This window comes from Abramis brama (genome assembly GCF_963993115.1).
Source record: "Abramis brama genome assembly, chromosome: 20".
Lineage (NCBI taxonomy): Eukaryota > Metazoa > Chordata > Actinopteri > Cypriniformes > Leuciscidae > Abramis > Abramis brama.
In genome coordinates, this window is record NC_139982.1 from 11,792,069 (window position 1) to 12,059,819 (window position 267,751).

Genomic DNA, 267,751 nt, shown 5'->3' on the forward strand with positions numbered 1-267,751 from the left:
TGTAATATTACAGTTTTCCATGTAGTAGTTGACACATTTCTGTATGGTTGTTAGGATGTTTTGGTTGGTAACTAAAGCACTGATTGGTGGTTGCTAGGGTATTCTGAGTGTTTTTTTAACTATTTTGCTTTTGCTAGGGTTTGTGGTTATTTGCTAGGTTGCAGTGGTGGGTGGTTGGCAGTGCGTTCTTAAAGGCACAATATGTAAGATTATTACATTATAATATCCAAAAAACACTAGCACATTAATTTTGTTGACTTGTGTACTTACATTATCCCAAATGTTTCCAACAATGTTTTAATCCAGAGAAATCCGCTATTTTAACCAATTTTAATCATTGCTTCACCTGTCAATGGCATCATGTCCCCGTTATCCTTGGTTTCCGATTTTACTGCCATAAAAACCATGGCAACACAGTGAGTCTCATGAAGCTTCGAACACGCCACTGTTGTTGTTTCGCACAGTAGCCATGGACCACAATTGTTCGTTATCGTTTGCAGCAGGTTCTGTCGCCAAATATAGCTCCAAGAGCACAGAGCTATCAAATGACCCAAGATGAGTTTTTGACAAGAGGAGAAATAAAACGAGGATCAATATCGGAGTGGCATTTCCTAACACTGTTTAACAAGTCTGGTGAACAAGTCTATGGCAGTGTAATTAAATAGCCTACAGTATGTGTTATGCATAAATAGTAAGTCAGCCTTTTTGCAAGAGCTGTGAGTACGTTCAAATGTACTTTTAGTATGATTGTTTTGAACACATAAACTGCGCTGCGTTACCCCACCATTTAATTCAACAAAGTGACATGTATGAGTAGTAATTTAGCATTAAACATGTGGCTAATTCATTAGAAAAAAAGTGATCAAACATAATGGTTATAAAACTTTATTTCATTACCTCATCCATGAACATTATTTGTGAGTCCTGTTGGATTGATTTCCACCGCAAGAGGAGGTGAAGACGACAGCTCCCATCATTCCACGCTCCTTCACAGCGGCATCAAGCTACACCTTTGGTATTGTTTTGAATATAAGACCTCTAGTGACAAAAATTACATACTGTGCCTATAAGTGATTTGTTGGGTTTTATAGGTGGTGGCAAGAGCATTGTCATGTGATTTCAAACGAGTTCAGAGGGGAGGTTGGTGTGTTGCTATGTGGTTGCTAGGGTGTCATGGTTTGTTGTTAGTGTAAGGGAGGCCAGCTAGCAAGTGCTGTGTACGTAAACTTCACTCTCCTGCCCTCAAGCATTGATCAAACGATAGAGCGTAGCGCATGGTTTACCCATGACCTTGGCATTTCTAAGGAATATGTAGCCGCTGTGCTGGACTACTGTGAGTCAGCAGCAGAAGCGTTGGAGGCTGGTATGTGTGGCTTTATTCTGTGCTGTCGTCTCCGCCGGCCTCAAAACATCTCTATACTTGGCTATTTTAATTTGCTGCTTTAACGGCACTTGCAATTATACAACCTTGTACCTGACGTGACTTTCAGCATGTTTCCTGTATAAGAACGTCTGACATGTTTACATTTTATGTGGCGTGAGAAAGTCACATAAACCACGCAAAATCCGATTCAAAGCAGTCTGAAACGGATTTCCAGAAATACGATTAGAGGATTTCAAACCACAAATGAATTTTGATTTGGATCATATATGATTTTTTTGCCGTTCACATTTGCTAATCAACCACATTTGCCTGGTACACAACGTACGATTTTGGGCTGTCTCAGATGAAAGATGACCAATCGTGGTGATTTCTGTGGCTCCTAAACGCTGGTCCTATGTAGTACAGTGAGAGAGGTTCAAAGATGGCAGTCGTCAAGGTCTTACGACCAAAGATAGCCTGCGATCATTTTCTGACAGTGTCATAAATTTATCTTCATCTCACAGTGCGTTTGCTACGACCTACGTCTACTGACTAGCCAATAAAAATGCACATGAAATGCGGTATTGATCAACGCGAAATGGCGCTAAAACTTAAAACTACTTTCCTCAAGCTTTTTTACAAGATTGGTATGCTTGGCCTCTTTTCCCTAACCATAACAGCATCCATATTGTCCTCTTTCGCTCTTTTTTTCAGTGCACATAAAAACCACAATTGTCAGTGCGATTCATCTCGCTCTATTTGTTTACCACTAGCTCATGCTGAGGATGTTTTCTTCTTCTAATCTACAATTCAATAGGTGTCATTATCGTAAAGTATACATACATACATGTCATACCCATGTGTATTAGATCTATGCCGTACAGAGAGATTTGTAATGAACTTACAGGATTGTCGAAAATGTATAGTTTGTAGCAGGCATTATACATCCTACTTAGCGTGCATATCTCCCATAGTGGCTATAGCCAGGCTGAGCGGTACCAGTTGCACTAGATGTTTGCTAAGTTTGCTAGAGCATTGCAAGATGGTGGCTAGGTTACTTTGAGTCATTGACGTCACTATTATGTATTTGCTAGGGCACTGATATGCGGTAGCTAAAATATTCTATAGAAGTTTCTAGAGCATTGATAGGAAGTTTCTATGTGACAGTGTTCAGGGTGGTTGCTAGGAATTGGTAGATGGCTGCTAGAATGGGGTTTATTTAAAGCATTCAGTAGTTCTTAAGCTACCGTTAGCATTTTTGTTCTTTTTGTATTTTAAGCACTGAGACCACAACGCTGTTAGATGCTGCACTGCCATCTTTTGAAGTGGATAAGCATAATCTTCTGAGTTTTATACAATTTATACTGATTCTAGTGAGTTTCAGACAGTCTAGTAATTAATTCTCTCTCCCAACAAAAAACTTGCAACTTGGCCATCACTATCCAGGATTTTCTCTGTCATCAAATCTTTCCAACTTGCATATGTTGTACCAATATTTCAGCTCATTGTTTTTCTTTGTCTGTCTAAATGTGTTCCTAATTTTAGCATCATCATACCATACTAATCAACTAGCATATATGGCATCCAATAATGACAGCATCCAATAATGACGGCATCCAATAATGGCGGCAGCCAATGATGAGCGTAAGGTTTCTCTTGGATGTTTAGTGAAACACAGCGGTCATATCATTTCAGCATGGTAAAATACATTAATACAGGTGACCCGCAACATAAAAAATATGTTGGGATGACTTTTGCATTGAAGGTTAATATTTAAGGTTATGGGGGTTGTTCAAGTAACTAACTTAGTATTAATACTAATATTGATGCTTGCCTTAGCAAAGAAAATAAGTGAGAAAAGAGAAGGTTAGGATATAAGAGCCCAGTTTGAGTCACCATTGACTCATTCCTGTTTAGTCATTCGTGACAGCAGGTTTAGAGAACATCATATTAATGTACAGACTGCTTGAGCAAACCTTACTTCTGCCTCTCTGCATGACATGAGTCCATCTGATGAAACACCCCCTTTGCAATAACTGTTTAGGGAGAGTTAAGTCGATTTGGGAGGGGTTCACGGAAATAATTGTGTTTGGATCCTGGTGTCCCATGAGCCCTGCAGAGGTTTGGTCATTACATACTCATTCTGGATGCTGATTAGAGCCCCACGGCCCCTAGAGATGCTGGGATACCCTTCAACACCTGCTGCCCCGAGCACAGCACTGGATCAAACTCATTTATTACACACACACACACACACACACATACACATCCATTACTCTTTGTTTGGTCAAAAACAGAATAGTGATTCCAAAACTGACTAAGTTTAGCCTATTCCTATCAGTATACACTATCACAAATAAATTCATACCGTATGTGCTGCATTTTGGGGGTTTAAGATGATGGGTATCACGCGGGTGGGTTTGTCACGGAGGCAATTGGCGTGACGCGTGTCATCGGTGGGCTGTGGGAAAACACGTTCCGGTCGGCTGGTGACAGCAATGTGTGTCCTGTCACATTAACACATGCCACAGAGGAAGCCAGCCCAGGTCATTAAAGTGAGACGGCTCATCTTTCTTTTCAACAGAGCATACCGTTGTCCAGTCAAGACAGCAGGGTTGAAGCGTAAAGGGGGAATTTAAAGATATTTATGCTGACTGATTAACTAATGAATGAATTTAGAACTAAAACTATGAATTTGAACTAAAAACAATGAAACATCCTTTAAAATCAAACAACTGATTGAAATGTTTTGATTTAGAGTGTCTTTATTGTTCTGGGGTTTGTGGTGTCTGCCTGGTCTAGGTTTTAGTTTTTGGGAGTCTGGTACTGGTCTAGGTTTTAGTTTTTGGGAGTCTGGTACTGGTCTAGGTTTCAGTTTTTGGGAGTCTGGTACTGGTCTAGGTTTCAGTTTTTGGGAGTCTGGTACTGGTCTAGGTTTTAGAAGGCCTGGGTTTTTGAAGGTTTGGTATGGTCTAGATTTTGGGGGGTCTGGTATTGGCCTTGGTCTTTAATTCTGTTCTATACTTTTATGTCTAATAACAAATAATAGACCAGCACGCTCAGCAGTCTGTTATAGGGCTGTTAAGTGGTATTGATTAGAGATTTGTTTCCATTTAATTGCTGGTGGTAATTTGTCCTTTGTTGGTCATGCACCTAAATCAGGTCTGACCACTGGTGTAATGAGTCAAATCTATCGACTCTGGCTACATACAAGGTTTACACACTAATGCTTGACTTATCTTTTTGATGGATATTAAATATATTTTGAGGATGTATATTGCAGGAAGCATGTGATCGAGCATCACTTTCACAAGCCCTTGTGTATGCCCTACACATTAGTATACTTTAAAAAAAAAAATTTTTTTTTTAAATATGTTAACTTCAAAGGTAATATCGTTTAACACACATAACTACAAGTACTTTTCATATGCTTAAATATGTTCAACATAATTGCACTTTAAAGCATGACAAAAGATTATTAAAACATAATGATTTAAAATACACTTTAAAATAAAACTTAATTTAACATTGTTACAAAGTGCACTTTTTTAAAAGTATACTTCAGTGTGTTGAGAATCAAAAAATCATGAAAGTGTCCTCTCTTTAAGTACACTTAAGCGGTCTTTTATTTGATTAATATTATATACATTTATAAATAGTCAAGTCAAGTCATCTTCATTTATTTAGCGCTTTTAACAAAATAGATTGTTTCAAACCAGCTTTTTGTAATTGGTTTCAAACCAGTGATAATAGGAAATGAAAGTAACAGAGATTGTTTTGGCTTAAATATATACATTTAAGATTTTAAGTGCACTGCAAATGCACATACAGTACAATTAAGCACACTTCTTTTTCAGAAGGGCTGTGATACATCATCCTCATTGAAATCAATGCAGTAAACTGGCTTGAACTCCAGGCGCTGAAGAACTTTAACAACACATCATAAAAAGGTGAGATCCACTGAACTTTATCAAGCTGATGTTTGTAAAAGAGAAACTTACTTTGTTACAGAAAAGTCTGTAAAATCAAAGAGAGACACAACAAATCAATGCCCAGGATGATTTTAATGACTATATCATGCAAAAATAATCATCATACTCTATAAAGAACATCAACTCTTATCTTTTCAAAACCAGAAAATTGCCTTTAATTTTTGGTCCACCGATCACAAAAATCAAAGGAAAGACATCATAATGTCTTCATTTGAATAATTGTTTATAAAAATCACACTTAGTGAGCAGTTCATACAGTTTAACACCTTTTGACATCAACAAATCGCTCTGTTTGACACAACAACAGAATATAACAATCACTTGTGCACTTCAGTCTCAGGCAAGAGGCCATGAAAAGAGCTTTAGGTTTCTGATATAGTTATCACACAATACACAAATCTAGAAAACATTTAGCTGAGTTTCAGAACAACTTAAAGCATGGCTCAGATTCCAACCTCTGAAAATGTCCACGTATCTTCTAATCAGAACAAACATAAGCTGGTTCTGACGTTTCGATAAGACTTTCGCAACCATTCGAATGACTCTGTAAACTAGACACAATCCAGATTTGTCGATGAATATTACAAGATTGCTGATGTCATTAGTAAATTATTGCAGTACATGTTCTTAATAGTTGTGTTTGTTTATTTGTTTATTTATTATTATTATTTTTTGATCAAGGAACAGTGTAAGACTTTGACACATTACTGCTGGTTAACGAAACACAACACACTGGTTTGTGTCATGAATGGAGCATCAGAGTGAATCTCACAAAACATGTGCAAGTAACATTTCATTTTTCAAAGAAAATGAAGCCTTTAGGACTGTAAGATTATTTTTGTATTATTACAATGACATTATTTTCATGAAAATAAGCACCACCCAGGTTACTTATTTCTATAACAAATAATATTAATAATAAGACTGAAATACTTCACTGTTTAATAAATAAATAAAAAGTATTATATATATATATATATATATATATATATATATATATATATATATATATATATATATATTTATTATTTTTATTTTTTATTTTTTTTGCATTACTATAATTAGAATTTGGGGGAAATGTGCTTAATTGTCGTAATTGTCAAAAAACAGATTTTCTTAATGCAAAATATGTCTTTTTAAAGGGTTACTTCACCCAAAAATGAAAATTATGTCATTAATTACTCACCGTTGTCGTTCCAAACTCGTAAGACTTTCGTTCATCTTCTGAACACAAATGAAGATCTTTTTGATGAAATCTGAGAGCTTTCTGTCCCTCAATTGACAACTATGCAACTACCATTTTGACGCTTCAAAAAGTTCGTAAAAAGAGATCGTAAAACTAATCCTTATGAATTAAGTGATTTAGTCCAAATTTTCTGGGGAGACACGATCACTTTATATGATGAACAGATTGAATTTAGGCTTTTAATCACATATAATCATCAACTCACACATCAGTTAAGGTAAAAGGAAGCTCAAACATGATTGCTTTACATGCAAGAACCAATGATGTTCATTCTGGTGTTACGCAGCACATTTGAGAAGAACCAATGAGGTTTGTTCTCACGTGTCAAGCAGTTATGGTTGAACTTCTGTTTATATTCGCTGATCAATGTTAATATGTGAATAAAATACTAAATTAAATCTGTTCATCATATAAAGCGATCAAGTCTCTTCCGAAAATTTGAACTAAGCCACTCGATTCATATGGATTAGTTGTACTTTATGAAGCATCAAAGTGGTAGTTGCAGAGCTGTCAATGGAGGGACAGAAATCTTTGATGAAGATGAACAAAAGTCTTATTTGGGATGGCAATTGATTTCACACTAAAACTGAAATAGGTGAAATAAGACCTGTAGACTTGTTCCTGACAGGTTTCGTGAGATTCACTCAAGAACACATCACATCAGCTTTGCATGGCGACAGTTAAATACGTTAGATGATCACCTGGTCCTTATTCAGGATTCGACCATACAAGGCTCTCAGTTGCATCACAATATACATCCCACATGAACCGCCTCGCTCTTATGACAGTTTCTATGATAAATATGGCCCAATAAACAGTAAGCACAGATATCACTGACCCAGCTTCACAACAGTCTCACAGAAACAGTAAATCCATGTCAAAACACATACTTAAGATAGAAATTACTTATTTTTTTTCTTTTCAAATAACAACATGTCAGTGCATTCAAAGTATCAAAATGTCTGGTTTGTCATTATATGGTGGTTAAAATGAAACATTTTAAATGAAGACCAGCTTTATACCACTTAAAATACAGGACTGTATTGCCAAGCACACACTTGAATGTATCGTTGATGTAAAGTAGCTGAACAAAATTTATACAAGATTGCACTTAAAAAATTTCTCAAGTGTACTTTAGGACGTTTCAAACATTTAAAGGTTTTTCAATATATTTCACACTTATTTTAATACACATGAGTATCAGATATATTTGCAATTTTGTGCTATTAGATTCTTTCTGCACCAAGCAGTTGAATAATGTCTATTTTTGCTCTACCTTCTAGGTTTATGTCCCAATTAAAGGGACCAGTTTATAATGTGTAATACAGTACATGAACATAATGATAAACAGCATTATTTGTAGGTTTAAGTTCTATAATATAGTTAAATAACCCAAATTTTGCATATTTTCTGTAAGGTCAATGGCAAGAGCTCTTTAAACCAGAGTAAACACTTGTTTCTTTTGAACAAAACTACATGTTAATCTAAACTACTCTACTGCTCTGATTGGTCCTGACCAATTAAACTCAACTACTCATCTATTAAAGTTACAGTAGAAGACACAAAACTAAAACAAAACTAGTCTAAACCTTTAAAAAAACAGCCAAGACCTGTGCTTTGATTACAGATGTCTGTGCTATTAAATGTTGTCATTTGATTAAATGTTGTAAACCACAGTAATAATTGAACATCTGTACTTTTAAAAGAAACATTTACATTGTCTTTAAACTGATTTAGCTCATATAAATTCTTTATATAATCCTAAATATGACATTTTATATTTAATTAGCTGTATATTCTCATTTATATATCTCTCAATACATTATTCCTTCTTAAATATTTTCTTTATATATCCACTTCAGATTGTACAAAGACTCTTTTTAAAAGATGTCTCTGACTCCTACAGCTATGCGTGTTGAGTACTGTGTCTATAATCACTGTATCTCTTTATTTCTTTTTTACTTTGTCTTATTTCTAAAGATTTGTTTTGTTTTGACTCAATGGAAATGAAATATCTACGAGTACCCGTCTCCTCTATACGTCTGCTCGGCGTCCTCCTGGATGTATTCCTCGGTTTTCTCCCAGCTTTTCGCCCATCCCCCATTCAGCTGTGTTGTGGCCCCATATGATTTGGCGGGTCCTCCAAGACCGGCCTGGCCTCCAAAAGGAGCGCTGCTCAGCGTGATGTCACCGGTCTCCTCCGCCAACTCGTCTTCATCGATGAAACCACACTTCTCCTCGCTGGTCTCCTCTGGATCTGCCCACGGCTGCTTCTCTCCGGACGCAAAAATCCCGTAGAACACGACACCGCCGTAATGCACCAGTGCGGCGATCAGGAACACGTTCTGCCATTCTTCACGAGTCTGGTGGACAAGAAGGAGAAAATTTAGGGCCAGATTTGCTAACAGCTTGTGCCAGCTCAAACCCTGTTTTGGCGTTAAAAAACTACTGCCAGGATTTACTAAAGACACGCAGTGGAAAATTAGCGCTGTAAAGTCTGGGAAAAGAATAGAGTAAACTTTATAGTACTTACACTATGTGTATCTGATATGAATAACACACGTCGGCAAATTATATTTGAATAAATTGTTATTGCCGCTTCCATAGACATCAGTGTGTATTTTAAAAACTCCAAATGTATTGTTTTACTAGTGCTTATGTGTATTTAAATGTCTGAAACCTAAATTAAACATTATGTGTTTGAAAACACTGCAAATAGTTGTGATATATGACAAGTGCTGAGTGCGTCCTTCTCTGGCTCAGCGCCAGCCAACCTGTGAAAGTACAGTTTGAATCTGGCAGTTATGTCACGTCACTGTTCATTCTAAATCCCATATGTGGGACCGTACCCTCAGTGTGAACGTGATTTCACCAAGTACCACATGTTCCTGGATCAACATCTTTGTTGATCCTGGAACAACTTTCCAATCAACCAATCAGATTTGAGGAACAAGTTTACAGTTTATGTCAAGTTTAGGCTTAAAACCAGGGTGAGGTCCTTCAACATCAGTGTTATTCACCTGTCATTTCCCTCTGATTTTAGGGAAAAGTTTGGGTAGGGTTAGGTTTAGGGGTAGGGATAGGGTTAGGACTAAATTTTGGGGCAGGAATGTTAATCCAGGATCAACAAAATATGTTGATCCGGGAACATGTCTTACTTAGCAAAATCACGGTGACCGTACTCTCAGGGGCACAGAAATAAGAATCCCATATATGGGCCACCGCTCAAAAGGTTAACCCGCCAGAGCCGTGTGGAGCACTTTTGTCATGGATGGATGCACTTTGATGGACTTCAAAACAGAAACAACCATTCACTGCCCTAATAAAGCTTGGAAGAGCCAGGACATTTTTTAATATAACTCCGATTGTGTTCGTCTGAAAGAAGAATGTCATATACACCTAGGATGACTTGAGTAAATCATGGGGTAAATGTTTGGGTGAACTATCCCTTTAACTTATTTTTTTTTACATAACTAATTACCTAAATTTGAGTTTTGCTAACTTTTTACAGTGCAAGGCATATTATTGAGAGATATAGAGAACGTCTCGGTTACATATGTAACCCTGAGCATTTGGTGCAGTTGTTTATATGGCCAAAAAATTCTGATAGCTTGTAATATAAATCAATGATATTTATAACAGTAAAGCAGACAGTTCACAGTTGTATACAGTACTTACATAAAATGTATATAAATATCAGTTCCCTTTCAGTCGCTCACGTTTGACGTAGTCAACGACTGATTGGGATCCCGCTTAGGGAGCCTGTCATCTTCGAGTATTGTTAAAAGAGCCAATGCACATTAGCATGAATGAGTTACATCACACGCTCCGCCCCGCAGCGCGGGTTAAATACGGAAGTGGATGCACGCACCAGTTGTTTTTCGCTGAGGAGCCGAGCGGAGCCTGGAGTCAGTGGTGATCCAGCAATAGTGGTGACGGGACTACATCTTCGTTCCCTCCTTCAGGGAATGAGGGTTACATACGTAACCGAGACGTTCCCTTTCAGTCGCTCACATTCAACGTAGTCGACGTGCTGACTGATTGGGATCCCTATTAAAACGCCACTAGAGCTGCCACCTTCCAGTGCCTAGACAAAAGCCTCCTGATCCTCTCGCACATTGAGGCGGAGATAGGACAGGGCTTAGGCCAGGAAAGTCACTGCTGTTTCACAAGACCACTGGGAAAGCGTTAACCTTCGTTGGAAGGAATACGCTGCGGGAGCCACATCCTGCCCGAAGGGAGGTAACATGTGGAAAAACACATATGGACTGAGCGAATTACCGGGCAGTACAACATTTGGAATGTCACTGAGGTGGCTCCAGCTTAAACAGGGGGAGACGCAACCGGTCAGTGACGGCAGGGCAGACTCTGCCAAGGGAAGACACGGGCTCGCAGCAGGGAGCCGCACCATGGAAGACTACACATATGGGATCGCCGTAGGGATCACAATATATGGACCCAGCCTAGCACAAGCTCCACCAGTGCATATGAGTGGTAGGCCTAGCACTGGACGCTCCGCCGAACAGGGTTTGGCTAAAGGGGAACTCAACTGGAGCAATGGCGCACGTATCCAGTCCATAGGAGGGGAATGGCGCAGCAAGCCGACACTACAAACCGGGCTAACAGTGAAACTGGCTTCATGTGAAGGAAGCCCATGGAAAGCAACCGGCTCGACACATAGGCTATTTTCCTAGCGAATGTGCTGGTGTCGCCCAGCCCGCAGCTATAAAAATCTGTTAGCGAGGCACTCTGTGTCAACGCCCAGGAAGGAGCTACACTCACTCTTTGGTCCACTACAGAGGGACCAGCACGTTCCTCGGGGAGCTCCACCGGTACCGGTGTGAAGGAGGAGTGAGGGATCCATGGGGCTTTGCCGGGCGGATTACCCCTCACTGTAAGCCTCAGATCACCCAACCCATGCGGCACTCCAGCCTTCTTCTGGGAAGTTGGCCCAGGAGAAACACTAGAGCGGGGCATGGGTGTGGGGACCCCACCTTCGCGTTTAACGAAGGTGAGTCTTGATCTCAACACCGAGATGACCATGTTCCCACAGTGAGAACATGAATCATCCACGAGAGCTGCTTCAGCGTGCTGTAAGCCCAAACATGTGATGCATCTATCTTGACCGTCAGAGGGAGACAGAGCCCTACCGCACCCAGAAACGCACGGATGGAATGGCATCTTGAAAAAGACGCAAACACACCCGTGTTGCTCTTTCAGGAAATGGGACCCGTCACCAGTGCCGGAGCACACGGGAACAACCGCGGCAACACTTTTCAGTGAAGCACTCACCACTTCCACCCTCAACCGGCCGTCAACAAACACTCTTTGAATAAATGCTGTTAAAACAGCAGTTGAGGGCTTTCAGTAGGTCACGATCACCGCTGCAGACGCTGTAGAAACACCAGCACTGGGAGAGTCTTCCAGAAGAACACAGACACACTCGCTCGTTGTAGACACAACACTCTTCAGAGACATCAGTAACCCGATCGGCTCCGAAGCGAACTGGTGCGTGCATCCACTTCCGTATTTATACCCGCACTGCGGAGCGGAGCATGTGATGTAATTCACGCACGCCAATGTGCATTGGCTCTTTTAACAATACTCGAAGATGACAGGCTCCCTAAGCGGGATCCCAATCGGTTGACACGTCGATAACGTTGAATGTGAGCGGCTGAAAGGGAACTGATATTTATATGCATTTTATGTAAGTATACAACTGTGAACTGTCTGCTTTACTGTTATAAATATCATTGATTTATATTACAAGCTATCAGAATTTCATCTCACTTTTTTGGCCATATAAACAACTGCACCAAATGCTCAGTTTGGGCCTTTTTTTTCCTAGAGTATGAGCTCCATATTCTTACTATATGAGCCATAAATGCCTGATGTATCAAATACTATACTCAACAAAACACATATGCAAACTTTTTGTTTATATATATATATATATACAGTATATACAGTGCAATGCATAAGTGAATACACCCATGCTAAAGTTGACTAAAAAGAGGAATAAAAAATCATATTTTGGAAATTGAACTTAATGCCTTAATTAAAAAAATTAGGAAAAATCCAACCTTTAAGGACACCAATTTTCTTTGTGAATGAATAATGTATCGTAAATAAATAAATGTTCTTCCTTAAAATACATGGTGCATAAGTGAGTACACCCCTATGTTAAATTCCCATAGAGGCAGGCAGATTTTTATTTTTAATTTTTTTTTATTTATTTTTTTAGGATACTATGCATCCTGATAAAGTTCCCTTGGCCTTTGGAATTAAAATAGCCCCACATCATCACATAGCCTTCACCATACCTAGAGATTGGCATGATTTTATTTCAGTTAGCCTAAAAGCTAGTTTGATTTGCATTGAGAGATGATCTTATGGAAAGTACCCCATGCCAATCTCTAGGTATGGTGAATGCTATGTGATGATGTGGGGCTATTTTAATTCCAAAGGCCAAGGGAACTTTATCAGGATGCATAGTATCCTAAATTATTTTTTTTTTAAATACTTAAAAATAAAAATCTGCCTGCCTCTATGGGAATTTAACATAGGGGTGTACTCACTTATGCACCATGTATTTAAAGGAAGAACATTTATTTATTTACGATACATTATTCATTCACAAAGAAAATTTGTGTCCTTAAAGGTTGGATTTTTCCTAATTTTTTAAATTAAGGCATTAAGTTCAATTTCCAAAATATGATTTTTTATTCCTCTTTTTAGTCAACTTTAGCATGGGTGTATTCACTTATGCATTGCACTGTATATATATATATATATATGAAGAGTTCAGATGCAAAAGCCTCTAAGTGCCATCTGAAATTTTCTTCTAGAATGATCATTTTTATAAAGCTTGTATATTTAAGTTAAGTAATTTCACTTAAATGACAATTAATAGGTAATTTGCATTGCCATTTAAGTGAAATTATTGAACTTAAATATACAATGTGATCTTATTAGCCCTTATACTCCATCACGTTCTCTCCGTTCTGCAAATTCCCTCTTATTACATCAGCCTTTGTGTAAGCTCAAGACCATGGGGGAAAGAGCTTTTTCCTGCAAAGCCCCCTAGCTATGGAATCTACTTCCTTCTACAATCAAAAGTGCACCAACGTTGGGACAATTCAAAGGGTTGATTAAGACACATTTGTTCAAGGCTGCTTTTTCTTAATTGTTTTTATTGCTCTTGCTGTAATTGTTTATTTTTACTGTATGCGCTTTGGGTCTGAGAAAACCGCATTATAAATAAAATGTATTATTATTATTATTATTATTATACGAGCTTGATAAAAATGATCATTTTAGAAGAAAATTTCAGATGGCACTTAGAGGCTTTTGCATCTGAACTCTTCATATACTGTATATATAGCCTAAAGTTTCAATGAACTGTGAAAATCTGACTATCATCTGTCAGGCTTTAAAGTGTTATGATAACAAAAAAAACATGATTAAATAAATAAAGAAAATGTTGGTAATTTCAGGATTTCTCACCTTATTTTTGGTCATAGCTCCTACAATGAGAGGGCAGACCATACCAGAAAGTGTGCCCACTCCATTAGAAATGCCCATCAGTATGCTGGCATACCTTGGCGCAATGTCCAAGTGGTTGACATTAAAACCTTAGAGAGGAGCCGGATTAAAAAAAAGAAATTCAGAAATATTGGGAGACATTTATTTTATATATATTTTTAAATCAAAATGGGATTTCAAAACTTGCAATGATGTCTATAACATGTCAGTGTGTGACAACAGAAATATAAAGCGTCTCACCTGATATAGCAAATCCGCTAAAACCAACGGCTAGCACCAGAAATGAGATGGCCACACCTTTACTGTGAGAGAAACCAACCACTAGCAGCAGCGTGGCCTCCATTCCAAACCCTACAGCCACATGGGTGGGTTAAAGGTCATACCAACAAATATTTTGTATTAATTTCATAAAAGATACAAATAATGTAATAAAATATGGTCGCTCTCACCTCCGCAATTCATGATCTTCCTGACGGTGGTGGTGGTTAAGATGTTTTTTCTGCGCAGGTAGTCAGCCAGTTGGCCGCCAATTGGCACTATGATGGTCATAACCAGGTGGGGTAAAGCAGAGAGCATACCAACCTGACAACAGCCAAAGAAAACTTCAAAATGATGAAAACTGAAAAAATAACCATTTACAAAATTCTCGTCCCAAACACATGTGATTCTTGATGAATCCCTGAGCCACACTTTTGGTGATTTTTATGATTTTTATGCACTTGTACTTTAAGTCCCCTCCGCTAAAGCTTTAAAGCTCATTTGCATTTCCCTTGTGAAAAAGAAGGGAAGTGAACTTAATTGTATTGAATGTGCACTTATAGTGTACTTCAAATCTTGAAAATCTATATGCATATTTTATGTATGTATTTTTTTTTAAAAACTTGTACTTGCAGATATAAATGGAATAAAATGCCACTTAAGTGTACTTTAAGAGTACACTTTCATGATTAGGTTTCTTAAAAATGTAATAATGTAATTTTAAATAACTGTTTTAATCATCTTTTGTCATTCTTTAAAGAAATATACTTATTTAAATGTCTTGGCTAACATGTAAAATAGTTTAATATATTTTACTTTATTATATGTATTATATTAACTGTAGTGTGCTACTTGATTTAGATTTAATGTTCAATATATGTAGCCTACTAAATGTACAAATGTGTCACAATTAGTGTGTTGTACTTTAGTTTTCATGGTCTTTTAAGCCTTGTTCAGTCCAAATCCGATTTATTTTGTGCATATCCCATAGCAAATGTGAATGGCAAAAACACATGAAATGCAATTTTTACAAATCCATTTCAAGCTACATTCATTTGCGGTTTGAAATCCTATTCAAATAGCATTTTTGGAAATCCGTTTCAGTCTGACTGCTCTGATCAGATTTGTGTGGTTTATGTATCTTTCTCACGCCAAGGAAAACATAAACATCAGACATTGTTGTTGGAAAGTCACTGCAGAAACAATGCTGTGTTGTTGCCAAACGAGCAGAAAAGGACAATATAATGGAGACATGATTTGAGATCAGCGGATCTTCCCTCGTCCACTCATCCCAGCCTCCTGCACTTCTGCCGCTGCCTCAGAAGGTGCAGTAGTCCAGTGCGCAACTACAGGAAATTCAATAATTTTTCACTATGGTTTTTGATTATTAGCACACCTTCAGTTGAGTTCATTAACCTTGTGTTTTTAAAGGGCTCCTATTATGCCCTTTTATGAAATCTATGGCCTTTTATGAAGTCTTTGGCCTTTTATGAAGTGTACTAGAATATCATGCTTGATTGTTCAAAAAATTCACTATTTTTCAGATATTTTACATTATTACAGCATCTAGAGAGGTCTGTCTGGCACGAACACGCTGATTTCGATGAAGCCCCGCCTTCCGAAATACGGAATGTACTGTGATTGGTTAGCTGGTCAGTGTGTTGGCAGCGCTTAGCTTAGCAAAATGTGTAATTACAAATATATTTAAATACAAAACATACACGTTTCAATAGTGCTTGTCAGTACATTCGGCAGTACACTTTAACCATATTTCAAAGACAATTAAGAAATTACATTAATATGTACTTAAATCCTAATAAAAGTGGGTCAAAAAGCACTCTTAATTTCAGCTCATTTCATTTAATATGAATTTACACTATAATACATTTTCATTTTATTCTGAATGACATGCAATTAAGTGTCCAAAAACATTACATTCAGTTCACACTTAAGTACTGTATATTCTTTTAAAGTAGATTATTTCCAAAATAACCTTTTTAAAAGTATGCTAAAAGGGTTGCACAGATTAAAAGTGCATGTGTTATGACCAGTCATAGCAAGTTTTAGACATTTAAGAGCTTATTTGCACATATTACTCACACAAATTCACTATATGGCTTAAAACGTAGTGCACAAGTCATATGGACAACTTGTAAGATACTTATGGTGCATAACAACAGCTGAAATATTATGCTTATTTTCTATAGTTTTTATCTATAAGTCATACGGATTTAGATGTTTCGGATGAACGGGAGTGAACAGTGTCTGGCTGAGAAACACTGTGAAAACACTGAAAGCATCTACAATACAATATAGCATCCTAAATAACCAAATGTGTGGCTTAAAAATATCACTAAAATGGAAATCCTAAACAAGCCCTGGCTGATAAAACCCCCAAACAATTTGCAAGTCCAATCTCCCATACTGCACCTATGAGACAGTTTGACCAGCAGAATTAAAGCAGTGGTTCAATTACTCCTGTCAGGCTTGCAGGATTTATATCACTCTCTCAGCTCAGGAGCCGAAGATCAATAACAATGTCAGCTTTCATTTATGTACGCCACTATGAACACACATTTCTGAATGCCCAACATCTCAAATACAATCCAATACGGCGACTCGGTGAATGAGGGGTCAGACACAACAGATAGTAATGATTCAAGCCTGACCAGAAAGGATTGCATATGAGACCAATTCATACAGCAAATACACAAGCACATGTGCTGTAAGCCTTACGAGCTGTCAAATACTGAGACTTGATTAATGCAAAAACATTTTCTCCCTAAATTCTCTCACCTTACTGATTTCAAAGCCAAACACTTCTTCAAAGTACGCCGGCTGACTGATGAGCAACAAATAGAACGTCCAGCTCCGGCAGAAGTTAGCCACAATGATTGCATAGACCGGCATGGAGGTGAAGAACTTCCTCCAGGGTGTCTTGTATTTCTGTAGAAAAAAGAAACATTAATAAATCTATAGAAGACCTGTAGCATGAAGATTTTAAGCAATCGAAACAGTCTGACAAGCACAAGTTTTTAACTACAACTTTCCAGTCTCTCTATTTATGAATATTCATATATTTTTTACTGGTTTGTCACATACTGTGGCATTTTCAGTTTAATTTTCAAGGACTTTAAGTCGTTTACACAACTAATCATGGAAAACGGAAAACATTGTATGCGTTTTGGCTGTTCATTTAGATGACTAGTGTTTTGGGGGCCTGAAAACAAACTTTAGAAAATGGATTTAAAGTGCAAGTTTTTAAAAACAATACAGTTTTTTTTTTTTTTATCTCAGTTTAAACTTGAATTTGTGAAAATTGTGATGTCATACACATGCGTATTACGTTCAGTCTATAGATGCGTAGTGTTTTTTTTTACAAAGTAACATTGCCAACTACAGTGTTTTTAATTGATTTCACTGATCCTTGTAAACGGGAATCGTTTGGACAACGTTGTCGTCTGTACGTCACAGCGTTGTCGTGCTGCAAAGGAAAAACTTTTTCATTTTTAGTGCCTAGTTGCTGTGTAAATGTAGTGTAAACCCTTAGCTTGTCTTCATTATTTCCTGTTTCCTTTCTGTTGTCATGGTTTCTAGCACGTTTATCATTGGTTGTCATGGTTACTTATTAATTCATTGATTTCAAACGCCTGTTCCTTGTTATGATCCTTAGTTAGTTGTGTATATAATGCCCTCATTTTTCATTTACTCATTGTTGGGTGATGGATGTGCTTATGAACACTTTCTTTGATTCTTCGTGTTGGATTATTCTCTTTTATTTTGTTTAATAAAGTTATGCTGTCATTTAGATCCGCTACACCTTGCCTCATCTTCTTCCTCAGCCTGAACATTACACAGTTCCTGTATTTATTTACACTTAATAGCATGTAATGTATTTATATTAGTGATGGGAGGTTCAGATCATTTTACTGACTCTCTTGTTCGATCTCGTTCATAAAAATGAACAAATCTTTTCTTCGAGTCAAAGGGGCTTTAAATGTTATACTTTTAACAGGCAAATTCCCCGAACACATCCACATACGCAATCTTGATCATATTCTGAATTAAGAAATCATTATAATGCAGTCAAAAATAACTTACAGGGAACATAAATAATTACTTCACCTTCTGAGTCTTTCGTTCATTTGTCACGTGACAGACGCAATGAACAGATCGTTCATGAATGACTCATCACTAATTTATATTCTCAAGCTGCACAACTGCCATTGACATGAAAAGTAATCTAAAAGATTCTCAAGTTCTCCAAGGCAAAAGCTCTTAGAACACAGACAACATGAGAAAAAAAAAATGATTTGCTTCAGCACTGCTACCTTAAAGCTAATAGACATGGACTAATACCCACATTTGATTTCATGGGATCTTCGGATTTCTCCAGGAGAAACCACACAAGAAAACGTACCTCAGACGGCCCAAGTAGATTGGCACTTTCTCCAATACTCTCCTCTATGTAAGTTCTCTCTTCATCTGTGATGGTGGGATGATCTGCTGGGCTCTCATATGAAACCAGAATCCAAAACATGTACCAGAAAATCCCAAAACACCCTGTAGCCCAATGGAGAGAAAATCATGGAGAACAAGTACACACAAAAAAAGAGCATTCTGTTATCATTTCAGAGTTCAGAGTCAATATTATAAACCTACCATATATATAGAAGACAGAAGACCAGCCTGAATACTGCACTAATATTCCTGCCAACGGCATGGCGATCACAGCGCCCGCGTATGAACCTGAAACAGGGTGTTTGTAAAGGTTTTATTTTGGGTATTCTGTGTTGTGTATGCTTTTAAAAAGCCAAACTGTATTTACCACAAAATGAGGTGGTTGCTAGGCGACTTCTCTCAAGGGGTGGAGCCCACTTGCTCCAAATTCCATGGCATGCTGGGTAGGTCACACCCTGGACACACACAATATTTTATATATATTACAATAGTGTTATATATGTATTATATATGTATACATAAAAAAGATACCTATATATGATATACATATATACATAAAAGAAAGATTTTAAATATTTTAATTACATAATGTAGACATGGTCAATACAAATCTGCTGAAGTTCAAACTGAGCATCAGAATGGGGAAGAAAGGTGATTTGAGTGACTTTGAACATGGTGCCAGACGGGCTGGTCTGAGTATTTAAACTGCTGATCTGCTGGGATTTTTTTCAAAACTACTAAAACTATCCGAAACTATAAATACCCAGTGAGAGTCAGTTCTGTAGGCGGAAATGCCCTGTTGATGCCAGAGGTCAGAGGAGAATGACCAGACTGGTTGAGCTGATAGAAAGGCAAAAGTAACTCAAATAAACACTCAACCGAGGTATGCAGAAGAGCATCTCAGAACGAACAACATGTCCAACCAAGCAGACGGGCAACAGCAGCAGAATACACTCCTGTCAGCTGAGAACTGAAACTGAGGCTACAATTCATACGGGTTCAACAAAATTGGACAATAGAATATTGCCTGGTCTGATGAGTGTCGATTTCTTCTGCGACATTCAGACGGTAGGGTCAGAATTTGGCATAAAGCAACATGAAAGCATGGATCCATCCCAGTTCAGGCTGCTGGTAACGGTGTGGAGGATATTTTCTTGGCACAATTTGGGCCTCTTAGTACCCAGTTTTGGGGAAAGTTACTTTGAAAAGTAATGCATGTTGCGTTACTCCCTTAAAAAGTAAGTAATTGCGCTACTTGGTTACTTTTTTAGAAAAGTAATGTGTTATGTTACTTTAGCGTTACTTTTTCTCACCTGGGCTGGGCTTGTTTGTGTGTTTTTTTTATAACAAAAAGTTATATTTTGGGGCAAATGTAAAGGCCCTTTCACACCAAAATTGAAATAATAAAGCTGAAGGAAATGCAAATTCACTCCTGTACAGTAGAGGGCGCAGCTCAAACAAAGCTTTCAGCTGCTGCTGTTCTGGATCGCAGAAGAATAGAATGCAGGAGAAGAAAGTTTAACCCTTAAGGCTGATTTATACTTCTGCGCCGGACCTACGCCGGAGCCTCTACGCTGTAGGCTACGCGTTGGTTTTCATTTATACTTCTGCGTCGTTGGCCGCGTTGACGGGTAGGTCAACGGTACGCCGAAGGGTACGCATGCTACACACAGCCTACGACGTAGCTATGGCGTGAGTTCGACGCAGAAGTATAAATTGGACTTTATTTCACCAATAAAAATCTAAAGTCATATTTGATTATGGTTTAACTGAATCATCAAAAGTCAGAGGCAAGTACATTGGTCAATAAAGTGAGATTAGATGCATAAAATATTTGTTTTATTTAACATATTTAGTTATTGGAGGTTTGCATAATATTCTGATTTTGCATTTCAACAAATCTTATTCATTTTGAGGAATACTGAATCTTTTTTTGTGCAAGTGAGATTAGTAAACACATACTCACATTTAGACTAGAACTACAATAACCATCATGTTTACACACAACGCCTCTGAACTTACTCACATTTTTTCTCAACATGGGGACGAGAGGGTGAGTAAAAAAATGGGGAAACAAAGTAACTTGCATTACTTATTTGAAAAGGTAACTCAGATATGTTGTTGTAAAGCGTTACTTTACTAGTTACTTGAAAAAAGTAATCTGATTGTAATGTATTACTCTCACTATTAGTACCAATTAAGCATCATTTATATATATATATATATATATATATATATATATGCAATAAAAATATTTAAGAGCTCTAGAACAAAAGTTGTAAAGAAATACCTTACAAGGGGTCATAAAAAACAGAGATAAATCTAACCCTTAACAAATTAACAGTAACGCATACAATCGCAATTCAAATAAGGATTAATGATCCATGGAGACTTGTGCAAACGCAAGCAGATCAGATCTGATTCACCACAAACACACTAATGCTGCCCATTAAATCTTCATTACTAGCTAATTGTCACAGAATCAGTCACTGATAGACACAAATTGCTGCAGCCAGCAAAGGAAAGCACATCCGCAGAGCTAATGTCAATACACACAGCACAAGCTAGTGTGGTTACAATAACCTCAAATGAGTTTTAATTCATGTACAGTCAGCACTCATCATATACTGAACAATAGTGTAGAATAGCAGGCGACCGGCGCACAGACAAAGCCAGCAAGCAGCTGCTAATACTCTTTCAATGTTCATTCTTTGAGTTTTGTTTGAATAAGAGATGACATCATAAGTCAGTATACTCTCCTTTTCAAGCGTTTCATTTTTCATAATTTGTTTATTCACTCCTGTGCTTTCAGTGTGTCTGCTGTGCTGATGTACACTCTTAAAAATAAAGGTTTCAAAAGGGAGGTTTTCGCAGTGATGTCATAGAAGAACTATATTTGGTTCCCCAAAGAACCTTTCAGTGAACAGTAACAGAACCATTTTTTTATGGTTTTAACATTTTCTTAAAAATCTAAAGAACCGTTTTCCAGTAAATAACATTTTGTTCCAAGGATGTTAGAGATTCTGCATGAAACCATCAATGCCAATAAAGAACCTTTATTTTTAGGAGTGATAGTGGGGTAATGAACCTGGGACGTCCTATTACCTTTTTTTCAAGGAGGAAGATCAAGGAATTACAATGGTTATAGAGGCAATACACAAATCCACACTACACAAAAGTTTTCTCTAACCGGTGTTATGTGCGTTGGTGTAAAATACATGGTTCAAAACCATCTTAAATTAGTATATTTTTGTGAATTCAGTCCAGGTAAATTTCAATATCATCATATTTCATACAGACAAGAGTCAACAATAGCATATAAATCAAGGCAGATTTTAAAGGGTTAGTTCACCCAAACATGAAAATTCTGTTATCATTTACTCACCCTCATGTTGTTCCAGACCTGTATGAGTTTCTTTCTTCTTTTAAACACAAAAGATGATCTTTTAAAGAATGTGGTTACAGACAGCCTATGGAAGTCACATTCTTCAAAATATTTTCCTTTGTGTTCAACAGAAGAAAGAAACTCATACAGGTCTGGAACAACATGTAATGATGACAGAAATTTCATTTTTGGTTCAACTATTCCTTTAATTGAAGGTTTTCTCATTGCAAAACAATGGCTTGATATTTTTTAACATGACCTTTACATTGTTTTAATAGTTTGTTTCATAATCATTGAAATTTAGCTCAAAAATCTTCAGTCAAAGTTCGTCCTGAAAAGAAAAAAATATTTTTCACCTTAATGACTTGATTTCTTCACATACAAAAGAGATATTTTGAAAATATGTTTTTGTCCATATTGTTAAAGTCAATGGGGTCCAAAATATGTCTTGAAGTATCTTCTTTTGTGTTTCACATTTAAAAAATGTAATAAGGCATGACGTTTTAGATGAACTATCCCTAAAAGCACTCCCCAAGTTTTAAAACTTTGAGCTTTATGTCTAAGGAAATCCATGTTCATTCAAAATACATTAACGTTAATGCAAATTGAACTGATAAAATATTTACTGATATGCATATTCTTTATGATAGTTTTTACAAATGGAACCTTATTGTAAAGTGTTACAATTTTATTCATGTTAACTTTTGATTTTCTGTTTATTTAATGTGAATTTAATGGCTATACTTTTTTTAAATTGTGCCTTTTACTGTAACATTCATCTGTGTGTAACGACTTGTACTGTAAACACAATTTTAATTTGTTCTGAACTGAGAGATGAGTAGAAATTATTTTCTATGATAACTGATATCATGTTACAAATGCTGTCCAGTTAAACTTGACCCCAATAATATTTCAACATCTGGTTGCTATAGGGGGGCTGAACCTGTTATATGTTTAGTGTTAATGCTCTGGATAAAACATGTGTTAAATAATTAAACAGTAATTTGATTAGCATTGTATGGATTAAAAGAAAGAACAGAGTCTTACTTCCACCAGGCCCTGCAGTATCCTCACGAACATGACACAGCCGTAGTGCACACGTGCAGCAGAGGGGATGAACATGTTGAGTGTGGACGTCAGCAGGATAGCAGCACCAAACACCCTGGAAATCACAGTGGGCAGAAAAACAACGTGATACTCTTTCATTAATGACTGAAAGTGCAGATGCAGGAAACTGAGCAGAAACATGCCAGGACCCGATAGCTAAGAACATTTACTCAGTTTAACTCAGTTTTACCCGAAGGCATCAGTGTCTAGTAGAGAAACCATTCTAATAACGCTCAAAGGCAGGAAAACATGTTTTATTAATTGTGTGCGGAATCTAATTTACACGAGCTGCAGCCATCGGTTTTAATGTGTGAAATCAAATTCATGTAAGTGAAATCTCAAAATTCTAAAGCCAAGATGCAATGACAAAGAAATCAAAAATCTACATTTAACAGGTCCTCAGGCAGACATGTTCCTTATATACATGCAGGCTCAAAATGCGCACTTGCTTAATTTACAACATCTAAAAAACGCAATCTACAAAATGTGTGTGTATATATATATATATATATATATATATATATATATATATATATATAGCCTATTTAAACAGGCTTTTTCCTATGTAGAAATGTGAGTCCATATCAGTCAAAGGGAGTTATGTTGTGCCTCAGAGGCGCGCAGACACGTGATCATGTCTGCTGGTTAATGAGGTCTCCAGAGGAAAGCGTGTCTGCTCTTCTGCATTCAGGGTTCATGGCAACCAAATAAAGCACAGACAGCGAAGGATATGGCCTTTCAACCTAATATAAACACCTATGTGAAATAAATCTCCAGGCTATTTTTAAATATATAAATTGATAATTAAATATTTGTAAAAATTAAACGTAGCCTATAAACAGTTTCTAAATGCGTGTGGTGAATTACCTGTTGGCAGCCAGTCGTGAGGATATATATCCACCTGGGATCTGTGTCACTATATAGCCCCAGAAAAACGAGCCGTGGATCATTCCCACCGTCTCCGGATCCCAGTTAAACTTAGCTTTCTTATGAAAAAAATAAAAATAAAAATATATATATAATTACGCACGGTTAATTCAGCTGTCATTTTATAAACATATGAAACACCGTAACTTCAAAAGCTTTCAGTGAAACATTTTCCATTTGTTTTTCCTCATAAAATGTAGATATTTTTGAAACAGTGGAGGTGTTTCTTCACATGAGGATGCTCTGAGTGACAGGGACTTGAGGGAGGAGCACTGGCTCTGAGAGGTTCAGGCTCACCTCTGTGATTATGATCTTTCCATCTTTGTGAATGGTGCTGTTGTTGACCATGCCGACGATCGCGACTCCGAGGTTACAGCGGATCCCGAACGAGATGCAGAAGCCGAGGCCGCTCATGATGGCGATGATGTAGCGGCGCGGGAGCCCGAAGCACGTGCAGTCGCACAGAGGCGCTTTCTTCTCTTTTATTTGCGTGGGACGCCCATCTTCCGTCAGCTCGATCACCTCACCCGTCTTCTGCTTCTTCTCCATCACCCTGTGAAGATACAACATTGCTCACTTTCTACATACAAAAAAAAAAAAAAAAAAAAAAAATCTATAATTTTGTGTGTGTGTACGTGTGTGGAGTGTTCTGGGAACGTTAGTTTATAATAAATAAATTTAAAAAGCAAGGGAAAATAACCATTAGGCTAAACTACAACATTCGAATATTCGATCATCTCACAAAACCGTCACTCGAAGTTCGAAACCCGAAACCTATTCCCAGGAAAAATAAAAATCCCGGAACGTTAGTCGAACGTTATTCTGTGTTTGCTAATAGACTGTTCAAAATACATAGTCTATCTCTGTTAAAACAGATAGGCTACACTTTTTTTTTTTTTTTTTTTCATTAAATTAATTTTATTCCACTAGTTTTTGGATATGATGTTATCATGTTTGTTTATTTTATTTAATAATTAAATCCATCAACCATTCAGCAAAATAACAGGACAGACAGAGTTAGGCTATATATCTCTGTCTGATCACGATTTGGCAAACTGAGTTATTTGCACCGCATTGCAGCATTTTTATCTCTTACATCCTTATATAAATACATATCTACAGTCTTAAATGCAGACGTGACCATATTTTTCTTTTCTTTTCTTTTTTCTTTTCTTTTTTTTTCAACACATTCTATGGCTGCTTCAACAGTTAAATATAAGGGGGGAAAACAATAAAACAAACGAAATAGCCTACAAGAAATATTAGATTGTGTATCATATTAGATTGACCGTTGTGTATCGGATCACAGTGAAGATTTTTTTTTTTTTTTTTTTTTCTGTGATGAAAACCATTCACTGATTCGTTCCGACTCTGATCGTTTCATAACCACTGGCCTAAAATGAAATATACAAAATACAAAAACGCTCTGAAAAATGTTTTCATCGCACTGTTTTCATACAATACAAGGAATTTAGACGATTTTGACAAAGTAAAACGGAAAAAGCTGTGATTCTATTCTGAAATTTAATTGTCAGCTACTAAAAGAAATAGACTAGCCTATTTTTTTGTGTGTTTTAACGTTTTAAAAAAAGAATAATAATAATAATTTAATTAAAGGGACTTATTCTAAGCTCGTATGTCACGACTTTCTTTTCATGAATTATTAATTGATTCAGGAATGCTGTGGGCAGAGGAACGATCCTCGGAGGAATTCTTTCATCTCTAGATCTACACACGATCATATCACGATCTTTAACGCACACAGTAATTTCTGTCGAATTTTCTCCTAACGAAAAATGACGAAAAAAATGTGCCACACTATAAATTGTTTAATCACTGTAAATGATGCGTTATGTAGCCATTTTTATGTAGCTATGGGAGGGAAATAGGCTATTTGAATTTCTGTAGACATGAAAATTCTACTTTGACATCGAGATAATAATCTAATATTTTTCCTGTCTTCATTTTTTGAATGAAAGGGGCTGATACCTGTGCATGTGTCCCAGGGTTTTCCCGGCCAGATTCCTCAATCTCTCCTTACCGGGAGCCAAAACTCGTTCCTTCATCGTATCCATCTCCAAAGATAATATTCCACTCGATATGAATAAGAAATTTTAATTTGAATTGGCTGTAAGATATTTCAGCATATTCCTTGAGTGTGGAAACCTGAGCAGTATTTTTTGACCCAGTAAAAAATTGCGTTTTTATTCCTTGTAGACGACTTACAAAACAACAAGATAATCAATCAATTAAAATCTTGTTTCACAGTCACTGAAATGTCCTTTGAAACTCCCTTTCCGACTTCTGTAATTCCTCGCTTTTCCATTTTGTCGACATATTTTTAATCACAAACGAGAATAATCCATCAGATTTCACCTTTGAAAAAACCCAGGAGGAAGATGACAAAGACAGAAGAAGAAAAATAAACGTGGAGCGGTGGAAGCCAGCACTAGGTGCGGGAGCGCGTTCGGGACCGTGGACAGGGAAAGCGCGCGTCCAGAGAGACAGACAGCGAGTGAGCTGCGCGCTCCACACCTGCGCGCTCCCCTCGTGCACTCATGAACTGCTTAAAAGAAATGTATTGAAATCTACCAATTAGCAAAGATCCATTGGCAAACATATTTATGAGTCATATTCTATTATTATTTGATGCATTGAGTGGTTTTATCAGGTATGCTTACAGAAATGCGAACCTTCAAGTCATCAGTCATTTTGACTGGCATTGTATGGGCTCTTGGGACGAGACAGTTGAGTAGGTTATTGTTGGAGTCAGAATTATAATTATTTTTATTCATTTAGGAATATTCATGATAGATTATACCAACAATACCAATAATAATTTATTAAAACAGGGTTGGGCATGAAAAAAAGATTTCGAATAATGACCACAAGAGGGCGCTAGACTCTGTGTCGTGTTGTTTGCCCTGATCTGTTAAATTATTCATAAATACATATAAGCAGTGAAAAAAAAAAAAAAAAAAAAAAAAAAAAATCGATAATTAACTGCTGTTCATTTGAAATTTAGCAAACTGGCAGCTCCAGTAGTAGCCTAATGCAAAGATTAATCTTGAACTATGCCATGGAAACTAGCAAGTATAAACCTTAATTAAACAATTTAATAATAAAGTAAAAAGGAATTTAAACCTGTATGATATTACCCTGCAGCAACATTGGACCAGCAGTTTGGAAAATGGATGGATGGATGTTTTAGCTGCGGCGCCATCTTCTGGTTAGACGCGGGAATTAATTCGGTGCTACCGTCATGCACTATGGGTATTCTCTAGCCGTTGAACGTAGATTATGGTTGTAGACTCCTTATTTCGGTGCATTGTGGGATTGAATGAGTGCACACGATAATTTCCACTATGGTTTTGGACACACCTACAAATGGCTGTCCCCTCAAATAGTACCCTATTTAAGGGTATAGGGAGTGATTTTGGGGACAGTCTTCGAAAGACAGTAATGTTTATTCTGATGTTGTTTTAACATATACATCATCTTTTCTTCTTGACTAAAATAAATAAATAAAAATTTATGAAGTCCAGCATTTTCAGTAAAGCTTATACAGCATGTGTTTTGTATTTCAACACTCTGGTGTTGTCATGTTTTTCAAGGACTTTTAGTTTGTTATCATTTCCAGATTCATTGTTTCATTGATTAGTTCACACCTGTTTCATATTGAGTTTTATTATCTTGTGTATTTAAGGCCTTCAGTGTTCTCAGTTTTTCTGGCGTTCCCTTTCGAAAGGGAACTCGCACTGTGTCAGAACGCTAGGGGAACGCCTCTGACTGATGACTGATGACTGAAACACTGTATAATCACAACAATCGTATTGGCCGGCGACAGCCATGACGTCACTCACTAGTGCGACCAGGAAGTATAAAGGGACGCCTAGAGAACATCTCATCCTCTTTTCGTCTTCAGGGACTGTTTTACTGACACTGTGAGTTGAAAATTATTTAGGAAGCTTTAGGAAGTGTGCCAACCCATGTAAGAGGTTTCTTACACCTGGTGACACTCACAACCTATGCGTGTTTTGCCTAGGTGAAGAACACGCACGCTCGGTCCTTGAGGGGGTGCGCGAACTGTGAGCGTTTTTCAATGAAAACGCTCCGTTCTCGTCTGTCTCTCTTCTCGAGGGAAGAGGGACAGTCACCTGTACCCCACGGTTCGGGTCCTGCTCACGCCGTGGCAGAGAGGAGACTGAGATTGTGGGGGTCTCAGATGGAGCTCGCCAGTTTGAGAGAGGGGTGAATCTCTCACACTCGTCGGCGGCTGATGAGAACGAGCTGCTGGGCGAGGATGCGCTCTCTGATGCACCCTCTGGTCCAGAAGCCAGTGCTCGAAGCCTGGATGAGAAGGAGGAGGCTGAAGCGGGTGACGATGCCGAGATGGCTGAACCTGCCCAGCCCCCCTGCCCCGTGTATGCGGAGCTGGTGGAGTTGATGCAACTAGGCTTGAGTTGCCATGGTGTCATCCTCCCATGAGTGGCTTCCCCTCTTGCCATGGCGTCAGAGGGGAAGCCACTCATGGGAGGCTTGACAAGCACTTTCTCTCTGGCCACACCCCACCAGCCCCGGTGAGCCTTCCATTCCTTCCCAACCTCCACACAGAGGTAATGAAGGCATTGAAGAACCCGTACACTGCTCGCATTCACCGCTTGTCGATGCCGAGTTATCACTTTAATGGAAACTGTAAGTCCATTAAAGTGAATCTATTCATGCTTAAAGTGCTCGAAACGGCTCTCCGGGGGTTAATAAAGGCCTTCTGAAGTGAAGCGTTCGTGTAAGACAAATATCCATATTTAAAACTTTATCGACTAAAATAACTAGCTTCCGGAAGACGGCCCTACACATCGAATTATGCCAAAAGAGTATCACTTAAACTTGACGCACAACGTAATGACGGCAGTTGACGCCTCTCGCGGTTCAAACTAACAGGGCTGGGCAACTGCGTTCGTCATTACGCAAGTCAATGCGACCGGCCGTCTGCCGGAAGCTAGTATTTGAGTTATGGAACCTGTGGGTTTTGCCTCTGAGGGGGCCCAAATCATAGACTCAGGTCTCTCAACTGAGGTTGTTGAGACCATCACTCCATCCACGAGGAAACTTTACACCTTGAAGTGGAGAGGTTTTGCTTCTTGGTGTGGAATGCAACAGTGGGATCCAGTAAACCGCCCAGTTGATTCAGTGCAAGATCGTTTTTTCTGCAGGGTTATCCCCTACCACACTGAAGATGTGTGGCAGCCATAGGTGCCTATCACGTCCCTGTGGGTGGTATATCTGTGGGGAGAAACCAGTTGGTGTCACGTTTTCTCTGTGGTTAAGGCCTGCAATTCGCACCACAGTTCCAGCCTGGGACCTGGCTATTGTGCTAAATTTTAGATATTGGATAGGGGGCGCTGGCCCAAAAAAGGTTGAGAACCACTGTGCTAAAAGGATTATCCATGGCTCCCTTCGAGCCCATCAAGACGCTAGGGGAACGCCTCTGACTGATGACTGATGACTGAAACACTGTATAATCACAACAATCGTATTGGCCGGCGACAGCCATGACGTCACTCACTAGTGCGACCAGGAAGTATAAAGGGACGCCTAGAGAACATCTCATCCTCTTTTCGTCTTCAGGGACTGTTTTACTGACACTGTGAGTTGAAAATTATTTAGGAAGCTTTAGGAAGTGTGCCAACCCATGTAAGAGGTTTCTTACACCTGGTGACACTCACAACCTATGCGTGTTTTGCCTAGGTGAAGAACACGCACGCTCGGTCCTTGAGGGGGTGCGCGAACTGTGAGCGTTTTTCAATGAAAACGCTCCGTTCTCGTCTGTCTCTCTTCTCGAGGGAAGAGGGACAGTCACCTGTACCCCACGGTTCGGGTCCTGCTCACGCCGTGGCAGAGAGGAGACTGAGATTGTGGGGGTCTCAGATGGAGCTCGCCAGTTTGAGAGAGGGGTGAATCTCTCACACTCGTCGGCGGCTGATGAGAACGAGCTGCTGGGCGAGGATGCGCTCTCTGATGCACCCTCTGGTCCAGAAGCCAGTGCTCGAAGCCTGGATGAGAAGGAGGAGGCTGAAGCGGGTGACGATGCCGAGATGGCTGAACCTGCCCAGCCCCCCTGCCCCGTGTATGCGGAGCTGGTGGAGTTGATGCAACTAGGCTTGAGTTGCCATGGTGTCATCCTCCCATGAGTGGCTTCCCCTCTTGCCATGGCGTCAGAGGGGAAGCCACTCATGGGAGGCTTGACAAGCACTTTCTCTCTGGCCACACCCCACCAGCCCCGGTGAGCCTTCCATTCCTTCCCAACCTCCACACAGAGGTAATGAAGGCATTGAAGAACCCGTACACTGCTCGCATTCACCGCTTGTCGATGCCGAGTTATCACTTTAATGGAAACTGTAAGTCCATTAAAGTGAATCTATTCATGCTTAAAGTGCTCGAAACGGCTCTCCGGGGGTTAATAAAGGCCTTCTGAAGTGAAGCGTTCGTGTAAGACAAATATCCATATTTAAAACTTTATCGACTAAAATAACTAGCTTCCGGAAGACGGCCCTACACATCGAATTATGCCAAAAGAGTATCACTTAAACTTGACGCACAACGTAATGACGGCAGTTGACGCCTCTCGCGGTTCAAACTAACAGGGCTGGGCAACTGCGTTCGTCATTACGCAAGTCAATGCGACCGGCCGTCTGCCGGAAGCTAGTATTTGAGTTATGGAACCTGTGGGTTTTGCCTCTGAGGGGGCCCAAATCATAGACTCAGGTCTCTCAACTGAGGTTGTTGAGACCATCACTCCATCCACGAGGAAACTTTACACCTTGAAGTGGAGAGGTTTTGCTTCTTGGTGTGGAATGCAACAGTGGGATCCAGTAAACCGCCCAGTTGATTCAGTGCAAGATCGTTTTTTCTGCAGGGTTATCCCCTACCACACTGAAGATGTGTGGCAGCCATAGGTGCCTATCACGTCCCTGTGGGTGGTATATCTGTGGGGAGAAACCAGTTGGTGTCACGTTTTCTCTGTGGTTAAGGCCTGCAATTCGCACCACAGTTCCAGCCTGGGACCTGGCTATTGTGCTAAATTTTAGATATTGGATAGGGGGCGCTGGCCCAAAAAAGGTTGAGAACCACTGTGCTAAAAGGATTATCCATGGCTCCCTTCGAGCCCATCAAGACTTTTCCAGAAAGATTTCTGATCTTAAAGACAGTATTTCTTCTTGCCATATTGTCTCTTAAAAGAGTTGGAGACCTCCATGCCCTGTCGGTATCGCTTACATCCCTTGAGTTTACACCGGGGATGGTCATGGCATTCTTTTACCCAAAGCCGGCTATGGCCATAAGGTGCTGACCAATGTACCGTGGCCTGTTGTCTTGCAAGCCTTCTGCCCTCCTCCTGTCAGAGATCAGGACCAGGAAAAGATGAACCTTGTGTGTCCAGTGAGAGTGCTGTATGCTTATGTCCACAGAGCTGTGGACAGCTGTTTGTCTGCTTTGGATTGCCTAAAAAGGGGCTCCCTGCATCCAAACAGACAGTCACCAAATTGATATTTGAGGCTATTTATCTTGTTTATGAGGTTCGTGGCCAGCCTTCACCTTTGGCTGTCAGAGCTCATTCTACAAGGAGTATGGTGGCCTCCAGAGCCTTACCTTTGGGTGTGTCCCTTCGAGATGTTTGTGATGTGGCGGGCTGGTTCTCTCTGCTCACATTCGTAAGGTTCTCCAACCTGGTTCACAGGTGCTCATGTCTTAGTTGTGCTCACAGTATTCACACAGACAGGCACTTGTAAGCATGACGTTTGGCTATTGTCAATCCCAAAGTGTCCTTGACATAGCACGAGTTCCCTCGAAAGGGAATGTCTCAGGTAACGACTGTGACCCTTGTTCCATGAGAAGGGAACAAGACGCTGCGTCACCCTGTCATTCTTACTTCATCCCTGTGATCGATTTGCTTCGGCTAATTGAAGCTAACGGCGGTCATTCCGGATTTATGCTTTCCTGGTCATGACGTCAGCCGCTTGTGATGTATCGTCTCGCCATTGGACTGATTTTACACACATGCTTCAGATGCAATCACACAGAGGCGTTCCTTCTCAGGGAACAGGGGTTACAGTTGCAACCGAGACATTTTTCAAAGAACATGGCCCATTTTTTACATTAAACAGCAGATTAAACAATTAAGATTGATAAACATCTGTAGCAAGCTGTCCATTAAGTTACGTCCCAGGGTGTTCTAATATCATTTGTTGTGGGAAAATGCTTGTGTGCCCTGTGTTGTGCTCTGTTTCTCTTCCTCACTCTCTCTCAGGTTAATTACCATCAGCTGCAACTTGTGAGCATGCCTGAGACTGAGCAGAGGAGTATAAATGGTGCACTCAGTGCGCATGTGTGTATGTTAAGTGAGAACCTTAGGAGTGGAACCTATGCTCATTTGTTGTGTGAAAACAACAGTTACTTAGCTTACATTCTAGTGATTTTTTACCTGTGGGTAATTAAAAGGTATTGTATAACTTCTTATTAGCTCTGTTCACTTATTTATGATTATCTGGGAAATGTAGGGAGAGTGTGCCTTTTTATTTTGTATATATCATTTTCTCCTGTTTTTGGTTGGAGAGGAAGCTCAGGGAAGTTTGTGTTGTTGATTTTCATCTTTGTTTTTGTGCAGGGTAGGTCCTTAAACCTTAGTTAGCTTCTGTTTTGTTTATTATTTTAGGCCATGCTCTCTCCTGAAGATTTATTCCCATCTTTTGTTGACCTTTTTGATATATGAAGGAAATAAATACTTTTCCTTTTCCTTAAAGTTGTTATGTTTTCACTCCGAGACTGAGGCTGAAGTGTGTCCTCCACGTATTTTTATCTATTATCATATTTTCTTTTCCTTTGTTACCTCACCTCCTGACCCCTAGACTGGGAGGAGAACGTAACAATTATCATGTAAAATAATAAATCACAGCAGTGCTGTTTGTACAAATTTAGACTGTTTCTCTGCAGTCAAAACCCATCAGTCTTACTGCCGGGTTTTATGGAGCAAACTCTCTTACTGGATATATGAAATATAATTTAGCTGGTGCTGAAACTTAACCCTCTCCCAAAACTCCAAAATTTGTGACATAAGAATTCAAAGCAATGTGTACAACAATTAAATACTATTGAATTTGTTGATTCAATAGTTTATTTGGGTGACAGTGGGTTGCTTAAAGTATGAAAAATTGAGTACATTTCTGGTACATTAGCAGTGGAGAAAAACACCAGATTCATATCCACATCCAAAATAACATGCATAAAAACAACTTAAAACAGTAATTATCAAGAAAAAGATAAAGGTTAAGGCATAAATGTTGATCATTTTGATCACCCAGAACTTCAACATCTAGCTGAAATGCTAAAAAGGCCAGATAATGTTTTAAGATAAATGGCTTTTCATCTTGTAGCAGCTTGCAGATTGTCAGCTACATACACCAACAGTGAAATATTCAAACGGCATACATTTTAATGAACAACAGTTCTTCAAATGATGAAACGATCAAATTCTTCATGACAGATCCAGAAAAAAAAAGAAACTACAGAAAAAGTATAATAATTTCCAAACTTAAATATTCAAGTCACAAATAACAGCAAAATGCATGTGCTAAGATTTTCCACACTCATTAGCATATATACATGTCAAATTGTCAACTCTTCATGGTCCTCATTACAACGGTTTGATTTGAAGTTTCTGAAGCATTTAGTTCAATGGAAATAAACCATTCATAGTTTTGGAGAAATTCACAAGGTTTCTTTGTCCACACATCTTGCTTCCATAACACTGAGATAAATTACTTCTCAATAAGTGCTTTGTGCAAAACATAAAATCAAAGTGACTGCCATTCTCCGACCAGGACAACGCAGTAAACGAATTGGAAAGGAAGTACAAACAATCACTCAGCCTGGATTTTATATTTAGACAAACAAAGGCACATTAAAAAAATATATTAGATTTCTAACTTGGCCATTAAAATCACAGGAGCAACTTTGGCTTTGAGAAGATTTCCTGCACATCATTGTAAGGCTTTAAAGTGCAGATAATCTTTAACTATGACCACAAGAGTGATAACTGCTTTATAAATAGCGTGAGTGAAAATTCAACACCTCCATCACCCAAACAGCACTGTGTAGTGTGCAAATATATTGGAGCGGCTTCAATCTATGAAATAATACTGCTAAATAATTAAGAGTGCCAGTTTCTGTCTTATATTTCAATCATAAAAGAAACTACACTAAATGTACAAAAAAAACAAAAAAACAAAAACACACTTGTACGTAATAGGAAACAACTCACAAAATTACAATTTTCCTGAAAACCCTTTTTAGATATGAATTTCTTCTTACGTGAATTCTGAACCTGTAGTAAATAGAAGTATTTTATATTAAAGTCTCGTTTGAAATAACGTAAAGGATCCATGCATATGACTATGATGTTAAGGCATTTTATCTTTGGTAGCTTAAAGGCATTCTAAACAATAATGTGTTCATTTTTGCTGAGTGCTTGTATTTCGGTGTGAAGGAGACATTCCTCTCGTAGTTCAGAGTGAAACACACAAACCTGCCAAGAAAATGTCAGGTTTACATTTCTAACCTGACACTTCAGCTACCTGATTTTCACACAGTGTTTCTTAACAGAGAACATACACAGCCTGTACTGCATGTCTTTAGTGTCTTATAAGAGACATTGGCAACACAAACAGAGAACAATGACGTGAAAGAGAGAGAAGACTTGATTGTTCATGTGCAAATGTCATTCTGCATAGACAGAAAATGAGTTACAGCTGAACTCATGCGGCTTTAGATATGTCTACTGCACATGAATAGATTTATAAGATGTTTACTTTGTATTTCTTATTGTGGATGCTGGATGCTTCCTTTATGTAGGCATCACATGGCTGATAATGACAACTCTGAAGTGATTAGGATTAGGATAGATAAATCACATAGGAGTGATTTTTCAAGGAATACCCCAAACAAAGTAAAAAAGATTATCCAACATAAACCATGAGATGTTAGGAACCAGTGGCATGTGATTTTGTGTTGAAAAAGAGAGGATTGGTTTGTGGCATGAGCTAAGTGTAAGCTTCTCTCATTGGCTGTCAGGAGCACAGATAGGCCTGTGTTAGGTCAGACAGTCTGATACCATCTCGACTTTGTTAGCCACGGAGGCTGTGGTCGGACACGTGCACTGGTCAATGTTCTGGCTGTTCTGGCTGAGCTGGATTTTGAGCTTTTCCAGCTCATAGTCGTGCAGGTACTCCTGGATGAGGTAGCGCTCGCGCTTTACACGAGCCTTCACGTCCGACGGCACGTCGGGGATCAACCACGCCACAAAGAACTTCACCACAAACACCACATGCTGGGAGAGAAGACGATTATTATTGCAGAAAAAGTTTAGCGTTTATTTTAATATTGACGACATGAATATAAAAGTCAATCTAAATAAGATAAACAGAAATAATAAAGCAATATCACACGAGCAAGAGTGCATTATGGCCGTTCACACAGGACACACTCTTATATTCCATCAGTAAAGTTTCTGATTATTATTTTTTAAATATGTGTACTTTTTTATATTTAAATCACATTAAATTGCTAATAATCTGACAAAACAAAACAAAAATGTATTAAAGCAACCTTGCCTTGCCTTTCATTTCTGTTCAAAAGTGTTGCTCAAGTGTGAATTTTCTGGTGTGAAATTGTAAGTTGTGATGCATCATGGTGTCAACAGACCAAACTAAGAGTTGCCTGGCTTTATAGAACACAATTAACACATTCACACATTCCAGAGTTGGATCTGCTATTTTTAAAGAGACAAATGTGCTCCAGTGTTCAATTGTACTGAACATGCACTTGTAGTGTACTTCAAATCTTACAAGGATATTTTTAAAACAACTGTACTTGTAGATAATATATTGTTGAAATAAAAGGCCACATAAAGAGAGTACAAATTCTGACTATATTTCTTAACACACTGAAGTACACTTTTAAAAAGTGCACTTTGTAATAATGTCAAAATAAACATTTAACTTTAAAGTACATTTTAAATTATCATGCTTTAAAGTAAATTTATTTTTAAGTTGACTAACACAAAGCACATGTATAGCACTTGATTATAATCTAAACTGTAGTGCGTTTTTCGATATTACATTTAAAGTTATTATATTTTAAATGTACTAAATTACAACTACATCAATGCAAATGTGTAATTACAAATATATTTAAATACAAGTTTCAATAGAAATGACATTAAAGTATTTTGGTTTACCGTAAATGATTGACCATGCATTTGGCACTCTTTTTAAAAGTATGCTAAAATGTACTTCTGTTTCTGAAGGGAATGAGGAGATTTTAAAGAGCCCATACCTCCATAATGATGATAAACGCCAATTTGGCAGCTAGAATATGCCAGAACTGCATAGTATGACGGTACTCATTCGCATGTCCTGGAGGGTGGCGGTAGTCACGGTATCTAGAAGATCAACAGCCTTCATGTTTATTACACATTTGTCAGTGTTACCATAAATATCTACAGAAAGACACAGCACAAACATACACAACAGTACCTGCAGGTGGTGATGTTGTTGCTGACGAACCATTCTGGGTTCTCGCTGTCATCTGGACGGTTTTCAGCTGGAATCGCGGAGATGTTGAAGAATGAAAGGCTGCCGTTGATGTATCCTTTCATAGAGATCTCATCGTCCGGGTGATACGCATACAGATACACCAGCCGAGGGATCATGTCAGACGTGAATGAGACAATGAAAGCCTGACAAACAGATCAATAACATTTGGTCTTACTAACATTACTGGATCATTAGGCTGCTGTCACTTTAGGACCGAATGCACGGATCCATTATACTGATACAAATCCGGTTTACACCCAACTGTTTACTTTTACTTGGGACGGGTTAACATGAACACGCCACACAATGGGCATTTTGACATAAGTGTTTGTGTATTTGACCATTCAAGCGCAATAGGATGTAAAAGAGAACTGAATTCGCAATCACGAGCGATTCAGCTGTGTCAGTCAGCACGAGCACCACATTGAGTTATTTTTCACCGCTTTTAACATCAAGCACATCCCGCTCTTTATTGCCTCAGTCATGCGTTTCATCTAAAGAGTCAATAGTGCTGTGCTACGTGTATATATTTACATACGGTGATATACACGATATTGTTAAATCTCTAACGATTGACATTTTATACCATTGCCACGATATATGTCGTCATACCGACCCCATCCCTAAATGAAATGTACTACTTAAATGCTGTTCATGACCTACTTTGATACCATTTCTGGTCAGGATATGCTTCATGACCAGTTATAAGTAAATGAAAGTTGACGATAGGCCATACAATTACTGAAAATAATACAACCAAGAATATGGTAATGAGATGTAGGAATGAAAACGTGCTTCCACCATGGAATAAAAAAAAGGGTAATTCTTACTTTTTTCTCGCAATTGCGAGTTTTTATCTCCCAACTCTGACTTTAGAACATGCAATTACGAGTTTATATTTCACAATTCTGCGAAATAAGTCAGATTTGCGAGAAAAACGTCAGAATTGTGAGATTAAAACTCGCAATTACCTTTTTTATTATTTATTCTGTGGCGGAAACAAGCTTCCATGTGTACGTGTACCAATGATTCTTATTAACCGGTTACACGGTTAATTGTTTTAAATGAATCAGTCTAAAAGACTCGTGAGCTATCAGCTTAAATACTTCAAACAAGTCTACAGTAGTCAGAACGGCTCCTGACTTATTATTTTCATCATAACTGTTAGTAAAAGAGTTTTCTTCAGGTGTTAAGTGGAATCGGAACCAGGACCATAATGTGGTACAGACTCACATTGGTGACCACTGAGAAAACAGCGATCATGTTGAGGATCTCCTCCCATGCCCCGATGCTGTGTGCTTTTGCTGCCACGGGCCTGCGAAACTGAGTAGTGAACTTCCAGGCATCCACTCGCACTTCCAAGATATTATTCATCAGAGCCAGCAGAGGAGCCAGCGGGAAAGAGGCCACAAACAGGGTGATGAAGCCAAACTGGATAACTGCAAAACAAAGATGAGATGAAGTGCTACTCCACACAAAGATAAGCTACAGCACCATCTGTCTGCAACACTGAGTTATTGCAGGTTGAAAGCTTGTTCAAATAAAAGTTGCAAGTAAAGATACTTTGAAACTCTAGTTAAGTTACAAGCAATTCATAATGCAATTAAGTTAAGCTACATTAAAAATACTCTTTTATAAAGTAATTATCTACATATATATAATATTTTATAAATATTTTTTAAATTATAGACCTTAGTAAGAAAGCACCATATTTAATATTTGACAGGAATAAAAAAATGAGGCTGTGAGGGACAAGTACAGTGTGTTCAATGGATTGTACTGTTGTTTAACAACATGCCAACTGTTCAGCTCACAAAACATCTTTCCTAATAACTTTCATTTGACAAAAACTTCTTAAAACTTGAAAGTTGAGAGTTTTGAAAACTAAGACCAGTGCCACGGTAAAGCCAATTCCACACAGCCTCATTTTCTTCACTGTGAAATTCAATATGGCCTACAGGTCTATAGCTAACAGTTCATAATTTACAAAAAAGTTACGGTTTCACTTTATTTTAAGGTGACATAGTTACATTGTACTCAGATAATCTTAATTAACTACATGTACCAACTATAGAGTTACGGTTAAGTATAGGGTTTGGTTTAGTTACTTGTAATTATGCATAATTTACTGTTATTACTATAGTAAGTACATGTAATGTGTAACTACGTCACCTTAAATTAAAGTGTTACCAAAAAATGCTTATTTGGCCTCAGTGCAAAGTCTACTCATTTCACAGCAACGTATGACATTAATACATGGGCATGACATATTGATTTGAGATGAAATTATTTCATTAGCTTTCTTGTAGAGAAAAATAATCAAGTATTCTAGAGCACTGTGTGATAATTGAAGGTAATATATTACTTCTATCTTTTATATATGATTTTATATAAACACTCCTGGGCAAAACAAAAGGGCCAAGCCACAAATGGCTAAACACTAAGCTTGTTTTTGTCTTCACCAAAATGCAGTATTTAAAAAGCCATTGCTGTCTCAGAAAACAGACAGAATGAAGGTTGAATCACAATAAAATACAAGTTGCATAAGCGATGTCTTTAAAATTCTGCCGAGGAATATAATAATAAATGCATTTGTAGCTCAGTGAAGCATGAGGAAGAGGAGCCTTTCAGCTGCTGCTTCACTGGGAAACTCATCTCATGCTTTGGAGTTCAGGAGAATACAGCAGAAATGAAAAGCTCTTCTCTAAAGATGATCTGATGTTATTTTTGCTCCTGCTCAAACTGCAAACACAACCAAGAAGTGTCTTGAGAACGAGACCATCAGGCTCATGTTTAGCTCAGGTTTGAATGTTTGGTCTCACATTAAACTCAAACGAACTGGGAGACATTTTTCAACGTTTGAAGACATTAACAGTGCAGAACAACACTGACTCTTCTTCCTGTGGAAGTTTCTTTATCTACAGTATTTGTGCTATTCTTGCTCATTTCCTGGCCAGTGATTCGTGATTAAAATGGTGAAGACCATTAAAAGATCCCTAAATATTTTTGAGAGATGAAACCTTGCTGATGACCTGGGTCTGTGGTGGAGAAGTGAGTTTGATGTGTAATAAACTAAATTCCTAGAGCTTCTGAACAAATCTTTGGGGTTTCGACTGATGGGGCAGCGAACCCGAGGTTACCCTGTGAGTCAGTCCTAGAGCTCCTCCTGTCCGACTTTAGGGAAGAATCGGTCCATCGGAGACGTCCGATAGATTTCTTAGGCGCGCAGAAAAGACACCAGTGTAATCACCGTGGGAAAATCTCAGAGTAAAACTGAAACATGATACACCGGTGTTTTGCCAGATGAGAAGTTTATCTATGTATCATCATTTTATAACTGTATCACATATCTCTTTTAATTCCTTTTATAATGGTTTTAATTTCCCTTACTTTTATTTTGTGATTATTTTAATTCCTTTCTGTGTAAAGCACTTTGAATTGTATTGCACACTTTTTTGTTTTTGCCCAGGAGTGTGTGCGTGTGTCTGTGTCTCCACTCACCCATCTCCAGGTACTCGTAGAACAGGCCGAGCTGACTGAAGGTCTGGAGGTCATGATCCTGCTCCCAGCGGCTGTACAGACTCTCTGGATGATTACGAGCACTTCTGCTCACCCACCAGTTACGCAACCAGCTACATACATAAACATGAAGATATAGAAATATATAAAACACTTCCCACTATCAATAAATAAACAATTAACACTAATACTGTAAATAAATAAAAAACACACAGCCGCATTGAGTGGATCTGAATTATTATACTCTGTTTAGTCATGTCATTAAGTATTACTTAAGATATATACCCTGGTCATGCAACAAATAATGATGGTTATGAATATAATGTGTGATTATGATGTCATGGGGACTTACGGGACGAGCGCTTCCTGTATGTTCCCCCAAACCTGTTTACCCACCATCACTATCACTAACTGAGTGGTTAACTCAATCAAACAGCCGCCTGGCTCGCACTGGAAAGACAATTATGATCATCATAAATAAGTTCATTCATTATAATTTTATACAATAATATGCATTTTATTGTGCTTTAACTCTATACACTATTCATATAAATGAAAGTTACACAGGCAATAATCCATGCAAAACAACATTTTAAAAGGTGAAATAATAATTGCATGGAAAATAATTCCGATGGGATGTCAGGTCTACCTCTTCATTTCTCAACCCACTCCATTTGCCGAACATGTAGGCATAGTTGCCAGGGTAACCCACAAATTTGCCCTTGAAAAAGGCGACGTAAAAACATGAGGAATAGTAGTTGACAAACTGGAAGAGGAACATCTTCACTGTTAGCTTGTTCTCGTACTCCACATGGGTTTTGGGAACCTCTGTGGACAAAACAAACAAGTGGATAAAAGTCAGTATGCAAACCTACAAAAATAAGTTTATTACGGAAATACTTTAGTAATTGTACAATTATTTATTCACCAGCATTTATGAATTGACTGGAACATATCAGAACAATCCGTTCACAAATTGGAAGTTGCAAATGACAAATAAATACAATAAATTAATAGAATAGTTACATAACATTTATTTATAATCTTATATAAATGTATTTTTTTATTTATTAAATTTATTAAAAAGTTACATTATTTGATTTTTTAGTCAGCATAATTGAGGTTAAAGGTTTGAGGTTAAGAAAGACTCACCCATATCAGTGATCTTGATGGCTACGCGCTCATACAGGAAGTTCAGAATCATGATGATGACGAAGTTGATGCAGGAAGCAGTTACGGATGTGGCAAACTGGGGTGTGATGAAAATTCCAACCACATCCAGCTTATTGGTTGGGCTGTCCTTCATGATGCTGGCAAACGCCGCAAACACTGCCAGACGGTACGCTATCACACCAATTATACTGGCGATAATCAGAGAGATCTGGGTTTTGGGGCGAGAGAGGTAAACGTCACACACACAAAACAGCTCATACACTGCAATTAGTATACTACTCAATTATTCATACAAAAATATTGTAATTTTTTTTTTCACTGTGGAAACTAGGAACTACGACACGCCAAAACAGTTACATGCCTCATGCTGGTAAAAACATGCATCCTGATTTAACTTACTGACTCACTGATGTGTGATTCTGTGTCCATACAGTCCAGTGACTTATTAACATTCAATCATCAGTCTAACATAGATATTATGCAAATATATATCTGCTATTTAATATTTGTATATAATAGCTCTGTTTCAAAACTACTACCAACATAGGCAGCTTCTAAGGGTATATTTATATGACAATGTACTAAAAAAATGGAATACGTTTTTGCTTTGCATTTTATGCGTACAGGCGACAACGTTTTCAAATCGATCCCGTTCACACGGATCCGCAAAAAAGACTAAAATCGCTGTATTCTGCTGCCAGGCCAGTAGTTGGCGATGTCACTTTGTAAAGAAACACACACGCCTATAGACTGAAAACGTAATTCGCATGCATACCGTAAATTCACGGTTTTGTAGTTTACATGAAGACAATAATAGTATCATTTTCAAAAACGTGCACTTTGAAACCTCATTTCAAAAGCTTGCGTTTTCAGGCCACCAAAACACATAAAAGGTTTTCAGTTTTTGCTTGAAAGCGATGTTGTGTAAACGCCACCTAACTGCAGTGAAATCTTAACTTATTAATTTGGAACACTGCACAAAAGCAGTCATTAAATACAATACAATAATAATATATAATTTAATACGCAACATTAAACAAAAAGCGTTCTATATGCAAAGTTTACAGAAGATTTGATTCACAATGGATTTAAAATGTTTTTGATATTAGCATGTTGCTTAGCTAATGACACAAAACTCTAATAAGCATGGAAGAACATAGCACATGCATTTATTGAGTAAACAGTCCATTGCTAACCGACTTTTCGGTATTAAATAACATCTTTGCACATGATGCCTTAGACCTTGGGTGCTCAATCCTGTTCCTGGAGATCTACCTTCCTGCAGAGCTAGGGAGATCAACCCCGATCCAACACACCTGTGTGTAATTATCAAGAGCTCCTGAAGATCTTCATTAGCTGCTTCAGTTGTGTTGAATCAGGGTTGGATGAACTTTGCAGGAAGGCAGATCTCCAGGAGCGGGATTGGGAACCCCTGCCTGTTGTATGTAGACAGCTCAGGCATTGGAACAGAGCTAATATATTCAATGGGGTTCAAAAATCTGAGACCACTAGCGAAAATGTTTTTGTCTATTTCGTAATGAGCAATTGGTTTTATAAAAAAAAAAAAAAAAAAGAACAAAAGAATTTCTAAGTATTTTGTGTCTCTATTTTGCATAAATAACAGCAGCACTCGAGCTGAACCAAATCTGACATTATCCAGCATGATTTGAAAATGATCCAAAGAGCATTAAACAAATTTGATTATTTGATTATTGAAGAAATAGTGCAGAATCTCAAATATTTCTTGTTCACCTCATCACTGTGTCCTAACCAGATGCAACGGACGCCATGACACACAATCTTTTCCAAGGTAATCAGACCTTTTGTCCTATTCAACCATGACGGCGATACACAATGAGCGATGGGAGAAAATTTTAGAAACCGTTTCTACAACAAAAGATGATAATCTCATGTAATGATTATGTGCTTTAATTAAAGTGTTAGTTCACCCAAAAATGAAAATTACCCCATGATTTACTCACCCTCAAGCCATCCTAGGTGTATATGACTCTTTCTTCTTTCATACAATGACAATCAGAGATATATTTAAAAATATCCTGGCTCTTCCAAGCTTTATAAAGGTAGTGAATGGAGGATGATATTTTAAAACGCCCAAAAAAGTGCATCCATCCATCATAAAAGTGCTCCACACGACTCCGGGGGGTTAATAAAGGCCTTCTGAAGTGAAGCGATGCGTTTTTGTAGAAAAATATCCATGTGAAAAACTAGCTTCCGACAGATGATTGTGTTCGTTTGAAATAAGAAAGTCATATACACCTAGGATGGCTTAAGGGGGAGTGAATCATGGGGTAATTTTTATTTATGGGTAAGTATTCCTTTAAAGTTTAATTTAATGCGAGTTTGAATATCATTTTGCATGACCTTTATAGCCATACTGAAAGCCACAATGGATAATTTACCTCAGACCTTGAAAATAAATTAAAGGAACCAAGAACATAAACTGTGAACAAACAGGTGCACTCTATGACAAAGATTGTTTCAGTCATTCAGTGTGTATTTGTAATAATGTTAAAATTGTGAAATATTTATGAATTTGATTATGTGCTTATCAATTTGGTTGCGAGTGCAGTTCGCTTGCAGAGAGACTCCGCCCCCACACGCTGATTGGCTGTGGTTTTTGATTGATTTTGTAGCGTCTCGTAGTCGTGTGGACAGATAAATAGAGGAATCTTATCGCATCGTGTCTAGTTAGGACATGGTGTTATGTCATAAGATTTATGATGTTTAAAAATCGTAAAAATTCCAAGTTTCCAAGTTGAATTCAATTTTGAATCCCAGATTTTCAGTGTTGTCTAAGACTTTTGAACCCCACTGCATTTTTGTACATTATGTGCTAATATAAAAAGGTGACAACATTTGTACTTTACTGTATAAGGAAAATGAAAGTCTTAGTCTGCTATAAGTAGCAGACCGTTTTGATGCTCACCCAGAAGAGGACGGTGGCCCCAGACAGCATTGAGCGAGCACACTTGCTTGTTAGAGGTAAATAGGGCTCCATCTCCTACACAGCAAGCAAGCAAAGCAGGGAACATGAGCAACCACCACCACACACCTGGGACAGAAGCCCTAATCTAGCACTGCACTAGTGCTGTCAGTGTCCACAATGCTGTCTAGAGGACTCTTCCTGTTTCTAATGAGATCGCTAGAATCAGATCCATTCTACGACTACCTGGGATCACACTGCGAGCAGGTCGCTAACGCTATACACACACTCACTCACACACATCAAACCAATCTCTTTTCGTCCTTTGCCTGCCTTACCCACAAGACAACAGTGGTCCAGCACAGGATAAACCTGCCTGCTTTATCAGCTGGTGTCTGGTCTAGAACCCACTCCTGTTCCTATACAGCGTGAGCAAAGTCAAACAAACACGCAATTATCTAGTTTCTCAGTCGGTTGGTGGATAAACTAACCTTGACGTCCAAACTCGAGAGTTTACCTTCGACTCTGTAAACTCATTTTCTGTCCATTTAACACTATTAGACAGCAGATTTTTACAAACCCAATCCAAACCACATTCATATTTATACGATTTGAAATTGAATTTGACTGCATTTCAGATTAACTAGTTTTCTCAACATTAACAGTAGATTTTACAGCTTTGTGTGAATGTACACGTGTCATTCACTATGTTCAGCTAATGAAACACTTCAAAAAATATGGACTGAGACAATCAGATTTGACCAGAGACCTTAATGCAGTACAACATACTGAACATATTGTACGTTAAACGGCACTGACTAATGGATCCACCTTACAACTCACAAGTCTGGTTAAACATTTTCTAACTAGCCTAGCCTAGCCTTGCCTGAGTTTACAATTATGTACAGTTGAAAAAATATGATTAGCTAATATAAAATCAGCTGAAAGAAGAGATAAAACAATGAAGAACATAATATAAGTTTGACAAACATTTAAATGCAGGGCAAATGGTGAAATTCAAGAAAATCTTGCAATGAACATTATGAGCAAACAACAAATTCTCTGTAGAATGAAGAAAAAAAATGTCAGTAGCATAATACACTGCTAAATGAATCAGTCATTAAAATGAATTACAAATCCTTTATTCCTCATTCATGGTCCTGGAGAGTTGTTTCGTTCCAGCACACCTGAATCAAATGATGGCCAGTTGAACTGGAGCACATCTGGATCTAAAGTCTGTAGGTTAGTGGCTCTCCAAGAGCAGGAATGAAGAACACTGCTCTACATGATCTAAATTTGATTGCATAAAATCTCTGGGTCAGAAGGCAAATAGATGCTTACTTGTGTAACGTTGTTGAGCCGTCGACTGGTGCACTTGATCTCGTATTCGGGTCTAAGCTGCAGCTGTTGTTGCTCTTCCTCAAAGTCGACCAGATCCCACTCGTACTCCAGTCGGGCCTGACGCCGCTTCCAGAACTCCAGGAACAGAGTCACTGACACCAGAGGAAAATTACAGCTTAAAATTCATATACATTGTTCATCTGCATTCATGAAGAACTGCACATTACAGCCTGAAAATGTACTAAATATATATCCTTTAAGAAAAAAACTGGTTTCCATGCAACCAGATGTCATGACATGCTAAATACAATGTTTATTGAAAATCTGGACTGTATGTGATGAAAACAAATTAATGACTGACAACTTCCCTAGTTTCCTAGTAGAAGAATCATCTATTACCATTAGAGTAAAAGGAAATATTAATTAAACAGGGCTGTCACCAACACATTTTTTTGGTAATCGAGTAATCTGTCGATTATTTTGACAATTAATCAAGTAATCAGATAATTGTGGTAAGTTAACAACAGCCTTTAAAATTACTTAAAATACTTATACTGTATAATAACAATGAGGCAATAATACGTGGTTCAAATAAAGTTTTATGAGCAAGTAATCATATGGTTTTATTGAACAACACTGTTAAAATACATAAAGTGATATACATAATATAAACAATCAATGTTTGTACATTACGTATTATAACAAATGCCTGCAGAGGGCGCCAACAGCCTGGCAATTGTTTTTATTACACATTACAGCATGATCAAATCCTTGTTTAATATTGGCCAAATAACATTTAATTCAAATGTCCACTTAATCTTTAATATTTAGCCACTTCTTTACAATTGAAATGCTATGAGGGTTTAAACTTTCATTTTGAATTTGCGATGAACAACAATTTGCATATTTAGAAACATATTGATGTATTCTTTTGTGTTGGCACGGGTATATAGGCTAATCCATTTACATTACAAATCTGGTGAAATGGTGCATGTTGTATTCCTAGATGAATGTTATAAGCAACCCAAACTCACAGCATACGCAGAGATGGAGTTTGTTAACCGAGCTAACACAATGAAACACAAAGCTTGTCAGACTTGTGCGTTCCCAAATACACATTATTGGAAACCCAAACAAACAGCACACGCAGAGACGTGCGGAGCAGAATTTACTGTGAATTGAGACGCTGGAAGAAACACGCAACCTGCACTCATGTAAATGATTAAAGCGCTGCGCTTCACTCTGAAACCCGCAGTGCATATATATTTTTTATTGAATAGCAGACTTTGTGATTTCACAATAGTATGCTACATTATGATTTTTTTATATATTGTGCAGCCTTAGAAAATCTAGTCTAATAATGCGGTTTGTGGTTTCTCGTCCTTGGAATGCGCCACTTCCAGTATTTTGCCAGTTAATCAACATGAGTAAATTGCAATTAAAGATTTTTTTAAATTCGAGTACTCACATTTAATCAAGGAATCGTGACAGCCCTATTTATAAACCTTAGTCAAGGTAAGTGTCATTTTTATCATGATCATAATAATTAAAACTAAACTAATTAAAACTACATCTACACATTCTCTTAAATTATGGCCCATCCCTATTTTCATTGGCTGATCAACTGCCACCCAGCTGTACAAAAGTATGATGACAAGCAGACAGTAGTTTGATGTAACAAATACAGAGACACAGATAACAAAACAATTCTAGAACCAGCACACAAACGTTACAAGAGCTAAAAAACTCTTTACTCACCCCATATTCCCATGAATATTGCAAAGAACACCGTGGCTGTGTTGTCAAACAGATATGATTGCTAAAAGGCAATTAGATGGAGAAGGCATGACTTTACATCAATAAACATGCTCCATAAAAAAATTGTTACACCATGTAAACTTTTTTACTCACCCACGAAGAGCTACAGGTTGTGCTGAGCTTCCAGTAGCTGCATTTCTTATCGCAGAGAGGACACATGACAATCTGCCCACCGATGGTCTCATTACAGATCTCTTTACTACAGAAGACAACAAAAACTGTCTCAAAATTTGTTTCTGTGAACCCAAACTCATAACTTGTGTCTGAGGCCTCTATGTGTTTCCGAAATGTGTCTTAATGTGATTCTTAATGCATTGCACTCTCAGCACAAGGGGCGCTAAAGCAGGCATTAGCATGAACTGTCTTCTTCTACACTCAGTTTTCTAGCCTCATCCTCACCTCCAGACGTTGTTGTCAAAGGTGGCCACACCATAGATGAAACAGAGTAGACCAACAATTGCAGCATAAGACAGCATCTCTGTGTAGAAACCCAGCCAAGCGAAGTAGATGCCGATCTTCTCTCCATAGTACTTCCTTTGGTACAGGAAGCAGAAATTATTCAATGAAAATGTCCATCCACTTGCTCAAGGTGTCAGCAAAAGTAACATGCATCACATTCTCTCTATTTAATATTGAGTATTTTATGTATTGAGTTTATTTCTTTAACAAAAGCTATGGTGCAAAGTATGCGTCAGTCTATTTGAGCAACAAAAAGTGATGATAAACATATTGCAATGCTTTTAATATGCCATTAAGATTACTCTATGCCATTAGACAAGATATGTGATTTTTGCATTGGCTTGTGAGCCTGAGAGTGTTAAGAAAGATGTTTTAACTTATTAACTTATTAAATTTCAGGCAGACAGAAGAGTAACGTTCCAACACGAAGTTTAATGACAAATATCCCAAGGGCAAACAGGCAGGGCAACACACACTTAGGATAATGGTGATCGGACAGAGAATGAATGTGAGGGACCAACTTATGTAGCAAACACAAATGAGGATGATTAACAGAACACAGCTGACACAAACTGAACAAAGGAACACATGAAGAACACAAACTAAAAGTTCATGATAATGAAACTAACTGAACATATTGTGACAACAATGGCTGTTTAAGATGATGTTTCTTCTTGATTGAAAAATAAAAATAAATAATATCTGAAAATATCAAGATACATTTTTTTTTGCTGTTTTTCTGAGGAAGTTAAATAGAAACCAAGGCTGCGGTTGGCCTTACCGGATGAGGTTGAGCGGCTGCTCCTTGTAAAAGCGGCTGAAACGGGCCCAGTGTTTATACAGGGAATAGCGTTCGCTCTCACAGTTAGCATCACGAGACTTGTTCCAGTACCTACACTACAAAAACACACATTGACGTTATTGTTTTTCGACGAAGCAAAACCTTTTGAATCATTGCCACCATTTCAAGTCTCCAGAGAAACATCAACTCAATAGGTTTGATGGTTTTGAGGCACATCTTGCCATGTAAAAGACCTACGTCATGCAGAGGGAAGGCAGTTGTGTAGGTCCCGTTGTTCAGCAGCCTCTTAATGCCCTTCTTGTCCTTGTCATCTTTACTGTATGGAATTCGGGAAAGGATGTAATATACCTACGTGGAGAAGAAAATAATCCAAGCCTTCGGTTACAGGGCAGTTCCTTAGTAAAAGCTAAAAAAGTCTACTTCTCTGCTCTGGAAGTTTAGAGGTTAGTACGACCACACTGTAATGGAGGTTGTTTAATAAAATGTAATATCTTTATACATCTGTTATTAATGTAATTTATACCTGTGATGGTAAAACTAATTACTCCAGTCTTCAGTGTTAAATGATCCTTCAGAAATCATTCTAATATGCTGATTTGGTCCTCAAGAACCATTTCTTTCTATTTTCATTGTTGAAAACGTTTTTGCTGCTTCATATTTTTGTGGAAACTGTGAAATACTTAAAAAGTCTGGGTTAAGCATGACTTAAAAAAAAACAAAAAACAAAACTTTTATTCAGCAAGGACATCAATTGATCAATTCAATTGATCAAAAGTGACTATAAGTGAGAAAAGTAAATACATTTATACTTTTACAAAAGATTTCTATTTTAAATAAATGCTGTTTATTAAAAACTTTAAAAAAGAATCCTGAAAAATGGTTTCCACAAAAATATTAAGCAGCATTATTGATAATATCAACATTGATAATAATAAGAATCATTATTAATAATTGAGAACTAACTGATTATGTTTGAGCACCAAATCAGCATATTATAATGATTTCTGAAGCATTGTGTGACACTGAAGACTAAATGTCTTTTATATATAAAATAAATGTGAGTATTTTTGGCATTTCTAATGCCTAATAACGTTTTTCTTACGATCCTGTTCCTCGTGGACGGAGGAAAGAAGGTTTCTTTATCTTCGATGAGGAAGAAGTCAATCTTGCTCTTGTCAAACGTGTAGGTGAAGTAATCCGGCTCAGGATTCATCACATGATCAGGAAGACGGTAGGGCGTGAAGAGCCAGCTCATGGGCACTTCTTTTTTAACTGGAATATCATTGGCTTTAAAAGGCACTTTGATTTTCAGAACATCTGCATATGTTGCCAGCACTTCCCATGGTACGTGGATCTTCAGGAAGTATGTCTTTCCATCTTCCGACTCCTGGAAAGACACGTGACACATAAGAAAAGTGTGAACTTGTTTATACATTTTTACTAATGCCCTTTCTGGTACAGTTTTCTTTTTTTATGCACAGTAGCAGGTCAAAATGAACGTTGCATCAGCATAATCATTCATGCTTCAGGAGAAATACATTTTTAGTAAAAAGAAGATAAGAAGATGTTTTGAAGAATGTCGGTAGACAAACAGTTAATGGGCCCCATTGACTTCCATAATATTTTTTTCCTACTATGGAATTCTGGTATTTCTATGATTCAAAACTCAAAGGTCCCCATCCCAATTATTTGCCAAAATATTATTTGCCCTCGTGTTCTGCAGGAGAATGAAAGTCCTCAGGTTTGAACCAAGGGGCAACATTCTCATCTGAAAAATGAAGCCTACCCGGAAGTGCGAAAAACTGCAATACATCGAAAATCCGCTAGGGGAAGGTCCCAAAAGGGACCAAATGTCCATAGCCCCCATGTTAAAATGTCCATTTTCACAGCATAAATTCATGTTTTTACAGGTTGGTCCCATGGACTTTTATTGTATTTTTCGATAGGTTCCGAGTGCCTGACAACGGCGAGGGTAGTGAATTTTTTTCTAACTCGTTAGTTTAGATAGTATTTAGATATAAAATGTATGACAAATAAGGGCGTGGTTAACTTTGATTGACAGCTTGATTGACAGCTTAGGCTGCGCCAACTGGAGAATGACAACATAAGAAGCGCCATTTTTTAACACATTTGAAATATAATACTACTGTTTCTGTATCATGAAATGTAGTTTTAAGAGTTTTTCAGGCGAGAATGTAGTTATTTAAAGCTCAAATCTGTGGTTTATTTAAAGATTTCTGAAAATTTTATCCAGTTGTGAGATCCAGCGATGACCGGGCGCTCGGCGCATGTACCCCGCCTGCAACAGCTTTTCCTCGGCTAGTCGTTCGCCGCTGACCCTGGCGTCTCTGTAGTGGTTAAACATGAGGTATAATTCGTCTTGTGTAACGTTATATCTAACGGGCGATTTTTGGTTTTGTGAATCTATAACTTGTTCCCTGGCCAATCGTTTTGGCTGAGGGGAAGTTTCATAACTTTATAAGCTATTTAACTTTACCGTTGTATGGTTAGACTAGAGTGCTGACTTTGTATGTTTGACTGAATTGTTTGCTTTATTTGTATAGCTTCTTATACCTTTTACTTATACTTTTATAATGGCTAATATTGATAAAACTGAAATTTAACAAAAAGAGACTGGGTTGAGTTTTGTCATTTTAAATTTTAATACAACGAAGATGATCTGTAATGTTGTTTACTGCAAAATCTGTTGTTTAGTACAAATGCACATATTGCCTGGACCATATTACGTTGTTTAATATTTTTATATTATATTTAAAACGAAAAGAGGCAGGTTTGTGTTTTATATTTTGTTTTTTATAAATAGGCAAACGTTATGTGCAGTGAATATAATCAATACGCGTTGCCTGAACCACATTTGTGTGGCTATAATGTTTAAGATTTCTTTAAATGAAAACGAAAAGAGTTAGTATGGTGTTTTATAACATATTTCGTTGCCTAAAATATACTCAAAGATGACCGGAGTAGCACAGTGAGCTGAGTATTGTTTTGAGTACTGTATTGAGTACTGAGTACAGTGAGCTGAGCTGCGTCAGAAGGTGGGCGGGGTTAGGATTTCCCAAGATTTCCCAAGATGGCACCGCCCATACCCCCCATAAACGGCTTCAAAACCGTTCTTCAGAAAGTCTATGGGTGACGTCACAGACGCTTTGTCCATATTTTTTACAGTTTTTTATGGTTTGAACAGACATGAGGGGAAGAAATGATGACAGAAATTAAGCGTAGCGTCAGTTCTGCCAGGTCACGTTAGTCAAGCTCTCACCAGTGACTCTCAGCAGATCCACGTCTACCTATAGGAATACGACGCCTATCACTGTATACATATAAGCTCCTTCAGTATTATCAGCAGCTATCGCGTTCTCAGGAGCTAATTACCCTCCTCCCTCCCCAGCTCCTCCTCTCGTCCAGTCAGTATTTGGCCTTCTGAGTGCCCTTTGAATCAGAATAAATTCTCGAATTATGTTGTACTTTAAAATCTTGAATTAATGATATCTGCAATACATTCATGTTGGTTATATGTTTCCCCTAAGGGGGGTTATCTTGTCCAGAACAGAACCATACCGCCAATCCAAACTATATGATAATGGTCAATCGTATTTGACGATAGTGGTCCTGACAGAACTTGTATGTAAATGAAGAGACCGTATTACTCCTGTATTGATTTCATTACATTGGTTACCGATTCGATACAGAATACAGTATAAAGTGTTATTATATGTTTTCAAATCTGAGTATATCTCTGATTTAATTAGTTTACATAAACCTTTGAGATCTCTTCGCTCCAATGATCAGCTGTGTCTGCTGATCGCGCTTGAAATGTAGAGGTGATAGAGCTTTTTTTGGTATTCTCATGTACAGCACTTGTGGTTTTTGAAAGTGCTCTAGAAATAAAGTTGAGTTGAGTTGTGTGTTATCATGAAATTAACTGCCCTCTAATGGATACTAACTGCTAAAACAATCCTTTATATTGTACTCAGCCAAACAAATACGATGAAATATATTGCTAATGATCATACATTGCGGAATCATAATAATCTAGTGCTTATGAATCAATATATTTATTTGTGAGATACAGTGAGAACTAATCTGATGACATATCGCTGTCCTGAAATGGCTTGTTGGTGGCATATGTAAATTGTTTTACTCACAGATTTGTCCTCAGTCTCCAGGTCAAGTCCGGCTTTCTGTAAGTTAGCCTCAAACTCCTTCCTTCGATCCTGCATGAAAGATCAATAACACATCTGACAATCAGAGTTGTGCTTTTGGTGCAATACATAGTACATAGCACAAGAAGGGTTTAAGGTAACTACTGACAAGATTATTTCTGTCTGCAGAGCTGTATGTGTGTGAAGTGTGTGTGAGTTCCAGCCCAGGCCTGGTAAAGCACATAATTTATGAGTAACAAGAATGTGGAAGTACACAAGACTATGACACACACACTGTGGTGTGAGATTTCACAAAGTAAGGGCTGACAGCACAGTTTGTGGGCTACTGAGAGTGCTCATCTGGAGGACAGAGTTGAAAGCTTTTTCCCATTGTCTAAGTGTGTGATTGTAACTAATAAAATTTCATATTTTTACTTTTTTTACAACTGATTTTTTTGTTGGATATAATTGTGTATTTATGACTAATATTTCACCGTACTAAAGCTGCGTCCCTAATGACGCATTATAGACTTATACTCCATGAACTCATGCATTATGTATTCATCTGTGTAGTGTATAAACTTTATAAGGTTATTTTGTCATTCAACATCGGAGTCTAAAAGGCTACGTATTTAAAGTTGCCACATTCCACAGGTCGTTTTTCCTGTTAATTTAGGGCACCATCCGGGTATTTAAAGTGTGCATTTTCTTTTGGGAATTTTCAGTGTAATTTTTAACATAATGTATGCCTTAAATCAATTACATGACCAATATTGAACTCTTTTCTTAATGCGACATAAATTAAATTATGTACAGTAGGCTTATCAAATCAAATATACAAGTACTTAGCACTATCACTTAAAGAGGAGAACCTGACTTGTGCATTGTCTGACAACTTTTACCTTGGTGGAAAATTTACCATGAGAAAGTTTATCTAGGATGCCTTAAATGTTTATGATAGCTAGTGTTATCAGCAGTGTGAAGATATGCACAGTCGGTTAGACCTATCCTAGATCTAGAGATAAAACCACAAAACTCATTTGACCCAAAATTAGTTACATTTACTAACATGTTTTTCAATTGGCTTGCAGAAAGTCTGACTCGGTGCTAATCATTATTTGTAAGGATTAGGATCAGTCATTGTTTTGTAGGATTACTATTCAGTTTACAAGTTAGTAATTTGTTTAGCAAATGACTCCCCCAACACACACACACACACACACAGTTCACAGAGGGAAGCCAAATGTTATTATATGAATACATTATAGAGTGGATAACAAACCTGTTTCTTTTCTCCATCCTTGTCGTCGATGTAAGACAGAACAAAATCTATCCTCCGTACACCATCTCTGAAGTACACAGAATCCTTACTCTGCTGCTGCTTATCCACCTGCACAAACACAAATAGTTTTTATTTATTTTTTATTTTAACAAAGTCAAGCTTTTCTACAAAGTACTGCAGCTTTATAATGTTTTCTATATCATCACAATAAAGGATGCATAGAAACAGAGCTTAAACATGAGTATTAAACATGACAGAGACTATAGCAGTTTCAAAACTTCAAACCAATTCATAACTCTGCTGTTTAACTTCACACAAAAAAAGAGAAAAAAAAATCCAAAAATTAAAACCTGAACAAATACTTCAGCACAAGCTGCATGCTAAAGAAAAGCCAGACTTAAAGTGCAGTCACATTTACAACATTGTACTACAATTTTTCGAAATCCAGTCATTTCAATAGGAATCCACACGATCTGACATTTCTTCATACAAATTTTGCGACAGGTTTAAATTGGTAACACGGACCAACAGAAAGTTATTTGTTTTGGTTTTTAAGTGACTTCTGTCTGAGCTGTGCTTCATACATTGCTACATTATTGACAATGGACAATATTTCCCCTCACATAGTCCCTGCTCGCGAGGTAGTACTTTTTCAAAGTACAGGAACTTTCAGGGGTGGGACTTGGGCCCTGAACATGCTGATTGGTTGTGTTCACGCATAATTTTGATTGGTTGACTCCACAGAGCATTTTATTTCAACCACCATTTTTTAAAGTCTGTTGCGGTACGTGCAGTAACAGCCGTCGGCTATTCGAATCAACAATGTAGTTAAAAAAATATGACAGATGGACCGACGACGAGGTTCAGGCTTTATTAAGCTTAAATTCAGAGGATGAAATCCAGCGGGAACTGTAAAGTAGCGTGCAGTCCTTCATCACCAGACTATTTGCCTAATCTTCACGGTATTCTAGACCACGGTGGAAACACAGACAGCAACTGGTCTGGGGGAAAAAAAGTTCCTGGGACAAATTGTTGCAGGTTATTTCGGGTGGAAACGCAGCTTATGTGTCTAAAGAACTTTCAAGGTCCGATAGAAATTATCCATTTCCTACAAACTAAAGCCTTATATGATGAGCCATTACATTATGACCACCCCCAGCCTTGAGCAATCAGTGCAGTATATATGCCACCCGAGGACCGGCTTTCGGTCATTAGAGTGTTCCGTGTCAGAATGGAAAAGCTGCCGATTTATCAGAGTTTGAAAAAGGACAAATTGTGATGGCACGGCGCCTCAGGACTTCGATCTCGGAAACGGCGCAGCTTGTGAGTTGTTCATGTGCCGCTGTAGTCAATACATATCAAAATTGGTGCACAGATGGGCAAACGACGAACCGTGATCCAGTCGAGTGTGTCAGCAGCTCATTGATGCCAGAGGGGAGTGGAGACTGCTGTGCATTTTTCACAGCGACTACAGGGCCACAGTGCGACAAATCACCAGCAGTTACAACAGAGGTGACCAGAGAAATGAGTGACAGCATACAGTTCATCGCAGCCTTCTGCGTATGGGCCTACCGCAGCCGACGACCCAGCCGGGTGCCCATGCTAACTGTAAGCCATCGCCAGCAATGCATGAAATAAGCCCAAGATCATTGAGATTGGACTGTGGATGATTGGAATAAAGTGGCCTGGCCATCACGTCGGCGGCCGAGCGCAGATACGCCGATTACCAAAAGAGGCAATGGCACCTGGATGAACTTTTGGGCGGACACAGGCCGGCAGAGGCGGAGTTATGCGGTGGGTGATGTTTCCTTCCCAATAGCACAATCCCTTACTGCTGTCAGGTATCTGTTAATGCCTTGGCCTCCAAATTCACCTGACATGAACCCAGTCAAACATTTTGACTTGGAAAAGCGGTTTCGCCCTACATCACCACTACCCCAATGAACGGGAACTGGAGGACCTGTTGCTGACATTATGGTACAAGATACACCAATAGACCTATCGCCGCCTCGTCAAATCAATGCCTCGCCGCATCGTTGCTGTTTTGTGGGCTAAAGGAGGTCCTAAAGGAGGTTATTAGGTAGGTGGTCATAATGTAATGGCTCATCGCTGTATATACCAAGCAGTGGCGGCTCGTCAAGGGAGGCACAGCCTACCCAAGATTTTGAGGAGAAAATGGGAGAAGGACGATTTAATGTTAATACAATTCCTCACTTGGTAAAAAAAAAAAGCCAATAGTGTTCAAATTAACAAAAACTATCAGTCAAACAGTATCTACAAATTAAATGAAGAAGCTTCCATGACTAAGCTGGATATATAGGCTACAGCTTCACTAAACGGCCCAACGCGCTCTTTTAACACGGACATTTAAGAACGGATGAATGTTTGCTTCAAGTGATAGGCTAGGTGAGGGAAATTATATTCGTATTATCTTAATGTATGTGTAATTTTCTTTACATTTTCTGTCTAAAATGTACCAAAAAGCCATATAAAACAGTTAAGTAAATAATTAATATTCATCATCATCATCATCATCATCATCATCCTCGGCAGGGTATCCCTTTAGTGTGCCTCCTCTATTTTAAAACCCACCAGTATAGCGCCACCAACCCACCACTGATACCAATAATAATATTTATGTAACAACAACAACACTGGTGTCCTATGGAAGCTTGTTTCCGCCACTGAATAAAAAAAATGTAAAAGATAATTGCGACTTTTTATCTCACAATTGGGAGTTTACATCTCACAATTCTTACTTTATTTCTCAGAATTCTGACTTTATAACTCGCAACTGCGACTTTATATCCGCAATTCTGACTATATAACTCGCAACTGCGACTTTCTATCCGCAATTCTGACTATATAACTCGCAACTGCGACTTTCTATCACGCAATTCTGACTTTATAACTCGCAATTCTGACTTTATAACTCGCAACTGCAACTTTATATCACGCAATTCTGACTTTATAACTCGCAACTGCGACTTTATATCACGCAATTCTGACTTTATAACTCGCAACTGCGACTTTATATCACGCAATTCTGACTATATAACTCGCAACTGCGACTTTATATCACGCAATTCTGACTTTATAACTCGCAACTGCGACTTTATATCACGCAATTCTGACTTTATAACTCGCAACTGCGACTTTATATCACGCAATTCTGACTGCATAACTCGCAACTGCGACTTTATATCACGCAATTCTGACTGCATAACTCGCAACTGCGACTTTATATCTCGCAATTCTGACTATATAACTCGCAAATGCGACTTTATATCACGCAATTCTGACTATATAACTTGCAACTGCGACTTTATATCACGCAATTCTGACTTTATAACTCGCAACTGCGACTTTATATCATGCAATTCTGACTTTATAACTCGCAACTGCGACTTTATATGACGCAATTCTGACTATATAACTCGCAACTGCGACTTTATATCACGCAATTCTGACTTTAAAACTCGCAATTGCGACTTAATGTCAGGCAATTCTCAATTGTGAGATAAAAAGTCTGAATTGTGAGATAAAAAACTCACGATTACCTTTTTATTTTTTATTCTGTGGTTAATATTACTTCCATAGTGTCCACACCAACGGACAATGACATTCTGTTTATTACAGTATAAGCGCACTGCAGTTTTGTCGTTTGACGCTTTAAATGCTTGAGCTCTTTTAAGTCAGGTGGATTCTGATTGGCCCTATTATTATAATAAACGTCCTTGGTGTGAATGGGCCTTAACATTAACCCAAACCCTGATTAAAAACACAATATTTATTTATTTGTTATATTCATTTTTCTAATCCAAAAACATCACAGAAGGGAGGTTTTGTCATATTTTTGTTCATTTCTAGGGATAGCAGAATTGTACACACTTTCAATAAACCTTGTGGTCAAACCAAATTCGAATGCCAGCTCATGGTCCTTTCTGTTCCCATCCCTCTCTTTCTCTCACACTTTGCTTCCTGTTCACTATCCGCTATACTAATTAAGGCAAAAACACCATTAAAAAAAGATACTGTGATGCTTAATAATTAGGTAGAATGACAATTAGCATGACACAGCTCTCAACTAGTAACTCTCTTCCTCTCCTACAGTTCAAAGGATTGCATTATACAGCAACGTGATTGCTGCCACCTATTGTTCAGGACAATCTGATAGTCTGATATAAAGATGTAAACACTGAGGAAGGCCTCTGCAGAGATACATACACAGGCAAGTGTATTAAAACTTATATTAATCTCAGTTTACGAGCTGCATGACAACACTGACCGGATCAGCCCTGAGAGGGACATGTTTAGCCTAGACTACCACTGGCATTGCCCAACGTTAAAAGACTGCAGGCTGTATTTTGAGCCAGTTCTGCTCCAGCCCTGTCAGTCTGCAGCTGTTCTCCAACAACTAAAAATAACTTACATTCACTGCATAACACAAACAAATGCAGCTGGTGACCACAACGGCAACCAAGCATAAAACACCTCTACATTCTCTCACAGCCACTTCCAGAGATGTGACCAAGCCGAACGACATTTCTCTGAGGTTTAACACCGCTGATTTACTTATGCCATTCCTACAAACAAAACAAAGCAGTCGACGAATAACACATCCCTACTAGAGTACGCAAGTAATACACACCAACATGCATTAGTAAAAGCAATTACCGCTGGCTAGTAATGTCAGGACACTGCTAAACACATCCCCCAGAGATCCTCCTCCGTTATTCCACAAACAGCTGGCGGAAGATGGAAGAAGGAGAGAGAAATGGAGATAAGAGAAACATTTTACCTCCAATCCATTTATCAAGTGCTGCATCTTTCACGATTCTGGGAGTCTCCAGAGGCGGAGACCACCTCCTTTCTACAACAGCCCAGCAAATCGGACACACACACACACACACACACACACACACACACACACACACACACACACTGTAAAGCGGCCCTCCTTTAAAATGCACACACGCCCAGTCAATAATAGAGCGGGAAGAGAGAGATAGAGAGATAGAGAGATAGAGGGGGCTAACAGAGATGACATCATTGTGCCAGCAGGGCAGCCCTGATAATGTAATCATAATGTCTAGATTTGAGAAATGCTGGTCACCATCATTAGTAGTGTTTAGCAAGCTGGTATCAGCATGGGATGCTGGTTGCTGGTCTTTGGCATGGGAAGTGGGATTGCTGGTGGTGGACCAGCCAAACTAGCGCAATACCAGCTCTGACCAGCATAAATAAGCTCCACACGCTGTTTTCTGAAGGAATTTACAGACAGCGACGTTGCTGTGTGACTGGCCAACACGATCTCATGAAAGTACGTATATATAGCACGAATGTTATTGCTTGTGCCATTTATACACCAAAAATTTTTTTTTGCATGCAAATGATATACGCACTGTAAACCCCTTGGGTCGGATTAGGGATGTGTAGTGCGTCTGTGCGTGCGTAGCCTATTACACGCCATTAAGTGCGTATTATATGTACGCGAAAACTGCGTATAATAGGCTATAATGCACGCAAAACAATTTTTGGCATATAAATGATACGAGAAATCAAATTCATGCTATAGATGCGCACTTTAATGAGAGTCTGGCAGAGTGGATCCTCATTTTCACCTCACAATGACGGTAAGATAATATTTATTTGTTTTATGATTGTTTGGTAAACCTAATTTACTGATAGCCTACTGAATAAGTGTTTGTCTCAGAACCAAAAAGTCACTATTATTAAAATCTTGGTCTGTAAATAGTCTTTTTTTATTTTACAAGATGCTAGGTCACTATCGGACAGTTCTCGATTGGAGCTAGTAACCCATTCTGATTTAAACAAATAATTTGAAATCTAGTAACCTTAACTACTCAATAACAGTGTTCATTTCATTAAGGACATTATTACTGATGAAAATGTTCATTAGGTGAAGGCTTTTTTTTTTCAACGATAACAAATATGACGAAATATATGAATCATGACAATAATTACACAGTTTTTTCCCCAAAAAAATATGACGACAAAAAGAGATCTATTTTAGGCTGTTCAGATTGCGAATTTTCACAGACTGTGATGACGTGTTTAACGGTCATCGGCATCGTAATCGCATCAAAATCTCTCTATTTTTTAGGGGCCACTGTGGCTTGTTCTAAACAGCAGTGAATGAAGCAATGCTGCCACTCTCTTTTAAAGAAATGCTGTGCTCACCATCGTTTTTGGACCCCCCCCAAAGAGCTTTGACACAATTCGAACACTGGATGGGCTTATGGAAAAGCAGAAATGCAGCTGTTACCCAGGTAACCTAGTAAACAAAGCAGCTGCTGTACTTTCTGTACGTTCACACCGCCGCCGACTTGAGTTTCCAAAGTTACCGGAAATCATTCATTTTCAATGGAAGCTGGCTTCTCTCAGCTGCAAGGAGCATTATTTGAAGTGCAATTTAATTGTTTAGTTGGTCTCACGTCCCATTGAATAACACGGGGAGGCGGGGCTTATGACCTATACTAGGACCAGTCACCAGGGGACGATCGAGACGTTTTGGCTTCACTTTTCAGGGCTTGTGCGGCACGCTTGGTTCAAAGCGTTTCAGATGAATGTTAAAGGCGGACTATGATGACGAAAGGGAACATGGTTTGTGTAACATTAGCAACACAGTATTAGCTGTTTGATAACACTGTCAAGCAAAAGGCTAATCATATTAATTACCGTTGTGTGTCCGACGTTGTAAAGCACCATTGTGCAGCGTTTACTTCAGTAAGTTGAGCGTGTGAATCTGTGAGCTGGTGTGACTAAGTGGAGGCGGGGTTAATTTCCATATTCATGGTTATTCATGGTTTGCTCGTTGTTAATGTTAGTTAATACATTGACAAACATTAACTAATGGGACCTTACTGTAAATTGTTCATGTCTCCGTACCCTCCAGCAAATGTTGTGACTTGGGTAGTTATGAAACCCTGAGTGTAGACATGTTGTTTCGAGTTGCTTAGCCTTCATTTTATTCCAGTTTTAAATAAGCATTGCTTTCGTTTCTTGTTCTTTGTAAAAAAAATTGTTGATTATTTGAAATGATTTCAAACTTGACCTTGACTGTGTAAAGCTCTTTTAATTACTAGTATTGTGTATGAAATGTGCCTTATGAATAAACTTGCCTTGCCTTCTGTGTGGTTGCTAGGGTGATGTGGGAGGTGGTTGGTAGGGTGTTGCTATGCGGTTGCTAAGGTATTTTGAGTGAGGTGGATGCTCAGGTGGTTTAGCACCTTGATATGCTGTTGCAAGGGTGGTCTGGGTGGTTGTTAGGGCATTGCTACATGGTTGCTAGAGAAGGTTGGTAGGGTGTTACTAGGTGGCGGCTAGGGCATTGTAAAGTAGATGATCAGGTGGTTGTCAGAGAGTTTATGTGTAGTCACTATAGTGTTATGGGTGTTTTCAAACATGTTGCTATCCTGTTGTGAAAGTGGTCTGGGTTGTTGTTAGGGCTTTGCTATTGTGTTCTTGCTTACTTGCCAAATTTCAAAGAGTCTATCCTTAAGGCTATGATATTCTGGTCTCTATAAGGCTTAAGTCCCTCCCTCAATGTAAATCTAGGGAAATTGTTCTTTCTTTTTATCGTTTACATTGACAGATTACATATTAAGTGGGTAAATACTGAATCTGTCAGTTTTGGAAGAACTAACCCTTAGAGTATACTGAGCTATGAAAGAGTATCCGCTGAGCAATAAAATTGTAATGTTCTCTCTGCTGTCATTTGCATGTCAAGCTCAAAACCCATTTACAAATCGTGACATTTTCAAAAGGACCAACCTCAGAGTCAGAAAGTTACAATTGCATGTAAATAATCAGGCGTATCTCATGACTTTCCCATCTGATTCACTATGTCTTCTTCACATCCGTATTGTACTTTCCCAGTGTTTTTGTTTTTTCAAATTTGGTAAAGCTAAAAAATCTGGCATTATTTACTCACTCACATCATATTGTTCAAAATCTGTACAAAATTATTCCTGACATGGTGTAAATGCTAACAATTATTTTTTTTATTTTTTTTAATGAACTGTCCCTTTAAGAGTGATGTAGCCTGATCCCTTTCTAAACAAATCTCACTGGCACACACAGAAATACTCTTCTGAGCAAACATCATCTAATTAACATCCTGCTGTCTCTTTACTGTAAGCAGGAATATATATGTTTGACCTGGCAGAGCGACTGCTGTTCTTTCACTACAGGTCTCTCCCTCTTTCATTTACTATAATTACAAGTTGAAGATGATGCATATGAACATATGTTAGAAAAAAAAGCAGTCAATAATAACCATACACTCCTGCACTGACATATAGAGTAAGTATATGCGTGGTTAGGTAAATCAGGCCGGGACAGAGTGAGCGGCAGAGCCTTCAGCCACAAAAAACACTATCTCCAACACAGATATATAATTATGGAACATGACACAATTAGAGACTCAGACTCTATAAAAAACACAGCTAATGAACATGATGATGCTTTTATGTTCACAGACATGTTATCATACAGGGAAGGAAACTTAGTGGGTTTTTTTAGAAACTTAATAATACACACTAAAAAAAAAAAAAAAATTAAGAAAGCTGGAGAAAAAAACAAGGTAAAATTAATCAATTAAAGTTCTCTCAACCGCTTTTTATAATGTGCAAATCATATGTTAACATCTCAACAAATGGGTTTTAAGATGCTGCTTTCAAAACCCGCACTAAACATAATTTATTGATGCTGCAATGCAGGCTCAGAGCTCACAAACCCTTAACAAATCAACAACATTGTTCAATATGAAATTGTTTGTTTGGACAACTCTAGCCTGAACAATGTTTGGGATAATATTGTGGATTTAAAATGTGTGTGTAGAGTTTCAAAGTAATTCACATTCATTAGTTTTGTGGCTCAAAAGGCTATTTTGCTGGATATTTTTTGCAGCAAATGCAATTGGAAAATAATACAAACCGGTTTCTCAAACATTCCTGTTATTTAAACCAATAGTCCTGCGCAAAACACACAATCATTCGAGCCAGATGTAGACGTGACAGACCACTTTTGATCACGCTATAGCATTTACATTTTTTCAGAGAATTCAACATAAAATCAATTTACTTTCTGAAAAAAATTCCCTTATTTTATTGTGCACAATTCAGATTTCTAAAGAAAACAACAACAACTGTTTTTCTAAATATTTCCTCAAAATAATATTTCTTAAAATGTTACTACATAATGCCTATGCAACTATTTTAGCTGACATGATCAAGGCTACTTAACAAGTCAGCTTACAAGTCAAAAAAATAGTGTATGAAATACTGTTGTCACACCACGTGCACTTTGTTTGTGTTTTGCTCCGTTCCCACCTTAGTTGTCATGGTTATTAATTTGATCTCATAATTATGCTTAGGTGTGTGTCTTGTTATCTCCACTACTTAAGTTCAGTTCTGTTTGAGTTTTATTGTCGGTTCTCATCAGTGTGTACATTGTGTTGGACTGCTTATCTGAGTTGGAATTTGCCTTGTGGATTACTAAAGCCTGCTATACATCATTTTCTTTGTCGTGTGTTTGTCTTGCACCACACAATGCACGAGTCGGCGAAACAACTGTATAGGTTTAGCTTGTGTCCCTACATATGGCTTGAACCTCTCCTTCAAGAATATTTCATCATCCAGCAGGCAAAAACTGTTAGAAAAGTCATGGCACACTGCAGGACCCATTACAACCTGACATTTAATACTCAAGTAATTCAAACAATCCACTAAATTGTCTCTTCCCAATCCAATACATACAGTTTTAAAATTAGGTCCCGCCCTACATTATTTCCCACTGAATATTTAGTTTTACACAACCATAAGTCACTTTATAGAAACTTTGCCATGCATTTCATGATGTTTTTCACAACACAATAATAGAGTCTAATATGATCAAAATGCAAGATGCTCACTCAAAGCAAACACACACACACACAGTTCAGCCCTCTTTACCGTGGCGTACCCTGGAGCGATACTTCAGAAATAATGCTCTCTTTCTCCAGATCTGTGGATGAATTGAGTGTGTTGTGAGGTTAATGACACTAGAATACACACAGTAACAAAGGTAAAGCACACAAATGTCAACGCCTGGTCTATTCACACTACACAATAATCCATCGGGGCGAAAGTCCATTTGATGTTCATGTGTTACTAATTTATTTCAGAATGCTTTATTGTAATAATGAAGCCAGATGAAGTATATAAAAAATAATCTAATAGCATGTTATCAACAGCAATATAGTAATATTACTCAAATGCTGTGTATTAAGTTACAAGGACAAAGATTCTCCTATTTGCCTTTGGTTTTCCAAGGCCTCAGCAGAGAGTGAACGGCCATCGCTATGAGCGTCTAAAGTAGCAGGACATGCAAACACTCTGGTTGTGAGTAGAGAAAAGCATAATATTAATAATTGCAAAAAGGAAATATGCAAGAGGCTTAAGTGCCTATCTTTGTGGTCATCGTGTTGGTCATTATGGAAATGATCCGACTGAGTCTGTGTTCTTTCATTTGTATACATGAACTTTTCAGAACTTTCCACTCCCATCTGCGCTTTTTTGGAATTGCGCTCTCGTGCTAATTTGCCGTTTAGTAAATCTGGCCCAAAGACTGTGCAAATTGATTAATAAGAAATCAAATGAATGATATCATATTCTGATTAATTGCATGCTATTAAATTAATTTATCAGCACTTGATGAGAAAAGCCCTGCATAGTGGATAATTCCTTCATTTATACATGTACATTACATTATTGTGGAATTTGCATAAAGTATTGAATAATATACATGACAAAAACAATTGGCTTTAGATGTTTTCATATCATTGAACATACAACTCATACAACTGGCCTACAGTTCACGATTTCACAATCAAGTTTTGCAATCTGCTCTTTTATTACATCAATCCTATTTGTATGGTTTTTTTTTTTCTTCATAGTTCTTTATAGTGTTATTAATTTATAATTAATTCTGTTATTGTGATGACTTGATAGCCTATTAAATATATATGAAATATTTGATAAAAAATGTGTTTTCCATGATGGCCCCTTTAAGTCACACTTCAAACTCACACACAACACAAACACGCTCCCTTCTTACCCCCTTAAAGCTGGAGAGGTGCTGCTGTGGTTCAGTGTGTTCTCGCTCACACTGTTCACATTCAATCACTGAAGAATGACTTGAGCAAACAGACACAGTGCTTGTGCATTCAGAGACAACACTCGCCATGGACTACACAGACAGGAAGAAAAACAGAACAGAGAGAAGAGAAAGTGTGCAGTCTTTCATAAGAAAGAAAAGAAAAACATAAAAATCCAAGAAAAATATGGAGAAGGGTGAAGGACAGATAACAGCGAAGATAAAGTGAACTTCAGTACTTTCTTTTGATGACGTCAGCAAAACTCAAAGTATTTCATCAGAGTCTGAGGGGAAGTAAGAAGTAGGGGGAACAATTAACAATAGAAAAGAAAATTCTGTTATTTACACACACTAATGTCATTCAAAACCTGTATGATTTTATTCCTTCCGTGGAAGAACACAAATGAAGAAATTTTCAAGAATGTTCACTCAACTCCATGCAATAAAAGTGAAACTAGGGGTCAGGTAAACTCCAAAAATGATTTTTTTTTTTTTTTTTTTTTTGTAAAGCATTATAAATATATCAGAAAATTTGTCTATTTGACTAATATTCCAAGTCTTCTGAAGTTTAAGATAGGGGAAACTGACTAAAATTTAAATATTTAACTTCATGAATGCGCATATTCAAAATCAACGTGTCATGATCAGTCACGAGACATTAGTGTGACCTACAGTGCTTTTCTACAGTCAGCCAGTGCGAGCCAGGGCTAACAACATATCGGACCAATAGCCTCGCAACTCGAGCCGCGAGGACCAAATCAAGCTGTGTTTCCACTGTCAGGCCAACAGCCCAACAACAGCCCTACCCCCTAAATCCCGCTTTAACACGCCTTCACACAACCCCACTATTTCACCGGGGAAGCTAGCTGACTGAAAACTAGCTAGATCGCAAAATGAACATGACGTTTGGTCTTCACTTAAAAGACTTGAGACTCCATAATCTATATTTGACCAATGATTTACAATAAAAAATGCTACAGTGACAGTAATTTGTCTAAGTTCTTCAAGCAGTCTCTGGTATTTTCCATTATATGTGTATTTATTATCAGTGGTTAGCATAAGTAGCCTTTAGCATCGTATAGAAATATATTTCTGCCTCATACTGTGATCTGAATCCCTATCGGATCGCATGCGGAAGTTATTTAGGATACTTGCTGGTGTCTGATAATGAGTTTTGAACTGAAAATTGTTTTAAATGTCTTAAATGTTGAGGTTAGCTGGTAGCCTGATGTAATAACATGGGAAATGAGCAGCGGTGTTGACCCTCTCCTGACTTTTGTCTCCTGACCCCAGTTGGCTTGCTTTGGGCCAAGGTATTCGGCAGGCCATAAACCCCAGGCTGTTGGCACAGAGGAAGCCCTGAGAAGGCCCAATCAAGCCCAGAAGTGACAGTGGAAACGCGACTGGCACACACTAGCGTGCTTGCTTTTGGCCCGACAGTGGAAACACGGCTACTGAGAACAAATCTGACATGTCATGCTAGGTCTGAATATTATGCGCAGGTGTGAATGAGATTTGAGAGCAGTGAAAGAGGGGAAACATTTTAAATACTGTTCAGTTTTTAGCATGACTTCAGTCGTATGGACTTTAAGATACTTTTATGGAGCTGTTTTGTCATTTTTGAGTCCCAGTCCCTATTCACTTTCACTGTTCACAGCATGAACACTCTGTGAAACTTCATACGGGTCTCAAACAACATGCTTGTGAGCAAATGATGACAGAATTCTCATCTTTGGATTAGAGCTGCACAATTAATTGTTGAAACATCGCGATTTCGATTCAAACACTAAAGAGATCTTTTTCCTAAATTATAACTATTCGGCTATGTCTATTAAACCTTTGAGAAGTAAGATCACAGCGAACATCCAAATCTGCGTTGGCGATGCCTGCTATGAAACAGCTTCACAAACAGGCTCTTTAACCATACTGGGATAAAAGTTTATAGTTCGGATATAAACACTGATGTCTATGGTAACGATCAGTAATTTGAAGCTTCAAATAAAGATTGTTTTGATTACATCGTTACACCAGTAGGTGGCGACAAGTGACAAGTGTTAAAAAATGTATTTGTCATTGGATCATTCATTCACGAGATTAGTTAAATGCTAATTCATCTAGTAATGAAACAAGTGAAGAGTGAGTCATTGAATCATTAATTCAATAAAAAAAATATAAAAAAAATTATAATTAATTAAGATCCTGTATGAATATAATTAATTCAAATTAATTAAATATTTTTATATAGACTGCAGCAATTCATATTTTGTAAGAACCTTTAGTTATTTACATGTTATTTTGTTTTCGTGAGAATCGTGATCTCTATTTTTTTATTCAATTGTGATTCTCAATTTATCTGTAATCGTGCAACTCTAATCCATTAAGTACATCTGTTTCTCAAGTCCACAATAGAGTTTCTCAAAACAAACTTGTTTTACTGGTAAAACGGCGCCACAAAGAACAGTCCTGAAAACCAAAACGAAAACTGCAAACACACTGGAAGTTGTTCGGGAACAAGTTATTTTTCATATGCAAACTTAATGGGTGTGCATGGGCAAAGGTGAACTGATTTGAATGAATGTGTCATGATGGAAGGACACCTGTCTAGGCAAACAAAAACTGACCATTGAGCATTAATATTAGCTAATAAATTATATTGTTGCCCTGCATTGTGTTCTTAATTAACATAAACATGTCTTTATTAATGCATTGACCTGTGACAAAACACGCTTTGTTCACAAGACATATTAATTTCTTTGAAAACGTCTCTATTGAGTCACAGCATGTCTATTTATCTATTTATCTCAACAAAGGATGGTTTTTTAATCATTTTTTTAATAATGCATAACTAACTTATGCAATAACCTGCTATATGACACCGGCTTCTGATTTCTATACAGTTGGCTGAACAATGAATGCACTGAAAACCCTATAAAAATGATTCAAATAAACAATCCTAGTGTGTTTTGGGTGGTTGCCGAGGGCTGTTAGCTTGTTATGCGGTTACTACGGGTTCCTTACTGGACAAAATCTCAAGTATCTCACCTGCGAATGAGATATGGTTACACCATAAAGCCTTGAAGGATTTCCCTGCTGAAAACATCAATACTTCTTGTGTTTTAGATGCTGATGTTCCCAGAAACCAGCAATATTTCCTTGCTCATCCAGCGTAAGACCAATAAAGACTGGTTGACCAGATTATTTGCCGGTAAATAGCAACCACAAGCTAGACCAGCACTAAACCACCACGAACCAGCATAAATCAGCCTGGACCAGGATGGAAATTCTGGTCTACGCAGATCTTTATAACAGGTTTGTGACAGTATTGAGACTAGTGTTGGCACTGTCAAATGATTTGACGTAGAAACTGAAGATCAGGAGGACTTAAACTGGTGTGTGAATGTATGAGAATTTTTACCGCAGCATTTTCAAGTTGAAACGACTCCTTATCCGAACTGGTATGGAAGCCATTGTTTTCTTCTGGAGAGAAAAAAGACAAAATAAGGGATGTTAATAGATGTTCAAACGACTTCCCTTTTTCCAAAAATCTTCCCTTTTCTAGTTGTTTCTTCAAATATGAGCGGTTGTGAAAGCAATGCAAATTCCTTCTGATAAAACAATTTGTAACATTGTCAAACTTTTGGGGATAAAAATGAGGTGTCTTATGGTCAAACAGATATGCTGAACTATCTAATACAACAAACTCTTGGTTTGCTGCTCCTCACATTAAACCAAAACATATTAACATACATGAACAGAAAAGCACACTGGTCATGCTAACACAGAAGCACAATAAGGTACAGACATTTATTTATTTTTTAAATTCCAGACACAAATACAAATTATGTTTACTTCTCCAAAAGCTTAAGTCACTTGAAATAACTCAAGTGAACTCACTCAAGTGAAATAACCAAGACTATCCCAATTCCCAACCATCTTCATTTGTGATCAAGTCATAGGCTAGTACATTTTGTTTCTGGAACCTTTCCATCTGAATATTTTATTGTTGTAACATTGATTATTAAATTGCTTTATATTGTATCATAAGAGTTTCTGACCACAAACGTAAGAGGAAGAACACAGTGCGAGTGTCCTGAAATGCTGAACAGTTTAGAATAACAAAAGGAAATCTTTGAAGATACAATGCAAATCTTGATAATCATCTGTATGTGTGTAACTATGGTTACAAGCATTAGTAGCAAGTATAAGAGCTGACTTTGGTTATATATCAATAAATAAATAAAAACGATGTACTTCGGTCCGCTGTTATATGTCAACAGGTCAGTCCCAAACACTGACTGTATGAAGCCACATAGTCCAAAACCAGCTCTTACATCTAAATACAGCTGGAATACTAGAAGGTTTCTTATCAGATCAGGCAAAATTTACTGCAGGCCAAGCTCATCTACACTGTAAAACTTTACTGTAAATTTACAGCGAATTTCCTACAGAATTGTACTGTATTTCCATAATACAGTATTAGGCTGTATCTTTTACAGCACAGCTGTAAATATACAGCACATTTCTGTTTTCAACCTGATAAATTTGTAATACAGTATCATACTGTAAAAGCACTGCATTGTGGGATTGATTTCTTTCGCGCTCAATTCAGTTCAAATGTGACGCGAGCAGACAGTATAGCTACTACAGGCAAACTTGATTTGTCAGCGGGATTCAACTGAACAGAATAATCATTCCTGTTAACAAGATAAACAGTGTCTGCGAATCTGTGAGCAATTTTTAAGCTTTTGTGAGCTTCGGTTCGTGTTTCAAACATTAGCCTAGTTGCCTGTGACGCAGCAGAAATGGGAGACATTAACGTTACATGAAGACGGATGGAAGAATTTGTCATCTGAATAACCTGCGCCTGTGACGATTAGTGGGATTTAGAGTTTGAGAAGATGGAAAATTGTTCAACTGAGTGATACGGTAAGCCAATATATTTTGTTTTTTTGCGTTCGCATTTCTAACGTGCATTGATTTCACAAATGCTTATTTGGTTTGATTTTGCGAACGCGGTTTTCTACCGCGGCCGCGTAAACAATTCACTCTGTTCCACCTGTTTACCAAGTAACGTTAACGTTAACTTCGATATTTCACATAATAGGCAACATATACCATGTTATTTGCATGACCTGCTTTTGATATATATTTTTTTCGTTTCAGGCTTTGTAATCTGACGACGGTCCAGTGCTAATGTAAGTGCTTTTAAGTAGTGTTACAGTTATAGTCTATGTGGTAAAAAAAAAAATCCTATCAAATGCTGTCAGTTCTGTGATCGTGCTTTTGAATCGTTGTCAGAATTTTGCTAGCACATGAAAATCCATGTTCCTAATGCTGTTTTCAAATGTAGTATTCCTGATTGCCATGCCATGTCCTACAACTAACAATTCAAAGAGAAGTTCTACGGTGTTATCCTTCAAGCAGATAAGTAGAGATTATTCAACAAATCTCATTAATCTGTAATATGTTTTGTGTTTTGGTTCTGAGTATCATGGTTGTGCTGTCCTTTTTAAAAATTGTTTCAGGAATTTGCAACGCTGATGTCCAGCAATCTACACTTGCCAGAGAGTCCACGCCTTATTTCCTGGTATGTAAACATTAAAGGTTTAAGTTTAAACTTAAAATGAAAAGCCATCATTTACTCACTCCACTGCAAAAATATGTTTTTCTTAATTAGTGTTTTTTTCTTGTTTCCAGTCCAGATATCTAAAATTCTTACATGAAGAAGCATTTAATAGACAAGTAAAAATTGTCTTGTTTTCTGAAAGAATAAGTCAAAATTTAGTGAGTTTATGCTTAAAACAAGCAAAATAATATGGCAGTGCGTTTTAGTGTTCTAACCCTAATCAATTTAAATTTTTAGGTGAAATTTTTAATTTATAGAACTATGAATAGAAAGACAACTACATCGAACCACAGTGGAACCCACAATAGTTATTTTAATGATTAATATTATTTATTAATTCATTTTATTATTATTTTTCAATTACAGGTCAATCTCTAAGAAACCAGTGCTGGACATTACGTTTGGAAGGTCAAGGTGTGTGTGGAAAGGATCACAGCCTCTTCATCCCTGGCCTGGCAGCGCTGTTTGCCTCCTCCTATAACTTCAGCTTGCAGTACCAGGAAGAGGCAGCACCTTGAGTTTGTTCAGAGGTTAGTCATTAGCATATTTGCCATTCATATAAATATTAGACTGAATTGTGACTTGTCTTGACAGTATTTTTTAAGCTGACTACTGGTATGAACTATATGGTCCTGGTTTCCATACTGGGCTTAGCTTAAGACAGGTCTAGGCCTTAATAAAATTAGGGTATTTAAGCAGCTTTAATAAAAATGTCTTAAAAAAAAAAAACATTACTGGTGTGCATCTTGAGACAAAACAGTGGCAGTCACATATTTCAGATATGTCAGTGCAAGTTGTTTTCAGTTGAAGGATTAGTGAAAATTCTGTCATTAATTACTCACCCTCATGTTGTTCCAAACCTGTAAGACCTTTGTTGATCTTCAGAACACAAATGAAGATATTTTTGATGAAATCTGAGAGGTTTCTGAACCAGCCATAGACAGAAACGTCTTTGTAACTTTCAAGGCCCAGAAAGGTAGTAAAAACATTGTTTAAATAATCCATGTAACTACAGTGGTGCAATCTTAATATTATGAAGCGATGAGAATACCTTTTGTGCACAAAAAAAAAACAAAATAGCGACATTATTCAACAATCTCTACTCTTTCACGTCATTCTCCTACGCTGTTGACGTAGTGTAAACAGTGTCAAGTCACCTTCATTTATATAGCGCTTTTAACAATATAGATTGTTTCAAAGCAGATTTACAGTGATAATAGGAAATTACAGTAACATAGATTGTTTTGGCTTTACAGCAGCTCAAGAATAAAGTTATTAGATTGACTATTTTTGACTGTCAAAATGCAGGCGGACACAGCTTCCGTGAGTTGTTCAAAATCTTTCTTTTTGGTAAACTCTGTGTACACAAACAATGTTCTCAATGCTGGAGTTCATGTATAGAGCCCCTGGTGATACTTCGAGCACAGTTTCATGTTGTGTCGAGCCTTCTTAGTGTTTTAAAAAATAGTGATTTTTAATGCTATCATAGTCGTGCCACAAGCACTCCCAGGCAAAAGGCAATTTGACCGAAAACGAAAATACGGTCAAACTTAAAAGTGGCGTTTCCATCCTAATTATGCTTTTAAATGAAAGTTTGCCTCGGGTAGATTAACAAAAAGACCCTAGGTTGCATTTTGGCAAGAGTTATCCTTTAATACACTCCGGCCCACTCATCCTCACAAAACAGTGTAGGAGAATGACATGTAAAAGAAGAGATTATTCAACAATGTCTTTATTTTGGGGTTATTTTGCACACAAAAAGTATTCTCGTCACTTCATAATATTAAGGTTGAACCACTGTAGTTATACGTACTATTTACCAATGTTTTTACCACCTTTCTTTGACAGTTGCAATGACATTGATGTCAATGGAGGGACAGAAACCTCCCAGATTTCATCAAAAATATCTTAATTTGTGTTCCGAAGATGAACGAAAGTCTTAAGGATGAGCAATAATGACAGAATTTTCATTTTTGGGTGCAAACATGCATTTTAGTCTGGTAAATGTCATGTTTAACATTATCATGTAGTCATGTATGCAATAAACATTGCAAGGCTTGCAATTAAAGTTAAATTATTTCTGTCACAAAGGTTTGGGCTGGATTCTGGCAATGTGTGCTCTACATAAACTGAGAGTCAATGACTGCCTTTCCACTGATACTCTGATGGGACCTGATGAGGGGATGATATTAAAAGTTGTAGAATAAAACTTTAAATCTGGCAACCCCACTTCCAAAAGTTTAGTTAGTTGACAGTGCACATGTAAACAGACACATTGAGTTGATGTATTTTAACCAGGGCAGAAAAAATATCAGTTATTGATCACGACATCCAACATTGCATTTTTTTTTTTCATGTTGTTCAGTTTTATCCAAACAAACTAGTTGTTAAAACCGATATCTGGTTTTTATTTACACATCTTTTGTGCTGTCTCTCTTTGTCAAAATATATAAACTCAGTCCATAATATTTCATTGTTTTTTTTCCCTTTCTTTTCTGCCTTTTAGACGATTTCCTGACATCAATCCTGAACGTGGATCAAAAACAAAGAAAGGACAAGTAACTTCAAAGAAAACTGGCCAAGTTGTGCAAAAAAAGAACACTGTAAGCCTACAGGTGTCCTCACTTCTGCGAAAACTTGAAGACTTTGAATGGGATTTCGTTTGCACTTGTATGGACTTCAAAACAGAAACAGCAATTCACTGCCATTATAAAGCTTGGAAGAGCCAGGACATTTTTTAATATATCTCCGATTGTATTCGCCTGAAAGAAGAATGTCATATAGACCTAGGATGACTTGAGGGTGAGTAATCATGAGCTAATTTAAATTTTTGGGTGAACTATCCCTTTAATTAAGTGCTAAGTGTTACCTGTTTGTTGTTAAGTGTTAAAATTGCATTTTATGTTTAAAAAAAAATCAGCAAACATGTTCACAGAAGGCAATTTTCTGATCTTTGCTTTTAACCAAAATAAATGTTTTAAAACCCAGAAAATGTTGTTTTCTTTTTCCTAGTGTGACTACTATACAATTTATTGCTGTAGACAAGTTTAATATTGTAAAAGTATGTGGTATATACTGTATTTGGTAATTACAGTGGAGTACTGTAAATGCTGTTTACTGTACTAGTGCTGTAAAAATACAGTATGTGGCTGGAAACCCAGCTGCCAGTATTTTACTGTAAATTTACAGTACAACATTTTACAGTACAATACTGTAAATGCTATTTACAGTACTAGTTCTGTAAAAATACAGTATGTGGCTGGAAACCCAGCTGCCAGTATTTTACTGTAAATTTACAGTACAACGTTTTACAGTACAATACTGTAAATGCTGTTTACAGTACTAGTTCTGTAAAAATACAGTATGTGGCTGGAAACCCAGCTGCCAGTATTTTACTGTAAATTTACAGTGAAAAGTTTTACAGTGTAGGCTATAACACCAACCAGAGGAGAATTGCTCCAGAGCTCATAGCATGCAGCACTTTCTAAACATAGATATCTGAGTAGATATCTGACTATCTTTTCTCTGTGGAGAATTCTTGAAGAATCTTCTCACAGACTAGTCACAGGCTAAACATGTTTGAGCTGTTTTAACTGAACGCAACATTCACTGACATATCTTAAAATGTCATTGCCGTTGTTTTGTCTAAAGAAGATGCACACCAATAATGTTTTTTTTTTTTTTTCTAAGGCACGTTTATAAAAGCTATAAATTACCTAATTTAACAAAGGCCTAATCCTGGCTTAATCTAAGCCCTGCTTGTTAAACCAGGTCGATGTCTGCAAATTATTTGTCTTTGTAAGAAGATTTTTAAATGCTTAGTTTTATGATTAAAGCGCTGTAGATTTTATTTTGGAGGGCAAAACATTGCAATGCAAAACAGTGATGATTTAGAGATGTACAATTAAACATTCTTCAAAAGCCTGATGTATCATATTTTAACATGCATTTTCTATAAATAAAAAAAAATAGGTATTGATAATCAAGTAAACCTAAGTTGCTTCAGTCCAGTTAGTGTTCATCTTAAAATATTACTAAATGTTATCCTTATGTTTACTTTATAAAAAAAATCATTAAAGATTTCACAGCTAAAAAAACGTGAACCACGCTCTGAAGGGAGACGTTTTTAGAATTATACTAGACTTTTTACTTTCTAAAAAAGTATAGGCTAAACTATCAATCAGGCGAGAGATGGCATGTGGTAGATTGTGTTCAACAGTTTCATTCTTGTTGATAATTTATAAATGTTGATATCAAATATTACACAGTAGTTTTATAGGGTTCATTTCATATTTTCCCTCACTTCCAAAATGAATCTCAAACACACAATACACGAGGGTGAGAGAATAATGAGAGAATTGTCATGTTTGGATGAACTCATCTCCTGTTCAATGTTTCTGTCTCTGACTCACAGAAAGTCAGCTTTGACAAAACCCATAAAACCATGCAATAGTGTGTTATCAAACCAATGAATTTCAGATGAATAATCTCTGCTGTTATATAAAGATAACATTTTATAATTTTATAGTGTGTGTATAGCCTATCCATGTGACAGTGGTTTTTCGAACAAGCCAGGATTCATTTAATATTTATTTTCATTGCATGCAGATGTCTGACTTTTGATTGACATTCACAATTATTTTACATTTACTCAAAGAAACTTACAATACATTGAAGGAATAGTATATACCCTGTATGCATGACTTTAGTTTTACTAGCATTCTTTATTGTTTGAGCAACAGAATATATAAATCAGTCTTGTCCTAATATATTGCATATTTTAGGACAAAGACTACTCTGTTCTGTTCCTAGAGATCTATCCTCCTGCAAAGTTAAGCTCCAATCCTAATCAAGGCTGAACCAGCTAATAGATATGATCTTCATGAACACTTGACCGCTGTAAGAAAACAAGTCAACTTTAGGTACATGATATGAAACTGGAAGTGAGAATGGTTGCTATGCTAACACAGGAAATATGAACACAAAGCACATGAGACCACCTAGTTTGTGGTTAGTTGATATGCACAGCATAAAACCATGATGTCAAAATGGTGTTACTAGTTCCAGTTCTTTTGAGTGAAATTCTTTTATGGTTTAAGTGGCAGTGAACTAGTGTGTGGTCACTAACAGTGTGTTAACTAAAGACAAAGTTGAAAACAAATGTTGCAGATGAGTTTACAGAGCCGTTATCAGCTTATCAGGGAACTCCTCTAATCATGCAGGGTATGGCAAGCCGTTTTAACATTTAATCATTTAAACCGACTAGTCTCTATTTTCATGCTACTAGTACTTATTTTTTAGATACTAGTGCTTATTCTTTAGGTACTAGTGCCTATTCTTTAGATACTAGTGCTTATTCTTTAGGTACTAGTACTTATTCAATAGATACTAGTACTTATTTATTAGATACTAGTTCTTATTTATTAGATACTAGTACTTATTCCAATAGTGACTAGTTCTTATTTATTAGGTACTAGTACTTATTCATTAGATACTAGTTCTTATTTATTAGATACTAGTACTTATTCATTAGTTACTAGTACTTATTATTAGATACTAGTACCTATTAAATAGATACTAGTACTTATTCATTAGATACTAGTACTTATTCCAATAGTGACTAGTAATTATTATTTTGTTACTAGTAACAAATAAAAAAAATTGCCATTGACTTCTATGGGGATCTGTCATTCAGATATCAACTATTCAGTTCTGACTAGTATGTATTCCAATTGTGACTAGTACTTATTTATTAGATACTAGTACTTATTTATTAGATACTAGTACTTATTCATTAGATACTAGTACCTATTAATTAGATACTAGTACTTATAAATTAGCTACTAGTACTTATTCAATAGATACTAGTACCTATTTATTAGATACTAGTATTTATTCCAAATGTTACTAGTACGATTTTTTATTTTACTAGTAAGATTTTTAATTGAACTCTCCAGTGGCCGTTCTGACTAGTCATAACATAAGACGAGTAAAAAAGCAGTTGTGACTAGTAAAATAAAAAATCTTACTAGTAACATTCGGAATAAATACTAGTATCTAATAAATAGGTACTAGTATCTATTGAATAAGTACTAGTAGCTAATTTATAAGTACTAGTATCTAATTAATAGGTACTAGTATCTAATGAATAAGTACTAGTATCTATTGAATAAGTACTAGTAGCTAATGAATAAGTACTAGTATCTATTTAATAGGTACTAGTATCTATTTAATAGGTACTAGTATCTAATGACTTAGTACTAGTATTTATTGAATACATACTAGTATCTAGTAATAGTTACTAGTATCTAAAAAATAAGTACTAGTACCTAATAAATAACTACTAGTATCTAATATATATGTACTAGTCACAATTGGAATACATACTAGTCAGAACTGTATAGTTGATATCTGAATGACAGATCCCCATAGAAGTCAATGGCATTTTTTTATTATTTGTTACTAGTAACAAAATAATAGTTACTAGTCACTATTGGAATAAGTACTAGTATCTAATGAATAAGTACTAGTATCTATTTAATAGGTACTAGTATCTAATGAATAAGTACTAGCAGTGGTTAAATTGGGCCGGGGCTCTCCGGGGCGCAGCCCCGGCACATAAGCCTGCTCGTTTGCAGTCAGTTGCCTACTGGAAATTATGTCACATAAAATTTGATGAAAGTGATGCTTTTGAAAACATATTTCTGATAATAAATGAAAGATTTTGAAATGGCATGTCTATTTTGTCTCGGGGGAGCTGAGATGAGAACAATCGGGACACGGCCGTATTCTTGTTCAGCTGCTTAATCTCGTTGTCAGTCGACCATGATCGCGCACCGATCGCGCATGCCATGCGCATCTAGGTAGGCTACTACTCAGAACTCCGACACGGATAAATGTACGCAGCAATAATGAATGTTCCTTTGAGATCCGTAGTTGCGCGGGATGTGGAAGCGCGCAAAAGTTCCAGAACCTTCTACTGCCTTGAAAAAAAAAAAAAAAAAAAACTCACGAGCTGCTGGAGCAGATCAATTTTGTCAAGTTCAGCACAACGTTGGTTGTACAAAAAGTGCCCTGGCCTTGAATGACAAGGTAAGGAAAATATGTTTGGCACATTGTATGGGTCACTATATCATAACAAGGTAATACAATGTGTAGGCCTAATCAAGCGTTTTATATTTAATATAGGCTACACATGCCGTGGACGTGACACAAAAAATCTTTAACTTTTAGGTGGCAAAATATTTTTTTGTAATTCTGTGAATTACACTGCAAACAAAAGTAATACTACCCACCGGATGAAGAAGGGTTGGCTCTCCACAGAACATAACATATTCATTTTATTTTATTTTTCATGTTCGCATTCATGAGGAAAAAACAATCTTACGGACGGGACCGCTCTGAAAGCGGCACTAAAAGACTGTTTAAAACTTTCACTGAGACCTCAAACAGAAAGCACAAAGATGAATTTCGTTTTGTATTAATTGTATCTTAATTTTAATCAATGTTTCATCAACCAATTGCCTGGATTTAATAAATAATTTAATAAATAGATAATCACGACACGGACGCGCCGGCGAGTGAACTGGACTCTCGTCTCATAAATGAACTGAAACTCAGCGTATAAGGGATCCTACTTGCCTGACAGACCTGATAAATATATCTATAGAAAGCTTGGAAGGTCGAAAGAAAGAAAGAAAACAGACCGCTGCTTGTGTAATCCATATGAAATGTAGGCCTACATTTCTCTCTGGCACGTTCACTACTGCGAAGATTGCGAGGGCATCGTCAACTTCATCTATGCAGGGCACTGACACAGAAAACACTTGTTTATTAATAAACAATTAAAATGTCTCCTTGCTATATTTTACATATTCATAATCATTACTTTTGCCGGTTCTTTGTGACAGCTTTTAGGTGCTTTATTGGCAGCGCCACCCTTAGGCTACATGAATGCGTCACCGCATCAGCACAGAAAACAGGAGGAAAAACTGATCAGAAAATGTAACGAAACGTTGTAGAAATGTAGTGGAGTAGAAAGTATAATAATTGCTGCAAAATGTAACGAAGTAAAAGTCAAAAGTATGCACTATTAATTCTACTTAAGTAAAGTAGGCCTACAGAAACAAAGTATTTGTACTTCGTTACATTCCACCACTGCTGATTAACAGTAATGTAAATGCTAAATGTCCTAATACCTGTTGATACTACAACAATGCATATATGCTCTTAACCTTGCAGTTTTTCACATATCATGTAAGACTCAATTTCTCAATTTCTTTGCACAAAACTCTCCAGAAAATGCCATTTAATAGTTTATTTTTCAAAAAAAAATTCACGGGGGGCCATACCCCCGGACCCACCTAGGGAGAGTCCCCCCACATAATAAATCACAATTTAACCCCTGAGTACTAGTATCTAATAATAAGTACTAGTAACTAATGAATAAGTACTAGTATCTAATAAATAAGAACTAGTATCTAATGAATAAGTACTAGTATCTATTTAATAGGTACTAGTATCTAATAAATAAGAACTAGTATCTAATGAATAAGTACTAGTATCTATTGAATAAGTACTAGTACCTAAAGAATAAGCACTAGTATCTAAAGAATAGGCACTAGTATCTAAAGAATAAGCACTAGTAGCTAATGAATAAGTACTAGTACTTAATGGAAAAGATACTAGTATCTAAAAAATAAGTACTAGTAGCATGAAAATAGAGACTAGTCGGTTTAAATGATTAAATGTTAAAACGGCTTGCCATATGCAGGGGCAAGTGAAGACGAACTGAAGTCAGCAACATTCAAACAAGTCTGACAAAGGCAGCCATATCCATTGTGTCATGATTCGTATCAAGTGGTTGCATTACTAAATATATGATAAATCTTTGTTCTATGATTTTTTATAAATACTGAAACTGTTCAAAGTCATTATCAAGCTACTTTTTAAAAACCTATTTCATATGGTAATCTATACCCTCTGACAATAGCCCAGATTATGAGGAATGAACATTGTTTTTGAGCTGTTCATTGTGTTTGTTAGTCAGAATCTTCCCTTCACTGCAATGAGTTTAATAGAAACTGCTTTGGCTGTTGGCATGACTACACTGATGACAAAGAGAAGGAAAAGTACATGACCATTTTAAGGTAAAAACACAATCAAGGATTTTAAAGGGGAAGTTATGAGTCTCTCAGCCTATTCTGTTTAACTATACAGTCACAACTAGTCCATGAGTGTTTATCTCTGCCATTGTACATTTGTGTGCAACCACTGTATTGCATATCAACATATTTAGTCATGCTAACAGGATATGCCTACTTTTAATCTTTATACTATGTTAGAGAGTATATCAACATTCTTGTAAACACCAGAAAAGTTTATACTACTTTTCTGGTGTTTACAAGAACAATGCTAGAAAAATATTTTACAGCTTTACTGAAATTTAGCTTTACTCAAATAGTAAATTTGCCCTTACTGAAATTCACTGCCTATGGGTTAATGCAATGTAAACCTGACTACCTGAAGAACACAAATTACAGGCTATATATTAATACATCCAGATACAATAAAGAGTGGTTTATTTATTTATTTTTTACTTTATTTTAAACTAGTATTATCATAATTTTATAAGTTTAAAGCTGTTGTCTCATGTTACTGTCACGCACAATTTAGACGGAACGGATGTGCGCATTTGGAAAATACTCTTCAAGCCATTAACTCTAAAAAGACTATTTGAATAAGATAAATTAACACCAAAAGTGGTAGCTAACTTAAGAATAAAGCACAAAATGTATTTTCCTCTTCTTCTTTTAAAACATTCCCATGTGTGAAAACGAGTAAAGGCGTGTTCCGGACACTTACCGCCGCTGGACCAAGCAGTTCGGTTCATTTCTATAAGCGTCTCATCACTCGACTTTCCCGATCCGCGATTCATTTTAAGTGTCCTGATGTATTCTAAATGTGAATCTGTTATAAATCACAGATCTTTCCGTAAGGGCTCCGTGTGAGCCAGCCCACGCCCCGTGATCCGACCTCAGCTCTGCCCGAGGAATGACCGTTCACTTCACGCTCAGCGGATCAGATTTGCCCACCCAGTCCTGGGTCTCAGTCGGCGAAATTACGATCCTTACTATGGCAAGAGCTCCTCTCTTAATATGCATGAGCAATGTTTTCACTATTGGAGGGTTTACTAACAACGTTAACATGGACTAATGCATATTCAAGAACAGGTCTTTGCATTGGGAGGCTGCAAAGCCACGTCATCGGGGTCTATTTAACATTCATGAGTTAAACCTTCCACATAGTTGGATTGGTAAATTCGCTCACTCTTGAGCGCTCACTTCATTTAAAGGGGAGTGACATAAAATGACCGCAATTTTGTCGGCACACTACAAATATATGTCCATAATTCTTAACCCTTGCGTTTAGATTCACTTAGCTTGAAAAAAATTAGATTTTTTATTTATTTCTTAGCTTAGCTTCTCTTTCTGAGAAATTGATTTAGCCTGAGTGAATTCATGGTCTAGGCTACTTCTAAGAAATTCTGTGGAATATTAGAATGCAGATAATTTCATTAATAAATTATTAGCCTACTTTGTTAAAGCTGCAGTCCGTAGCTTTTTTGGGTTAAAAATTATCCAAAATATTTTTTTTAAGCAAGTACATAAGCAGACAGTGTTCAACACTATCTGCTTGCCTTAGCTCGATTCAAAATGGTAAGCTTGTAATAATGTTTTTAACTCCAGTGGTACTGGTGGATTTCCGCAGGAAATTCGAGCATGTCTTTGCGTCATTACGTCACATCTGTACACATAAAGAAGGAGTCTCGGCTAGTAGGCTATATTGCGTGTGAGGATGTTGGAGGTGGAGATTTATAGCCTTTTCTCGCAGCACTTGATATAATTAAACTTATCAATTCGATGGCGGATCCAGAAAGGTTCAAACGACAATCACCAGGAGATTCACCCGCTGTAAAACGCGAAAGACTTCGGACTTCGGAGAAAATGCAATGCTGATGTTGTTAACATTAACAATTTGAGAACAAAGTATAATTTGCACGGTTTGAGGTGATATGATAAGCGATCGTTAGATTTAATCGGCACGATTTACTGCAATGCTTTTTTCCCCTTAGTTGGTCAGAACAAAAGTGGATGAAACTTGTTCAGACGACATTTTCCGGTGAAAATTCTTATGTTGGTCATACTTCCAAAAAGTAGAATCTGTGACTCTGAATGCCAGTATCCACACCGGCGCGGTGACTGACAGCCGCACATTCTCCTCAAAACATTGGATTCATCCGCGCTGTGCCGTGCCGAGGCACAACACACGTAAAGTTGATAATTCCGCGAATAACTGCAATTGCATATTTCGAACAGAGATGGCGACAAAGAGGAAAAACTGCGGACTGCAGCTTTAACTAAAGGCAAAAGTTTGTGAACTTTGAGTTGGCTTGAGAAGCCTGAACCTCGACTCAAAATCTATTTTGTCTATTTTGCGCACTCAGAGTATGCATTTATTTGTTATTTTAACTGATGGAATCGGAGAGTAATATAGAGTAGACAAAATATTGCTTATCCTGTGGCCCCTCTATAGGACAGCATTAGTATTACAGCCAATGTAAGTCAATGGGATTTTGTATTGTAATTTATGCGAAAACTGTAAATGTCAGATCAGTTTGAAAAGATATACTGTAGCAACAATCTACAGAACAGGCTGAAGGTCTGTGTCAAGTTTGGTGCTTATAGCATTAAAGCATAATGAGGAGTTTTCAGGAAATTTAGTCTCAGAAGAAAATGGAAGAAGAAGAAGAAGCAGAAGAAGAAGAAGAAGAAGAAGAAGAATATTAATTCAGAGGCTATTTGCAATAAAAGCAAATATAATAAATGCTATTTACAGTAAGTGATAATTATCGATAGATTCTATTTACACTTAGTGCAAATAGCACATTTTCTTAGCGATAGATGCTATTTAAACTAAGTTTACATAGCAATAAATATATTCTATCTACACTAAGTGGAAGTAGCCATAGATTCTATTTATACTATAAATAGTGGCAAATACTATTGCCACCTCAGTGTTAAATTGCACACTAAATGGTATGCAATAATAACATAGAGTGTAAATTATTATATTTATGAAAATTATTAAATGATGCTGCCTTATTGGGAATATAAAGCTCTCCCTATACACCTACTGTACCCCTAACTCCAACCGATAAACACTTTATTATTAAATATGCATAGACACTTTATTACACTTAGTGTAAATAGACACTCCATAATTGGCAATTGGATAACAATGGGTGTTTCTGCAACAACGGTAACTTTTGACTCTCCCAAATAAAATAAAATAAAAAACAACCCCCTATGAATTAAAATTTTAACCATCACAGTCTGTAATGCATTTAAAAATGTACACAAAATTGAATGTAGTCGTTGAGATTTTAATTTGTTTATTTTATATGGTTTTCATCTCTTCTTCCTACAAAATGTCCTTACCGCAACATTAAAATAACATTATTTTTTTACACTTTTCTTTTTTACTTTCTATAAAAATTTAAGACATTTACATAGTTACTTTCAAGGTAAATACTGATATTAAAAAAGTAAATAAAATTAAGGGATTTTATGATTTTCTTTATGCCACGGAAAATTACGGGAACCTTAGATATCATTTAGTTTCATACACACCAAAGATAAAATATTTAGCTTTTTATAACAAATATTGTCATTTTAATGTGTAAATCACATCAAGAGTTAAAATAATTTTTCCAGATAAAAATTAGATTAATAATTAAAATAAAGCATTGCTGCGGTAATGACAGTTTGTGACAGTAGGACACAGTGTTAATGACATGTTAATAATGTAACCTTAACAATAGGTTACTGTAGAGAAAAACAGTAACAGATGAAAACAGAAGGTAATTTGTCTATGCAAGGTATTGCAGTAAAGGCTCAAACTGATTGTCATGTTTCAAAAACTAATACATTTATGAATTTCCATTGCAACATCAAACTAATTTGAGGCCTTCCGCATTTTGTTTTGTCCCCTGGTTACTTTTGTTTATCCTCCACTATCTTCTTTTCTGATTTGTCAGTTGGGAGACACTCTTTATCTTCTCATTTTCCAATTTTTGTAATGCTCTTTTTCCATAACTCTTCATGTCTGTCTGGGTCTTTTCTCATTACCTCTCTGCATTTCTGTCATCTTATTGTATATGAATTTGGTATCATCAAGGGTTGCAAAAATTGCATGTTTATATTTAGTTTACAATAGACTTTATAATTGCAATATATATACTGATCAATATACTGATTAAAAACACCAGCCTAATATCATGTAGATCTCCCTCATGCTGCCAAAACAGGTCTGATATGTCAAGACAAGGACTCCACAAGACCTCTGAATGTGTCCTGTAGTATCAGGTTGCGGGGTGGTGCCTCCATGGGTCAGATTTTTTCATCAAACACATCCCATAGATGTGGCAGTGACAGTGAAGGACAAGAGAGGACCAGGCCTGGACTATTTCCATGTGTATTTCCATTTACTTTCGTTTTGTTGTTTGTTTATTTCGATATATTAAAGTGTGTTAAATGTCCGCTGGTTCCCACCTCATTCCCTGATCCTTTAACCCTAGTGCTAATTAAAAAAAAATAAAAAAAAAAATAATAATAATACAATTTAGAAATTTGTATAAAAATAAAAAGAACTGAATTTTTACTTTTATTTCAATTAAATTAATGTACTATATATTTTAGTTTGATAATGTTTTTTTTATATATATATATATATTTTGTATTTTTAGGGAATTTCGGCACGAGCGAAAAAAAAAAATCTGCGCCGCAAAGCGGTTTTCTATTATCTATCATTTCACTGTGTGGTGGGGAATTGGCAAATTTGCGCCCCCTGCAGCTGCAGGCGCCCCTGCTTGCTGAGAAGATGCCGTGCACAGAAGCTGTTTGTTTGAGAAGGGGAAATGAAAAATGTGCAAAAATACTATTTTCAATTTTCATTTGAAAAATATATTTTCAAAAACATGTTTTACTCTGTGAGCAAATCAAAGCCATAAAGAAATAAATCGAAAGTTGTTCAAAATTTTAGCCTGATATCTCAAAAAAAATTTGCTTTCAGTAAGATTTTGTTTGGCCGCAGTACCAAAAGTTTTCTCTAGATGAAATTTGTCTCCCATTCATTTCCAATGCGCTCATTTTTGACTGCGAAGAGCACAAGTCGACTTTTTTTTTTCCAGGACCATGTAACCTGTTCGAATAATGTCCATGATTTATTTTTATTTTTTTCTGTTCACATAACAATTGCCAAAACCTTTACCAAGATTCATACAATTCCAATGAAAAAAATAATAATAATAATGTATGTATGTAAGTAAGTAAGTAAGTAAGTAAGTAAGATATTTCGGTCAAAAATGACCGAAGAGCACCAGCTTTGTTACAGACCTATAAATGCTTCATAATTTTTCATTTAATCACACTATTCATTCATTATTTTTTATTTCAAGGTGTGTAATAAGACTAGCTATATGTATGTATATATTTATCAAGCATCAGATGACAAATTTTAACATGAATCTAAAATTTCACTACTGGTGGGACTTAAAAGTGCCCCTAGTAGCAGAAACACACACACACACACACACACACACACACACTATACTCACTCCAATGGCCAAAGATGAAAACAGAGCAGGATACTATTGTTTCAAATGTTCACGTTGAATGTTATCTGAATATTAATGTTGTCTTGATAACACAGCAGTAAAATTCATAGCTGATAAGATTGTCAGTAATTCAAAGTTATTACATCTTGATACAGTCTTGGTGTGGCATTTGGTAAACACACACATAAATACATAAGGAATTGTTCCTGTTGGGTATAAAGCAGATTCAATTTCAGTAACATCAAATGAATCGTGAAGGTCATGTGATCATAAACAGCAAAGTTGCCTGCAGTTCCCATTGCACGTTCCCTCTGATAACAACAAAAGAAGACTCTTCATGAAGGACTTAAGTTTGAGATGACCCAACGATAAGTGTTCACTTCCCGCCCTTTCAAGGACGCAAAAATGGAATGTGCCAATTATATATTCTCTGACATTTCAGAACAATTGAGCAACAAAAATACAATTTGCCATTAGGAACAACTCAGTAATGTAACGCATTATACAACTACATTCATTATTACAACTAACATTCTCTAAAATTAGCTCAGCATTGAATGCTTAGTGTTTGACCAATATTGGGTTTTTAAATGGTCAATTCTGTGTCACAGATATAATGTCAGAAATACACATACAAACAATAAAAAATAAAGACATTGCTTGAACACAAATGTTTCCCCCCACAAAATGTAGTCAAAATGTATTTAGACTGAACAGCACTTCAGTTCATCAGCCAAGTCAGTTGTTGCAAAATTACTGGCTAATATATAGGTTGATAATCAGAGCCATCGTTGCAGTGTCTGAAGCCTTTAAAAATGATAATATCACATACACACACACACACACACACACACACACACACACATTTCCCCATACAGAACAGAAAGAGAAAAGGCTGTTTCTAACGCAGCTTCCTAAGAATTCTCCACATCTTGATGGCTTGTTCCAGCCCCACCAGGAGTGTAACTAAAGGAGCCTGTGTAGCCCAATATAGACTCTTCTGGCCGGGGCCACCCTTCAAGTGGTTACCACGGCCCTTCACTCCAGCAATTACACATGGAGTTCTGTCTGGGTGTGGCAGCGGGACAGAAACATAGCTGCCTATTTCCCAAACCTACAATTCTACAATCTGGGTTTCATAATTCCACAGCCATATGTGAAGGTGGCAGACGCATGGGGCCGGAGCCTCCTTTCTGAGGGCTATGGTCTTCCTTATGGGTGGGACCAAAGTAATAACATAGGGCAAACGTGTTTAATCTGGTTTATAAGATTATAGAGGAGATTCCGATTTTTATCATCTGAACTCATAGCTTGAATTTAAAGTCAAACTATAGCTTGTGAGTTTTAAGACATTTTTGTAAAGTTGATTGGAACAAAATATAAAACGATGGTACCAAAAGATCAGTCCACCCCTGTAGACACTGCAAATAAAATGTAAATGGTATTTGGATGTAAGAAAGCATAGGATATACATATTTAGCAATTCCATCTTTGTTAAGGATGCATGAATCAAGCCGTGTATAAGGTTATCCTGAACAAAACTTGCTTCTGCTCTGACAATACATATATTGTGTTGTTCTAAAAATTAATATACATTTTTTTTTTTTTTTCATTATTCAATGTCTGGAAACATGGCAATCCATCTTTTCTTTTCTTTTTTGACCAATTGTATTTTTCTTCAAAAATGCTCTATATGACAAATATTTTATATTTGAATATAATATAATAAAAAAATAACATCTAACTCAAACATATAACTATATTAAACATTTTTCAGTGGTCTTTAAGTTTTTAACACATACATACATGCAGAATGCAGTTAAGTTCTGACTCCTGCAGTAGTGGCCGCACTAACTTTCTTTTTATACAGTAATAGATCTCGTGCCTCCACCTAGTGGCAGAAGTGCAACTTCAAAATGCAACGTTGGTTAATGTGGGTTGCTCACATTATGGGTTTGATTTACAATAAACAGATAATAGTCAGATGATAGCCAAAAGATACTCGCAAGCGATATCATACAGTCTATATACACCTTTACAGTCCACCTTTGATAAAAAACAAAGCTCCCAAAATACATTATTGCCAATAAACTATAGGCTATATTATTATTATTATTATTATTAGACTTTGCAGGTTGTGTCATGCGATATATATAGGCTATTAATAAATCAAAAAGATATAAGAATATTTTAGCAAAAGTGTACTTTCAGGGTTTTTTTTGCTATGTGTATTTTTATAGCCTATATTATATATTCTAAATAAGAAGTGAAAAGAGACCTTAGAAACCTAAGCTACACGTTAACTATGTTTCGGTAAATGTGTTGCTATTATTCATTTTAAAAATTGTGAATTGTGATGTTTATATTTATTCTAATATAGGGAAAATATAATCTATTGTTGTCGTTTTAATATAAATGATAAACGGGAACTATATTAGATTTTAGACGTGTGTTTGGGTTAGTGTGCTCATGTGACGCAGTTGTTTGGGTTGTTGTGCTCCTATGACGAATTTTATCAGACGTGAGCGCACGTTTAGTGACATCAAGACCGAGAGTCATCCGGCGACATTCCACAGCGGCTGTCTCTCAAATCAAGCCAACAGTACATGTCAAGTTCCTTACAGCAGCACGGAAGTGTACACGAGTTTCTGATGAGTCTTTTGTGCTTACTCTTTGGTTTGTAATGGCGAATTATTAAAGGTTCCCTTTAACTGACAGGTGTCTGTGATCCCGTGTAAAACCAGCACAGCTGTCATGGACTGGAACCCTGGATCACTCATGATGAAGCGGAAACTAGGACGGAGACAGGTGAGATGAACTTTAACTGCCTTACCCAACAGTGATGTTAACTGCACTGTTTGGTTAGTTTTTGCCTGTCTTAGAGTTAGGCTATCTTACAGTTTCTTAGTGCTTCACTTAAAACATGCAAATAAGGCAATTGTTAATTGAGAGCCAACAGAATTCATGAATCACAGGCAGATTTGTGTGTCTGATTCAAAGATGTAGGCTACCAGGATCAGGAAGAATGTCTGACCTAAAAGTAAACAGCTTATATAGAAACCTATTAAATGTGCATATTTACTGTGCCTGCCAAATTACTTTTATTTCTGCTACATTGTACTAACATTGACAGTGGTTCCTTGATCTTGATAACATTGATTCAATAGAATGTCTTCAAGATAAAAAAATGTTTGCTCTGTCAAAAGATCAAAAAAATTACAGAAATGTTTTTACACACAAATCATTATGAGCCATGGCATAAGTTACAAGCACAGATATACAATACACTGAGGTTTGATAAAAGCTGATGTCTTTTAACAGGTGTTTCTTCAGAGGAACACTAGCAGAGAAAGTTTCAGAGGACATTGCACCCCGATTGAGGTCTTATTATATAGTGTGTTGTGAATGTAAGGGAATTAATTCAGAAATATGAAACCAAACCAAGAGAAAAGACTTCCGCTAAGCCATGAAAAGGTTGAACGCCCCTGTTCTAAGATTGAATGGTTTGATTGTCTGTGTGAAACTGCAAGTTAAGTTGTCTACTGCAGCTGTCATGGAGAAGCAGTATCAATAGACACAGTATCTGTGATACGACCTGTGTTTGGGGTCATGCCATAAGCAACACAAAACGTTCCCTTATCAATCAAAACATTTGCTATAGGTGCAATACCTCTGCTTCTGTTGGCGTGGGATGTTTAAACCAGTTCTGAGCTATTCAGACTATTTTAGGGGAAAACAAACATTGATATTTATCTAGTGTAGAATCAGATACTAAACTACAACTAGAACAATTAAAACAATTTAGAAACAACATTCAAACCCTCATGACTTGATAACTGAGTCACCATGATGGAATTTCTGGTATTCACAGGCATTTGGGAGGGTTTCTTGTTTCAATTTAAACTATAAGATGATTAGTCAGTAGTATGAAAGTAGAACTTGGTGGTGGAAAAGAACTTTCCAAAATGCTTTCATTTTTATTTCAGTTTACAGTATAATGTGCATGCAGCTGCATCTGTGTCATTATTATACTATTTTGCAATAGAGTAAGAACATAGGGACAAGAACTGATTGGAAAGTACATGGAGGGGGTTGATATTGATCTGTGCTATTGCCAGAAATAGCCTAAATCCAGAGTTTGTGATCTCTTATCTTACATATCTCGTTCTTTATCTTATTGTACTATATATATATATATATATATATATATATATATATATATATATATATATGTATATGTATATATTATACTGTGTTCAGAACATACTGACAGTACATTTCCACCTTTTCCCTTCTTGTAAATGGGGTTATTATTCTGAACTGTTTATATTGTGTTGTTGTTTTAGGGGAGCATTGACCTTTTAGAAACCATCGGAGTTGTAAATGAGAATGGCAATGAGATACCATCTATGCCACCAGTGGTAAGGCCTATAGCACATCACAGCTCATAATAGGTTTCAAAGTGAGACCACTAGTGAAAATGCTTCTATTTTTAATTGAATACATTTTTTCATTACAAATTATATTATCAGTGTAATAGTCTAAGTGAAACAATGAATTGCACATAAAACATAATACAGGTTTCAAAGTGAGGCTGCTAGTGAAAAGACTTACTGTACACTCACCTAAAGGATTATTAAGAACACCATACTAATACTGTGTTTGACCCCCTTTCGCCTTCAGAACTGCCTTAATTCTACGTGGCATTGATTCAACAAGGTGCTGAAAGCATTCTTTAGAAATGTTGGCCCATATTGATAGGATAGCATCTTGCAGTTGATGGAGATTTGTGGGATGCACATCCAGGGCACGAAGCTCCCGTTCCACCACATCCCAAAGATGCTCTATTGGGTTGAGATCTGGTGACTGTGGGGGCCATTTTAGTACAGTGAACTCATTGTCATGTTCAAGAAACCAATTTGAAATGATTCGAGCTTTGTGACATGGTGCATTATCCTGCTGGAAGTAGCCATCAGAGGATGGGTACATGGTGGTCATAAAGGGATGGACATGGTCAGAAACAATGCTCAGGTAGGCCGTGGCATTTAAACGATGCCCAATTGGCACTAAGGGGCCTAAAGTGTGCCAAGAAAACATCCCCCACACCATTACACCACCACCACCAGCCTGCACAGTGGTAACAAGGCATGATGGATCCATGTTCTCATTCTGTTTACGCCAAATTCTGACTCTACCATCTGAATGTCTCAACAGAAATCGAGACTCATCAGACCAGGCAACATTTTTCCAGTCTTCAACTGTCCAATTTTGGTGAGCTCGTGCAAATTGTAGCCTCTTTTTCCTATTTGTAGTGGAGATGAGTGGTACCTGGTGGGGTCTTCTGCTGTTGTAGCCCATCCGCCTCAAGGTTGTGCGTGTTGTGGCTTCACAAATGCTTTGCTGCATACCTCGGTTGTAACGAGTGGTTATTTGAGTCAAAGTTGCTCTTCTATCAGCTTGAATCAGTCGGCCCATTCTCCTCTGACCTCTAGCATCAACAAGGCATTTTCGCCCACAGGACTGCCGCATACTGGATGTTTTTCCCTTTTCACACCATTCTTTGTAAACCCTAGAAATGGTTGTGCGTGAAAATCCCAGTAACTGAGCAGATTGTGAAATACTCAGACCGGCCCGTCTGGCACCAACAACCATGCCACGCTCAAAATTGCTTAAATCACCTTTCTTTCCCATTCTGACATTCAGTTTGGAGTTCAGGAGATTGTCTTGACCAGGACCACACCCCTAAATGCATTGAAGCAACTGCCATGTGATTGGTTGATTAGATAATTGCATTAATGAGAAATTGAACAGGTGTTCCTAATAATCCTTTAGGTGAGTGTATATTATCAGTGTAATAGTGCAATAGAAAGATGGCAGCATGCATTAGGCTGACATAAACAAAACCTGATGATCCGTGTTTTCCAGCATGATTTGAGTATGTTCCAAAGAGCATCTTTTGTGCGTTATAATAAATCAAAATTAAATTTTAAATGGGGTGAGAAATTTCAGATTTTTAATGTGGTCTCAATTTTTGACCCCACTGTACATGTTTAAATTATTTATAACTTATACACACAAAGGAAAGTCACTAGAATGAAATGAAAATTGCATAGGATGTATTTATGTAAGTGGGAAGGTTCTGATAATAATTTATTAGCACTGCTTTCTTTCTTTTTAATCTCAGCAACCTCCTCTGACCTTCGATTTTGTTCTTGTGGCAAAAATCTCAGAAGAAGATGAAAATAAGGAATGCATCAGAAAACAGAAAGCTTTCATTGAAACTTTGAAAGCTAAGAAATTAAACGTTCAAGTAAGGGAGTTTTTGCATTTTTGAGATCTGTTTTAAGAAGTCTATAACTAATGTCTTGACATATGAAGGGGAAATTCCTTTTTGCATATGAAAGTGTACCTAAAAAATTTCAAGAGTTGCGTAATTGCTGACACAACAATTGAGTGCAAAACTACGGTTCTATTTTGCACAGTTTCATTGCTCAAATAGTGTCTTACAATATTGTGTATAATATGTACAAGTCAATGATACAATATGCTGTTAAATTAACAAGACTGCTGTGAACCATATTATTATGACTTTATTATTATTAGATTTAGTTCAACACTATATAATGGCACTGCATTATTATATTGTTTGGATAATGGTACTAATAATGAAATGTTGTCAAATATTTGCTTTACTCTTTTTATTTGGTGTGTGTTTCTTTTTGCAGAAATTTAGAGATGATTATAAGGTATTTTATTGCATTAGAGCACCAGAAAGGTTTTTTGAGACATACCGGTATCTCTTAAAAGTGTCTGATGCCTGTAACTGGAGTTGTGAGCAGCAGGGTTCTTTACCTCAGTCAACCAGGTAACACAGTCTCAAAAAACTCTCTAGCCATTTTTATGACTGTAATTCAAACACATTTGTTTAAAGGCCACAGGATGAAAAATTATTGGGTTTTTAATACGTGATTGGAATTACTTTGATCACTTTTCAGTATCGACTAACTAAAAGATTCCTATTTTTGCCTAACTTGCTCAGTGATAGTAAATTTTGCCTATGAATAGAGATTAGAATAGAGAGGAGAATAGAGATTTTCACCAATTAAACGGCTAGCATACAAAATGCTACTTCTCTTACTAATGGTAATCTGAGTAATCCCTATTCTCTATAGTGCAGTGGAGAAAGGTGACATAGTCACGATTGATGTATTGTGGAAAAAAAACTGTGTTCTTTACACAAATAAAGAAGCCACTTTAACAGAAGGGCTTTGATCTGCATTGTGGCTCTGTTTCAGGATTCGTATTGTTGATTTCATTCTGCATCACACATGCATCGATTCTGAGGGTGAGTAACAGTTTCCCTAGATTGCTCATTCATATTACTTTGTATTACATCACTGTATTATTTCAACCTTCATATGATTCATCTTGAACTGTTGATTCCATAAAACATTCTCTCGCTCTACCTCTCTTAGGTATTTCAGAATATCTGCCTGATCTCATGAAAAAAAATGTTTTCGAGACTCACTTCTGCTTACATGAGGTATGATTTTAATATTTTATTTCCTCTTCCTCACAGCATTTTGTACACATGTAGTACAGAGTCCACACTGCAGAATCATTATGCAAATGTGTTGATAAGGAAGTATATCCCAGGGTGATAACTATCACTTTTTGATGCTCAAAGCAGCATATAGGAAAAGTATCTTGTCACAATAAGTATTTGATCACACACATTCTTATACTCTGCGTTTCAAATGTCTGTCTTGAAAAAAAATCTCATTTGACTACTGAGTGAAACAGAAAAATATAAGATTTCAGAAGTCAAATGCGATTTTTTTTAAGACAGACATTTGAAACCAACAAATAACATCACTGCTAAACAAAACATCTCGGTTAACCATGGTTCCCTGAAAAGGGAACAGAACACTGCGTCGAAACGCTGTGGGAACGCCTCTGCGTCATTGTGTCGTAAAGCACGTATTAAATCAGTCCAATGCGAGATGGAACGTCATAGGCGGGTGACGTCATTGACCAGGAAACTATAAAGCACACCCAAACCAAATAGTTTTAGCTTCTGATAGACTGAAGGAAGTCGATCACAGGCATGCGGGGAGTATAGCTGGGCAACACAGCATCTCTTTCCCTTTTCAGGGAACCATGGATACCTACATAACTGAGACGTACCCTTTCAAGGAACTCGTGCTGCATCGGATCGCTGGTGGAATGCTACAGGTATACCCATGCCACCGTATGAGCAAATGCACGCCCGTGTGAAATCGTATGCACACAGTGTTGAATTGTCACGGTGTGACGAGAGGAGACGAGATAGTGCCTCCAGAGTGGAGCCCAGGTCAAGGTCATAGAACCTCACAAATGTGTGCGTTGAGGACCAGCCTGCCACTCCCGGGGAAGAGTGGGCCCAGACAGCCAAAGGTGAAAGCTGGTCAGCCGACTCATAAGCAAGTGAGATAGCCTCGACCACCCATTTGCTCATCCTCTGCTTAAATGCCGGAAACCCTTTCCTGGGTGACCCAAAGCAAACAAACAGCTGTTCAGACTTCCTCCACAGGGCAGCTCTGTGGACGTAGGCATCTAGAACCCTAACTGGGCAGAGCAGATTTAGTTTCTCTTGGTCAGACATTCAGAAAGGGAGGAGGACAGAAGGCCTGCAACATAATAGGTCTTACAGTATTAATAGGAACTTTAGCAATATAACCAGATAGCAAGGAGAAAGACAGTTTTCAGCATGAGAAACTTCTCAGGAACTTCTGAAATAGGCTTGAAGGGAGCCAAGGAAAGGCCCTCCACTACTATGGCCAAATCCCAGGCCGGCACCCTCATGCGGACTGCAGATCTAAGCCTCAAGATGCCACGGAGGAAATGTGTATCACACCACCAAAAGGAGTGTGGTAAGCAGCTAAGGCTGCCACATACACCTTTAGGGTGGAGGGGGATAGCCCTGCGAAGAATCCCTCCTGCAGGAATTCCAGCACTGCACCCCACTGGGCAGTTAACTGGGTCCAGCTGGTGACTTCCGCACCATGAAGTGAATAAGGCATAAAAAAAAAAAAAAGTTTGGTTCCAGTTGGTTGTCAGTTGAGGTCATGGGTCGGTAGGGATTTTTTTTTCTTTCTTTTTTTTCCAGTGGCAGCAAGGGATAGGTAGGAAATTATTATTATCATTTTTATTTTACTTTACAGTAGCGATGGATACTCTATTTTTTCATAACATAGCCTATTTATGTTAGCCCATTTCCATTACGTGGACGACGTAAAGTACATGCATCTGATGAGTTTTATTGAGTTGATGTCAATAGCGCGCGCTCTCTGTAGGCAATAGGCATATTCATATTTTGCCGCTATGTGGAAAAAATCCAGCAAAATGTGCCGGCGCATTTGTTGACCCCAGAGGATTAACTTTAGCCTAACCATAAATTGTGATTATATATATGATCACTCACATCAAGACGCCACTGCGGTGGTGGAGTCCATGCAGGAGGAGCAGCGTTTGGCACTGCGTCACTTTTCAGCGTAAGCTGTGTGGAGAAGCCCATTTCCACCTCTATTGCGTTGGAGAAGCAATCCCGCGTAAAATGCAGGTTGCACACTTGAGCTCCACTGGCGCCTAATTTCCAAGTCTGAATTATTTCTTCCCCAAGCTCATAAAATAAATTTGGGTCGCAAATAAATTGACAGGGTCGGTCGGAAACCGGAACCAAACAAAAAAAAATGTATGCCTAATATCCACTTCAGGCCATAGAGTTTCCTCATGGACGTAACTCTGAAGTGAAGGATAGTCTCAACAACCTCGGTTGAAAGACCTGAACTTATGAGCTGGGTCCCCTCAGAGGCCAAGCACACAATTTCCACAACTCTGGATGGGGCTGAAGGATCGACCCCTTCGCCTGAGAAAGAAGGTCCCTCCTGGGCGTAATCTTCAGAGCAGAGCCATCGAGGAGAGACATGAGGTCCGAGAACCATACCCAGGCTGGCCAGAACGGGGCTACTAATAGAAGATGGACCCTGTCCCAGCGAACTCTCTGCGGAACTCCCGGGAGAAGAGCGATCATGGGAAAGGCGTACAGACATAGCCTCAGCCATGTCTGTACCATACCGTCCAGCCAAAGAGGAGGTGTGTGAGGGAGGGAGTGTTGTCTCTAGAGATGCAAACAGATCTACTTCTGCTTGGCCAAACTTCTCCCACAGGAGCTTCACATCCTCAGGCTTGCCTTGACAGGATGTCTGCCCCCTGATTTAGATACCCCTGAATGTAAACTGCTCTCATAGAGAGCAGCTTCCCCTGGGCCCACAGGAATATCTGGTGAGCCAGGTTGAATAAGGGACATGACCGCAGACCCCCCTGATGGTTTATGTAAGAGACCACCCATGTGTTGTCTGTACGAACAAGAACATGACGGCCTCTTAGGTTTGGGAGGAAGTGATTCAGTGCCTAAAACACGGCCAGCATCTCCAGGCAATTTATGTGCAATGAGAGATGATGGTCCCGCCACAGACCTTGAGCCAAGCGACCACTCATGATCGCCCCCCAGCCCGTGAGGGATGCCTCCATCGTTAGCTTGATATGACGACAAGCAGCCCCCAGCACAGGTCCTTGGGAAAGGAATCAAGGTTTTTTCCACATGACTAAGGCCTGACGGCATTCGCTTGATCATATGGAGTGGATTTTCCTTTGTGGAGAATCCCTTGGTTTTAAGCCACCACAGCATAGGTCTCATGGACCACAGGCCAAAAGGTATCACGTTGGAAACAGCTGCCATCAGACCCAACAGTCTATGAAATTGGCCTAGAGAGTGACTAGCCTAGCTTTAGCTCGTTCACAGCTGAGAGAATCGAGACGATACGAGGAGGAGTCAGACATGCCTGCATAGTCGTCGAATCCCATATTACACACAGAAAAATGGTCCTCTGAGCTGGAGAAATTACACTCTTCTTGGCGTTCAGCCTCAAACCCCAATTTCTCATGTGGGCGGGAACGACATCTCAATGTTGAACCGCCAAATGCTCTGAATGAGCTACAATCACCCAATCGTCTTTGTAATTTAGTATGCAAATGCCCTGGAGTCGCAGAGGGAGCCAGAGCTGCATCCACACACTTTGTGAAAGTGCAAGGTGATAAAGCTTGGCCGAAAGGAAGAACTCGATATTGGGTACACTTCATCCCTGAAAGCGAACCTCAGAAACTTCCTGTGTTGTGGAAGGATGGATACGTGGAAGTATGCGTCCTTGAGATCTATCGTGACAAACCAGTCCTCTGACCTGATTTGTGACACGATTTGCACACGAATCGGACGCAACCCCCCATACTTCTTTGGAACAATAAATAACTGGCTGTAGAACCCGGACTTTACTTCCTCCCCTATGACTAGAGCCTGCTGTGGCACTTTTTTTTTAGGGCAGACATTCGGATAAGCACTCACTGGGAACCCCTGCGCCCCGAGACACACAAGGTGGCGGGGTTGGCAGAACGGCCCCCTGAGGGCACAGATGGCGTCAGGACTTCTTCTTTGACAAAGCCCTCTTTGACAATCGCCTGACCTGCTGGCGATTACGCTTTACCCGCCAATGTAGCTCTCAGTGGTTTGGTGGGTAATGTGAGGGCTTTGAGGGACGATGCTTACTCAGGGGAGAGATGGCTCGCAAGCATCTCTTCAGCCCTGGGGATCGCCCCATAACCGTGTTGTTTAAGCCCATGGATGTTTAAATTTGTTGATTTTTGTGGACTAAATACATGGTATGAAACTGGTCTCTTCCTCTTCCTCAGTCTGGAGGTCAGGAAAAAACAGCAATCCCCGATGTGGAGGTTGTGTACGTGATGGCAGAAAGCGTTCATCTAGATTGCTTTTCTGACAAAGCTCCGGTTTCTCGGCCGGTCAGTCAATGTTTAATTTAGCAACGCCATGAGATATAACCTCCATCAGTTCCTCACATGCAGGAGTCTGAAGTGACGAGTCTTCAGTGTCTCCTGTCTCAATACTGATAACATCCAGCTCCTAGGAAATGGAGTACCGGTGTTTCACTTGGGGTGGAAGTAAACGCAGAGCGTGCTTCCAAACCCTGAGATGAAACACTGGACCTAGCAGGTGAAGGCAGAGAAAGGGCCAGGCCAATCTCTAACGGCGTTACCACAGCGTTTCGATGCAGCGCGAGTTCCCTTCAAAGGGAACCAGGACAACTAAACCTACAGGGTCTCGATGGTGACTATGTGTTTTCTGTTACAGTCCAAATAAATGAGATTTCATGGTTTTGTAGAAATTGTAAAAAAAAAAAAAAACACCTTTGTCTTTTGTCCACTTTCATTCCTAGAAAAGGGAGCAGAAAGAATTGAAGCAGAGCTGGGCTCGATGGTCTGCTTGTTTTCGGGGCCAACCCATAACTAACGTCAGGTTCTCTTTCTTTTTATTTTGTGGTTTTACTCATCTCTCTGTTCATTATAGACTTATTTCCATTCTGCTACCAATAGAAAGTATCCTTGAAGGTTTCTTGATGATGCATTTATTGTATGTGTTGTCAGAAACTACCTTGGCGAGAAGGTGGCTCTTTATTTCCTGTGGCTGGGCTGGTACACATTTCTCTTGATTCCAGCTTCTGTAATTGGTCTCATAGTATTCCTGTATGGCCTGGCTTTCTACAATACAAGTCCTCTCATGTGAGTAACCTAATATTAATAAACATCAATGTTTGATTTTCAAATACATCTATGTTGTTCGATGAACAATTATGGTACTGTGTCACCACTTGCTGTCTAATGTAAAATAAGGGTCCTGAAGCAAAATCAACCTTTGTGTGTGCTTGTGTGTGTGTACGCAGACAGGAGGTGTGCCAGTCGAACGTTATTATGTGCCCTCTGTGCGATTTTAGTTGCAAAGTGTGGGAGCTTTCCGACACCTGCATGTATGCAAAGGTACTGTATTTTTTATGCAGACAATTGTGCACTGACAAGTCGCATACTTTGTTTTTTACATATACACACATATGCACTATATCATGACTCAATCACCCACTTATAAGAAGCACTCAAGGCCCTTTAGAATACTCATATCATATTTTAATGATTCAGTAAAAATGTTAGGCTAACTGAGATTTTGGTATGGAGATAACTGAAGATTAGTTTTTTCTGTAGTAGTCTTAAGGTCAAGTCAAGTCAAGTCAAGTCAAGTATATTTATATAGCGCTTTTCACAATACAGATTGCATCAAAGCAGCTTCACAGCATTAAACCAAAATAACACAACAAGGTTTGTTTCTAGTGTAAATTTATTGATTGATAAAATTAAATTAAATATCCCCAAAATATCCCCAACTGAGCAAGCCAAAGGCAACAGTGGCAAGGAACCGAAAACTCCATCAAGTGACCTAATGGTGTCCTAAAACTCCATCAGGTGACCCAATGGAGAAAAAAAACCTTGGGAGAACCCAGGCTCAGTCGGGGGCCAGTTCTCCTCTGGCATTTATGAACTAGAGGCCAGATTGTAGTTTGAACAGTAAGATTTAAAATGTTATATGAATGCCTGGCTGAAGAGATGCATCTTTAATCTAGTTTTAAACTGGGAGAGCGAGTCTGAGCAACGAACAGTATAAGGCTGGAATACACTACAGGACTTTTAAAATCTGAATAGATTAGGCATCACTAGGCATCATACACTTGCCAACTTTGTAAATGGTTACAGGGTAAACTGGGGTTCATACACTACCAGACTTTAAAATCATTCCGAACACAACAAACACACACAAGAAACACACTCCTCATTGCTAGGCGACGCATGACAGTTGATGATCACAGTAGCTGTCACAAGAGAAAGAAAATGAGCCAAATGAATTTGGATTGAGATGGAGATGAGTAGCACAATCAGTTGTTTTATCTGTACTGATGAGTAAAAAAATTGAGGCTTATTTTATGCATGTTCTGTTAATTTACTTTTGTTTTGTTTTGTTTTGTTTTGTTTTGTTTTGTTTTGTTTTGTTATTGTATTTGTATTGTATTTTATTGCAGCACTGATAGATAGAGGACAGCTTCTGTTTCAGTAATGTTTTAAAATTGGCTCAAAATATTAAATATGTTTTGATATCCTCCAAATGGATGGAATCATTGTCTGAACCTAAAACTTCAGAATCTGTGCCCATCATAAACTATGTGATTTTATGTGAAGTCTGTCAAATCCATCTGTCCAAATCTGCAGACTGGCACAGACTTTTGTCAACGATTGTCGACTCACCTAGACATCAAATCGGGGCAAAAATCAGAGCAAAATTTGTGTATTGTATTCCAGCCTTTAGTAAAAAACAATTTTAGTTAAAAAAAAGGGTTCTTAGGGTGTATTCACACCAGGAAGGTCCGCTAGTTCACTTGCTTTTGTCCAGACCAAATACAGTGTCAATTTTTTTGTTTTGTGTGGTTCGCTTTCACACTGTCCTTTTTGCTAGTGAACCAAAATCTGTAAATAAAACCACAGTGTGCTAACTGCTAAGGTCATCCATTCATTGGACAGAAATTCAAACTGTACCAGATTTCGTTTGGAACCGGACCGAGACCACCTCTTCAGCTGGGTCTCGGTTTAGTTGTTTGGTCCGCACCTGAGTGCAATTGCTGTATTCACACCTGCCCAAAAGATCCGCACCAAGGTGGGAAACGAACTTGAGTTCGATTCAGTCGAACCAAACAAGACATGTGTGAATACACCCTTAGGGTGCTTTCACACTGGGCTCATTTGCTGTGGTCCGAGCCCGAGCTAGATTGTTCCTGGCGCCCCCCGGAGCGTTGGTCTGGTTTCACACTCAATTTGATTCTATCGAACCCTGGGGCGTTTGCGTGCATCTTATCGCAATGCAAACGTGCACGCTGCATGATAGAAAACAGAACGCGGGTCAATATATTGTGTTTTTTGTTAATTTGGTGCTATTATGCACAGCTGAGTAAACAACACAGATTCACTGTGTGTGTATGTGTCGCATAAGGTGTCTTTCTACTGCTTGCAAACAGACTCTTTTGAGGAGACGGTTTGATTTCCATTAATTTGTCAGGCTCACTTTCGCACATATCCAAGGTAAATCATCAGCTCTATCATTCCTTACATGTGTTTAATTTAACTAAATACATCATAATCCGCTAAAACGCATGCACAGGTTTCTTTACTTCCTGAACAAGTTCGCACCTGAGTCCGTGTTGCTTTCACATTCACGTGAACCGCGGCACAGTTCAAGTGCAACCGAACTCAGACCACCCCCTACAGGTAGTCTCGGGTTCGGTACCCCAGTGCGCACCCGGGTTCGCATGACAGCGTTCACATTAGCGATTTTTCATGCAAACCGCGGCCCGTTCTGAACTAAACTGCCAGTGTGAGAGCACCCTTAGGCTGCTTTCACACTGGGCTCGTTTGTTGTGGTCCGAGCCCGAGGGCGTTTGTTCCGCAACATTGGTCTGGTTTCACACTCAACTTGATTCTATCGAACCCTGGTGCGTTTGTGTGCATCTTACGCCATTGCAGACTTGCACGGCGCAAGATAGAAAACAGAACGCGAGTCAATATATAGTTTTTTTTATTTATTAATTTGATGCTATTATGCACAGCTGAGTGAACAACACAGGTTTACTGTGTGTGTGTGACGCATAAGGTGATTTGTCTGCTGCTTGCAAACGAACTCTTTTGAAGATTTCCATTAATTTGTTGTCCTGATTCCACACGCTATGCGCGAATACACTGCAGGCTCACTCTCACTTGTATCCAAGGTAAATCATCAACACTATCATCCCTTACATGCGTTTTATTTAACTAAATACATAATAATCAGCTAAAATGCATGGGCAGGTCACTTTTCTTCTTGAAATGAAAGCTTTAGCGTAAGTTCTGCCAGGAAGACTCAATCAGCGCGTCATATATTACCTCACTTCTAACCAATCATGTGCTAACACTCGCAGTATAAAAGATTGGTACTTACATTTGTCTGAGTTCGCAGATGCTGATGCTGCCAATTACCTTCATCCTCCCCAACCACCACCAAGATGGTATCTTCCCCTTCATCCTCCCCACCACAACCAGGATGGTCCCTTCCTTTACCTCCAGGGAGTCGGCTACGCCCCTGCCTTCGTCTTCAGGCAGGATATGCAGCTTCCGCTACCCTCGCATTGCGCGCTAGGGACGGGGCCTACGCCAAAGAACTTTATAAATTTATGCTTGCTGGGCTGTTAATAAATATACGCTTGTTATATCAATTTATCTCCCGAGTCTTTCTGGTAGAACAAGTGCTCACCCGAGTCTGTGTAGGTTTCACATTCACGGTTCGAGTGCAACCGAACTCAGACCACCTCCTCCAGGTAGTCTCGGGTTCGGTACCCCAGTGCGCACCCGGGTCCACATGACAGTGTTCACATTAGCGATTTTTCATGCAAAACGTTCCCCGTTCCAAACTAAACTGCCAGTGTGAAAGCACCCTAAGAGAAGATTCTGAAATTGCATTTTTTTTTACTTAAACGGAACTTTAGCAAAATGTTCTTAGAATATATATATTGTGATGGAACGGCTGCCCCTCCCTTGTAATCAGCACCACCCCGTCCCTTAACTCGGCGCCCTTCGCAAGGTTCCCGACTGGAGTGGGTGTGATTGGAGAGGAGGGGCGCTGAAGAGGAGAATTGGCAGCGTGTGATGAGGCACACCTGAAGAATATGAAGCCTCATCACCGCCGCTGTTAAATGCTGAGCGCGCCTTTTAATGTCCTTTTTTTTTTTTTAATGCAAACATTAGGGAAACCATTAATTAGAATTAGAACATAGAACATTTCATTTAAAAATTTTGCAAAAATTATGAGAATGTTAGTTTCTCTGAGCATTCTGAAACAAATAGAAAGTAACGTTTAAAATACATTAGACAAACATCCAAATAAAACTTTCGAAAAAAAAGAATATATATACTTTCCATCAATGATGTATAAATAATGTTTTTATCTGTGCTAAAATTTTGAGAATGTTATTACAGACCAGATAACTTTATACAAAAAATATATTAACATTACTGGTAGAACTCTACGTATTTGCTGGGGGGTTAAAATGTTTTAATATGTGCTGACACTGTGTTTTTTGGGTCACGTGCAGGTGAGCCTTCTGTTTGATAATGAGGGAACAGTAGCATTCGCCATGTTCATGGCTGTGTGGGGTAAGTTCAACAACAGCTCTAACCTCATTTAAGTTGGATTGATTCAATGTTATGACAGATGTTATTGTCTTCTTCACAGCCACTGTGTTTCTGGAGTTTTGGAAGCGTCACAGATCGTCTTATGTGTGCGCATGGAAGGTCTTTGACTGGTGTGAGGAAGAGGTATTACAAAGTAACTATCTCTATAACAAAAAATACATCATACAGCATTAGACCTTTGAGTTAGCGACTGGGAATTTTATACGAGCTTTAGATGATAACTTTAAATAATATGGTCAAGCTACCCTCTTGAAAAAGCAGCTGGCTACACTAATAAAACATATTAAACTACATTAAAGGGATAGTTAACCCAAAAATGAAAATTACCCCGTGATTTACTCATGATTTACCCTCAAGCCATCCTAGGTGTATATGACATTCTTCTTTCAGATAAATACAATCGGAGTTATATTAAAAAATGTCCTGGCTCTTCCAAGCTTTATAATGGCAGTGAATGGCCGGTTTCTGTTTTGAAGTCCATAAAAGTGCATCCATTCATGATAAAAGTGCTTCAATAAATGCCTTCTGAAGTGAAGTGATGCGTTTGTGTAAGAAAGATATCCATTTTTAAAACCTTACCGACTAAAATTACTAGCTTTTGGCAAATGGCCTACATAAGTCGACTTGCGCCAAAAGAGTAAAACTTGATGATGTACACTCACCTAAAAGATTATTAGGAACACCTGTTCAATTTCTCATTAATGCAATTATCTAATCAACCCATGGGCGTCGGAACCATTGTATATGGGTGGGACAAGACCCACCCACTTTTTAAGACCAATGATATTGCACCCACTTACTTTTACCATCTCTGATTCAGCGCATTTGTCTTTTCATAGCGCTGTCAGTCAAATCCAATTATTAGGGAATTCCCTAATAAATTAAACTCCGCTGAATCACTACATTATATTTCTCAACGAGCCGCAACTGACGAAAGTAACCGCCCGTTGTACCTTTCCAGTCAAATATTGCGTTGCAAACATCAATAACAGCTTTAAATTGTCATTGCTGGAATGCATGACTTGGAGGCAAAGAACCGCCCGACGTGAAGTGGAGTTTAGTTTACTTGTTTTAATTAAAAGGCACCAGAATAGCCTACATGAAATGGTATTTACTCCAGTAACATTTTTCTGGGGGAGGACCCACCCACTTTTTTTTTTCTTCCGACGCTCATGAATCAACCAATCACATGGCAGTTGCTTCAATGCATTTAGGGGTGTGGTCCTGGTCAAGACAATCTCCTGAACTCCAAACTGAATGTCAGAATGGGAAAGAAAGGTGATTTAAGCAATTTTAAGCGTGGCATGGTTGTTGGTGCCAGACGGGCCGGTCTGAGTATTTCACAATCTGCTCAGTTACTGGGATTTTCACGCACAACCATTTCTAGGGTTTACAAAGAATGGTGTGAAAAGGGAAAAACATCCAGTATGCGGCAGTCCTGTGGGCGAAAATGCCTTGTTGATGCTAGAGGTCAGAGGAGAATGGGCCGACTGATTGAAGCTGATAGAAGAGCAACTTTGACTGAAATAACCACTCGTTACAACCGAGGTATGCAGCAAAGCATTTGTGAAGCCACAACACGCACAACCTTGAGGCGGATGGGCTACAACAGCAGAAGACCCCACCGGGTACCACTCATCTCCACTACAAATAGGAAAAAGAGGCTACAATTTGCACGAGCTCACCAAAATTGGACAGTTGAAGACTGGAAAAATGTTGCCTGGTCTGATGAGTCTCGATTTCTGTTGAGACATTCAGATGGTAGAGTTAGAATTTGGCGTAAACAGAATGAGAACATGGATCCATCATGCCTTGTTACCACTGTGCAGGCTGGTGGTGGTGGTGTAATGGTGTGGGGGATGTTTTCTTGGCACACTTTAGGCCCCTTAGTGCCAATTGGGCATCGTTTAAATGCCACGGCCTACCTGAGCATTGTTTCTGACCATGTCCATCCCTTTATGACCACCATGTACCCATCCTCTGATGGCTACTTCCAGCAGGATAATGCACCATGTCACAAAGCTCGAATCATTTCAAATTGGTTTCTTGAACATGACAATGAGTTCACTGTACTAAAATGGCCCCCACAGTCACCAGATCTCAACCCAATAGAGCATCTTTGGGATGTGGTGGAACGGGAGCTTCGTGCCCTGGATTTGCATCCCACAAATCTCCATCAACTGCATGATGCTATCCTATCAATATGGGCCAACATTTCTAAAGAATGCTTTCAGCACCTTGTTGAATCAATGTCACGTAGAATTAAGGCAGTTCTGAAGGCGAAAGGGGGTCAAACACAGTATTAGTATGGTGTTCCTAATAATCCTTTAGGTGAGTGTATGACGTAGGAGGTAGGAGGTAGGAGTAGCATAAGCTTTGACGCCTCTCACGGTTCAAACAAACAGCGCTGGGCATCAAACTCAAGCTCCTCCTTTTAGACTTCTAATTCGTGTTTTGTTTTGCTTTATCCTCTGCGCTTCCACGTTCATCAATGCGTCATGCGCCAAGTCAAAGGTTACTCTCTCGCCGTAGGGCCGTCTGTTGGAAGCTAGTAATTTTAGTCGATAAAGTTTTAAATATGGATATTTTTCTTACACAAACACATTGGTTTGCTTCAGAAGACCTTTATTAAAGACCTAAAAACATGTATGAGGGTCACAGAACTAATTTAACATACAATTAGTCACTCTCCGTTCCGGTAAACTCTCAAAATCAATTGCAACCAAATGTTTCCCAGTTTTTGATGCACATCCACTGCTGCAATGCCACTACTTTCAGTGTTACTCCAAAAAACTGCATCATTGTTACATCATGGTGAAGAACTACAAATATATAAAGCTTAGGGTGGTTGGCTATAACATGTCATTTTGTATGCACTTGTACCATGCAGGAGGAGTTGATTCTGGAGATTGTAAATAATGTGCAATGTGAACCCAAGATGCACATGCACTCTTATCTACGGTCCACTATAGTAATGGTTTTAGCCACACTCATGGTAAGAAACCCATATTGATTTTGCGAAGACGCATTTACTCTCATAAAAAAATATAATTCATATATGTATGGCTAACACTCTTTGTTGGTGTCTGTGATTTATGTGTTATCAGATGCTGATCATCATAGGTTTGACCCATGTCCTGGTTGTGTTTCGAGTGATTGCTACTGTACTGTTGGCTGAAAACAGTTCTTGGCCGGTCATTACTGAGAATTCCCAAACAGTTGCCTTGATGCTCGGAGCTGTGCTTCACTACATCACCATCACCGTCATGACTCGGGTAAACTCTACAAACCTCCCACTATTTTCAGAGAACAGATAGTTGTCTTATTTTTAAAGAGTTTTTTTTCCTGTGTTCATGTATTTTGTATTGAAACAAGAAGTTTGGACAGAACATACTGAAAAGCTAATATTTTTATATAACCAACAATCTTTGGTTCATGAAAAACCTATGAATCATGATTTGATACTTGCTATTGATAATCAGTGTCAGGTCATATTTAGTGGACATTCTCATTCTTGAGAGCATTTTATTATTGGAAGAGAAATTATTTTTCCTGGAAGAGAAAGACAATCTTCAAATATGCATATCTGCTAAACAAATTTCTTATTTTAATTTCCATTTTAGGAGTACACTAGCATAAAGACCTCAAAGTTAAATTTAGATTTCTTGAAGTTTTTAAGCTTAATTAATACGTAATTTAAGTCTTAATCATTTGATATCAAATATCATACACCATTTTGAACTTTCAATCTCAAATCATTGATTCTATCATTGGAGTAGTTTTAGAGATATATGGCAATGTTCCAAAACGTATTGGTTACATCTGTAACCTGGTTTCCTGAGAAGGGAACGAGACGCTGTGTCAGGAGCTGACACTATGGGAAAACATCTTTGTGTGGCGGTGTCTGAAGCATGTGTGCAATCATGGCAATTCTATTGGCAGATGAAGAGTTTATGTGACAGCGGGCTGCATTACAGAGACCATAAAAGGGCATCTGCACAATCATGACCGCAGATTATGTTTCTTTGAAGGAAGATGCGCAGGGATGCCTGAAGAATGGAAAAGAGACGCAGCGTTTCTTTCCCTTCTTAGAGGGAGTTCGAAGGAACTCTACTTGGCATCAGGAGTTGACGCTATGGGGAACAGCATACCAACTAGCCATACTGAAAAATGCTTGCCCAACAAAATTGTGAAAAAGAAACACTTAGCACAGGTTTGCGGGCAAAGAAAGAATGAATTAACCCAAAGAGCCTGGGGTTGAATCCAGGTCCAAACTTTAGAATCTTATGAATGTTGTTGTGGAAAAAGTCTTCACTCTTTGCAAAAAAAAAAAAAAAAAAAAAAAAGAGAAAAAAGTTCCAGATGCCAAAGATCAGACTTTATTGGTCCAGTCAAAGATGTCCAAGCCGAGATGCCAACTGAACATCTAACAATCTAATTCACAACTCTCTCTTTTATAGAGTTTCTTCCAACCTGTTTAACCAATGAGCGTACATTTGGGTACATTGTACTTTCCAATCTTTTTATTAGCCCATTCTCCTTTCGCCTGCCACAATTAATTCCTAATCTTTCTACCTTCTACTTAAAAGTGGCGTGTCGCCAACTGGTATATATATATATATATACATATATATATATATATATATATATATATATATATATATATATATATATATATATATATATAAATCATCAAGAGAACATATTAAAAAACATTTATCAAGAAAGTGTACACAACATATAAATCAAAAATAGAAATTGAATATCATTGGACCACTTATGGACTGGTGTAGGCTTGCCCACTGATCGTTTTCTTTGTAGAGGGAGCTCTAGCTTTTAGAATGGTCTCTACAACATTGGTTGAGAGACCAAGTTCTATGAGTGGGTTCCCCTCTGGGCCCAACCCACAGTTTCCATATCTCAGGTTAGGGCTGCCAAATTGCGCCCCACACCTGAGACAGAAGTTCAGTCCTGGTCTGAATCTCCCAAGGAGAGCCTTTCAAGAGACATTCTAGGTCCGAGATCCATATTCTGGCTGGCCAAAACAGAGGTATGAGCAACAGGCGTACTCCATCCTGCCATACCCTCACTAGAACTCTCGAGAGCAGAGCTATCGGGGTAAACACATTAAGACGCATGTCTCTGCCATGTTTTCACCTTAGCATCCAGCCCCAAAGGTGCTAGAGGTGTGAGAGAGAACCAAAGGAGACAGTGGGTCAACTCAATTAAAGCATACAGGTCGACTTCTGCTTGGCCAAACTTCTGTTACATTAACTTTACCACCTGTGGCTGAGGTCTCCATTTTGTGGGCCTCCATTCTGTGGGCCTCAGCTCCTGCCTGAAAGGATGTCTGCTCCAGTGTTGTTATATACCAGAATTTGGACTGTCCTCAGTGAGGGTTGTTTGTACTTGGCTGTATTCGAAGACCGCAACCCAGCCTGTAAGAGAGGCATCCATTGAAATGGTTTTCTGATGGAACACACCGAGTGAGACACCCTGAGTTAAAAAACGGGGTCGTCTCCACAGAAGAAGGGTACTAAGACACTTGTACGTAACCCTTATGACTTGCAGAGGGTGGCATCAAAGGTGAAAACCCCTGCATTTGAGCCACCTTTAAAGTGGTCTCATATAGAGCACGCCTAATGGATTAACCCGGGCTGCTGTTGCCATAAGAGCCATGAGCCTTTGGAATAGGCTGACCCTAGCAAAACCAAGTACTCTAGCCCAAAGTACCCTAGCCCTAGCAAAAACTGTATTTAAGTAAAAGTACAAGTACTTATATAAATCTTTACTTAAGTAAAAGTAATAATCTTAATAGTTATTTGAATAAGAGTAAAAAAGTATCCAATGAAAAAACTACAAATAGCTAGTTAGTTACTTCAGATCATACAGTGCTGCTATATATATACTTCTATATATTTACTTTTAGTATATTTACTTACATTTCCCGGAAGACAAATTAAGTACAATTTACCTTGATCTTCAAATTCAAAAAGTTTTTACCCCCCGGCTCTTAATGCATCATGTTTCCTTCTGAACATTGGGCAGTTTAACTGCTCAGGACAAACAAGGGACTGGATCGTGGATCATCCAGGTAACATCCAGTATTAGAGTAGTTCACTTTAAAATGAAAATTACCCCATGATTGATTTACTCACCCTCAAGCCATCCTAGGTGTACATGACTTTCTTCTTTCAGACGAATACAATCAGAGTTATATAAATAAACACCCTGACGCTGCTGAGCTTTATAATGGATAAAAATCTATAAAGTGGATTGCAATCAGCAGTTTTAAGCTCAAAAAAGTGCATCCATCCGTCAAAAGAGAACTCCACACGGCTCCGTGGGGTTAATAAACACCTTCCGAAGCAAAGTGATGAGTTTGTGTAAGAAAAATATTCATATTAAAAACTTTATAAAGTAAAAAAACTAGCTTCCTGTCCAAACAAATATATGGATTCGACTTAAGTCTAAAGCGCTAACGTACGCGCGTGTTCACGACAGACTGGAGTTCCAGCGTATGACGTAGGACACTCCGGTGAGGAATATTCTAGTTCTCGCGAGAACCAAGTTTGTTGACATCGAAGGACATCCATAGCCGCATAACCACAACATTTTTGGGTGAACTATCCTTAAGTTGCCTGTTTTGAATCAGCCTTTGCATTGAGTTGCCTGTAATGCAATACAATTTGGAAAAGAGCATATTTCTCTTTTGGCTTATGATAACAATAGTTGTAACCATGTAATTATTTCATTCAGGTAAATTGTACAGTAGCCATGAAGCTGAGTGAAATAGGTCAGTGAAACACGGTTTGTGGCTTTAATTGTCAGACATTTTTATTGTTAACCCTATTTGTTTGATATAAAACACTTCTCAAGCCTATATTGTTTTTTGTTTTTTTGTTGCTTGCAGAGAATAAGCACTCCTGTTCTGCCATTGAAAGGAGTTTTACAGTGAAGATGTTCATATTCCAGTTCTTTACAATGTTCTCCTCTCTCATCTACACAGCGTTCTTTCTGGGAAGGTAGCCTTGACAGTTAATAGTTTCTATTATATTGTATTTTCTATTATATTATACTAATTACTCTAAATTAATTGCTCTGTTTGCAGAGTAATCCCATTGTTAAATTACTTATGAATTTATTTTTAAAATTATATCAACCTTTACCAGATACAATACATTATTCATGAATTTGCAGTATTAGTTTTGTGTAGCCTTGTCATATGCTTTGACCGATTGGTTATATTGTACAGTGCAGTTGAGAGGTGTTTTTACCAGGGCATAACTCATTTCCTCTAAAATTAATAAAATTTTACTGTAATAAAAATGTACTGTAAGCAACAACAACAAAAAAGTAATACACTTAAAAAATATATTTTTTTAGAATTAATGGTCACCCTGGAGGATATACAAGAATATCTGGCAGATGGAGACTGGAGGAGGTGTGGCAATTATAATTTTCTCTACAATGTGCTATAAATAAACAATGTTCTACTGTATTTTATTTTTAACTTATTTGTTTACACTCATTTATGCAATATTACATTCTTTTCAATTCAGTGTCACCCAAGTGGCTGTCTCACAGATTTGTTCCTTCAGATGTCTATTATCATGGTACTTAAACAGATCTTCAACAATATCTTTGAATATTCTGGTCCGTAAGTGGAACATTTTTATTGTCTTTGTGTGGTCTGTGCTTTTTATCATTTAACACTGGTGTTGGAAAACAAGATCTTTTTCAGAACCAGTTCCATTATATTATAAAATACTGACAACCAAACATTTTTATGACGTACGATTCCACTACTACATGTCTTTTCTATTGTGTGTTCTATGTTGACTTAAAATGTTACCGGAAGTAGTATTTCAGTCATATGCTATTATGTAGTTAGGACCATTTCTTCGTCAAATATTAAAAATAATAGTTAAGGAACCAGAATCATTACATTTCTTATAATCCTGATCCCTATTTTAGACTACTTCATGTACTTTGTATAACATACAGTAAATGTATAAGAGATAACAAACACTTATTTATACCCTCTTACCCTCATACAGCTGGTTTAGTAGGTGGTTGAACAGGAAAAAGACCCAGAAGCTGCGGAGAAGATGTGTCAAATGCTATAAGAAGGAGTGTATGAGCGTCAAGGAAGGATCCGAACTCTGTGAAAACTGCAAACTCGAAGACCTCCACAGAAACTATGGCCTGATTAAAACTGATAGCTTCAGCCTCTTTAATGAGTTCTTGGAAATGGGTACAGATTCATTTTGTGTGTGTGTGTTTGTTGCCAGAGTGGTTACTAGTGGTGTTTGCTAAGACAATAATCACTACTATTGTTCATTCTTATAATTAGGGACATAACTAAAATCCCTAACCATAAGTATTACATTTTGGTCAGTAACTCGTCCTACACATTTTATCATGATTTTATACCATAGAGACTTGGAGTACGCTTCTTTGATTTGGGCCAGTAGTAACCCCAACACATAGTAAAATACTAATAACCACTTAGAACGCCTTAGCAATCACACAGTAACAGCCTGGTAGCCTCCCACTACACCTCAGCATTGTTGCAGCAAGTTTTGTATAGCAAACACAAATAAAATTCTAGTTGTGGGTCTTCAGAACTCAGAACTTTAAGAGGATACATTAGAAAGCGTATTTTTTCTTTGAAACACAGATGTCTAAAATTAGCATTTTTTGTTTGTTTTACCTCCCCCAGTGATGCAGTTCAGTTTTACTACTATCTTCGTAGCAGCATTTCCTTTGGCTCCATTGTTGGCTCTTCTAAACAACATCATTGAGATCCGATTGGATGCCATTAAGATGGTCAGCCTTGAACGCAGACTAGTACCAACAAAGGCCAACGATATTGGTGAGGGAAAGAAAGGCTCATGGCATTATAAACAGAATATTAATATCATGAGAAATCATTTGATATCAAAGAGCTTATGGAACTATGTAATCATACTGTAACTTGCAGAACTCAAAACTTCCTATGCATTTCAAACTGAGCATTTATATTAACAAGCTAAAATTGACGTGTTGTCTGAAAGAATCGTTCTGAGCTCCAGTCACTGTGAGGAAATACAATAGTTATTCCTAAATATTTGAACATTTATCGATGAGGGTAAAATGTGGCTTTTGTTTATTGCCTACAACTCTGAATATCCTTCTGAAGCAACTGAACAGGATCCCTCATCATTTCAGTCTTGTTTTAACAGTTTGAGTAGCACATTTCTGTGCAGATTATTTTATGAATCTGTCACAAAATAATGCAGTTTTGCAAAGAAACTTGACAATAAAAGATTGCAATAAAAATAGAGGATGGAAAATGATCATGAAAAAATATGTGGACCTCAAACAATGTATAAAAAAGACAACTTTTTTTCTCATTTCAGGTGTTTGGACAGAAGTGCTGGAAGCAATTAGTGTGCTTGCAGTCATTGCTAATGGACTGGTCATTGGTATATCCTCTGATTTCATTCCTCGTCTGGTTTACAAGTACTACTATGGGCCTTGTGCCAACGGCAGTGCTACAGGCATTGAGTGAGTTGGACTTGATATTTCACACCTGCTTAATCAACATATTTGCAGCACCACAAATGTGTTTTTCAATCTTCTTTGTTTAATTTCAGTTGTATGGTTGGATACATAAACAACACACTTTCCATTGCTAATATGAGAGATAGTAAAGATTTCATACCTCATCAGATGGTCACTTACAGTGGCATACATGTGACACACTGCAGGTAATATCTATTTATCTATATATCTATCCTAAACACCTTAGGGACTTAGCAACCTCTCATAACACTCAAGCAACCAGCATCATTGTATTTGTCCATTAGACAAAACAGTCCTGTTTAAGTGGGTGGTTCTTAGCAAGAATAAGCTTGAATGAACACACAAAATTGAATTAATTTTCACTTATTATTTTGTATTTATGTGCACATTTGCACATTTGACTATGGTCATCAAACCTGTGCTGTTTATATACTGTTTATTTACTATACTGTACTGTTTTTTTTTTTTTTTTTTTTTTTTTTTTATCTATATAGACTACAGAAGTAATGAAAGACTATAGTATAGTGATTATGGTCATAATCAAACCTGCTGTTTATGTAATGTTTATCTACTGTACTGTTTATTTTCAGCTATAGAGACTACAGAAGTAATGAAGACTATAGTTTAACTAATCAGTTTTGGGTCATTCTGGCAGCACGATTAGTCTTCATCATTCTGTTTGAGGTAATCTGATATACATAAATAAGAACAGGATTCTAGATACACAGTAATTACACTAAGAATAATAATGAATTGTATTGCTCACTCACTATTTTGATCTATCTCTCTGTGACCAGCATGTAGTTGTGATCTTTAAGTGTGTAGCAAGCTGGTTTGTCCCTACTTCCCCGCTGGATGTGAGAAATGAAAGACTGTATGATAAACTCAGAAGGCTGAAAGAAGAATTGAGGTCAGTAACAAATAAAACAACATTTTAATAAAATTCTATATATTAGATTTTTGCCGGGGGGTTTTGTATTAAGAGTCTCAATGATTATGGTTAAACATGATCAAGTGTTACTAATTATTGCGCTGTTCATTTTTTTAAAAATGTAGGGCGGTACTAGATTTTATTCATTGCAATTTATTGGAAAGTGAGGCAGGATGTCAGTCACCTGAAAAAAAAAAAAAAAAAAAAAAATTATACAAAATTATTCAACCCCTGCAAATCAGGGTTATTGGCAAACATTTACAGACTTTCAGCTGTTTGCACTGAACAAATTAAACAAAAGTAATTGAAATAGCTTAACACAACAAATGTTTCAAGTTGTTTCCCCAAATTCAACTGAAAATGCTACTTTTAATGACTTCTGCAGTCTCAAAATTATTCAAACCCCTGAATAGATTCATAGATTCATTAGTTGCTCCAGCTTGAGCTAGAACACATGAAATATCTGAACTTATATAAACAGTATATATAAAGAGAGAGAGAGAGAGAGAGAGAGAGAGTGAGAGTATTCTTAATGTGCATAAATAATGTGAAGAGAATTAATATTTAACAGAACTTTAAAAATGTATATATGTGTGTTGGTTCATGTTATTTATTTCTCTAATTAAAATAATCTTTTTTTTTTTTAGAGTTCAAAGAGCACAACAGGACACTTTGACCAAACTAAATGAGAATGGTAATGTAAAAAAAACATCTAAACAGAAAAAGTCAAACAAGCTAAATAGTATGTGAGACAAATGAGCTAAAACAAAGGTGCCCCCACATAAAAATCTTATTTTTGTGTAATCTCAAGATTGGAATATTTGGCTGGATGAGTGTATATGTCTTGGTAAGCATTGATAAAGTTGCATGAATTGTATATAATTTTGTATTTTTTAGCATGGAAATCCATTAGTTGCATTTTATAAGATGTATATATTTGACCTATTATACTCATGATAAATGGCATGGTTATATAATTCAGTTATTTTGTGAAATAATGTATAATAAGAGAGCCAATGAAAGTGCTGTGATTTCTGTTTCTGTCAAAATGTAATTGAATAAAATTAATAAAATTGATGTCTTGATCTCTCAGAATTGATTCCACCAACATTTACACTAAATGGATGAGGAACTAAAGAAATGAATACAACCTTATATAGGCTAATTTGAAAAAGATATGCCATGACAGTTTTACAGCAATGCCTTTGTTGGAGACTTTTTATTTGATCAGTAGTGTAATATTTGAAACAGAAGAAATTATAGTAATACATTTTCTAAATGGCTTTTTCTCCTTTGCTAGAATTTAAAAAGTTTTCCTAATTTATCATTTGTATTCCTTACCTCACAGGGTTATTAATTCTCACATTGGAGTCTTTGGTGGGTCCGTGTACCTTCTGAAAATGTATTTATTTATTTTTTCCTTTTTGACTTCTAAACGGAATAATTTATCACATATTCGATTTTTCCCATGAACATAAATAAAGAAATCTTGTGTCGTTTTTTTCATATTTTTATCTTTGTTTTCATCACACTTTGTCCTAATCCGCCAAATGGAAAAACAATTAAACCAAAATGAATAAACAGCTTCAATACTCGATCTCTACATGGGCAGGAATGAAACGCCCCTGATTGGTCAACCAGAGATCAAGCCGTGCCGTCATCAGTTAAGCTCCGCGCAACAGAATAATAGCCATCTGATACAGTTGTATGGATTATTACAGAGGTTATTGCAACTACATTTAATCTATTTCTCATCAAACAGCCAGACTAATAAATGGCTCGATACAAACCGTGGCGGTTTGAGTGAGCCGTCCTCACTGCATGATCCTGCACATTGCCATCCCCAAAAGGCAGCTGGTTAAATGGCTTTATGAATGTCCACAATAGCTGATGGAATTTGTAGACTTCGTGAACATCTGCAGATTGCATTATTTCCACAAGCCACATTTTTAATGTCCTAGTGGTGGAAATGCACTGAAATGGGGATTATATTATAGGAGGATTTTAAAATTCGCTTTAAAGGGCACCTATTATGCAAAGTCCACTGTTACATGGTGTTTGGACATAAATGTGTGTTGGCAGTGTGTGAACACTGTAAACTCCACCCACTGGCCCAAAAAACGGAACCCAATGTTGTGGTCGAAGGTATTCAGTGTGTATGTCTTTTCTGGCGCTTCTGGAAAAATCACTTTAATTTATTAAACAGTTGATTTCTAATTTTAATTCTGACTCCATGAATAATTTAATCTGACTCCACATTTAAATGACTCTTTATTTCTTTTTTACTGATTTTCTATCTTAACAGCTGATCAAAAGATTAATTGTGATTTAATTTAGATCGTTGATTATTCTGAGTATCTCATACTTTCAGTTATTAATTAATTATGGACCCAATGCCGCATAGAGATCACGTCGGCCGGATCGTGTTTCTCACGGACACAAACTTGTCAGTTCTGATTTTAGTCAGTGGATGCAGGGTTTGCTAATACCTCTTAAGTCGGTTGCCTACTGCTCACTCGTACAAAAAAAGTGTAGTTTATTTTAGCCACTTCCATACAACTTGCTAAATCAGTGATAGACAGATGCGCCTTTAGTTTGACGTACCCTAACTAAGATTTGCAGTAGCACCAGCCTCCTTATAATCTACTAAAATAATAATTAGTAAATACAATTATTAATACAAACATAATTCAAAGACTTGTGACTTTGAGTATGTGTGTGTAAAAATAACAAATAGGGAAAATGAAACTAGACAGATGATTAGGTTTGAAACCCTGTGATTATGAAGGAATCTTTACCTAGCAACAGAAGGGCTTGTCTAAAAAGAACCAATCAAATTATGTAATGTTTCATGCCATACCCCTTATTCTATAAAAACTTGTTGTATCTGTGTTTACTGGTGGGATTCTCAATGGAATTTGTCTGAGATCCTCCGGCCTTGCTTCTTCTTGGGAGAGATTCCCTGAGAACTGCTCGGGAACTCTTCCGGCCGTGATTAAAGCATTTAAAGGACATTTGCAGAAGTCTGTTTGTCTTTATTGGGGCATCTCCCACATCAGAAGAACAGGCATTGTTTTCTTTTTTTCAGACTGTTCTGCTGCTGCGGGAATGAAACCCCTTTACCATTCACACCAGTATTTATTTTAACCTCACATAATACAGCTGGAGACAGTAAGTTTGTGAGTGAGACCTGACAATGTGGGGGAGAAGACAGTGTGAGGAGTCAGGAACTGAGCATGGGGGGAAGAGATGAGATTGGACCAGTTGTGTTGTGCTCTCTGTTCCTTAGATCTCTTCTTCAGATTAGTGAGTTTTATTGTTTTATTGCAGGTTCGAATTCTTGAATTCAGTCTTAGTAGAAATCCATCCTTACAACACACCCTACAATGATAAAAATCCACCTACTCCTTTTTTTTTTTTTTAAATCCCCATTAAACCAAAGCAGTCTCATTAAACATAATAATAATAATAATAATAATAATAAAGTTTTATTTGTATTGCACTTTACACGTGAAAAACACATCTCAAAGTGCTACAGGTGCACAGGTAAAAACACTAAACATAAAAACAGTCAAAAACAGCAAGAAACAAAATTATATTAAGAAAATGCAGTACAAAATAAGTAGGTCTTTAATTTATTTTTAAAAACCTCTATAGACTGTGGTGCCCTCAGGTGGTTGGGGAGGGCATTCCACAGTCGAGGCACAGCCGCCTGGAAGGCCCTATCTTCCATAGTGCGGAGTTTGGACTTGGGGACCTGGAGTTTGGACTTGAGGACCTGGAGTTTGTGGCTGTCAGAGGAACGGAGATGTCGGGTTGGGTTATGCCTATTGATGAGTTCTTTGAGGTACAATGGTGCGCTGCCGTAGACACACTGATAGGTCAGGAGACAGATCTTACTCAATCCTGAACCTAACAGGAAGCCAGTGAAGTTTATGGAGGATGGGTGTGATGTGCTCAAATTTGCGCACCCTCATCAGGGATCCCGATGAGGAGTGCATTGCAGTAGTCGAGCCTGGAGGAGACAAAGGCATGAACCAGCTTCTCTGCATCAGAAAGAGAGAGGGAGGGGCGGAGTTTGGAGATGTTCCGGAGGTGAAAGAATGCAGTCTTACAGATAAGTTGGATGTGGGTGTTAAATGATAGGTGGGGGTCAAATCGAACCCCCAAGTTTGTTATAGAGGATGTGAGAGGAATGTCATGGCCAGCAAATGAGTAAACGGTCAAGGGGGAGGATCGGAGTTGGTGTGGGGTCCCAATGAGGAGACCTTCAGTTTTGGAGCTGTTTAACTGAAGGAAGTTGTCAGTCATCCATGCCCCTGTCTCCATCAGGCAAGCAGTTAGAGTGGAGAGTGATGATGCTGAGGATGTGGGGTCCAACCTGACATAGAGCTGAGTATCATCAGCATAGCAGTGGAAAGCAACTCCATGCCTGCTGATGATATGGCCCAGAGGGAGCATATAAATGGAGAAAAGGGTGGGGCCGAGGACCGAACTCTGAGGCACTCCACATGTAACTGTGTGGGGCCTCGACCTGGCTCCCCCCAGGGCCACATTGATAAAATATCAGGATCGAGGGAGGGTTTCTTAAGCCGAGGGTTGATAAGTGCAGTTTTCAGAGAGATTGGAAGATGGCCAGATTGCAGGGAAGAGTTTATGATGGTGGTGATGAGAGGGCTTAAGAAAGTCATATTTGATTTGATCAGGTCAGTGGGAAGGGGGTCCAATGAGCACGTTGAGGGTCTCATGCTGTGTATGAGAGTCTCAACCTGTCTGTGTGTGGGGAGAATGAAACGGTTTGTATCTTTGGTGCTCTCTATAGGCAGATTTATGGACAGTCAGCCCAGAGGCAACATAGCGCCTCTCAAGGAGAGGCCATTTTGATTATCTGAGCAGTGTGACATCATACTGCTCAGGCCCTGCCCACAGCCGCTGACTGACAGTCCTGCATTACCATCAGTGTTGCATCTTAGCGACTTTTCAGACTCTTTAAGCGACAAAAAAAAAAAAAAAAAAAAAAAAAAGAGGTCTTGCTTTCTCTCTGCCATCACTCTCTTTGAATGCATGTCTGCTTATAGACGTGAATGGATTTATCACTTATCTGCTTCTCCTTTGTTTTATATTTAAAGAATTTGGTTTGACCATTTTGATTTCCATTATTCTCTTGTGCTTATCACTTGTGTAGTGTAGTGATATCGTGAGAATGGGGTTGGGAAGAGAGGAGTGATCACGAGAGTGGGAGAGCTAGCATGTAGTTGAGAGAGTTGTCAATAAAGTGGATATAACAGCAATAAAGACTGTTATTGAGACAAACAACACAACATAAATGGCAACGAGGATGAACACATAAAGAGAACGATTTGGATTACCGTTCAACTGTAGTTGTGAAGCGACATCTGGATCTGAAAGACTGGCAGAACTGGCATGATGGAAGGTGAAGAAGCCGTAGCACGAGCACCACCAATACATGTCGCACAGGCTCAGTTATCGCTGCCCATTCCATTGAACCTCGGAGATTCAGATTTGTATGTAGAATACAAAACATGGAAAGACTCTTATTTGAGTTGACTAGTGGAACTATCAATGCTGCTGATATGGTAAGATGTGCTACTTTTTTGCATTGTATGGTGCTCCAGTGCAGAGGATTTTTGCCAATCAAGATTCATATACGGACACAGTGGCTGCACTGGATGCTTACTTTACTCCACGGAAAAATGTTGTGCTAGAAAGACAAAAATTCAGACTGAGATCTCAACTACAGGATGAAATGATTGACGCATTTGTGAACACGTTAAGGGAACTGGCCAAATCTTGTGAGTTCGGAGCTTTAGAACGTGATATGATACGAGACCAACTCGTAGAGAAATGTGCACATAGACGATTAAGAGATAAACTGTTGCAGGAAGAAGGGCTTACATTGGAAAGAGCATTAACTGTTGCTAGAATTTTTGAATCAGCCCAAGCGGAGTCTAAAGTGCTTTCAGAAAACAACACCAAAGAAAAAGACAATCAAGTTAATTTCATGAAGGGTATAAGAGATCTTAGCAAAAGTGAAATCACAAAATGCCAACAGAGGGCGATTTGAAAAGGACAACAGTGACACCAAGTGTTATAGATGTGGACTGACAACACATAAAGCAGATGACTGTGGGGCAAAATCAGCAACCTGCCTGTATTGCAGAAAAAAACCGGTCATTATGCACGTGTTTGTAGAAAGAAAAATAACTCACAGGAGCATAAAAATGACAGATACAAGGCCAAAGACAGGTCAGACTGCAAAGACAAACCAGTGAGAGCTGCAAATGACAATTTGTGTATTCAATTGATCCAGAAGGAAAAGAGACCATAAGAGTTAATGGACAGAGGCTGAAGATGGTCATAGATACAAGAAGTGGAAGAAATTTCAATGGAGAAGAACTATGTCACAAATTGTTTGCACAACAAGTTGAACTAAAACAAACCAAGATAAAATTCTACGCTTATGCACAGACGCACTCTCTCCACTGTGTGGGATTTTTTATCACATTTCCATTGGAAGGATAATGTCACAAAGGATGACATTTTTGTAATAAAAGGAAACGTAGAGCCACTGTTAGGAAGGCTTTGACTTAAAGATCCTGAATACCACAGATCTGGGCCCAGTTCCCCAAAACGTTCGTATCGCTAAGTAGTTCTTAACCTATTCCTTAACCTCTCTCTTAACGTCATGGCATGATTCCCGGCACGTTCGTACGCTAAGTACATCTTCGGTAAGTCACACTTTCGTAAGGTTGGTCTGGACCACTCTTAGCTTTACCTTATCACTGTTGCAGGTCTATACGAATATAATTCTGAAGTTTTAATACACCCAGACAATGTTCAATTAGGCTAATTCAAGTGTTTTCATGCAAAGAATAAAATTGTCATTACACTGATTGTTGTTAGATTTTTAATTATATTATTATACAATATTATTAATTTAATTAAAAAGCGCTTTTAAAGGCCAGTGAAAGCATAGGCTACTGTCAGTTAAGTCCTATTCGGACGCTAATATTGTTTCTCATGGGCTTGTATGGTATTTTAAACATTTATAGGGGTGAGTCGGTGATTTTAGTGCCGTCCGAATCCATAATATCAGTGTTTTTTCTCACCCAACCCGCGTAAAAATCCCTGGCCAAATTAGTACCTACTGTTTTTTGACAAACAGGTCGTACGGTAATTTAATTGCCGTCTGAATCCACATCTCTGAGTTTACAAGAAGAGATTCAAAATTCACTGTTTAAACCCTTTTTGATCACTGCAGAGCACCGAGATGTAGGCCTACACTTTTATTACTGAAATGCTTGAAAGTATTTACAAGAACAATATTTCATCGCAGCTCCACCTCAGCGAGCAAAAATGGGAAAGAGAAGAAGGCACGTACAAATTTGAAATGGTTATTATGGCAGCAATATATGATACAATTTAAAAACATGTAGGCTAGGCTATTATAGTTTGGATTATTTTTTATAATATCCGTCCTAATAAATGCAATTTCAACTATTTCTGAAGTGCTTCTTTTATAAAGAACACCGCTTTCTCACATAAACAGCCCCTGCACGAGAGAATAATTGATTCTCGAGCCGTCGATATCAATCAATTCAGCACCATCGCCACGGACAGCACCCGGTAACGTCGCACGTAAGAAGGTATATCTTAAACAGCTTCCTAAGGTATGGTTCGGGGAACACACTTAGGAACATAAACAACTTTGGTAAGATATATCTTTCGAGTCTTCTTAGCGCGCTAAGAGTGAGCGTTATCGGGGAACCGGGCCCTGGTCAGTGCAATTGAAAATTCGCCCAGAGAGATTTTTGAAACTTGAGGCTGAATATCAGTGTTTGTTTAAAGGACTGGGACAAATCAAAGATTACAGCCATAAAATATCTGTAAATGAAAAGGTCACACCTGTAGCTCAAGCTTTAAGGAGAGTACCTTACCTGATGGTAGAGGCTGAAACTCAAGAGCTGGACAAAATACTGGGAGATGGAATCATAGAGGAAGTGCACATAGGATCTGAATGGGTGTCAAACATTCTTCTCATTCCAAAAAAAAGATACTAAAGAAGTGAGACTTTGTGTAGATCTGAGAGAAGTGAATAAAGCGGTGGTAAGAGAAAGACACCCTGTACCAACAATAGACAGTATACTGCAAGCAATGCAGGGAGCAAAGGTGTTCGGATGCCCGTAAAGCAAAACTGGATGCCCGTAAAGGCTTCTGGCAAGTTGATCTGGCACTTGAATCCAGACAAATGACCACATTCATTACACACAGGGGATGCAACCGTTTTAGGAAGGTTTAATTCGGATTGTCCAGTGCTCCTGAAGCATACCAGAAATCCATGGACTATATGTTATGTGGGATGCCAGGTGTGGTGTGCTACATAGATGATTTGGTCGTGTTTGCTGAAAATGAGCTGGAGCAAAGACTGAGAAATGTTTTTCAAAAATTCCAAGAAAAGGGACTGACCTTGAATAAAGAAAAATGTTTCTTTGGACTTAAGTAGATTGAGATTTTGGGTCATGTTTTCACAGCGGACGGAATAAAACCAGATCCACGAAAGGCTGAAGCAATTTGTAATGCTCCCAGACCTGAAAATGTTGCACAGTTACGTTTATTCCTAGTCACTTGTGGATTTTTTATGAAGTTTGTTCCCAGTTATGCAAATCTGTCTGAGCCTCTCCGAAAACCAGACAAGGCCAAGAGTGGCAGTGGTCATCTGAAGCAGAAAATGCATTTAAAAGACTGAAAATAAGAATTAACTAGTGAGCCAGGCCTAGCATACTTCAACATAAATGCTCCAACAGTTGTGATCAGTGATGCATGTCCAGTCGGACTTGGAGCAGTTTTGCTTCAGACACAAGAAAATGGAGCTAAGAAACCTGTAGCATATGGGAGCGCTCTCTAACACCAACAGAAAGATGTTTCTCTCAGATAGAGCAGGAAGCCTTAGGGTATGGGTGGTGGAACACTTCAGAGTGTATTTGTGGGAAGGCAGATTTACTCTTCAAACGGATCATCGACCTCTCATTTATATGCTCAATCCAGAGAAGTCAAAGCTTCTGTCTCCTAGAATACAAAGACTTGGACTAAGACTGTATCCATATGACTACAAGATTGAACACATTGCAGGTAAAGACAATGTTGCAAACTCACTTTATAGACTTCCTTTACCGGAAACTGAGGACACGTATATGGACAGAGTGTTGTCTGTAAATATGATGGATGTACCAGCCTTGACTCTTAAGGAACTTAAAAGAGCTACAATGAACAATACTACCTTGACGCAACTGATAGTGGAGACAGGACAATGGCCTACTACAATTCCTGAAAGCCTAAATTCATACAAACACTGCTCAGATGAGTTGTCAACCCATGATGGTCTTTTGCTGTGGGGACACAAGATAGTTCTTCCTTCCGCACTGGTACAGCAAGTTTTGAAAATTGCACACGAGACACATCAAGGTGTAATTCGCACAAAGCAATTCTTGAGAAGCAAATTCTATTGGCCTAATATGGACATGGAGGTCGAAAGAATGGTCAAAAACTGTAATGCATGTGTTCCGAATCAACCCTAGCATGAAGATTAACCACTGCATCCATTAGAGCTACTGTCTAACAGCATGAGTTTAGTGCCAAAGGTCAGTTTATCATTTAATAAATATATTGTTAGCGAGCTAACGGTAGCTGCTCGCTATCGCTAATCGCCAACCTAAAGATAATAACATAGCCTATGAATTTTTTCCAAACAGTATTAAGTAATCAGTGTGAATTGGTTCATATACTGGTTCTAACAACATGAGTTTATTGTCAAAGGTCAGTTTATCGTTTAATCATCACATCAGTCATAAACTGAGGATATTTGTTCAAGTTTAGAACCAGTTTATGATTATAGCCCGAAAACACACACACACACACACACGCACACGCACACGCACGCACACACACACACACACACACACACACACACACATGAATACATTTGTAAGGCTATAAAAGTCTTATTTGTCAGATAAAATGCAGAACCACCACAAATTTCTGTTAAATTTTGTTATATTAAAAATAGATGATTGAAATAAATGATCAAATCTAAAGACTCCAACATTTCTCTTTGTAACATCTTGTTCAGGTTTGATTCTAATCATAATGTAACATTATTGAAAAACTTTTTTCAGTACAAAAAATGCTAAAAAAATGCTAAACTTTGACAAAAAGTATTATTAAATACCTCATCTCCATAACTCCACAAAGGGTCATCAGTTTTGTTTCGAAAGGTTGGGGCGGGAGGACAAGTGACAAGCATGTGACTGAGCACAGTGGATTTCTTGAGTTATTGTCCCCAGGAGATGTTGTTCTTGCAGACATGGGGTTTAATGTGGCAGACTCTTTGGGTCTTGTTAATGCTCAACTCAAGATACCGGCATTTACTTAAGGAAAACAGCAGCTTCACCCAGCTGAAGTTGAGTCATCGCGGGGACTGGCAGCAGTGCGCATCCATGTGAGTTATAGGCCTTGTAACTCTATAGAGGGTTATAGGCCTTGTACAAAATAAATACACCATTTTGCAAGGAACTATACCAATAACACTGTGCTACTCAACCCCAGATAGACTCACACCTCTGGACAAGATGGTGAAAGTGTGCTGTGCCTTCTGTAACCTTTGCCCTCCTGTTGTTCCACCAGAGTGAATAAATCTGTGAATTGTGTCAAACCATACATCAAAGTCTATTTCTAAGTCTTTTTATGTGACAATAAGACACATTGGAGAGTTTTTTATGGCTGATATAGTACAAATATTTTATTTATCAACTTCTTAAAAACAGAAGAATAAGACCAGTAAAACTCACTGCTTATTAATTAATTTAGCAGGATATGGAATTGGATAAATAGGATATATTTTCAAGATATAAATAATATTTTCAATTTGGCAGACAACTACACAGGGCACTCCAAAACCAGCTGAAAGGCAATAGGAGGAACCTTCCCAACAAAAATAACTATATACAAATCAAAGAAAGCAAAATAAATACTGTGAATCATGCACAGAGAACTTGATACAGTCAATGTGCGTTAGAGCTGGGTGACATGGAGAAAATCAAACATCACGATATTTTTTACCAAACATCAATGTCGATATTGAAGGGTTCACTATTGGTGCTTTCACAAAATATTTACACAATGAGACTTTTGATAAATAATCATCAATAATGATACCATGGCAAATTATAAAAAAGTAAGTAAATCCGTTAAGTCCAGAAAATTACATCACTTCACTGTAATGTAGCCTTTAAAACCAGGAAAAGACAACACGTGTGTCATATCACGATATTACGATACCAAAAATGTAAGACGATATCTAGCCTCATATATCGATGTCGATATAATATCAATATATTGCCTAGCCCTAATGTGCGTGCGTGTGTACCGTCAAGACTACAGGGAATGAACCAATACAACCTGAAGCATAAGGCAGGCTGTGTCTGTGTGTCTCTATGTGTGTGTGTGTGTGTGTGTGTGTGTGTGTGTGTGTGTGTGTCTCTCCAGCTGGTTCATCACAATAGCACCCTGACTGGGGCTGTTGCTCTGAGGTTGGGGAAACCACTGGACGTGGCACTGTGTAATATTTCCCAAAAAGTTCTGGCAAAATCCTAGTTTTAAGAAATTGTTCTACTCTTTTGTATGTCTCATTGAAGCACACTACAACAAAGTGAATGCGCTGAATAAACATTTCAGTGAGACTCCACACTAAAGTCACCACACTGGACCTCAGCAATGCGCATTTGTAGTTGGACTTGTGCCATATATTTGTGATTCGGCTTTAGCGCTATCACATTGTCCTTTGCCATTAGACAGAAGTTTGTGTCAGCATTACAGCTTTTGACGATAGACTGGTCTTTAAGTAAAAGGGCATTTTATCTCAAGCACACCTCTATTGTGGCAAGCACAGGTAATAATTCCATCCGGTGATGCACCGATCCATGGCAGTGATGTGTTGATGATTAGGCCTGTTGTCTGCACTTGAAAATCGGTGTGATGATCTTGCAATGCCGTGATGTACTGTGCCCTTGCTGTTGTCTCACTCACATTTCCCCATCTAGAAAAATAGAGAATAAGGTATTGTTTAGACAGACTCCTCATACTTCATTAGCACACTACATTATACCACTGCAAATACAGAATAATGTATTAATTATTCTGGAGTGCACACACTATTATGTTCATGTAATGGCAGCCTCTTTTGACAAACATGGAAAAGTTGTATATTTAGGATTGGGATCATATTCTCAGCTTGTATCATTTAAGTCCTTTAAGTGGGATTGTAAGAACATCATTGTTTCTCTGAAATATGGCTATGACAAATGGAATGAAAACCAGCCCTGGGCAGCATACTTTGATATGTAGTCTTTCTTTGTACATTTCTATCATTACCTCATTGCCTCTGTAGACACCTAACAGGACCGGGGATAGCAAATCCTCTTTATCAAGGATGCAGCACTGTCTGACCTGACTGCTTCGTGGAAGACTGACGCTGTTACTATGTCTGCTCTTTGCTCAAACCAAACCTTACTGGCAGACTATGCTCTGGTTGCCTCTTCTACTGCTAATGACTGAAAGTTGACAAATGTAATGCTATTTCAACAAAATAAAGCTATTAATGTAAACATTAAAACTAAATACAAATATTGGTTAATGATCGATAAAACTCACATTTGCCAGTACATACCTCTTGCTCTGTTATCTGAAGATTGTCAAAGATGCTTTCACTACTAGTAAGGACGAGAAATCAGCATGCAACTTTGCCTTTGAATATAATTTAGAAAGTGGTTCTGGCAAATTCAGTTGAAGGGTCTTTGGTTTGTATCTGTGAGAGTGGCCCTCGATCACAGACAAGATATCATATTCATAAAGCTTTTGGTAGAACTCCATATACTCCTCTTCTGTAGGGACAGGAATGCTGGGTAGTGGTGAGTATTACAGTCTTCTTCTTCATGAATGGTATTATTACAGGTATTACAGTCTAATGGTATTAGAGGTATTTACAGTCTAAAGTAAATTACAGGTATTACAGTCTAATGGTATTAATGGTATTAGAGGTATTACAGTCTTCTTCTTCATGAATGAGATGTTGCTGATTTCCTCGTACTGTACCTTGCTGGTTTTGCTCGGAAGAACCCATGCACAGGGCATCTCTGTACTGGACAGTCCATCTTTTAGATTTACCACTGCTAAGACAGCATACATGAGAGCAGCAGCATGCAAGCATGCTTCACCCAGTCCTGCTTTGCAGGTGCGGTGGGCCACTAAAATTTTCCCATCATCATGGACCACGATCCATGGTTGTGTGGGGGTCATGTTGACGGCCTGAGAGTGGTTCACCTTAAGAGAAGCCAGCAGACCAATTAGTCTAGTAAAATCAACTCATTTGTCAATCAATGCATTTAAAGCACAGTACCATCTAACAACTGTTTTTTTTGTTTGTTTGTTTGTTTGTTTTGTTTTTTTCACAGTGTACTATGGGAGTGGAGAGACACCAGATCATGAGATACTACTAAATGAATGTTGAAGAAGCCAACAGATTCATTAAAACCATCATGGCCATTGACCTTTCCATTCAAAAGAAACATCTTCTTCTTGTGAAGGTGCCATATTTTCAAGTCAAGGACCTGCAACAAAGTACCGATATGCCTCGATACTCTTGTATGCTTTGAGGCTTTCACCGGTGTATGGCGACGGATTATGTACAAGGTATATATATATATCATTGAATGCCAGGATTGGTAGTTCGGTAGCAGCGGACAGAGGTATATCAGGTATTGCGAAGGGATCACACCCTAACGGTGATATTTTTGGAAAGTAGCGTTTCTTTTCATGGCAGTCGAGGTGCGAAATGTTGTCTTTCGTAGCCATTTACTGTATCCGTACGAAGCTGTAAATCGTAGCAAGCTAGCTAGCTAATGCTTGTCAGTACCATAGACAGTACTCGGCAGGTACTCAAGATGGCGGCAGTCAACTGGAAAAAGAGCGGATGTCGTAAGAGGTCACGTGACTGATATTCATGTATTGGCTGATTCAGTGGTTGAGGGCGGCCATTTTGGGTTGACATCATTGTAGTCCATAGTTTGCAGCACTTAAGTCCCACTTCAGTCAGTACTTAAGAATCAGTCTAAGGCTTTACTGAAAGTTGCTTTTAGCTTCTTTATAAAAGTCTCCTACTCTTAAGGTGATGATACACAGGGCAACTTTTTGAGCAATTTTGCTGGGCAATGTTGCCATCAACTGGGCAACCAGATGAGACACAGGGCCCACAACCAATCTAAATTATCCAGATAGAAATGTATTGCCCATTTTCAATGGGAAAGTGCCCAAGCAACAATCGCTCGGAAAGATTGCCCAGCAACATTGCTTAAAAAGTTGCCCTGTGTATCATCACCTAGAGAAGTCCTACTTTTTACTAAGAATTTTTTGACACTTAAGTCAAAGCTTAAGACTATTCTTAAGAGCATTTCTGAGAAGTTTTATGAATATGGGCCCTGCGTGTTTGTTTAGGGTTAGAGCTAAACTAAGCTATATAGTCTGACCAAAGCCCCAACATCTGTGCAAATATATCAAACATATAGTGTGAATAATACGACTGTTTTATGAATAAGCATTTAAATCAAAATTACAATGTGTGACATGTGCTTTATTATTAACATTTATTCATTTAGCAGACAATTTTATTCAAAGACACTTACAAATGAGGAATACAATCTTAAGGAGGCTATGACATAAGAAATGCTTGCAAGTAGCACTACAAAGTTTCAAACAATGTCCAGAAAAGTACAAGCTATATAACAAGGAGGGAAATAATTGAGAAAAATAAGTTGTTTTTAAATAATTTGCTATGCCATGCTGTAAATGAACAAGTCGTTCACATGAGCTTTTACCCAATCCTCATTCGCATGCGGAAAACTGAGATATGATATGAATGACTGAGATATGATATGGTGAATAAAGGGAAACACGTGACGATTTACATTTTATTTACGTGATGTGCACATCAGCTTATGGAAACGTGTTTAACAAGTTAAAACATTAACACTTGTGTGATCAGGCGTATATATTTATTATTGTGATTAATGTTATTATTATTATTATTATTATATGACAGATCATCTGGCCAGACGTGAGAGTCACAGAGAGACTCGGAGTCTCCGGATGTTCGTGTGCTTCAAGCTGCCCAAAACAGCATCTGTATGAAAGCCTCCTGACGCCCCTCACTGATGCTGATTTCATTAAAGTCTCTTCAGACTGTTTGCTGAACATAGAGGAAGACGCGTTCAGGCTTTTATTAACTTTTCCACTTAAACAATTTATCAAATTTACACGCGGCTTTCCCCCGTGCCTGATGCTCGCCTTTGATTTGATCTGATGAAGGCAAAATAAACATTTCCTCTTCACGTATATTAGTCTCAAATGAAAGCTCAGAACCTCTGCTTGGTGTTCACTTTGTTTTGACTGTGCTAAACTATTTTACCGTTGCAATTTTGCCTCAAATGTAAGAGAAGAAAACACGCATGTGGGGTTCGTGGACGCGCACAGACGCCGAGCGGGCAGGTTGAGTCTATAAGGTTCTCATGTGTTATTTAAGAGCGCAGCGCCGCGCGAGCGCCAGTCATTGCTGAAACCAGAGACAGTATTTGAAACACTGTAGATCCAATCAGAGAGAAATGGCAGAAACCGCACCCGCACCCGCTGTTGCCGCCCCGGCCAAAGCGCCCAAGAAGAAGTCCGCTGCGAAAGCCAAGAAAGCAGGACCAGGCGTCGGCGAGCTCATCGTCAAAGCTGTGTCCGCATCCAAGGAGAGGAGCGGCGTGTCTCTCGCCGCGCTGAAGAAAGCGCTCGCTGCCGGCGGCTACGATGTGGAGAAGAACAACTCCCGCGTCAAGATCGCCATCAAGAGCCTGGTGACCAAAGGCGCCCTGGTGCAGGTCAAAGGGACCGGCGCCTCGGGCTCATTCAAGCTCAACAAGCAGCAAGCCGAGACCAAGAAGAAAGCGGCTACTAAAGCGAAGAAGCCCGCGGCCAAGAAACCCGCCGCTGCCAAGAAGCCCAAGAGCGCTGCGGCAAAGAAGCCCGCCGCCAAGAAATCGCCTAAGAAACCCGCCGCTAAGAAGTCGCCCAAGAAGGCCAAGAAACCCGCCGCCACAGCCGCTAAGAAGGCGACGAAGAGCCCCAAGAAGGCACAGAAACCAGCAGCCGCTAAGAAAGCAGCCAAGAGTCCCAAAAAGGCAAAGACTGCTAAACCTAAGGTGGCAAAACCTAAAGCTACCAAGCCTAAAAAGGCAGCGCCCAAAAAGAAGTAAAGTTCACTGTTTGTTCCTCAACGGCTCTTTTAAGAGCCACCCACTTACTCTGAATTAGAGCAAAACTTATTTATATTGAAGATTTCTGTTCATTTCGAAAGAAGATAATGGAGATGTGCCTTTTAACCTCTTAGACTCATTCATTTAAAACAAATACATCAAAACACCCTGTTTAAAACTAATAATAACTTTAGTAAACCATTATCTATGGTTAAGAAATTATTTAAGACATGTATTGTAAATGGCCAAAAAAACAACAAAAAAACCGAGGGTTCAGACTGTTAAGAAATGGCATGTTATACAACACGGTACAGACAGAATATACACACAACACTATGCTGGGGAATTGTGGTAATGCAATACAAACAACCCCACATCCAACAATATGGACAGTGATAAAACTCCAGTATTGCAATAGGAACATAATCAGATGGTCAGTGTGCACAGAATATACAGTGATACAAGAAGACAGAGAAATCCTCCAAATCTAAATATTTAGACCAAAAGGCTCTTTTAAGAGCCACCCATTTTATCTGATAGAGAGTGTTTTTCATTGGTAATGTTTATAAACACCATAAAGGTGTTTGGTTGATGGAGGAAATTACCCATTAAACCAGTGAAATATATGATTGCTCTGCATCATCGACGATTACAGGTAACGTTACAGTCGCAAGTGTGTGTGTCATAAGCACATGACGATGTGTTTGTCACCCAACCCATCTCCCTTAATATTAAAATATAGTTGGTCTACCAAGCTCTGACAATGTATTAAAGATTTTAATAAATTATCTAAAATAAAAAAGCAATATACATCTCGGCTTCATGGTAACAGAAATTGGTAAATGTTACTCTGGTTCTTTGATCCCCTATTTTACGGGACGGATGGAAACCCTAGTGTGTCTCGCTGCTGTGCTTTTATACAGACTTTAATGTGATCTTCTAATCCGAGATCTGCAAAATCACTGGGAATTAAGGCGAGTATTTCAGAACAAATAAATACAACATTGTGAGTATAAAGATCTGGGAGGTGTTATACACTCTTTGATGTATATAATACATCAAATATGAAGTATTCAACAGAACAAAAGCAGCTCGAGCGGGAAACCTTCCACTTGTTTGAAAAAGAGGAAACGCGCAGTCATTGGCTGGCACTCATGCGCAGACGTCACGTATTAGCCAATCACAAGGTCTGCATCCTCGCGACACTATGAGCTCGTGACGGTACAATGCTTTAAAAGCGGGTGTATAACGTATAGCAGCATTTCCTTCCAGCGCAAGCAGGACAGAGAGAAAGACCGCAACAATGGCCAGAACCAAGCAGACCGCTCGTAAATCCACCGGTGGTAAAGCCCCGAGGAAGCAGCTCGCTACTAAAGCCGCCCGTAAGAGCGCTCCGGCCACCGGCGGCGTCAAGAAGCCTCACCGCTACCGGCCCGGGACCGTGGCTCTGCGGGAGATCCGCCGCTATCAGAAGTCCACCGAGCTGCTGATCCGCAAACTGCCCTTCCAGCGGCTGGTGAGAGAAATCGCTCAGGACTTCAAGACGGACCTGCGTTTCCAGAGCTCCGCTGTCATGGCCCTGCAGGAGTCCAGCGAGGCTTATTTGGTCGGTCTGTTCGAGGACACCAATCTGTGCGCCATCCACGCCAAGAGGGTCACCATCATGCCCAAAGATATTCAGCTGGCCCGCCGCATCCGCGGAGAGCGCGCTTAAACCCGCGTCTGCGTCAACCCACAACGGCTCTTTTAAGAGCCACCAAAACTGCACTGAACGAGATCATTTCCAGTTTGACTCAATATGAGTAGAAAGTTGCTTTCACGCATTGCATTAATACTCTCTGGGTCACCGTTCTCTGAATCATCAGTTACCATTACTATAAATCTAAGTTAATCCTAACCCTATTACAAACTACTTAGACATAAGCGGTTATCTATTTCAATGTTTGCATAGATCTATGTTCTTTTTATTTTACTTGAATACTGTGATGTCAGTTGTACAGAGTGAGAATCACACAAATAAACTGCGCACTCAGGTTCCAATGTTGTGGATAGTTTCAAAGGAGCTAGAAATGTATCTTCATATTTACTAAAGCTTTTTTTCATCTTCAAACAGTTTTCCCCAAACAAGACTACAGTGGTTGTTTTTTCCATCTCTTTTCTTCCAGCTACTCCCTAATAGTGGCATGGTCTGTTTTGAAACTGTTAGCGCAAGTTGAATGCCAACTTTAGAGATTACTCTTATACGGGTGCAAGTTCAGCTAAATGTAGACGTACAGTTTAAATCACTGAGGCCTGAAATCATTTATATTCTGCAAATATATCCGAATTGTCTAATACAAAATGTACTATACTGTACTTCTAGATTAGCACATTTCATTACCATTCAGTATCTCTGTATATTACATGATGATATTATAACATCCTCTTCATCAAATCAAATAAATCTTATAAAACATGAAAGAAGTCGGACAGGCCTCGTTAGATTATGGTTTGGGATGAACCACATTGTTTTGAGCTGGAACTACATTGAGGGGAGGGGCGTTTTGCGCCTTGTGACGCGGTGTTGGTTTCTATCAGGTCCTGTAAGTAAATATAAAAGGCCTCCTTGCAACGCTGAACGTACATATCTTGTTATCGTTTGACTGGAGTGAGTGAAACATGTCTGGAAGAGGCAAAGGCGGTAAAGGACTTGGGAAAGGAGGCGCTAAGCGTCACCGTAAAGTTTTGCGCGATAACATCCAGGGAATCACCAAACCCGCCATTCGTCGTCTGGCTCGCCGTGGTGGCGTCAAGCGCATCTCCGGTCTGATCTACGAGGAGACCCGCGGAGTGTTGAAGGTGTTCCTGGAGAACGTGATCCGCGATGCCGTCACCTACACCGAGCACGCCAAGAGAAAGACCGTCACCGCCATGGATGTTGTGTACGCGCTGAAGAGACAGGGACGCACCCTGTACGGCTTCGGCGGATAAACGCCTGAAACCAGGAGAAACCACACAAACCCAACGGCTCTTTTAAGAGCCACACACACTTTCATTTAAAGAGTTTTGCCACACCACATCAGTGTTAATGATTCATGCTTTGCTTGAAAGTAAACGATACAGTTTTAATTTTTTTCTTTCTGAAAAATAATTCTGCAGGATAGATTTGACTGAATATGTTACTCTAGACCACAAAATCAGTCACTAGTAGCACGGGTATATTTGTGGAAATAGCCAGCAATACGTTGTATGGGTCAAAATTATAGACTTTTCTATTATGGCAAAAATCATTAAAATATTAAGATCATGTTCTATGAAGATATTTTCTAAGTTTCTTACCATAATATAAAACACTTATTTTTGTGAGTGAATGCAGCACAATCGCGAACATAAATGGACAAATTTAAAGGTGATTTTCTCAATGTTTAAAATTTTTTTTTGCACCCTCAGATTCCAGATGTTCAAATAGTTGTATCCTGCCAAATATTGTCCTATCCTAACAAACCATACATCAATGGAAAGCTTATTTATTCAGCTTTCATATGATGTATACATGTTTTGTGGTCCAGGGTCACATAAGGTTCACTGTATAATTGCATTAAAGTCGCACAAAAATTTGAGTTCTATAAACTTTTCTTTCAGAAGCACATTTCCTATAGATTCACCACCTATTGGACTTTAAAGTGATTTACAGAAACAAGAAAAAAAGAGAAAATGGTGAAAATAAAAGTGAAACGTCAGCGGTAAAGGGGCTTTTAGAGACTTTCTGGTATACAAAGCTGTTTTTAAAGGAATTTTATCGTTGCTATTATTAATTCCCTTCAAAAAGGACTTTTCAGATTACACGATCATGCGTAATATTTGGCTTTTTCTTAAAAAATTTATCAAAACGAAAATAGCGGGAAATTAACAAAGGAAACGGTGTCCTGTGACGTGTCACTCAAACATTTGGCGGTAGGAGGGGCTATCATTTAACCGTTCGTGATTGGCACTTGTTCCTCTCGTGATTCTTTGAGTTGTCCAATGAAATACGAGTTTATGGGTTTGGCCTATGAAAACAGGCAATCAGCAGATTCTCGAATCTCTTTGAAAATTAACATAAGGAGCGAATAAATGCCTCTGTATCGCACTGGATTTTACACTGATTCGTCAGTTTTCTGATTACTCATCATCATGCCTGAACCAGCGAAGTCCGCGCCTAAGAAGGGCTCAAAGAAGGCCGTCACCAAGACCGCCGGTAAGGGAGGAAAGAAGCGCAGAAAGTCCAGGAAGGAGAGCTATGCTATCTATGTCTATAAAGTCTTGAAGCAGGTTCACCCTGACACCGGCATCTCCTCCAAGGCGATGGGCATCATGAACTCCTTCGTCAACGATATCTTCGAGCGCATCGCCGGTGAGTCGTCTCGCCTCGCGCACTACAACAAGCGCTCCACCATCACCTCTAGAGAGATCCAGACCGCCGTGCGTCTGCTGCTGCCCGGAGAGCTGGCCAAACACGCCGTGTCCGAGGGCACAAAGGCCGTCACTAAATACACCAGCTCGAAGTAAAGCGGGATCTGAAGATTTCAGCTACCACAAAGGCTCTTTTAAGAGCCACCCACCCTATCCATTTAAAGAGTTTCTGTTGTTTGTTGCTGTTAAAACGGTTGAAAATTGCATATTCTGATATTTGATCTTTTTCTTAGATGTATGAATTATTATTATTTTTTTTCTCAGGTTTTTTTTAACTTTGAAGGTTTTCATGGTTTAAACAGCTACTTTCCATTTCATCTCACTACTTCTCTCACCTGATTCGAACGTCTCTTTTTAAGAGCCACACATTTTCTCTTTAAGGTAGGGTAGGCACTTTTTTTTTTGATAAACACTTTTTGTTATAGTGGTTGAAACATCATGATACCAATCAGATAATAGAAGTGGTCTAAACATAAATGAATGTCTTAACAAATAATAAAATAGCATAAAAAAATCCATACCTGCCTGACCCTACATTTCAAAAAAGTTGTTTCAGATGTTTTAGAATTTGTTGTAGATTCTATCACAATCTATTCTGTTATAGATTCTAATAACGCATTCAAAACTAATTATGGTAAATGTAGAAAAAATGTGTTGTAAATTGGTGGATTTTCTAAACTGTTATTTGATCCGTGTTTCATCCAAAGCTGTTTTTTTGTTATTCAGCAAAAATGACAAGTTTAAGAAAGCTTTAGTTTAATTCTTGTTTGGTTGGGTTATTGAGGTAATAGTTATCAAATGGAAGAATTTAAGAGTAAATGCATTCATTCTCCTGTTGTTATATTTGAAAAAGACCATCCAGGTAAATTTATATTGCTTTGGAATGAAGTGGATGAAGAAAACATGATTACAGTGTTGGATAAATTACTACGTTTAAATACACATTTGTGAAATCTCAGTTGTAGGCCTCAAATTTTCTTAATTTCTAAATGATGTACTGTTCTGAAATTAAAGCACTCTTCAACTTAATAAAATCAAGGTCATTATGTAATAACTTGCTACATCATGAGAAATCTACATGCTAATGTGAATCAAGTTTACTATAGGCCTCTACAAAGCATGTGATATAAGGTTCATTGTTGTGTAGACAGGAGCATTTGGGCCTAGTTAAGTCAATTTCTGATTCATTTTAATTGTTTGTGCTAATAAAACATTATTGCAGTGAAATTTGCTTGCCAAAAGGGTGTTTTTAAAATAAAGTCTAATAATAAAACTCAATCTTTGGATTTTTCATGGTCAGTTTCTTAAAGACTAATGCCAACTGACCTGTCAGATGATGATGACTGAAGGACAATTTCAGTCTGAATTTTGCACAGCTGTCACTGTACTTTACTGTACATGGATCAGCTATTATTATGCTTTTTTAACTGTACTGACATTTAGCAGACACTTTTATCCAAAGCGACTTACTTAACCCTCTGGTTGTTTTAATGCAAGTGGACTAAAACTTACAGTGTGTGGTAATGTTAGATGGATGTTTGATGCACTTCAGAATAGGATGAAATTACAGTTTTTCTCGATTGCTTAAACACGTTTCTTGAAACTATGCCTCGTATTCTCAAAACAGTAAACACAAATCCATAGCGTCTCACCCAGTTCCCCAAAACATCCTATTTCAGGTCAAAATGAAGCTTTACACTCAAAACCATTCACTCTTGCTGAAAAACCAAACTTTGCCCTCAGACAGGACACGCAAGCCCTCAAAATCACACACACTACAACATAGTCTAACACACTGGTGCAATAAATTCAAAACAACATTTCCAAAACTGGTAAGTGTCATAGATTTTTCCCTAAACCTAACTAAGTCCTATCTCATCTGACCTAAGTCTACCGGGGCCGTCTCCAATCGACGATCCCTAACGTCTCCAATCAACACTTAATAAATACCTGGGCTGTCTCCAATCGACGATCCCTAACGTCTCTAATCGACGCTTAATATATAGTCTACTTGCTTCCCTAACTAGCTTTCTTCCTGCGCAGGAATAATTGACAAACAGACCTTAGCAAATGTCCTTTAAATGCTTTAATCATGACCAGGAGATCTTCCCGAGCAGTTCTCAGGGAATCTCTCCCAAGGAGCAAGGCCGGAGGATCTCAGACAAATTCCATTGAGAATCCCACCAGCTAAAAGAATACAACAGTTTTTATAGAATAACAAGGTATGGCAAAAAAATTTCATAGACAAACCCTGCTGTTACCAGGTAAAGCAAACTTTGTTTTAATGATTACTTCATTGTTAATCACAAGGTTCAAATTTAGTCATGTCTAGTTTCAATTCCCAAATGTGTTATTTTTACACTCACACAACCAAAGTAAAAAGGGGTATGGCAACACAATATACAACATTCAAAAACACAGGACAGAACGTTTTAGTACATTGTGTTTCAAAGTGTTATCATGTTAGGCCTAAAAAGAGAAGTAACATTAGATGTTAGAAACATGGTTAGTTTAATATACAGTTTACTATTTTTTCTATTAAAAATCTACCACATAAGTTATGTTGCTTGTGGTTTTCCCGCTCACAAACCTTTTTACATGAACACAAAAGACACAACCAATGGATACATGGGCACATTTTTATTCATTCATGTACTACACAGTTCAACACACACACACAAAAAAAACAAATTGGTGGAAATGACTGGATTTTCCTGTTTTACTCTTCTTCTTTCTTTTTTTTAACAGTTTTTCTCGATTGTTTACACACATTTTCTGAAAGCATGCCTCATATTCTCAGAACTCTACACACAAATCCCAAAAAACGCACACAATGGGCAAAACCCCTCAATTCTCCTGCAAAATGAAACTTTACATTCAAAACAATGTTATTTCTTCTCAAAATGGTATTTTGTTTTCAAATGACACACACAAACCATCATATGAATAGACATTTATAAGAACCAGTTGAACACTGATGTGCTCAATGTAAAACACTATGATGAATGGAAAACACTTCTTCTCCATTCATCATAATGACTTAGGCCTTTTTTTGTTCAGTGTTACACTTACTACAGACAGTACATACATAAGTGTGTTGTAAAATATTTGAGAATATTGTTTTTATACTCAGAACACACAAATACATGGTAACAAATATTTTATTTTTCCCACAAAAACAAAGTACACAGTGTACATCCCAACCAACACAAAGTTGTACATACAGTGGTCTACATACAAAACAACAGAAGAATTTACTGTATACAGTTACAGTAAAAAAATTAAATAAAAATCCAATGTTGGCATCCATTGCTCCATTGAAGAGCTCACCTGTTGCCCTTTTATGCTAAAGCTCTGATTGCTAATTGTAAAACTGTGTGACGGGTGTTTGCCCATGTGATGAGTCAGTGCATATTTGAATGGCAGTGTGTTCCTTGTGAAAACAAGAGATTTTCTGCATGAAAATTGTGCCAAAAGCAGAGAATTGTGTGTAGTGTTTTGAAAAAAGTGTGTTTTAGAAGTACAATTTGAGTGTAAAGCAGGAATTGTGCTTGTAGTTTAGCAGAATTGGTTCAGGGGGTTGGTGAATGAGTTACATGTTGTGGTCATTGTGTCTCAAGTACCAGAAAATGTGTGTAAACAATTGAGAAAAACTGTAACTCTCTCCTCTATTTTTTTTTTTTTTTTTAATATATATTTACTTAAGATGTGTGTGACCATCATATGACAATAAAAGAGCACACACAAACCTTATTCTAATATGGAATTGTATTGGAATGGTAAAGAATGTTGGTACGTGACAGGAAGGCCTCCACACAAGGATACAATATGATGAACAAGTCTAAGAATGTTCCACATATGGTTGAAATACCATCATTGGCCTAGAAAGATAACATTCTGGGAGTCAAGACTATAAAGGAGAAAGGATGCCCTCCCTTCACTGTCACACTCTGCAGCCACTCTGTGTGACTGTACGACTACTGGCCTTTTCTTGCAAGAAAATAAACCTCATCAAAGACTATTGGAAATGTTTGTCTCTTATTCAGTGATAGAATTTTGTTTGCCACCACACCTACCTGAAGGTTCTCGAGGCGACGGTAAAGCGACTCAAATTTGGCCTTACTCGTAGCCCAGCCTCCCTCATAGTCATACCATTGACTAAGACATGGGCAACTAGAGTGGCTTGAATTTCATCTGAGACTGCTTGTCTTCTTGCCCTTGCCCTTCCTCCTCCTCCTTATTCCTCCTCGATCTCTTCCTTCATGTCTTTCTGGATCCATTGTTCCAAAACTCAATAAACTGAGTTGGGCCCTTTTATCTATCTATTGAAGGATCTGATTGATGCGTGTTACATTTTGACTCTTAGTGTTTCCACTTGGGTAATTGTGTGCGAACTGAGCTGAAGCTGTGCTGACTTGAGTGAACAATATTGAATGTTAGTGCTTTCTAAATGACAACATGGTCTAGGCAATGAGAAATGAAGGGATTTGTGTGTAGAGTTTTGCAGTGACAGTTCAACAAATCTGACTCATGTGTCAAAACAGGGAATAGTGTTTATAGTTTAGGGAAATTGATGTGCGTTTTGATAAATTACATTATGGTTTTGAAATTTTAGTTCAAAAGCCTGTTTATAGTGTTTAAGCAATTGAGAAAAACTGTAATATCTGTGGAAAAAGAGGCCTAAAATCAGTCAGATCCAAAAAGAAATACAAAACCTGTGCTTAACAAAAGAAAACGAGCTGACAAATATTTGGTAACAATATAGAATATTGAGAGATTTACATGCAATTTTATGTAGGCAGGTCATTTTTGACCCAGATCATTTTTGACCCAATTGTGACTTTGTGCCATTTTGGTTAACTTCATGGTTAAACATTAAAGCACACAAGTGTAATAAATTGTAAAGAATATTTTATAATTGTATACATTTTGCCAAAATTATACTTTTAAATAATGGTTTTTTTTTTTTTTTTTTTTTGTCAAAAGATGAGGTGCATAAATTCAATTTAATGAGGCCTGCGGTCAGTCAGATCCAAAAAAATAATTACAAAACCTGTGCTAAATGAAAGAAAACGAGCTGACAAAAAGACTGAATCCAGTATTTAGAGATAACATGAGCTGTGTCCCAATTCAGCAGCTGCACCCTTCAAAGGCCATATTCAAAGGCTGGTTGTGTCATTGCGGCACGACGATTCAAAAGCGACTCCAAATGCGGGGAAACAAGACAGTGGAACGATGTCATGTCAAACACTCCGGAGACGACCCTGTATGATGTACCACACGCCAGCCAGAAAATAAATACCAGGGTCTCTATTGTGGCACCCCATTCGTGTCACCGTTCACTACTCTACAGGTCCAGCAGCACTCTCAGGGCCTCCCTGCTCAGCTGGAAATCAGGCTGTGTCACAGTCATTAAAAAAAACTGTCCAGCACTGGCACGTTCAGGTTTATCCTGAAGTACAGGGGTCTGGTCTGATTTAGGGAAACAAAGAAAAGAGAATTTGTTTAGAGCTATGACAAAGTAATTGTTGGAAGATATATTGTGATACTTTAGTAAACTACTTTTAGTAAGTATTAATGGCACATTGGGGAAAAACTACTAGTCATATTTAAAACCTTATGTACAAGTGTTATCTTGCATACTGTAATGTACTTAAGGTATCAAGAGTAAAAGTAAAGGTATGTATTCTACAGAAAAAACAAACAAAAAAAAACTCCTTGTCAGGGTTTTTATATATGATGTTTTTGCATTATTATTACTGCTTCTAGTTTAAATTTAACAACCTTCAACATTTTCAGTTCATTAAAAGTACTTTATTGTTAAGTAGTTTACTATACAACAATGCATCATATTGTAAAATACCATGTTTTTGTAGTGTTGCTGTCCTGCTGTGAGTGAAAAAACCCTCAGTACTCCACATTTGTACGTGGATACTTAACGAATGTACTTCCTTACAGTCAACCACAGGCTATTTTGAAAATGAAACGAGCACAATTTATTGTCACAATATTAAGGAATTGTTGCTAACTGCAGCTGCGTCCCATATCAAAGGCTGCATCCGAAGGTCTAGCCTAGAGAGGACTGTTCTTGTTGCCTTAGCAGCTGTGACAGCTGCCGATGACGAGCGAGAGTAACATTTGTACTGGATTGGTTTAAAAAAAAAAAAAGTATATTTGACTTTATTTATTTATTGTGTTCTGTTTTTATGCTTCAACTGCGTAAAAACAAAACAAGATGAAAACATGCCTAAATATGTTCACCATGGTCAAGAGAATAAACTCTCAACATTTGAACTGCTTTATGTGTATTTTGTATTTTCATGAGTATCATTACATTACTCAAGTAAACCCAATACTTATCTAAATTTTAAAGTGTACTCCAGCAATCAAGGACGCAGCTTCTGAATTGGGATGCAGCAAACCAGTTTACCTTCCCTGGCCACGGTCTTGACCAAGCCGGAGATACATCACTCGCCAGCGCCGGGGATGAAACATCCCCACCATCTCCTCCAGTAAAATATAAAACATAAAAATAAAAATTACCAATTCTCTCTCCCATATCATTTTAGAATGCCGTGTAGGATGGCAGCTGTCCTCTCGCACCATTGCTAGGTGACAGATTCATGATCGGGAACACCTGGTGGTGCAATTACAAATGCTACGTGAAAGACGAGAGAGGACCAGGCCTGGACTTTATGTTGAGTTTTAAGTAAAGCTGCCGCCTTTACTTTCGTTTTGTTGTTTATTTAACATTATTAAAGTTTGTGAACTTCGCCGGTTCCCGCCTCCTTCTTCCCATAACAACATACCTTTACTACATCCACCTATTGGTCGAAAGTGATAAACCATTAAATAATATTAGTATTGACTGAATATATGATTTTTCATCTTAATGCTCTTAATTTAATGTTTAACTTAATGTCTTTAATTGCTCGTTGTTGCAGTTGATCTGAGGCTCCCATGATGGCATGACCAATCTTGCCTTCTTTATGCTTGGCCCCTTAATTGCTGCTTGCAGCTATATTTATTATTACTATTATTGTAGAGAAGTCTATCCCTTTAATTGCACTTTCATGTTTCACCACTAGAGGGCACATGTCTTTCACTTTACTGATACCAATACAACATTCCCTTTAAGACCCGCTTTATACACCACACGCGCTGGGTCATGGCGAGCATCCGAACTTTAAAGCTGTGTGCATTTGTGAAGAAAAGGAAGTGTATTTCTTATTTTCATGTCAAAACGTGCACGTTAATAATGTTGTTGATATTATTATGATGTTGTATTAATCTTGTAAGTTTGTATGTGCACCAGATGACGTTATTTGATAATCTATGTCAGAAAGCTAACGTGCTAGTTCCTCAGACATGTTATAATGTGTTGTCATATTAACATTTAATTGAGCTGTTTGCCATTTTACGATTTTTTTGACATGCTACACTATTATAATTGTGGAATTTTCAGCAAATTGTTGATTGTTTATCTTTTATGTTCAGTTTGAAAATGTATAATATTTGTAGCAATTTAACAATGACTGTAATATTCGTTTATGTCTAATTTGTACTATTTTCCTTTATTTCAAACCACACAGACATACACACGTTATTTATGTGCCCAACATATTAAAGTTTTTTGAATGTAACTCTCCGAGCCCTTACTCTCTTACCTGAGGGCACCAGTCTTCAAGGACTATCCGAGCAATCCAGAGGTTACACCTCTACAATTATTATTATTGTTCCTACATATGAACTTCTTTACAAACATTTTTAATGGATTTTCTTGTGGATTAGAAGGAGCAGATAGTAAAAGAAATGTATCATCAAGTGCCCTGCGTGCATGAAATCTTCCAGTTTGGTTAAACCGTTCTCATGTATGCTGGACACTTGATTTTCTTTTCACTATCTGTTCCATCTCATCTTTGAACGACCTCTTTAACCCTTGTGCTGCTTCAAAACAATTTACATAATTTGGTGTTCCGGTTTAAAAATGGCTGGCCTTTTAAAATTGCTTGTAAGTCTCTCATGTTATCTCTAAATATTGGATTCAGTCTTTTTGTCAGCTCATTTTATTTCATTTAGCACAGGTTTTGTATTTCTTTTTTTTTTTTTTTTTTGGATCTGACTGACCACAGGCCTCATTAAATATTATTTAAAAGTATAATTTAGGCAAAAGTTTATAAAATTATAAAATATTCTATACAATTTATTAAAAATGACCGGCCGACCTAAAAATGCTTGTAATCCTTTCAAATTGCTATATTATTACCAAATATTTGTCAACTGGATTTCTTTCATTCAGCACAGGTTTTGTATTTCTTTTTGGATCTGACTGCTTTTTAGGCCTCTTCTTCCACAGATATTAATTTCATCCTATTCTGAAGTGCATCAAACATCCATCTAACATTACCACACACTGTTAAGTTTTAGTCCACTTACATTAAAACAACCAGAGGGTTAAGTAAGTCGCTTTGGATAAAAGTGTCTGCTAAATGTCAGTACAGATAAAAAAGCATAATAATAGCTGATCCATGTACAGTAAAGTACAGTGACAGCTGTGCAAAATTCAGACTGAAATTGTCCTTCAGTCATCATCATCTGACAGGTCAGTTGGCATTAGTCTTTAAGAAACTGACCATGATAAATCCAAAGATTGAGTTTTATTATTAGACTATTTTAAAAACACCCTTTTGGCAAGCAAATTTCACTGCAATAATGTTTTATTAGCACAAACAATTAAAATGAATCAGAAATTGACTTAACTAGGCCCAAATGCTCCTGTCTACACAACAATGAACCTTATATCACATGCTTTGTAGAGGCCTATAGTAAACTTGATTCACATTAGCATGTAGATTTCTCATGATGTACGAAGTTATTATATAATGACCTTGATTTTATTAAGTTGAAGAGTGCTTTAATTTCAGAACAGTACATCATTTAGAAATTAAGAAAATTTGAGGGCTAAAATTGAGATTTCACAAACGTGCATTTAAACGTAGTAATTTATTCAACACTGTAATCATGTTTTCTTCATCCACTTCATTCCAATGCAATATAAATTTACCTGGATGGTCTTTTTCAAATATAACAACAGGAGAATTAATGCATTTACTCTTAAATTCTTTCATTCGATAACTATTACCTCAATAACCAAACCAAACAAGAATTAAACTAAAGCTTTCTTTAACTTGTCATTTTCACTGAATAACAAAAAAACAGCTTTGGATGAAACACGGATCAAATTAGTTTAGAATATCCACCAATTTACAACACTTTTTTTCTACATTTACCATATTTAGTTTTGAATGTGATATTCGCAACAGATTCTAAAACATCTGAAGCACTTTTTTGAAATGTAGGGTCGGGCATTTTTTAATGTTATTTTATTATTTGTTATATGTATGGACATTTATTTCAGTTTAGACCACTTCTATTACTGATTGGTATCAGGATGTTTCAACCACTAACAAAAAGTGTTTTTCAAAAAAAAAATGTGCCTACCCTACCTTTAAAGAGAAAATGTGTGGCTCTTAAAAAGAGACGTTCGAATCAGGTGAGAGAAGTAGTGAGATGAAATGGAAAGTAGCTGTTTAAACCATGAAAACCTTCAAAGTTAAAAAAAACCTGAGGAAAAAAATAATAATAATTCATACATCTAAGAAAAAGATCAAATATCAGAATATGCAATTTTCAACCGTTTTAACAGCAACAAACAACAGAAACTCTTTAAATGGATAGGGTGGGTGGCTCTTAAAAGAGCCTTTGTGGTAGCTGAAATCTTCAGATCCCGCTTTACTTCGAGCTGGTGTATTTGGTGACGGCCTTTGTGCCCTCGGACACGGCGTGTTTGGCCAGCTCTCCGGGCAGCAGCAGACGCACGGCGGTCTGGATCTCTCTAGAGGTGATGGTGGAGCGCTTGTTGTAGTGCGCGAGGCGAGACGACTCACCGGCGATGCGCTCGAAGATATCGTTGACGAAGGAGTTCATGATGCCCATCGCCTTGGAGGAGATGCCGGTGTCAGGGTGAACCTGCTTCAAGACTTTATAGACATAGATAGCATAGCTCTCCTTCCTGGACTTTCTGCGCTTCTTTCCTCCCTTACCGGCGGTCTTGGTGACGGCCTTCTTTGAACCCTTCTTAGGCGCGGACTTCGCTGGTTCAGGCATGATGATGAGTAATCAGAAAACTGACGAATCAGTGTAAAATCCAGTGCGATACAGAGGCATTTATTCGCTCCTTATGTTAATTTTCAAAGAGATTCGAGAATCTGCTGATTGCCTGTTTTCATAGGCCAAACCCATAAACTCGTATTTCATTGGACAACTCAAAGAATCACGAGAGGAACAAGTGCCAATCACGAACGGTTAAATGATAGCCCCTCCTACCGCCAAATGTTTGAGTGACACGTCACAGGACACCGTTTCCTTTGTTAATTTCCCGCTATTTTCGTTTTGATAAATTTTTTAAGAAAAAGCCAAATATTACGCATGATCGTGTAATCTGAAAAGTCCTTTTTGAAGGGAATTAATAATAGCAACGATAAAATTCCTTTAAAAACAGCTTTGTATACCAGAAAGTCTCTAAAAGCCCCTTTACCGCTGACGTTTCACTTTTATTTTCACCATTTTCTCTTTTTTTCTTGTTTCTGTAAATCACTTTAAAGTCCAATAGGTGGTGAATCTATAGGAAATGTGCTTCTGAAAGAAAAGTTTATAGAACTCAAATTTTTGTGCGACTTTAATGCAATTATACAGTGAACCTTATGTGACCCTGGACCACAAAACATGTATACATCATATGAAAGCTGAATAAATAAGCTTTCCATTGATGTATGGTTTGTTAGGATAGGACAATATTTGGCAGGATACAACTATTTGAACATCTGGAATCTGAGGGTGCAAAAAAAATTTTAAACATTGAGAAAATCACCTTTAAATTTGTCCATTTATGTTCGCGATTGTGCTGCATTCACTCACAAAAATAAGTGTTTTATATTATGGTAAGAAACTTAGAAAATATCTTCATAGAACATGATCTTAATATTTTAATGATTTTTGCCATAATAGAAAAGTCTATAATTTTGACCCATACAACGTATTGCTGGCTTTTTCCACAAATATACCCGTGCTACTAGTGACTGATTTTGTGGTCTAGAGTAACATATTCAGTCAAATCTATCCTGCAGAATTATTTTTCAGAAAGAAAAAAATTAAAACTGTATCGTTTACTTTCAAGCAAAGCATGAATCATTAACACTGATGTGGTGTGGCAAAACTCTTTAAATGAAAGTGTGTGTGGCTCTTAAAAGAGCCGTTGGGTTTGTGTGGTTTCTCCTGGTTTCAGGCGTTTATCCGCCGAAGCCGTACAGGGTGCGTCCCTGTCTCTTCAGCGCGTACACAACATCCATGGCGGTGACGGTCTTTCTCTTGGCGTGCTCGGTGTAGGTGACGGCATCGCGGATGACGTTCTCCAGGAACACCTTCAACACTCCGCGGGTCTCCTCGTAGATCAGACCGGAGATGCGCTTGACGCCACCACGGCGAGCCAGACGACGAATGGCGGGTTTGGTGATTCCCTGGATGTTATCGCGCAAAACTTTACGGTGACGCTTAGCGCCTCCTTTCCCAAGTCCTTTACCGCCTTTGCCTCTTCCAGACATATTTCACTCACTCCAGTCAAACGATAACAAGATATGTACGTTCAGCGTTGCAAAGAGGCCTTTTATATTTACTTACAGGACCTGATAGAAACCAAGACCGCGTCACAAGGCGCAAAACGCCCCTCCCCTCAATGTAGTTCCAGCACAAAACAATGTGGTTCATCCCAAACCATAATCAAACGAGGCCTGTCCGACTTCTTTCATGTTTTATAAGATTTATTTGATTTGATGAAGAGGATGTTATAATATCATCATGTAATATACAGAGATACTGAATGGTAATGAAATGTGCTAATCTAGAAGTACAGTATAGTACATTTTGTATTAGACAATTCGGATATATTTGCAGAATATAAATGATTTCAGGCCTCAGTGATTTAAACTGTACGTCTACATTTAGCTGAACTTGCACCCGTATAAGAGTAATCTCTAAAGTTGGCATTGAACTTGCGCTAAAAGTTTCAAAACAGACCATGCCACTATTAGGGAGTAGCTGGAAGAAAAGAGATGGAAAAAACAACCACTGTAGTCTTGTTTGGGGAAAACTGTTTGAAGATGAAAAAAAGCTTTAGTAAATATGAAGATACATTTCTAGCTCCTTTGAAACTATCCACAACATTGGAATCTGAGTGCGCAGTTTATTTGTGTGATTCTCACTCTGTACAACTGACATCACAGTATTCAAGTAAAATAAAAAGAACATAGATCTATGCAAACATTGAAATACATAACCGCTTATGTCTAAGTAGTTTGTAATAGGATTAGGATTAACTTAGATTTATAGTAATGGTAACTGATGATTCAGAGAACGGTGACCCAGAGAGTATTAATGCAATGCGTGAAAGCAACTTTCTACTCCTATTGAGTCAAACTGGAAATGATCTCGTTCAGTGCAGTTTTGGTGGCTCTTAAAAGAGCCGTTGTGGGTTGACGCAGACGCGGGTTTAAGCGCGCTCTCCGCGGATGCGGCGGGCCAGCTGAATATCTTTGGGCATGATAGTGACCCTTTTGGCGTGGATGGCGCACAGGTTGGTGTCCTCGAACAGACCGACCAAATAAGCCTCGCTGGACTCCTGCAGGGCCATGACAGCGGAGCTCTGGAAGCGCAGGTCCGTCTTGAAGTCCTGAGCGATTTCTCTCACCAGCCGCTGGAAGGGCAGTTTGCGGATCAGCAGCTCGGTGGACTTCTGATAGCGGCGGATCTCCCGCAGAGCCACGGTCCCGGGCCGGTAGCGGTGAGGCTTCTTGACGCCGCCGGTGGCCGGAGCGCTCTTACGGGCGGCTTTAGTAGCGAGCTGCTTCCTCGGGGCTTTACCACCGGTGGATTTACGAGCGGTCTGCTTGGTTCTGGCCATTGTTGCGGTCTTTCTCTCTGTCCTGCTTGCGCTGGAAGGAAATGCTGCTATACGTTATACACCCGCTTTTAAAGCATTGTACCGTCACGAGCTCATAGTGTCGCGATGATGCAGACCTTGTGATTGGCTAATACGTGACGTCTGCGGATGAGTGCCAGCCAATGACTGCGCGTTTCCACTTTTCAAACAAGTGGAAGGTTTCCCGCTCGAGCTGCTTTTGTTCTGTTGAATACTTCATATACATCAAACAGTGTATAACATCTCCCTGGTCTTTATACTCACACTGTTGTATTTATTTGTTCTGAAATACTCGCCTTAGTTCCCAGTGATTGTGCAGATCTCGGATTAGAACAAGATCACATTACAGTCTGTATAAAAGCACAGCAGCGAGACACACTAGGATTTCCATCCGTCCTGTAAAATAGGGGATCAAAGACCCAGAGTAACATTGACCAATTTCTGTTACCATGAAGCCGAGATGTATATTGCTTTTTATTTTGGATGTTTATTAAAATCTTCAATACATTGTCAGAGCTTGGTAGACCAACTATATTTTAATATTAAGGCAGATGGGTTGGGTGATAAACACACATATGGGGATCATCATCGTGTTTATGACAAACACACACACCTGCGACCCGTAATCGTCGATGATGCAGAGTTTATTGGTTTAATGGGTAATTTTCTCCCTCAACCAAACACCTTTATAGTGTTTATAAATATTACCAATGAAAAACACTCTCTATCAGATAAAATTGGTGGCTCTTAAAAGAGCCTTTTGGTCTAAAACAAACTTGACTGCACTTATTTAGATTTAGAGGGCTTCTCGGTCTTCTTGGGCAGCAGCACGGCCTGGATGTTGGGCAGCACGCCGCCCTGAGCGATGGTCACTCGACCCAGAAGTTTATTAAGCTCCTCGTCGTTACGCACCGCCAACTGCAGGTGACGGGGGATGATGCGGGTCTTCTTGTTATCCCGAGCGGCGTTTCCAGCCAACTCCAGGATCTCAGCAGTCAAATACTCGAGCACCGCCGCCAGATAAACAGGAGCTCCGGCACCTACGCGCTCGCCGTAGTTTCCTTTGCGGAGAAGCCTGTGAACACGGCCAACGGGGAACTGCAGTCCAGCCCTAGAGGAACGAGTCTTTGCCTTCGCTCTGGCTTTACCACCGGTTTTGCCTCTTCCACTCATTTTTATTTTCTGAATTTCAGATATTACAATTTCCAAAGCCAAAGCGAAAAGAATGAGTACCCATTTCTCCACTTACTGCCTTTAAAGGTGAATGCAGGTCGCCCATTGGTTTGGAGTCTATAAAGATTCAAACCAATCACTGGCCTTCGCTCCAAAGCCCAACCCCCTATTCTAGCGGGAATAATTATGCACTAAATAAGTATGTATCAAGTATTTGTGACCATCAAGACAAAAGAGCTGAAGCTATTGAAATATTTGTGATAGAAAATTAATGAAAATGCTTAACAGATGTTTAGGGAATTAATATTAATTCAACAATGTATTTTTTCTGTGCACACAGTTAATATGTGTAAAAAGGAAATTGAACTAAAATGGTGAAATAACGATTTAAACAAGCTTTTCAAATAATTCACATCAATATCAACATGCTACTAGGATTTGATACACACACTTTATAACATGTTTATATGCACACCATATAACATCTATATATATGGATATTATACACTGTTCCTACCAAAAGTACTACACATTTCAAACACTATATTCTGATATATAGTATCAGTATCTGGCCTTCTGATACTATATTATATATTATGTTTCTAATGTAATATTGGAGTATTATCACCGCCCATATAGCCGGATGTGGGGTTGTTTTTATTGTCACAATTATCCATCCTTAGTCTCTACACACATAAATGGAGAGTTTTCACAAATTTGTGCAGGTCAAATTGGTGAAGGTGTATGTGGCCTCTATAACAGCATTCCACGCACACGTTGATAATTGCCCAGTAGGTAGAAATTACATAGTGTTACGATTCTTAAAGGAACACACCGACTTTTTGGAACTTTAGCTTATTCACCATATCCCCCAGAGTTAGATAAGTCCATACATACGCTTCTCATCTCTGTGCGTGCCGTAACTCTGTCTGACGCGCCCACCGCTAGCCTAGCTTAGCACAAATACAGGAGATAAACGGCTCCAGCTAGCATACTGCTCCCAATAAGTGAGAAAATAACACCTACATTTTCCTATTTACATGTTGTGATGTGTATAGTCACAGCGTATACAAATAACAAGGTCACATGAGACACAGCCATCTTCTAACTGTATACATACTAGGAACTATATTCTCAGAAGGCGAAGCACTGCTACTTGGGCGGAGATACAACTCTTTTGACCGAGTAGCCTGTTAAATATACTTTTTTTACATAGTTTTTTTTTATACAGTCTTATGAAACTTACATGTTTGAAAATATTGATTCGAATATTGATATAAAACAGATATGTTTCTAATTCTATGTATCTGAATTTTTGTGTAGGCTAGTCCACTGAAAGTGTACATAGGAATTTACTTTAATTCTACTTTACTCTTTCCCCACCATTGACTGAATTTTCCAGCTATCCATGTTTTCACTGTTATACGGTAGGGGACGCTATGACACATCTTCTAGTACAGAATCTCCGGATCAAAACACAGAGGGGAAGCTGAAGCTGAAACTAGTGATAGAAGATTGCTCACTCAAATGTAAAATAACGTGATCATCAAACATTAAACAACATGTAAATCAAAACTGCTTAATGTTACCAAATGAAATGAAGCGTAACCCATTAAGAGAAAATGACTGTGAAGCTTTGGGGTTGTTGGACTCGATCTACGCCATCTGTGTTTTGATCATAGTTCTGAATCTGATCACGGCGTAGTCTTTAACAAAAATGTGATTTTATCAACGTTTTTGTTTAAAATGTTGCCTTTCCTTATGAAACTTACCGACATTTAAGTGTTGATTAAAAAGGATGCATGAAGCTAATAAAATGTTTATTAAAGTAGGCTACAGTTAAAGGTATTTTTCAAGTATAAAAAATAATATCTACATTTGAACATAGTACCGATACCGATTTCCACACCGATCCGCAAAGGGAAATGTCGTCACTTAAAGGGATAGTTCACCCAAAAATGAAAATTCTGTCTGTAAATTACTCACCCTCATGTTGTTCCAACCCCGTAAGACATTCGTTCATCTTCGGAACACAAATTAAGATATTTTTTATTAAATCTGACAGCTGGATCACTCCTCCATAGGCTTCTAAGGGATTGAAACTTGCTGGCCCAGAAAAGTTATGAAAGACATTGTTAATATAGTCCAAGTGACTACATTGGCTCAATCTTAAGTTTATCAAGCGACGAGAATACTTTTTGTGCGCAAAAAAAAAAAAAAAAAACTTTATTCAACTATTCATTTCCTTCTCTCTGGGCCTCGAGTGAGTTCACGTAGCAGCGCGTCTGTGTTGTACGTCACATGCATCACACACATGACCAGCGTCGGCCAATAGTGAGCCTACGTGTGACATACAACACAGAAGTGTGCACTGTTACACTAGGTGAACTCACTCGAGGCCCACAGAGAAGGAAATGAATAGTTGAATAAAGTCGTTATTTTTGTTTACTTTTTGCACACAAAAAGTATTCTCGTTAAAGCCTTACTTTCCATTTAGACTAAAGTGTAGCTTTCCTTGAGAGAAAGAACGTATTATCTTGATGTTTTGAGAGGACTCTCCTGTTTATAGTTAGAGCCTGGTCATTTCCAACCTTGAAAAAGCTGTGTGTCAGTGTGTGTTAATCTTTTTGGTTAAAGGTTAAGGAACAACTGGCATTATTGGAGGTTGACCGAGTTGTTGTTCAGGACATGTTGGCGCCCAGCAACGCAAATCTGCGACCTGGAAGGTCACGACGTGCCTAACTTCAGGGTCCGAGTGTCAGCTGCCTAATCGATGGAGATATGCTCCAGTCTATCTGTATATATGTGGAAAATTACTGTTTATCTATTTCTTAGCCAATGAGAATCATTCAACCTGAAGCAAGGATGTAGCTTAGACCTTAATTGGTGAAGGGTATAATTGCTGTGATCTTTTTAACTGTAACGGGGCGGCCTACAAACTCCTTGTGAGTCTTGAAGCTGACTTCTGCTGATGAAACTGCAAACTATCTTCAGTCAAACTTTTCTTCATATATTATAATTCTGACTCCAGGTCTTCATTTATAATATCTGGTTCCGGGTCTTTGACTGTAAATCCCGTTACAGCAGAATCTTTACTGCTGTCACTTTATTAAATGTATCAAGGGAAAAAGTTTTGAAAAATAGTTTTGCACTGTAAACAAAAATCATAATACAATACATAAATGAATGTTGAAGGGGGTGGATTGGAATCCACTGCTGCTTCAATGTATATGTAATGAGTTATTATAATCAAGTTATTAATCAATATTTTTCCTTCTAAATATCAAATGAGTTGAATGACTTCTCTGGAGATTTTACTTTGTTATAGAAGTTACCAGTGCTATTACTGAAATGTTATTTTCATGTATTCTTTAATGTCAGTATTTACATTTACATTTACATTTACATTTACATTTAGTCATTTAGCAGACGCTTTTATCCAAAGCGACTTACAAATTAGGACTAAATTAAGCGAGTCATCATGAAGAGGCAAAAACAACAGCAACACAAGAAGTGCTCAAAATACGAAGTTCAAGCATTATTCAGAGTAGCATAAGCCCGATAAGTGAGGTTTTAAAGGGAAAGGGTTTTTATTTATTTATTTTATTTTTTTATGAGGTTAAGTTGCTCACAGAAGAGATGGGTTTTCAGCTGTTTTTTGAATGTTGTCAGGGATTCTGCATTCCGGATGAGGGTGGGGAGAGTGTTCCACCAGCATGGAACTGTGAATGAGAATGTTCTGGAAAGTGATTTTGTGGCTTTCTGTGATGGAACCACGAGACGTCGCTCGTTGACTGATCGTAGGCGTCTGGTAGGGATGTAGGCTCATAGGAGTGAGTGAAAGTAGGAGGGAGCTGAGCCTGTGATAGATCTGTAAGCAAGCGTCAATGCCTTGAACTTGATGCGAGCAGCGAGAGGTAGCCAGTGCAGGGAGATGAACAGAGGAGTGACGTGGGCCCTCTTGGGCTCGTTGAAGATAAGACGAGCTGCAGCATTCTGGATCATCTGTAGAGGTTTGGTTGCACATGCTGGAAGTCCTGCCAGAAGAGCATTGCAGTAGTCAAGCCTAGAAATGACCAGGGCCTGGACGAGAAGTTGTGTTGCATGCTCAGTTAGGAAAGGCCTGATCTTCCTGATGTTGTGCAGTGCAAACCTGCATGATCGAGCTGTTTTTGAAATGTGATCTGTGAAGGTCAGCTGGTCATCAAACGTTACTCCAAGATTTCTGACCGACCTTGATGGGGTGATTGATGATGAATTTAGCTGAATCGTGAAGTCGTGCTGTAGAGACGGATTGGCAGGGAGGACGAGAAGCTCAGTCTTTGCCAGGTTGAGCTGCAGGTGATGTTCCTTCATCCATGTGGAGATGTCCGCCAGACAGCTTGAGACCCGTGCAGCTACTGTGGGATCATCTGGTTGAAATGAGAGGAAGAGCTGTGTGTCATCAGCATAGCAGTGGTAGGAAAAACCGTGTGCCTGTATAATGTGTCCCAGTGATGTAGTGTAGATGGAGAAGAGGAGGGGACCAAGAACTGAACCCTGGGGAACCCCTGTGGTCAGTTGATGTGCTCTGGATACCTCGCCTCTCCATGCGACCATGAAGGACCTACCTGTGAGATAGGACTCAAACCAGTGGAGTGAAGTTCCTGTGATGCCCAGTGATGAGAGGCTGGACATAAGGATCTGATGATTCACAGTGTCGAAGGCAGCAGACAGATCCAGGAGAATGAGGACTGAAGATTTGGAAGCAGCTTTTGCAATCCGTAGGGCTTCTGTGACCGACAGTAATGCAGTCTCAGTTGAATGCCCTTTCTTGAAGCCAGATTGGTTGACATCCAGCTGGTTGTTTAGAGACAAGAAGGATGTTACTTGGTTGAAAACAGCTCTTTCAAGTGTTTTCGCAATGAACGGTAGGAGAGAGATAGGTCTGCAATTCTCTACAAATGATGTGTTTAGTGTTGGTTTTTTAAGCAGTGGAGTAACCCGAGCCTGCTTGAAATTTGATATTTGATATTTGAATATTTTAATTAATGATATTTGATATTTGAGTATTTGATATTTGAATGCAGTAACAATGCTTGCCTATTTAGCCCGGCTTCCAGAAATGAAATAGGGACTGGTTTTGTGTTTGAGAAAGGTCTTCAACATGTTAAAACATATAGGGGTCATTGAAGCCAATAGTTTAAGGGACCATTTCTCAATTAAAGCTTTACTTTCCATTTAGACTAAAGAGAAATAACCTTCCTATCCTTGAGAGAAATAACTTATCTTAATGTTTTGAGAGGACTCTCCTGTTTATAGTTAGAGCCTGGTCATTTCCAACCTTGGAAAAGATGTGTGTCGGTGTGTGTGTTAGTCTTCTTGCTTACAGGTTAAGGAACCACTGGCATTGTTGGAGATTTACTGAGTTGTTATTCGGGACATGCTGGCACCCAGCCACCCAAATCTGCGACCTGGAAGGTCACGACGTGCCTGACTTCAGGGTCCGAGTGTCAGCTGCATAATCGATGGAGATATGCTTCAGTCTATCTGTATATGTGTGGAAAATTACTATGTTTATCTATTTCTTAGCCAATGAGAATCATTCAACCTGAAGCAAGGACGTAGCTTAGACCTTGGAAATGGTATAACTGCTGTGATCTTTGTAATTGTAAGCGGGGCGGCCTACGAACTCCTGTGTGAGTCTTGAAGCTGACTTCTGCTGATGAAACTGCAAACTATCTTCAGTAAAACTTTTCTTCAATTTTTTATAATTCTGACTCCGGGTCTTCTTTCGAACATCTGGTCCTTGGGTCCTAAACTGTTAACCCCTAACAATGTATAATTACAAATATGATCAAAACCAAGCATGTGGAGGACAAGACAATTCATTCTCAAACGAAATCTTGCATTACACTATATTGAGATGTGTTATGGAAATATGATCCCCAGAACAGCGCCACCCTCAGGTAACTGTATGTACCGACAGAGCATAGTGGACGTGGCATTACTTTATGATTTCATAAGTTATCAAATGAAAAAGGAAAACGTAGAGGGCTAGAAAAATTTGTTCTCTAACTAAATCATGCATTACTACATATTCTGAGGGTGGCGGTGTTCTGGCGATCATATTTCCATAATAACACAGAATATGCTCAATGACAGCAGCCACATCCGTTCTGCTCTTTCTGCGCCAAAGCTTGTTCTTGCTTAAAATCCTTTCAAGAGTGTGTTTGCTCAGAGCTATTCCATTGCGTTAAACAAATAAGCCAAGAATTACATCATTAATAGCTCAAACTACATTTAAAATGCGCTACTCCTTAATGCGTTTACAATTCATCCTTTATCGGGTCGCGTCAGATCAATGAGCAGCAAGTCATAATTTCGGCTTGGTATGCCAAAATTTCTACATGTGGCGGGAATGGGCTTCCATACAATTCTGACTTTTTCGCTCACAATTCTGAGAAGAAAAGTCAGAATTGTGAGATAAAAAGTCGCAATTACCTTGTTTATTTTTTTTGTCTGTGGCGGGAACAAGCTTCAGTAGTATTCAGCCCAGATTGTATTACAATAATAATGCTGCTTTGATTTTCTTGTTTCATAAAAGCAGTGTGAAAGACAGTGCCAGTGGTCATAAATACTGCATTCAGCACCTGGGGAAATATTGATCCCTTCCCTAATCTAGTAATAAAAACAAAAATAATACAATTCTCTACACATTTATTTTCTTTCTTTTTTAAAATTTTTTATTTTGTTTGGAAAAGGCATTTTCCATCACGATCAACAGTACAAAAATACAGAATTGGTGTTTACTTAAGTCCTTTTCCTGTTTATGCAACCGTTTACAGGTGAGTAACAAGAGTCCTTGAAGGACATATTTTGTGCGGTAAAGGACAGTCCTCCTGTTCCATCATGGGCATCCCTTGTCACTTTCCTGAGAACATATCCTTATATATTCCGCTAAATATGAAAGGTCCAGCACATTTGCTCTCATTAAATTCTCTCTTCAACCCACATGCTTGCAACCTGCAAAGTTGCGTTTTATGCATCAACATATTAACAAACTTAAAAAGACAACTATATACATTAGCGTGAAGGAACTTGCTTATTGTTGTTTCCATCCGGAATAGTAAACTGACAAAAAATAATAATCACATAAAGTAATAAATAATTTTTTTAAACTTCAGAGGGATCATACAAAGTCTGCTCTAATCGGGGTTATAAATTCAATCCATTTTTCCCAAATTTGATAGAACTTAACCTTTTGGGTTCTCAGACAATAGGTCAGCTTTTCCATTTTGAATATTTCAAGAATTATTCCGTGCCAGTCCTCAATTGTGGGTGATGTTACATTTAACCACTTCCTAGTAATGGATTTTTTACTTGCAGCTAGAAGAGCCTGAAGCAGCTTTATGTCCCTCCTTAGTTTCAAGCACACTACATGACCCAGATACAGATTTTCAAAATTAAGGGGTATTTGACACTTGAACACTGTATTTAATGTGTTGTGAATGCCGCTCCAGTACTGGTTCAGTTTGGGGCAGCCCCAAAATACATGGAAATGGTTTGCCTCTGGTGAACCACATTGTCTCCAACAGGTTACATTAGTGTTCTTGTATTTCTCTTGACATGGGGTCTTAAAGTATCTTATAACATTCTTCCAACAGTGCTCTCTCCAGTCCATGGAGTTGGTTGAAGACCATTGAAAAGTGCATAATTCCCCCCAAACCTCCTCAGAAAGCCTTATTTCTGCCTCTCTTTCCCATTTTTCTTTAATATGAAGTGTACTTTCATTGGTGGCGTGGAATAGTGAGTTGTATAGTAATGAGATACCTTTTTTCGGAGTTGAACTGTAGGCTAATTTCAGAATTCTATAAAATGTTGATTCTGCTGCTGAAAGGTCTGTTATTTTGCATTTCTGGTTGAAGTAATCACGGATTTGAAGGAATCTAAAAAAATCGTTTTGTTGTAGGTCATGTTTGGTCCTCAAACCCTGAAAACTTTGTATCGTGCCTTTATGTGTAAAGGAGAGATAGGTTGTAAGACCCTTCTCGACCCATGATTCAAATCTTTTATCCCCCCTATTGGGAAGGAATTCTGTGTCATAGGCACACCATCTAAAAAGTTTTAGCATCCTATGAATTCCACATGCCTTAACCACCTTCTGCCATATTTTCAATGTTTGAATAATCCAGGGGTTATTAATTTTTTCTAATTTGGCTGCCAGACCTCTATCAGCAATTGTGGATTGAAGGGGAAACATAGGGGAAAATCCAAACTCTAATTCTTTCCACTTGGCCTTGTATTCCCCATTGCACCAGTGCAACAAGGGAATTAGTTGTGAGGCATAGTAATAGTTTCTTAGGCAAGGAAGTGCAAACCCGCCTCTCTCCTTTCCTAGCTGTAAAATGGTAAACCGAATCCGTGGTTTCTTTCCCTGCCAGATAAAGCGAGAGATCCACTTGTCCCATTCTCTGAATTGACTGTCACTCACCTCTACGGGTAGAGTTCTGAAGATATATAATAAGCGGGGGAGGATATTCATTTTGACTGCACTTATCCTTGAGCTCAGATTAAGAAAGGGGATGAGGTTCCATCTGTGCATATCCGAATTTATTTTTGAGGATAATGGTTCATAATTTGCCTGTGATAATTTTGAGAGATCCTTTGTCAAATTTATACCTAAATATTTTATTGAATTGGCTTCCCATTTGAGATTATATTTTTCCTGTAGATTTCTTGGGGCATTACAGTTTAATGTCATGACCTGTGTTTTCAAGATGTTGAGCTTATAGCCTGATAGTTTCCCGAAGTCTTCTAGTAGGGTCATCAATCCTATAAATGATGTCTCAGGTTCCTCCAGGTACACCAAAACATCATCTGCAAACATTGCCACCTTCTGTTCAGTCCCTGCCATGGTTCACTTTGTCTTATCAACTGGCCCAAGGGCTCAATAAATAAAGCAAAAAGTAGAGGAGAAATCGGACAACGCTGTCTTGTTCCTCTTTCCATAACGAAGGAGTCAGAGAGATCTCCATTAATCTTTACTCGAGCCACTGGTTTATTATAGAGGGACTGAATTGTTTTAATAAAATTATCATGAAAGCCAAACTTTCCCATAACTCTGTATAAGAATGCCCATCGAACCGAGTCGAATGCCTTCTCGGCATCTAGTCCCACTATCAATGATCTAGTTTTGTTTTTGTTTGTTTGATCTAGAATATGCAATGTTCTTCTTATGTTATCCAAAGTTTGTCTCTGCTGGATGAATCCTGTTTGATCTAAATGGATGAGGTCCGGCAAAATTCTTTCTAATCTGCGAGCTAAAATGGATGTGAATAGTTTATAATCCAGATTAAGAACGCTAATAGGTCGGTAGTTACCACATTCCTGCCTGTCTTTGTCCTCTTTAGGAATGACTGAGATGGTTGCTTACCTCCAGGAGGGTGGTATTTCTCCTTTCTGTAAGACCCAATTAAATGTATTTAGTAATATTGGGGATAGCTCTGGTTTAAAGGACTTGTACCACTCGGTAGTGTAGCCATCCGTACCCGGGGACTTGCCAGCCTTCAATTTAGAAATGGCTAAATTTAATTCACTGATTGATATTGGTTGTATTAAGTTTTTGTTTTGTGAGTCTGTGAGTTTAGGTAAGTCTAGAGAATTTAAGAAGGATTCAATTTGTGCTTCATCCGAACCTTTAGGTTGAGAGTATAATGTCTTGTAGAAGGTTTCAAAACTCTCCTGAATTTTTTCTAATTTATATTCAATCACCTTTGGTTTCGGGTTCTTTATTTTATAGATAGTATTATCCACCTGCTGTTTACATAATTTGTATGCAAGAAATTTTGATGATTTTCCTCCCACTTCATAGTTCTTTTGGTTCAGGAAGATAGTTTTTTTCTGAGTTTCTTGTGTGTATATGTCGTCGATTTCACTCTGTAATTTTTTAATTTCCTCTTTCAAGTGTGAGCTTACATTTCTACTGTTAGAAAGTTGTAACTGTTTTAGTTTTCCTTGAAGGTCAGACAGTCTTTGTCCCTGGAGTTTTTTCATGTGCGTGGTAATGGATATTATTTTACCTCTCAATACAGCCTTCAATGTGTCCCATAAGATTGTAGGCGACACCTCCCCAGAGTCATTAAAATCTAGAAAATCTTGAATTTCCCCTCTCAGTTTTGCTCTGATTTTTGGATCATTGAGTATGTTTGAGTTCAATCTCCATAAGTTTTTCCTAATCTTCCCTCCTAATATTAAAGATAAAGAGATCGGGCTATGATCCGACAGGTCAATTGTCTTTATACTACAGTTTATATCTATCAGCACTAAACATAAAGAAATAGTCTAGTCTTGAGTATACCGAGTGAGGAAAGGAGAAATGTGTGTAATCTCTACAGGTAGGGTGCAATTCCCTCCATACGTCCATTATTCCCAATTCACTCATCAGTGACATCATTCTCTTAGTTAGGGTTTTGTTCTGGGTAGTTGCTCTGGATGAGTCCAGTGCAGGGTTCAACCTGATGTTAAAATCACCTCCACAGATTACCACCTCCTGTGAGTTCACCATTAAGTCAAAAATACGTTTATAAAATATCCAATCACTTGCTGGGGGAGCATAAACATTTATTAACGTTATTTCTTTCCCTTCTATTCTCCCTGTGATTTTAACAAATCTACCATCCTCATCCCGGACCTCAGATATGTGATCATAGTTAAGTGTGTTTGATATAAGAGTGGCGACACCTCTTTTGTGGCCTGCCTTGCATGAGGAAGAATAAACATGCCGGAAGCCCATCCTTTTTAACTTAATGTGTTCAGATTGAATCATGTGTGTTTCCTGGAGGAAAGCTATCTGAGCTTTTTCTTTTTTCAACTTTGACAAGATTTTACTCCTCTTGATTGGATTTAATAACCCGTTTACATTAAATGAAATTATTTTCACAGACTCTCCTTGCATTTTGTCATAACTAAAATTAATTGGTCATTCTTTCCCTCTGGTGAAAAAGTAAGCAGTCCCTTCACAATAAGAACACAAAACAAAAGAACATAACCAAAGCAGTTACTATGAACTTGTAACATATAAACCTCTGTCCAAGCTTCCAAAAATAGGGCCAGTCTACTGCCCTGCTTTAGACCCGAGTGATAACCTCTGTTTCCAAACTGGAATAGGGGGCCCTCTGCTGTGGTAACAGCCATATAAATGTCTCTCTCCCCCCTTCTCTTTTTATCCCGACCTTGTATTATGAATTAAGCCGTATATAAAAATATATAAACCTTTTCAGACATTGTTTTCGTTTAAATTACCCTGTGTCCTGAGTTTTTGTGCGTCTGAATACTTGCAACTTGTCCTTGTAGCTTGGTAGAGCTTTGCCGGACTGAGCTGCGCCCTTCGACCATGCTGGCTGCCACGACCAGCGCTGAATCCTTTCCATCAGGGATTTCGGCTGGGTGATTACTTTCACCGGGAAGCCCCTTCTTGCTAGATCCCCGGTTGCATCCTCCACCATCTCGTATGTTGTTGTCCCCTCCTCATAGAAAACTTTCAGTCGGGCTAGGTAGAGGGTTTGGAACTTTATGTTGTTTTCCTTCAGAAGCCTCCGCGCCTCGGCGTATTCCCTCCTCTTGGCTAGGATTCCTGGTGCGTAGTCGTGATCGAGGTTGATCTTGGAGTTTCCCAAGGTGAAGCCTTTCTTTTGCCAAGCCAGTTTAATGATTTCTTCTTTCATCGTGAAACTGAGAAATCTGACCAAGATTGATCTAGGCTGTGCGCCGGCCGGTGGCTGCGGCGCCAGCGCTCGGTGGGCTCTTTGTATTTGCATGTCCCTCGAAGGTGGAATGCTGAGGTTCTCTCTGAGCAGCTTCTCCACGAAGGGGATCATTGACCCCGGTCCACCCTCAGCTCCTTCGGGGACTCTGTATATCCTCACATTTTCTCTGCGTGAGCGCCCTTCTTGGTCTGTTATCTTAGCTTGGAGCTGCTCTTGTATTTTTACCATTTCGGCTAACACCTCTTCTGCGCTTTGCAGCCTCTCCTCGCTCTCCACTATTCTTGCTTCAGCTTCATCCATTCTCGAGTTGGTTTTTGTGATCTCTTCCTTGATATCTTTAAGCTGATGTTTGTTGTCTTGCCTAAATTTGCGTAATTCTCTGAGAATTAACGTCAGATTCGCGGACTCGCCTCCTCTGTTCACTTCGTCTTTGTCATGGCTAACGTTAGCTGTGGGGGAGCTAGCGCCAACACCTTCTTGTTGGTGCGCTTCGTTGCCTTCGTCAGCACTTGGAGCAGTTTGTTTTTTATGGTGGCTTTTATTCGGCATCTTCGCCCTCTTCTAGATTTTCCAAGATATCGGTAAACACGTCTGTAATTCTAACTTTGGGGCAGTCTTATTTTACTTTGGTCGGGAGGTTTCTGTCTAAGCTGCCATCACTAGGTGATCCGGAAGCGGAACCCCTACACATTTATTTTCATATGTAGTTTATTTACAGAAATAGTGTACAGTTTCCTCAAATTAAAATAAAATAGAGGGTGTGTAATTGAAGGCACATTGTTGTGCACCCAGGTTTGAACACACTCAATCATTGTTGTGCCATTCCTGGAAACAGTTCCTGTTCAACTGAAGGCACAAATGAACGTCACATGCCTGGCATTTCCATGGTGTTTGTTGCTTCTTGCCACGCACTGCTTTGCAATGCACACATATGCGGCGACCAACAGTGGCAATTCTTCTGACATTGGAGGTCAGCTCAGCTCCTGGAACCGGCACATGGTTCTGGATCTGCTTTCTCAGACACACCACAGAGCTCTGCAACAAGCTCTTCCATAAACGCCTTGTGCGTCATGTTGCCGTGTAGCTCCTTGTGCAATATGAAAGCGTTGGTGGCAGCAACGTCCAAGCAGTGTAGAAAGACTTTTCTGTACCACTTCATGGTGTTGTGCTGTGCAGTGTAGTACTGCAACAGCTGGTCGGACGGGTCAACACTTGTCATGTGCTGGTTGTAAGCGCTCACAGGCGCAGGACATGGAAAAGACTTTTTCCTCCGTGTATCTTGTGCTTTCACTTGTCGTTGCACACGGTCTCCTGTATAGGCAGCATGGATGGTGGAACAAACAGACACCTCTCGTTTGTCCATCCACTTCACACACACAAGAGGCCCATCCCGAATCCACCGGATGGATCCCCTGCTGGACTTTTTGGTCAATGGATTAGATGCGCTCCGTGGGAAGTCCTTCCTATAGTCTCTGTAAGTCCCACAAGCACCAAACTTCATAGCTAACAAGTCTGTTAAGAGCTTTGGACTTGTATAGAAATCGTCCATGTACACATGGTACCCAGAGCCCAAAACCTTCTTGTCCAGAAGAGACATCACAGCATCATAAGAAAGCCCACAGCCTATGGGAAAGATGTTCTTGCCCATGTACACAGAGAGGTCCACAGTATATCCATTCGACGAGTCCGCCAGGACAAAAAACTTGAAGCCCAGCTTTGCTGGCTCGGCTTTCATGAATCTTCTCATTCCTGCATTTGCTCTGCATGCCACCAGTCTTTCCTTCACAGCTAAATTTCTTCTGGGATGATAAAAGGTTTTGCACGCAAGACGGATGGTGTCCATGAGGGGTCTGACCCTGAAGAGCTGGTCATGTTCAGCTGTTCCCCTCTTTTTGTTATTTTCCTTGTCTGCCTCTGGGTGACTTATGTGCAAATTCCATGAAATGGTGCGGTATCGGTCCCTAGACATGACTGTGGCGGGAAAGGGCACAGAGAAGAGACTGTCCTGCCGCCAGTAGTCAGCGATGGAGCTCATCTTCACCGAGGCCATGTAGAAAACGAGCCCAATGTAGCGGTACAGCTCGCCAACACTGACATCTGTCCAACTGTATTTGCGACCCTTTGCGAGTGCCCTGGCAGCCTGAGCGTTTGTGTTGTGGCACAGATTTGACACGGCGCTCTCTGAGAAAAACAGTTTGAAAAGACTCATAGGAGAGTGCGAGTCAGCAAGACTGGACTGCGGCCCAGGTTCCCGAGCCGGCAGGAATCTCAGAGACTTTGGAGCTACATCGACATCAGTCTCTTCTCTCCATGACAGTGTCTTGGCTCTCTTTAAAACAGGAATCTGGTCACTGTCATTCTCACATCTGTGGGGGGAGAAAACAAAAGTGAGCATGTTGACAAAAGGATCACAACAGTATCAATTACTAATACTGATATATTGCCCACTCATTAAAAAGCTATTTACACATTCATCCATGCACATATACTTTGCTTAGATTAATTTTGATTACATGTACTGTGAAATAATGTCACTTGTAAAATGACAAGGCAAACCTGCACTTACTCATTAAGATTCTCAACCGCGTTGAAAACTGAACTATGTTTGTGTCCTGTGTGAGGTCCACGTGAAGGAACCACATTCCTAAGAAAAGAAAAGGTACAAGCACAAATATTAGTAAACAGTTAGCTTATGTTGTCCAAGGTGGCAAACCAGTGCATGCATAAGTGATAGACCCTTTTCACATTTCCAGGTTTCTCAGAAGAGAAAATCATCCTAGTTGGGTAAAATTCTAAAGTGTTGAATGAGAGGTGGTATCAGCGATTTCAGGCCCAAACATAAATTATCACATTCATCTAAAATTTCCTAACGATCCGCTAGCTGCCCACCTCATAAGCAAGCCGTCAAAAAAAAGCGTCTCTGTAGGCAACCTAGGCTCTGAGATCTGCACACAAAAACAGTTGGTTGTTGTGAGGTTTTTGCGTGCAGCCGTCATAGGCAGCCGTGCACGAGCACAAAACCTGGCAACACCCACCCTTGTCTGTGATTGGTTGGAACACTATTTATTTTGGTTTTGAGTGATGTTGATACCAACTGTTTTTGTGTGCAGATCTCAGAGCCTAGGTTGCCTACAGAGACGCGTTTTTTTTACGGCTTGCTTATGGGGCGGGCAGCTAGCGGATCGTTAGGAAATTTTAGATGAATGTGATCATTTATGTTTGGGCCTGAAATCGCTGATACTGCCTTTAAAAGTAGTCACAGTCTGTGAAAAGGGTCCATTGATAATTAATGGATATACTGTCACGCGCTTTATGGCTGTTGATGGGGCATCATGTCGATGGGGCATCGTGTTGTGTCGATGCCCCATCAACAGCCATAAAGCGCGCGACCGTATATCCATTAATTATCAATGGACCCTTTTCACAGACTGTGATGACTACTTTTAATGGTGATCAGCATCGTAAATCCTGCATAGTGTATATTATTAGTGTAACATGTATACACTTGTTTTGTAAGACATTTAGATGTTCACAGGACAACGCATTTCACTCAGAATATCACAAACTGGTAGATATCGTCTGGCCATAACTGAACTAACTAATAACTAAAATAAGAATAAACGGCTTACTCTTCAGAAGATGTGTCATGCGCTGGCTCAAACTGATCCTCAAAATGCAGGCCTTCATCATCAACGTCTTCATCATCTTCCGACTCTGAGGAACAAGTCGATTCTTCCTCACTGTCTATGATCATCCGAAGAGCTTCCTCGTGTGCGTGACGTGCCATCTTCAGGAAAAGTCAATAAAGCCAAACAAAAGTTTGCCGCCAGTTTTATCCTGTTGATCGGGGGCGTTTCCCACATTCACGTCATTACCATGTGAATGACGCGCTCTGCCGGTGGGCGTGGCCAGACCGGCGCTAAACAAGAACAGGAAAACCCCCTTCAACTTTGTAATTTGGCTTAACTTTCTTTATTTCTGGATTGTAGATGTTAATTCCCTCTTGGTGAGCGCCTTCTTTGAGGGCAGATTTCACTGGTTCGGGAATGTTAATCTTCAGCTCACGGTGGATCTTCTTCTTCTTTTGATATTTGCGGCAGACTAGACGCTAAAATAATGGCGTATTGCTGCCCTCATCAGTTCATTTGAAGAATTAATAGATTTAACAGATTATATCCTTATACAGTCCAGTCCAGTGCAAAAAGTTGATGACAAATCTTGTTGTCTCATAGTCCTTAGTACATAACAGTTCTGAGTACATGAGATTTATTTCTGTATGATGATATAAACAGTCCATTAGAGCATGACACACAGTTTCTACTTCTCCACATATGCATCTGCCATCTTGTTTTCCAACCATTGCCAGCCCATAATTCAATGCACACCTCATTCTTAACCTGTATTTATGGAATGATTCACTGTTGACTGAATAGAAAAATAATGTCAGCCTTTATTTCCCTTTTCCCATTCTGTTTGCCATATTTTCATTAGTTCTTGCTGAATAATATATTTACAATCAACCCTTCCATACATGAATTAAAATTTCATAGTAATATGCTAAGATTCTTTTTCAGCTTTAATTAGTAAAATACATGCAAAATCAGACAAAGCAGATTTATTAATGGAAGTATATTTATTATTACACAGATTGAAAGAGGCTGGAATAGTGATGTATTTTTGTTGGGTACCAGCACATGTTGGGGTATCTGGTAATGAAGTTTCTGATAAACTAGCAAAAAAATATATATTTTTTTTTATAATAATAATAATAATAATAATAATAAAAGAAGCACTAGACAAGAGAGAGGTGGTTAAAGTACCTATGGGGAAAAAAAGAGGCAAAATAAGTTTTAAGAAAAAGGTCATGCATAAGTGGCAAACTAGATGGGACAGTAGAAACACAGTGACACAGGGTAATGGTGTTTTAGTATTATACCATTTGAAAGTGTATGTCATGTGCTTTTTATATGTAATAAATATAATATATTGTGATACATTATTTAATCACTTAGAATTAAGAAAGAGGATATTTTAGGAAAAGGCAGGACATACAGCTATACAGAGCACCAATTAAATTCATATGACATGGGTCTAAGGTCTAGAATATATTATGGAATACTTTGAACATTAATCCCATGGGACCAAGTGTGGCAGTTGTGTTTAAGGCTCAGGGAAATTGTAGAGCTTGTTTGTGCACCCAAGATTCACACCAATCAGGTATTGACAGGACAATGCGGTTTGAGAGTAAGCACACATATTTTAAACAGTGTGCACGGAAGCTTCACAACTTCAAAAATCTCTCCAGTACTCTGGCAGAAAGGCACCAGTTGCTTCAGGCGTATTTTCATGCTGGTAATATCTTTCCTCCTGTATTTCAAGTAGGTCAGGCTAATGAATTGACTGTCCACATGTATAATTTCGCCATTCAAGAAGCTGTACGACTCAGTAATTTGACTGGTAGCATTATGGTCACATACAAAGGTACAACATATAAGAAGGGAATGAGTGTTGTTGTACTTGATGTTAGTGATGGTGGATATGTGCTGGGGAAGATTGCTCTGATAATAGTCTGCCAGGAAAAGGTGTATTTTGTTTCAGAGAGACATCAGTCAGTGCCAGTGTTGGATCTTGGTGTGCAGTGTGTACAGCATGACAGTGAGACTCGTTATGTGTGTGTTTGTGTCGACGAGCTTGTAGACTATAACCCAGTGTCTGTTTATAGACCTTTGGATCTCGCACTTGTTGTGCTTCACCATTCTATCTGTTTAGGTGGCAAGACGACATGGAGTCAATCATAAAGGGCACTCTTTCCCACTTGAGTGAGGAGAGGCTGACATGTCTTCTTGAACATCTCTCTAACATTGGTATAAGGGCCTCAGATGACTTCAGATTTCTAGCAGAAGATGATTTAAAACAAATGATTTCATTGATTGATAGCAGAAAACTTCTACATGCATTTAACAATAGAGGTAAAACATTTTGCATATATATTTTTTAAATGTTGTAAATAACTTGATTTTCAGAGTTTAAATGTTAATTAACATTTTGCAGTTTGTGTTCTCTTATTATGGTAACTTTATTTGTCTCATTTAAATTTGTACTCTGTCTTTAGTAGACTCTGTCTGTGCTCTCCTCTTTTTTTGGTCCTTTTTATGTTTTTATTTGTAGGTGGTGGTGGTACACCAGTGACAATGCAGCAAACGACACAATTACACTGACATTAACTCCAGTAACTGAATTGGAAGTCTCCTTAGTAATGACTTCACCACAGTGCAGTGTTCCTTTGCAAAATAAAACCTGGACTTCGACATTTAAAATTCCATGGGAGAAGACTAGGCCCACTCTACAAAGATGTCTCTCTCAGAACACAGTCCCAGAAGACACAGACAGACGGCACATGGTTAGGATCACTGTAGATGCCATGAGAGAAAAATGCTTAAACCCAACTTGGAGTCAGTGTACAGTAATTGCTAAAAGTGTAGTTGACAAATACCCTGATAGCTTTGAAGACAGGACAGATGAAGGTGACAGAATGGGCAATGGATACTTCACGTTGTCCTCACAACTGAAAAAATAGAGTGGATAACCTTAACAGAAACAATACACTTGCCCGTCTCAGAAAGCCAAAAAGACCTGCTGATACTAATGATGTTCACCCAGCACAGCCAGAAAAAGTTGCAAAAACTGACAGTTATGGATGCATAAACTGGCAGCCATCTCAATTACCAGAAGGAGAGACAATAGACTCTCTACATCATAAAAAAAGAAGAACTTAAATTAATTTTCTCTCAGGAAGGACCAAGTGGAGCAGACCGTGTAAGGGTGAATGATTTGATGGTCTTAACTTATGCAAGTCAGCGCAGTGCAATAAACACCACACCTTCACTTAGTGTACATGAATTGAAAAGAGAATGGCCTTTCCTGTTTGTGAAGAAGATTTTAATGCAGCACTTCACTTCACTTACTGGGATTGAGCTTGACGAAAGGCTGAGAGAATGCATTGCTGGAAAAGGAAGGAGGGTGCTCCAGTTCTTCAAAACTCAGCTTCTTCGCTGGACAAAAGAAGTGAAGACTGTTCTTGCCGACATTGAACGTCTCCAAGGCGAAAACATGGACTCAACAATCGCTGTCATATTGCTGATGATGACCTTCTTTAGAGAGAAAGATGATGCCATTTTCCTTCTTGCTGATGTAATTATTATACTGGATTAATATAATGGCCAATGAATATACTTTTTTAGTGTAAAGGTTTATTGCTGTCTCCCTCGTAAGCACTCCTTCTGTCTGACCTTTTGAATGCAGGTCACTAGCACCCATGCAGATGCTGAAGCTCAGTTGTCTCTTCCCACTACACCAAGGATAATCATGCTGGGTGAGGTTGTCATTCAGACTTATACCAGATAATTGAATGCGACCGTTTATGATTCGGCTCTAAGAGAAAATTCGCCCCTATAAGGTCAAGTTTTCAAATTTGTTTTTTAGGAGATTCCATCCTGACATCGGAAAAATGGATGCTCTGCGTAGAAGGAAAGGTGGTCATCCAGTCAGTTAACCCTCGGGATGACTTCACATCTGCCCTGGCTGTCTTCTTCGCTTCTTTCTATATTTTCAACCTGGAGTACCAAGCTGAGGCTGCATCAACCTTGGAATTCATCCAGAGGTAACTATTGGTGAATCCATAAAAAAAAAATCATACTGTTTGGCATCAGCAGATCATGTTGAGTACTGGAAAAGTGAACACTTTATCCAGTGTGACCAACTTATGACTGATTTTCATGCAAGATTTTGCAAATAATGCTATAATTGCATGTCCATATCTACAGTGAAAGTACTATGGTCATTCAAACCCATGCTAACGTTAGAAGTTTATTTTTATGTTCCAAAGCTGGGATGTAGCAAACACTGTTTGTGTTAAACTTGGCTTTTTTTTTTTTTTTTTAGCAAATTGCTTATTCAGTATATTTAAAAATATTCTATTTACAGATTTTTGGTGAGGATAAATCCAGAGAACACAAAATGCAGAGCCAAATTTCAGCAGAGCCATAACAGTGGCAGGATGATGCAACGTAAAAGCAGGGCCCTGAATCCACATGTTGCCAACTTCATCAAGGAATTCACCAATTATGACAGGCAGAATTATTAGAGTTAGCTAAGACTTTTAAGTACTTATTCAGTAAAGAGAAAAGATTAGTCAGTGTAATTAAGGTATCAACAAACAAAAGTCTAATTTCAATATTTCATTTGCTTTTAATGGGAAATACCAGCATTACATTTAATCAGAAGCATTTTTACCTTTATTGTATCAATCAGGGTCATTCAGAAAGAAGATTCATTGTGAAAGTAATCTCTCTGTGTATGTCTATGCAGTTTTGAATATGTTTTTCATTTCTTTCATTGTGTACAGTTGTTCGAGATTTCAGCGTGCTGAGGATGAGTTTTGCTCCTACATTAAAAACAGAGGTAAGTCATTTCAGTTATTGAATAATGCACTAAAATTCATAAAAGTAATCTCTCTGTGTACGTCTATGCAGTGTTTATGTTTTTCATTTCTTTCATTGTGTAGCCTACAGTTGTTCGAGATTTCAGCGTGCTGAGGATGAGTTTTGCTCCTTCATTAAAAACAGAGGTAAGTAATTTTCAGTTATTGAATAATGCACTAAAATTCATAAAATTAGAGCGGTTTTAGATTTGTAACGGATCGAGGAGATCAGGGTCATTCAGAAAGCAGATTCATTGTGAAAGTAATCTATATGTGTACGTCTATGCAGTGTTGAATATGTTTTTCATTTCTTTCAGCGTGTACAGGATGAGTTTCACTCTTTGCTTGGCCCTGTCAAGTCTGGAGTGTTTCTAGTTTAATGAATAAAATTGTAATAAAGAATTTTAAACTGACTTCTGTGTGTTGTCATAATTGATGTAACATCTAATAATCAGTAATATAACTGTGTGAAATATTTTTTTGCATACTTTAGCTTTCATTCTTTTTTTAAGCGTGTAACAGATTGTAGTTGGTTATATGTTGTGTGTGTGTATATATATATATATATATATATATATATATATATATATATATATATATATATATATATATATATATATATATATATATATAAAAAAATACCATAATCAATTATACTGCATAGTAACTTTACAGTATTTTAAAATACAGTGCAAAAGCACTGTAATTTATTTTACAGTATAAATATACTGTAAGTTATTATACGGTATGCTGTGAAGTACTGTTGTCATATTTACAGTAATTTACCGTGGAATAAAATACTGAAGCTTGCTGGATATTTGTTGCCAGTAAGTTACTGTTGATTTTACGTAAATTTCGGACTCATCAACCATGTTAATTTGTCATTCAGTAGCCTACCTGTGGCGATAATGCTCCTAAGGAGTTAACTGCCATTAAAACATGAAGAAGAAGCAGAACTCCCCCACAAGTTTCAGGATCATTATCCTTACTCTCTCTTCACATTTTGGTAAAGGTGTGGCTTGGTTTTTGTGACAGAAATTTACAGAAAATAACAGCTGTAAGGTCAACTGACTGAATTGAAGAAGTCTCTGAATGCGTTTATGTACTTATAACAAGTCAAGTAAAAAAACAACAACGACAACTGTTAAGAGTGGTGCTGGTGATGAACTGGGTATTTATTGAAAGCTCATTTCAGAGGGCTGGATTGCCCTTCTCTGTGTTTTCATTGGTCAGAATTGGGCCGCTAAAGAGACTCATCCGCCAATTGAAAGCTTCTAAATTTGAATTCCTTCCCACTGCCGGAAGTAACTTGACTGCACCACGTCACGACGCACGCGGACGCAAAAACCGGAAATACGTCAACGAAGCGTAAACCCAGTTCCGGTATGATCAAACGAGTAAGTTTGCCTGTTATGCGGAAGTGACTCGCTTGGGCGGAGCAGAGACATTGCTGAAGAGGAAGGTTTTTGTTTTGTTTTTTCTTAGTTGCTTTGTTTATTTTGTTTGTTTTGTTTGTTTTGTTTGCGGTTTCATGGCATAATCTGATTTGTGACTGGATCAGAATGGCAAATTATAGTGGAGTTTCAGAGGATGAAGATATGCAGATGGGTTGGGAAAAGAGTACGAGTAGGAAAGGAGGAGGGAAAAAAGAGTATAGAAAGAGTCAGATGACAAATAAGAGAACATTAGAAGAGGATGAAGAAATTCAAGAAGTAAGGAAAAAGATAATGATGGAAGAGTTTAAGATCATTCTTAAATTTAAAGTGGGGAATGAAATTACATCAGTTAGCCCGATCACTCTTACAAATGGATTGAAGAAAACGATTGGGGAAATAGAAATGGCGAAAGTGTTGCGTGACGGGAGTCTATTGGTGAAATGCAAAAATGTTGAGCAGAAAAATAAAACTATGAAACTGCAATCAGTATGTAAGAAAGAAATAGTGGAGAAGAAAATAATTGGTGAGAAGAGAGGAACTAAGGGAGTGATAACAGGAATTCCCATAGAAGAGAATCTGGAAGAACTAAGGAAAGTGATTAAAGGAGGTATGATCACAGAAATCACTCGAATGCAGGCTTTCAGGAATGGAGAAAAAACTGATAGCGAGTCCGTACTGCTACAGTTTAAAGATGAGGTGCTACCTATGAAAGTGATGGTAGGATATATGAGCTTTAACGTCAGAGAATATGTACCTCCTCCATTAAGATGTTATAAATGTCAGCGGTATGGACATACTGCAAATGTATGTAAAGGGAAACAGAGATGTGGTAGATGTGGAGGAGAACATGCATATGGAGAATGTGGGAGTAATGTTACAATAAAGTGTTGTAACTGTGGAGGGAACCACACAGCAGCATATGGGGGCTGTGAAGTCCGGAAAAAGGCAGTAGAGGTTCAAAAAGTGAAATCAAATCAGAAAGTGACATATGCAGAGGCTGTGAAAATATGTAATAATGAAAGAGGAAAAGAAGACATTGGTACGAATAAGGAAGGAACAGGGTCAGAACAGGAAAATACAGGAATGCTAATGGATAGGATAGTGCTTTTTGTAGCATATGTCATAAATTGTTCTGAACAAGCAAAAACAAAAACAGAGAAGATTAAAATCATAGTTAAGGCAGCAGCTAAGTTCCTAAACATGAAAAATTTGTCTTGGGAAAAGATACATTATGACCTTAACCATGGAGAAGGGAATGCAGATACGGCTTCTCAAAGCATAACTTAATGTTGGTAATTCAATGGAATGCTAGAAGTTTGTTAGCAAATGGATATGAGTTTAAGGGATATATTAATAAACTAGGAAAGAAACCAGATATCATTTGCGTTCAGGAAACATGGCTCAAACCTAATCTGGATTTCATTATTAAAGGATATAATACCATACGTGAAGATAGAAGAAATGGAATTGGAGGGGGGTGTGCAATATTTATTAAAGAGGGTATAGTTTATAGGAGGTTAAAAACAGTACAAGAATTAGAGGTAGTAGTTATTGAAATATGGAACAAGAAGGAAAAGATTAAAGTGATTAACTTCTATAATCCATGTAAAAAGCTAGAGAGAGTACAATTAGAATCAATTCTGGAGGAGTGGAGAGGTAAAATTATTTGGTGCGGGGATTTTAATGCACATAGTAAGGTGTGGGGTGAAAAAGAAGATTTAAATGGAGAAATTTTAGAAGAAATAATGGAAGAAAAGGAATTAGTATGTCTAAATGATGGGTCTGGTACAAGGATAAATTTAAGTAAGGGTACGGAAACTGCAATAGATCTTATGTTGATGTCCCAGTCTTTGGTAGGGATAAGTAGTTGGGAAGTAAATAAGGAAAGTACTATAGGGAGTGATCATTATCCTGTATATACAGAAATTGGAATAGAAAGGGACATGCAAAAGAAAGAGAGAGTAAGTAGGTGGAAATTTGAGGAAGCAGATTGGAACAAGTTTAGAATATTGTCCAAAGGGAAATTAAAGGAGGTTTGTATAAACCAGGGAGTTGAAGATCTGAATGAAGAAATAAGTGGTATTATTTTAGGTGCAGCAAAAGAGTCGATACCAAAAAGAGGAGGCAGTAGCAGAAAGAAAATAGTTCCTTGGTGGACGCAAGAATGCACAAAGGTAATTAAAGAGAGAAATAAAGCATTTAAAGTCCTGAAAAGGACACATAACTTTCAGAATTTAATTGAATATAAAAGGAAGCAGGCTGTAGTAAGGAAGACAATAAGGAGAGTTAAGAAAAACTTTTGGGGGAAGTATTGTGAATCGCTAGGAAGAAGTACACCATTAGATAGAGTATGGGGTATGATTAAGAGAATGGCAGGAAATAAAAGAGAGTATGGATATCCTATAATGAAAGAAGGAGAGAAAATAATAGTAGAGAGCAAAGGTAAAGCAGAGTTGCTGGCAAGGACATTTGTGAAAATACATAGCGATGGTAATTTGAGTAATGAGGAAAAGATACAGAGGGAGAAAACAATAAGAGATAGTGTCGAAGTAATACAGGTTGATGGGGACAATGAAAGTACCATAAATGTGATGTTTACAATGGGTGAGTTGAATAATGTCTTAAGAAAATCGGGAAAAACAACGCCAGGGAATGATCAAATAAGTTATTGTATGATAAAAAATTTAAATGATGAGAGTAAAGAAACATTATTAAAGTTATATAATAAGGTATGGGAAGTGGGATGTTTGCCAAAACAGTGGAAAGAATCAATTATTGTTCCCATATGTAAGCCAGGTAAGGATCCGACTTTGGCAGATAGTTATAGACCGATTGCTTTAACTTCACATGTAGGGAAAATTATGGAAAAAATGATAAATGAAAGATTAAAGTATTATTTGGAGACAAAGGAATTGATAAAGGATTACCAGAGCGGGTTTAGAAAGGGACGAAGCACAATAGATCCGGCTATATGTTTAGAGAGTGAAATTAGGAAAGCTCAAATTAATAAAGAAAGTATAATATCTGTATTTTTTGATGTTGAGAAAGCATACGATATGTTGTGGAAACAAGGATTAATGATTACGATTTATCAAATGGGAATAAGAGGGAGAATGTATAGTTGGATTAAAAACTTTTTAACTGATAGGTGGATCGCAATAAGAGTAGGGAAAGAATTGAGTACAAAGTATTTAGTGGAAAATGGAACTCCTCAAGGGAGTATAGTTAGTCCAGTTTTGTTTTCAATTATGATGAATGAAGTGTTTAGTAGAGTTGATAGATCTATAAGTGTTGCTTTATTTGCAGATGACGGTGTTATGTGGAAAAAGGGAAGGAATATAGAATATATAGTGAGGAAGATGCAAGAGGCTATTGGGAAGGTAGAGAGTTGGGGAATGGAATGGGGTTTTAGGTTTTCAGTGGCAAAGACCAAAGTAGTCTGTTTTTCTCAAAGGAAAAATCAAGAACAGATTCAACTTAAACTTTATGATAAAAATCTAGAGAAAGTGGAATGTTTTAAATATCTTGGGATGTGGTTTGACAAAAAACTTAACTGGAAAATACATATTGAGAATATTGTTGAGAAATGTAAAAGAATATTGAATGTAGTAAGATGTCTGAGAGGTAGAGAGTGGGGAGCAAGTAGGACCTCATTGAAAGCAGTATATATTGGGTTAATTAGGGCAGTTATTGATTATGGATGTACAGTTTACCAGTCTGCTTCAAGAACATTATTAAAAAAGTTGGATGTTATTCAAAGTCAGGCGCTGAGACTATGTTGTGGTGCTTTTAAAACAACCCCAGTAGCGGCTTTACAAGTAGAGATGAATGAGATGCCATTGGAGAATAGAAGAAATCAGATAGCATTAACGTACTGGGCAAATTTAAAAGGGCATAAGGAAAGACACCCGACTCAGAAGGTGTTACAACCTTGTCAAGAAAGGGAAAGACGACAGATTAAGAGCTTTGGTTGGATAATAATCGATGCAGTCAATGAGATAGGGATAGGAGATATGACGTTAAGTCCAACTGTGCCATTATCTAATGTTCCACCTTGGTTATTAGGGGAGTTAGAGGTAGATTTGCACCTTTTAGAGTTGAAAAAAGAGAATAGTATTAACAGGTGTCAGGTTAATAGGTACATAGAGGAGAATTATTCTATATTTACTAAGATATATACAGATGCATCAAAAACAGAAGATAATAGAGTAGGAGCTGCGTTTATTATACCAGAAATGAATGTTATGTTAAATAAGAGAGTTAATGACAAATTGTCAGTGTTCACAGGAGAAATGCTGGCCATTCTCTTAGCCCTTGAGTGGGTTGAAAATAGTAGGGCAAGGGAAGTGTTAATAGGGTCAGATTCATGCAGTGCGTTAATCAGTATTAAGAACATGCAATCAGATGCAAGACAGGATATTTTGTTGGAGATAGCCCAAGCTGTTTATAGAATTAATAGAGTAGGTGTAGTAGTAAAATTCATCTGGATTCCAGCCCATATAGGAGTAGAAGGAAATGAATTGGCTGATAAATATGCCAAAAATGCTACCAAAAAAAACAGAGATAGATATGGTAATAAGGTATAGTAAGGCAGAAGTTAAAAGCATAATTAAAGCAGAAATGAGAAAGAAGTGGCAAGAGGAGTGGAATATAGAAACAAAAGCGAGAATGTACTACAGTATCCAGAAGAGGGTAGGAGGTATGAGAGAAAATAATAGGAACAAAAAGGAAGAGGACATTATTTCGAGAATGAGATTTGGGCATACTGGATTAAATAGTACGCTTAAAATAATAGGGAAACATGAAACTGGGATGTGTGAGGTCTGTAATATTAACGAAACAGTAGAACATGTAATTATGAATTGTCATAGGTATAAGGAGGAAAGGATGAGGCTGAAAGACTGGTTTAGGAAAGAAAAAATTAGATTTGAAATGAGGGAAATACTACAAATGAATTCAGGGCATGTAGGGTATAGAGCGATATTTGTGTTTTTGAATAAAACAGGGCTTAGTAGAAGGATATGAGTTTAGTTGTTTTAGAAAGTTGTATGTAATAATAATGATAATGTATGAATATTAATAATGTTATTAGATATTTATGAAGCTATTTATTGGTTTTATATATATGTATGTATTTATTTATTTATTTATTTATTTATTTAAAGGATAGTGAGAGAAGGCTATTGTGATTCACACTCCATATCAGAAGGTGGCGGTAATGCACACTGAAAAGTTGTTTGCCAACCGCCATTAAAAGAAAGAAGAAGAAGAAGAAGAAGAACGACGCACGCGCCTCTTTGTCTGACTTTCCTGCTCATGAGGTGTCATGACAGATCACAATCATGCCAGCAAAGTACTTTAAATGGACAATTGTAATTATGCAATGTTCTTACATAATATTGTGCACATAATAATATAAACTACACAAATAAAGTCCCTCGGGATTCTCGGATTTTGGCAAGAACTCCTTTTATGTGTTAGAACCAGTTTAACCTAAGAGTAAAATGGACCTCGGATCAGGATTCCTACTTTCCATTTCAAAATTCCACTTTTCCAAACTCAATTTTCCAAACCTCTCTGTAGATTTTCAGACCATAATTTAACACAAATGATTCATACAGCATTATTCGGCATATAGTAGCCTAGTCATCTGTAAATACTTAGATTTATTTTTTCTTCCATCGGTTTTCTCGAAGTGATAACATGTAGGCGCTTGCATGATGAGGATAAACTTAAAAACATAACTGTTACCTATATACACCTCTGACACATCAGTTTGATACAGTAAATGTGGTTTAATGTTTGTCACACACAAAAAAAACAGTACAATCCGATTTAGATGAGATATGTTGCTGGTTTGAGTGACATTTAAGTATTATATTATTTTAGCGAAGTTCAAAATAGAGTCGCTTTTAGTGCAATGAAAAAATGCGCCATGAATTCAGTCGTTTTTGACAAACACTAAACGTGTGACACGAGAACACCCTGCTCGTTTAGGTTCTTAAACTAAATTCTATATTGTAGAAAACTAACAGGAGCAATAATCTGGAAATATAAAGCTCCGAAATGACAATATACAATAAAATAAACAACTTAAGACATACTCTTTATCAAAATGTGTGTGGCTCTTAAAAGAGCCGTTGGGTTTGTGTGGTTTCTCCTGGTTTCAGGCGTTTATCCGCCGAAGCCGTACAGGGTGCGTCCCTGTCTCTTCAGCGCGTACACAACATCCATGGCGGTGACGGTCTTTCTCTTGGCGTGCTCGGTGTAGGTGACGGCATCGCGGATCACGTTCTCCAGGAACACCTTCAACACTCCGCGGGTCTCCTCGTAGATCAGACCGGAGATGCGCTTGACGCCGCCGCGGCGAGCCAGACGACGAATGGCGGGTTTGGTGATTCCCTGGATGTTATCGCGCAAAACTTTACGGTGACGCTTAGCGCCTCCTTTCCCGAGTCCTTTACCGCCTTTGCCTCTTCCAGACATGTTTCACTCACTCCAGTTAAACGATGAGAAGATATGTACGTTCAGCGTTGCAAAGAGGCCTTTTATATTTACTTACAGGACCTGATAGAAACCAACACCGCGTCACAAGGCGCAAAACGCCCCTCCCCTCAATGTAGTTCCAGCACAAAACAATGTGGTTCAACCCAAACCATAATCTAACGAGGCCTGTCCGACTTCTTTCATGTTTTATAAGATTTATTTGATTTGATGAAGAGGATGTTATAATATCATCATGTAATATACAGAGATACTGAATGGTAATGAAATGTGCTAATCTAGAAGTACAATATAGTACATTTTGTATTAGACATTTCAGATATATTTGCAGAATATAAACGATTTCAGGCCTCAGCGATTTAAACTGTACGTCTACATTTAGCTGAACTTGCACCCGTATAAGAGTAATCTCTAAAGTTGGCATTGAACTTGCGCTAAAAGTTTCAAAACAGACCATGCCACTATTAGGGAGTAGCTGGAAGAAAAGAGATGGAAAAAACAACCACTGTAGTCTTGTTTGGGGAAAACTGTTTGAAGATGAAATGAAGCTTTACTTGTAAATATGAAGATCGATTTCTAGCTCCGTTGAAACTATCCACAACAACATCGGAATCTGAGTGCGCAGTTTACATGTCAATCGATTGCACATTATAGTTTTGTTAATTACAATAATTGGTGTTTTATATATATAATTTGTTCTAAAGGCCATTGTGTGATTCACACCCTGTACAACTGACATCACAGCATTCAAGTAAAAAAAAAAAAAAGGCCCATACAAACATTAAAATACATAACCGCTTTTATTACATAAAATTCATTCTTTATGTCTAAGTATTTTCTAATTAGGGAAAAGATTATATTTTATCCTGAAAGGGTAACTTATGATTTAGAGAACGGTGACCCAGAGAGTATTAATGTAATGCATGAACGCAACTTTCTACTCATATTGAGGTCAACTGGAAATGATCTCGTTCAGTGCAGTTTTGGTGGCTCTTAAAAGAGCCGTTGTGGGTTGACGCAGACGCGGGTTTAAGCGCGCTCTCCGCGGATGCGGCGGGCCAGCTGAATATCTTTGGGCATGATGGTGACCCTCTTGGCGTGGATGGCGCACAGGTTGGTGTCCTCGAACAGACCGACCAAATAAGCCTCGCTGGACTCCTGCAGGGCCATGACAGCGGAGCTCTGGAAGCGCAGGTCCGTCTTGAAGTCCTGAGCGATTTCTCTCACCAGCCGCTGGAAGGGCAGTTTGCGGATCAGCAGCTCGGTGGACTTCTGATAGCGGCGGATCTCCCGCAGAGCCACGGTCCCGGGCCGGTAGCGGTGAGGCTTCTTGACGCCGCCGGTGGCCGGAGCGCTCTTACGGGCGGCTTTAGTAGCGAGCTGCTTCCTCGGGGCTTTACCACCGGTGGATTTACGAGCGGTCTGCTTGGTTCTGGCCATTGTTGCGGTCTTTCTCTCTGTCCTGCTTGCGCTGGAAGGAAATGCTACTATACGTTATACACCCGCTTTTAAAGCATTGTACCGTCACGAGCTCATAGTGTCGCGAGGATGCAGACCTTGTGATTGGCCAATACGTGACGTCTGCGCATGAGTGCCAGCCAATGACTGCGCGTTTCCTCTTTTTCAAACAAGTGGAAGGTTTCCCGCTCGAGCTGCTTTTGTTCTGTTGAATACTTTATATACATCAAACGGTGTATATATAACACCTCCCTGGTCTTTATACTCACAATGTTGTATTCAATTGTTCTGAAATACTCGCCTTAATTCCCAGTGATTGTGCAGATCTCGGATTAGATGATCACATTAAAGTCATTATAAAAGCACAGCAGCGAGACACACTAGGGTTTCCATCCGTCCCGTAAAATAGGGGATCAAAGACCCAGAGTAACATTTACCAGTTTCTTTTACCATGAAGCCGATATGTATGTTGCTTTTTATTTTGAACAATTTGTTAAAATATTCGATACACTATCAGAGCTTGGTAGACCAACTACATGTTAATATTAAGGGAGATGGGTTGGGTAACAAACACACATTAGGGCAGTGGTTCCCAATTCCAGTCCTCGTGACCCACTGCTCTGCACATTTTGTATGTCTCTCTTATCTGACACACTCAGTTCAGTTCATGGAGTCTCTCCTAATGAGCTGATGATCTGGTTCAGGTGTGTTAAATAAGGGAGACATACAAAATGTGCAGAGCAGTGGGTCACGAGGACTGGAATTGGGAACCACTGCATTAGGGGATCATCATGCTTACAACAAACACGCACACCTGTGACTGTAAGGATACTGTAATCGTCAGTGAAGCATTCATATATTTTACTCTGGTTTGATGGGTCATTTTCTCTCTCAACCGCCTTAATGCTGTTTGTAAATATTAAAAAGGAAAAACACTCTCTGTCAGATAAAATGGGTGGCTCTTAAAAGAGCCTTTTGGTCTAAAACGAACTTGACTGCACTTATTTAGATTTAGAGGGTTTCTCGGTCTTCTTGGGCAGCAGCACGGCCTGGATGTTGGGCAGCACGCCACCCTGAGCGATGGTCACTCGGCCTAGAAGTTTGTTGAGCTCCTCGTCGTTACGCACCGCCAACTGCAGGTGACGGGGGATGATGCGAGTCTTCTTGTTGTCCCGAGCGGCATTTCCAGCCAACTCCAGGATCTCAGCAGTCAAATACTCGAGCACCGCCGCCAGATAAACAGGAGCTCCGGCACCGACGCGCTCGCCGTAGTTTCCTTTGCGGAGAAGCCTGTGAACACGGCCGACGGGGAACTGCAGTCCAGCTCTAGAGGAGCGAGTCTTTGCCTTCGCTCTGGCTTTACCACCGGTTTTGCCTCTTCCACTCATTGTTTTGAAATCAGTTACAACAAACTTTACAGTCAAAGGTAAGTAACAGAATAAAATCTGTACGCCTCCACTCACTGGCTTTAAACGAGAGTGCCAGTCGCCGATTGGTTTAGAGTCTGTAAAGATTTAAACCAATCACTGAACTTCTCTCCCCCTAGCGGGTATTATTGTGCACTGTTTGCACAAGTATTTGTGAGTGTGACTAATAAGACAGAAGAGTTATATGACATTTAAATAAGTACAAAAATGGATATTGTACACTGTTTCTACCAAAAGCGCTGCACCTTTCACACAGACACTGTATATTCTGTGCACACTGACCATCATACAGTATTATGTTCCTATTGCAATACTGGAGTTTTATCACTGTCCATATTGTTGGATGTGGGGTTGTTTGTATTGCATTACCACAATTCCCCAGCATAGTGTTGTGTGTATATTCTGTCTGTACCGTGTCGTATAACATGCCGTTTCTGAACAGTCTGAACCCTCTTTTTTTTTTTTTTTGGCCATTTATAAAACATGTCTTATATAATAATGGTTTAAGTTTTTTTGTTTTTTTTACTGGATGTTTTGAATTGTTTGTTTAGAATCAATGAGTCCAAAAGGTTAAAAATCACATCTCTGTTGAAAATTAATTTAACATTTTTATCGAAATGAACAGAAACCTTCAATATAAATAAGTTTTGCTCTAATTCAGAGTAAGTGGGTGGCTCTTAAAAGAGCCGTTGAGGAACAAACAGTGAGCTTTACTTCTTTTTGGGCGCTGCCTTTTTAGGCTTGGTAGCTTTAGGTTTTGCCACCTTAGGTTTAGCAGTCTTTGCCTTTTTGGGACTCTTGGCTGCTTTCTTAGCGGCTGCTGGTTTCTTTGCCTTCTTGGGGCTCTTCGTCGCCTTCTTAGCGGCTGTGGCGGCGGGTTTCTTGGCCTTCTTGGGCGACTTCTTAGCGGCGGGTTTCTTAGGCGATTTCTTGGCGGCGGGCTTCTTTGCCGCAGCGCTCTTGGGCTTCTTGGCAGCGGCGGGTTTCTTGGCCGCGGGCTTCTTCGCTTTAGTAGCCGCTTTCTTCTTGGTCTCGGCTTGCTGCTTGTTGAGCTTGAATGAGCCCGAGGCGCCGGTCCCTTTGACCTGCACCAGGGCGCCTTTGGTCACCAGGCTCTTGATGGCGATCTTGACGCGGGAGTTGTTCTTCTCCACATCGTAGCCGCCGGCAGCGAGCGCTTTCTTCAGCGCGGCGAGAGACACGCCGCTCCTCTCCTTGGATGCGGACACGGCTTTGACGATGAGCTCGCCGACGCCTGGTCCTGCTTTCTTGGCTTTCGCAGCGGACTTCTTCTTGGGCGCTTTGGCCGGGGCGGCAACAGCGGGTGCGGGTGCGGTTTCTGCCATTTCTCTCTGATTGGATCTACAGTGTTTCAAATACTGTCTCTGGTTTCAGCAATGACTGGCGCTCGCGCGGCGCTGCGCTCTTAAATAACACATGAGAACCTTATAGACTCAACCTGCCCGCTCGGCGTCTGTGCGCGTCCACGAACCCCTCAAGCGTGTGTTTTCTTCTCTTACATTTGAGACAAAATTGCAACGATAAAATAGTTTAGCACAGTCAAAACAAAGTGAACACCAAGCAGAGGTTCTGAGCTTTCATTTGAGACTAATATATGCGAAGAGGAAATGTTTATTTTGCCTTCATCAGATCAAATCAAAGGCGAGCATCAGGCACGGGGGAAAGCCGCGTGTAAATTTGATAAACTGTTTAAGTGGAAAAGTTGATAAAAGCCTGAACGCGTCTTCTTTATGTTCAGCAAACAGTCTGAAGAGACTTTAATGAAATCAGCATTAGTGAGGGGCGTCAGGAGGCTTTCATACAGATGTTGTTTTGGGCAGCTTGAAGCACACGAACATCCGGAGACTCTCTGTGACTCTCATGTCTGGCCAGATGATCTGTCCATATAATAATACAAATATTAATATTAATAACAATAATACACATATACGCCCGATCACACAAGTGTTAATGTTTTAACTTGTTAAACACGTTTCCATAAGCTGATGTGCATATGAGTCATTCCACGAAGCCGGTATGATTTGAGTCCCTCTGACCTTTTTAAGTGTATTTTACCTATTGGGTCACCAAAATCTCTTTTTAAAAGCTTTTTGTATCAATTGAAATGTCTCCTTTAATAAAGTTTAAAAATTATGAATATGAATAATACAATTAGAAAAAAGTCCATAGATTTTGCCATTCCCATGAAGATCTATCTGTGCTTTTTTGCTGGTAATGTTTTTTTTTTTCCCAGTAAATTCAAGATTATTCATTAAAATCACATTATTTAGTTCCGTCCCTCAGTAATCCCTCAACCCCGTTACACAAATCATTCTCCCCCATAAAAATAATGAACAGATCCTTATATGTGACATCAATAACAGGAAGTAACATCATAGAAGTCTTCTGAACAACATTGTGTGTAGACACAGGCAAGTTACCACCTTCTTTTATAACTATAACTTATTTAGAATTGTGATATTGTGGTTGTCAGGTTCAACGACTCAACCCTGTTACATCAAATAAAGAGAGAATTCTTTTACTTGTGAAAATGATATTTGTTATTTCAACAATATACATGATTTCTTAATACCATGCATGCCATGTGCTCTCCTGTTATTCACTACATGAAGAGCAGTGGCCATTTCCGAGCAAAAAATCACAACCCTGTCACACTGAACCCTGTTACTTTATTGCTACGAAGCGCGCACATGCAAAAAAAAAAAAACAAACAAAACACACACACACACACACACACACGCACGCACACACACACACACACACAAAAAAAGCACAGAAGTAATATGTTTTATTTTGATGACCTATTTAGTCAGTTTATAATGTTCTAATGTATACTAAGTTACTGTTGTTTTTCCTGCAGTCGGGTTAATAAAACTGAGTTACAATTGCAATTTATATCTGTTGTTTTTCTTGGTTACATAATGAAATACAGTGCTCTTTAACTCCGCCCACTCCCATGAACCACTGTATCATGCAGTCAAGTTGGTCTCCTTACACTTTCAAAACACTGGAATATTTGTGTATACGGTATGCATATTTTGAAATAAACTTAAAATATACTGTTTTTAAATATATAAAATCAACATATTTAAATTACTTTTTTTTTTCTTTTTTGATGCTGTTTACTAGGGTTGTAACGATACCCCCATGTCACGATTCGATACAAATCACGATACTGATACTCCAAGACATATGATATAAGGTAAAACATTTTTTTTTTTTTTTTTTTTTTACTGTTGATAAAAATGATAAATTTGGTAGGCTATTACATTGTGGGTGTAAATGAATATTCTTGGACTTGTTGCTGGAAACCCAATGCACGGGACAATAATGGCACCAGAATAAAAATATCCATGATTCTGAAACAATGTATTGATTGTTGATTTATTCTTTTCACCCGTTTTAGTTTTTTTCATTGTGGCAAGTGTGTTGCCCTTAGACTTCATTGTAAATAGTGTAAATATGACTGTTTTCCTCCTGGTTAATTTTGATATTGGAGACATTAAATTGTCTGTGTATGCCCGTGTGTTTGCACTGTGATGGACTGGCCATCTGTCCAGGGTATTTCTCTCTTCTTGCCTGAGACACTGGCTGCAGTTTGGAGAATGGATGTATGGCATTCAGGATTTCCAGAGTCATTTATAGTATATGAACTTCTCAGTCCAATTCTCTTCTGTGTAGTCAGCCTATACACCTTATTCAGAGCAGTGCCATGACAGGTATGAAAGCGAGGCTGTGAGGGATAGACGTTTCAGCTATAAAAAGCTCTAAATCTCCTATCACTCTTTTCCACAGCTCATGTTTGGAGTTTTTTGGTCTACTTAAATTTTTTGGACAGGTAATTTTGCAGTGTTTCATCAGCAGAGCAATAAAAAAAAACACATTAAATTCTAAAACAGTACAACCCACTGAAGAGATGAATGTCCGTCCCTCACAGCCTGGCTTGCTTTTATTCCCATTAAAAATCAATCAGGCTCTATTACATGAACTCCTTATGGATGCAAAGCTACCACATTTAAGGTCATCCAAAGGGAAGGTCTCTGGTTACAAAGCAGACCAATCAGTGCAGTACTGAAAAAAGTGGTTCAACTTAAGAAATCTTAATAAAGTACTTCCTCAATTTTCCAGTTTGTGCAACTCAGTTACTGTTTACCTGATAAATTAACCCATTCCCTGTAATATTGAAAGTCTGCAAAAACATCCTGAAAAATGCACCGAATTAAGAGTATTGTGACTTCCTATAATTACATAGGCTAATAATTATATTTCTAAATCCACCCCTTTTCTGTCTTTTCACACTCTTGTAGACTGGGTGACTTCCACCTGCATTTCAACAGGTTTAAACTGGCAGGGAATTTTCTCCTCTTTGCCTTCCCATGAGGCCACAGCACTCAGGTTACAGTGACCTGGGACAGTAAATGTGCCACAGAGAACAATGGGAAGATGTTCAATGGATTATGCTGGCAAAAGCAACTACAGTTTAAGAAAACTCCTTAAGAGAGAATACATAGAGAGGTTACCCTTTCTGAATTTCTCAAAATAGTTCACGAGGTCTAAAATCTCCCATCACGCATTTAATATTTAAAACCCCATAGAATCAGAGGTGTTCTTCGAATCCTGAAGATGTTGGACATGCCCTAACATTTGTGCTTATTTCAGCCATTTACACCATAAGGAAAATGGCTCACTACACTGCATTCAGCCCAGACTGTATTTCAATAATAATGCTACTTTGATTTTCTGGTTTCTTAAAAGCAGTGTGAAAGACAGTGCCAGTGGTCATAAATATTGCATTCAGCACCTGAGGAAATATTCAGCACCCGAGGAAATATTGATCCCTTCCCTAAAGGATCTATTAATATATATATATAAAAAATAAAGTCTACTCACAATCACACATTTTTAAATGTAGTTTATTTACAAAAATAGTGTACAGTTTCCTCAAACAAAAGAGGGTGTGTAATTGAAGGCACATTGCTGTGCACCCAGGTTTGAACACGCTCACTCATTGTTGTGCCATTCCTGGAAACAGTTCCTGTTCAACTGAAGGCACAAATGAACGTCACATGCCTGGCATTTCCATGGTGTTTGTTGCTTCTTGCCACGCACTGCTTTGCAATGCACACATATGCGGCGACCAACAGTGGCAATTCTTCTGACATTGGAGGTCAGCTCAGCTCCTGGAACCGGCACATGGTCATTACTGGTCTGTTCTGGATCTGCTTTCTCAGACACACCACAGAGCTCTGCAACAAGCTCTTCCATAAACGCCTTGTGCGTCATGTTGCCGTGTAGCTCCTTGTGCAATATGAAAGCGTTGGTGGCAGCAACGTCCAAGAAGTGGAGAAAGACTTTTCTGTACCACTTCATGGTGTTGTGCTGTGCAGTGTAGTACTGCAACAGCTGGTCGGACGGGTCAACACTTGTCATGTGCTGGTTGTAAGCGCTCACAGGCGCAGGACACGGCAAAGACTTTTTCCTCCGTGCATCTCGTGCTTTCACTTGTCGTTGCACACGGTCTCCTGTATAGGCAGCATGGATGGTGGAACAAACAGACACCTCTCGTTTGTCCATCCACTTCACACACACAAGAGGCCCATCCCGAATCCACCGGATGGATCCCCTGCTGGACTTTTTGGTCAATGGATTAGATGCGCTCCGTGGGAAGTCCTTCCTATAGTCTCTGTAAGTCCCACAAGCACCAAACTTCATAGCTAACAAGTCTGTTAAGAGCTTTGGACTTGTATAGAAATCGTCCATGTACACATGGTACCCAGAGCCCAAAACCTTCTTGTCCAGAAGAGACATCACAGCATCATAAGAAAGCCCACGGCCTGTGGGAAAGATGTTCTTGCCCGTGTACACAGAGAGGTCCACAGTATATCCATTCGACGAGTCCGCCAGGACAAAAAACTTGAAGCCCAGCTTTGCTGGCTCGGCTTTCATGAATCTTCTCATTCCTGCATTTGCTCTGCATGCCACCAGTCTTTCCTTCACAGCTAAATTTCTTCTGGGATGATAAAAGGTTTTGCACGCAAGACGGATGGTGTCCATGAGGGGTCTGACCCTGAAGAGCTGGTCATGTTCAGCTGTTCCCCTCTTTTTGTCATTTTCCTTGTCTGCCTCTGGGTGACTTATGTGCAAATTCCATGAAATGGTGCGGTATCGGTCCCTAGACATGACTGTGGCGGGAAAGGGCACAGAGAAGAGACTGTCCTGCCGCCAGTAGTCAGCGATGGAGCTCATCTTCACCGAGGCCATGTAGAAAACGAGTCCAATGTAGCGGTACAGCTCGCCAACACTGACATCTGTCCAACTGTATTTGCGACCCTTTGCGAGTGCCCTGGCAGCCTGAGCGTTTGTGTTGTGGCACAGATTTGACACGGCGCTCTCTGAGAAAAACAGTTTGAAAAGACTCATAGGAGAGTGCGAGTCAGCAAGACTCGACTGCGGCCCAGGTTCCCGAGCCGGCAGGAATCTCAGAGACTTTGGAGCCACATCGACATCAGTCTCTTCTCTCCATGACAGTGTCTTGGCTCTCTTTAAAACAGGAATCTGGTCACTGTCATTCTCACATCTGTGGGGGGAGAAAACAAAAGTGAGCATGTTGACAAAAGGATCACAACATTATCAATTACTAATACTGATATATTGCCCACTCATTAAAAAGCTATTTACACATTCATCCATGCACATATACTTTGCTTAGATTAATTTTGATTACATGTACTGTGAAATAATGTCACTTGTAAATGACGAGGCAAACCTGCACTTACTCATTAAGATTCTCAACTACGTTGAAAACTGAACGATGTTTGTGTCCTGTGTGAGGTCCACGTGAAGGAACCACATTCCTAAGAAAAGAAAAGGTACAAGCACAAATATTAGTAAACAGTTAGCTTATGTTGTCCAAGGTGGCAAACCAGTGCATGCATAAGTGATAGACCCTTTTCACATTTCCAGGTTTCTTAGAAGAGAAAATCATCCTAGTTGGGTAAAATTCTAATGTGGTGAATGAGAGATTATATTACATATATATTTTGTTTTTAATTTGCTCAAATAACAATAGAACTTCACAAAAGTGTTTTCACAACTTTCAAAAAGAGTAAAATAAATATAGAGAGCTTAATAACAGCAGTCAAGAAGAGAGAAAGCGGCTGTGTGAGTGACAGTGAGATTAACCTCAGTATTAGAAACACCCTACTTTTTTGTAATCTGATGCAACGGTGATATATTACCACGTATAGTTATAAATGTGCATACATTTAAATAGTAATAATAATAGTAATAATAATAATAATAATAATAATAATAATAATAATAATAATAATAATAAATACTCTGCAGGATTCACGATGCTGATCACCATTAAAACTAGTCATCTCAGTCTGTGAAAAGGGTCCATTGATAGTTAATGGATATACGGTCGCGCGCCTTATGGCTGTTGATGGGGCATCATGTCGATGGGGCATCGTGTTGTGTCAATGCCCCATCAACAGCCATAAAGCGCGCGACCGTATATCCATTAACTATCAATGGACCCTTTTCACAGACTGAGATGACTAGTTTTAATGGTGATCAGCATCGTGAATCCTGCATAGTGTATATTATATTATATTATTATTATTATTAATAATAATAATAAATAATTCTGTAATTAATTAATGATTACACATTCAAAATATTTAAACCTCAGCAGATGTTGGAGAACACAGTTAAGCTCCGTTGCTAAATGTCTCTCGCTCTCAATCGCTCTCTCCACATTAGAGTATAACATGTACACTTGTTTTGGAAGACATTTAGATGTTCTAATAGTCCACAGGACAACACATTTCACTCATAATATCACAAACTGGTAGATATCGTCTGGCCATATTGGTTTGAAACAGCTATATGCGACTCTAATAACTAAAATAAGAATAAACGGCTTACTCTTCAGAAGATGTGTCATGCGCTGGCTCAAACTGATCCTCAAAATGCAGGCCTTCATCATCAACGTCTTCATCATCTTCCGACTCTGAGGAACAAGTCGATTCTTCCTCACTGTCTATGATCATCCGAAGAGCTTCCTCGTGTGCGTGACGTGCCATCTTCAAGAAAAGTCAATAAAGCCAAACAAAAGTTTGCCGCCAGTTTTATCCTGTTGATCGGGGGCGTTTCCCACATTCACGTCATTACCATGTGAATGACGCGCTCTGCCGGTGGGCGTGGCCAGACCGGCGCTAAACGAGAACAGGAAAACCCCCTTCAACTTTGTAATTTGTCTTAACTTTCTTTATTTCTGGATTGTAGATGTTTCTTCCCTCTTGGTGAGTGCCTTCTTTGAGGGCAGATTTCACTGGTTCGGGAATGTTAATCTTCAGCTCACGGTGGATCTTCTTCTTCTTTGATATTTGCGGCAGACTAGACGCTACAATGGCGTATTGCTGCCCTCCTCAGTTCATTTGAAGAATTAATAGATTTAACAGATTATATCCTTAGATATACAGTCCAGTCCTGTGCAAAAAGTTGATAACTTTTATTGTCTCATAGTCCTAAGTACAGAGTAATGATTTTAATAAATAACTTGAAGTTCCAGCTTCCGACAGTTCTGAGTAGCCTACATGAGATGTATCTTTGTAACGATGATATAAACAGTCCATTAGAGCATGGCACACAGTTTCTACTTCTCCACATATGCATCTGCCCATAATTCAATGCACACCTCATTCCTAAACCTGTATTTATGGAATGATTCACTGTTGACTGAATAGAAAAATAACGTCTGCCTTTATTTCCCTTTTTCCATTCTGTTTGCCATATTTTCATTAGTTCTCGCTGAATAATATATTTACAATCAACCCTTCCATACATTACTTCCAATTGTACTTCATTTCTATGTACAGGTTTTTTTTTTTTTTTTTTTTTTTATCAGCCTCTTCACTCCCCTGAATTCACAGAGGATCTGATTATGCACTGGATATTTATTTGAAGCTCATGTTAATTTCAAATGGCTGGATTGTCTTCCTCTGATTGGCTATATATGGGTTGAAGGTGTTTCATTGGCTAGAAAGGCGGACAGCACAGAGGAGAATAAATATTCTTTATTAATTTGTAAGAATATGACTAATAGTAAAGACTAGTAGCCTACTAATAAACATTAGGCCTATGCTAAAGGTATTAAACAGCAGTCCCAAACTAGTTTTTGTTAATACAATGTTGAGCCACCACAGTCATTTAAAAATATAAAAAAATAACACAAAGAAAAATAGTGACATTTTGGGGTTAATATGGAAACGACAGTTACCATGGTGAATACACAATACTAACAAGAACTGTGAATGAAACATGGAAACTGCTCCTGGTGAATAGAATGAAAATCATACCTGCATTACTTTTATTTTGTGTAATTTACAACGTAACGGCGTTGCCTGCTCGTAGTTTCTTTTGCCCTTTATATTCAGTGAGGCGATGCAGCGCGCGCCGCCGCATTGCGCGTGCAATTGAGTGTGCGCTACTACGACTACAGTTTAACGGCTGACAGGACAAGAAAGTCCGTTTTTCTGGGGTGAAAGACTTTGTTTTTTATAACATAACATACTCTAAACACGCATGCAAAGTGGAAAAGGAGGGGCGGGGGCGCGGGGAGCAGTGCAGAGAGCTCCGGGTCAGCAGCTTGCTTGGAGCAAGGATCACAGCGCAAATTTGAACTATATCGATATATGCGATATGGTCTAGTTCCATATCGCATGTAAAATAAATATTATATATATATATATATATATATATCTCGCCCAGCCCTAATCTCAACATAACTTTTTTTTTTTTAAATCCGAGCACAGATATTGACTCGTATTACTCGTATAATACTCGTACTCGACAAAAGTGCTTTATCCGTACCGGATACTCGTTTCAGCCGAGTATCCGGCTCAACTCTAATACACACACACACACACATCTCAATTAAATACATTTTGAAATAATATAATAATAAACAAGGCTCAAACATCGATTTCGTAAAAGACATGCGTGTTTATTTGAGCACTTGCGTCAATGAAACATCATACTAAAGCCTTTAAAGCATTGAAATAAATATCAGTAAATAATATTCACTTAAATATAACAGTTAAATATCTAAAACATTTTTTATATTTCCACACAAAGACGCTTGATATAGCCTAATAGCTAGATTACCTAGCCAGATATAGCTCTGCGCTTTGAGAAGTCGTTTGAGTCGCAGTCCGTGCCTATATTGGCCTACCGATGGAAAAAAACGCGAGAGTGCCAATCGACAAACTGGCAACAGCTGCCATAGAACTAATCCGGCCGGTGTCATTTTCTAGATGTGTGGACAGTTAATCCAGGTGTTTCACCTTGGCTACAGGGGATAATTCAAAACAGGTATTCTTTTCAGTCCTGGATCCGTCACTGACTTTGCCTCAAAACGTCCCGTTCTGAGAATTCTTTCTTTCTTTATAACCTTTCTTTTTTCTTTCTTTCTTTCTTTCTAACTAATCTTCATTTCTTTCTTACTAATCTTTTTCTTTCTTTCTTTCTTTCTTTCTTTCTTTCTTTCTTTCTTTCTTTCTTTCTAACTAATCTAATTTCTAACTAATCTATCTTTCTTTCTTTCTAACTTTATCTTTCTTTCTTTCTTTCTTACTAATCTAGCTTTCTTTCTAACTAATCTATCTTTCTTTCTAACTAATCTTTCTTTCTTTAACTAATCTTTCTTTCTTTCTTACTAATCTTTTTCTTTCTTTATAACTAATCTATCTTTCTTACTTACTAATCTATCTTTTTTTTATAACTAATCTTTCTTTCTAACCAATCTTTCTTTATAACCAATCTTTTTTTATAACCAATCTTTCTTTATAACTAATCTTCATTTCTTTCTTACTAATCTTTCTTTCTTTCTAACCTATCTATCTTACTCTCTAACTAATCTATCTTTCTTAAGTTCTAACTTATCTCTTTCTTTCTTACTAATCTTTCTTTCTTACCAATCTTTCTTTATAACTAATCTTCATTTCTTTCTTACTAATCTTTCTTTCTTTCTAACCTATCTATCTTACTCTCTAACTAATCTATCTTTCTTTAGTTCTAACTTATCTTTCTTTCTTACTAATCTTTCTTTCTTACTAATCTTTCTTTCTTTCTAACCTATCTATCTTACTCTCTAACTAATCTATCTTTCTTTAGTTCTAACTTATCTATCTTTCTTTCTTACTAATCTTTCTTTCTTACTAATCTTTTTCTTTCTTTCTTTATAACTAATCTATCTTTCTTACTTACTAATCTATCTTTCTTTCTAACCAATCTATCTTTCTTTCTATCTAATCTTTCTTTCTAACCAATCTTTCTTTCTAACCAATCTTTCTTTCTAACCAATCTTTCTTTATAACCAATCTTTCTTTCTAACCAATCTTTCTTTCTAACCAATCTTTCTTTATAACCAATCTTTCTTTATAACTAATCTTCATTTCTTTCTTACTAATCTTTCTTTCTTTCTAACCCATCTATCTTACTCTCTTACTAATCTATCTTTCTTTAGTTCTAACTAATCTATCTTTCTTTCTATCTAATCTTTCTTTCTTACCAATCTTTCTAACTTATCTATCTATCTATCTTTCTTTCTTTCTTACTAATCTTTCTTTCTTACCAATCTTTCTTTATAACTAATCTTCATTTCTTTCTTACTAATCTTTCTTTCTTTCTAACCTATCTATCTTTCTTTCTAACCTATCTATCTTACTTTAGTTCTAACTTATCTATCTTTCTTTCTTACTAATCTTTCTTTCTAACCAATCTTTCTTTCTAACCAATCTTTCTTTCTAATCTATCTTTCTTTCTATATTTGTAACTTATCTATCTTTCTTTCTTACTAATCTTTCTTTCTAACCAATCTCTTTCTTTCTTTCTTTTTCTTTCTTTCTTTCTTTCTAACCAATCTTTCTCTCTTTAAAACCAATCTTTCTCTCTTTAACTAATCTTTATTTCTAACTTATCTGTCTTTCTCATAATCTCTCTTTCTTTCTCATAATCTTTCTTACTAATCTATCTTTCTTCCTTTATTTCTAACATAACTAAGGGTGTCACGATTCTCCAAATCCTCGATTCGATTACATTTTCGATTCTAAATTCACGGTTCGATTCGATTCTCGATTAAAAACATTTTTTTTGAAAGCACAAGCTATGCCATTTTTAGACTTTTATGCAATATAATAATATCTGACCTTTGTTCGCAATGTACCACAAATTTAAAACGTTTATTAATAACATAATGTAACAATAACTTATAAGTCAATTGGAAACTTAAACAATATAACCTATAACCTATTATAGACCCGGGGCTCCCTGGACTCCTCAGAGCAGTCCCAGACGAATAGCACGGCATTTTAAATTGGGTTCCCACAGCGTTTGCAACGCAGTACGAGAGAACGTTCTCGTAAGGGAACGTACTTGGTTACTTGCGTAAATCGGTTCCCTTAGAGATAAGGAACGACTGCGTTGCCTTGCCGTGCTATTTCGCTCATATCAGGTACTTCGCTTCAGTCGATTTAAACCTAAAGTCCTTTGGCGAGTTTTCTCTGACTTCAGCCGCGTCCAAATTGGCGCGCTCGAGGTTGGCAGGGTGCCAAGCGCTCGCATTGGACCGCATACCACTGCTAACTCGCCATAGGTTCGTGCAGTTGCCGCAGCACAGCCAGCTCGCTCAGTCGAGCTATGGTGCTCTCGCTGTGCAGCTGCAATGCGATTTAAAATAAAGGCTTCAATATTCTCGAGAAAAGGAGTTTTACCTGTTACAGGCAAGCCGAGCTGACGTGACATATGGGGCGTGGCAGCATCGACGATTCCATATTTTGATTCGATGATTGAGATTGAGCATTAATTTCGATCGATTTCGATTTAAAATCGATATCGTGACACCCTTAAACATAACTAATCTATCTTTCTTCCTTTATTTCTAACATCTTATTTATTAATCTCTTTCTTTCTTACTAATCTTTGTTTTACTAATCTTTCTTTCTTACCAATATTTCTCTTTATTTTTCTTTCTTTCTAACTAATCTTTCTTTCTAACTAATCTTCATTTATTTATTTCTAATCAATCTTTCTTTATCACTAATATTCATTTCTTTCTTACTAATCTTTTTCTTTCTTTCTTTCTTTCTTACTAATCTTTCTTTTTCTTTCTTTAACTAATCTTCATTTCTTTCTTTCTTTCTTTCTTTCTTTATAACTAATCTTCATTTCTTTCTTACTAATCTTTTTCTTTTTCAACTAACCTCTTTCATTGAAACATATCTATCTACTATCTATTATTTATCTATATTTCTAACTAATCTTTTTCTTTGTTTCTAACTATTCTTTCTTTCTAACTAATCTATCAAATTTCTTAACTCTCTGGTCCGGCTTTTTCAAGCCAACTTAAAGTTTGACTCAACAAACTTTTTTCTAGTTACCATTATGTTGCTAACTCTGTGTAATGGCTATTAAGGTTGATGCAGCGGTGCTTATTGTGTTGTGTCTGCCCTGATCAGTGCAGCCTTCGCTTTCATTGCGTTGGGATATGCAAATTTTGATAAGGTCGGAGCAGACTTCTCATGGTCTAGTCCACCCATGCATTTTATACTGCCTGCGAACCTGTCAGTATTTGCATGGTTTGCGAAAAGTCCCCAGCTGGCATTAGCCCTTAAGATTTCAGCTAAAGTGGAGAAGGCAGGAGTTCCCATATACGTCACGCTGACGTAATGTCTCGTTCCCGCCTCTCAGGGAACTGAGGTTACGAAAGTAACCGGAGACGTTTTACGTGCAAAAGGTAATCCATCATTCCTACTAGGGCTGGGTATTGACACAAATTTCACAATTCGATTTCGATTCACAAGCTTGCAATTCGATTCGATTACGATTACGATTCGATTCAATATCGATTATTTTGGATATCAGGTACAATACATTGCAAATTTTCTCAAGGAAAACATCTCTTAACTATTATTGTAAACTATGGGAGTCAGTTGTAGCCGATAGGCTTCATTAGCCTACTATATTATTGAAGGTAAAGAATAACTGATTTGTATACAATCACTTAAAATACACTTATTTATTTTTATAATAATAAAGTTATGAAATGATATAGCCAACAAATTTAAATGGTGGCCTTCATAAAAAAACTGTCCAGATTTATTCAAACAAGCATTAAATATTGAAGAACATAAAAAATTATAATGAATATGTAATATGGTGCATATATTTAACAAAATGCTCCTCTAGAGTTAATTTTTCTAGCTGACTAACGTTTATAGTCACTGGATGTTTTTTTGAGGTAAATGTGAAGTTACATGACATTGTTTACTAACGTCTTTCCACGCTTGAAACACTGATTCAGTGATTCCATGTGACATGATACGGACTTCGATAAGTTGTACTCTACCTTTTAACACACTTTCAGATGCTCATTCATGTTTATCTCGTGCTGTAACTGATATTATTTAGGCAGAAGAGAAGATCATGTGCGCGCCGCGGCTTCTCTTGAGCTGAGCAAGAGCGATCTCACGCCACTGCGCCAAAACGGTATTTATGTTTTTGAATTTCATAAGAAAATGGACGTAATTTGAGACTTTGTTTCGTATTAATAATAACAAAGCACAAAGAGTATTGCGATTTATTGAATGGGATGCGCGCAGCAATGTTACATTCATTCATCACTGAAAACAGGATGACTAATCGATTCTTGAGATTTATGAATCGATATCGTTTCGTAAAAATAAGATTCGATTAAAATCGAGAAATCTATTTTTTACCCAGCCCTAATTCCTACTGCGTTTTTCTACTTTATATAGTAAAGAATGCGAATAGTAAAGAATGCGAATATAATAATAGGCCTACTTAAAAGCAAACCAAAGGAAGAAACGTTTTTAATCCCCTGCGAAAATGGGTGAGACGTGAGTGAAAATTTGGGAAAAGAAACAGATTCCATGTCGAGTGGAATAACTAAGGGAATATTGTTAAATTTGTTGATAATTGGGTGACCAGATCGCAAAACGGAATACAAAGCAGACGAAGCTTAAATTTATGGGCTCACGCACAACTCTCTCATTCATCATGAATCCAAACGTTTCCATGGCTGCGATTTTAACATTTAATTGCTAACCTATTATTTATTTTGTAAACAAAGCTTTGTGCTTCACTCCTGTCATAATATTTATGTACAACAGCATTCACATACAAAAAAATTTGTTTTGGCGGGCCACCGCAGTGGTGTGGTTGTCAAGTTTACTGGCACAGCACTAAATTAGATTGCTTTGGTGATTTTGTTTTTTCTTTTTGTTTTTTCTTTTTTTTCCGTCCGTCAGTCCATCCATCCAAATTTTTATTGCATTATGTGCAGTTTATTACATCGAGTAGTCGGTTGCTAACACCAGGAATATAATGAGTGGAAGCACTTCCCATCTTTTATTGCAATCAATCTGCTCTGGTAATTCAAGCAAAATGATTGATGAACCTGACTAATACAGTTACATGTTAGCTGTTAAATTTGTATCAGGGCCAAAAAAATGAAAATTGTTAAACAAAAACAGAAGCCCTTCACTTTTGACTCAGATTAGAAATCAGTAAACTAGACTCAAGATGAGGGTGAGGAGTGTGTGGTTGGTTGGGACAGACTGAATATGCGTTCTGGCCTTTGTGGTGTTCAACCCAATCTGTTGTTCTTTTGTAGTGATTTTTGATGCAGCCACACATGATGCAAGAAGGAAAGCGAAACAAACATGGTCTCCAACAGAAATCGCAGCAGTACTCAAACATTTCCGGAACCACATTGCAAGGGGTAAACTTGTGAGTAAAATTGAATGTCAACAGTGCAAGACTGCCGAGTATCCTGCTTTAGCTGGTCGCTCTGTGCAAAACATTAGAGACTTTGTTAGGAATCGGGGCGTATCACTGAAAAGGAAACAGGTACAAAATGTTTAAGTTTATTATTATTTATTTTTTTTTTCGTTTTTTGTTGCTGCTGTTTTGTTCTAATGTGGGAAAATGTTTTAAACTTCTGTTGAAGGCTGTAAATGGATAGTGTTTCGTCCTATGTCATTTCTTTGGAGTTTTCCCCCTCCCCCCCTCCCTTTTCTCTTTGTACTTTCACTTCTAGCAGAAAGTTAGTAATGCTCATCGTAATGCCTGGTGACTATTCAACGCAGCTCCACCAAAATGGATAGTGTTTCGTCCTATGTCATTTCTTTGGAGTTTTCCCCCTCCCCCCCTCCCTTTTCTCTCTGTACTTTCACTTCTATCAAAAAGTTAGTAATGCTCATCGTAATGCCTGGTGACTATTCAACGCAGCTCCACCAATGCACTTGATCCTTTTGTGATTCATGTTTGCCTGCCTGTACTGTTATAGTGTTTTGAAAATGTGTCTTTGAGAACTTGGTTCTTGAGGCTCATTTGGGCTGTCTTTTCTCTGTGAGTATTTCGCCGTTCATGTTTGTTCTCGTGGTTTGATCTGTTATTAAACGTGGGAAGAGAAAAGGACAGCTGAGTTTTGTTGTTTTTTCCCTTTACACAAGAACATTAGTGTATTTTGTTATTTGTTTAATATTGCCAGCAACAACTGTAATGTTGAAAATAAGCTGTAATTATTAAACAACTTCTTGTTCACTAAAGGTGCATACTGTTATATGTCCTCTAAAAGGTCATGTGGATATATCACACAAATATCAGATTCTTGAATGGTAAATGGACTGCATTTATATAGCGCTTTCACAGACCCAATGGCCACCCATGCGCTTTACAATATTGCCTCACATTCACCCATTCACTCACTCATTCATACACCGACGGCGGTGTCAGCCATGCAAGGCACCATCCAGCTCGTCGTCTTGCTCTCAAGGACACCTCGACACTTGGTCAGGTGATTGAACCACCAACCTTCCGGTTTGTAGACAATCTACATGAACCACTGAGCCACTGCCGCCCCTTGAATGCACCCTATAAAAGACTTGGCTGAATTAATATTCAAAATATCAGAATATCATAGTTTTAAATGGTTGGCTTTGTTGTCTGTTGGAGTATGAGCCCACAGGTGAGGATGTGTTTGCAGTGCACAGTATTGTTTTTAGTCTAATCATTTGTCCTCATAAATCAGGTATGTCCATTTAATGCACAGTGCTATCACTTTTGTGTTTGTGTTTAGCCATGTCCCATTAATTCATGTTTGTCCCTCTAATACACTTAAATGACAATTTTGTGTTGTATAGCAACTGTCCTTATAATATTGTTTTGTGTCATGGGCGGGGTTTAGACACCTAATTATATGTGTCCTCATAATTAAGTATATTTTCAGGTTGTTACATTATACGTTGTGTTGTGTGTAAACAAACTCTGAAGTGAAATCTGTGTTGTATGGCTCAAAACAGATTTTTTGATACCCTCCCCATCTCTGTAGAGCAAGTGGAAATGGGTGTCCCCCTAATACACCAACAGACTGGTTTGGGCTGAAGTGTCCTTGTAATTCACAAAAACCCGTATGTGTGTGTGTGTGTGTGTGTGTGTGTGTGTGTGTGTGTGTGTGTTTTGTTTGTTTTTTTTTTTTTTGCATGTGCGCGCTTCGTAGCAATAAAGTAACAGGGTTCAGTGTGACAGGGTTGTGATTTTTTGCTCGGAAATGGCCACTGCTCTTCATGTAGTGAATAACAGGAGAGCACATGGCATGCATGGTATTAAGAAATCATGTATATTGTTGAAATAACAAATATCATTTTCACAAGTAAAAGAATTCTCTCTTTATTTGATGTAACAGGGTTGAGTCGTTGAACCTGACAACCACAATATCACAATTCTAAATAAGTTATAGTTATAAAAGAAGGTGGTAACTTGCCTGTGTCTACACACAATGTTGTTCAGAAGACTTCTATGATGTTACTTCCTGTTATTGATGTCACATATAAGGATCTGTTCATTATTTTTATGGGGGAGAATGATTTGTGTAACGGGGTTGAGGGATTACTGAGGGACGGAACTAAATAATGTGATTTTAATGAATAATCTTGAATTTACTGGGAAAAAAAAAAACATTACCAGCAAAAAAGCACAGATAGATCTTCATGGGAATGGCAAAATCTATGGACTTTTTTCTAATTGTATTATTCATATTCATAATTTTTAAACTTTATTAAAGGAGACATTTCAATTGATACAAAAAGCTTTTAAAAAGAGATTTTGGTGACCCAATAGGTAAAATACACTTAAAAAGGTCAGAGGGACTCAAATCATACCGGCTTCGTGGAATGACTCATATGCACATCAGCTTATGGAAACGTGTTTAACAAGTTAAAACATTAACACTTGTGTGATCGGGCGTATATGTGTATTATTGTTATTAATATTAATATTTGTATTATTATATGGACAGATCATCTGGCCAGACATGAGAGTCACAGAGAGTCTCCGGATGTTCGTGTGCTTCAAGCTGCCCAAAACAACATCTGTATGAAAGCCTCCTGACGCCCCTCACTAATGCTGATTTCATTAAAGTCTCTTCAGACTGTTTGCTGAACATAAAGAAGACGCGTTCAGGCTTTTATCAACTTTTCCACTTAAACAGTTTATCAAATTTACACGCGGCTTTCCCCCGTGCCTGATGCTCGCCTTTGATTTGATCTGATGAAGGCAAAATAAACATTTCCTCTTCGCATATATTAGTCTCAAATGAAAGCTCAGAACCTCTGCTTGGTGTTCACTTTGTTTTGACTGTGCTAAACTATTTTATCGTTGCAATTTTGTCTCAAATGTAAGAGAAGAAAACACACGCTTGAGGGGTTCGTGGACGCGCACAGACGCCGAGCGGGCAGGTTGAGTCTATAAGGTTCTCATGTGTTATTTAAGAGCGCAGCGCCGCGCGAGCGCCAGTCATTGCTGAAACCAGAGACAGTATTTGAAACACTGTAGATCCAATCAGAGAGAAATGGCAGAAACCGCACCCGCACCCGCTGTTGCCGCCCCGGCCAAAGCGCCCAAGAAGAAGTCCGCTGCGAAAGCCAAGAAAGCAGGACCAGGCGTCGGCGAGCTCATCGTCAAAGCCGTGTCCGCATCCAAGGAGAGGAGCGGCGTGTCTCTCGCCGCGCTGAAGAAAGCGCTCGCTGCCGGCGGCTACGATGTGGAGAAGAACAACTCCCGCGTCAAGATCGCCATCAAGAGCCTGGTGACCAAAGGCGCCCTGGTGCAGGTCAAAGGGACCGGCGCCTCGGGCTCATTCAAGCTCAACAAGCAGCAAGCCGAGACCAAGAAGAAAGCGGCTACTAAAGCGAAGAAGCCCGCGGCCAAGAAACCCGCCGCTGCCAAGAAGCCCAAGAGCGCTGCGGCAAAGAAGCCCGCCGCCAAGAAATCGCCTAAGAAACCCGCCGCTAAGAAGTCGCCCAAGAAGGCCAAGAAACCCGCCGCCACAGCCGCTAAGAAGGCGACGAAGAGCCCCAAGAAGGCAAAGAAACCAGCAGCCGCTAAGAAAGCAGCCAAGAGTCCCAAAAAGGCAAAGACTGCTAAACCTAAGGTGGCAAAACCTAAAGCTACCAAGCCTAAAAAGGCAGCGCCCAAAAAGAAGTAAAGCTCACTGTTTGTTCCTCAACGGCTCTTTTAAGAGCCACCCACTTACTCTGAATTAGAGCAAAACTTATTTATATTGAAGGTTTCTGTTCATTTCGATAAAAATGTTAAATTAATTTTCAACAGAGATGTGATTTTTAACCTTTTGGACTCATTGATTCTAAACAAACAATTCAAAACATCCAGTAAAAAAAACAAAAAAACTTAAACCATTATTATATAAGACATGTTTTATAAATGGCCAAAAAAAAAAAAAAAGAGGGTTCAGACTGTTCAGAAACGGCATGTTATACGACACGGTACAGACAGAATATACACACAACACTATGCTGGGGAATTGTGGTAATGCAATACAAACAACCCCACATCCAACAATATGGACAGTGATAAAACTCCAGTATTGCAATAGGAACATAATACTGTATGATGGTCAGTGTGCACAGAATATACAGTGTCTGTGTGAAAGGTGCAGCGCTTTTGGTAGAAACAGTGTACAATATCCATTTTTGTACTTATTTAAATGTCATATAACTCTTCTGTCTTATTAGTCACACTCACAAATACTTGTGCAAACAGTGCACAATAATACCCGCTAGGGGGAGAGAAGTTCAGTGATTGGTTTAAATCTTTACAGACTCTAAACCAATCGGCGACTGGCACTCTCGTTTAAAGCCAGTGAGTGGAGGCGTACAGATTTTATTCTGTTACTTACCTTTGACTGTAAAGTTTGTTGTAACTGATTTCAAAACAATGAGTGGAAGAGGCAAAACCGGTGGTAAAGCCAGAGCGAAGGCAAAGACTCGCTCCTCTAGAGCTGGACTGCAGTTCCCCGTCGGCCGTGTTCACAGGCTTCTCCGCAAAGGAAACTACGGCGAGCGCGTCGGTGCCGGAGCTCCTGTTTATCTGGCGGCGGTGCTCGAGTATTTGACTGCTGAGATCCTGGAGTTGGCTGGAAATGCCGCTCGGGACAACAAGAAGACTCGCATCATCCCCCGTCACCTGCAGTTGGCGGTGCGTAACGACGAGGAGCTCAACAAACTTCTAGGCCGAGTGACCATCGCTCAGGGTGGCGTGCTGCCCAACATCCAGGCCGTGCTGCTGCCCAAGAAGACCGAGAAACCCTCTAAATCTAAATAAGTGCAGTCAAGTTCGTTTTAGACCAAAAGGCTCTTTTAAGAGCCACCCATTTTATCTGACAGAGAGTGTTTTTCCTTTTTAATATTTACAAACAGCATTAAGGCGGTTGAGAGAGAAAATGACCCATCAAACCAGAGTAAAATATATGAATGCTTCACTGACGATTACAGTATCCTTACAGTCACAGGTGTGCGTGTTTGTTGTAAGCATGATGATCCCCTAATGCAGTGGTTCCCAATTCCAGTCCTCGTGACCCACTGCTCTGCACATTTTGTATGTCTCCCTTATTTAACACACCTGAACCAGATCATCAGCTCATTAGGAGAGACTCCATGAACTGAACTGAGTGTGTCAGATAAGAGAGACATACAAAATGTGCAGAGCAGTGGGTCACGAGGACTGGAATTGGGAACCACTGCCCTAATGTGTGTTTGTTACCCAACCCATCTCCCTTAATATTAACATGTAGTTGGTCTACCAAGCTCTGATAGTGTATCGAATATTTTAACAAATTGTTCAAAATAAAAAGCAACATACATATCGGCTTCATGGTAAAAGAAACTGGTAAATGTTACTCTGGGTCTTTGATCCCCTATTTTACGGGACGGATGGAAACCCTAGTGTGTCTCGCTGCTGTGCTTTTATAATGACTTTAATGTGATCATCTAATCCGAGATCTGCACAATCACTGGGAATTAAGGCGAGTATTTCAGAACAATTGAATACAACATTGTGAGTATAAAGACCAGGGAGGTGTTATATATACACCGTTTGATGTATATAAAGTATTCAACAGAACAAAAGCAGCTCGAGCGGGAAACCTTCCACTTGTTTGAAAAAGAGGAAACGCGCAGTCATTGGCTGGCACTCATGCGCAGACGTCACGTATTGGCCAATCACAAGGTCTGCATCCTCGCGACACTATGAGCTCGTGACGGTACAATGCTTTAAAAGCGGGTGTATAACGTATAGTAGCATTTCCTTCCAGCGCAAGCAGGACAGAGAGAAAGACCGCAACAATGGCCAGAACCAAGCAGACCGCTCGTAAATCCACCGGTGGTAAAGCCCCGAGGAAGCAGCTCGCTACTAAAGCCGCCCGTAAGAGCGCTCCGGCCACCGGCGGCGTCAAGAAGCCTCACCGCTACCGGCCCGGGACCGTGGCTCTGCGGGAGATCCGCCGCTATCAGAAGTCCACCGAGCTGCTGATCCGCAAACTGCCCTTCCAGCGGCTGGTGAGAGAAATCGCTCAGGACTTCAAGACGGACCTGCGCTTCCAGAGCTCCGCTGTCATGGCCCTGCAGGAGTCCAGCGAGGCTTATTTGGTCGGTCTGTTCGAGGACACCAACCTGTGCGCCATCCACGCCAAGAGGGTCACCATCATGCCCAAAGATATTCAGCTGGCCCGCCGCATCCGCGGAGAGCGCGCTTAAACCCGCGTCTGCGTCAACCCACAACGGCTCTTTTAAGAGCCACCAAAACTGCACTGAACGAGATCATTTCCAGTTGACCTCAATATGAGTAGAAAGTTGCGTTCATGCATTACATTAATACTCTCTGGGTCACCGTTCTCTAAATCATAAGTTACCCTTTCAGGATAAAATATAATCTTTTCCCTAATTAGAAAATACTTAGACATAAAGAATGAATTTTATGTAATAAAAGCGGTTATGTATTTTAATGTTTGTATGGGCCTTTTTTTTTTTTTTACTTGAATGCTGTGATGTCAGTTGTACAGGGTGTGAATCACACAATGGCCTTTAGAACAAATTATATATATAAAACACCAATTATTGTAATTAACAAAACTATAATGTGCAATCGATTGACATGTAAACTGCGCACTCAGATTCCGATGTTGTTGTGGATAGTTTCAACGGAGCTAGAAATCGATCTTCATATTTACAAGTAAAGCTTCATTTCATCTTCAAACAGTTTTCCCAAACAAGACTACAGTGGTTGTTTTTTTCCATCTCTTTTCTTCCAGCTACTCCCTAATAGTGGCATGGTCTGTTCTGAAACTTTTAGCGCAAGTTCAATGCCAACTTTAGAGATTACTCTTATACGGGTGCAAGTTCAGCTAAAGGTAGACATACAGTAAAAACCACTGAGGCCTGAAATCATTTATATTCTGCAAATATATCTGAAATGTCTAATACAAAATGTACTATACTGTACTTCTAGATTAGCACATTTCATTACCATTCAGTATCTCTGTATATTACATGATGATATTATAACATCCTTTTCATCAAATGAAATAAATCTTATAAAACATGAAAGAAGTCGGACAGGCCTCGTTAGATTATGGTTTGGGATGAACCACATTGTTTTGTGCTGGAACTACATTGAGGGGAGGGGCGTTTTGCGCCTTGTGACGCGATGTTGGTTTCTATCAGGTCCTGTAAGTAAATATAAAAGGCCTCCTTGCAACGCTGAACGTACATTTCTTCTTATCGTTTAACTGGAGTGAGTGAAACATGTCTGGAAGAGGCAAAGGCGGTAAAGGACTCGGGAAAGGAGGCGCTAAGCGTCACCGTAAAGTTTTGCGCGATAACATCCAGGGAATCACCAAACCCGCCATTCGTCGTCTGGCTCGCCGCGGCGGCGTCAAGCGCATCTCCGGTCTGATCTACGAGGAGACCCGCGGAGTGTTGAAGGTGTTCCTGGAGAACGTGATCCGCGATGCCGTCACCTACACCGAGCACGCCAAGAGAAAGACCGTCACCGCCATGGATGTTGTGTACGCGCTGAAGAGACAGGGACGCACCCTGTACGGCTTCGGCGGATAAACGCCTGAAACCAGGAGAAACCACACAAACCCAACGGCTCTTTTAAGAGCCACACACATATTTTGAAAAAGAGTATGTCTTAAGTTGTTTATTTTGTCAACTATTAATTAGTAACCACTTTCAGGCAAGACTTCTATGCAGTATGGAGATTTGATTTTAGTAATTTCGGAGCTTTGTATTTCCAGATTATTGCTCCTGTTTAGTTTTCCACAATATAGAATTTAGCTTCTAAGAACCTAAACGAGCAGGGTGTTCTCGTGTCACACGTTTAGTGTTTGTCAAAAAGACTGAATTCATGGCGCATTTTTTCTTTGCACTAAAACCGACTCTCTTTTGAACTTCGCTAAAATAATATAATACTTAAATATCACTCAAACCAGCAGCAACATATCTCCTCTAAATCGGATTGTACTTTTTTTTTTTTTTTTTTTTTGTGACAAACAAACCACATTTACTGTATCAAACTGATGTGTCAGAGGTGTATATAGGTAACAGTTATGTTTTTAAGTTTATCCTCATCATGCAAGCGCGTACATGTTATAACTTAGATTTATTTTTTCTTCCATCGGTTTTCTCTAAGTATTTACAGATGACTAGGCTACTATATGCCGAATAATGCTGTATGAATCATTTGTGTTAAATTATGGTCTGAAAATCTACAGAGGTTTGGAAAAGTGGAATTTTGAAATGGAAAGTAGGAATCCTGATCCGAGGTCCATTTTACTCTTAGGTTAAACTGGTTCTAACACATAAAAGGAGTTCTTGCCAAAATCCGAAAATCCCGAGGGACTTTATTTGTGTAGTTTAATGTGCACAATATTATGTAAGAACATTGCATAATTACAATTGTCCATTTAAAGTATTTTGCAGGCATGATTGTGATCTGTCATGATACCTCATGAGCGGGAAAGTCAGACAAAGAGGCGCGTGCGTCGTGACGTGGTGCAGTCAAGTTACTTCCGGCAGTGGGAAGGAATTCAAATTTAGAAGCTTTCAATTGGCGGATGAGTCTCTTTAGCGGCCCAATTCTGACCGATGAAAACACAGAGAAGGGCAATCCAGCCCTCTGAAATGAGCTTTCAATAAATACCAGAGAATGTCTAATAGGAAGAGAATTGGCACTCTCTTCTTCCTTCCGGTTTCTGGACTGGCTGCAGTAACACGTCTCTGTCCATGCGGGGGCGCTCGCAGGCGAGTGCAGAATGAATGGAGGTCTATGGCAAAATACCCCTCAAAATCCACTTTTCTCAGGATATAATTTTTTGTCTAGTAATTTGAATGTTGTATTCGAAAGGAGATGCAAAGAAATTACACATTGCTGGGTGTTAGATTTTTTAGAGTCACTTATTTGCTTTAAAAAGTCTTTTAAAATGTCAATGACGTCATACACATCGTACGACCAGACATACAGCTTTACGGCAATCCTTCAGTCACTTTGGTGCTTTCGCACTCTGCACTTTCTTTTCACTCGAGGCATCGACAACACAGCTGACACAGGTAAATACACGTGCTAGAAGAGTTTTTGTTTTGTTTGTTTCTGGTCCCGCTTCGGATGCCACGATGCCATCAAGCGGTATCTCTGGTCGTAATCAGTCCTTCACTGACCAATCAGCGTTCATTAGCAGAATGCTAGCGTGTTATGGGCAACAACAACTCAACCTGTAAGAAATCGAAAGGACATAAGTACTCGTTCATTCAACTTTCGACCTATAACCCATGTTGAACTTGCAAAACCTACAATAAAATCTGAGATTTCTCAACGGCAATCGGGGGAAAGATACACATTTAGCCGTATAGCCCCATAGACTCCCATTCAGTCTGCACTCGCCCGCGATCACCTCCAGTGGAATTCTAATGGAACTGCAACCAAGATCTATACAATGGGGCTAATAGGGAGTGCCAAGGCTCTCCGTAGACGGGCTCTGTAAATACCCAGTTCATCACCAGCACCACTCTTAACAGTTGTCGTTGTTGTTGTTTTTTTACTTGACTTTGTTATAAGTACATAAACGCATTCAGAGACTTCTTCAATTCAGTCAGTTGACCTTACAGCTGTTACTTTCTGTAAATTTCTGTCACAAAAACCAAGCCACACCTTTACCAAAATGTGAAGAGAGAGCAAGGATAATGATCCTGAAACTTGTGGGGGAGTTCTGCTTCTTCTTCATGTTTTAATGGCAGTTAACTCCTTAGGAGCATTATCGCCACAGGTAGGCTACTGAATGACAAATTAACATGGTTGATGAGTCCGAAATTTAACCTGCGCTGTAAAAAATTTTACGTAAAATCAACAGTAACTTACTGGCAACAAATATCCAGCAAGCTTCAGTATTTTATTCCACGGTCAATTACTGTAAATATGACAACAGTACTTCACAGCATACCGTATAATAACTTACAGTATATTTATACTGTAAAATAAATTACAGTGCTTGTTTTTTGCACTGTATTTTAAAATACTGTAAAGTTACTATGCAGTATAATTGATTATGGTATTTTTAGATATATATATATACACACACACAACATATAACCAACTACAATCTGTTACACGCTTAAAAAAAGAATGAAAGCTAAAGTATGCAAAAAAATATTTCACACAGTTATATTACTGATTATTAGATGTTACATCAATTATGACAACACACAGAAGTCAGTTTAAAATTCTTTATTACAATTTTATTCATTAAACTAGAAACACTCCAGACTTGACAGGGCCAAGCAAAGAGTGAAACTCATCCTGTACACGCTGAAAGAAATGAAAAACATATTCAACACTGCATAGACGTACACATATAGATTACTTTCACAATGAATCTGCTTTCTGAATGACCCTGATCTCCTCGATCCGTTACAAATATAAAACCGCTCTAATTTTATGAATTTTAGTGCATTATTCAATAACTGAAAATTACTTACCTCTGTTTTTAATGAAGGAGCAAAACTCATCCTCAGCACGCTGAAATCTCGAACAACTGTAGGCTACACAATGAAAGAAATGAAAAACATAAACACTGCATAGACGTACACGGAGAGATTACTTTTATGAATTTTAGTGCATTATTCAATAACTGAAATGACTTACCTCTGTTTTTAATGTTGGAGCAAAACTCATCCTCAGCACGCTGAAATCTCGAACAACTGTACACAATGAAAGAAATGAAAAACATATTCAACACTGCATAGACGTACACAGAGAGATTACTTTCACAATGAATCTTCTTTCTGAATGACCCTGATTGATACAATTAAGGTAAAAATGCTTCTGATTAAATGTAATGCTGGTATTTCCCATTAAAAGCAAATGAAATATTGAAATTAGACTTTTGTTTGTTGATACCTTAATTACACTGACTAATCTTTTCTCTTTACTGAATAAGTACTTAAAAGTCTTACCTAACTCTAATAATTCTGCCAGTCATAATTGGTGAATTCCTTGATGAAGTTGGCAACATGTGGATTCAGGGCCCTGCTTTTACGTTGCATCATCCTGCCACTGTTATGGCTCTGCTGAAATTTGGCTCTGCATTTTGTGTTCTCTGGATTTATCCTCACCAAAATCTGTAAATAGAATATTTTTAAATATACTGAATAAGCAATTTGCAAAAAAAAAAAAAAAGCCAAGTTTAACACAAACAGTGTTTGCTACATCCCAGCTTTGGAACATAAAAATAAACTTCTAACGTTAGCATGGGTTTGAATGACCATAGTACTTTCACTGTAGATATGGACATGCAATTATAGCATTATTTGCAAAATCTTGCATGAAAATCAGTCATAAGTTGGTCACACTGGATAAAGTGTTCACTTTTCCAGTACTCAACATGATCTGCTGATGCCAAACAGTATGATTTTTTTTTTTTTTATGGATTCACCAATAGTTACCTCTGGATGAATTCCAAGGTTGATGCAGCCTCAGCTTGGTACTCCAGGTTGAAAATATAGAAAGAAGCGAAGAAGACAGCCAGGGCAGATGTGAAGTCATCCTGAGGGTTAACTGACTGGATGACCACCTTTCCTTCTACGCAGAGCATCCATTTTTCCGATGTCAGGATGGAATCTCCTAAAAAACAAATTTGAAAACTTGACCTTATAGGGGCGAATTTTCTCTTAGAGCCGAATCATAAACGGTCGCATTAAATTATCTGGTATAAGTCTGAATCCTTGGTGTAGTGGGAAGAGACAACTGAGCTTCAGCATCTGCATGGGTGCTAGTGACCTGCATTCAAAAGGTCAGACAGAAGGAGTGCTTACGAGGGAGACAGCAATAAATCTTTACACTAAAAAAGTATATTCATTGGCCATTATATTAATCCAGTATAATAATTACATCAGCAAGAAGGAAAATGGCATCATCTTTCTCTCTAAAGAAGGTCATCATCAGCAATATGACAGCGATTGTTGAGTCCATGTTTTCGCCTTGGAGACGTTCAATGTCGGCAAGAACAGTCTTCACTTCTTTTGTCCAGCGAAGAAGCTGAGTTTTGAAGAACTGGAGCACCCTCCTTCCTTTTCCAGCAATGCATTCTCTCAGCCTTTCGTCAAGCTTGATCCCAGTAAGTGAAGTGAAGTGCTGCATTAAAAACTTCTTCACAAACAGGAAAGGCCATTCTCTTTTCAATTCATGTACACTAAGTGAAGGTGTGGTGTTTATTGCACTGCGCTGACTTGCATAAGTTAAGACCATCGAATCATTCACCCTTACACGGTCTGCTCCACTTGGTCCTTCCTGAGAGAAAATTAATTTAAGTTCTTCTTTTTTATGATGTAGAGAGTCTATTGTCTCTCCTTCTGGTAATTGAGATGGCTGCCAGTTTATGCATCCATAACTGTCAGTTTTTGCAACTTTTTCTGGCTGTGCTGGGTGAACATCATTAGTATCAGCAGGTCTTTTTGGCTTTCTGAGACGGGCAAGTGTATTGTTTCTGTTAAGGTTATCCACTCTATTTTTTCAGTTGTGAGGACAACGTGAAGTATCCATTGCCCATTCTGTCACCTTCATCTGTCCTGTCTTCAAAGCTATCAGGGTATTTGTCAACTACACTTTTAGCAATTACTGTACACTGACTCCAAGTTGGGTTTAAGCATTTTTCTCTCATGGCATCTACAGTGATCCTAACCATGTGCCGTCTGTCTGTGTCTTCTGGGACTGTGTTCTGAGAGAGACATCTTTGTAGAGTGGGCCTAGTCTTCTCCCATGGAATTTTAAATGTCGAAGTCCAGGTTTTATTTTGCAAAGGAACACTGCACTGTGGTGAAGTCATTACTGAGGAGACTTCTAATTCAGTTACTGGAGTTAATGTCAGTGTAATTGTGTCGTTTGCTGCATTGTCACTGGTGTACCACCACCACCTAAAAATAAAAACATAAAAAGGACCAAAAAAAGAGGAGAGCACAGACAGAGTCTACTAAAGACAGAGTACAAATTTAAATGAGACAAATAAAGTTACCACAATAAGAGAACACAAACTGCAAAATGTTAATTAACATTTAAACTCTGAAAATCAAGTTATTTACAACATTTACAAAATATATATGCAAAATGTTTTACCTCTATTGTTAAATGCATGTAGAAGTTTTCTGCTATCAATCAATGAAATCATTTGTTTTAAATCATCTTTAAATCAGAAATCTGAAGTCATCTGAGGCCCTTATACCAATGTTAGAGAGATGTTCAAGAAGACATGTCAGCCTCTCCTCACTCAAGTGGGCAAGAGTGCCCTTTATGATTGACTCCATGTCGTCTTGCCACCTAAACAGATAGAATGGTGAAGCACAACAAGTGCGAGATCCAAAGGTCTATAAACAGACACTGGGTTATAGTCTACAAGCTCGGCGACACAAACACACACATAACGAGTCTCACTGTCATGCTGTACACACTGCACACCAAGATCCAACACTGGCACTGACTGATGTCTCTCTGAAACAAAATACACCTTTTCCTGGCAGACTATTATCAGAGCAATCTTCCCCAGCACATATCCACCATCACTAACATCAAGTACAACTCAAGTAACACTCATTCCCTTCTTATATGTTGTACCTTTGTATGTGACCATGGCTGTCTCCATGATGCTACCAGTCAAATTACTGAGTCGTACAGCTTCTTGAATGGCGAAATTATACATGTGGACAGTCAATTCATTAGCCTGACCTACTTGAAGTACAGGAGGAAAGATATTACCAGCATGAAAATACGCCTGAAGCAACTGGTGCCTTTCTGCCAGAGTACTGGAGAGATTTTGAAGTTGTGAAGCTTCCGTGCACACTGTTTAAAATATGTGTACTTACTCTCAAACCGCATTGTCCAAAGACGAATGAGAGGACCAAATTTAACGATTAGGTCTGGATAGTGGAGAAGGAAGTGGTGTTTGGTTTGATAGGGGTATCTGGGAAAATATGCATCTGAACATACTCCCTGATGTGAAACTTGAGATAGGCTACCTGATTGGTGTGAATCTTGGGTGCACAAACAAGCTCTACAATTTCCCTGAGCCTTAAACACAACTGCCACACTTGGTCCCATGGGATTAATGCTCAAAGTATTCCATAATATATTCTAGACCTTAGACCCATGTCATATGAATTTAATTGGTGCTCTGTATAGCTGTATGTCCTGCCTTTTCCTAAAATATCCTCTTTCTTAATTCTAAGTGATTAAATAATGTATCACAATATATTATATTTATTACATATAAAAAGCACGACATACACTTTCAAATGGTGTAATACTAAAACACCATTACCCTGTGTCAGTGTTTCTACTGTCCCATCTAGTTTGCCACTTATGCATTACCTTTTTCTTAAAACTTATTTTGCCTCTTTTTCTCCCATAGGTACTTTAACCACCTCTCTCTTGTCTAGTGCTTCTTTTATTATTATTATTATTATTATTATTATAAAAAAAATATATATATATATATTTTTTTTGCTAGTTTATCAGCAACTTCATTACCAGATACCCCAACATGTGCTGGTACCCAACAAAAGTACATCACTATTCCAGCCTCTTTCAATCTGTGTAATAATAAATATACTTCCATTAATCAATATCAATATCAAGTATATTTGTATAGCGCTTTTCACAATACAGATTGTATCAAAGCAGCTTCACAGTATTAAAATAAAATAATACAACAAAGTTTGTTTCTAGTGGAATTTATTGATTGATAGAATAAAATTAAATATCCCCAAAATATTAATAAATCTGCTTTGTCTGATTTTGCATGTATTTTACTAATTAAAGCTGAAAAAGAATCTTAGCATATTACTATGAAATTTTAATTGATGTATGGAAGGGTTGATTGTAAATATATTATTCAGCAAGAACTAAATATGGAAAATATGGCAAACAGAATGGGAAAAGGGAAATAAAGGCTGACATTATTTTTCTATTCAGTCAACAGTGAATTATTCCATAAATATAGGTTTAGAATGAGGTGTGCATTGAATTATGGGCTGGCAATGGTTGGAAAACAAGATGGCAGATGCATATGTGGAGAAGTAGAAACTGTGTGCCATGCTCTAATGGACTGTTTATATCATCGTACAGAAATAAATCTCATGTACTCAGAACTGTTATGTACTAAGGACTATGAGACAACAAGATTTGTCATCAACTTTTTGCACTGGACTGGACTGTATAAGGATATAATCTGTTAAATCTATTAATTCTTCAAATGAACTGAGGAGGGCAGCAATACGCCATTATTTTAGCGTCTAGTCTGCCGCAAATATCAAAAGAAGAAGAAGATCCACCGTGAGCTGAAGATTAACATTCCCGAACCAGTGAAATCTGCCCTCAAAGAAGGCGCTCACCAAGAGGGAATTAACATCTACAATCCAGAAATAAAGAAAGTTAAGCCAAATTACAAAGTTGAAGGGGGTTTTCCTGTTCTCGTTTAGCGCCGGTCTGGCCACGCCCACCGGCAGAGCGCGTCATTCACATGGTAATGACGTGAATGTGGGAAACGCCCCCGATCAACAGGATAAAACTGGCGCAAACTTTTGTTTGGCTTTATTGACTTTTCTTGAAGATGGCACGTCACGCACACGAGGAAGCTCTTCGGATGATCATAGACAGTGAGGAAGAATCGACTTGTTCCTCAGAGTCGGAAGATGATGAAGACGTTGATGATAAAGGCCTGCATTTTGAGGATCAGTTTGAGCCAGCGCATGACACATCTTCTGAAGAGTAAGCCGTTTATTCTTATTTTAGTTATTAGAGTCGCATATAGCTGTTTCAAACCAATATGGCCAGACGATATCTACCAGTTTGTGATATTCTGAGTGAAATGCGTTGTCCTGTGAACATCTAAATGTCTTACAAAACAAGTGTATACATGTTACACTAATAATATACACTATGCAGGATTTACGATGCTGATCACCATTAAAAGTAGTCATCACAGTCTGTGAAAAGGGTCCATTGATAATTAATGGATATACGGTCGCGCGCTTTATGGCTGTTGATGGGGCATCGACACAACACGATGCCCCATCGACATGATGCCCCATCAACAGCCATAAAGCGCGCGACCGTATATCCATTAATTAGCAATGGAGCCTTTTCACAGACTGTGACTACTTTTAAAGGTGGTATCAGCGATTTCAGGCCCAAACATAAATGATCACATTCATCTAAAATTTCCTAACGATCCGCTAGCTGCCCGCCTCAGAAGCAAGCCGTCAAAAAAACGCGTCTCTGTAGGCAACCTAGGCTCTGAGATCTGCACACAAAAACAGTTGGTATCAACATCACTCAAAACCAAAATAAATAGTGTTCCAACCAATCACAGACAGGGGTAGGTGTTGCAAGGTTTTGTGCTCGTGCACGGCTTCCTATGACGGCTGCACGCAAAAACCTCACAACAACCAACTGTTTTTGCAGCTAGCGGATCGTCATTTTAGATGAATGTGATCATTTATGTTTGGGCCTGAAATCGCTGATACCACCTCTCATTCAACACTTTAGAATTTTACCCAACTAGGATGATTTTCTCTTCTGAGAAACCTGGAAATGTGAAAAGGGTCTATCACTTATGCATGCACTGGTTTGCCACCTTGGACAACATAAGCTAACTGTTTACTAATATTTGTGCTTGTACCTTTTCTTTTCTTGGGAATGTGGTTACTTCACGTGGACCTCACACAGGACACAAACATCGTTCAGTTTTCAACGCGGTTGAGAATCTTAATGAGTAAGTGCAGGTTTGCCTCGTCATATCAAAATTAATCTAAGCAAAGTATATGTGCATGGATGAATGTGTAAATAGCTTTTTAATGAGTGGGCAATATATCAGTATTAGTAACTGATAATATTGTGATCCTTTTGTCAACATGCTCACTTTTGTTTTCTCCCCCCACAGATGTGAGAATGACAGTGACCAGATTCCTGTTTTAAAGAGAGCCAAGACACTGTCATGGAGAGAAGAGACTGATGTCGATGTGGCTCCAAAGTCTCTGAGATTCCTGCCGGCTCGGGAACCTGGGCCGCAGTCGAGTCTTGCTGACTCGCACTCTCCTATGAGTCTTTTCAAACTGTTTTTCTCAGAGAGCGCCGTGTCAAATCTGTGCCACAACACAAACGCTCAGGCTGCCAGGGCACTCGCAAAGGGTCGCAAATACAGTTGGACAGATGTCAGTGTTGGCGAGCTGTACCGCTACATTGGGCTCGTTTTCTACATGGCCTCGGTGAAGATGAGCTCCATCGCTGACTACTGGCGGCAGGACAGTCTCTTCTCTGTGCCCTTTCAAAGCTGGGCTTCAAGTTTTTTGTCCTGGCGGACTCGTCGAATGGATATACTGTGGACCTCTCTGTGTACACGGGCAAGAACATCTTTCCCACAGGCCGATGCTGTGATGTCTCTTCTGGACAAGAAGGTTTTGGGCTCTGGGTACCATGTGTACATGGACGATTTCTATACAAGTCCAAAGCTCTTAACAGACTTGTTAGCTATGAAGTTTGGTGCTTGTGCGACTTACAGAGACTATAGGAAGGACTTCCCACGGAGCGCATCTAATCCATTGACCAAAAAGTCCAGCAGGGGATCCATCCGGTGGATTCGGGATGGGCCTCTTGTGTGTGTGAAGTGGATGGACAAACGAGAGGTGTCTGTTTGTTCCACCATCCATGCTGCCTATACAGGAGACCGTGTGCAACGACAAGTGAAAGCACAAGATACACGGAGGAAAAAGTATTTTCCATGTCCTGCGCCTGTGAGCGCTTACAACCAGCACATGACAAGTGTTGACCCGTCCGACCAGCTGTTGCAGTACTACACTGCACAGCACAACACCATGAAGTGGTACAGAAAAGTCTTTCTCCACTTCTTGGACGTTGCTGCCACCAACGCTTTCATATTGCACAAGGAGCTACACGGCAACATGACGCACAAGGCGTTTATGGAAGAGCTTGTTGCAGAGCTCTGTGGTGTGTCTGAGAAAGCAGATCCAGAACAGACCAGTAATGACCATGTGCCGGTTCCAGGAGCTGAGCTGACCTCCAATGTCAGAAGAATTGCCACTGTTGGTCGCCGCATATGTGTGCATTGCAAAGCAGTGCGTGGCAAGAAGCAACAAACGCCATGGAAATGCCAGGCATGTGACGTTCATTTGTGCCTTCAGTTGAACAGGAACTGTTTCCAGGAATGGCACAACAATGATTGAGTGTTCAAACCTGGGTGCACAACATTGTGCCTTCAATTACACACCCTCCATTTTATTTTAATTTGAGGAAACTGTACACTATTTCTGTAAATAAACTACATATGAAAATAAATGTGTAGAGAATTTTATTATTTTTGTTTTTATTACTAGATTAGGGAAGGGATCAATATTTCCCCAGGTGCTGAATGCAGTATTTATGACCACTGGCACTGTCTTTCACACTGCTTTTATGAAACAAGAAAATCAAAGCAGCATTATTATTGTAATACAATCTGGGCTGAATACTACTGAAGCTTGTTCCCGCCACAGACAAAAAAAATAAACAAGGTAATTGCGACTTTTTATCTCACAATTCAGAATTGTGAGTGAAAAAGTCAGAATTGTATTGAAGCCCATTCCCGCCACATGTAGAAATTTTGGCATACCAAGCCGAAATTATGACTTGCTGCTCATTGATCTGACGCGACCCGATAAAGGATGAATTGTAAACGCATTAAGGAGTAGCGCATTTTAAATGTGGTTTGAGCTACTAATGATGTAATTCTTGGCTTATTTGCTTAACGCAATGGAATAGCTCTGAGCAAACACACTCTTGAAAGGATTTTAAGCAAGAACAAGCTTTGGCGCAGAAAGAGCAGAACGGATGTGGCTGCTGTCATTGAGCATATTCTGTGTTATTATGGAAATATGATCCCCAGAACACCACCACCCTCAGAATATTTAGTAATGCATGATTTAGTTAGAGAACAAATTTTTCTAGCCCTCTACGTTTTCCTTTTTCATTTGATAACTTATGAAATCATAAAGTAATGCCACGTCCACTATGCTCTGTCGGTACATACAGTTACCTGAGGGTGGCGCTGTTCTGGGGATCATATTTCCATAACACATCTCAATATAGTGTAATGCAAGATTTTGTTTGAGAATGAATTGTCTTGTCCTCCACATGCTTGGTTTTGATCATATTTGTAATTATACATTGTTAGGGGTTAACAGTTTAGGACCCAAGGACCAGATGTTCGAAAGAAGACCCGGAGTCAGAATTATAAAAAATTGAAGAAAAGTTTTACTGAAGATAGTTTGCAGTTTCATCAGCAGAAGTCAGCTTCAAGACTCACACAGGAGTTCGTAGGCCGCCCCGCTTACAATTACAAAGATCACAGCAGTTATACCATTTCCAAGGTCTAAGCTACGTCCTTGCTTCAGGCTGAATGATTCTCATTGGCTAAGAAATAGATAAACATAGTAATTTTCCACACATATACAGATAGACATCTTGATTGAAGCATATCTCCATCGATTATGCAGCTGACACTCGGACCCTGAAGTCAGGCACGTCGTAACCTTCCAGGTCGCAGATTTGGGTGGCTGGGTGCCAGCATGTCCCGAATAACAACTCAGTAAATCTCCAACAATGCCAGTGGTTCCTTAACCTGTAAGCAAGAAGACTAACACACACACCGACACACATCTTTTCCAAGGTTGGAAATGACCAGGCTCTAACTATAAACAGGAGAGTCCTCTCAAAACATTAAGATAAGTTATTTCTCTCAAGGATAGGAAACTTTAGTCTAAATGGAAAGTAAAGCTTTAATTGAGAAATGGTCCCTTAAACTATTGGCTTCAATGACCCCTATATGTTTTAACATGTTGAAGACCTTTCTCAAACACAAAACCAGTCCCTATTTCATTTCTGGAAGCCAGGCTAAATAGGCAAGCATTGTTACTGCATTCAAATATCAAATACTCAAATTTCAAATTCAAATATCAAATATCATTAATTCAAATATTCAAATATCAAACATCAAATTTCAAGCAGGCTCGGGTTACTCCACTGCTTAAAAAACCAACACTAAACACATCATTTGTAGAGAATTACAGACCTATCTCTCTCCTACCGTTCATTGCGAAAACACTTGAAAGAGCTGTTTTCAACCAAGTAACATCCTTCTTGTCTCTAAACAACCAGCTGGATGTCAACCAATCTGGCTTCAAGAAAGGGCATTCAACTGAGACTGCATTACTGTCGGTCACAGAAGCCCTATGGATTGCAAAAGCTGCTTCCAAATCTTCAGTCCTCATTCTCCTGGATCTGTCTGCTGCCTTCGACACTGTGAATCATCAGATGCTTATGTCCAGCCTCTCATCACTGGGCATCACAGGAACTTCACTCCACTGGTTTGAGTCTATCTCACAGGTAGGTCCTTCATGGTCGCATGGAGAGGCGAGGTATCCAGAGCACATCAACTGACCACAGGGGTTCCCCAGGGTTCAGTTCTTGGTCCCCTCCTCTTCTCCATCTACACTACATCACTGGGACACATCATACAGGCACACGGTTTTTCCTACCACTGCTATGCTGATGACACACAGCTCTTCCTCTCATTTCAACCAGATGATCCCACAGTAGCTGCACGGGTCTCAAGCTGTCTGGCGGACATCTCCACATGGATGAAGGAACATCACCTGCAGCTCAACCTGGCAAAGACTGAGCTTCTCGTCCTCCCTGCCAATCCGTCTCTACAGCACGACTTCACGATCCAGCTAGATTCATCATCAATCACCCCATCAAGGTCGGTCAGAAATCTTGGAGTAACGTTTGATGACCAGCTGACCTTCACAGATCACATTTCAAAAACAGTTTGATCATGCAGGTTTGCACTGCACAACATCAGGAAGAACAGGCCTTTCCTAACTGAGCATGCAACACAACTTCTCGTCCAGGCCCTGGTCATTTCTAGGCTTGACTACTGCAATGCTCTTCTGGCCGGACTTCCAGCATGTGCAACCAAACCTCTACAGATGATCCAGAATGCTGCAGCTCGTCTTATCTTCAACGAGCCCAAGAGGGCCCACGTCACTCCTCTGTTCATCTCCCTGCACTGGCTACCTCTCGCTGCTCGCATCAAGTTCAAGGCATTGACGCTTGCTTACAGATCTATCACAGGCTCAGCTCCCTCCTACTTTCACTCACTCCTACGAGCCTACATCCCTACCAGACGCCTACGATCGGTCAACGAGCGACGTCTCGTGGTTCCATCACAGAAAGCCACAAAATCACTTTCCAGAACATTCTCATTCACAGTTCCATGCTGGTGGAACACTCTCCCCACCCTCATCCGGAATGCAGAATCCCTGACAACATTCAAAAAACAGCTGAAAACCCATCTCTTCCGTGAGCACTTAACCTCATAAAAAAAATAAAAAAAAAAAAAAAAAACTTTCCCTTTAAAACCTCACTTATCGGGCTTATGCTACTCTGAATAATGCTTGAACTTCGTATTTTGAGCACTTCTTGCGTTGTTGTTGTTTTTGCCTCTTCATGATGACTCGCTTAATTTAGTCCTAATTTGTAAGTCGCTTTGGATAAAAGCGTCTGCTAAATGACTAAATGTAAATGTAAATGTAAATGTAAATACTGACATTAAAGAATACATGAAAATAACATTTCAGTAATAGCACTGGTAACTTCTATAACAAAGTAAAATCTCCAGAGAAGTCATTCAACTCATTTGATATTTAGAAGGAAAAATATTGATTAATAACTTGATTATAATAACTCATTACATATACATTGAAGCAGCAGTGGATTCCAATCCACCCCCTTCAACATTCATTTTATGTATTGTATTATGATTTTTGTTTACAGTGCAAAACTATTTTTCAAAACTTTTTCCCTTGATACATTTAATAAAGTGACAGCAGTAAAGATTCTGCTGTAACGGGATTTACAGTCAAAGACCCAGAACCAGATATTATAAATGAAGACCTGGAGTCAGAATTATAATACATTGAAGAAAAGTTTGACTGAAGATAGTTTGCAGTTTCATCAGCAGAAGTCAGCTTCAAGACTCACAAGGAGTTTGTAGGCCGCCCCGTTACAGTTAAAAAGATCACAGCAATTATACCCTTCACCAATTAAAGGAGAAGTTCACTTTCAAAAAAACTTTTGCTGATAATTTACTCACCCCCATGTCATCCAAGATGTCCATGTCTTTCTTTCTTCAGTCGCAAAGAAATTAAGGTTTTTGATGAAAACATTCCAGGATTTCCCCCCATGTAATGGATTCTATTGGGACCCAAACGGTAGAAGGTCCAAATGACAGTTTAAGTGCAGCTTCAAAGGGCTTTAAACGATACCAGACGATGAATAAGGGTCTTATCTAGCGAAACGATCGGTCATTTCCAAAATAAATAAAAAAGTTTAAGTTTTATAAGCACAAACGCTCGCCTTGCTCTGTTCTGTGATGCGCGTTCGTGACGTCACGTAATACGCAATTACGTTGAAAAGGTCACGCTTGACGTGTTTACAAATGTGCAGAAGGAGGACCATATACACATTTTCAAATGTATTTGTGTCAGTTTATCGTTTAAAATGCCCATTTCGTGTGCGTATCCTGGGTGTTTTAATATTAAAAAGCCAAAAAGAACATTTTCTTCAGGACAGAAATTTTTCAAGCGTGACCTTTTCAACGTAATTGCGTATTACGTGACGTCACGAACGCGCATCACAGAACAGAGCAAGGCGAACATTTGTGCTTATAAAACTTAAACTTTTTTATTTATTTTGGAAATGACCGATCGTTTCGCTAGATAAGACCCTTATTCATCATCTGGTATCGTTTAAAGCCCTTTGAAGCTGCACTTAAACTGTCATTTGGACCTTCTACCGTTTGGGTCCCAATAGAATCCATTACATGGGGGGAAATCCTGGAATGTTTTCATCAAAAACCTTAATTTCTTTGCGACTGAAGAAAGAAAGACATGGACATCTTGGATGACATGGGGGTGAGTAAATTATCAGCAAAAGTTTTTTTGAAAGTGAACTTCTCCTTTAAGGTCTAAGCTACATCCTTGCTTCAGGTTGAATGATTCTCATTGGCTAAGAAATAGATAAACAGTAATTTTCCACATATATACAGATAGACTGGAGCATATCTCCATCGATTAGGCAGCTGACACTCGGACCCTGAAGTTAGGCACGTCGTGACCTTCCAGGTCGCAGATTTGCGTTGCTGGGCGCCAACATGTCCTGAACAACAACTCGGTCAACCTCCAATAATGCCAGTTGTTCCTTAACCTTTAACCAAAAAGATTAACACACACTGACACACAGCTTTTTCAAGGTTGGAAATGACCAGGCTCTAACTATAAACAGGAGAGTCCTCTCAAAACATCAAGATAATATGTTCTTTCTCTCAAGGAAAGCTACACTTTAGTCTAAATGTTTCCATGTAAGGCTTTAACGAGAATACTTTTTGTGTGCAAAAAGTAAACAAAAATAACGACTTTATTCAACTATTCATTTCCTTCTCTGTGGGCCTCGAGTGAGTTCACCTAGTGTAACAGTGCAGCGCTTCTGTGTTGTATGTCACACGTAGGCTCACTATTGGCCGACGCTGGTCATGTGTGTGATGCGTGTGACGTACAACACAGACGCGCTGCTACGTGAACTCACTCGAGGCCCAGAGAGAAGGAAATTAATAGTTGAATAAAGTTTTATTTTAAGTTTTTTTTTTTTTTCGCACAAAAAGTATTCTCGTCGCTTGATAAACTTAAGATTGAGCCACTGTAGTCACTTGGACTATATTAACAATGTCTTTCATAACTTTTCTGGGCCAGCAAGTTTCAATCCCTTAGAAGCCTATGGAGGAGTGATCCAGCTGTCAGATTTAATAAAAAATATCTTAATTTGTGTTCCGAAGATGAACGAATGTCTTACGGGGTTGGAACAACATGAGGGTGAGTAATTACTGACAGAATTTTCATTTTCATCCCTTTAAGTGACGACACACCACGACGTCACCGCTCACATTTCCCTTTACGGATCGGTGTGGAAATCGGTATCGGTACTATGTTCAAATGTAGATATTATTTTTTATACTTGAAAAATACCTTTAACTGTAGCCTACTTTAATAAACATTTTATTAGCTTCATGCATCCTTTTTAATCAACACTTAAATGTCGGTAAGTTTCATAAGGAAAGGCAACATTTTAAACAAAAACGTTGATAAAAATCACATTTTTGTCAAAGACTACGCTGTGATCAGATTCAGAACTATGATCAAAACACAGATGGCGTAGATCGAGTCCAACAACCCCAAAGCTTCACAGTCATTTTCTCTTCATGGGTTACGCTTCATTTCATTGGGTAACATTAAGCAGTTTTGATTTACATGTTGTTTAATGTTTGATGATCACGTTATTTTACATTTGAGTGAGCAATCTTCAATCACTAGTTTCAGCTTCAGCTTCCCCTCTGTGTTTTGATCCGGAGATTCTGTACTAGAAGATGTGTCATAGCGCCCCCTACCGTATAACAGTGAAAACATGGATAGCTGGAAAATTCAGTCAATGGTGGGGAAAGAGTAAAGTAGAATTAAAGTAAATTCCTATGTACACTTTCAGTGGACTAGCCTACACAAAAATTCAGATACATAGAATTAGAAACATATCTGTTTTATATCAATATTCAAATCAATATTTTCAAACATGTAAGTTTCATAAGACTGTATGAAAAACTATATAAAAAAAGTATATTTAACAGGCTACTCGGTCAAAAGAGTTGTATCTCCGCCCAAGTAGCAGTGCTTCGCCTTCTGAGAATATAGTTCCTAGTATGTATACAGTTAGAAGATGGCTGTGTCTCATGTGACCTTGTTATTTGTATACGCTGTGACTATACACATCACAACATGTAAATAGGAAAATGTAGGTGTTATTTTCTCACTTATTGGGAGCAGTATGCTAGCTGGAGCCGTTTATCTCCTGTATTTGTGCTAAGCTAGGCTAGCGGTGGGCGCGTCAGACAGAGTTACGGCACGCACAGAGATGAGAAGCGTATGTATGGACTTATCTAACTCTGGGGGATATGGTGAATAAGCTAAAGTCCCAAAAAGTCGGCGTGTTCCTTTAAGAATCGTAACACTATGTAATTTCTACCTACTGGGCAATTATCAACGTGTGCGTGGAATGCTGTTATAGAGGCCACATACACCTTCACCAATTTGACCTGCACAAATTTGTGAAAACTCTCCATTTATGTGTGTAGAGACTAAGGATGTTAATGATTAATCGATTGTCTCTACAGCGCGTTTTGCCAGATGGTTGTGTGCATCTGCCACACTTTTGTGAATTGTGACAGCAGGCGAGGCGGATTGCACACCGTGCGGGCTAACTATAAAAAAAACTATAAAATACTTTTTTTCAAAAATAAGTGACCTAGTCTTGAATCACTCAAGTTGAGTGCTCTATTTTATTCAAAAATATATTAAAAATGGCCAAAAAGCTTATGAGGGTTCAGGCAGTAATCACAGTCCAAATATGATACAACACACAAACAGAATATATACCCACAACATGCTGGATAATTGTGACAATAAAAACAACCCCATATCCGGCTATATGGGCGGTGATAATACTCCAATATTACATTAGAAACATAATATATAATATAGTATCAGAAGGCCAGATACTGATACTATATATCAGAATATAGTGTTTGAAATGTGTAGTACTTTTGGTAGGAACAGTGTATAATATCCATATATATAGATGTTATATGGTGTGCATATAAACATGTTATAAAGTGTGTGTATCAAACCCTAGTAGCATGTTGATATTGATGTGAATTATTTGAAAAGCTTGTTTAAATTGTTATTTCACCATTTTAGTTCAATTTCCTTTTTACACATATTAACTGTGTGCACAGAAAAAATACATTGTTGAATTAATATTAATTCCCTAAACATCTGTTAAGCATTTTCATTAATTTTCTATCACAAATATTTCAATAGCTTCAGCTCTTTTGTCTTAATGGTCACAAATACTTGATACATACTTATTTAGTGCATAATTATTCCCGCTAGAATAGGGGGTTGGGCTTTAGAGCGAAGGCCAGTGATTGGTTTGAATCTTTATAGACTCTAAACCAATGGGCGACCTGCATTCACCTTTAAAGGCAGTAAGTGGAGAAATGGGTACTCACTCTCTTCGCTTTGGCTTTGAAAATTGTAATACCTGAAATTAAGAAAATAAAAATGAGCGGAAGAGGCAAAACCGGTGGTAAAGCCAGAGCGAAGGCAAAGACTCGCTCCTCTAGGGCTGGACTGCAGTTCCCCGTTGGCCGTGTTCACAGGCTTCTCCGCAAGGGAAACTACGGTGAGCGCGTCGGTGCCGGAGCTCCTGTTTATCTGGCGGCGGTGCTCGAGTATTTGACTGCTGAGATTCTGGAGTTGGCTGGAAACGCTGCTCGGGATAACAAGAAGACCCGCATCATCCCCCGTCACCTGCAGTTGGCGGTGCGTAACGACGAGGAGCTCAACAAACTTCTAGGCCGAGTGACCATCGCTCAGGGCGGCGTGCTGCCCAACATCCAGGCCGTGCTGCTGCCCAAGAAGACCGAGAAACCCTCTAAATCTAAATAAGTGCAGTCAAGTTTGTTTTAGACCAAAAGGCTCTTTTAAGAGCCACCCATTTTATCTGATAGAGAGTGTTTTTCATTGGTAATATTTATAAACACTATAAAGGTGTTTGGTTGAGGGAGAAAATTACCCATTAAACCAATAAACTCTGCATCATCGACGATTACGGGTCGCAGGTGTGTGTGTTTGTCATAAACACGATGATGATCCCCATATGTGTGTTTATCACCCAACCCATCTGCCTTAATATTAAAATATAGTTGGTCTACCAAGCTCTGACAATGTATTGAAGATTTTAATAAACATCCAAAATAAAAAGCAATATACATCTCGGCTTCATGGTAACAGAAATTGGTCAATGTTACTCTGGGTCTTTGATCCCCTATTTTACAGGACGGATGGAAATCCTAGTGTGTCTCGCTGCTGTGCTTTTATACAGACTGTAATGTGATCTTGTTCTAATCCGAGATCTGCACAATCACTGGGAACTAAGGCGAGTATTTCAGAACAATTGAATACAACATTGTGAGTATAAAGACCAGGGAGGTGTTATATATACACCGTTTGATGTATATGAAGTATTCAACAGAACAAAAGCAGCTCGAGCGGGAAACCTTCCACTTGTTTGAAAAAGAGGAAACGCGCAGTCATTGGCTGGCACTCATGCGCAGACGTCACGTATTAGCCAATCACAAGGTCTGCATCCTCGCGACACTATGAGCTCGTGACGGTACAATGCTTTAAAAGCGGGTGTATAACGTATAGCAGCATTTCCTTCCAGCGCAAGCAGGACAGAGAGAAAGACTGCAACAATGGCCAGAACCAAGCAGACCGCTCGTAAATCCACCGGTGGTAAAGCCCCGAGGAAGCAGCTCGCTACTAAAGCCGCCCGTAAGAGCGCTCCGGCCACCGGCGGCGTCAAGAAGCCTCACCGCTACCGGCCCGGGACCGTGGCTCTGCGGGAGATCCGCCGCTATCAGAAGTCCACCGAGCTGCTGATCCGCAAACTGCCCTTCCAGCGGCTGGTGAGAGAAATCGCTCAGGACTTCAAGACGGACCTGCGCTTCCAGAGCTCCGCTGTCATGGCCTTGCAGGAGTCCAGCGAGGCTTATTTGGTCGGTCTGTTCGAGGACACCAACCTGTGCGCCATCCACGCCAAGAGGGTCACCATCATGCCCAAAGATATTCAGCTGGCCCGCCGCATCCGCGGAGAGCGCGCTTAAACCCGCGTCTGCGTCAACCCACAACGGCTCTTTTAAGAGCCACCAAAACTGCACTGAACGAGATCATTTCCAGTTGAACTCAATGAGTAGAAAGTTGCGTTCACGCATTTCATTAATACTCTCTGGGTCACCGTTCTCTAAATCCTCAGTTAACATTACTATTACTAAGTCTAATCCTAACCCCTATTATAAACTACTTAGACATAAGCGGTTATGTATTTTAATGTTTGTATAGATCTATGTTCTTTTTATTTTACTTGAATACTGTGATGTCAGTTGTACAGAGTGAGAATCACACAAATAAACTGCGCACTCCGATTCCAATGTTGTTGTGGATAGTTTCAAAGGAGCTAGAAATGTATCTTCATATTTACTAAAGCTTCTTTTCATCTTCAAACAGTTTTCCCAAACAAGACTACAGTGGTTGTTTTGTCTATCTCTTTTCTTCCAGCTACTCCCTAATAGTGGCATGGTCTGTTTTGAAACTTTTAGCGCAAGTTCAATACAGGTTCAATACTCTTATACAGGTGCAAGTTCAGCTAAATGTAGACATACAGTATAAACCACTGAGGCCTGAAATCATTTATATTCTGCAAATATATCCGAATCTCTGTATATTACATGATGATATTATAACATCCTTTTCATCAAATGAAATAAATCTTATAAAACATGAAAGAAGTCGGACAGGCCTCGTTATAGATTATGGTTTGGGATGAACCACATTGTTTTGTGCTGGAACTACATTGAGGGGAGGGGCGTTTTGCGCCTTGTGACGCGGTGTTGGTTTCTATCAGGTCCTGTAAGTAAATATAAAAGGCCTCCTTGCAACGCTGAACGTACATATCTTGTCATTGTTTAACTGGATTGAGTGAAACATGTCTGGAAGAGGCAAAGGCGGTAAAGGACTCGGGAAAGGAGGCGCTAAGCGTCACCGTAAAGTGTTGCGCGATAACATCCAGGGAATCACCAAACCCGCCATTCGTCGTCTGGCTCGCCGTGGTGGCGTCAAGCGCATCTCCGGTCTAATCTACGAGGAGACCCGCGGAGTGTTGAAGGTGTTTCTGGAGAACGTGATCCGCGACGCCGTCACCTACACCGAGCACGCCAAGAGAAAGACCGTCACCGCCATGGATGTTGTGTACGCGCTGAAGAGACAGGGACGCACCTTGTACGGCTTCGGCGGATAAACGCCTGAAACCAGGAGAAACCACTCAAACCCAACGGCTCTTTTAAGAGCCACACACACTTTCATTTAAAGAGTTTTGCCACACCACATCAGTGTTAATGATTCATGCTTTGCTTGAAAGTAAACGATACAGTTCTATTTTTTTTTCTTTCTGAAAAATAATTCTTCAGGATAGTTTTGACTAAATATGTTACTCTAGACCACAACATCAGTCACTAGTAGCACGGGTATATTTGTGGAAAGCCAGCAATACGTTGTATGGGTCAAAATTATAGGCTTTTCTTTTATGCCAAAAATCATTAGAATATTAAGTAAGCATCATGTTCCATTAAAGTATTTTGTAAGTTTTCTACCATAATATAAAACATTTATTTTTGTGAGTGAATGCAGCACAATCGCGAACATAAATGGACAAATTTCAATGTTTCGATTTTTTTGGCCCCCTCAGATTCCAGATGTTCAAATAGTTGTATCCTGCCAAATATTGTCCTATCCTAACAAACCATACATCAATGGAAAGCTTATTTATTCAGCTTTCATATGATGTATAAATGTTTTGTGGTCCAGGGTCACATAAGGTTCACTGTATAATTGCATTAAAGTCGCACAAAAATTTGAGTTCTATAAGCTTTTCTTTCAGAAGCACATTTCCTATAGATTCACCATCTATTGGACTTTAAAGTGATTTACAGAAACAAGAAAAAAAGAGAAAATGGTGAAAATAAAAGTGAAACGTCAGCGGTAAAGGGGCTTTTAGAGACTTTCTGGTATACAAAGCTGTTTTTAAAGGAATTTTATCGTTGCTATTATTAATTCCCTTCAAAAAGGACTTTTCAGATTACACGATCATGCGTAATATTTGGGTTTTTCTTCAAAATTTTATTAAAATGGAAATAAAAAGCGGGAAATGAACAAAGGGAACGGTGTCCTGTGGCGTGTCACTCAAACATTTGGCGGTAGGAGGGGCTATCATTTAACCGTTCGTGATAGGCACTTGTTCCTCTCGTGATTCTTTGAGTTGTCCAATGAAATACGAGTTTATGGGTTTGGCCTATGAAAACAGGCAATCAGCAGATTCTCGAATCTCTTTGAAAATTAACATAAGGAGCGAATAAATGCCTCTGTATCGCACTAGATTTTACACTGATTTGTCAGTTTTCTGATTACTCATCATCATGCCTGAACCAGCGAAATCCGCGCCTAAGAAGGGCTCAAAGAAGGCCGTCACCAAGACCGCCGGTAAGGGAGGAAAGAAGCGCAGAAAGTCCAGGAAGGAGAGCTATGCTATCTATGTCTATAAAGTCTTAAAGCAGGTTCATCCTGACACTGGCATCTCATCCAAGGCGATGGGCATCATGAACTCCTTCGTCAACGACATCTTCGAGCGCATCGCCGGTGAGTCGTCTCGCCTCGCGCACTACAACAAGCGCTCCACCATCACCTCTAGAGAGATCCAGACCGCCGTGCGTCTGCTGCTGCCCGGAGAGCTGGCCAAACACGCCGTGTCCGAGGGCACAAAGGCCGTCACCAAATACACCAGCTCGAAGTAAAGCGGGATCTGAAGATTTCAGCTACCACAAAGGCTCTTTTAAGAGCCACCCACCCTATCCATTTAAAGAGTTTCTGTTGTTTGTTGCTGTTAAAACGGTTGAAAATTGCATATTCTGATATTTGATCTTTTTCTTAGATGTATGAATTATTATTTTTTTTCCTCAGGTTTTTTTAACTTTGAAGGTTTTCATGGTTTCAACAGCTACTTTCTATTTCATCTCACTCCTTCTCTCACCTGATTCGAATGTCTGTTTTTAAGAGCCACCCATTTACTTAAATGTAGAGTAGGCACATTTTTTTTGATAAACACTTTTTGTTATAGTGGTTGAAACATCATGATACCAATCAGATAATAAAAGTGGTCTAAACATAAATAAATGTCTTAACAAATAATAAAATAACATAAAAAAATCCATACCTGCCTGACCCTGCATTTCAAAAAAGTGCTTCAGATGTTTTAGAATTTGTTGTAGATTCTATCACAATCCATTCTGTTATAGATTCTAATAACACATTCAAAACTAACTATGGTAAATGTAGAAAAAATGTGTTGTAAATTGGTGGATTTTCTAAACTGTTATTTGATCCGTGTTTCATCCAAAGCTGTTTTTTTGTTATTCAGCAAAAATGACAAGTTTAAGAGAGCTTTAGTTTAATTCTTGTTTGGTTGGGTTATTGAGGTAATAATTATCAAATGGAAGAATTTAAGAGTAAATGCATTCATTCTCCTTTTGTTAGATTTGAAAAAGACCATCCAGGTAAATTTATATTGCATTGGAATGAAGTGGATGAAGAAAACATGATTACAGTGTTGGATAAATTACTACGTTTAAATACACATTTGTGAAATCTCAATTGTAGGCCTCAAATTTTCTTAATTTCTAAATTATGTACTGTTCTGAAATTAAAGCACTCAACTTAATAAAATCAAGGTCATTATGTAATAACTTGCTACATCATGAGAAATCTACATGCTAATGTGAATCAAGTTTACTATAGGCCTCTACAAAGCATGTGATATAAGGTTCATTGTTGTGTAGACAGGAGCATTTGGGCCTAGTTAAGTCAATTTCTGATTCATTTTAATTGTTTGTGCTAATAAAACATTATTGCAGTGAAATTCGCTTGCCAAAAGGGTGTTTTTAAAATAAAGTCTAATAATAAAACTCAATCTTTGGATTTTTCATGGTCAGTTTCTTAAAGACTAATGCCAGCTGACCTGTCAGATGATGATGACTGAAGGACAATTTCAGTCTGAATTTTGCACAGCTGTCACTGTACTTTACTGTACATGGATCAGCTATTATTATGCTTTTTTAACTGTACTGACATTTAGCAGACACTTTTATCCAAAGCGACTTACTTAACCCTCTGGTTGTTTTAATGTAATTGGACTAAAACTTACAGTGTGTGGTAATGTTAGATGGATGTTTGATGCACTTCAGAATAGGATGAAATTACAGTTTTTCTCGATTGCTTAAACACGTTTCTTGAAACTATGCCTCGTATTCTCAAAACAGTAAACACAAATCCATAGCGTCTCACCCAGTTCCCCAAAACATCCTATTTTCAGGTCAAAATGAAGCTTTACACTCAAAACCATTCACTCTTGCTGAAAAACCAAACTTTGCCCTCAGACAGGACACGCAAGCCCTCAAAATCACACACACTACAACATAGTCTAACACACTGGTGCAATAAATTCAAAACAACATTTCCAAAACTGGTAAGTGTCATAGATTTTTCCCTAAACCTAACTAAGTCCTATCTCATCTGACCTAAGTCTACCGGGGCCGTCTCCAATCGACGATCCCTAACGTCTCCAATCGACGCTTAATAAATACCTGGGCTGTCTCCAATCGACGACCCCCCTGGGCCGTTTACAATCGACGATCCCTAATGTCTCCAATCGACACTTAATATATAGTCTACTAACTAACTTGCTTCCCTAACTAGCTTTCTTCCTGCGCAGGAATAATTGACAAACAGACCTTAGCAAATGTCCTTTAAATGCTTTAATCATGACCAGGAGATCTTCCCGAGCAGTTCTCAGGGAATCTCTCCCAAGGAGCAAGGCCGGAGGATCTCAGACAAATTCCATTGAGAATCCCACCAGCTAAAAGAATACAACAGTTTTTATAGAATAACAAGGTATGGCAAAAAAAAATTCATAGACAAACCCTGCTGTTACCAGGTAAAGCAAACTTTGTTTTAATGATTACTTCATTGTTAATCACAAGGTTCAAATTTAGTCATGTCTAGTTTCAATTCCCAAATGTGTTATTTTTACACTCACACAACCAAAGTAAAAAGGGGTATGGCAACACAATATACAACATTCAAAAACACAGGACAGAACGTTTTAGTACATTGTGTTTCAAAGTGTTATCATGTTAGGCCTAAAAAGAGAAGTAACGTTAGATGTTAGAAACATGGTTAGTTTAATATACAGTTTACTATTTTTTCTATTAAAAATCGTACTCGGTTACTAACGTAACCTCGGTTCTCTCTAGAAGAGGGAACGAGTACTGCGTTGAAAACGCTAGGGGAAAAACTCATTTTCACGAAATACTGAAGCAAAAAATTATCCTTTAATTTTTGAAATAATGTAAAGCGCGTTGCAGCAGCACACAGCCATGGGCGAGACGGCTCGCTCGCTCATTGGCTGCTCTGCGGCAACTGCATAAGCTTATCGAGCGAGGCCTGCGGTGACGTCAGGCCAATGAGCCACTTCCCGCCGAAACGGGCGTGGCTTAGCCCTATAAAGGAAGCTCGAAAAGGCTGATTCACTGATTTTATTCATCACCGAAGCGAACCAGAGTGAACCGTACGCACGGCCAGAAAACGCAGTACTCGTTCCCTCTTCTAGAGAGAACCGAGGTTACGTTAGTAACCGAGTACGTTCTCTTACGAGAGGTTCTCTCGTATTGCGTAAGCAGCTTACGCTTCGGGAAAGTTCTCTTTCTTCGAGATCTGAAGCCAAAAAATTATCCTTAATTTTGCATTTATTGTCAACGCAGTGCAGCGGTAGGCAGACCAAAGCAAGCTGTATAAGCGTGCTCATTGGCTGCCAGGCGGCAACTGCTTAAGCCTACCAGTGTGCCCGGCGTGACGTCACACCCAATGAGGGCCAGTGTGTATATAAGGAGGGCTCACAGGCTGAAACTCTGATTTTCTTGTCTTCAGCGAAGCTCTTCGCATCGCTGGATCTTGAGAAGCCGCCGCCGTCGAAACCAGCGACCAGCAAGCTTAGGACAGCGCCGCCTTCAGCCATCCGTGCCTGCTACGCTATCCGGCGACATATCCTTTTATTACTGCTGTGTGTGGTCGCCCTGCGACACACACTTTCTCTCACTGTTCTAAAAGAGCACGAGGCGTTTTTGTCAAAATGCCTCGTTTTTCCTGCGGCTCGTGCCGCGCCCCGCTCAGCGACGGAGACCGCCACCTCTTCTGCGCTCTCTGCCTGGGCCGCGAGCACGCCGCCACCGCACTCTCTACGGGCGGCTGCCCCGAGTGCGAAGAACTTTCAATGTCGACCCTGCGGGCTCGACTTGAAGTTTTCGACCAAGATGTCGCTCCGCCTGTCCCTGCCGGGCCGCGCAAGAAGAAGCGCCGCTCGCAGAGACCACCGGAGACTGATGTGACTGAGGAGCTCGCCGGAACCTCTCCCTCGAGCTTCTCTCTCGCCCTCTCCGCCCCCCCTCTCGGCCGCTCAACCGCCGGCTCTCGCCCGCGCCGCCGCCGCCACTCAAAAGCGTGGGAAGCTATTCCAGGCGCATCAGAATGGGTGCTAAGCACAGTAAAAAAGGGCTATACTCTGCAGTTCGCTCGCCGCCCCCCTGCGCTTTCAGGCGCGTACCGAGACGAGAGTGAATGGAGAAGTAGCACATCTACTTCGAGCAGAAATAGCTACACTTCTGTGCAAAGGGGCTATAGAACCGGTTTCCCCTTCTATGAGCGAGTCGGGCTTTTACAGCCGTTATTTCCTCGTTCCCAAGAAGGACGGAGCTCTCAGACCAATTTTGGATCTAAGACGTTTGAACAAGGCTCTTATGAGAAGACCGTTCAAAATGCTCACAACCAGGCAAATTCTCGCGCAAATTCGCCCGGGGGACTGGTTTATATCTCTCGATCTAAAAGACGTGAACTTTCAGATCCAGATAATACCCCGTCACAGGCCATTCTCGGTACACCGTCCTGCCTTTAGGCCTGTCGTTGGCACCCCGTACATTTACGAAGTGCATGGACACGGCTCTCGCTCCCCTGAGGGGTCGGGGAATGCGAATTCTGAACTACTTGGACGATTGGCTAATTCTAGCACAGTCAGAGGCCGAACTCATCGCCCACAGAACAGTGCTTCTAAGCCACCTGGACAGCCTGGGGCTCACGGTCAACTGGACCAAGAGCTCATTAGTGCCCAGTCAATCAACCTCTTTTCTGGGTTTGGATCTGGACACTGTGGCAATGACGGCCCGCCTGTCGACACAGCGCGCGCGCTGCATTCGACACCTGGCCGCGTCCTTTGGGTCTGTTACGTATGCGCCCGCTACAACGCTGGCTGAATGCCCGAGTGCCTCACAGAGCCTGGGCTTCCGGCGGCATTCGAATCAGAGTGACTCAGAGCTGCGTTTCAGCACTGAAGCCCTGGTTAGTGGCCGACTGGTACCAGCGGGGAGTGACAATGGGAGCCATCTCACACAGCAAAGTTATCTCGACGGACGCTTCCACCTCAGGTTGGGGCGCTCTTTTCGAGGGCAAACCGGTCTTTGGCCTGTGGTCAGACCAGGAGAAATGCCTCCACATAAACTGTTTGGAGATGATAGCGGTCGAGAACGCGCTCAAGCGCTCCCTCCCATTCATACAGGATCACCATGTGCTAGTCCTCTCGGACAACATGTCCGTGGTATCCTATGTGAACCGACAGGGCGGTGTCAGATCCAGGAACCTGTGCAAGCTGACAGAACGCCTTCTCGTGTGGGCTCACCGCTCGTTGCGCTCGCTGAGAGCCGCGCACGTGCCGGGCCACCTGAATGTCGGTCCAGACAGACTGTCCAGAGACATCATTCCCCCAGAAGAATGGACCCTGCACCCCCAGACAGTCCAGTTTCTCTGGCGCCTATTCGGCAGAGCGGAGGTCGACCTCTTTGCGTCGAGAGACAATGCTCACTGCCCGAAATTTTTCTCAAAAAGCGAGGACGCGCTGTCCCAGACATGGCCCAGCCTCCCGCTGTACGCTTTTCCCCCGATCTCCCTGTTACCACAGGTCATTACGAGGATCAGGGAAACGCACCACCCAGTGCTTCTTATAGCCCCGCGTTGGGAGAACCAAACCTGGTACCCAGAGCTAGTGAGGCTGTCGCACTCATCCCCATGGCCGATCCTGGTGAGAAAGGATCTCCTCTCTCAAGCCGGTGGATCGATCTGGCATCCCCATCCAGAACGATGGTCTCTGCATGCATGGGTAATCAACGGATACCCGTTGACCTGCCAGAAGGGGTCGTGAACACGATCACGCAGTCTAGAGCTCCCTCCACGAGACGGCTCTACGCGTCTAAATGGTCGGTGTTTTCTAAATGGTGCGCTACTAAGAGCTTGGATCCACGTGCATGTGGGGTCCCACGGGTGCTCTCCTTCCTACAAGAGCTGTTGGACAAGGGCAGGTCCCCTTCCACGCTCAAAGTGTATGTGGCGGCTATTGCAGCGTTCGCTGAGACGACGCGCGGCCAGGCAATAGGAAGGAACGAGCTTATTATCCGCATCCTCAGAGGGGCTAGACGGATGAATCCCCCGTGGCCCCCCTCGGTTCCTATTTGGGATCTGTCCTTGGTCCTGGAGGCCCTGAAGGCTTTTCCCTTTGAACCGCTTGAATCCATGGATTTAAAGTACCTTTCGCTCAAAACTGTTTTTCTGATAACTCTGTCTTCAGTAAAACGCGTGGGGGATCTGCACGCGCTATCTATTAGCCCTGCATGTCTTGAGTTCGGACCGAATGACTCTAAAGTCATTCTCAGACCGAGACACGGGTATATTCCCAAAGCGATTGGTACCCCCTTTAGGGCACAAATCATCTCCCTCTCGGCTCTGCCAATATCCGATAACGGGGACAGTGATAACCTCCTATGCCCTGTAAGGGCGCTGAGGGTTTACATCACGCGTTCCGCCGCTTTCAGGCGGTCCGAGCAGCTCTTTGTTTCTTTTGGTGGACGCACCAAGGGTCTCGCCGCCTCGAAACAGAGCCTGTCCAGGTGGATAGTGGACGCGATTGCAGCAGCTTACGCCTCCAAACACCTGCAGTGTCCTTTGGGTGTCAGAGCCCACTCCACTAGAGGCATGGCCTCTTCGTGGGCCTGGTCCAGCGGAATTTCTATTCACGATATTTGTATGGCGGCGGGCTGGGCCTCCCCATCTACATTCGTGAGGTTTTATAACCTGGAAGTTCCCGCCCTGCAGGCTAAACTGTTATCAGTATAAGTGGCATGTATGCTGCCCAGTCGCTTATGCGCAGACTACGTCCACATACTGGTTATTTTTCTGGTTGGCACCAGGGGAAGGATTCTTTTCCACAAATAGACCAGTGTTTCCGCTCTATTCCCTTTCCCTATACGTGTTTATGCACTGTGTGGTCCCGCGCTGCCGGCCACACCATTTACACTGATGTATATAGACCGGCTATGCCGCTCTATCTTATATGTGAAGTGAAGTGCTTGGTACAGGTGTTGGCCCGACCGGCCACCTGTTTCAACGTTATGTTTTTCCCCGGTCTCCCTGGGATTCATGTGTTGGATGCTCGGCGCGCACGGCGTTGACAATGGGTTCCCGAAGCGTAAGCTGCTTACGCAATACGAGAGAACCTCTCGTAAGAGAACGTACTCGGTTACCTAATGTAACCTCGGTTCTCTCTAGAAGAGGGAACGAGTATTGCGTAACCTGCCGTGACGCGCCACGAGCTTTGCGCTTCAGACTATGAAAACCAGAGTTTCAGCCTGTGAGCCCTCCTTATATACACACTGGCCACACCCATCTTGACGGTTAGAAGGGTGTGGAGGGCGCCTCATTGGGTGTGACGTCACGCCGGGCTCACTGGTAGGCTTAAGCAGTTGCTGCCTGGCAGCCAATGAGCACGCTTATACAGCTTGCTTTGGTCTGCCTGCCGCTGCACTGCGTTGACAATAAATGCAAAATTAAGGATAATTTTTTGGCTTCAGATCTCGAAGAAAGAGAACTTTCCCGAAGCGTAAGCTACTTACGCAATACTCGTTCCCTCTTCTAGAGAGAACCGAGGTTACATTAGGTAACCGAGTACGTTCTCATGATTGCTGTATAAGATTTAACATAACAGTGATGTTGGCATAGGCGATATCTTTTCCCTTCAAGGTTTAGTCACAGAACATCACTGGAACAGAACAATACATCCACACAGAGTCTTGAACTAATATAAACTTATTTTTACAAATAATTTTCACACTTTTATCATATAGTAACCAGTGGTGTTGTAAAACCCTAAAGAGTTACATATGGCAAGTAAGAAAACATGGAAGTGGCTACATGTGGTGTGATAGAACTTCAAGACCCTAGGCATAGTTGTCAATGAAAATCGCATACTGCAATCATGAGAACAGCAACAAGAAAACAAATAAGAAGAACCAGTCAAAGTCTATAACTCTTGATTAGTTTGATTGCATGTTAACCCAAATGGATGAATTGCAAAGCATGTGCATATTTATTCTTTGGAAGGCTACTCGAAAAAACAAGGTATGCAAAGTGTCAAAATTGCTTGCTAGACCCACCTTGGTGAGAACTTGCTGGGACCCGAGGGGTACATATGCCTCTTGCAAAGTCTTTGGCAGAGACCATTGGGGAACATGCTATAGGTGATATCTTTTCCCTTCAAGCTTTACTCAAAGAACGTCACTGGAACAGAATAATACATCCACACAGAGAAAACTTGAACTAATATAAACTTATTCTTATGATTAATTTTCACACCGAGCAAACTTAAACTAATATAAACTTTGTAAACTTTATGATTAATTTTCACTCTTTTATCAAATAGTGACCAGTGGTGTTGTAAATACCTAAAGAGTTACATATGGCAAGTAAGCATACATGTAAGTGGCTACATGTGGTGTGATAGAACTTCAAGGCTTGAAGAGAATTCATTTTCCAAAGGACATAATCCCCCTTGGCCCTATTTATAATATCCTACGATTCTGATTGATGTGTCAAAAAAAAAAAATAATAATAATAATAATTTTACAGAAAATAAAAGTGATTTTTTGACTTTCATTTTATTTAATTTTAAATTGTACTCAAACTCTGTAAAATTACAAAGAATATGTGTAAATTAAAAATTCAGATGTTATTGTAGGTATTGGGACATTAATGACAAATTACAGTAATTCACATTTTTATACAGAAAATGTACTGTATTTTTCATACAGTATTTTTTGCTGTTTTCTTAAATTACATAAAAAATTACAATTACAAATATAATCTGTAATTAAACAGTAACAAAACAGTTTAATGATAAAACAGTCGAACGACTGAAAGCCCAAAAAACACTAACATTAAAGTAAAACATCCTTAATTAAATAAACTGAAAAACTGTTATTTTACAGGTATTTCCTGAATTACCACAATCATCTTAAAAAACGGTCAATGACTGTCAGTATACGGCTGCCAAAAAAAATCGTAAAATTAAAGTAAAATATTCTAATTTAAATACAGTGCAATGCATAAGTTAATACACCCATGCTAAAGTTGACTAAAAAGAGGAATAAAAAATCATATTTTGGAAATTGAACTTAATGCCTTAATTTAAAAAATTAGGAAAAATCCAACCTTTTAGGACACCAATTTTCTTTGTGAATGAATAATGTATCGTAAATAAATAAATGTTCTTCCTTAAAATACATGGTGCATAAGTGTGTACACCCCTATGTTAAATTCCCATAGAGGCAGGCAGATTTTTATTTTTAAGTATTTTTTTTTAATTAATTTTTAGGATACTATGCATCCTGATAAAGTTCCCTTGGCCTTTGGAATTAAAATAGCCCCACATCATCACATAGCATTCACCATACCTAGAGATTGGCATGGGGTACTTTCCATAAGATCATCTCTCAATGCAAATCAAACTAGCTTTTAGGCTAACTGAAATAAAACCATGCCAATCTCTAGGTATGGTGAATGCTATGTGATGATGTGGGGCTATTTTAATTAGGAACTTTATCAGGATGCATAGTATCCTAAAAATTAATTAAAAATAAATACTTAAAAATAAAAATCTGCCTGCCTCTATGGGAATTTAACATAGGGGTGTACACACTTATGCACCATGTATTTTAAGGAAGAACATTTACGATACATTATTCATTCACAAAGAAAATTGGTGTCCTAAAAGGTTGGATTTTTCCTAATTTTTTAAATTAAGGCATTAAGTTCAATTTCCAAAATATGATTTTTTATTCCTCTTTTTAGTCAACTTTAGCATGGGTGTATTAACTTATGCATTGCACTGTAAACCGAAAGTTATTTCACAGGTATTTCCTGAATTATTATAATCAAATACTTTCATTTGTAAAAAAAAAAAAAAAAAAAATTCGTAAAAAAGGTCAAATGACCGGCAGCTATGGCTGCCAAACAAAAAAACATAAAATGTAAGTAAAATATATATTATTTTTTTTTCATTGTCACCATTGTTGCGATTTATACGCTGATTTTTGATGTCTGTGTGAGTCTATATGAACCTGTCAAAAACATTTCTGTATAATAACTTCATAAAATCTTTCAGAGTATCACAGCACAGTTTTGGCATGCACAATTTACAACCAATATTCAACAACTTAATCAGATATTAAACTTCAGGTGATATCAATAAATCAGGCCATTACATGATGACTTACATCTCTAAAAAGTGACCAACATCATCTGATCTGAGTGTCTCCTACCATATTCCTACCATAACAAATATGTGTCAGAGACAAACAGTTAAAGCAGCCAGATTGCAGATTAACAAAACAGTAACATATACAAGGTAAGAAATCATTGACATAAATACAGAAGCGAGGGAGGAACAGAAACAGAATAACAACAACGAAAGAAAAAGAGAGAAAAAAAAAAAAAAAAAAAAGACAGCTCAATCTCATTGTTGATATTTATAATCAATAATAATATATCAATATTAGTGGTGTTATTATTATCGATGATAATAATAATCATAACAATAGTAATAGTGTTAGTTTTAGTGATTTATAAAAAAAATATATATATATATATATATATATATATATATTAAAAATAAATAAATAGTAAATAGTAATGATAGTATTAGTGACAGTAATAATAATAACAATAACAATACATTAAGATCAGTCCATAAGTTATTGTATATTTGCTCTAAACTCTAGGTCAGGGGCTGATCCACAACTGCCAGTGAGCACAACCAGCATGTCCCCCCGACATAGACACCTCTCCTTGATCCGACAATCCAATCCCCTCCCCCCCCCCCCACCGCCACCAGTGACACCCGGCCACAGCAATTAATCCTCTATGCTCCATTGAGTCTTCCTCCAATAAGTATGCTGGGGCACCATATCAGGCACCACCATACCAAGCTCCCTTAGTCTGGTTGTGACCTGACATAACCAAATGTTATTAGTGGTTGGCCCTCTTGTCCCAATTGTTTGTTTTTTTTGTTTTGTTTTTTTCCTCCTCCATGGCTAGGACCATGGTGTGCACTGGTTAGCTACCCAGCCAGAGACACCATATCCAACCCAGGTATCAATCCAAATTATTTTACATGAGGGAGGGATTTGGCCGGAGGCAGTGAAAGGGGAAGGGTCAATTAGACCACTGAGACTACAATGACCATGACAACAGGGCATGCCAATCGGACCCACCAACAGCACCTAGAACAGACGCCCAACCCAGACGGTTTATATTATTAAAATATCTATATATATATATAATAATTTAATATTTATACTTAACATTTTGTTATTTATATAATAAAGAGAGGACTGACTAATAATTATATTATAATATTACCAAAATCACTATTCCTAATACCACCATCACAAATGGAAATAATTAGTAATAGCAATAATATGCAGATTTAAATAAAAGAAAAGTATAGCTTATTGAACATCATATTTATCTACACACATATATTGGGGGAGTGCGTGGATCCGGTTACAGGTTGCTGAATTATATGAAGATGAGTTAGGAATGGCTTCCAGATATCAAGAAATGTAGATAGAATATTCTTGTTAGTGTATGTTATTTTTTCTAATGTGATGTATTCTATAAGAAGATTAGTCCAGTGATTGATATTTATACAGTTTTTGGACTTCCAGTTTTGCAAAATTACTTTCTTGGCGATAGTTAGAGAAATGAGGAGTGGATTTTTGTATTTAATTGGGAGATGATCAACTTCCATATAGTTATTGAGTAAACAAAGTGACGGAGATGGAGGGATTCCACAACCCATGATAACAGAGAGTTTTGTGGTCACTGATATCCAAAATGAGTAAACTGATTGACAGGTCCATAGGGCATGAAGTTTATTATTCTTAATAAAACATCAACTTCTAAATGTCACGGTAAAACTTAAGAAAACGAGGAAAAAACTCAAGTGCAGAGGAATGGTTTATTAAACAAAAGAACAAAGTAAAACAAACACCCACGAGGGGGAAAACACAACTAAATACAAAACGACAACTTCAAAAACAAACATACCAGAAGGGTCACGGGAGAACAGGAGACGTGTACAAGACAACGATCCGACACAGACTGCAAACACAAAGGAACTTATAAAAGGGACAAATCAGGCAGGTAATGAGGAACAACAGGTGGGGCAAATGAAACCAATAATAGATAACAAGGAGGGTGGGGTCAAAACAATGACAGGAACACAAACACCACATGTGCTACACGAGACAGGACAGGCATGTGACATTACCCCCTCCTAAAGGAGCGGCTACCAGACGCTCCACTAGGGACGGGAGGGACAGACCAGGGTGGGGCAGGGAAAATGGACAGTTCTGGAGGCCAGGGCGGAGCCGAGAGTCCCTCGGGCGGCCAGGGCGGAGACGACCCCTCGGGCGGCCAGGGCTCAGGCACAGGAACTGACGCCACAGACATAGGAACAGACACTGGCTCCGGCTCCGGAACAGACACTGGCTCCGGCTCCGGAACAGACACTGGCTCCGGCTCCGGAACAGACACTGGCTCCGGCTCCGGAACAGACACTGGCTCCGGCTCCGGAACAGACACTGGCTCCGGCTCCGGAACAGACACTGGCTCCGGCTCCGGAACAGACACTGGCTCCGGCTCCGGAACAGACACTGGCTCCGGCTCCGGAACAGACACTGGCTCCGGCTCCGGAACAGACACTGGCTCCGGCTCCGGAACAGACACTGGCTCCGGCTCCGGAACAGACACTGGCTCCGGCTCCGGAACAGACACTGGCTCCGGCTCCGGAACAGACACTGGCTCCGGCTCGGCAGGCGTGACGTGAACAGGTTCGGCGGCGGCCATCTTGTCCGAAGACACAGGCTCGGCAGACGTGACGGGAACACTCTCGGCGGCGGCCATCTTGTCCGAAGACACAGGCTCGGCAGACGTGACGGGAACACTCTCGGCGGCGGCCAGCTTGTCCGAAGACACAGGCTCGGCAGGCGTGACGTGAACAAGCTCCGGCTGGGCAGACGTGACGTGAACAGTCTCTGGCTGGGCAGACGTGACGTACACAGGCTCGGCAGACGTGACGGGAACACTCTCGGCGGCGGCGGCCAGCTTGTCCGAAGACACAGGCTCGGCAGGCGTGACGTGAACAAGCTCCGGCTGGGCAGACGTGACGTGAACAGTCTCTGGCTGGGCAGACGTGACGTGAACAGTCTCTGGCTAGGCAGACGTGACGTGAACAGTCTCTGGCTGGGCAGACGTGACGTGAACAGTCTCTGGCTGGGCAGACGTGACGCATCGCTGAGGTGGTGCAGGCAGTGCGAGCAGGATCACTGGAACAGGGACCACCGGAACAGGGACCGCCGGAACAGGGACCACCGGAACTGAGGTCACCGGAACAGTCACGGAAGGAGTCTTCTTCCTCTTCCTCCGTTTCGAGACCACTGGAACTGGAGCCACTGGAACTGGGACCACTGGACTCGGGACCATCGGAACTGGGAACACTGGACTCGGGACCACCGGTACTGAGGTCACCGGAACTGGGACCCTCTTCATGGCCTCTCGCTCCTGCAGGCGAGCGAGACCCTCCACCTTACCCTCAAAAGTGCTGCGGTCATACGCCCTTCTCAGTACCCAATCCATGGGCTCGTCAAGGGCATAAAAGAAAAGGTCCTTGAGGGGCTCCTCATTAAGACCCAGTCCCTCTGCTGCACTAAGGAATTTGACCGCAAACTTCCTTAGATCAGTTCCCTGCTGGCGGAGCGCAATCAATGATTGAACACGAAGAATGCGTTCATACTGTTGGCATGAGACCGGGGGAACAAGTGGATGCTGGGACTTCCTCTGCTGAGTTTTTGACATGGTCGGATCGTTCTGTCACGGTAAAACTTAAGAAAACGAGGAAAAAACTCAAGTGCAGAGGAATGGTTTATTAAACAAAAGAACAAAGTAAAACAAACACCCACGAGGGGGGAAAACGCAACTAAATACAAAACGACAACTTCAAAAACAAACATACCAGAAGGGTCACGGGAGAACAGGAGACGTGTACAAGACAACGATCCGACACAGACTGCAAACACAAAGGAACTTATAAAAGGGACAAATCAGGCAGGTAATGAGGAACAACAGGTGGGGCAAATGAAACCAATAATAGATAACAAGGAGGGTGGGGTCAAAACAATGACAGGAACACAAACACCACATGTGCTACACGAGACAGGACAGGCATGTGACACTAAACCTCTGTTAATTCTCAATAAGAATGTTAGTATGAAAGAAATAAAGTCTGGATTGTAATTAGTGAAGATGCTGAGATCTTGAGAGATCTGTTAGAGTTTAATGTTCTGATGGGATGTAAAGTGTTTCTGCATTGTCTTTTTGTGGGTCATCACTGAGCTGGACAGCAGAGCCTGTACTTCAGTCCAGAATGAGCCGAGAAATACTGATGACATGCTGTGTAATGCTTTGTTTAAAATACAGTAACTGTGCAGCTGCTGATGCAATGACATACAGTCACAGTAAATCATGTATGAAGTTAACTGATCAGTAATCCTGAAAGTGAATAAAAATAATGAACACCAAATCTTTTTCATGCAAGTTCAAGTTTAAACACAAGTTAATCATGCAGTCACACTCAGACATCAATATTTTGCATATGAATCACAACACCAGTGACGACCAAAACAAAAAAAGCTTCATGCTGCAATGCATGATGGGTGGCTTCGTATATAATACAAAACTCATCCTTAATTCCCAGGCTAATTTGTTTTTATTGTCACCATTGTTGCAACCATAGATATCATATATAAACGCTAGATGTCTTATGGCGCAGTCACTTCCGGCATCACCGTTCGGCCATCTTACCGCAGTGAAGCTGTGCATTAGGTGAGTGATCAGCATGCACACAAATCCTCATATCTCGCTGAAATATTGACGGATTTACAAACGGTTTGGTTTCTTACAAACGTTATTAACGTGGCTATAATTCCGAATGCTTGAACATGTATGTTATAATTATTCATATGTATGCAGTGTATGTATGTAGTGTCATAACTACATCTCTGACGTTTATAACAAACCAAACCGTTTGAAAATCGGTAGAAAATTGAGCAAGTTATGGTTATTTAAAAGTATATGCACCATTAAATGAGTGAGCGAGCACACTGTGGCAAGATGGCCGCCACGTGCGGACGTCGACCTCCATTGGCCAGCAGCGCGCACAAGACATCTAGCCTTTATATATGATATCTATGGTCGCAACCATCAGTGGTTGTAGAGCTGTGGTGAGGGGACCTAAAGCATCAGCCTGCAAGCTTTCGCCTGCACTCCCACCGAAGCTCAGGAGGATTGAGCCCAGTCTTCATCTGGATGGGAAATCTCTGGGAGACTGGGTCACTGCTGGAAGAGGTGTTAGAGAGGCCACATGTCTGATCAACATGATGCCTGAGTGGGTCCTAACGCCCCAATACAGTTGCAATAAGCTGTACTGTATAAAGGGAAACTCTGGTGTAAAATAGTTCTTATAGTACATATCACCAATGCCCCAGTACAATCATCATAAACTGTACTGAATAAAGAATTAAAATAAACCCCAGGCAATAAGAGGTGTAACTCTGGGGCAAAAAATAATCCCTAATAAAACATACTTAGTTCGTTTCACATCAGGTTTATATTTAATGATAGCCAAGAAGAAGTTTATATTAGTTCAAGTTTGCTCTGTGTGGATGTATTGTTCTTTTCCAGTGATGTTCTTTGACTAAACCTTGAAGGGAAAAGATATCACCTATGGGGTCAAAGCCTGTTCCCCAATGGTACCTGCTGAAGCCTTTGCAAGAGGCATATATGCCCCTCGGGTCCCAGCAAGTTTTCACCATGGTGGTAGGACCCAGCGATCCTTTGTGCCACTTTGAGAGTCATACACTGATTCTTGATGGCTAAGTAATAATGTAGAGGAAAAGGTTAAATGCACTAAATGTTTTTAAAATCCGTTATATTATTTGATAAACAACACTGCTCTCATGCTGTAAAATTAAATGGCTTCTATTATAAAACAACATTAAAAACACAAGTCAAAGCATTAGACGCTGAATAAGATCAGAAATTCAGGCAATTACATGATGGTATTGTCATCTTCATCAATAAACAGCCAACATCACCTGATCTCATTTTCACATGGCTTTTGCTACAACAATTGCGCTTTATATACACAAAATTATAGCAGCCAGAGATGTGTTTTATCTTAAAGAGTCAAGGGTCAAGAGCACAACTAAAGCAAACGCTAACCACCATCATGGTGACTTTAAAATACAAAATATGATTTCATTAAAATGGAAATTAAATAAAGTAAATCTGGTAATAAGTGTACGGCCATGCATTTCACCTTTTTGTTTGGTTTATTCCAACCAAAATTCAACGACTGCCCAACGTTGGAGCTTGACGTCAGAGCTTGACTTTCATTTTCAACCAAAATCCAACGTCTGACCGACGGTGTCTGCTGGGATCAACATCATGACATCTTGACGTCAAATAAATGTTGAATTGACATCAAATACCAACAAAGCATGACATCAAAATAACGTCAAAATGACATCAGCAGAGGTCAAAATCTTGACATCAAATTGACATCGACACTTTGACGTCAATATGACTTTCATTTTTGAATTGAGACACTGATGAATTGAGACACTGATGAACACCTGATAAGCAGAATCACTGAAGGACAGAGAAACAAGAACAGAAAAAAGAGAAACACAAGAACTACAACTGACTTCCAGCAAAACCAGTTTGACATTATTTCTTTCGTACAAAAGTTATTGTTGAGAATTAACAGATATTTGGTTGTTGATGTTTTATTGAAAAAAAATAAAGTTATTATCACCATGATGGAGATCAGTGTTTGCTTTAGTTGGTCTCTTGACCCTTGGCCTTATAATATCAGTTTTTCTCTGGCTGCTTTAACTATGAGGATTTTTGGCTATTTCATATTAAATATATCTGTTAATCTATAACATGATAGTTTTAAAACATTTTGAACTGCTGCTTGGCACAGACATCAACAATCAGCATATGAATCTCAATGATGACAATCAAAATGTTCATGTCACAGTGCATGCTGGGTTTCAGGATAGTATAAAACTCCCAGCTTGCTCTGCTGCATAAATAAATAAATAAAAATACATTATTGCCACCATTGATGAGAGATATATGCAGATGTTTGATATCTCTGTGTTTCTACCAGACATTGTAGCTCTGATTTTTTTTAGGTTGTGTATGAGGTGTTTAAAAAAAAAGAGCATCATCGTAACTTATTACTGTATTTTCACAGTGGTGGTAATGTAACAGTTTTGATACAGGATTAAAAACTGAATGAGACTTAGTGAATGAACAGGCTATATGATGACATTTTCATCATAATCAATATAACGTCAATATTCTCTCTAGAAGAGGGAACGAGTACTGCGTAATATCTTACGCTAGGGGAAAACTCTTTTCCGCGAGATATTGAAGCCAAAAATTATCCTTAATTTTGAATTAATGCAAAACGCGTTAGGCGAGACAGCTCGCGCGCCCATTGGCTGCCCTGCGGCAACTGCAGCAGCCTATCGAGAGAGGCCCTAATGACGTCAGATCCAATGGGGGCGCTTTGCGCCAAACTGCTTCACGTCCCGTCGAAACAGGCGTGGCTTGGGAATATATATATAGCTCGACAGGCTGTATAATCTGGTTTTTCATCACCGAAGCAAACCAGAGCGTGTTGCAGGCACGGCAAAGATACGCAGTACTCGTTCCCTCTTCTAGAGAGAACCGAGGTTACGTTAGTAACCGAGTACGTTCTCTTACGAGAGGTCTCTCGTACTGCGTAATATCTTACGCTAGGGGAACACAGTGTAAAACGCTGTGCATGCTGAGATCCAACACCAAAGTCCCAAGGGCAGGTGCCCGGGGTTCATATAGTGCATAATCACCAGGGACTCGCAGAGAGTCCGGGAAAGAGGGGCTGGAACAGCATCATTCCCGTAATAAGAAGCGTCCTATAAGGAGCATATTATACCAAAAGTGTTCCACACAGTCAGGGCGAAAAAACCCGGCCTGAACTGATGAATATTATGAGTCTTACATATTGCTCATAGAATAATTTAATTGATCAGCGAGCGGCGCTCAAGCGGTTTCAGTATTCTGAGCCGAAAACCTCGGGGCAGAAAAAAATTATTTATTAGACTGAAAGCAGCTTAGCCTGCAATGCGGGAACCTCTAGGTTATAAAACCTTATAAATGTAGACGGGGAGGCCCAGCCTGCCGCCATACAGATATCTTGTAAGGCAATCCCACTAGACCAAGCCCACGATGAAGCCATGCTTCTCATGGAGTGCGCCCTGACACCCAATGGGCATTGCAAACCCTTAGACGTGTAGGCCAGCGCTATATCATCAACTATCCATCTGGATAGACTTTGTTTCGACGCAGCTAGTCCCTTAAGACGTCCGCTGAACGAAAGACAAGTGTTTGATGTCTATTGACTGGATCGGCTCGAATGGTGCACCTTTCATGGCTTCTAGGACCGTAGAAAGGTCCCACATGGGGACTGAGGGAGGTCTGGGAGGATTCAGCCTCTTAGCTCCTCTAAGGAAGCGGATGACCAGATCGTTCCTTCCAAGTGACTGGCCAAGTGTAGGTTTAGTAAACGCTGCTATGGCCGCCACATAAACCTTGAGCGTGGATGGGGCTCTGCCCTTATCCAGTAGCTCTTGCAGGAAGGAAAGGACCTCCGTCACCCCACAGTCTGGGGGTGATATGCCACGAGCTGTGCACCAGCTAGAGAACACAAACCAGCTAGAGAACACGAGGAGTAGAACCGTCTAGTCGACGGGGCCCTAGCCTGTGTGATCATGTTTAACACTCCCTCCGGGAGGTTAGCGGGTACCCTTTGATGGCCCACACATGTAGGGACCAAAGCTCTGGGCGAGGATGCCAGATCGAGCCCCTGGCCTGAGAAAGGAGGTCCCTCCTCACTGGTATCGGCCATGGGGCAGTGCTTGTCAGCTGCATCAGAACTGGGAACCAAGCCTGTTTTTTCCAGAGCAGAGCCACAAGTAGCACTGAGCATCCATTTTCCCTGATTCGCTCTAATACCTGAGGCAGGAGGTGACGGGGGGAAAAGCGTAGAGCGGGCAGCGGGGCCAGACGTGGGCCAGCGCATCCCTGCTCTTGGAGAAAAACTCCGGACAGTGAGCATTTTCTTGAGACGCAAACAGGTCTACCTTCGCTCTGCCGAATGTCTCCCACAGCAGTTGGACTGCTTGCGGGTGTAGAGACTATTCTCCAGCCGGAACATTGTTTCTGGACAGTCTGTCTGGTCCCACGTTCAGGAGACCTGGCACATGCGCTGCTCTCAGCGAGCGCAGATTGTGCTGAGCCCAGACCAGACCAGGAGGCGCTCTGTCAGCCTGTAAAGGTTTCGGGATCTGATACCTCCTTGGTGATTTATATAGGCCACCACTGACATGTTGTCCGAACGGACCAAGACGTGGTGTCCTTTTATCTGGGGACAAAAGCGCCTCAGCGCGTTGTCGACTACCAACATTTCCAGGCAGTTTATGTGTAGGAGCCTTTCCCGTTCTGACCACTGGCCGAAGAACGGTCTGCCCTCGAGCAGCGCTCCCAACCCCGAGGTGGAGGCGTCCGTAGACACCACCTTCACACTCGAGGAAGTCCCCAGGCTTACACCTGATCGGTACCAGCCGGTCGCTCTCCAAGGTTTCAGAGCTGAAACGCATTTCTGATCAACCTTGAGGCGAAATAGACCGGAGGTCCACGCTCGACGCGGTACTCGCGCTTCCAGCCAGAAATGCAGAGGGCGCATACGAAGCAGACCCAACTGGAGTACTGACGATGCTGAGGCCATGAGACCCAGCATCATCTGAAACTTCCTGAGTGGGACCATAGTGCCGCAGCGGAAGGATTTCGTCATGCGCTGAATATTCAGACTGCACTGTGGCGATAGGCACATATTCTCTGACTGGGAGACAGTGAACTCTTCTTCCAATTGACTTTGAGACCAAGATTCTCGAGATGTTCGAGTAATACGGTCCTGTGTTCTATGAGTTCTGAGTGTGATCGAGCTAGAATCAGCCAATCGTCCAAGTAGTTCAGAACTCGCATGCCCTGGAGTTTCAGGGGTGCGAGAGCCGCGTCCATGCACATCGTAAATGTACGGGGTGCTAGGGACAGGCCAAACGGCAGGACTGTGTATTGATATGCCTGGCCCTCGAAGGCGAATCTCAAAAATCGCCTGTGAAGTGACGCTATTTGTATTTGGAAATACGCGTCCTTCAGATCTATTGACATAAACCAGTCCCCTGGGCGAATTTGCGAGAGGATATTCCTGGTCGTGAGCATTCTGAACCGGCATGTCGAAAGCACTTCATTCAGCTGTCTTAGATCTAGGATGGGTCTGAGACCCCCGTCTTTTTTCTGTACCAGAAAATATCTGCTGTATAGACCTCCTTCGCTCTGAGCTGGAGATAAAGATCTGATCACCCCGTGGGGCTTGTCATGTCTGTGAGTGAATATGTGGGCGCAGGACAGCGGGCACATTTACTACACTGAAAACACTGTCTGCTTGAGCTGACTGTATGGGTGTTGGTTTCGTTTTCACAGGAACCGTGAGACATGCCGTGTGTAGTGTTTGTGGGCACTGGGTCGTGGGCACATTCACTACGTTTAATGCACAATCGACATGAGTCGATTTTATGTGTGCGAGCCCTGTGTGGCGGGCTGTGCTTGTGTGTAGGGATGAACACTGGGCTGTGGGCATTTTCACTACACTCATAATACCATCGGCCATGGCCGGAATAACCAGAATTGTACTCTTATGAGATTTCTCTGAGTTGCCATAAAACGGTGTTTGGGTGCAGGCGAGCGGGTTGTACAACGCGCTCGTTGGCTGCAAAATATACATCTGCAGTCGCCTTTTTAAGGGGACTGACAGAGAGAAATGCTTTGAAGGCTCATATGTTTAGACGCTCATAAATACTCGAGCACCATAATGTGCGAGAGGCGGGTTCGCTTTCTGCATGTAAGAAAGCTGGCCGCGAGCTCGGAGAAGCGAACGGCATAATTTTTTATTTATTTATTTTCATCCGCCGCCAGAGCCAGGAACACGGGTCTCTGGTGCGAAAGCCTAAGATTTCGCCACTGAGCCAAAGGGGGAAAACACATAAGCATTCAGTTAGCGCAAGCATATAAGAGAGCGCCATGTTTTGTGTCGGCGTGTATTATAACAGGCTCATTTACTGCAATATTAATATTTCCAGCCGCCTGAACTTAAGAGGGGACTGAGAAATGTGTGAGAATTAGAGGTTGGTCCGGCCTCGGCGGGACTAAAAACACTCTCTCTCCTCCCTTCGCCGGCGAGTGAGGCACGCGGGGTGCTGAACATTGCTTGTGACCATCCGCTTTGACATCTCTTGTGAACGGCGCAGTTTGCGCGGCTCAAGCAAAGAGAGAGAGAGTGGGAAGAGGGGTCGTATAGGCAAATAGCCAGAGAGCATCATCATGTCTTGTGACTGCGTTTGTTTGCAGGCGTGCATGTATTATAACAGGCTTGTTTACTGCAATACTGATATTTCCAGTCACCTGAACTTAAGAGGGGATTGAGAAATGTGTGAGAAATGGAGGTTGGTCCGGCCTCAGCGGGACTAAAAACACTCTCTTTCCTCCTTTCGTTGGTGAGTGACGCACGCGAACAGGGCGCGAGAGCGGGGTAGCTTTCTTGTAATGTAAAGAAAACTAGCCCAGTGACCGTCCGCTTCTGACATCCCTTGTGAACGGCGCAGTTTGCGCGGCACGAGCAAAGCGAGAGAGAGCGGGAAGAGAGAGCGTCATCATGTTTTGCGTCAGTGTTTGTTTGCAGGCGTGCATGTATTATAACAGGCTCGTTTGCTGCAATATTGATATTTCCAGTCGCCTGAACTTAAGAGGGGACTGAGAAATGTGTGAGAAATGGAGGTTGGAAGTAAGCATCATCAAGTATTTATTTATCATCGATAATGATGCCAAGATATTTATATTATTTTACTCACTCAATCACATTACCTCGTGAAGTCTGGAGAGGAATAAAATTGTCTACCACATTTTTCGAGCTTGAGAATAACATGATTTTAGCACTGAAAAAAAATTATTCATTGAATTTAATCAATTATTTTATGGTAAGTGGTTGCACACAATTGATTTTAGCTACATTTAAACAAATGTATAAAGCTGAACTTATTAAATTTTAGTTCAACTTAATGCATTTGTTTAAATGTAGCTTAAATCAATTGAAGCCGAGACTGAATAACATCAAAAGCCGTTTGAAGCTTAAGCAAGGCTTGCTGTTTCGAAGGTGCACCACAATACATGACAGTATCATCTGCGTAAAAGTAAAAATGTACATCTTGAATATCATAATCAATACTGTTTATGTAGATAGTGAATAAAACAGGCCCCAACACGGATCCTTGAGGAACACCTTTAAAGGAGAACTCCGGGCAATTTTTAAGTTAATCTTGATCGTTATACCTTTGTGAGTACTGTCTATAGAAACAAAAACGAACCGGATTGGTGCTTGCAACACGGAGCTGCTAGAGCTAATGCCCAGAGCTCCCACTCAGCTAAAATGGCAGTTATGGGGGCATATACATAAAGAGTGTCTTTGTCCCTCTTAACAGACACAAAATGCAATTAAAATGTCTGTCCAAAATGAACAGGGCCCTTACATGACAGCAAGATGCTTTTAGCAACTTAGTCATTTTTTAAATTCACCTAAATAGTGTTTTAGACGGCTAGGTGTAGTCTCACGCTGAAGTCCCGTGGGAACTCAGTTGTAGCCGGAAAAAGGTAAATAGCAGTGAGGAGCGTAGTGTGTGAAGAGTGAAGATCGGAGTTGCTCACAAGTGAAGAAGAAATGGTTCGCGTTTCTGCCGTTCCGAATTGTGGCAACAGAATGCGAAAATACAAGAACTTAAATTTTCATCATCTTCCTTTCCATGACCTCGGATAGGATAAGTAAAGTTTAAATTACCTCCACAGTGGTTGCACCCGTCTTCGTCCACGGAATGGCATTTTTCTTCAACCGGCCCCGCTATGTTGTGTCTGTGTAGTCATCCTTGTCAAAGTGTTCGCTGCAAATGCGGTAATCTTTAGCGCGTAGTACTTGTATGGGAGTTTGCACATCAAGTTGAAGTACAACTAGCCACAACTGCAGAAACTCGAGGTCATGGAAAGGAAGGCGATGAAAATTTAAGTTCTTGTATTTTCGCATTCTGTTGAGGTTTAGTAGTTGATGTTTTATTGAAAACATTTGGTCACCATTATGGTGATTAGTGTTTAATTTGGTAGGACAGTTTGACTTGGCTTTTATGTGTGTTTCTGGTCTTTGTAACAGCTTTTACCAAAAGGTATAATTTGTTTGTAAAGTAAGAGAGAAACAAAGATAATCAGGTGAAACAGTTTTCAGCACAATTAGAAATATAATAGTTTACTGATTTTACTCCTGAACGAAAGTGGTTAATTGTTATCAACATATTATATTATCCATCTATACTTTCTTGCAACAGTTCAGAACTTTGTATTGTTTGTGAATATTACTAATATTATTATTTTTATTATTATTATCAATAATAAATTATGATGCTGATTAAAATTGACTAATTTTGTTTCTGGCTTTCTTTGCAATAAATTGTGTTTTAGTACACATAGTTGCAAAGATCACAAACTCACATAAAAAGACAGGAGTCAAATTGCTCAACTAAAGTAAATACTGATAACCATAATTGTGACAAACATTTTCAATAAAAATTCAACATCTAACCCTCTGTTAATTCTCAATAAGAACTTCTGCTGAGATCTTGAGAGATGTATTGTCTTCTTTTATTTCCAGTTGATTCCAGGCTGTGTGGCTTTAAGTCAGTTATAGTTGCTGTGTTTCGTTTCTGACAGTATAAACATGTTGAATTAACATCACATTGTAACATTGATTCAATGCCATTACCATTGATTTTTGGATGAAATCTTAAAAAAAAAAAAAAAATTGAGGGAGCAAAAGTGATACTGAGTCAAAAAATTACACATTAACATTGATTTAACATTGTTTCGATGGTTGCTATCTATCTGGGACCCTAATCAAATGCACCTGAACCAGCTAATCAATGTCTTCAGGATTACTAGAAAGCTACAGGCAGGAGAGTTTATCAGGGTTGGAGCTAAACTCTGCAGAGCTGTGGCCCTCCAGGACAGAGTTTGCCCATCCCTGCTTTAGAGGAACTTGATGGGCTTTTGGCACTCCATTTTGTGCCTGCGCACTGCCATTGGATGGTGAGAGGATAACAAACATGCCATACAAACACACAGTCACACTAGCCATAAAAATAATAATAATGGTAGGGATTATTTTTGCCCCAGGGTTACAACCTTTATTCAGTACAGTTTATGGCAACTGTATTAAGGCATTGGATGATATGTGATACAGTCAAGTCAAGTCAAGTCAAGTGAAGTCATCCTCATTTATATAGCGCTTTTAACAATGTAGATTGTTTCAAAGCAGCTTTACAGAGATAAGCATATAATTTAAGGTAACAGAGATTGTTTTGGCTTTATAGCGGTTCTTTAATAAAGTTATTTTCCAGCTAAAGTTAGTTTTGATTGATTCGCTTCCATCGCAACGATCATTTGTTATTAAATTAGGGGCCGCTAAGATTTTTCACATTTGGCTCCAAAACTCTGGAATAGCCTTCCTGATACTGTTCGTTGCTCGGACTCACTCTCCCAGTTTAAAACTAGATTAAAGACGCATCTTTTCAGCCAGGCATTCATATAATATTGTTAATCTCACAGTTTCAAACTACAATCCGGCCTCTAGTTCATAAATGCCAGAGGAGAACTGGCCCCCGACTGAGCCTGGGTTCTCCCAAGGTTTTTTTTTCTCCATTAGGTCACCTGATGGAGTTTTTCGGTTCCTTGCCACTGTTGCCTTTGGCTTGCTCAGTTGGGGATATTTTGGGGATATTTAATTTTATTCTATCAATCAATAAATTCCACTAGAAACAAACTTTGTTGTATTATTTTATTTTAATACTGTGAAGCTGCTTTGATACAATCTGTATTGTGAAAAGCGCTATACAAATATACTTGATTTGATTTGATTTTGATTTAAGATGACACCATTCTCTCTACATAGAATTTAAACGCGAACCTGTGAGAAACGCTAATGGCGTTCACATGCACATTAAGAATTGGTTCTATAGTTATGTGCGTTTGAATATATGTGTGCAGGTTTGGAATTCCCTACAGACCAAGCCTAAATAAACTACTGGTCTTTCCTTATAAATTTTGATACAGAATTTTATTTTATTTTGTCACTTTGGGGTAGGTACGCGAAACAAATTTTCCCGACAACGCTTTATCTGTAAAGTGGTAAAGGGATCCTCCATAGGAATAGACTAGTTGGCACTTCAGCACTGCGTTGTCATCGGGTCCAGGCGAAGGTCCTTCGTCAGATCTGGATACGGCCTGGATCCGGCAGGCTGCGGGAAAACCTCGGGATAAACAAAGACACTATTAAATTAGCGTAGATGCCATTCTTCTTATGATGTAACGAGTACATCAGGATTTATGGGAAGTGTTCCCGGTTCCGGCTGACCTAAACTATGCAGCCTAACATTGAATTATAGAAGTCTATAATGTGTTATGTGAATGCTAGGTCAAAGAGATGTGTCTTTAATCTGGCTTTGAACTGACAGAGTGTGTCTGCTTCCCGGACAATGGCAGGAAGACTGTTCCAGAGTTTTGGTGCTAAATAGGAGAAGGATCTACTGCCAGCAGTCGATTTTGATATTCTAGGTATTATCAACTGGCCAGAATTTTGAGATTGCAATAGACGTGAAGGACTATAATGCGTTAAGAGCTTGCTCAAGTACTGCGGAGCTAAACCATTTAGTGCTTTGTAAGTAATCAGCAATATTTTAAAATGTATGCAATGTTTAATAGGGAGCCAATGCAGTGTTGATAAGAACCGGGCTAATATGGTCATACTTCCTGGTTCTGGTAAGGACTCGAGCTGCTGCGTTTTGGACCAGCTGTAGTTTGTTTATTAAGCGTGCAGGACAACCACCCAGTAGAGCATTACAATAATCTAGCCTTGAGGTCATGAGCATGAACTAATTGTTCCGCATTTGTCAATGAGAGCATATGGCGTAATTTAGACATATTTTTAAGATGGAAAAATGCGGTTTTAAAGATACTAGACACGGGACTTTCAAATGAAAGATTGGTATCAAAGAGCACAATGAAGACGACGAAGACTTGACAGAGCAGGCATCAAGTGTTAGACAGTATTCTAGGTTATTACGTGTGGAAGTTTTTTGTCCAATAATTAGAATCTCTGTTTTTTTCAGAATTTAGAAGTAGGAAATTACTAGTTATCCAGTTTTTTTATATCAGCTATGCATTCCGTTAATTTTGTGAATTGGTAAGTTTCGTCGGGGCGTGAAGAAATATAGAGCTGAGTATCATCAGCATAACAGTGAAAACTAATGCCATGCTTCCTAATGATATCTCCTAAGGGTAGCATGTACAGAGTGAACAGCAACGGTCCTAGTGCTGAGCCTTGTGGTACGCCATACTGAACTTGTGATCGATAAGACATCTCTTCATTTACTGCTACAAACTGATAACGGTCAGATAAGTATGATTTAAACCATGCTAATGCAATTCCACTAATGCCAACATCATTTTCGAGTCTATTTAAAAGAATGTTGTGGTCGATAAGTGTCAAATGCAGCATTAAGATCGAGTAACACTAATAGAGAGATACAACCACGATCGGATGATAAGAGCAAATCATTTTTGACTCTAATGAGAGCTGTCTCAGTACTATGATACGGTCTAAATCCTGATTGAAAATCCTTGCAGATATCATTTCTTTCTAAAAAGGAACATAGTTGTGAAGATACTGCCTTTTCTAGTATCTTTGACAGAAAAGGTAGATTCGAGATCGGCCTGTAATTGACTAATTCTGTAGGATCAAGTTGCGTTTTTTAACAAGCGGTTTAATCATAGCCAGCTTAAAAGTTTTTGGTACATATCCTATTGACAAAGATGAATTAATGATAGCAAGAAGAGGATCTATGACCTCTGGGAGCATCTCTTTCAGTAGCTTAGTCGGTATAGGGTCTAACATACATGTTGTCAATTTAGATGATTTAACGAGTTTAGTAAATTCTTCCTCTCCTATAGCAACGAATGAATCAAATTTTTCTTCAAGGAGACTACAATGCACTGCCTGATGCGATACTGTAGTAGATGGTTGCATAGTTATAATTTTCTCCCTGATATTATCAATCTTGTTATTAAAGAAGTTCATAAAGTCATTACTGCTGTGCTGCTTGGAAACATCTGGGGTTGAAGATTTATTTTCCGTTAGTTTAGCCACAATTTCAAATAAATACCTAGTTTTCTGGTTTTGTTTATTTTCTTCTAATAGGTTTGAAAAATAAGCAGATCTAGCAGCTTTTAAGGCCTTTCTGTATGCAATCGAACTGTCTTTCCATGAAATCCAAAATACCTCTAGTTTTGTTTTCTTCCAGCAACGCTCCATTTTTCTCGCTGCTCTCTTAAGGGGCCGAGTGTGCTCGTTGTACCACGGCGTTGGACTATTTTCTATAATCAATCATTAATAATTAAGTGTGAAGTCTTAAAAATAGTTGAAAAATACAATAAACAGGGTGTAATTACTAACCAAAATGGGCTGCAGTAGGATTTTATGAAATATAAAGTGAGGAGTTTAGCCATTAAAATGAGTAAAACGATTGCCAAAAGTAAACGGGTCAAAATACAAGCCATCATCCAAGAGTTTGGTGCCCTGTGTGATAAAACAGATTTAACACAGGAATTAGTTCAAAATCTCATAAAAATTACAAGGGGATTTAAATAAACATTATGAGGAAAAGGCAAAATCTGCTTTCATACGTTCCAGAAGAAAGTGGCTTGAGCATGGTGGAAAAAAAACAAAATATTTTTATTCTTTGGAAAAAAGAAATGGAAAAATGTTAGCAAGTAGCACTACAAAGTTTCAAACAATGCCCAGAAAAGGACAATTAAGCTATATAACAAGGAGGGAAATAATTGAAAAAAAATAAGTTGTTTTAAGTAATTAGCTACGCCTTGCTGTAAATGAACAAGTCGTTCATATGAGCTTTTACACAATCCTCATTCGCATGCCGAAAACTGAGATATGATATGAATGACGAATAAGGGGAAACAAATGTGATGATTTACATTTTATTTATGTGATTCCATGAAACCGGTACGATTTGGACATACACATTTTTGGATTTTTTACTTATATGTATTACTTTTCTGAACACCCCACAACATTAATTGCATATTTAACTTCCAGAAAAAAAAAACATATGTTCCCACCTCAGGCATCAAATCCCTAATTACTGAGGGATGGAACTAAATAATGTGATTTTAATGAATAATCTTGAATTTACTTGGAAAAAAAAACATTACCAGCAAAAAAGCACAGATAGATCTTCATGGGAATGGCAAAATGTATGGACTTTTTTCTAATTTTATTATTCATATCCCAAGTAGACTTTCATAGAAGGCCATGAGGGACAAAATAGGTGGTGTCAACTGAAAAAAAAAACAAGCTAATTTCTAATGTAAAGATATTATGTCATAATTTTTAAACTTTATTAAAGGAGACATTTCAATTGATACAAAAAGCTTTTAAAAGATTGTGGTGACCCAATAGGTAAAATACACTTAAAAGGTCAGAGGGACTCAAATCATATGGTTTCGTGGAATGACTCATATGCACATCAGCTTATGGAAACGTGTTTAACAAGTTAAAACATTAACACTTGTGTGATCAGGCGTATATATTTATTATTGTTATTATTATTATTATTATTATTATTATTATTATTATTATTATTATATGGACAGATCATCTGGCCAGACATGAGTCACAGAGAGACTCAGAGTCTCCGGATGTTCGTGTGCTTCAAGCTGCCCAAAACAACATCTGTATGAAAGCCTCCTGACGCCCCTCACTAATGCTGATTTCATTAAAGTCTCTTCAGACTGTTTGCTGAACATAAAGAAGACGCGTTAAGGCTTTTATAAACTTTTCCACTTAAACTATTTATCAAATTTACACGCGGCTTTCCCCCGTGCCTGATGTTCGCCTTTGATTTGATCTGATGAAGGCAAAATAAACATTTCCTCTTCTCGTATATTAATCTCAAATGAAAGCACAGAACCACTGCTTGGTGTTCACTTTGTTTTGACTGTGCTAAACTATTTTACCGCTCCAGTTTAGCCTCAAATGTAAGAGAAGAAAACACACTCGTGAGGGGTTCGTGGACGCGCACAGACGCCGAGCGGGCAGGTTGAGTCTATAAGGTTCTCATGTGTTATTTAAGAGCGCAGCGCCGCGCGAGCGCCAGTCACATTGCAGAAACCAGAGACAGTATTTGAAACACTGTAGATCCAATCAGAGAGAAATGGCAGAAACCGCACCCGCACCCGCTGTTGTCGCCCCGGCCAAAGCGCCCAAGAAGAAGTCCGCTGCGAAGGCCAAGAAAGCAGGACCAGGCGTCGGCGAGCTCATCGTCAAAGCTGTGTCCGCATCCAAGGAGAGGAGTGGCGTGTCTCTTGCCGCGCTGAAGAAAGCGCTCGCTGCCGGCGGCTACGATGTGGAGAAGAACAACTCCCGCGTCAAGATCGCCATCAAGAGCCTGGTGACCAAAGGCGCCCTGGTGCAGGTCAAAGGGACCGGCGCCTCGGGCTCATTCAAGCTCAACAAGCAGCAAGCCGAGACCAAGAAGAAAGCGGCTACTAAAGCGAAGAAGCCCGCGGCCAAGAAACCCGCCGCTGCCAAGAAGCCCAAGAGCGCTGCGGCAAAGAAGCCCGCCGCCAAGAAATCGCCTAAGAAACCCGCCGCTAAGAAGTCGCCCAAGAAGGCCAAGAAACCCGCCGCCACAGCCGCTAAGAAGGCGACGAAGAGCCCCAAGAAGGCACAGAAACCAGCAGCCGCTAAGAAAGCAGCCAAGAGTCCCAAAAAGGCAAAGACTGCTAAACCTAAGGTGGCAAAACCTAAAGCTACCAAGCCTAAAAAGGCAGCGCCCAAAAAGAAGTAAAGCTCACTGTTTGTTCCTCAACGGCTCTTTTAAGAGCCACCCACTTACTCTGAATTAGAGCAAAACTTATTTATATTTAAGGTTTCTGTTCATTTCGATAAAAATGTGAAATGAATTTTCAATAGAGATGTGACTTTTAACCTCTTGGAGTCATTGATTCTAAACAAACAATTAAAAACACCCAGTTATAAAAAATAAAAAAAAACTTAAACCATTATTATATAAGGTATTGTAAATGGCCACGAAAAACTAGAGGGTTCAGACTGTTCAGAAATGGCATGTTATACAACAAGGTACAGACAGAATATACACACAACACTATGCTGGGGAATTGTGATAATACAATACAAACAACCCCACATCCAACAATATGGACAGTGATAAAACTCCAGTATTGCAATAAGAACATAATACTGTACAGTATCAGATGGTCAGTGTGCACAGAATATACAGTGTCTGTGTGAAAGGTGCAGCGCTTTTGGTAGGAACAGTGTACAATCCGTTTTTATACTTGTTTAAATTTCATATAACTCTTCTGTCTTATTAATCACACTCACAAATGCTTGTGCAAACAGTGCACAATAATACCCGCTAGGGGGAGAGAAGTTCAGTGATTGGTTTAAATCTTTACAGACTCTAAACCAATCGGCGACCGGCACTCTCGTTTAAAGCCAGTGTGAGGCGGCATACAGATTTTATTCTGTTACTTTTAACTATAAAGTTTGTTGTAACTGATTTAAAAACAATGAGTGGAAGAGGCAAAACCGGTGGTAAAGCCAGAGCGAAGGCAAAGACTCGCTCCTCTAGGGCTGGACTGCAGTTCCCTGTCGGCCGTGTTCACAGGCTTCTCCGCAAAGGAAACTACGGCGAGCGCGTCGGTGCCGGAGCTCCTGTTTATCTGGCGGCGGTGCTCGAGTATTTGACTGCTGAGATCCTGGAGTTGGCTGGAAATGCCGCTCGGGATAACAAGAAGACCCGCATCATCCCCCGTCACCTGCAGTTGGCGGTGCGTAACGACGAGGAGCTCAACAAACTTCTAGGCCGAGTGACCATCGCTCAGGGCGGCGTGCTGCCCAACATCCAGGCCGTGCTGCTGCCTAAGAAGACCGAGAAACCCTCTAAATCTAAATAAGTGCAGTCAAGTTCGTTTTAGACCAAAAGGCTCTTTTAAGAGCCACCCATTTTATCTGACAGAGAGTGTTTTTCCTTTTTAATATTTACAAACAGCATAAAGGCGGTTGAGAGAGAAAATGACCCATCAAACCAGAGTAAAATATATGAATGCTTCACTGACGATTACAGTATCCTTACAGTCACAGGTGTGCGTGTTTGTTGTAAGCATGATGATCCCCTAATGTGTGTTTGTTACCCAACCCATCTCCCTTAATATTAACATGTAGTTGGTCTACCAAGCTCTGATAGTGTATCGAATATTTTAACAAATTGTTCAAAATAAAAAGCAACATACATCTCGGCTTCATGGTAAAAGAAACTGGTAAATGTTACTCTGGTTCTTTGATCCCCGATTTTACGGGACGGATGGAAACCCTAGTGTGTCTCGCTGCTGTGCTTTTATAATGACTATTGTGATCATCTAATCCGAGATCTGCACAATTACTGGGAATTAAGGCGAGTATTTCAGAACAATTGAATACAACATTGTGAGTATAAAGACCAGGGAGGTGTTATATATACACCGTTTGATGTATATGAAGTATTCAACAGAACAAAAGCAGCTCGAGCGGGAAACCTTCCACTTGTTTGAAAAGAGGAAACGCGCAGTCATTGGCTGGCACTCATGCGCAGACGTCACGTATTAGCCAATCACAAGGTCTGCATCCTCGCGACACTATGAGCTCGTGACGGTACAATGCTTTAAAAGCGGGTGTATAACGTATAACAGCATTTCCTTCCAGCGCAAGCAGGACAGAGAGAAGAAGCCCTAAGCAATGGCCAGAACCAAGCAGACCGCTCGTAAATCCACCGGTGGTAAAGCCCCGAGGAAGCAGCTCGCTACTAAAGCCGCCCGTAAGAGCGCTCCGGCCACCGGCGGCGTCAAGAAGCCTCACCGCTACCGCCCCGGGACCGTGGCTCTGCGGGAGATTCGCCGCTATCAGAAGTCCACCGAGCTGCTGATCCGCAAACTGCCCTTCCAGCGGCTGGTGAGAGAAATCGCTCAGGACTTCAAGACGGACCTGCGCTTCCAGAGCTCCGCTGTCATGGCCCTGCAGGAATCCAGCGAGGCTTATTTGGTCGGTCTGTTCGAGGACACCAACCTGTGCGCCATCCACGCCAAGAGGGTCACCATCATGCCCAAAGATATTCAGCTGGCCCGCCGCATCCGCGGAGAGCGCGCTTAAACCCGCGTCTGCGTCAACCCACAACGGCTCTTTTAAGAGCCACCAAAACTGCACTGAACGAGATCATTTCCAGTTTAACTCAATATGAGTAGAAAGTTGCGTTCACGCATTACATTAATACTCTCTGGGTCACCGTTCTCTAAATCAGGGTTCACCAATCTCGGTCCTGGAGGGCCGCTGTCCTGCAGAGTTTAGCTCCAATCACAATTAAACACACCTGAACCAGCTAATCAAGGTCTCACTAGGCATACTAGAAACTTTCAAACAGGTGTGTTGGAGCTGGTTGGAGCTAAACTCTGCAGGACAGCGGCCCTCCAGGACCGAGATTGGTGAACCCTGCTCTAAATTATCAGTTACCCTTTCAGAATTAAATATAATCCTAACCCTAATTAGAAAACACTTAGACATAAAGAAATATGAATGAATTTTATGTAATAAAAGCGGTTATGTATTTTAATGTTTGTATAGATCGATGTTCTTTTTATTTTACATGAATACTGTGATGTCAGTTGTACAGAGTGAGAATCACACAAATAAACTGCGCACTCAGATTCCAATGTTGTGGATAGTTTCAAAGGAGCTAGAAATGTATCTTCATATTTACTAAAGCTTCTCTTCATATTCAAACAGTTTTCCCAAACAAGACTACAGTGGTTGTTTTTTTCCAACTCTTTTCTTCCAGCTACTCCCTAATAGTGGCATGGTCTGTTTTGAAACTTTTAGCGCAAGTTGAATGCCAACTTTAGAGATTACTCTTATACAGGTTATACATTTATTTAAGATTATTTATTTTAATATTTATTTCATTTGATGAAGAGGATATTATAACATCCTCTTCATCAAATGAAATAAATCTTGAAAGAAGTCGGACAGGCCTCGTTAGATTATGGTTTGGGTTGAACCACATTGTTTTGTGCTGGAACTACATTGAGGGGAGGGGCGTTTTGCGCCTTGTGACGCGGTCTTGGTTTCTATCAGGTCCTGTAAGTGAATATAAAAGGCCTCTTTGCAACGCTGAACGTACATATTTTGTCATCTTTTGACTGGAGTGAGTGAAACATGTCTGGAAGAGGCAAAGGCGGTAAAGGACTCGGGAAAGGAGGCGCTAAGCGTCACCGTAAAGTGCTGCGCGATAATATCCAGGGAATCACCAAACCCGCCATTCGTCGTCTGGCTCGCCGCGGCGGCGTCAAGCGCATCTCCGGTCTGATCTACGAGGAGACCCGCGGAGTGTTGAAGGTGTTCCTGGAGAACGTGATCCGCGATGCCGTCACCTACACCGAGCACGCCAAGAGAAAGACCGTCACCGCCATGGATGTTGTGTACGCGCTGAAGAGACAGGGACGCACCCTGTACGGCTTCGGCGGATAAACGCCTGAAACCAGGAGAAACCACTCGAACCCAACGGCTCTTTTAAGAGCCACACACATATTTTGAATAGAGTATGTCTTAGGTTTATTCTGTCAACTATTAATTAATAACTACTTTCAGGCAAAACGTATATGCTGTATGGAGATTATTTTAGTAATTACGGAACTTGTGTTTCCAGACTATTGCTCCTGTTTAGTTTTCTACAATAAATAATTTAGTTTCTAAGAACCTAAACGAGCAGGGTGTTCTCGTGTCACACGTTTAGTGTTTGTCAAAAACGACTGAATTCATGGCGCATTTTTTCATTGCATTAAAACCGACTCTCTTTTGAACTTCGCTAAAATAATATAATACTTAAATGTCACTCAAACCAGTAACATATCTCATCTAAATAGGATTGTACTGTTTTTTTTTGTGTGACAAACATTAAACCACATTTACTGTATCAAACTGATGTGTCAGAGGTGTATATAGGTAACAGTTATGTTTTTAAGTTTATCCTCATCATGCAAGCGCCTACATGTTATCACTTCGAGAAAAACGAAGTAAAATCTAAGTATTTACAGATGACTAGGCTACTGTATTCTGAATTATGCTGTATTAATCATTTGTGTTAAATTATGGTCTGAAAATCTACAGAGAGGTTTGGAAAATTGAGTCTGGAAAAGTGGAATTTTGAAATGTAAAGTAGGAATCCTGATCCGAGGTCCATTTTACTCTTAGGTTAAACTGGTTCTAACACATAAAAGGAGTTCTTGCCAAAATCCGGGACTCAAACTGAATCCCGAGGGACTTTATTTGTGTAGTTTAATGTGCACAATATTATGTAAGAACATTGCATAATTACAGTGAAAGTGTCCATTTAAAGTACTTCACTGGCATGATTGTGATCTGTCATGACACCTCATGAGCGGGAAAGTCAGACAAAGAGGCGCGTGCGTCGTGACGTGGTGTAGTCAATACTTCCAGCAGTGGAAAGGAATTCAAATTTAGAAGCTTTCAATTGGCGGATGAGCCTCTTTAGCGGCCCAATTCTGACCAATGAAAACACAGAGAAGGACAATCCAGCCCTCTGAAATGAGCTTTCAATAAATACCCAGTTCATCACCAGCACCACTCTTAACAGTTGTCGTTGACTTGTTACTTGTCGACTTGTTACTTGACTTGTTATACGTACATAAACGCATTCAGAGACTTCTTCAATTCAGTCAGTTGACCTTATACAGCTGTTACTTTTTGCAAAATAAAAATAATTGTTTCTGTAAATTTCCGTCACTTATAAAATTTATTTTTTATGACTCATGTCCAAGGGTCTTGTTTAGTTCGTATATCATTGGGTAATGCTTGATATTTAATAAAATTTCTCCAGGAATTCTGTTGCTGCTTTTAAATTGAGGCAAGATGGTGAAACCTTATGGGGGAAAAAACAAGCCACACCTTTACCAAAATGTGAAGAGAGAGTAAGGATAATGATCCTGAAACTTGTGGGGGAGTTCTGCTTCTTCTTCATGTTTTAATGGCAATTAACGCCTTAGGAGCATTATCGCCACATGTACTGAATGACAAATTAACATTATTCAAGAGTCCGGAATTTAACCTGGGATTAATGCTCAAAGTATTCCATCCACACATAATATATTCTAGACCTTAGACCCATGTCATATGGATTTAATTGGTGCTCTGTATAGCTGTATGTCCTGCCTTTTCCTAAAATATCCTCTTTCTTAATTCTAAGTGATTAAATAATGTATCACAATATATATTATATTTATTACATATAAAAAGCACATGACATACACTTTCAAATGGTGTAATACTATAACACCATTACCCTGTGTCACTGTGTTTCTACTGTCCCATCTAGTTTGCCACTTATGCATGACCTTTTTCTTTAAAACCTATTCTGCCTCTTTTTTTTGCTAGTTTATCAGCAACTTCATTACCAGATACCCCACTATTCCAGCCTCTTTCAATCTGTGTAATAATAAATATACTTCCATTAATAAATCTGCTTTGTCTGATTTTGCATGTATTATACTAATTAGAGCTGAAGAAGAATCTGAGGCTATAAGGGGCAATGGAGCAGATGCGTCTGTGCTGTCCGCCTTTTCTAGTCAATGAAGTACAATTGGAAGTAATGTATGGAAGGGTTGATTGTAAATATATTATTCAGCAAGAACTAATGAAATTCTGGCAAACAGAATGGGAAAAGGGAAATAAAGGCAGACATTATTTTATATTCAGTCAACAGTGAATCATTCCATAAATACAGGTTTAGGAATGAGGTGTGCATTGAATTATGGGCTGGCAATGGTTGGAAAACATCCAGATGGCAGATGCATGTGGAGAAGTAGAAACTGTGTGCCATGCTCTAATGGACTGTTTATATCATTGTACAAAGATACATCTCATGTAGGCTACTCAGAACTGTCGGAAGCTGGAACTTCAAGTTATTTATTAAAATCATTACTCTGTACTTAGGACTATGAGACAATAAAAGTTATCAACTTTTTGCACAGGACTGGACTGTATATCTAAGGATATAATCTGTTAAATCTATTAATTCTTCAAATGAACTGAGGAGGGCAGCAATACGCCATTGTAGCGTCTAGTCTGCCGCAAATATCAAAGAAGAAGAAGATCCACCGTGAGCTGAAGATTAACATTCCCGAACCAGTGAAATCTGCCCTCAAAGAAGGCGCTCACCAAGAGGGAAGAAACATCTACAATCCAGAAATAAAGAGAGTTAAGCCAAATTACAAAGTTGAAGGGGGTTTTCCTGTTCTCGTTTAGCGCCGGTCTGGCCACGCCCACCGGCAGAGCGCGTCATTCACATGGTAATGACGTGAATGTGGGAAACGCCCCCGATCAACAGGATAAAACTGGCGGCAAACTTTTGTTTGGCTTTATTGACTTTTCCTGAAGATGCCACGTCACGCACACGAGGAAGCTCTTCGGATGATCATAGACAGTGAGGAAGAATCGACTTGTTCCTCAGGGTCGGAAGATGATGAAGACGTTGATGATGAAGGCCTGCATTTTGAGGATCAGTTTGAGCCAGCGCATGACACATCTTCTGAAGAGTAAGCCGTTTATTCTTATTTTAGTTATTAGAGTCGCATATAGCTGTTTCAAACCAATATGGCCAGACGATATCTACCAGTTTGTGATATTATGAGTGAAATGTGTTGTCCTGTGGACTATTAGAACATCTAAATGTCTTCCAAAACAAGTGTACATGTTATACTCTAATGTGGAGAGAGAGATTGAGAGCGAGAGACATTTAGCAACGGAGCTTAACTGTGTTCTCCAACATCTGCTGAGGTTTAAATATTTTGAATGTGTAATTATTAATTAATTACAGAATTATTTATTATTATTATTATTAATAATAATAATAATAATATAATATACACTATGCAGGATTCACGATGCTTTTCACCATTAAAACTAGTCATCTCAGTCTGTGAAAAGGGTCCATTGATAGTTAATGGATATACGGTCGCGCGCTTTATGGCTGTTGATGGGGCATTGACACAACACGATGCCCCATCGACATGATGCCCCATCAACAGCCATAAGGCGCGCGACCGTATATCCATTAACTATCAATGGACCCTTTTCACAGACTGAGATGACTAGTTTTAATGGTGATCAGTATCGTGAATCCTGCAGAGTATTTTATTATTATTATTATTATTATTATTATTACTATTTAAATGTATGCACATTTATAACTATACGTGGTAATATATCACCGTTGCATCAGATTACAAAAAAAAGTAGGGTGTTTCTAATACTGAGGTTAATCTCACTGTCACTCACACAGCCGCTTTCTCTCTTCTTGACTGCTGTTATTAAGCTCTCTATAATTATTTTACTCTTTTTGAAAGTTGTGAAAACACTTTTGTGAAGTTCTATTGTTATTTGAGCAAATTTAAAAACAAAATATATATGTAATATAATCTCTCATTCACCACATTAGAATTTTACCCAACTAGGATGATTTTCTCTTCTAAGAAACCTGGAAATGTGAAAAGGGTCTATCACTTATGCATGCACTGGTTTGCCACCTTGGACAAAATAAGCTAACTGTTTACTAATATTTGTGCTTGTACCTTTTCTTTTCTTAGGAATGTGGTTCCTTCACGTGGACCTCACACAGGACACAAACATCGTTCAGTTTTCAACGCGGTTGAGAATCTTAATGAGTAAGTGCAGGTTTGCCTCGTCATTTTATAAGTGACATTATTTCACAGTACATGTAATCAAAATTAATCTAAGCAAAGTATATGTGCATGGATGAATGTGTAAATAGCTTTTTAATGAGTGGGCAATATATCAGTATTAGTAATTGATAATGTTGTGATCCTTTTGTCAACATGCTCACTTTTGTTTTCTCCCCCCACAGATGTGAGAATGACAGTGACCAGATTCCTGTTTTAAAGAGAGCCAAGACACTGTCATGGAGAGAAGAGACTGATGTCGATGTGGCTCCAAAGTCTCTGAGATTCCTGCCGGCTCGGGAACCTGGGCCGCAGTCGAGTCTTGCTGACTCGCACTCTCCTATGAGTCTTTTCAAACTGTTTTTCTCAGAGAGCGCCGTGTCAAATCTGTGCCACAACACAAACGCTCAGGCTGCCAGGGCACTCGCAAAGGGTCGCAAATACAGTTGGACAGATGTCAGTGTTGGCGAGCTGTACCGCTACATTGGACTCGTTTTCTACATGGCCTCGGTGAAGATGAGCTCCATCGCTGACTACTGGCGGCAGGACAGTCTCTTCTCTGTGCCCTTTCCCGCCACAGTCATGTCTAGGGACCGATACCGCACCATTTCATGGAATTTGCACATAAGTCACCCAGAGGCAGACAAGGAAAATGACAAAAAGAGGGGAACAGCTGAACATGACCAGCTCTTCAGGGTCAGACCCCTCATGGACACCATCCGTCTTGCGTGCAAAACCTTTTATCATCCCAGAAGAAATTTAGCTGTGAAGGAAAGACTGGTGGCATGCAGAGCAAATGCAGCAATGAGAAGATTCATGAAAGCCGAGCCAGCAAAGCTGGGCTTCAAGTTTTTTGTCCTGGCGGACTCGTCGAATGGATATACTGTGGACCTCTCTGTGTACACGGGCAAGAACATCTTTCCCACAGGCCGTGGGCTTTCTTATGATGCTGTGATGTCTCTTCTGGACAAGAAGGTTTTGGGCTCTGGGTACCATGTGTACATGGACGATTTCTATACAAGTCCAAAGCTCTTAACAGACTTGTTAGCTATGAAGTTTGGTGCTTGTGGGACTTACAGAGACTATAGGAAGGACTTCCCACGGAGCGCATCTAATCCATTGACCAAAAAGTCCAGCAGGGGATCCATCCGGTGGATTCGGGATGGGCCTCTTGTGTGTGTGAAGTGGATGGACAAACGAGAGGTGTCTGTTTGTTCCACCATCCATGCTGCCTATACAGGAGACCGTGTGCAACGACAAGTGAAAGCACGAGATGCACGGAGGAAAAAGTCTTTGCCGTGTCCTGCGCCTGTGAGCGCTTACAACCAGCACATGACAAGTGTTGACCCGTCCGACCAGCTGTTGCAGTACTACACTGCACAGCACAACACCATGAAGTGGTACAGAAAAGTCCTTCTACACTTCTTGGACGTTGCTGCCACCAACGCTTTCATATTGCACAAGGAGCTACACGGCAACATGACGCACAAGGCGTTTATGGAAGAGCTTGTTGCAGAGCTCTGTGGTGTGTCTGAGAAAGCAGATCCAGAACAGACCAGTAATGACCATGTGCCGGTTCCAGGAGCTGAGCTGACCTCCAATGTCAGAAGAATTGCCACTGTTGGTCGCCGCATATGTGTGCATTGCAAAGCAGTGCGTGGCAAGAAGCAACAAACACCATGGAAATGCCAGGCATGTGACGTTCATTTGTGCCTTCAGTTGAACAGGAACTGTTTCCAGGAATGGCACAACAATGAGTGAGCGTGTTCAAACCTGGGTGCACAGCAATGTGCCTTCAATTACACACCCTCTTTTGTTTGAGGAAACTGTACACTATTTTTGTAAATAAACTACATATGAAAATAAAAAATGTGTGGAATTTTTATTTTTATTTTTATTACTAGATTAGGGAAGGGATCAATATTTCCCCAGGTGCTGAATGCAGTATTTATGACCACTGGCACTGTCTTTCACACTGCTTTTAAGAAACAAGAAAATCAAAGCAGCATTATTATTGTAATACAATCTGGGCTGAATACTACTGAAGCTTGTTCCCGCCACAGACAAAAAAAATAAACAAGGTAATTGCGACTTTTTATCTCACAATTCTGACTTTTCTCAGAATTGTGAGCGAAAAAGTCAGAACTGTATGGAAGCCCGTTCCCGCCACATGTAGAAATTTTGGCATACCAACCCGAAATGATGACTTGCTGCTCATTGATCTGACGCGACCCGATAAAGGATGAATTGTAAACGCATTAAGGAGTAGCGCATTTTAAATGTGGTTTGAGCTATTGATGATGTAATTATTGGCTTATTCGCTTAACGCAATGGAATAGCTCTGAGCAAACACACTCTTGAAAGGATTTTAAGCAAGAACAAGATTTGGCACAGAAAGAGCAGAACGGATGTGGCTGCTGTCATTGAGCATATTCTGTGTTATTATGGAAATATGATCCCCAGAACACCGCCACCCTCAGAATATGTAGTAATGCATGATTTAGTTGGAGAACAAATTTTTCTAGCCCTCTGTTTTCCTTTTTCTTTTTTGAGAACCTATGAAATCATAAAGTAATGCCACGTCCACTATGCTCTGTCGGTACATACAGTTACCTGTGGGTGGCGCTGTTCTGGGGATCATATTTCCATAACATCTCAATATAGTGTAATGCAAGATTTCGTTTGAGGATGAATTGTCTTGTCCTCCACATGCTTGGTTTTGATTATATTTGTAATAATACATTAATTTATGTATTGTATTATGATTTTTGTTTACAGTGCAAAACTATTTTTCAAAACTTTTTCCCTTGATACATTTAATAAAGTGACAGCAGTAAACATTCTGCTGTAACGGGATTTACAGTCAAAGACCCAGAACCAGATATGATGAATGACCTGAAAAGTTTCACTGAAGATAGTTTGCAGTTTCATCAGCAGAAGTCAGCTTCAAAACTCACAAGGAGTTTGTAGGAACATTTACAGTTAAAAAGATCACAGCAATTATACCCTTCACCAGTTAAGGTCTAAGCTACATCCTTGCTTCAGGTTGAATGATTCTCATTGGCTAAGAAATAGATAAACATAGTAATTTTCCACACAGATAGACTGGAGCATATCTCCATCAGTTAGGCAGCTGACACTCAAACCCTGAAGTTAGGCATGTTGTGACCTTCCAGGTCACAGATTTGGTTGCTGGGCGCCAACATGACAGAGGAAGCTCTTCGTCCCACCAGACTGCACAGAAAACAGAAAGAATTAATAAACACCACAAAGCACAACACCAAATAAATAATTTACTGTACCCACTGATTAAGAAATGTAAAAACGTCAATGCTTCTAATCTATAATTAAGGAAAAGAATAAAAAACACTTGTCATTTTGTCATTTCAGACGTGTCCAAATGAACACTAATAACTCTAGGGGTGTAACAATACCCTCGTGTCACAATTTGATACCACGATACGATATTATTGCGATACTCCAAGACATATGGTAAAAAGTTAACAAAAAATGTACTGGTGATTAAAATGTGAAATTCGGAATTACGTTGTGTGTGTAAATGAATAGGCTTGGACTTGGTGCTGGAAACGCAATTCACAGGACAATAGAGACACCGGAATAAAAATATTCATGATTGTGAAGCTGAAAATACAGAATTATTTTAGATGAATATGCTTGCACTCTGACA

At 39.2% G+C, this 267,751-nt stretch overlaps 30 protein-coding genes across 30 annotated transcripts; 18 read left to right on the forward strand and 12 right to left on the reverse strand.

The window, feature by feature from the left end:
* Window positions 1–8,481: 8,481 nt before the first annotated feature.
* On the reverse strand, window positions 8,482–26,493 carry slc17a6a (solute carrier family 17 member 6a). The gene is made up of 12 exons (XM_084094960.1): window positions 26,274–26,493; window positions 24,582–24,837; window positions 24,225–24,343; window positions 23,298–23,412; window positions 19,233–19,320; window positions 19,067–19,153; window positions 18,825–18,967; window positions 17,201–17,350; window positions 14,596–14,728; window positions 14,387–14,497; window positions 14,108–14,235; window positions 8,482–8,964 (listed from the first exon to the last, which is right to left on the reverse strand). The coding sequence occupies exons 1-12, from the start codon at window positions 26,357–26,359 to the stop codon at window positions 8,617–8,619; spliced, it is 1,764 nt and encodes a 587-aa protein (XP_083951086.1). The 5' UTR covers window positions 26,360–26,493; the 3' UTR covers window positions 8,482–8,616.
* A 6,942-nt stretch (window positions 26,494–33,435) lies between these two features.
* On the reverse strand, window positions 33,436–81,310 carry ano5a (anoctamin 5a). The gene is made up of 20 exons (XM_084094955.1): window positions 81,083–81,310; window positions 69,008–69,069; window positions 54,433–54,540; window positions 53,154–53,222; window positions 50,090–50,374; window positions 49,225–49,335; window positions 48,967–49,082; window positions 48,126–48,260; window positions 47,820–47,925; window positions 47,667–47,727; window positions 45,909–46,060; window positions 44,571–44,645; window positions 41,603–41,831; window positions 41,100–41,278; window positions 40,803–40,900; window positions 40,433–40,563; window positions 38,165–38,370; window positions 36,872–37,074; window positions 36,672–36,777; window positions 33,436–35,664 (listed from the first exon to the last, which is right to left on the reverse strand). Exons 1-20 carry the CDS (start codon window positions 81,153–81,155, stop codon window positions 35,428–35,430), a joined length of 2,742 nt encoding a protein of 913 aa, XP_083951081.1. The 5' UTR covers window positions 81,156–81,310; the 3' UTR covers window positions 33,436–35,427.
* Window positions 81,311–88,422: 7,112 nt separating this feature from the next.
* On the forward strand, window positions 88,423–114,692 carry LOC311070696 (anoctamin-9). Its single transcript, XM_084094704.1, has 24 exons — window positions 88,423–88,703; window positions 90,242–90,316; window positions 92,080–92,205; window positions 92,621–92,760; window positions 93,191–93,240; window positions 93,371–93,438; window positions 98,222–98,301; window positions 98,430–98,564; window positions 98,726–98,819; window positions 103,001–103,061; window positions 103,141–103,223; window positions 105,991–106,095; window positions 106,208–106,375; window positions 109,860–109,896; window positions 110,014–110,125; window positions 110,487–110,544; window positions 110,663–110,760; window positions 111,161–111,357; window positions 111,826–111,978; window positions 112,505–112,652; window positions 112,742–112,855; window positions 113,261–113,354; window positions 113,468–113,580; window positions 114,249–114,692. The coding sequence occupies exons 1-24, from the start codon at window positions 88,650–88,652 to the stop codon at window positions 114,349–114,351; spliced, it is 2,466 nt and encodes an 821-aa protein (XP_083950830.1). The 5' UTR covers window positions 88,423–88,649; the 3' UTR covers window positions 114,352–114,692.
* Window positions 114,693–129,293: 14,601 nt separating this feature from the next.
* Window positions 129,294–130,019, forward strand: LOC311070870 (histone H1). Its single transcript, XM_084094965.1, has one exon. The coding sequence runs from the start codon at window positions 129,330–129,332 to the stop codon at window positions 129,963–129,965; it is 636 nt and encodes a 211-aa protein (XP_083951091.1). The 5' UTR covers window positions 129,294–129,329; the 3' UTR covers window positions 129,966–130,019.
* A 1,225-nt stretch (window positions 130,020–131,244) lies between these two features.
* Window positions 131,245–132,398, forward strand: LOC311070832 (histone H3.2-like). Its single transcript, XM_084094906.1, has one exon. It carries the CDS (start codon window positions 131,269–131,271, stop codon window positions 131,677–131,679), a length of 411 nt encoding a protein of 136 aa, XP_083951032.1. The 5' UTR covers window positions 131,245–131,268; the 3' UTR covers window positions 131,680–132,398.
* Window positions 132,399–132,604: 206 nt separating this feature from the next.
* On the forward strand, window positions 132,605–133,054 carry LOC311070880 (histone H4). Its single transcript, XM_084094979.1, has one exon. It carries the CDS (start codon window positions 132,624–132,626, stop codon window positions 132,933–132,935), a length of 312 nt encoding a protein of 103 aa, XP_083951105.1. The 5' UTR covers window positions 132,605–132,623; the 3' UTR covers window positions 132,936–133,054.
* A 1,025-nt stretch (window positions 133,055–134,079) lies between these two features.
* Window positions 134,080–135,674, forward strand: LOC311070876 (histone H2B). Its single transcript, XM_084094972.1, has one exon. The coding sequence runs from the start codon at window positions 134,118–134,120 to the stop codon at window positions 134,490–134,492; it is 375 nt and encodes a 124-aa protein (XP_083951098.1). The 5' UTR covers window positions 134,080–134,117; the 3' UTR covers window positions 134,493–135,674.
* Window positions 135,675–143,380: 7,706 nt separating this feature from the next.
* LOC311070877 (histone H2B) lies at window positions 143,381–144,603 on the reverse strand. Its single transcript, XM_084094973.1, has one exon. The coding sequence runs from the start codon at window positions 144,561–144,563 to the stop codon at window positions 144,189–144,191; it is 375 nt and encodes a 124-aa protein (XP_083951099.1). The 5' UTR covers window positions 144,564–144,603; the 3' UTR covers window positions 143,381–144,188.
* A 1,029-nt stretch (window positions 144,604–145,632) lies between these two features.
* On the reverse strand, window positions 145,633–146,066 carry LOC311070881 (histone H4). The gene has a single exon (XM_084094980.1). It carries the CDS (start codon window positions 146,054–146,056, stop codon window positions 145,745–145,747), a length of 312 nt encoding a protein of 103 aa, XP_083951106.1. The 5' UTR covers window positions 146,057–146,066; the 3' UTR covers window positions 145,633–145,744.
* An 816-nt stretch (window positions 146,067–146,882) lies between these two features.
* LOC311070873 (histone H3.2-like) lies at window positions 146,883–147,438 on the reverse strand. The gene has a single exon (XM_084094969.1). It carries the CDS (start codon window positions 147,409–147,411, stop codon window positions 147,001–147,003), a length of 411 nt encoding a protein of 136 aa, XP_083951095.1. The 5' UTR covers window positions 147,412–147,438; the 3' UTR covers window positions 146,883–147,000.
* Window positions 147,439–148,071: 633 nt separating this feature from the next.
* LOC311070875 (histone H2A-like) lies at window positions 148,072–148,616 on the reverse strand. The gene has a single exon (XM_084094971.1). It carries the CDS (start codon window positions 148,600–148,602, stop codon window positions 148,216–148,218), a length of 387 nt encoding a protein of 128 aa, XP_083951097.1. The 5' UTR covers window positions 148,603–148,616; the 3' UTR covers window positions 148,072–148,215.
* A 12,709-nt stretch (window positions 148,617–161,325) lies between these two features.
* On the reverse strand, window positions 161,326–164,267 carry LOC311070394 (piggyBac transposable element-derived protein 4-like; the record flags this gene model as incomplete). The annotated part of the gene is made up of 3 exons (XM_084094221.1): window positions 163,979–164,267; window positions 162,916–162,993; window positions 161,326–162,715 (listed from the first exon to the last, which is right to left on the reverse strand). Exons 1-3 carry the CDS (start codon window positions 164,134–164,136, stop codon window positions 161,326–161,328), a joined length of 1,626 nt encoding a protein of 541 aa, XP_083950347.1. The 5' UTR covers window positions 164,137–164,267.
* Window positions 164,268–176,039: 11,772 nt separating this feature from the next.
* LOC311070878 (histone H4) lies at window positions 176,040–176,794 on the reverse strand. Its single transcript, XM_084094974.1, has one exon. It carries the CDS (start codon window positions 176,748–176,750, stop codon window positions 176,439–176,441), a length of 312 nt encoding a protein of 103 aa, XP_083951100.1. The 5' UTR covers window positions 176,751–176,794; the 3' UTR covers window positions 176,040–176,438.
* Window positions 176,795–177,676: 882 nt separating this feature from the next.
* LOC311070872 (histone H3.2-like) lies at window positions 177,677–178,338 on the reverse strand. Its single transcript, XM_084094968.1, has one exon. The coding sequence runs from the start codon at window positions 178,206–178,208 to the stop codon at window positions 177,798–177,800; it is 411 nt and encodes a 136-aa protein (XP_083951094.1). The 5' UTR covers window positions 178,209–178,338; the 3' UTR covers window positions 177,677–177,797.
* Window positions 178,339–179,096: 758 nt separating this feature from the next.
* Window positions 179,097–179,646, reverse strand: LOC311070874 (histone H2A-like). Its single transcript, XM_084094970.1, has one exon. The coding sequence runs from the start codon at window positions 179,612–179,614 to the stop codon at window positions 179,228–179,230; it is 387 nt and encodes a 128-aa protein (XP_083951096.1). The 5' UTR covers window positions 179,615–179,646; the 3' UTR covers window positions 179,097–179,227.
* A 481-nt stretch (window positions 179,647–180,127) lies between these two features.
* On the reverse strand, window positions 180,128–181,035 carry LOC311070869 (histone H1-like). The gene has a single exon (XM_084094964.1). The coding sequence runs from the start codon at window positions 180,997–180,999 to the stop codon at window positions 180,364–180,366; it is 636 nt and encodes a 211-aa protein (XP_083951090.1). The 5' UTR covers window positions 181,000–181,035; the 3' UTR covers window positions 180,128–180,363.
* A 3,536-nt stretch (window positions 181,036–184,571) lies between these two features.
* LOC311070864 (piggyBac transposable element-derived protein 4-like) lies at window positions 184,572–187,855 on the reverse strand. Its single transcript, XM_084094959.1, has 3 exons — window positions 187,607–187,855; window positions 186,451–186,528; window positions 184,572–186,251 (listed from the first exon to the last, which is right to left on the reverse strand). The coding sequence occupies exons 1-3, from the start codon at window positions 187,762–187,764 to the stop codon at window positions 184,676–184,678; spliced, it is 1,812 nt and encodes a 603-aa protein (XP_083951085.1). The 5' UTR covers window positions 187,765–187,855; the 3' UTR covers window positions 184,572–184,675.
* A 10,720-nt stretch (window positions 187,856–198,575) lies between these two features.
* On the forward strand, window positions 198,576–199,483 carry LOC311070867 (histone H1-like). The gene has a single exon (XM_084094962.1). The coding sequence runs from the start codon at window positions 198,612–198,614 to the stop codon at window positions 199,245–199,247; it is 636 nt and encodes a 211-aa protein (XP_083951088.1). The 5' UTR covers window positions 198,576–198,611; the 3' UTR covers window positions 199,248–199,483.
* A 481-nt stretch (window positions 199,484–199,964) lies between these two features.
* LOC311071044 (histone H2A-like) lies at window positions 199,965–200,602 on the forward strand. The gene has a single exon (XM_084095254.1). The coding sequence runs from the start codon at window positions 199,997–199,999 to the stop codon at window positions 200,381–200,383; it is 387 nt and encodes a 128-aa protein (XP_083951380.1). The 5' UTR covers window positions 199,965–199,996; the 3' UTR covers window positions 200,384–200,602.
* A 200-nt stretch (window positions 200,603–200,802) lies between these two features.
* LOC311071043 (histone H3.2-like) lies at window positions 200,803–202,332 on the forward strand. The gene has a single exon (XM_084095253.1). The coding sequence runs from the start codon at window positions 201,403–201,405 to the stop codon at window positions 201,811–201,813; it is 411 nt and encodes a 136-aa protein (XP_083951379.1). The 5' UTR covers window positions 200,803–201,402; the 3' UTR covers window positions 201,814–202,332.
* Window positions 202,333–202,842: 510 nt separating this feature from the next.
* LOC311071071 (histone H4) lies at window positions 202,843–203,618 on the forward strand. Its single transcript, XM_084095278.1, has one exon. It carries the CDS (start codon window positions 202,861–202,863, stop codon window positions 203,170–203,172), a length of 312 nt encoding a protein of 103 aa, XP_083951404.1. The 5' UTR covers window positions 202,843–202,860; the 3' UTR covers window positions 203,173–203,618.
* An 18,236-nt stretch (window positions 203,619–221,854) lies between these two features.
* LOC311071572 (histone H2A-like) lies at window positions 221,855–222,565 on the forward strand. Its single transcript, XM_084095972.1, has one exon. It carries the CDS (start codon window positions 221,884–221,886, stop codon window positions 222,268–222,270), a length of 387 nt encoding a protein of 128 aa, XP_083952098.1. The 5' UTR covers window positions 221,855–221,883; the 3' UTR covers window positions 222,271–222,565.
* Window positions 222,566–223,063: 498 nt separating this feature from the next.
* On the forward strand, window positions 223,064–223,766 carry LOC311070298 (histone H3.2-like). Its single transcript, XM_084094078.1, has one exon. It carries the CDS (start codon window positions 223,080–223,082, stop codon window positions 223,488–223,490), a length of 411 nt encoding a protein of 136 aa, XP_083950204.1. The 5' UTR covers window positions 223,064–223,079; the 3' UTR covers window positions 223,491–223,766.
* Window positions 223,767–224,353: 587 nt separating this feature from the next.
* LOC311071329 (histone H4) lies at window positions 224,354–224,820 on the forward strand. The gene has a single exon (XM_084095687.1). It carries the CDS (start codon window positions 224,369–224,371, stop codon window positions 224,678–224,680), a length of 312 nt encoding a protein of 103 aa, XP_083951813.1. The 5' UTR covers window positions 224,354–224,368; the 3' UTR covers window positions 224,681–224,820.
* Window positions 224,821–225,810: 990 nt separating this feature from the next.
* LOC311071328 (histone H2B) lies at window positions 225,811–227,373 on the forward strand. The gene has a single exon (XM_084095686.1). It carries the CDS (start codon window positions 225,855–225,857, stop codon window positions 226,227–226,229), a length of 375 nt encoding a protein of 124 aa, XP_083951812.1. The 5' UTR covers window positions 225,811–225,854; the 3' UTR covers window positions 226,230–227,373.
* A 28,061-nt stretch (window positions 227,374–255,434) lies between these two features.
* Window positions 255,435–256,582, forward strand: LOC311071327 (histone H1-like). Its single transcript, XM_084095685.1, has one exon. It carries the CDS (start codon window positions 255,471–255,473, stop codon window positions 256,104–256,106), a length of 636 nt encoding a protein of 211 aa, XP_083951811.1. The 5' UTR covers window positions 255,435–255,470; the 3' UTR covers window positions 256,107–256,582.
* A 267-nt stretch (window positions 256,583–256,849) lies between these two features.
* On the forward strand, window positions 256,850–257,238 carry LOC311071585 (histone H2A-like; the record flags this gene model as incomplete). Its single annotated transcript, XM_084095988.1, has 1 exon — window positions 256,850–257,238. Exon 1 carries the CDS (start codon window positions 256,852–256,854, stop codon window positions 257,236–257,238), a length of 387 nt encoding a protein of 128 aa, XP_083952114.1. The 5' UTR covers window positions 256,850–256,851.
* Window positions 257,239–258,040: 802 nt separating this feature from the next.
* LOC311071584 (histone H3.2-like) lies at window positions 258,041–258,601 on the forward strand. The gene has a single exon (XM_084095987.1). The coding sequence runs from the start codon at window positions 258,056–258,058 to the stop codon at window positions 258,464–258,466; it is 411 nt and encodes a 136-aa protein (XP_083952113.1). The 5' UTR covers window positions 258,041–258,055; the 3' UTR covers window positions 258,467–258,601.
* An 892-nt stretch (window positions 258,602–259,493) lies between these two features.
* LOC311070524 (histone H4) lies at window positions 259,494–261,248 on the forward strand. The gene has a single exon (XM_084094433.1). It carries the CDS (start codon window positions 259,526–259,528, stop codon window positions 259,835–259,837), a length of 312 nt encoding a protein of 103 aa, XP_083950559.1. The 5' UTR covers window positions 259,494–259,525; the 3' UTR covers window positions 259,838–261,248.
* Window positions 261,249–262,652: 1,404 nt separating this feature from the next.
* On the forward strand, window positions 262,653–265,933 carry LOC311070833 (piggyBac transposable element-derived protein 4-like). The gene is made up of 3 exons (XM_084094907.1): window positions 262,653–262,920; window positions 263,971–264,048; window positions 264,249–265,933. The coding sequence occupies exons 1-3, from the start codon at window positions 262,763–262,765 to the stop codon at window positions 265,822–265,824; spliced, it is 1,812 nt and encodes a 603-aa protein (XP_083951033.1). The 5' UTR covers window positions 262,653–262,762; the 3' UTR covers window positions 265,825–265,933.
* The last annotated feature ends 1,818 nt before the right edge of the window (window positions 265,934–267,751 follow it).

What these genes read in the sequence shown, in the direction of transcription:
- slc17a6a (XM_084094960.1), bottom strand. Translation starts at nt 26,359, where the DNA reads ATGGATACGATGAAGGAACGAGTTTTGGCTCCCGGTAAGGAGAGATTG. An exon ending in TTGGCTTTGAAATCAGTAAG is followed by an intron (nt 14,729 to 17,200) that starts GTGAGAGAATTT and finishes GGCTGTTGTCAG; the next exon opens with GTTGGTATGCTCTCTGCTTT. An exon ending in GAAGATCATGAATTGCGGAG is followed by an intron (nt 14,498 to 14,595) that starts GTGAGAGCGACC and finishes ATGTGGCTGTAG; the next exon opens with GGTTTGGAATGGAGGCCACG.
- ano5a (XM_084094955.1), bottom strand. Translation starts at nt 81,155, where the DNA reads ATGAATCGCGGATCGGGAAAGTCGAGTGATGAGACGCTTATAGAAATG. An exon ending in TGGAGACTGAGGACAAATCT is followed by an intron (nt 50,375 to 53,153) that starts GTGAGTAAAACA and finishes GTGTCTTTCCAG; the next exon opens with GAGTCGGAAGATGGAAAGAC. An exon ending in CATCAAGATCACTGATATGG is followed by an intron (nt 41,279 to 41,602) that starts GTGAGTCTTTCT and finishes TTTTGTCCACAG; the next exon opens with AGGTTCCCAAAACCCATGTG.
- LOC311070696 (XM_084094704.1), top strand. Translation starts at nt 88,650, where the DNA reads ATGGACTGGAACCCTGGATCACTCATGATGAAGCGGAAACTAGGACGG. An exon ending in ACAGCGTTCTTTCTGGGAAG is followed by an intron (nt 110,126 to 110,486) that starts GTAGCCTTGACA and finishes ATATTTTTTTAG; the next exon opens with AATTAATGGTCACCCTGGAG. An exon ending in TAATGAGTTCTTGGAAATGG is followed by an intron (nt 111,358 to 111,825) that starts GTACAGATTCAT and finishes TACCTCCCCCAG; the next exon opens with TGATGCAGTTCAGTTTTACT.
- LOC311070870 (XM_084094965.1), top strand. Translation starts at nt 129,330, where the DNA reads ATGGCAGAAACCGCACCCGCACCCGCTGTTGCCGCCCCGGCCAAAGCG.
- LOC311070832 (XM_084094906.1), top strand. Translation starts at nt 131,269, where the DNA reads ATGGCCAGAACCAAGCAGACCGCTCGTAAATCCACCGGTGGTAAAGCC.
- LOC311070880 (XM_084094979.1), top strand. Translation starts at nt 132,624, where the DNA reads ATGTCTGGAAGAGGCAAAGGCGGTAAAGGACTTGGGAAAGGAGGCGCT.
- LOC311070876 (XM_084094972.1), top strand. Translation starts at nt 134,118, where the DNA reads ATGCCTGAACCAGCGAAGTCCGCGCCTAAGAAGGGCTCAAAGAAGGCC.
- LOC311070877 (XM_084094973.1), bottom strand. Translation starts at nt 144,563, where the DNA reads ATGCCTGAACCAGCGAAGTCCGCGCCTAAGAAGGGTTCAAAGAAGGCC.
- LOC311070881 (XM_084094980.1), bottom strand. Translation starts at nt 146,056, where the DNA reads ATGTCTGGAAGAGGCAAAGGCGGTAAAGGACTTGGGAAAGGAGGCGCT.
- LOC311070873 (XM_084094969.1), bottom strand. Translation starts at nt 147,411, where the DNA reads ATGGCCAGAACCAAGCAGACCGCTCGTAAATCCACCGGTGGTAAAGCC.
- LOC311070875 (XM_084094971.1), bottom strand. Translation starts at nt 148,602, where the DNA reads ATGAGTGGAAGAGGCAAAACCGGTGGTAAAGCCAGAGCGAAGGCAAAG.
- LOC311070878 (XM_084094974.1), bottom strand. Translation starts at nt 176,750, where the DNA reads ATGTCTGGAAGAGGCAAAGGCGGTAAAGGACTCGGGAAAGGAGGCGCT.
- LOC311070872 (XM_084094968.1), bottom strand. Translation starts at nt 178,208, where the DNA reads ATGGCCAGAACCAAGCAGACCGCTCGTAAATCCACCGGTGGTAAAGCC.
- LOC311070874 (XM_084094970.1), bottom strand. Translation starts at nt 179,614, where the DNA reads ATGAGTGGAAGAGGCAAAACCGGTGGTAAAGCCAGAGCGAAGGCAAAG.
- LOC311070869 (XM_084094964.1), bottom strand. Translation starts at nt 180,999, where the DNA reads ATGGCAGAAACCGCACCCGCACCCGCTGTTGCCGCCCCGGCCAAAGCG.
- LOC311070864 (XM_084094959.1), bottom strand. Translation starts at nt 187,764, where the DNA reads ATGGCACGTCACGCACACGAGGAAGCTCTTCGGATGATCATAGACAGT. An exon ending in CATGACACATCTTCTGAAGA is followed by an intron (nt 186,529 to 187,606) that starts GTAAGCCGTTTA and finishes TTCTTTTCTTAG; the next exon opens with GAATGTGGTTCCTTCACGTG. An exon ending in GTAGTTGAGAATCTTAATGA is followed by an intron (nt 186,252 to 186,450) that starts GTAAGTGCAGGT and finishes CTCCCCCCACAG; the next exon opens with ATGTGAGAATGACAGTGACC.
- LOC311070867 (XM_084094962.1), top strand. Translation starts at nt 198,612, where the DNA reads ATGGCAGAAACCGCACCCGCACCCGCTGTTGCCGCCCCGGCCAAAGCG.
- LOC311071044 (XM_084095254.1), top strand. Translation starts at nt 199,997, where the DNA reads ATGAGTGGAAGAGGCAAAACCGGTGGTAAAGCCAGAGCGAAGGCAAAG.
- LOC311071043 (XM_084095253.1), top strand. Translation starts at nt 201,403, where the DNA reads ATGGCCAGAACCAAGCAGACCGCTCGTAAATCCACCGGTGGTAAAGCC.
- LOC311071071 (XM_084095278.1), top strand. Translation starts at nt 202,861, where the DNA reads ATGTCTGGAAGAGGCAAAGGCGGTAAAGGACTCGGGAAAGGAGGCGCT.
- LOC311071572 (XM_084095972.1), top strand. Translation starts at nt 221,884, where the DNA reads ATGAGCGGAAGAGGCAAAACCGGTGGTAAAGCCAGAGCGAAGGCAAAG.
- LOC311070298 (XM_084094078.1), top strand. Translation starts at nt 223,080, where the DNA reads ATGGCCAGAACCAAGCAGACCGCTCGTAAATCCACCGGTGGTAAAGCC.
- LOC311071329 (XM_084095687.1), top strand. Translation starts at nt 224,369, where the DNA reads ATGTCTGGAAGAGGCAAAGGCGGTAAAGGACTCGGGAAAGGAGGCGCT.
- LOC311071328 (XM_084095686.1), top strand. Translation starts at nt 225,855, where the DNA reads ATGCCTGAACCAGCGAAATCCGCGCCTAAGAAGGGCTCAAAGAAGGCC.
- LOC311071327 (XM_084095685.1), top strand. Translation starts at nt 255,471, where the DNA reads ATGGCAGAAACCGCACCCGCACCCGCTGTTGTCGCCCCGGCCAAAGCG.
- LOC311071584 (XM_084095987.1), top strand. Translation starts at nt 258,056, where the DNA reads ATGGCCAGAACCAAGCAGACCGCTCGTAAATCCACCGGTGGTAAAGCC.
- LOC311070524 (XM_084094433.1), top strand. Translation starts at nt 259,526, where the DNA reads ATGTCTGGAAGAGGCAAAGGCGGTAAAGGACTCGGGAAAGGAGGCGCT.
- LOC311070833 (XM_084094907.1), top strand. Translation starts at nt 262,763, where the DNA reads ATGCCACGTCACGCACACGAGGAAGCTCTTCGGATGATCATAGACAGT. An exon ending in CATGACACATCTTCTGAAGA is followed by an intron (nt 262,921 to 263,970) that starts GTAAGCCGTTTA and finishes TTCTTTTCTTAG; the next exon opens with GAATGTGGTTCCTTCACGTG. An exon ending in GCGGTTGAGAATCTTAATGA is followed by an intron (nt 264,049 to 264,248) that starts GTAAGTGCAGGT and finishes CTCCCCCCACAG; the next exon opens with ATGTGAGAATGACAGTGACC.